Consider the following 288,358-nt stretch of genomic DNA (forward strand, 5'->3'; position numbering starts at 1 on the left):
ATGGTTACTATAGGGGGTCTTGTTATACTAATACTCGTAAAAAGACCCAGCTGGTTAGTATCAAAAGCCCCCGACCTCCTCATCTCCAGCCCCCCAGACAGAAACTATTACATGTCATAGAGTGCTTATAATCATCTAACAAAGCAGTATAATAATCAGCCTCCCAGTACCCTGTCGCCCCTCACAATACCCCTATCCTCTTATATCCACCCCCCTGTGCCCTGTCTCCCCTCATCCACCTCTGCCCTCACAATACCCCATCCTCACATTCACCCCACGAGTGCCCTATCCCCCTTCAGGTACAATACCCCCATCCTCGCACATTCACCCCCAGTGCCCTATCCCCCGTCAGGCACAATATCCCCATCCTCTCACATTCACCCCCAGTGCCCTGTCACCCCTCACAATACCCCCATCCTCATATTCACCCCCCCCCCCCCCCGGGGCCTGTCCCCCCTCGGGGCCTGTCCCCCCTCAGGCACAATATACCCCCATCCTCACACATTCACCCCCCAGTGACCATGACAGGCCACTTACCATGTGTGCAGTCAGTGATGCAGAACCAGGAAGTGTCTCAGTGAGTGCAGGGCGGGCGGGCGGCACTAGGACCCAGCAGCCGGAGCCAATCCGAGCGTGCACCGAACTGCAACCCGTGAACCCGGAAGAATCTCCTCCTCAGGCCGCCGCCGGCACCGTGCACTGCACTCACTGCAGGGGAGACTGCACTGTGCTGCCGAATGTCCGCAGTCCGGAGCCGGCACCGTGCGCTGCACTCACTGCAGGGGAGACTGCACTGTGCTGCCGAATGTCCGCAGTCCGGAGCCGGCACCGTGCGCTGCACTCACTGCAGGGGAGACTGCACTGTGCTGCCGAATGTCCGCAGTCCGGAGCCGGCACCGTACGCTGCACTCACTGCAGGGGAGACTGCACTGTGCTGCCGAATGTCCGCAGTCCGGAGCCGGCACCGTGCGCTGCACTCACTGCAGGGGAGACTGCACTGTGCTGCCGAATGTCCGCAGTCCGGAGCCGGCACCGTGCGCTGCACTCACTGCAGGGGAGACTGCACTGTGCTGCCGAATGTCCGCAGTCCGGAGCCGGCACCGTGCGCTGCACTCACTGCAGGGGAGACTGCACTGTGCTGCCGAATGTCCGCAGTCCGGAGCCGGCACCGTGCACTGCACTCACTGCAGGGAGACTGCACTGTGCTGCCGAATGTCCGCAGTCCGGAGCCGGCATTTCCCTGCTCTCCTCCTGTGTGGTGTTCTGCCTCATCAAAAAGTGACAGTGGCCCCTTCATGTGACGGGGACAGGGGCGATGGCCCCCCGGTAGCTGTCCTACTGTTCCTCAGACACAGATGTATTTCACATTGGGACATACTTTGACATCTCCCCAAATTCGAGACTCTCCAGCATGTTTTTATGATTCCTTAAAACCCCTACATGGGGGGTCTTCTGTCATTGTAGGAGCAGACATGTACAGTACGACCCCATACACTGTCATGAGCACCTTACTACTGCCCCATACACTGTCATGGGCACCTTACTACGACCCCATACACTGCCATGGGCACCTTACTACGACCCCATACACTGCCATGGGCACCTTACTACAACCCCATACACTGCCATGGGCACCTTACTACGGCTCCATACACTGCCATGGGCACCTTACTACGGCTCCATACACTGCCATGGGCACCTTACTACGGCCCCATACACTGCCATGGGCACCCTACTACGGCTCCATACACTGCCATGGGCACCTTACTACGGCCCCATACACTGCCATGGGCACCTTACTACTGCTCCATACACTGTCATGAGCACCTTACGGCTCCATACACTGCTATGGGCACCTTACTACGGCTCCATACACTGCCATGGGCACCTTACTACGACCCCATACACTGCCATGGGCACCTTACTACGGCCCCATACACTGCCATGGGCACCTTACTACGACCCCATACACTGCCATGGGCACCTTACTACGACCCCATACACTGCCATGGGCACCTTACTACAACCCCATACACTGCCATGGGCACCTTACTACGGCCCCATACACTGCCATGGGCACCTTACTACGACCCCATACACTGCCATGGGCACCTTACTACGGCTCCATACACTGCCATGGGCACCTTACTACGGCTCCATACACTGCCATGGGCACCTTACTACGGCCCCATACACTGCCATGGGCACCTTACTACGGCTCCATACACTGCCATGGGCACCTTACTACAGCCCCATACACTGCCATGGGCACCTTACTACGGCTCCATACACTGCCATGGGCACCTTACTACGGCCCCATACACTGCCATGGGCACCTTACTACGACCCCATACACTGCCATGGGCACCTTACTACGACCCCATACACTGCCATGGGCACCTTACTACGGCCCCATACACTACCATGGGCACCTTACTACGACCCCATACACTGCCATGGGCACCTTACTACGGCTCCATACACTGCCATGGGCACCTTACTACGGCTCCATACACTGCCATGGGCACCTTACTACGGCTCTATACACTGCCATGGGCACCTTACTACGACCCCATACACTGCCATGGGCACCTTACTACGGCTCCATACACTGCCATGGGCACCTTACTACGGCTCCATACACTGCCATGGGCATCTTACTACGACCCCATACACTGCCATGGGCACCTTACTACGGCTCCATACACTGCCATGGGCACCTTACTACGGCTCCATACACTGCCATGGGCACCTTACTACGGCTCCATACACTGCCATGGGCATCTTACTACGGCCCCATACACTGCCATGGGCACCTTACTACGGCTCCATACACTGCCATGGGCACCTTACTACGGCCCCATACACTGCCATGGGCACCTTACTACGACCCCATACACTGCCATGGGCACCTTACTACGGCCCCATACACTACCATGGGCACCTTACTACGACCCCATACACTGCCATGGGCACCTTACTACGGCTCCATACACTGCCATGGGCACCTTACTACGGCTCCATACACTGCCATGGGCACCTTACTACGGCTCCATACACTGCCATGGGCACCTTACTACGGCCCCATACACTGCCATGGGCACCTTACTACGGCTCCATACACTGCCATGGGCACCTTACTACGGCTCCATACACTGCCATGGGCACCTTACTACGGCTCTATACACTGCCATGGGCACCTTACTACGGCCCCATACACTGCCATGGGCACCTTACTACGACCCCATACACTGCCATGGGCACCTTACTACGGCTCCATACACTGCCATGGGCACCTTACTACGGCTCCATACACTGCCATGGGCACCTTACTACGGCTCCATACACTGCCATGGGCATCTTACTACGACCCCATACACTGCCATGGGCACCTTACTACGGCTCCATACACTGCCATGGGCACCTTACTACGGCTCCATACACTGCCATGGGCACCTTACTACGGCTCCATACACTGCCATGGGCATCTTACTACGGCCCCATACACTGCCATGGGCACCTTACTACGGCTCCATACACTGCCATGGGCACCTTACTACGGCTCCATACACTGCCATGGGCACCTTACTACGGCTCTATACACTGCCATGGGCACCTTACTACGGCCCCATACACTGCCATGGGCACCTTACTACGACCCCATACACTGCCATGGGCACCTTACTACGGCTCCATACACTGCCATGGGCACCTTACTACGGCTCCATACACTGCCATGGGCACCTTACTATGGCCCCATACACTGCCATGGGCACCTTACTACGGCTCCATACACTGCCATGGGCACCTTACTACGGCCCCATACACTGCCATGGGCACCTTACTACGGCTCCATACACTGCCATGGGCACCTTACTACGGCCCCATACACTGCCATGGGCACCTTACTACGACCCCATACACTGCCATGGGCACCTTACTACGACCCCATACACTGCCATGGGCACCTTACTACGGCCCCATACACTACCATGGGCACCTTACTACGACCCCATACACTGCCATGGGCACCTTACTACGGCTCCATACACTGCCATGGGCACCTTACTACGGCTCCATACACTGCCATGGGCACCTTACTACGGCTCTATACACTGCCATGGGCACCTTACTACGACCCCATACACTGCCATGGGCACCTTACTACGGCTCCATACACTGCCATGGGCACCTTACTACGGCTCCATACACTGCCATGGGCATCTTACTACGACCCCATACACTGCCATGGGCACCTTACTACGGCTCCATACACTGCCATGGGCACCTTACTACGGCTCCATACACTGCCATGGGCATCTTACTACGGCCCCATACACTGCCATGGGCACCTTACTACGGCTCCATACACTGCCATGGGCACCTTACTATGGCCCCATACACTGCCATGGGCACCTTACTACGACCCCATACACTGCCATGGGCACCTTACTACGGCCCCATACACTACCATGGGCACCTTACTACGACCCCATACACTGCCATGGGCACCTTACTACGGCTCCATACACTGCCATGGGCACCTTACTACGGCTCCATACACTGCCATGGGCACCTTACTACGGCTCCATACACTGCCATGGGCACCTTACTACGGCCCCATACACTGCCATGGGCACCTTACTACGGCTCCATACACTGCCATGGGCACCTTACTACGGCTCCATACACTGCCATGGGCACCTTACTACGGCTCTATACACTGCCATGGGCACCTTACTACGGCTCCATACACTGCCATGGGCACCTTACTACGGCCCCATACACTGCCATGGGCACCCTACTAAGGCTCCATACACTGCCATGGGCACCTTACTACGGCCCCATACACTGCCATGGGCACCTTACTACTGCCCCATACACTGTCATGAGCACCTTACGGCTCCATGCACTGCTATGGGCACCTTACTACGGCTCCATACACTGCCATGGGCACCTTACTACGACCCCATACACTGCCATGGGCACCTTACTACGACCCCATACACTGCCATGGGCACCTTACTACGACCCCATACACTGCCATGGGCACCTTACTACGACCCCATACACTGCCATGGGCACCTTACTACAACCCCATACACTGCCATGGGCACCTTACTACGGCCCCATACACTGCCATGGGCACCTTACTACGACCCCATACACTGCCATGGGCACCTTACTACGGCTCCATACACTGCCATGGGCACCTTACAACGGCTCCATACACTGCCATGGGCACCTTACTACGGCCCCATACACTGCCATGGGCACCTTACTACGGCTCCATACACTGCCATGGGCACCTTACTACGGCCCCATACACTGCCATGGGCACCTTACTACGACCCCATACACTGCCATGGGCACCTTACTACGGCTCCATACACTGCCATGGGCACCTTACTACGGCTCCATACACTGCCATGGGCATCTTACTACGACCCCATACACTGCCATGGGCACCTTACTACGGCGCCATACACACCCTACTACGACCCCATACACTGCCATGGGCACCTTACTACGGCTCCATACACTGCTATAGGCACCTTACTACGGCCCCATACACTGCCATGGGCACCTTAGTACGGCCCCATACACTGCCATGGGCACCTTACTATGGCTCCATACAACGTGGAGCTTGCATGATGGTGCATAGGGTGCCAGCAGTGCCCTATGCCGCCTCTGTATGTGGTATATAGGGTGCCAGCCGTGCCTTATGCCTCCTCTGTATGTGGTGTATAGGGTGCCAGCCGTGCCTTATGCCACCTCTGTATGTGGTGTATAGGGTGCCAGTCGTGCCTTATGCCGCCTCTGTATGTGGTGTATAGGGTGCCAGCCGTGCCTTATGCCTCCTCTATATGTGGTGTATAGGGTGCCTTATGCCGCCTCTGTGTGATGTATAGGGTGCCAGCTGCGCCTTATGCCGCCTCTGTATGTGCTGTATAGGGTGCCTTATGCCTCCTCTGTATGTGGTGTATAGGGTACCATACACTGCCATGAGCACCTTACTATGACCCCATACACTGCCATGGGCACCTTACTACGACCCCATACACTGCCATGGGCACCTTACTACGGCTCCATACACTGCTATAGGCACCTTACTACGGCCCCATACACTGCCATGGGCACCTTACTACGGCCCCATACACTGCCATGGGCACCCTACTACGGCTCCATACACTGCCATGGGCACCTTACTACGGCCCCATACACTGCCATGGGCACCTTACTACTGCCCCATACACTGTCATGAGCACCTTACGGCTCCATACACTGCTATGGGCACCTTACTACGGCTCCATACACTGCCATGGGCACCTTACTACGACCCCATACACTGCCATGGGCACCTTACTACGACCCCATACACTGCCATGGGCACCTTACTACGACCCCATACACTGCCATGGGCACCTTACTACGACCCCATACACTGCCATGGGCACCTTACTACAACCCCATACACTGCCATGGGCACCTTACTACGGCCCCATACACTGCCATGGGCACCTTACTACGACCCCATACACTGCCATGGGCACCTTACTACGGCTCCATACACTGCCATGGGCACCTTACTACGGCTCCATACACTGCCATGGGCACCTTACTACGGCCCCATACACTGCCATGGGCACCTTACTACGGCTCCATACACTGCCATGGGCACCTTACTACGGCCCCATACACTGCCATGGGCACCTTACTACGACCCCATACACTGCCATGGGCACCTTACTACGACCCCATACACTGCCATGGGCACCTTACTACGGCCCCATACACTACCATGGGCACCTTACTACGACCCCATACACTGCCATGGGCACCTTACTACGGCTCCATACACTGCCATGGGCACCTTACTACGGCTCCATACACTGCCATGGGCACCTTACTACGGCTCCATACACTGCCATGGGCACCTTACTACGGCCCCATACACTGCCATGGGCACCTTACTACGGCTCCATACACTGCCATGGGCACCTTACTACGGCTCCATACACTGCCATGGGCACCTTACTACGGCTCTATACACTGCCATGGGCACCTTACTACGACCCCATACACTGCCATGGGCACCTTACTACGGCTCCATACACTGCCATGGGCACCTTACTACGGCTCCATACACTGCCATGGGCATCTTACTACGACCCCATACACTGCCATGGGCACCTTACTACGGCGCCATACACTGCCATGGGCACCCTACTACGACCCCATACACTGCCATGGGCACCTTACTACGGCTCCATACACTGCTATAGGCACCTTACTACGGCCCCATACACTGCCATGGGCACCTTAGTACGGCCCCATACACTGCCATGGGCACCTTACTATGGCTCCATACAACGTGGAGCTTGCATGATGGTGCATAGGGTGCCAGCAGTGCCCTATGCCGCCTCTGTATGTGGTATATAGGGTGCCAGCCGTGCCTTATGCCTCCTCTGTGTGTGGTGTATAGGGTGCCAGCCGTGCCTTATGCCACCTCTGTATGTGGTGTATAGGGTGCCAGTCGTGCCTTATGCCGCCTCTGTATGTGGTGTATAGGGTGCCAGCCGTGCCTTATGCCTCCTCTATATGTGGTGTATAGGGTGCCTTATGCCGCCTCTGTGTGATGTATAGGGTGCCAGCTGCGCCTTATGCCGCCTCTGTATGTGCTGTATAGGGTGCCAGCCGTGCCTTATGCCTCCTCTGTATGTGGTGTATAGGGTGCCAGCCCTGCCTTATGCCGCCTCTGTATGTGGTGTATAGGGTGCCTTATGCCTCCTCTGTATGTGGTGTATAGGGTACCATACACTGCCATGAGCACCTTACTATGACCCCATACACTGCCATGGGCACCTTACTACGACCCCATACACTGCCATGGGCACCTTACTACGGCTCCATACACTGCTATAGGCACCTTACTACGGCCCCATACACTGCCATGGGCACCTTAGTACGGCCCCATACAAGGTGGAGCTTGCATGATGGTGCATAGGGTGCCAGCAGTGCCCTATGCCGCCTCTGTATGTGGTGTATAGGGTGCCAGCCGTGCCTTATGCCTCCTCTGTATGTGGTGTATAGGGTGCCAGCCGTGCCTTATGCCGCCTCTGTATGTGGTGTATAGGGTGCCAGTCGTGCCTTATGCCGCCTCTGTATGTGGTGTATAGGGTGCCAGCCGTGCCTTATGCCTCCTCTATATGTGGTGTATAGGGTGCCAGCTGTGCCTTATGTCCCTTCTGTATGTGTATAGGGTTAGGGTGCCAGCCGTGCCTTATGCCGCCTCTGTATGTGGAGTATAGGGTGACAGCCGTGCCTTATGCCTCCTCTGTATGTGGTGTATAGGGTGTCAGCCGTGCCTTATGCCTCCTCTGTATGTGGTGTATAGGGTGCCAGCCGTACCTTATGCCTCCTCTGTATGTGGTGTATAGGGTGCCAGCCGTGCCTTATACCACCTCTGTATGTGGTGTATAGGGTGCCAGTCGTGCCTTATGCCTCCTCTATATGTGGTGTATAGGGTGCCAGCCGTGCCTTATGCCGCCTCTGTATGTGGTGTATAGGGTGCCAGCCGTGCCTTATGCCGCCTCTGTATGTGGTGTATAGAGTGCCAGCCGTGCCTTATGCCTCCTCTGTATGTGGTGTATAGGGTGACAGCCGTGCCTTATGCCTCCTCTGTATGAGGTGTATAGGGTGCCAGCCGTGCCTTATGCCGCCTCTCTATGTGGTGTATAGGGTGCCAGCCGTGCCTTATGCCTCCTCTATATGTGGTGTATAGGGTGCCAGCCGTGCCTTATGCCGCCTCTGTATGTGGTGTATAGGGTGCCAGCCGTGCCTTATGCCTCCTCTATATGTGGTGTATATGGTGCCAGCCGTGCCTTATGCCGCCTCTATGTGGTGTATAGAGTGCCAGCCGTGCCTTATGCCTCCTCTGTATGTGGTGTATAGGGTGACAGCCGTGCCTTATGCCTCCTCTGTATGTGGTGTATAGGGTGCCAGCCGTGCCTTATGCCGCCTCTGTATGTGGTGTATAGGGTGCCAGCCGTGCCTTATGCCTCCTCTGTATGTGGTGTATAGGGTGCCAGCCGTGCCTTATGTCCCTTCTGTATGTGTATACGGTTAGGGTGCCAGCCGTGCCTTATGCCTCCTCTATATGTGGTGTATAGGGTGCCAGCCGTGCCTTATGCCTCCTCTATATGTGGTGTATAGGGTGCCAGCTGTGCCTTATGTCCCTTCTGTATGTGTATACGGTTAGGGTGCCAGCCGTGCCTTATGCCTCCTCTATATGTGGTGTATAGGGTGCCAGCCGTGCCTTATGCCTCCTCTGTATGTGGTGTATAGGGTGCCAGCTGTGCCTTATGTCCCTTCTGTATGTGTATACGGTTAGGATGCCAGCCGTGCCTTATGCCTCCTCTATATGTGGTGTATAGGGTGCCAGCCGTGCCTTATGCCGCCTCTGTATGTGGTGTATAGAGTGCCAGCCGTGCCTTATGCCTCCTCTGTATGTGGTGTATAGGGTGACAGCCGTGCTTTATGCCTCCTCTGTATGTGGTGTATAGGGTGCCAGCCGTGCCTTATGCCTCCTCTGTATGTGGTGTATAGGGTGCCAGCCGTGCCTTATGCCGCCTCTGTATGTGGGGTATAGGGTGCCAGCCGTGCCTTATGCCTCCTCTGTATGTGGTGTATAGGGTGCCAGCCGTGCCTTATGCCTCCTCTGTATGTGGTGTATAGGGTGCCAGCTGTGCCTTATGCCACCACTGTATGTGGTGTATAGGGTGCCAGCCGTGCCTTATGCCACCTCTGTATGTGGTGTATAGGGTGCCAGCCGTGCCTTATGCCTCCTCTGTATGTGGTGTATAGGGTGACAGCCGTGCTTTATGCCTCCTCTGTATGTGGTGTATAGGGTGCCAGCCGTGCCTTATGCCTCCTCTGTATGTGGTGTATAGGGTGCCAGCCGTGCCTTATGCCTCCTCTATATGTGGTGTATAGGGTGCCAGCCGTGCCTTATGCCGCCTCTGTATGTGGTGTATAGGGTGCCAGCCGTGCCTTATGCCTCCTCTGTATGTGGTGTATAGGGTGCCAGCCGTGCCTTATGCCTCCTCTGTATGTGGTGTATAGGGTGCCAGCCGTGCCTTATGCCTCCTCTGTATGTGGTGTATAGGGTGCCAGCCGTGCCTTATGCCTCCTCTGTATGTGGTGTATAGGGTGCCAGCCGTGCCTTATGCCTCCTCTATATGTGGTGTATAGGGTGCCAGCCGTGCCTTATGCCGCCTCTGTATGTGGTGTATAGGGTGCCAGCCGTGCCTTATGCCTCCTCTGTATGTGGTGTATAGGGTGCCAGCCGTGCCTTATGCCTCCTCTATATGTGGTGTATAGGGTGCCAGCCGTGCCTTATGCCGCCTCTGTATGTGGTGTATAGGGTGCCAGCCGTGCCTTATGCCGCCTCTGTATGTGGTGTATAGAGTGCCAGCCGTGCCTTATGCCTCCTCTGTATGTGGTGTATAGGGTGACAGCCGTGCCTTATGCCTCCTCTGTATGTGGTGTATAGGGTGCCAGCCGTGCCTTATGCCGCCTCTGTATGTGGTGTATAGGGTGCCAGCCGTGCCTTATGCCGCCTCTGTATGTGGTGTATAGAGTGCCAGCCGTGCCTTATGCCTCCTCTGTATGTGGTGTATAGGGTGACAGCCGTGCTTTATGCCTCCTCTGTATGTGGTGTATAGGGTGCCAGCCGTGCCTTATGCCTCCTCTGTATGTGGTGTATAGGGTGCCAGCTGTGCCTTATGCCACCACTGTATGTGGTGTATAGGGTGCCAGCCGTGCCTTATGCCGCCTCTGTATGTGGTGTATAGGGTGCCAGCCGTGCCTTATGCCTCCTCTGTATGTGGTGTATAGGGTGCCAGCCGTGCCTTATGCCTCCTCTGTATGTGGTGTATAGGGTGCCTTATGCCTCCTCTGTATGTGGTGTATAGGGTGCCAGCTGTGCCTTATGTCCCTTCTGTATGTGTATACGGTTAGGGTGCCAGCCGTGCCTTATGCATCCTCTATATGTGGTGTATAGGGTGCCAGCCGTGCCTTATGCCTCCTCTGTATGTGGTGTATAGGGTGCCAGCTGTGCCTTATGTCCCTTCTGTATGTGTATACGGTTAGGGTGCCAGCCGTGCCTTATGCCTCCTCTATATGTGGTGTATAGGGTGCCAGCCGTGCCTTATGCCGCCTCTGTATGTGGTGTATAGAGTGCCAGCCGTGCCTTATGCCGCCTCTGTATGTGGTGTATAGAGTGCCAGCCGTGCCTTATGCCTCCTCTGTATGTGGTGTATAGGGTGACAGCCGTGCTTTATGCCTCCTCTGTATGTGGTGTATAGGGTGCCAGCCGTGCCTTATGCCTCCTCTGTATGTGGTGTATAGGGTGCCAGCCGTGCCTTATGCCGCCTCTGTATGTGGTGTATAGGGTGCCAGCCGTGCCTTATGCCTCCTCTGTATGTGGTGTATAGGGTGCCAGCCGTGCCTTATGCCGCCTCTGTATGTGGTGTATAGGGTGCCAGCCGTGCCTTATGCCTCCTCTGTATGTGGTGTATAGGGTGCCAGCCGTGCCTTATGCCTCCTCTGTATGTGGTGTATAGGGTGCCAGCTGTGCCTTATGCCACCACTGTATGTGGTGTATAGGGTGCCAGCCGTGCCTTATGCCTCCTCTGTATGTGGTGTATAGGGTGCCAGCCGTGCCTTATGCCGCCTCTGTATGTGGTGTATAGGGTGCCAGCCGTTCCTTATGCCTCCTCTGTATGTGGTGTATAGGGTGCCAGCCGTGCCTTATGCCGCCTCTGTATGTGGTGTATAGGGTGCCAGCCGTGCCTTATGCCTCCTCTGTATGTGGTGTATAGGGTGCCAGCCGTGCCTTATGCCTCCTCTGTATGTGGTGTATAGGGTGCCAGCTGTGCCTTATGCCACCACTGTATGTGGTGTATAGGGTGCCAGCCGTGCCTTATGCCTCCTCTATATGTGGTGTATAGGGTGCCAGCCGTGCCTTATGCCGCCTCTGTATGTGGTGTATAGGGTGCCAGCCGTGCCTTATGCCTCCTCTGTATGTGGTGTATAGGGTGCCAGCCGTGCCTTATGCCTCCTCTGTATGTGGTGTATAGGGTGCCAGCCGTGCCTTATGCCTCCTCTGTATGTGGTGTATAGGGTGCCAGCCGTGCCTTATGCCTCCTCTGTATGTGGTGTATAGGGTGCCAGCCGTGCCTTATGCCTCCTCTATATGTGGTGTATAGGGTGCCAGCCGTGCCTTATGCCGCCTCTGTATGTGGTGTATAGGGTGCCAGCCGTGCCTTATGCCTCCTCTGTATGTGGTGTATAGGGTGCCAGCCGTGCCTTATGCCTCCTCTATATGTGGTGTATAGGGTGCCAGCCGTGCCTTATGCCGCCTCTGTATGTGGTGTATAGGGTGCCAGCCGTGCCTTATGCCGCCTCTGTATGTGGTGTATAGAGTGCCAGCCGTGCCTTATGCCTCCTCTGTATGTGGTGTATAGGGTGACAGCCGTGCCTTATGCCTCCTCTGTATGTGGTGTATAGGGTGCCAGCCGTGCCTTATGCCGCCTCTGTATGTGGTGTATAGGGTGCCAGCCGTGCCTTATGCCGCCTCTGTATGTGGTGTATAGAGTGCCAGCCGTGCCTTATGCCTCCTCTGTATGTGGTGTATAGGGTGACAGCCGTGCTTTATGCCTCCTCTGTATGTGGTGTATAGGGTGCCAGCCGTGCCTTATGCCTCCTCTGTATGTGGTGTATAGGGTGCCAGCTGTGCCTTATGCCACCACTGTATGTGGTGTATAGGGTGCCAGCCGTGCCTTATGCCGCCTCTGTATGTGGTGTATAGGGTGCCAGCCGTGCCTTATGCCTCCTCTGTATGTGGTGTATAGGGTGCCAGCCGTGCCTTATGCCTCCTCTGTATGTGGTGTATAGGGTGCCTTATGCCTCCTCTGTATGTGGTGTATAGGGTGCCAGCTGTGCCTTATGTCCCTTCTGTATGTGTATACGGTTAGGGTGCCAGCCGTGCCTTATGCATCCTCTATATGTGGTGTATAGGGTGCCAGCCGTGCCTTATGCCTCCGCTGTATGTGGTGTATAGGGTGCCAGCTGTGCCTTATGTCCCTTCTGTATGTGTATACGGTTAGGGTGCCAGCCGTGCCTTATGCCTCCTCTATATGTGGTGTATAGGGTGCCAGCCGTGCCTTATGCCGCCTCTGTATGTGGTGTATAGAGTGCCAGCCGTGCCTTATGCCGCCTCTGTATGTGGTGTATAGAGTGCCAGCCGTGCCTTATGCCTCCTCTGTATGTGGTGTATAGGGTGACAGCCGTGCTTTATGCCTCCTCTGTATGTGGTGTATAGGGTGCCAGCCGTGCCTTATGCCTCCTCTGTATGTGGTGTATAGGGTGCCAGCCGTGCCTTATGCCGCCTCTGTATGTGGTGTATAGGGTGCCAGCCGTGCCTTATGCCTCCTCTGTATGTGGTGTATAGGGTGCCAGCCGTGCCTTATGCCGCCTCTGTATGTGGTGTATAGGGTGCCAGCCGTGCCTTATGCCTCCTCTGTATGTGGTGTATAGGGTGCCAGCCGTGCCTTATGCCTCCTCTGTATGTGGTGTATAGGGTGCCAGCTGTGCCTTATGCCACCACTGTATGTGGTGTATAGGGTGCCAGCCGTGCCTTATGCCTCCTCTGTATGTGGTGTATAGGGTGCCAGCCGTGCCTTATGCCGCCTCTGTATGTGGTGTATAGGGTGCCAGCCGTTCCTTATGCCTCCTCTGTATGTGGTGTATAGGGTGCCAGCCGTGCCTTATGCCGCCTCTGTATGTGGTGTATAGGGTGCCAGCCGTGCCTTATGCCTCCTCTGTATGTGGTGTATAGGGTGCCAGCCGTGCCTTATGCCTCCTCTGTATGTGGTGTATAGGGTGCCAGCTGTGCCTTATGCCACCACTGTATGTGGTGTATAGGGTGCCAGCCGTGCCTTATGCCTCCTCTATATGTGGTGTATAGGGTGCCAGCCGTGCCTTATGCCGCCTCTGTATGTGGTGTATAGGGTGCCAGCCGTGCCTTATGCCTCCTCTGTATGTGGTGTATAGGGTGCCAGCCGTGCCTTATGCCTCCTCTGTATGTGGTGTATAGGGTGCCAGCCGTGCCTTATGCCTCCTCTGTATGTGGTGTATAGGGTGCCAGCCGTGCCTTATGCCTCCTCTGTATGTGGTGTATAGGGTGCCAGCCGTGCCTTATGCCTCCTCTATATGTGGTGTATAGGGTGCCAGCCGTGCCTTATGCCGCCTCTGTATGTGGTGTATAGGGTGCCAGCCGTGCCTTATGCCTCCTCTGTATGTGGTGTATAGGGTGCCAGCCGTGCCTTATGCCTCCTCTATATGTGGTGTATAGGGTGCCAGCCGTGCCTTATGCCGCCTCTGTATGTGGTGTATAGGGTGCCAGCCGTTCCTTATGCCTCCTCTGTATGTGGTGTATAGGGTGCCAGCCGTTCCTTATGCCTCCTCTATATGTGGTGTATAGGGTGCCAGCCGTGCCTTATGCCTCCTCTGTATGTGGTGTATAGGGTGCCAGCCGTGCCTTATGCCTCCTCTATATGTGGTGTATAGGGTGCCAGCCGTGCCTTATGCCGCCTCTGTATGTGGTGTATAGGGTGCCAGCCGTGCCTTATGCCTCCTCTGTATGTGGTGTATAGGGTGCCAGCCGTGTCTTATGCCTCCTCTATATGTGGTGTATAGGGTGCTAGCCGTGCCTTATGCCGCCTCTGTATGTGGTGTATAGGGTGCCAGCCATGCCTTATGCCGCCTCTGTATGTGGTGTATAGAGTGCCAGCCGTGCCTTATGCCTCCTCTGTATGTGGTGTATAGGGTGACAGCCGTGCCTTATGCCTCCTCTGTATGTGGTGTATAGGGTGCCAGCCGTGCCTTATGCCGCCTCTGTATGTGGTGTATAGGGTGCCAGCCGTGCCTTATGCCGCCTCTGTATGTGGTGTATAGAGTGCCAGCCGTGCCTTATGCCTCCTCTGTATGTGGTGTATAGGGTGCCAGCTGTGCCTTATGCCACCACTGTATGTGGTGTATAGGGTGCCAGCCGTGCCTTATGCCGCCTCTGTATGTGGTGTATAGGGTGCCAGCCATGCCTTATGCCTCCTCTGTATGTGGTGTATAGGGTGCCAGCCGTGCCTTATGCCTCCTCTGTATGTGGTGTATAGGGTGCCTTATGCCTCCTCTGTATGTGGTGTATAGGGTGCCAGCTGTGCCTTATGTCCCTTCTGTATGTGTATACGGTTAGGGTGCCAGCCGTGCCTTATGCCTCCTCTATATGTGGTGTATAGGGTGCCAGCCGTGCCTTATGCCTCCTCTGTATGTGGTGTATAGGGTGCCAGCTGTGCCTTATGTCCCTTCTGTATGTGTATAAGGTTAGGGTGCCAGCCGTGCCTTATGCCTCCTCTATATGTGGTGTATAGGGTGCCAGCCGTGCCTTCTGCCGCCTCTGTATGTGGTGTATAGAGTGCCAGCCGTGCCTTATGCCTCCTCTGTATGTGGTGTATAGGGTGACAGCCGTGCTTTATGCCTCCTCTGTATGTGGTGTATAGGGTGCCAGCCGTGCCTTATGCCTCCTCTGTATGTGGTGTATAGGGTGCCAGCCGTGCCTTATGCCTCCTCTGTATGTGGTGTATAGGGTGCCAGCCGTGCCTTATGCCGCCTCTGTATGTGGTGTATAGGGTGCCAGCTGTGCCTTATGCCACCACTGTATGTGGTGTATAGGGTGCCAGCCGTGCCTTATGCCGCCTCTGTATGTGGTGTATAGGGTGCCAGCCGTGCCTTATGCCTCCTCTGTATGTGGTGTATAGGGTGCCAGCCGTGCCTTATGCCTGCTCTGTATGTGGTGTATAGGGTGCCAGCCGTGCCTTATGCCGCCTCTGTATGTGGTGTCTAGGGTGCCAGCCGTGCCTTATGCCTCCTCTGTATGTGTATAGGGTGCCAGCCGTGCCTTATGCCTCCTCTATATGTGGTGTATAGGGTGCCAGCCGTGCCTTATGCCGCCTCTGTATGTGGTGTATAGGGTGCCAGCCGTGCCTTATGCCTCCTCTGTATGTGGTGTATAGGGTGCCAGCCGTGCCTTATGCCTCCTCTATATGTGGTGTATAGGGTGCCAGCCGTGCCTTATGCCGCCTCTGTATGTGGTGTATAGGGTGCCAGCCGTGCCTTATGCCGCCTCTGTATGTGGTGTATAGAGTGCCAGCCGTGCCTTATGCCTCCTCTGTATGTGGTGTATAGGGTGACAGCCGTGCCTTATGCCTCCTCTGTATGTGGTGTATAGGGTGCCAGCCGTGCCTTATGCCGCCTCTGTATGTGGTGTATAGGGTGCCAGCCGTGCCTTATGCCGCCTCTGTATGTGGTGTATAGAGTGCCAGCCGTGCCTTATGCCTCCTCTGTATGTGGTGTATAGGGTGACAGCCGTGCTTTATGCCTCCTCTGTATGTGGTGTATAGGGTGCCAGCCGTGCCTTATGCCTCCTCTGTATGTGGTGTATAGGGTGCCAGCTGTGCCTTATGCCACCACTGTATGTGGTGTATAGGGTGCCAGCCGTGCCTTATGCCGCCTCTGTATGTGGTGTATAGGGTGCCAGCCGTGCCTTATGCCTCCTCTGTATGTGGTGTATAGGGTGCCAGCCGTGCCTTATGCCTCCTCTGTATGTGGTGTATAGGGTGCCTTATGCCTCCTCTGTATGTGGTGTATAGGGTGCCAGCTGTGCCTTATGTCCCTTCTGTATGTGTATACGGTTAGGGTGCCAGCCGTGCCTTATGCATCCTCTATATGTGGTGTATAGGGTGCCAGCCGTGCCTTATGCCTCCGCTGTATGTGGTGTATAGGGTGCCAGCTGTGCCTTATGTCCCTTCTGTATGTGTATACGGTTAGGGTGCCAGCCGTGCCTTATGCCTCCTCTATATGTGGTGTATAGGGTGCCAGCCGTGCCTTATGCCGCCTCTGTATGTGGTGTATAGAGTGCCAGCCGTGCCTTATGCCGCCTCTGTATGTGGTGTATAGAGTGCCAGCCGTGCCTTATGCCTCCTCTGTATGTGGTGTATAGGGTGACAGCCGTGCTTTATGCCTCCTCTGTATGTGGTGTATAGGGTGCCAGCCGTGCCTTATGCCTCCTCTGTATGTGGTGTATAGGGTGCCAGCCGTGCCTTATGCCGCCTCTGTATGTGGTGTATAGGGTGCCAGCCGTGCCTTATGCCTCCTCTGTATGTGGTGTATAGGGTGCCAGCCGTGCCTTATGCCGCCTCTGTATGTGGTGTATAGGGTGCCAGCCGTGCCTTATGCCTCCTCTGTATGTGGTGTATAGGGTGCCAGCCGTGCCTTATGCCTCCTCTGTATGTGGTGTATAGGGTGCCAGCTGTGCCTTATGCCACCACTGTATGTGGTGTATAGGGTGCCAGCCGTGCCTTATGCCTCCTCTGTATGTGGTGTATAGGGTGCCAGCCGTGCCTTATGCCGCCTCTGTATGTGGTGTATAGGGTGCCTTATGCCTCCGCTGTATGTGGTGTATAGGGTGCCAGCTGTGCCTTATGTCCCTTCTGTATGTGTATACGGTTAGGGTGCCAGCCGTGCCTTATGCCTCCTCTATATGTGGTGTATAGGGTGCCAGCCGTGCCTTATGCCGCCTCTGTATGTGGTGTATAGAGTGCCAGCCGTGCCTTATGCCGCCTCTGTATGTGGTGTATAGAGTGCCAGCCGTGCCTTATGCCTCCTCTGTATGTGGTGTATAGGGTGACAGCCGTGCTTTATGCCTCCTCTGTATGTGGTGTATAGGGTGCCAGCCGTGCCTTATGCCTCCTCTGTATGTGGTGTATAGGGTGCCAGCCGTGCCTTATGCCGCCTCTGTATGTGGTGTATAGGGTGCCAGCCGTGCCTTATGCCTCCTCTGTATGTGGTGTATAGGGTGCCAGCCGTGCCTTATGCCGCCTCTGTATGTGGTGTATAGGGTGCCAGCCGTGCCTTATGCCTCCTCTGTATGTGGTGTATAGGGTGCCAGCCGTGCCTTATGCCTCCTCTGTATGTGGTGTATAGGGTGCCAGCTGTGCCTTATGCCACCACTGTATGTGGTGTATAGGGTGCCAGCCGTGCCTTATGCCTCCTCTGTATGTGGTGTATAGGGTGCCAGCCGTGCCTTATGCCGCCTCTGTATGTGGTGTATAGGGTGCCAGCCGTTCCTTATGCCTCCTCTGTATGTGGTGTATAGGGTGCCAGCCGTGCCTTATGCCGCCTCTGTATGTGGTGTATAGGGTGCCAGCCGTGCCTTATGCCTCCTCTGTATGTGGTGTATAGGGTGCCAGCCGTGCCTTATGCCTCCTCTGTATGTGGTGTATAGGGTGCCAGCTGTGCCTTATGCCACCACTGTATGTGGTGTATAGGGTGCCAGCCGTGCCTTATGCCTCCTCTATATGTGGTGTATAGGGTGCCAGCCGTGCCTTATGCCGCCTCTGTATGTGGTGTATAGGGTGCCAGCCGTGCCTTATGCCTCCTCTGTATGTGGTGTATAGGGTGCCAGCCGTGCCTTATGCCTCCTCTGTATGTGGTGTATAGGGTGCCAGCCGTGCCTTATGCCTCCTCTGTATGTGGTGTATAGGGTGCCAGCCGTGCCTTATGCCTCCTCTGTATGTGGTGTATAGGGTGCCAGCCGTGCCTTATGCCTCCTCTATATGTGGTGTATAGGGTGCCAGCCGTGCCTTATGCCGCCTCTGTATGTGGTGTATAGGGTGCCAGCCGTGCCTTATGCCTCCTCTGTATGTGGTGTATAGGGTGCCAGCCGTGCCTTATGCCTCCTCTATATGTGGTGTATAGGGTGCCAGCCGTGCCTTATGCCGCCTCTGTATGTGGTGTATAGGGTGCCAGCCGTTCCTTATGCCTCCTCTGTATGTGGTGTATAGGGTGCCAGCCGTTCCTTATGCCTCCTCTATATGTGGTGTATAGGGTGCCAGCCGTGCCTTATGCCTCCTCTGTATGTGGTGTATAGGGTGCCAGCCGTGCCTTATGCCTCCTCTATATGTGGTGTATAGGGTGCCAGCCGTGCCTTATGCCGCCTCTGTATGTGGTGTATAGGGTGCCAGCCGTGCCTTATGCCTCCTCTGTATGTGGTGTATAGGGTGCCAGCCGTGCCTTATGCCTCCTCTATATGTGGTGTATAGGGTGCTAGCCGTGCCTTATGCCGCCTCTGTATGTGGTGTATAGGGTGCCAGCCATGCCTTATGCCGCCTCTGTATGTGGTGTATAGAGTGCCAGCCGTGCCTTATGCCTCCTCTGTATGTGGTGTATAGGGTGACAGCCGTGCCTTATGCCTCCTCTGTATGTGGTGTATAGGGTGCCAGCCGTGCCTTATGCCGCCTCTGTATGTGGTGTATAGGGTGCCAGCCGTGCCTTATGCCGCCTCTGTATGTGGTGTATAGAGTGCCAGCCGTGCCTTATGCCTCCTCTGTATGTGGTGTATAGGGTGCCAGCTGTGCCTTATGCCACCACTGTATGTGGTGTATAGGGTGCCAGCCGTGCCTTATGCCGCCTCTGTATGTGGTGTATAGGGTGCCAGCCATGCCTTATGCCTCCTCTGTATGTAGTGTATAGGGTGCCAGCCGTGCCTTATGCCTCCTCTGTATGTGGTGTATAGGGTGCCTTATGCCTCCTCTGTATGTGGTGTATAGGGTGCCAGCTGTGCCTTATGTCCCTTCTGTATGTGTATACGGTTAGGGTGCCAGCCGTGCCTTATGCCTCCTCTATATGTGGTGTATAGGGTGCCAGCCGTGCCTTATGCCTCCTCTGTATGTGGTGTATAGGGTGCCAGCTGTGCCTTATGTCCCTTCTGTATGTGTATAAGGTTAGGGTGCCAGCCGTGCCTTATGCCTCCTCTATATGTGGTGTATAGGGTGCCAGCCGTGCCTTCTGCCGCCTCTGTATGTGGTGTATAGAGTGCCAGCCGTGCCTTATGCCTCCTCTGTATGTGGTGTATAGGGTGACAGCCGTGCTTTATGCCTCCTCTGTATGTGGTGTATAGGGTGCCAGCCGTGCCTTATGCCTCCTCTGTATGTGGTGTATAGGGTGCCAGCCGTGCCTTATGCCTCCTCTGTATGTGGTGTATAGGGTGCCAGCCGTGCCTTATGCCGCCTCTGTATGTGGTGTATAGGGTGCCAGCTGTGCCTTATGCCACCACTGTATGTGGTGTATAGGGTGCCAGCCGTGCCTTATGCCGCCTCTGTATGTGGTGTATAGGGTGCCAGCCGTGCCTTATGCCTCCTCTGTATGTGGTGTATAGGGTGCCAGCCGTGCCTTATGCCTGCTCTGTATGTGGTGTATAGGGTGCCAGCCGTGCCTTATGCCGCCTCTGTATGTGGTGTCTAGGGTGCCAGCCGTGCCTTATGCCTCCTCTGTATGTGTATAGGGTGCCAGCCGTTCCTTATGCCGCCTCTGTATGTGGTGTATAGGGTGCCAGCCGTGCCTTATGCCTCCTCTGTATGTGTATAGGGTGCCAGCCGTTCCTTATGCCTCCTCTGTATGTGTATAGGGTGCCAGCCGTGCCTTATGCCTCCTCTGTATGTGGTGTATAGGGTGCCAGCCGTGCCTTATGCCTCCTCTGTATGTGGTGTATAGGGTGCCAGCCGTGCCTTATGCCGCCTCTGTATGTGGTGTCTAGGGTGCCAGCCGTGCCTTATGCCTCCTCTGTATGTGTATAGGGTGCCAGCCGTGCCTTATGCCTCCTCTGTATGTGGTGTATAGGGTGCCAGCCGTGCCTTATGCCTCCTCTGTATGTGTATAGGGTGCCAGCCGTTCCTTATGCCTCCTCTGTATGTGGTGTATAGGCGCTCTGCATAGTTATGTGATTTCCCTGTAGGATTAGCGGGGACCTTCTATTACAGTACCGGCTATTGGGCTTCTCTGTAGGATCTGGTTATGTGACTCATCGTGTCTGCGGAGAAAATCAGGAGGTACAGGAGCGCCCCCTGCAGGTCGCATCGTGTAAGATGCTGCAAAAAGTCAGAAGTCTGAGAAGTCTCCCTCCAAATAAAGTTTTTAATCAAACTACTTAACACAAATGTACGGCCTCATGATTGACGGGAAACCTCCACTGTGCGGCTGTATGACGGCACCATATGGCGGTGCTTTACCGACCCCTCGTTTCCTATGGGTGCAGTAATTTGGCTCTGTATAACTTGGACCTCATAGAAAGAATGTGAATGAAGCTGGAGGGGGAAGATCAAGACATTTTCGTCTCTATTTCCTGTTTGGTTGAGATTTGACTGACAGGACCCCCGTTGCTCCTCAGAACGGAGGGGAATCAGTGCTTTTTAACCTCCTATGCCCCATTCACGGTGGCCACCATTGTACCTTGGCTCTTTTGTTCTCCAGATCAATGGGGGTCCTAGAGGTCGGACCACTCCTGATCAGAATGTTACGGCCTCATTTCACTATCCATTAGATGCAAGTAATCTTCCATCCCAATATTGTGCTACGACGGGTGAAATGTCCCCACCCCAGGGGCGCAGACGTTGTGCAATTGCTGCATGGTTTTTGCATCTACAAATCTGCGATGTGACCCATTACCAGAATCTTTCAGGTATAAATTGATCTATGATGCAGAGTTCAGGATCCGCAGTTTTGCCATTCATTTTGCAGAACACATCAGAGACCCCATCCTGGCACCCGGCGAAGTCCGAGACAATTCTGCAGGAAAATTCACGGCACACTGTGCACGGTCCTAGCGGTAGAATATTCTGTTATGGGAGACGATGACATCTTCAGCACATCCTTGTCAGATTCTGCCCGGTCCTGCCGTCGTCTGCGGGTGACCATCAGCTGCTCGGGATGTAGACTGGATAAATGCTGCCGCCACCTCGGCCAGAATCAGTCTGGGCTGGAGGTAGACAGCATCTTAGTAGGTGGCCATAAGGCTCCTGGATCTGGTCACAAGACGTCATCAGGAAATCCCGTCACCATCTGATATACACCAAGGCCATCAGACGAATGAGCGTTCAGCCAACAGCCATCTTAGTCTATGGCAACTTAAAGAGTTCCTGTATATTCTTGCTGCCTCTGTCCCCCACAATCCAGTCCAATCTGTCCAGTACCTGCCCTCCGTGCTTTGTAATTTGCCATTATCTTTTTTTTTTACTGTGCAATTTCTTTTTTTAATACGCATTCTGCCAGCACTATAGGTGCCAAAACCTCCTTTCCCAAAATGCATTGCTCCTGCCACCATTCAACAGGCTGCTTGCACTGATCTGAAGGTCCAGCTCTCTGTTATGTCTGTATGTAGCTTTACAGGCAGGAGCTGTGCCATAAACCTGGTCAAATATTAAATTCCTTTGCAGCTCAGGAAAAAAATACAGATTATATCATTATCATTCATATTAATACGGCTGGTAGGCTAAGCAGTGATATCCTGGGTCCTCAGGAGCTCTGCTCTGGCCAACAAATGACGGACCCTAATTTAGGGACCCCCAGTCTATTGAAAGTATTGTCTCACCAGTAGTTATATTTATTGCAGAGATATTTGCCATTGACAGGCTTTAAAAAAAAAATACCCAGGGCTGGTAAAACAACTAGTATGGTGCCACCTGGTGTTCAGTGTGTGTCGCAACGTGCACGTCCTCGTAATGAGCCAAGTCCGGTGGTCACACATCAATCATCAGACGAGAAATGCTATGTGCACAAATCCCGACAGTTGTCAGAAATGGTCGCATTTATTGTACACCAATGAGCTAGGATTTTACAAACTGGGCGCCTTCTCCTCTGCTGGGCGGTCCACCCTTCACCTGCTGGGCGGTCCACCCTTCACCTGCTGGGCGATCCACCCTTCACCTGCTGGGCGATCCACCCTTCACCTGCTGGGCGATCCACCCTTCACCTGCTGGGCGATCCACCCTTCACCTGCTAGGCATTTCATAGTGGATATAGTTAAAATGGGTATTTCCATCTTAACCATTTATGGTTAAGATGGAGTATCTGTATACGGTGGCCAGAGGTGGTCGGATGTATGGAAACAGGTGAGGCGGTAGGAGACGGATTCCAGAATTCCCATTCATTTTTATGTGAGTTATGGATATTGTTTACTCTGCTTTTTCCACAGTCCTGATTATCTGTGGCCGCCCCAGGATCACAGATATTTAGTCTTAAATAGTGAAATAAAAAAAATAAAAAAAGTTTGTGGCAGTAAAAAGTTCGGGTTCTGTGATCCAGTGCGAAACGGCTCCTTATATACAGTCAGATGGAGCAGAATACAGGGGCCTCTACTTGGCCATGTCTATCAGGCTCTGCAGCGAGGTGGGCACCCAGGTCTTCTCCCCCTGCACGTACACCACCCCCCTGTCGATGTAGATGACGATGCGGTTGAAGTTGTACAGCTGCTTCCCCTCGTGCCGTTTGCCGATAAGAGGCATAAAGACGATGTTGTGTTCCTCGGCTTTAGACTGGATCAAGTCCTTAAAGTTCATGGGAACGGCAGCGACCCCGATGCCTCTCTGTGCGATGCTTTCTGCGTCCCGTCGCTCCTGCATGGCTTCGTACTGGAAGTCTTTCCTCCTCTCCGTCTGGGTCAGGTAGGCGATGCTTTCCCGGGCGCCGGGCTGCATGTAAACCCCTGGGGAGAGAACACAGAATAAGGGTGAGTGATGGCCGACTAATAACACGCTCACCATAACGACCTTTCTTCCTGGGCCCAGATCAATATATATGAATTCCACCGACCCTCGCTTCACAATGGTTTAAGCTCAGGGAAAAAGACCATTAAAACCAAACAGACTGGCGCCTATACACCAAGCCTCGGATGATGGTTGCCTGTGCGCTGCTGATGATTGACATTTCGGACCGGCCTCACGATTGCGTCTCTGGCCTGATCTCTGCACTCTCCCATGCCACTATATAAAGCATCTTAACCTGCAGCAATGGTGGATCGCAGGGACACTAAATATGGCTGGATGCCACCATCCCCAGCAAGCTGTACAGCAAAGATCTTGCAAGCGTGCGTCCCTTTCCTAAGGAACCAAACACGGCCGATACACTGCAGCGGTGGTCGGTAACCAAGTCAACGAGCTGTAAACTATCAAATTAAGAACCCCTCTACTCTTGAGGACTGATGGACTTTTATAATAAGAGGTAAATTGCAGAGTTCCTTGTTTACAAGCACACTGCAATTTTACCCATTGAACAACATGAGACGACCCCCTTGAGCTCATGTGTATTGGGGTCTTTAGGCTTAATGCACATGAATGGACAATAAGGTGCAGAAATCAATACACTCATAGAAGTCTACGGGCCTATATCTCTGCATACCTCAAATGTCCTGATCCAACAGAAGCCATATTACTGAGGTTTACCCAGCAAGAAGCATTTCTTACATTGGAGTATACCTCTGTAATACATGGTGCCGATAATACAGTCCTGACTACACGTGTGGGGAGTAAATCCCTACAAACACAGGGCAGAGGGGGTACCTGATAAATTAGCTTGCTCCCATTCCCTTTCACACGGTCGGGGGCTGATAGATGTTGCACTTACCAGCATTGGAGGACACGGCTCTATTCATTATGTCCAAAGCTTCATTAAATCTGTCCTTGATTCCTGGATGGGCTAAAATCTGGTCGGAGAACATGGACTTCCAGCCAAGATACCACTTTGTGATCTCCTCATAGTTTGGACTATTGCTGAGCCAGGAGCACAAAACCTGCACAGAAAATCAATTGTCAGACGGAGCTGATCAAACCGCATGTAAAGATGGAGGGAAGCCCAGTACAGGATGCAATGAAATCCACATTAGTGTGCGGGCCGGGATCTCTGCATATCTCAAAGATATAACTGTGATCACACCACTGGCACCGCCAACAATCCTGGGAAGGGGACGCCGGTGTCCCGTCTGCAAGCCCAGGGTATAATCCACTTACCTGGAGCCACTTTGGGAAGAAGTTTTTCTCCAGGAGTCCTACGAGGCCGGACAGAGAGATCATCCCCTCCCAATCCATCATCCAGTGGAAGACGTCCATGTGCTGCTGGTGCGGATTAATGACAAACTCCCCCAGACACAAAGCTGCGAGACACAGAAACATCCTCGCCATTAGTCTTAAGTGTCTACATCGGCCATCCATGCATCAAATTACACGGTCCGACTCCTGACTACTTATTAATAACCCCTTTATTGCACCTGAGAAGATGATCTAAGTCTGTATACGTCCAAGTACGACAATACAAATGATACCTGTCCTGTAGTAATCCGATGTGCCTGCTCTGAGAAATCGAGCGGTAAAGCCGCATGTAAATTAGCCAGGAAGTGCCCAAAGGGTGTGACCATGTACTCGGCGCTAACACGCCCCCAATGCACCTTTAGGCTAGTTTGCATATGGCTTCACAGCTTGATTGCTCATCGCTGGCACATCAGATAGCTACAAGACAGGTTTCATTTTTTGCACCAGGTCTTATAAAGCCCCCTACCATTAGTTTGAATGGGAACATCCTCCTAACCAATTCCCTTTAACACATCGTGGCGTAACTGTACAAGAGGGTTTTTTTTGCAGAAGTGATCTGTACTGCCCCGGTGATATTTCCAGTATCGATCGATCATAGTTGATCTTGTATCGCCATTTTGTAAAAGGGCAAAAAAAAGAGCAATACCAGTAATCTGGTTGCAGTGTGAACCAGCGCCGCGGCCCCATCATTCTCAGGATCGATCTCACAGTTTGGACCCCGCCGATCATAAAGTGATGCCCCATAACCATCACTTTGCATGACGGCCATGCTTCATTATCTGTTCCCTGCCATATAGCGGGTGTTGGTGGCTGTGGAATATTCCGCTCTATTTCTTGCACGTCATCTTACCCAGTTTGGGCACAATGTTTTTCACCATGAAGGCTTCCCACGATCCGGGAGTAAAGACTTCCTTCCATGGCTGCAGGATCAGCTTGGCCGAGGTGTCGCTGGGGTGCCACTTCTGGAGGGCGTTGGCGAGCTTGTTTCTAATGGGAGAGAACAGCGGCTCCAGCCGGGACTGCATCAATGGCAGCCAGGGGTGAATCCACGAGTGTATAGGTACCGTGTCCGTCAGGGGATTCCAGTCTTCAACCTTAAGAATAAAAAAAAATAGAACAAAAAATATTGTAATTTGAAGGCTAAAATCAAATAGTCCTGATTGATAAAGCTGGTGCCGTTTTGTGTATTCAGCTCCTATGCTGTCTTTTTCGTCTTTATGATTACCATCTTGATATATTTTGCAACCTGAGATTACTCTCTCCCATCTGTCCATTGTTCTACAGTCTGTAAAAAAGGGCATTAAAAGCAAAGCCAGACACGACTGACTACACTGGGGTTATTTGTAGTCTGTAACCATGGAGATGCATAGGTCTGCATAGGAGCTGTAGTCACAAAGAGGAAGGATTTTTACATTTATTAGTTGTTTCCAACATTGAAGATTAACACATATCCAAAGAATAAGGGTATGTTTCCACGTGCAGGAAACGCTGCGTGTCTGACGCTGCATAGAGCCGCAGCGTCAGACACGCAGCGTCCAGATGTTACAGCATAGTGGAGGGGATTGAATGAAATCCCGTCTCCACTATGCGTGGTAACACGCACGCGGCGGAGCTGCGACTCCGGACATGCTGCGCGTCTTTTCAGATCGCAGCATGTCCGTATATCTTGCGGCGACGCTGCGTCGCTGCAAGATATAGCACAGGGCCCTATGCGATGGGTGCGATTATGCCGGATGTGTGCTGTGAACACATCCGGCATCATCGCGTCCCAGAAGGGGGCGGGGCTTACCGCAGAGCGGCAAAGCCGCTCCGACAATACCGCCGGCCATCCTGAAAGTGGACATATACCCTTAGGGTTTCTTCTGATCAATAGGGGGTCTGTCCACTGGAGAAAGCCAAGTACAGTGAATTTGACATGTGTTTTCAGAGCGCAGTAATCAGGAGCGGTGGGGGTCCAAACGATAAGACCCTGGCGATCAGCGAGCGAGTTATCACCTATTCTGTACTTGGGTAATAACTTTCAATGCTGGAAAAACCCTTTATTTTTTTTTTATGTTTGCAGTGAGAATTCTCTGACACAAGCACCTGTAATTGCATTTAAAAGTGGTCTTCTACAGGCGGTGGTCTTCTCAAAGCTGGCCAGTATGTATCAGAAATGATGCCACAATATACCAGCCTACCTCTTTCTGCAATTTGGGAAAAATGAGTTGGTCCAAGATATTATCCAGAATCCAAACCGGCAACAAGTGGACCCAGTTATCCAAGAAGTCCACCATCGTGGCGCAGTTTCGGGGTTGCCACTGTGAGATGATGTTCCTCAGGAATGGAAGCCAAGTGTCCCAGAGAAGTCTGCAGAAGAAAAAATATAGCAAAAGTTTTTCAGAAGAAATTTCGCCAAGGACTCACGTGTGATCAGCTGAAGCTGGAAACATGATGGCATCTGTTTTGGGGGATGAACGGTCTGGTTAATGGGGACCCTAAAAATCACATTTTCAAAATGTTCTTGGTAGGAATCCTGTATGAGAGCTGAGTAACAATATTTTCAGGACCTGAGTCTATCGGCCATGTCAGTAGTCCATGGCCAACAGACCACAGCACCACGTGCCTCATCCTACCTGCCGTTGTCCCTTCTGATTAGTAAGACCAAGCCCAGCAATGGCATCGCACCGTGAATACTATAAGAATAGGCGCCGAGGATGCCGGCAGGTAGGTGGCACGCACGGATGTGACTACTGATATGGCTACTAGACCAGGGTCCTGCAGTTCTAGTATGGGTCATGGATGACGTTTTAGAGGCCTGGACAGTAAGAGAAGCCGGTACGTACCTATGGTAGGAGTCCATTGATGCATCCTGCGCACTATGTGATAGATGACCTTCCTCCAGAAGATTCTTCCATTCGGTCATGATGTCAATACCATACAAAGGGTCCTAAACCATCAATCAGAATTAGTTCATTGATAATATAAGATAATTGCAGTAATCAATACCGGTGACATACTGCCATAGCATCCATCCCTACCGTGTCACGTGAATGAAAGCGCGCCGAAACTGCGCAGTCACAGAACGTTTCCCCCAGTTCACTCACCCTCAGGGGGTTCCAGTCCTTGAAGTATTCTTTCATCAGGGGGTAGACGATAGCCACGGCCAGGTCTGTCTTCTCTGACATTTTGTATTCTTCGTAGTACTTGTCCTGCAGCATCTGGAAAACGCGTGCGCACTCCTCCAGCGTCAGCGGATTGTCGCAGCCCGGCTGCATCCTCCGCTCACATTCCTCCACCGTTTTCAGGACCTGGCTCAGGTTATAAATGGCCTTGTCCTCCCTGGATAAGACTTCAGAGAGTTTCTCCAGCTCGTGAGTTAGATTCACAACCATGTCCTTTTCGTACTGCAGCTGCCGGTCGTTCTGGATGATTTCCTGCTCCGTCATCTCGATCAGGAGCTGCAGATTGTGCTCTAGTTCGGGCAGGACAAACCCCTGAGGCTTCTCCTCTTTTCCCGCTGCCGGGGGCTCTCCTGGGATGTTGTGTTTGTGGGAGATCTGGCTGTAGCTATAATAGACTTTCTGTTCTCGTCCAGTCATGTCAATCACCTGAGCAGAAGGAAAATGCAAAATTATCAATAGGCGCTTAACTTCTGATGGCTGATCGACAAAGAAGGGGCGACACTAAATTAGCCAAGTTTTTTCGGGTCATGTCCTTAATGACTTACTCCTTTGATTGGTCATTAACGTGTGACTTTTGGGGCCCAGACCACTGGCACCCAAACTCTGGAAGGAAGAGGCCATGACACTTGTTGGCAGCCACTGCTCATTTACCACATGAGGTGCTATCCGTTCAAAGTAAATGGCACAGGGTCAGCTGTAAAGCGCCATGGAATAAATGGCGCTATAATAATAAATAATAGTACTGCAATGAAGGGATCTATGAGGAAGAAGTACGGGGAGATGGTCCTCTGCAATCCAAGATCCTAAAGAGGGTTGTCTTCAGAACTGCACCAACCTCCTGGCTCCTGATGATTGACAGTTCGGGCCAGCAGCATGGCTGAACCGCTGGCCAGAACTGGGCGCTCTCCAATGGAGGAGCATAGGGGAAAGATCATACATTTATCTACCATCCTGAAGACCATCGATGAAGCGAAAGAGAAAGTTATAATTGCACAGGGAGAACGAACCTTGACTTGAGATACTTCTTTCTGCGGTGCAGTCATTGCTTTCCCTCCCATCCCCTTGGCTTTGAGCTCCTCCACCGTCTTATAGGCATATTTGGGCTTCTTCTTGACTCCACCTGGGTCCTTTCTCCATTGACTCAATTCTTTCTGAAATTCCTGGATGCAACGTAGAAAATCAAAAGTGTAAAATTGGAAGTACTAAAATAAAACGTGCAACATCCTGCAGAACTCGTTACTGACCTTTTCCTCCTCTTCCTCAGAATCCACGGTAGGGAAATCCTGCAGTGACTGCTTGGTTCTTTCGGAGCCGTACGCACCCACTGCTCCTTTGCCTTTTCTTTGCTTGGCCTCAATAGGAGCGATGATGCCTGGAGAAAAAAATAAATATTCTTTTTTCCTCTTTTCATAACATAATAAAATAATTAAAAGGAGTTGTCCGAGAAGCAGATATTGATGACCTATCAGATCGGTGGTTCGTCCACCTGGGGATAAATCTCATCATCATTAATAATTTATTATTTCTAAACCAGCATTTACCTTGCGCGTTCTTTCCCAGGCCTCTCCCAGGAACGTAGCCCATCTTCTGCAGGAGTTTCTGACCGATTCCCTTAGTATGTTTCTCCCAGGAGCCAAAGTCAGTACCGGATCTGATTCCTCCAGCAAATGTTTTCTGTAAAGGCTTAAAATTTCCACCCTGCAAAATGCAAACACGATGGATCAGATTTACTAAACCCGGTAAGACAGTCTGAAAGTGCGCCCTATTAATGACTGTGGCACATGCGCCGACACATTTGCCACCTCTTGCAAAAACTTAAAACACTTTTTACTTGGGCGATTTACTTTCGTGCTGCAAAAATCTGGCATATTTTATCTTTCCACTGAGGCTATGTGCACACGTTGCGGAATTGCCGTGGAAATTTTCGGGCAATTCCACAACTCCCTGCCGTGGGAAAAAACGCATGCGGAATTGGCATGCGTATTCCCGCTAAACACTAGCGTTTTGCAAGCGTAATTAGCTTGCAGAATGCTAGTGCTTTGCAAGCGATCACAGGTCATCGTCACAAAGCATCACTGGGAACGGGAGCATCGAGAGGAGCGGGAAGGCTGCGGGGGCCGCCGGAAGGTGAGAATATCACCATTTTTTATTTTAATTCTTTTTTTTTTCAGGTATATGGGTCCCAGGGCCTGGAGGAGAGTCTCCTCTCCTCCACCCTGGGTACCATCTGCACATGAATGTGTCCGTAAATATTGGAACAGTTTGTAGATAAGGAGTGTGAATGTTTTATTGTTCTCTGATTGGGGTCTGGTTCTGTGTTATGATGTCCCATAAGGTCTGAGGAGCAAATTCCTTAATTGACATAAAAAGACATAAACCCAAGTGACACATTCATTCCTGCATTTGCCCCTCAGACCGTGTGGTGGCGTCACAACACAGAACCAGACCCCAATCAGAGGACAATAAAACATTCACTCCTTATCTACGAACTGTACCAATATTTATGGACACAACTGTTTATCACTCACATAATGGTAGTTCTGCTTCACGTCACCTGTCTTATCTATGGCATTATTTCTGGGCTGTATTGTGCATAAATATGTGATTCTTCAGAATTTGTTTTAGTCTTTGCCTGATGAAGAGACCTGAGTAGTCTCGAAAGCTGCAATTTGTTACCATCTTTTCAGTTAGCCATTAAAAGGTATCAACCACTGGGGACTCTCAATTCTAAATATTTTTTATATTTTAGAAGAAGACCTTACATATCACAGAAGCGTAACTGTGGCCCTTAACAGGGTGCATGGACGTCACCCCCTCATCTAAGCAAAGAGGATGATTGGGTAGAGTGGATCCAGCTATGGGACACACAGGCATCTGTGTATTTCATGGCCAGCCATTCAGTTACAGTCGGTAGTGACAGCCCCTGCGGATCTCTCAGCACGGGTGGTCTGCCCTTGGTGAGGGATCGTCCATTTAAGACAACCCCTGTAAGACGATCTGACAGATCAGCGCACCGTTTTCAGCTTCTTTGGCTGGAATTCCTCCACTTTTGGAGTCGGGGTCTCGTTCTCGGAGTCACTATCGGATTTCTCTTCCGCTGCGGGCTTGCGAATCCCAGCGCTGATGAAATTTACCGGTGCGGAGTAATCACGAGCCCTGAGAGAGAGATGGGTAGGTGTTAGACGCGGAGCATATTCAATCCCAGCCCGTTCAATGTACATTTAAAATGTGAGAGCATCCACGTACTACAATCCTCAGCATGCCCAGCATCAGATAATCAGACAGTACTGGTATATCGACTGCACGGCGATTAGTTTAAGGCAGATGTTTCTGGATATTTCAGCCCTTTGTAAGAGTTTCCTTCGATTGGGACGGAATGGCAAGTCTGCAGCGGCAACGTGATATATCCCACCAGAAGAAGAAGCCAGGAGTAGTGGACATTCCCTTTACAGTGATATTCCAGTAAAGAAAACCAAAAACAAACAAACACCTTTATAGATCTTAGATCAATGGATTGTTGCCCCAGTCCACTGACGGAAGGGGACCTTCAATCCGTGGTGTCCATAGATCAGACCCTCACCAATCTAACGTTCATCACCTATCCAGTGGATATGGACAGTTTTAGTCGACAACCCCCAGAACCCTTCCTCCCAACTTCCCAGCCCTCCACCTCCAAAACCAACTTCTCCACCATTACAGAAGATCAACTCTCCACTCTACTCTCAAGATCGCATCTCACCACCTGTGCACTTGACCTGATCCTTTCCCACCTCATCCCAAACTTCACCACAGTCTTCATCCCAACACTAACCCATCTCTTCAACCTATCACTAACAACTGGTGTTTTCCCCTCAAGCTTTAAACATGCCTCCATCACACCTATCCTCAAAAAGCCCTCTCTTGACCCATCCTCTGTATCTAGCTATCGCCCTATATCACTTCTCTCCTATGCCTCCAAACTACTGGAACAACACGTCCATCTTGAACTGTCCTCTCATCTCTCTTCCTGCTCCTTCTTCGACCGCTTTCAATCAGGCTTCCGGTCACACCATTCCACTGAAACTGCCCTAAGGTCACCAATGACCTCTTAACCGCCAAGAGCAAGCGACACTACTCTGTCCTCCTCCTCCTGGACCTGTCCTCTGCCTTTGACACAGTGGACCATTCCCTATTATTACAGACGCTCTCATCCCTTGGCATCGCAGACTTGGCCCTATCCTGGATCTCATCATACCTAACAGACCGGACATTCATCGTCTCCCACTCACACACCACCTCCTCACCTCGCCCTCAATCTTTCGGAGTCCCACAAGGTTCAGTCCTTGGGCCCTTGCTCTTCTCCATTTACACCTTTGGCCTGGGACAGCTCATAGAATCTCATGGCTTTCAGTATCATCTCTATGCTGACGACACACAGATCTACATCTCTGGACCAGATATCACCTCCCTACTAACCAGAATCCCTCAATGTCTGTCCGCTATTTCATCTTTCTTCTCCGCTAGTTTTCTGAAACTTAACATGGACAAAACAGAATTCATCATCTTTCCCCCATCTCACGCGACCCCCCCAATGAACCTATCCATTACAGTAAATGGCTGCCCACTCTCCCCAGTCCCACAAGCTCGCTGCCTCGGGGTAATCCTTGACGCTGATCTCTCCTTCAAACCACATATCCAAGCCCTTTCCACTTCCTGCCGACTTCAACTCAAACATATTTCACGAATCCGTTCATTCCTCAACCAAGAATCTGCAAAAACCCTAGTTCATGCCCTCATCATCTCCCGCCTTGACTACTGCAACCTCCTGCTCTGTGGCCTTCCCTCTAACACTCTCGCACCCCTCCAATCTATTCTAAACTCTGCTGCCCGACTAATCTACCTGTCCCCCCGCTATTCTTTGGCCTCTCCCCTCTGTCAATCCCTTCACTGGCTCCCTATTACCCAGAGACTCCAGTACAAAACCCTAACCATGACGTACAAAGCCATCCACAACCTGTCTCCTCCATACATCTGTGACCTCGTCTCCCGGTACTTACCTTCACGCAACCTCCGATCCTCACAAGACCTCCTGCTCTACTCCCCTCTTATCTCCTCTTCCCACAATCGTATACAAGATTTCTCTCGTGCATCCCCCCTACTCTGGAACCCTCTACCACAACACATCAGACTCTCGCCTACCATCGAAACCTTCAAAAAGAGCCTAAAGACCCACCTCTTCCGACAAGCCTACAACCTGCAGTAACCACCGATCGACCAAACCGCCGCATGACCAGCTCTATCCTCACCTACTGTATCCTCACCCATCCCTTGTAGATTGTGAGCCTTCGCGGGCAGGGTCCTCTCTCCTCCTGTACCAGTTATGACTTGTATTGTGTAAGATTATTGTACATGTTTTTTATTATGTATACCTCTCCTCACATATAAAGCACCATGGAATAAACGGCGCTATAATAATAAATAATAATATACGTCATTTGGGCTGAAATACCCATTTAATAAATGTCTGCTAAGAAAAAAATTTAGAATGCCTTTAAGGGGTTGTCTGGTGGGAATGTTTTTTTTGTTTGATTTTTTGTTTTTAACTAAAAGGTTTAAATTATTAAATATATCAATATTAATCTCAGGGCATGTGACCGCTGCAGTCAATCTCTAGTTGCAATGGTGACCTGCTACAGGGGTCACATATCTCACTGGTCATCAGGTCTCTCCTGCAACAGAAAATAAGGTTGAATATTCCTTTTTTTTTAATGCATTCTGATCAGTGATGAGGGGATCGTTTTGCGGAACTCGAGTCCAGCGTCCAGGTCAGTGATACACGGCGGGTAGACAGGAGGCGCGACGTCATCTGTACATCAAACCCTGGCTAATCAAACGCCGTGACGGGAACGCCAACATTTGTGGGCCCCCTGTCTATCTGCCAGGTACCACTGACCTGGAGTCTTGTGAATCATTTCGCTCATCTCTGTTTTGAGCCTTTTTTGTAAAACATTTGTACTTGCCGGACATCTGATTCATAGCATAACCCTAAGGCTGCCGTCACACTAGCAGTATTTGGTCAGTATTTTACATCAGTATTTGTAAGCCAAAACCAGGAGTGGAACAAATAGAGGAAAAGTATAATAGAAACATCTGCACCACTTCTGTATTTATCACCCACTCCTGGTTTTGGCTACAAATACTGATGTAAAATACTGACCAAATACTGCTAGTGTGACGGCAGCCTAAGAATATCTGCAGTGCACGGCTACAATTGGGACTGCGGATGTTTTCAGCACTATGTACCGGGGCAGATCGCTGCTTTTTACTAATGATAACAATTGATGATCCCTGACTGCAGAACAGTGCAGCACACAGGTGGCCCCTGCTCTGACCATGGGACACGGGTCTCCGACAGCGCCTCCTCCGGTACAACACTGCACTCACTTCTTGCCACCAAAGCTCGGCCGCTCGTCATCAGAGTCTCGCTCTGCCCACATGCCGTAGGTGGCCTCCTCCTTCGTCTGCCAGTGCTTCCGCCGGTTGGGATTGAATTCGTTCTGGATGTCCCAGTCGGTGATCTGGAAGCTTTCCATCTCCACGCCGTCGCTGTCCTCATCTTTACCGTAGAGATGTGACATAGACATGATGACCTGCAGATCAGAGAGAGAGAAAAGCAAAAGACTGTAATAATGGGGTCAATAACGGGGTCCTTAGGATTGGATCAGTATCAGATCGATGGAGGTCCGATAGCCGTCACCCCCACTGATCAGACGATTGCGGTCAGATGTACCCAGTGCATAGACACAGAAAACCGCAGCTTCCTCTAGTGGCAGTTCACGGTACTGCAGCTCATCTCCTATTGAAGAGATTGTGATCTGAGACGCAGGAGACTCCTTGCACATGTTGTAATTGGTGGGATCTGAACACAGGACTCCAACGCTACAGAGCTAAGCACTGAGCCACCGCGCAGGGCTAATCGCAGAGCCCCCTCAACACCGAGCCCCCTCAGCGCATGGCTAAGCGCAGAGCCCCCTCAGCACAGGGCTAAGCGCAGAGCCCCCTCAGCACCAAGGCCCCTCAGCACCAAGCGCCCTCCGTGCAGGGCTAAGCGCAGAGCCCCCTCAGCACCAAGCCCCCTCAGCGCAGGGCTAAGAGCAGAGCCCCCTCAGCACTGAGCCCCCTCAGCGCAGGGCTAAGCGCAGAGCCCCCTCAGCAACGAGCCCACTCAGCGCAGGGCTAAGCGCAGAGCCCCCTCAGCACCGAGCCCCCTCAGTGCAGGGCTAAGCGCAGAGCCCCCTCAGCAACAAGCCCCCTCCGCACAGAGCCCCCTCAGTGCAGGGCTAAGCGCAGAGCCCCCTCAGCACCAAGCCCCTTCCGCACAGGGCTAAGGGCACAGCCCCCTCCGCGCACGCAGGGCTAAGGGCACAGCCCCCTCCGCGCACGCAGGGCTAAGGGCACAGCCCCCTCCGCGCACGCAGGGCTAAGGGCACAGCCCCCTCCGCGCAGGGCTAAGCGCACAGCCCCCTCCGCGCAGGGCTAAGGGCACAGCCCCATCCGCGCAGGGCTAAGCGCACAGCCCCATCCGCGCAGGGCTAAGCGCACAGCCCCATCCGCGCAGGGCTAAGCGCACAGCCCCATCCGCGCAGGGCTAAGCGCACAGCCCCATCCGCGCAGGGCTAAGCGCACAGCCCCATCCGCGCAGGGCTAAGTGCACAGCCCCTCCGCGCACGCAGGGCTAAGGGCACAGCCCCCTCCGCGCACGCAGGGCTAAGGGCACAGCCCCCTCCGCGCACGCAGGGCTAAGGGCACAGCCCCCTCCGCGCACGCAGGGCTAAGGGCACAGCCCCCTCCGCGCACGCAGGGCTAAGGGCACAGCCCCCTCCGTGCACGCAGGGCTAAGGGCACAACCCCCTCCGCGCACGCAGGGCTAAGGGCACAGCCCCCTCCGCGCACGCAGGGCTAAGGGCACAGCCCCCTCCGCGCACGCAGGGCTAAGGGCACAGCCCCCTCCGCGCAGGGCTAAGCGCACAGCCCCCTCCGCGCAGGGCTAAGGGCACAGCCCCATCCGCGCAGGGCTAAGCGCACAGCCCCATCCGCGCAGGGCTAAGCGCACAGCCCCCTCCGCGCAGGGCTAAGCGCACAGCCCCCTCCGCGCAGGGCTAAGCGCACAGCCCCTCCGCGCACGCAGGGCTAAGGGCACAGCCCCCTCCGCGCACGCAGGGCTAAGGGCACAGCCCCCTCCGCGCACGCAGGGCTAAGGGCACAGCCCCCTCCGCGCACGCAGGGCTAAGGGCACAGCCCCCTCCGCGCACGCAGGGCTAAGGGCACAGCCCCCTCCGCGCAGGGCTAAGGGCACAGCCCCCTCCGCGCAGGGCTATGGGCACAGCCCCCTCCGCGCATGCAGGGCTAAGGGCACAGCCCCCTCCGCGCAGGGCTAAGGGCACAGCCCCCTCCGCGCAGGGCTAAGGGCACAGCCCCCTCCGCGCAGGGCTATGGGCACAGCCCCCTCCGCGCATGCAGGGCTAAGGGCACAGCCCCCTCCGCGCAGGGCTAAGGGCAGCACGGTGGCGCAGTGGTTAGCACAGCAGCCTTGCAGCGCTGGGGTCCTGGGTTCTAATCCCACCCTGGACAACATCTGCAAAGAGTTTGTATGTTCTCTCCGTGTTTGCGTGGGTTTCCTCCGGGCACTCCGGTTTCCTCCCACATTCCAAAGACATACTGATAGGGATTCTAGATTGTGAGCCCCATAGGGGACAGTGATGATAATGTGTGCAAACTGTAAAGCGCTGCGGAATATGTTAGCGCTATATAAAAATAAAGATTATTATTATTATTAAGGGCACAACCCCCTCCGCGCAAATAGGAGGGCCCCTTAAAGGAAAAAAAACACCAATTCCGCATCATATGATTCCAGGTAAATGAGATCTTCATCCCTGGGCAACAAAAGGCCCAAGACGTCCTATGGGGTGAATGACAGGCCATGGAGGTGGAGGCTGCAGTGTACAGCACGGTGGATAAATCACGTCCTCTGAGTTACGGTCCATGAACTAATTCTACACAGCAGTGAGAAGAGATGATAAAACTCATAGGCAAAGCAGCAGAGAACCGGAGTAGTTGTCATAGTTACCGGCAATCCAGCGCTGCGGCCTCTAACACTGAAGTACGGAAATCTACGGAAAGCAGCGAGGGTCGGAGCACTGACTCCGCCCCATCAGTGACGCACTGAAGAGGCGACACGCTATGCATTCCGGGAGATGTAGTCTTGTACCAGTGTGCACTAGAATGGTTACTATGGAGATGTGAACTGGCGTGCCCTGAGACTTGTAGTTCCACTCTTCTAAACGTGATTTTTCTTGTATTCTTGCTCTTTTAATAAAGGCTTTTCATGCTGTGATATTTCAGTTGTGGCACAATCAGATAATTAATGGAAAACTGTTATGACCTCCTCAGCCCTAATACGGAAAGTTCAATCCCTATTTATTAACCCATTTGAGGCCACACAGCCATTTTCCCTGGGTTCTCTTGTTTTCTTCCTCCTTCCAAGAGCTGTTACTTTTTTTTATTTTTCCATCCACACAACCGTACGAGGTTTTGTTATTTGCGGGCCCAGTTGTAATTTTATACGACACCGCTCATTTCATCATAGAAAAAAAGAAATCCAAATAAGATGAGGACAAACCCCACCATTGTTTTTTTTTTCTTTCTTATTTTCGGCGTTCTTTGTGCAGTAAAATTCCCCCGGTGACACAAGTCTCCAGATCGGCGCGATTACAGCGACACCAAACGTGTTGGTATTAATTATTTTAGTGGTTAAAAAAATCAGAACTTTGGATAATAAATATTTTGCGTGCGTCGCCAATTTCTGAGACCTAAAACCTTACCATACTTTTTTTTTTACGCTTTAAAACATTTATTTGTACATTTTTTAGCCTAAACCTGTGTCACGAACTGTAAATACTATGATATTATTCCGTTGAACCATGTTAGGACTTTTTTGTGGAGGATCTAGTGGTCATTTTCAATGGTAATGTAATGGGGGAACATATAAGTTATTAATTATTTTATTTTTTATTTTTTTTAATTAAGGGGGGGATGGAAAAAAAAAACCAGCAACACCGCCATCGGTTTTTATATTTTACATTTGCATAATTCATTATGCGGCATCAGAAATGTGTTTCATTAATTATTTGGGTCGATATGATTTGGTTGATGCCAAATATCTATATTTTTTCATAGAATCACATTTCACAACATTTTCTTTTTCCAAGAGCCAAAACATTTTTTTAGGGGACCTGGTCTTGGGACTGAGATTGCTTAAAGGGAACCTGTCACCAGAAGAAACACTGTAAACCTGCACATATGAGGTTTATCTGCAGGTTAATAACGTTATTAACCTGCAAAGTGCTCGTACGTAGCCGAACGCTGCAGAGAGAAAATTATCTTAAGGGTACGTTCACATTCGCGTCTTTGGATGCAGCGTCATCGCCGCAAAACAACGCATGCGTCATGCGTCCCTATCGTTAACATTGGGGACGCATGGACATGCGTTGTCATGCGTTTTGGTGCGTTTCGCAACACATGCGTCGTTTCGACGCACCTTCCAGGGCGCGGCAAACGCAGCATGTTGCATTTTTTCTGCGTCCAAAATTTTTTAAAAAACGCATGCGTCGCACTTGCGTTGCATTTGCGTCGTCGATGCGTCAAAAACCCCATTGAAGTGTAATGGCAACGCAGAAGACGCAAGTACTTGCGTTGTTGTGCGTTGTACAACGCATGCTTTCTGTAATTAAAGTGTATAGACGGTGTCTAGACACTGAAAAGACCCTATATATATTAAAAAAGGTTGAACGCATGCGTCAAAAATGCCTGCGTTTTACAAGCGTCTTTCGTGCGTCGTGCGTCCAAAGACGCGAATGTGAACGTAGCCTTATTCCGGTTTCATTCACAAGGGCGGCGCTAGAGTGGTGACTGAACCTGTGCCAGTGCTTGAAACTGGAATGCTGTGGGGGGGAAAAAGGTAATTTACTCCCCGCAGCATTCGTCTGCATGCTGGCAGCGGGCACGTTAATAACGCTGATAACCTGTAGATTGACCCCATATTTGAAGCTTAATAGCATTATTTCCGGTGACAGGTTCACTTTATTGCGTTTGATCTGGGTTCTGTATTTATTCTTGGACTCTGGGTTCCATTATTGCATCTGGTCTAGGGTCTGTATCTGTTTAAAATGCCTGGCCTTTGTTTGTATTCATTTTGGGGTAAAATGTAAGTAAATCCTGCGCATTTTGTGATTTATTTCTGATTCTAATGACCTCGGTTGATGGAGTTTCATACACAAATGGGCAAATGTTTGAGGCACAACTTCTGACTGCACTTTTCGGAATCTGCCTGGGGTCACGTGCGCCTTATATTTCTTATCAGTGGGACACAGAATAAGGACACGTCAGAATGTGATATAGTAATAATGGGTTTTATTACAGATTAGTCATCTAATGGAAGAAATGTATAAAAATGTTCTGTTCCCTTAATGGGAAGATGAGGGCGAAGGTAAACAAAACTTATCATTACATAAGACTGATCGCACCCGTAAATCAGCCGCTAATTACACAGTAATTTGCATTGTGGAGTAATTCTCCAAATGAGCTCGTGATATTTTAAGTAGTAGTAAAATGTGTATTGACGGGAGAAGTTTGTCCAGTTTTTTGGCCAAGGAGACGTTCATCCTGTACTGTATCCGAAATGGACGGGAACAAGAGGAGTGACCTGATGGTGCATCCATGGCAGTAGACGAAGGGGCGCATTGTCTTGGGTGGGGAACATCCGTACTTACCATCATTACTGCTTGTGAAATGGGGACATTGAAATTCCACTAAATCGGACAGGAGTGCCCACTTTTTGTGTGTGGTTTACGCCCTTTTTCATTTTTGGCCATGGAGCTCCCTAAAATTTGGGACTATTGGCGACTACAACAGAACATGGTGTGGTTGGGACTAAAGGAAGTGGAAAAACCGGATGATCGAGGGACCTGGTGGCTAATAGCAATATAATTATTTTCATCCTGTAATCAGCCTCCCGGATGGTGTAAAGTAATAATATAATGTGAAGCAGCGCGAAGCTATTGCTACAATGTTTGACGCGTCTCCCGGGATTTGGGAGCGCACATTCCCGGAGTCAGTAATCACGTAGGAATTAGGCGCCCGGCTGGGAACACGAAGAGTGAACTCTTAGGAAGGCCCTCGATCCTCCGCCCCAGATGTGACACTTTACATTGATGATGAAGACGCTACTGATTTTGGCTCCTGTAACTAATGAATATTATTTTGTGCACATTTACTTGCTGCATTTTTCCACTTTTACTTTTTTCTTCCAGGAACCACAAACTTCTTTTATTATATTAGTTTTTTTGTTTTTTGCAATTCATGTCATATTTTTAATGTCAGCATTTAAATTAATGTTTAATGCATTAGGAATCAGGTAAAAATATCTCTATGGGGTGTAATAGGAAGAAAAAAAAGCATTTTCACCATTGTTTTTTTTTGTTTGTTTCATTTCTATAACACGGTACAATGCCAGCCATACCAAATGTAATCTTCGATCCTCCCAAGACCTCCTCCTCTCCTCCACACTTATTCGCTCCTCACCCAATCGCCTCCAAGACTTCTCCCGAATATCCCCCATCCTCTGGAATCCTCTGCCGCAACACGTCCGACTATCAACCATATTCGGATCCTTCAGACGGAACCTGAGAACCCATCTCTTCAGGAAAGCCTACAGCCTGCACTGACCCCGCTGCCTCCTCACCAACACCGGAGCTACCGCCTCACCAACACCGGAGCTACCGCCTCACCAACACCGGAGCTACCGCCTCACCAACACCGGAGCTACCGCCTCACCAACACCGAAGCTATCGCCTCACCAACACTGGAGCTACCGCCTCACCAACACCGGAGCTACCGCCTCACCAACACCGGAGCTACCGCCTCACCAACACCGGAGCTACCGCCTCACCAACACCGGAGCTACCGCCTCACCAACACCGGAGCTACCGCCTCACCAACACCGGAGCTATCGCCTCACAAACACCGGAGCTACCGCCTCACCAACACCGGAGCTATCGCCTCACCAACACCGGAGCTATCGCCTCACCAACAACGGAGCTACCGCCTCACCAACACCGGAGCTATCGCCTCACCAACACCGGAGCTACCGCCTCACCAACACCGGAGCTACCGCCTCACCAACACCGGAGCTACCGCCTCACCAACACCGGAGTTCCTACAACCCCTGACCTACTGTCTCCTTCCCCATAATCCTGTAGAATGTAAGCCCCCGAGGGCAGGGTCCTCGCCCCTCTGTACCAGTCTGTCATTGTTAGTTTACTGTAAGTGATATCTGTAACTTGTATGTAACCCCTTCTCATGTACAGCACCATGGAATCAATGCTGCTATATAAATAAATAATAATAATAATAATGATATACCATAGTTTTCTTTTTGTCTTTACTAAGTTATATATATATATATATATATATATATATATATATAGGGAAAGAAATAATTATTTGACCCCTTGCCGATTTTGTATGTTTGCCCACTGACAAACACATGACCAGTCTATAATTTTAAGGGTAGGTTAATTTTAACATTGAGAGATGGAATATCAAAAATAAAATCCAAAATTCACATTGTATAAATTCTATACATTTATTTGCATTTTGCAGTCAGAAATAAGTATTTGATCCATTACCAACCATTACGAGTTCTGGCTCCTACAGACCAGTTAGACGCTCTTAATCAACTCGTTACCTGCATTTTAGACAGCTGTCTTACATAGTCACCTTTATAAAATACTCTTGTCCACAGACTCAATTAATCGGTCAGACTCTAACCTCTACAACATGGGCAAGACCAAAGAGCTTTATAAGGATGTCAGGGACAAGATCATAGACCGGCACAAAGTTGGAATGGGCTACACAACCATAAATAAGATGCTGGGTGAGAAGGAGACAACTGTTGGTGCAATAGTAAGAAAATGAAAGAAATACAAAATGACTGTCAATTGACATCGATCTGGGGCACCATGCAAGATCTCACCTCGTGGGGTATCCTTGATCATGAGGAAGGTGATAGATCAGCCTAAAACTACACGGGGGGGGGGGGACTTGTTAATGATCTCAAGGCAGCAGGGACCACAGTCACCAAGAAAACCATTGGTAGCACATTACACTGTAAGGGTTTAAAATCCTGCAGTGCCCGCAAGGTCCCCCTGCTCAAGAAGGCACATGTGCGGCCCGTCTGAAGTTTCCCAATGAACACCTGGATGATTCTGTGAGTGATTGGGAGAAGGTGCTGTGGTCAAATGAGACAAAAATTGAGGTCTTCAGCATTAACTCAACTCGCCGTATTTGGTGGAAAAGAAATACTGCCTATGACCCAAAGAACACAATCCCCACTGTCAAGCATGGAGGTGGAAATATTATGTTATGGGGTGTTTCTCTGCTAAGGGCACTGGAATACTTCACTGCATCAATGGGAGAATTGATGGAGCCATGTACCGGAAAATCCTGAATGACAACCTCATTCCTTCCGCCAGGACATTAAATATGGGTTGTGGCTGGGTCTTCCAGCAAGACAATGACCCAAAACATACAGCCGCGGCAACAAAGGAGTAACTAAAAAAATGGACATTAAGGTCATGGAGTGGCCTAGCCAGTCTCCAGACCTTAATCCCATAGAACACTTATGGAGGGAGTTGAAGCTCCGAGTTGCCAAGTGACAGCCTCAAATCTTAATGATTTAGAGACGATCTGCAAAGAGGAGTGGACCAAAATTCCTCCTGACATATGCGCAAACCTCATCATCAACTGCAAAAATGTCTGACTGCTGTGCTTGCCAACAAGGGTTTTACCACCCTTAACTTAATTAAGTTTTGTTTGCCAGAGGGATCAAATACTTATTTCTCACTGCAAAATGCAAATAAATTTATATAATTTATACAATGTGATTTTCTGGATTTTATTTTTGATATTCTATCTCTCAATGTTAAAATTAACCTACCCTTAAAATTATAGACTGGTCATGTCTTTTGTCAGTGGGCAAATTTACAAAATCCGCAAGGGAGCAAACACTTATTTTCCCCACTGTATATATATTTTCTTAAATACATGTATTTGGAGCTACAAATTATTTCTGCCATTGGGTTGCATTAAAACTTTTGCACGATTTAGCTTTTACAGGCTCTTACCTGCACATTCACATTCAATGGTCTGTGGTGATAAATCAGTGAAAAGAAGCTCAGAAAAAAAGAAATAAAAGTGTTACAAACTCCCTATCAGATCATCAAAAGGAGTTCACTGACGGTTCTCAGTTAACTCATTCTGCAGCCAGCAATAGACAATGCCATGCTGAGGATTTAGGAAGCAAATGGTGCAACATTTTTAATTAAATCCATTTTCAAAAATCATTTTCAGTCCAAAATATATAAGTTTAAGTAAAAAAAATCCAAGTGTTTTCACTTGTTGACAAATTCTCTTTACACGGTCTTCACTGACATAGTTGCCAACATTTCCCGGGAACATTCACACTCCTAAACTTTGTCCCCCGAAATCCAGGACACTCGGCAGTAATGTAACAAAGCCAGTGGCTACTATGACTGTCCCTAGTCCTGGAGGACCCGGCAGGTCCCTGCGTCCAACCTCTGGGACTTGCACCGATCTCAAGAATGAGGCCCCTTTGCGTTCCTCTGGGAATAGAGATGTGGCCACACGTGAGACATTTTCTCTATGAACTTTTATGGAAGTACCAAATAATATATATAACAAGCACACGCGGCAAATCCCTTTAATTGTAGGCGGTAAACATAATGTCTAGGTTAGGAAATCACCTATTAGCTACTCTATGCCCTCATTATTCCCTGCACTTACGGACTGATTGGTTTTGATTAACCCTCATTAAATGACCCATTTGGCCACATTGATTCTTGAAGAAGGATGACTGCTGTGACAGAATAGTAAAGGCTGCAGGCAATCAGTGATTAGCTGCAGTTGTGCAGTGACCTGTTAACAATAGGACATGGGAGTAAGAAAAAGTTGGTGGGTAGTGGACAACCCCTTTAAAACTATCTATGGGCTATGGAAAAGATGCATACATATATGTCGGAAAAATGCACAATCCTACTCTTCCTCAACGTCATCTGCCAAGGGAAAGTCGAGAGGCCTCTCAATGTACATTAATTGGTCGGCAGGGTCTGCTGAATTTCCTAGGTTAGACCAACAATAACGGATGTATGTATGTGAGCCTGAAAGGTGATGTCACAGATCACCTCCTCTTCCTCCTGTACAATGACTGATAACACCTATGTGTACAGTAGATAACACAGGATCCACCATTCACAATAGGTGATGTCACAGCTCACCTCCTCCTGTACAATGACTGATAGCACCTCTATATACAGTAGATAACACCAGATCCACTATACACAATACATGATGTCACAGCTCACCTCCTCCTCCTGTACAATGACTGATAACACCTCTATATACAGTAGATAACACAGGATCCACCATTCACAATAGGTGATGTCACAGCTCCCCTTCTCCTCCTGTACAATGACTGATAATACCTCTCTATATATAGTAGATAACACAGGATGCTCCATTCACAATAGATGATGTCACAGCTCCCCTCCTCCTCCTGTACAATGACTGATAATACCTCTCTATATATAGTAGATAACACAGGATGCTCCATTCACAATAGGTGATGTCACAGCTCACCTCCTCCTCCTGTACAATGACTGATAATACCTCTATATACAGTAGATAACACAGGATCCACCATTCACAATAGGTGATGTCACAGCTCCCCTCCTCCTCCTGTACAATGACTGATAATACCTCTCTATATATAGTAGATAACACAGGATGCTCCATTCACAATAGATTATGTCACAGCTCCCCTCCTCCTCCTGTACAATGACTGATAATACCTCTCTATATATAGTAGATAACACAGGATGCTCCATTCACAATAGGTGATGTCACAGCTCACCTCCTCCTCCTGTACAATGACTGATAATACCTCTATATACAGTAGATAACACAGGATCCACCATTCACAATAGGTGATGTCACAGCTCACCTCCTCCTCCTGCACAATGACTGATAACACATCTATATACAGTAGATAACACAGGATCCACCATTCACTATAGGTGAAGTCACAGCTCACCTCCTCCTCCTGTACAATGACTGATAACACCTCTATATACAGTAGATAACACAGGATTCACCATTCACAATAGGTGATGTCACAGCTCACCTCCTCCTCCTGCACAATGACTGATAACACCTCTATATACAGTAGATAACACAGGATCCACCATTCACAATAGGTGATGTCACAGCTCACCTCCTCCTCCTGCACAATGACTGATAACACATCTATATACAGTAGATAACACAGGATCCACCATTCACTATAGGTGATGTCACAGCTCACCTCCTCCTCCTGTACAATGACTGATAACACCTCTATATACTGTAGATAACACAGGATCCACCATTCACAATAGGTGATGTCACAGCTCACCTCCTTCTCCTGTACAATGACTGATAATACCTCTATATACAGTAGATAACACAGGATCCACCATTCACTATAGGTGAAGTCACAGCTCACCTCCTCCTCCTGCACAATGACTGATAACACATCTATATACAGTAGATAACACAGGATCCACCATTCACTATAGGTGATGTCACAGCTCACCTCCTCCTGCACAATGACTGATAACACCTCTATATACAGTAGATAACACAGGATCCATCATACACAATAGGTGATGTCACAGCTCACCTCCTCCTCCTGTACAATGACTGATAACACCTCTATATACAGTAGATAACACAGGATCCACCATTCACAATAGGTGATGTCACAGCTCACCTCCTCCTGCACAATGACTGATAACACCTCTATATACAGTAGACAACACAGGATCTATCATACACAATAGGTGATGTCACAGCTCACCTCCTCCTCCTGCACAATGACTGATAACACCTCTATGTACAGTAGATAACACAGGATCCATCATACACAATAGGTGATGTGACAGCTCACCTCCTCCTCCTGTACAATGACTGATAACACCTCTATATACAGTAGATAACATAGGATACACCATACACAATAGCTGATGTCACAGCTCACCTCCTCCCCCTCTTGTAGAGTGACTGATAACACTATATATATAGAGAGAGAAGAACACAGCAGCACATGTACATGAATCTAGGCCATGTGAAAACACAGACAAATATTCAATATGAATTATACTTCTCAAAAATATTTTTTCATAAAAAAAATTTCAAACATTTTTTTTCCATTAAACTTACCGTTATAGATAAAATGAAGATTCTTAGCGCATAAATTGGCCAATTCATGTGTGCCCATCAACCACGGCAAGGTGATCTCCTTCTGATGGGTCCTACTCTACCATACATGCCACATTTGGGCCACCAGCCTAGAACTCTGGACAAAACATGTCACTCTGGGCTAAACCTACAATTTATGGGCAGGTAGAGTTGATTACCACCACCTGCATGGTCAACTCTACCTGCCCATATATTGTAGGTTTAGCCCAGAGTGACATGTTTTGTCCAGAGTTGTAGGCTGGTGGCCCAAATGTGGCATGTATGGTAGAGTAGGACGCATCAGAAGGAGATCACCTTGCCGTGGTTGATGGGCACACATGAATTGGCCAATTTATGCGCTAAGAATATTCATTTTATCTATAACTAAGTTTAATGAAAAAATTTTTTTTGAAAATTTTTTTATGCAAAAATATTTTTGAGAAGTATAATTCATATTGAATATCTGTCTGTGTTTTCACATGGCCTAGATTCATGTACATGTGCTGCTGTGTTCTTCTTTATCTATATGATGCATATATATATATATGTTCACATTAGGAGTGCTGGTTGTTGTTTTTTTTTCTCTCTCTCTCTCTATAAAATCGCGTATAAAAAATAGAATAAAAAATTCTACAATCAGAAAGCAAAAACAGATTTTATATAAACAGTATCAATCTCCGGCTTTAACCCCTTAATGACAGCCAATACGTCTTTTAACTGACCTGAGATATAAGAGAATGGCCTCCCCATACAGGTGACAATCCGGCTGCTGTTGGCTGTACACTATAGGTGACCACTTGCTGCATTAGCCATGATCAGGGTTTGCACCGTCCATATCTGTTTAACCCCTTAGATGCTGCTGTCAATAGTGACTACATCAATATAAATGGTTAACAGTGTGGGGGCTTCCTGTTTATCCCAATTTGTGCCCTCAGATCATGATTGTGTGGTCCTGATGTTTGCGATGGCAATTCACGACCAAATAGCGGCCTCAGAGTCTGCCAGCTGTTGTAACCTGTTCAGAAGTTAGCAGCATTTATGTGGTAAACATACACATTTTCATTTCTGTCATGCCACTTTGCATTATTTCCTGAAAAGCACCTGAAGGGTTAATAAACTACCTGGCTGCAGTTTTCAATATGTCAGGGGGTGCTGTTTTTAAAATGGTATCACTTTGGGGGTTTTCCAATATATGAGACCCCTAGAGTCAATTCAAACCTGGATAGTTCCCTAAACAAATAAATGTTGTAAATTTCCTTGAAAAAATGAAAAATTGCTGCTACATTTTTAAACCTCCTAAAATGCTAACAAAATACAATAATGTTTTACAAATGGTGTTGATGTAAAGCCGACATGTGGGAAATGTTATTTATTAATGGTTTGCTGTGGTATGACCATCTGTATTAAAGGGATAATCATTCAAATTTTGAAAATTGCAAATTTGCTAACATTTTTCTCAAATTTTTTATATTTTTTATAAATAAACACAAAACATATTGAACTAAATTTACCATTATCATAAAGTATAATGTGTCACGAAAAAAACAATCTCAAAATCACTGGGATTTGTTGAAGTGTTGCAGAGTTATTACCACATAAAGTGGCACTGGTCAGATTTCAAAAATTTGGCTCCGTCACTAAGGGGTTAATTATATGGGTGATGTGCTCCCTTTAACTTGACTTACTCCCTGTTGGTCACTAATCCTCCTGCCTCACTATAAAGCTGTGGGGCGTGATGTGACATATTTCCTGCTATGAGAAAACTAATCTTTAGCGATAAGAGCGGAGGGTGTTACACTGTAGACACCTACTATAAAGCTGCATACACCTCGGCTTTCCGTCTAAAGTCTATGGCAGTGCTGGTGGTAAGAGTGATTGGACATGTTGGGTTTCAACATGTTTGACCCTTTAGTTTTTTACCCTTTGAGAAAAGACGCCAGAGCTGTCTATCAATGACTTATACCCTTCCCCCACCACTGTATGTTTATGGGCCAGCTTAGTAGAAGAAGCCAACAATAGAAAAAACTTCTATGTCTTCACGAGAATAAGAGAGGCACAAAGTTACAATGGCTTCCATAGACTTATATGGGTGTCATACTATGGAGTAGATATAGAATAAATTAAAGGGGTTGTCCAGGACTGACAACTTATCCTTAGGATGCGTCAATAATATCAGAGTCAGGTGTCAGATCGACCACAAATCATCTGGTGTCAGATCAACCACAAATCATCTGGTGTCAGATCAACCACAAATCATCTGGTGTCAGATCAACCACAAATCATCTGGTGTCAGATCAACCACAAATCAGCTGGTGTCAGATCAACCATAAATCATCTGGTGTCAGTTCGACTACAAATCATCTGGTGTCAGATCGACCACAAATCAGCTGGTGTCAGATCGACCACAAACCAGCTGGTGTCAGATCAGCCACAAATCATCTGGTGTCAGATCGACCACAAATCATCTGGTGTCAGGTCGACCACAAATCATCTGGTGTCAGATCGACCACAAATCATCTGGTGTCAGATCGACCACAAATCATCTGGTGTCAGATCGATCACAAATCAGCTGGTGTCAGATAGACCACAAATCAGCTGGTGTCAGATCGACCACAAATCATCTGGTGTCAGATTAACCACCCTGCAGACTGTGAGCCCTCGCGGGCAGGGTCCTCCCTCCTTATGTACTCGTGTGCCTTGTTATCTGCTCATGTTTAATGTAATTGTCTATATTTGCCCCGTATTCACATGTAAAGCGCCATGGAATAAATGGCGCTATAAAAATGTATAATAATAATAATAATAATAATAAAATCAGCTGGTGTCAGATCGACCACAAATCATCTGGTGTCAGATTGACCACAAATCAGCTGGTGTCAGATTAACCACAAATCAGCTGGTGTCAGATCGACCACAAATCATCTGGTGTCAGATCGACCACAAATCAGCTGGTGTCAGGTCGACCACAAATCATCTGGTGTCAGGTCGACCACAAATCAGCTGGTGTCAGATCGACCACAAATCATCTGGTGTCAGATCGACCACAAATCAGCTGGTGTCAGATTAACCACAAATCAGCTGGTGTCAGATCGACCACAAATCATCTGGTGTCAGATCGACCACAAATCAGCTGGTGTCAGGTCGACCACAAATCAGCTGGTGTCAGGTCGACCACAAATCATCTGGTGTCAGATCGACCACAAATCATCTGGTGTCAGATCGACCACAAATCATCTGGTGTCAGATCGACCACAAATCATCTGGTGTCAGATCGACCACAAATCAGCTGGTGTCAGACCACAAATCAGCTGATACCTGGAGCTGTGGCCAGGGGAAGTACAGAGCCAGCAGTTGGAGCACCATGGTGCCATACCCCGGACCTACAGCTCGGCTGCCATTCACGTCCTATACAAGCCATTAAGCCTAAGGAATGTGGTGTTGGTAAAGAGGGATTTGGCCAGTTGGGTTTAAGGAGGAGAGACAGCTTTTAGTGTAAGTGGCCATGGGTGCACACTGTAATGGGTGCCATATCATATAAGTGGCGCACATTTATAAACAGTGTCCTCTGAATGGCGCATGCTCCAAAATTCATGCAACTCCCTCGGATTACATTGGTTACCCCATGGCCTTTGCAAAAAATGTGTCTCATCTTGCGTAAAAATGGTGCTTGTGACTTACTTTCCTGATGAGTTACTCCATTTTTCCGCTGCAATGTGTTTTTGACAAATTCATCAATTTTGCGCCAATTTCGTATTTCGAACTGAGCATCCAACCATAGATAATAACAATTATAGAAATCCCAGCCATCACTAATAGGATTACTAATAGCACAAGGCACAGGGTGAGAGTACCTGACTAGCACCAAGCCTCCTTCTATACACGCCATAATCTGTGATTCCTTCATTACTCGATTACTCCCGAACCAGGAAATTGGCACCACCCCGTGTCAGGCAGCGTTCACACATAATGAAAATGCTTTGGACTTTCCATCATCAAATTTTATGTTTCCTTCAGATTTTGCCTTGCATTTGCTGCCAAATTTTCTGACAAATTCTTTTTTTTTTTCTGACCCGTTGATCATCCCCAACATTCAGCCTTACATGGCAGTCAGCCATCGTCTTGGTTCCTTGCATGTTCTTTGCCCCCCCTGCACCTACTTCTCAGCATATTTGCTAATTTCCCCAGGATTTCTAGCAGCTTCCTGACTCATAAGATTTGGGAAATCTCGAGGGGCGCAAAAACCTTCCAGAAACGAGCCCATCCTGATTGTTTTCTGTTCTTGGCGTATTGCTTCAATGGGCTCCAGACACATATTTTAGGGGGCTGTGACCCATAAATGGATTGTTTCCAGTTTAAAAATGTCGCTATTTTCCCAGAGGAGAATTTCTAAAAGTTGGCAAGTTATCTTCGGGGTAAACTGGGGAGCTCGGAGAGGAACCCAGTGGAAGAAAAATCACCAAATTATTGGCATTGTGCAATCTGGATCCCATGTTGATTTATCTACTCATCGTCGGTGCAAATTTAAGATTAATTTCGTTCCATATTGCTTTTCTATGGTTCTCAATATAATGAGCACAATATAATAATAATAATAATAATCTTTATTTTTATATAGCGCTAACATATTCCGCAGCGCTTTACAGTTTGCACACATTATCATCACTGTCCCCGATGGGGCTCACCGTCACGCTGTAAGCGGCGTTAAAGGGGCAGGACGGCGTACTGGGACCCGCACCTGTTCCTACCACTTTAATGGGGCCCTGGCTTTCCCTTATCTCGGGGGTACCTATGATGGTTAGGAGGCCCGAGCCACCAGCATATCCCTGTCTCCTGTACAGGCCCTATCAGTGGCCTCCTCTCCCCCCAAAGGAGGTGGACTGCACCAGTGTAATAATACAACAAATAACAGGGTATACAGACAAGGTAGCTAAAAGTCTCAAACTCATCAAATGCTCACACAACCACAGAGGAAACAGAGAAGGGAAGAGAAGGAATAAACTAGGAAGGAAAACAGGTTTAATATGCAACCAAAACCGCAGACACCAATCTCTGTAAATAAACCTCCAACACCAACACTACGCTCCTTCAACCTCCAAGCCAGGCAGTAGAACTGATCACTGACAATAGCTGAAGTCAGGACTGGGTCTATATAGAGGATCAGATTACAAAATCCACTTCAGCTGAGAGACACCCAGCTCTCAGCAACTCAATAATAAGGTTAACTCCTGCACTGCTGGCACAAAGCAGCCAGGTCTGAATAAAGGTGAAGCGCTTCTGTTCACTGTGTGTGAACGAGGCCCAGAGCGCTGCAGTTCTCTGGAACCTCTCTGTCGCGGTAGCCCCGTGACACTCACAATCTAAATTCCCTGTCAATATATCTTTGGAATGTGGGAGGAAACCAGAGTAAACCCACGCAAACACTGGGAGGACATACAAACTCCTTGCAGATGTTGTCCAAGGTGGGATTAGAACCAAGGACCCCAGCGCTGCAAGGCGCTATCCACTGAGCCACCGTGCCGCCCCAATAATGATTCATTCACTGTTACATTGCAATTCCTTTAATTTGGTGAAAACTGGAAGTTTTAGGTGCTGGATAGCCAGCTACTCTGGACAAAAACTCATCATTTTCATTCTTTTGGAATGGAAGCCACCCGCTCTTTTAATATAAGAAAAAGACGCTGGCGGCTGATCCATCAGGAAAAGCAAAACCGCCAGCGGAGCCACTACAGGAAAGAGCCACCAGCTTTCTCCTAAAATTGGGTTTGTGAGAGAAAACTCTAGCAGATGCGCCAGTATCTAAAAGATGTCATATGCACATAGCCAGGGAGCAGAAACTCTAAATTACCCGCCAAAATTCAAAACTTCTCAAAAAAAAATGGAGGATCTGCTCAGTTTTTGCTCTGAAAACTCTGCAAGACGACTACATGTGCACTTACCTTCAGGATTTTCCTGAGTTTTTTGGAGAGCGTCCACGCCAAGAAGAAAAATCTGAACAATTTGCTGTAGAAAAAAATGCTTGAAAGACTCTATTAACTCATACTGTAAAGCCAGCCTGCAGTTCATCTGTTCAGTCTTTTGAGTGTTTTGAAAAACGGATGGTGCAAAAACAACAAAGTACACGTCACCTCTGTGAAGGGGCTCTTGATGGAATCTGCTCCAAATAAGACACCGTCAAATCGAAAAGGCTGCAAAAACCCTTCAGGAAAAAAATAAAGTCTATTCCAAAACTATTCAAAACTGCTTCAGGAAACGCAAAACTCCTAAAAAAAAACAAAGGATTTTTCACCAGAAAACTCGTCATTTTTGCTTGCCTCAAAAACCTCTATGTCCTCGTACTGTTAGTGCAAAATCTGTAACGTTATGTTCGCACTGAGTTTTTTTTTCTAGGAGTTTTTGGAGCAGAAACTCTTCAAAAAGTACAAAGAGTTAAAAAAAAATAAGTTTTGATTTGAGAGTTGAAGTATGTGCACATGACGTTCGTTAAAATCACGCAAGTGAAAATCAGATATTGATTTATTCTAAGGGCGCAGTCAGACGGCCTAAAAAATCGGACTGAGGTCGGAACGCAGCGCAAGGACTGGCTGGCGGCTCTCCCAACCTGAGCGTGACAGCTTCATATACACTATATCTCGGGTCGAGAGATTCACGGCCAGTCCGAGCACTGGGGTCCATTCTTGGTCGGATTTATGCGCCCTATGATTGGCCATCAAACACCTATTAGGGTGTATACTCTCCCAGGTGGACTTTTTGACACTATAGGAGTCTTATGTTCATGTAGCATAGAACTTTTGTATGTGAACACAGCTGTATGGACTATCCGTGCCGTTGACTTTGCTGGTGCGCCGCTCGCCCTATACTGGTAATGTCGGCTCTGGAGACAGGGTGGATGCAGAACTCGATCTATTTAATAACGTCATGCTGTATAATCAGGAGGTTTATTACCAGCAATGCTTTACATACCTAAGCTGGAGGGAGGTGTACGTGGCACCAGCACTATATATATGTCACGCTCATTAACTTCAAAGAACACACATTTGTCATCATGGCTGGACGATGTCTGTACAGTGCTCAGTTCCAGAAGTCTGGGAAAGAAGCCCAGGGTGCTCAGGTAATCACTAAAACTTTTTCTTAAAACCATATGTTAGGAGTATTTTTTTTTTTTACAGGTGAGTGAACTACTTTTAATGAAACCTCTCCAAAAGACCACCCTCAAAATGACCATCCCTGATATAGACCAGATCTTCTGATGATATATTTTGGAATCCTTATCCATACTGGTCCACTTATGAGATGACCACCCCTTATCTAGACTAGATCTTTCGATGTTACCTTTAGCAATCTCCATCCATACTGGAAGTCTTCAGTTCGATGAGATGACCACCTCTGATCTAGACCAGATGTTTCGATGTTATCCTATCCATACTGGAACTTCACCCCGGATGAAGACCAGATCTTTAGATGATACGTGTTGGAATCCTTATCCATACTGGACCTCTTACAATATATGAAATGACCAGCTCTTTTTTTAGACCAGATGTTGTTATTATAAATGTTTGAATTCCTATCCATACTCAACGTTTTCTATGCGTTGACCACCTCTGGTCTAGACAAGATCTTTCAATTATATATTTTGGAATTCCATCCATACTGGACCTTTTCTTTGAGATGACCACCACCAAACTAGATCTGATGTTTTGATGATATATTTTGAAATCCTATCCATACTGGAGTTCTTTTTTTGAGATAACCACAACTGATCTAGACCTGATCTTTCAATTATACATCTTGGAATCTATGGCCACATTGGACCTTTTCTACGAGATGACCACCACCTATGATCTAGACCTGATCTTTCAATAGTACATTTTGATATCCCTATGCATATTGGACCTCTTGTATGAGATGACCATTACTAATCTTGACGTGATCATCTGAGGATATATTTTGGAATCCCATTCATACTGAACCTCTCCTTTGAGATGACCATCACTGATCTAGACCCCAACTTTTGATCATACATCTTTGAATCCATATCCATATGGGTCCTTTTCTATGATGTGACTACCAATGATCTAGACCAGATATTTTGATTATATATTTTGGAATATGATCCATACTGAACCTCCTCTATGAGACATTTACCCCAATCTAGACTAGATCTTTTGATCAAACATTTTTGGAATCCTTATCCATAGAGTACCTGAATTTTGGAGATGACCTCCATGGTGGTGGAGAGGTGGTCCACCAGGGAAGAAGGTTACTGTATGTAAGATATAATTGAGTTGATATCCATCTATCTGGACATAGGGTGGTCTTCTAAAAGATGTGGCCTTTTAGTGAGATTTACGGTAACTCTATATAATATTTGTATTTATTGTTTTATTTAAAGGAACCAATCAATGGCCAATGTCTACTGGTGGCTAAGCCTGGACCAATAGGTCTTCGAGGTCATTGGTAGTTGTATCTCTGAGAGTATTGTGTGGGTTCATGTTATGGATTACGTAGTTTGATATTACAATACAATAATTGAGCGCTGATCCTTCTCAGATCTTAGGTTGGCTTGGACCACCCACTGGATCTCTAAGCCAAGAATGAGCAGGGATTTAAAGGAGTCCACTGCATGGATGGATAGGATCACCGCCTAGCCATAGTGGAGGGCTGGTAGTGAAGACCTCCAAGGTTCCCTACGTGTTTGAAGTCCCACTAATTCACACCAGCAATTATCATCTCCATTTCGTACATCATAGTCCTAGATCTGCCACCATGACTGGGCAATGAATAATTCCCTCTGTTGTATACGGATCGGGCTGCCGTGTAATTAAAGGGCAATGTCATCACTCAGCATTCAACTTATCCATTATGTTGTCATGCTCCAAAAATATTTTCTTTTTGTTTGGAAACCTTTAATTACTGCTAGAATTACATATCTGACGAGTGCGATCTCCTACATCACGTGCCTTAGAGCCGACGCAACGGCCGGCTCCACTTACCGTCATCTTGTGCAGAAATCACTATATTTTTAAGGTATGATATTAATAATTCTGGTTGTCGATGGAAAAATTTGCTCCAGCTCAACATTCAGGATGCTCTTGGTAAAATGTATATGGGAAGACACACGATATGGAGCAAAGTATGTGCCCCCTCCAGAACGTTTCTTGACCTCCTAGTCTACATCCATAGACATTAATCTGGAGTCGCTCCTCTGCTGATATAACGGCTCCTGCTCTTCTGGGAAGGATTTATACAAGATTTTGGAGGCATCTGTGGGAATTTTTGCTCCTTCATCCAGAAGAGCATTTGTGAGGTCAGATCCTGATGTTGGACGAGAGGACCGGGGATCAGTCTCTATGAGGTCCGGGCTCTGTGCGGCTGCTCATGTTCTTCCACCAAACTCCCCCGAAACCTTGTGCACTGGGCACAGTCATGGGGGGCAGATAAGGGTCTTCCCCAAACTGTTCCCGCAAAGCTGAAGCTACAATTGTCCACAATATCTTGTGCTGAAGATGAAGATTTCCCATCACTGGAGCTGAGGGTCCGAGGCCGACCCCTGATAACAGCCCATAGCAATATCCCCCTCCACCATTTGTACAGGGGGCACAATGCAGTCAGGGGGTAACGTCCTCCTGGAATTACCAAACCCAGCCTCCTCCATCAGGCGCAGATAGATCCGTCACTGCACAGAACACGTCTCCTCCAGAGTCTAGTGGTGGCGGCTTTACACCGCTCCATCCGACGCTCAGCATTGTGCTTGGTGATGTACGGCTGCATGCAGCGGTTCGGCCATAAAGCTCCTGGTGGGAGCACACCAGGGCGGGGGGAAGGATGTTATACACCGCAGGTATCTGGGCCAAGGGTTATACACCAAGAGTAATTGGGTTGGAGGCAATAAATTGGGGGCAATGGTGTCAGATGATATACACCTGGGGTGATGGGACTAATTGAGAAAACTAAATTCAGTAATCAAGACGAAAGGCCCAATAGTTTTGTCCATAGTGTACTGTATATTCTAAGAGGATATTGACTTTTAATATGGTCATATATCATAGTGTCCTGAATATACTCTTACATTTATATTTTTATAAGCCATTTTCATATTTTTATGTACAATTTTTGCTTCTGAAGTGCTACATTTTGGCCACAATAATAGGGAGCAGTCAGCCAACCATTAATTGGAATAATTTTCAGCACTGTGCAATGTTTGGAGACATTTATGGCCTCACCAATGATTCATAGAAATCCCTCCAGGGTAAATGTTATGATGCAGCAGATAAATATTTATATTAGGTTCATTTATATTTTACTGTTTTATATAGAAGTGTCATAGACGCGGTATCTCAGAATACCAGGTACAAAGGTTAATCATATAATGGACGGTTCTGCAAGTACTTTGTGCTTAAATTCTTGATGATCTTCAGCTTTTCATGACATAATTAGGTTTTATTATGATAAAACCGGAAATAGCTAAGTGGCACTGAGATCCAGTACTTACTGATCATGAGGGCGATCATAATAGGTGATATTACAGCTCACCTCCTCCTCCTGTATAATGACTGATAACACCTCTATATACAGTAGATAACACAGGATCCACCATTCACAATAGGTGATGTCACAGCTCACCTCCTCCTGTACAATGACTGATAACACCTCTATATACAGTAGATAAGACAGGATCCACCATTCACAATAGGTGATGTCACAGCTCACCTCCTCCTCCTGTACAATGACTGATAACACCTCTATATACAGTGGATAACACAGGATCCACCATTCACAATAGGTGATGTCACAGCTCACCTCCTCCTCCTGTACAATGACTGATAACACCTCTATATACAGTAGATAACATAGGATTCACCATTCACAATAGATGATGTCACAGCTCACCTCCTCCTCCTGTACAATGACTGATAACACCTCTATATACAGTAGATAACACAGGATCCACCATTCACAATAGGTGATGTCACAGCTCACCTCCTCCTCCTGTACAATGACTGATAACACCTCTATATACAGTAGGTAACACAGGATCCACCATTCACAATAGGTGATGTCACAGCTCACCTCCTCCTGTACGAAGTCTTTCGTACAAAATATTTATTATTTAAATATTAGGTCACTTTCTGATGTCAGATTCCCTTTAAAAGTGCAGTAAATCCTCAAAAAGATATTTAGGAATAAAACCTCAGACAAAAAATAAAGAATAAATATAATTTTTAAAAAGCTAATAACTATCCTTTATATATCCTTTTAATCCTTACTACCTGTAAAATATGTTTAAAGCATAGAAATAGTGAAACTATTGGAAAATAAAAAAAATGAAAAAACTACCGTAAACTACATTTTTTACATATTTTGTTTGAATTAAGTATACAGTTACTATATTAATTTATTTTTCACATAACATTTTTATACAATAAGAAATAATCCCAGAAATGCAAAAACAAAAACTCACACAGCAACGTCAGAGAAAAACTACAAAAATAAAGTGTCGACTGCCAGAATGCACAGACACAAAAACAAAAATATATATATGCTGCTTCCTGTAGGGCTGCGTCCTCACTTAGGTGAAATGATGATGCCTTGCATTGTTCTCATGGGTCTGGCTGTTAAATATTCTATTAATTTTAGTAGCAAACACCCAGAGATAATTGAGGATGATTGTTTTACTAGTTGTGTCATTAACATTAATTCTTCGGTCTATGGACGCCTTAAAGGGGTTTTCCAGATTGCATCATGGATGGTCTTAGTGTCATCAGTGACCAGAGGCTCGCACTATGTTCCGCCCTCTTGATCATCATGTTTCGTACCTCCCTTTTGCTTGATTTACAGCATGTGTTTTCCCAAAGGGAGCACTGCCTGACTCCTTTCCCCTCCACAGTCTGCACAGATATTGCAGAAGCCCAGCTGGTTAACACAGTGTCAGCGTAGGTGGGTTTTCATCCCCCTCTCCTGTCTTCAGCCAACTCTCCTGTCTGCAGCTCCCACTCTCCTGTCTGCAGTCCCCACTCTCCTGTCTGCAGCCCCCACTCATTTCTGCAGCCCCCACACTCCTGTCTGCAGCTCCCACTCTCCTGTCTGCAGCTCCCACTCTCCTGTCTGCAGCCCCCACTCTCCTGTCTGCAGCCCCCACTCTCCTGTCTGCAGCCCCCACTCATTTCTGCAGCCCCCACACTCCTGTCTGCAGCTCCCACTCTCCTGTCTGCAGCTCCCACTCTCCTGTCTGCAGTCGCCATTCTCCTGACTGCAGCCCCCACTCTCCTGTCTGCAGTCCTCACTCTCCTGTCTGCAGTCCTCACTCTCCTGTCTGCAGCCCCCACTCTCCTGTCTGCAGCCCCCACTCTCCTTTCTGAAGCTCCCACTGTCCTGTATAAAGCTCCCACTCTCCTGTCTGCAGCTCCCACTCTCCTGTCTGCAGCCCTCCCTCTCCTGTCTGCAGCCCCCACTCTCCTGTCTGCAGCCCCACTGTCCTGTATGAAGCTCCCACTCTCCTGTCTGCAGCCCCCTCCTGTCTGCAGCTCCCACTCTCCTGTCTGCAGCCCTCCCTCTCCTGTCTGCAGACCCCACTCTCCTGTCTGCAGACCCCACTCTCCTTTCAGCATTTCAGCAGCTCCCACTCTCCTGTCTGCAGCTCCCACTCTCCTGTCTGCAGCTCCCACTCTCCTGTCTGCAGCTCCCACTCTCCTGTCTGCAGCTCCCACTCTCCTGTCTGCAGCTCCCACTCTCCTGTCTGCAGCTCCCACTCTCCTGTCTGCAGCTCCCACTCTCCTGTCTGCAGCTCCCACTCTCCTGTCTGCAGCTCCCACTCTCCTGTCTGCAGCTCCCACTCTCCTGTCTGCAGCCCCCACTCTCCTGTCTGCAGCCCCCACTCTCCTGTCTGCAGCCCCCACTCTCCTGTCTGCAGCCCCCACTCTCCTGTCTGCAGCCCCCACTCTCCGGTCTGCAGCCCCCACTCTCCGGTCTGCAGCCCCCACTCTCCGGTCTGCAGCCCCCACTCTCCGGTCTGCAGCCCCCACTCTCCGGTCTGCAGCCCCCACTCTCCGGTCTGCAGCCCCCACTCTCCGGTCTGCAGCCCCCACTCTCCGGTCTGCAGCTCCCATTCTCCTGTCTTCAGCGCCCACTCTACTGTCTGCAGCTCCCACTCTCCTGTCTGCAGTCTGCAGTCTCCACTCTCCTGTCTGCAGCTCCCACTCTCCTATCTGTGGCTCCCACTCTCGTGTCTGAAGCTCCCACTCTCCTATCTGCAGTCTCCACTCTCCTGTCTGCAGCTCCCACTCTCCTTTCTGCAGTCTCCACTCTCCTGTCTGCAGCCCCCACTCTCCTGTGTCTGAAGCTCCCACTCTTCTGTCTGCAGCTCCCTCTCATGTCTGCAGCTCCCTCTCATGTCTGCAGCTCCCACTTTCCTGTCTGCAGCTCCCACTTTCCTGTCTGCAGCTCCCACTCTCCTATATGCAGCTCCCACTCTCCTGTCTGCAGTCTCCACTCTCCTGTCTGCAGCCCTCCCTCTCCTGTCTGCAGCCCCGACTCTCCTTTCTGCAGCCCCCACTCTCCTGTCTGAAGCTCCCACTGTCCTGTATGAAGCTCCCACTCTCCTGTCTGCAGCCCCAACTCTCCTGTCTGAAGCTCCCACTCTCCTGTCTGCAGCTCCCACTCTCCTGTCTGCAGCCCCCACTCTCCTGCCTGAAGCCCCCACTCTCCTGTCTGCAGCCCCCACTCTCCTGCCTGAAGCCCCCACTCTCCTGTCTGCAGCCCCCACTCTCCTGTCTGAAGCTCCCACTGTCCTGTATGAAGCTCCCACTCTCCTGTCTGCAGCTCCCACTCTCCTTTCTGCAGTCTCCACTCTCCTGTCTGCAGCCCCCACTCTCCTGTGTCTGAAGCTCCCACTCTTCTGTCTGCAGCTCCCTCTCATGTCTGCAGCTCCCTCTCATGTCTGCAGCTCCCACTTTCCTGTCTGCAGCTCCCACTTTCCTGTCTGCAGCTCCCACTCTCCTATATGCAGCTCCCACTCTCCTGTCTGCAGTCTCCACTCTCCTGTCTGCAGCCCTCCCTCTCCTGTCTGCAGCCCCGACTCTCCTTTCTGCAGCCCCCACTCTCCTGTCTGAAGCTCCCACTGTCCTGTATGAAGCTCCCACTCTCCTGTCTGCAGCCCCAACTCTCCTGTCTGAAGCTCCCACTCTCCTGTCTGCAGCTCCCACTCTCCTGTCTGCAGCCCCAACTCTCCTGTCTGAAGCTCCCACTCTCCTGTCTGCAGCCTCCACTCTCCTGTCTGCAGCTCCCACTCTCCTGTCTGCAGCCCCCACTCTCCTGTCTTCAGCCAACTCTCCTGTTTGCAGCCCCCACTCTCCTGTCTGCAGCCCCCACTCTCCTGTCTGCAGCCCCCACTCTCCGGGCTGCAGCCCCCACTCTCCGGTCTGCAGCCCCCACTCTCCGGTCTGCAGCCCCCACTCTCCGGTCTGCAGCCCCCACTCTCCGGTCTGCAGCCCCCACTCTCCGGTCTGCAGCCCCCACTCTCCGGTCTGCAGCCCCCACTCTCCTGTCTTCAGCCAACTCTCCTGTTTGCAGCCCCCACTCTCTAGTCTGCAGCTCCCACTTTCCTGTCTGCAGTAACCACTCTCCTGTCTGCAGCTCCCACTCTCCTTTCTGCAGTCTCCACTCTCCTGTCTGCAGCCCCCACTCTCCTATCTGCGGCTCCCACTCTTGTGTCTGAAGCTCCCACTCTTCTGTCTGCAGCTCCCTCTCATGTCTGCAGCTCCCACTTTCCTGTCTGCAGCTCCCACTCTCCTATATGCAGCTCCCACTCTCCTGTCTGCAGTCTCCACTCTCCTGTCTGCAGCCCTCCCTCTCCTGTCTGCAACCCCGACTCTCCTTTCTACAGCCCCCACTCTCCTGTCTGAAGCTCCCACTGTCCTGTATGAAGCTCCCACTCTCCTGTCTGCAGCCCCAACTCTCCTGTCTGAAGCTCCCACTCTCCTGTCTGCAGCTCCCACTCTCCTGTCTGCAGCCCCCACTCTCCTGTCTGAAGCCCCCACTCTACTGTCTGCAGCTCCCACTCTCCTGTCTGCAGCCTCCACTCTCCTGTCTGCAGCTCCCACTCTCCTGTCTGCAGTTCCCACTCTCCTGTCTGCAGCTCCCACTCTCCTGTCTGCAGTTCCCACTCTCCTGTCTGCAGCCCCCACTCTCCTGCCTTCAGCCAACTTTCCTGTCTGCAGCCTCCACTCTCTGGTCTGCAGCGCCCGCTCTATTGTCTGCAGCTCCCACTCTCGTGTCTGAAGCTCCCACTCTTCTGTCTGCAGCTCCCTCTATCTGTAGCTTCCACTCTCCTGTCTGCAGCTCCCCCTTTCCTGTCTGTAGCTCCCACTCTCCTGTCTGCAGTCTCCACTCTCCTGTCTGCAGCTCCCACTCTCCTATCTGCGGCTCTCACTCTCGTGTCATCTGAAGCTCCCACTCTTCTGTCTGCAGCTCCCTCTCCTATCTGCAGCTCCCCCTCTCCTGTCTGCAGCTCCCCCTCTCCTGTCTGCAGCTCCCACTCTCCTGTCTGCCGTCTCCACTCTCCTGTCTGCAGCTCCCACTCTCCTGTCTGAAGTTCCCACTCTTCTGTCTGCAGCTTCCTCTCCTGTCTGAAGCCCCCACTTTCCTGTCTGCAGCTCCCACTTTCCTGTCTGCAGCTCCCACTTTCCTGTCTGCAGCTCCCACTCTCCTGTCTGAAGCTCCCACTCTCCTGTCTGCAACCTCCACTCACTGCACACAAGGATCACACAATATGGTCAACTAATGGAGACAGGAGAGAGGGAGGAGAGTGCAACTGTACTGAGCCCTTGGCTATGCCAGCGGTGCACTGAGGAGAAGGGCTGGAGTCCATAATCCAAACATCCGACTCCTCAATTTCCCTGACTCCGACTCCACAACCCTGCTGAGGAGCTCTCATTTACATTTAAAATAAAACTCATTTTTTCTGGAAAAACTACAAAAGCAAAATTGATGTAGCAGGGTTTATAGGGGCTATTTCCCCTATAGGACTATACAAGTAGCGTAAACTAACTGTCTTTTGGGGGGTGACATATATCCTTTAAGCAGGGTATATGTTTTTTTCAAGTGTAGTAGATAGTAGAACACTGTGCTTTTCCTTGCAAATTGCCATTTTTCAGAGAAAAAGAGGACTTGAACGCTTTAGCACCACCTGTTGGAAGTAGCGATCCTACAAATCACAATCAACCCTTTAACGAGTCTTGCAATATGACTTAGGATAAAAGCCAAATCAGTATCTCAATAAAAGGGTTTGATTGTGACTTGTAGGATCGCTACTTCCAATAGGTGGCGCTATAGAGTTCAAGTTCTCTTTTTCTCTGAAGATGCAATTTGCATATTAAATTTCCCAGAGGAGCATTGCACGGCGAATAAGTCTCCTTACCTTGACAAGCCAGAGCTGGTATGTCACTTTCCACAAGGAGAAACCTTGTGCTTTTACACACGTCTAAGAAAAAAAGATGCACTTAGTGTAAGTTGGTGAAATGTCAGAATAGATCTACTACATCTGACCATTGTAGAAGGATTTGGCTGAATAACCTGCCCAGGATGGTCCTGTGTATACACCTGATGTCTGTTCACGTAGTGCATTACACCCAGTATACAGGATGACTTGTTACTGGTATATGACAGACATTAGATGTTATACACTAGATGCATATTGTCATATATATGTGTGTACATATAACAGTGTGTGTACGGTATTACGTGTGATGTCTGTAGTCACAGTATCTCATATACCATATGCTATATGCACTGGACTGATCCTGCACCGGCGACAGGACATCAGATTATATACAGTACCTTATATAATAGACCAAAAGTTTGGACACACCTTCTCATTTAAAGATTTTTCTGTATTTTCATGACTATGAAAATTGTACATTCACACTGAAGGCATCAAAACTATGAATTAATACATGTGGAATTATATACTGAACAAAAAAGTGTGAAATTATGTCTTATATTCTTGGTTCTTCAAAGTAGCCACCTTTTGCTTTGATGACTGCTTTGCACACTTTTGGCATTCTCTTGATGAGCTTCAAGAGGTAGTCACCGGGAATGGTTTTCACTTCACAGGTGTGCCCTATCGGGTTTAATAAGTGGGATTTCTTGCCTTATAAATGGGGTTGGGACCATCAGTTGTGTTGAGCAGAAGTCTGGTGGATACACAGCTGATAGTCCTACTGAATAGACTGTTAGCATTTGTATTATGGCAAGAAAAAAGCAGCTAAGTAAAGAAAAACGAGTGGCCATCATTACTTTAAGAAATGAAGGTCAGTCAGTCTGAAAAATTGGGAAAACTTTGAAAGTGTCCCCAAGTGCAGTTGCAAAAACCATCAAGCGCTACAAAGAAACTGACTCACATGAGAATCGCCCCAGGAAAGGAAGACCAAGAGTCACCTCTGCTTCTGAGGATAAGTTTATCCGAGTCACCAGCCTCAGAAATCGCAGGTTAACAGCAGCTCAGATTAGAGACCAGGTCAATGCCACACAGAGTTCTAGCAGCAGACACATCTCTACAACTGTTAAGAGGAGACTTTGTGCAGCAGGCCTTCATGGTAAAATAGCTGCTAGGAAACCACTGCTAAGGACAGGCAACAAGCAGAAGAGACTTGTTTGGGCTAAAGAACACAAGGAATGGACATTAGACCAGTGGAAATCTGTGCTTTGGTCTGATGAGTCCAAATTTGAGATCTTTGTTTCCAACCACCGTGTCTTTGTGCGACGCAGAAAAGGTGAACGGATGGACTCTACATGCCTGGTTCCCACCGTGAAGCATGGAGGAGGAGGTGTGATGGTGTGGGGGGGCTTTGCTGGTGACACTGTTGGGGATTTATTCAAAATTGAAGACATACTGATCCAGCATGGCTACCACAGCATCTTGCAGCGGCATGCTATTCCATCCGGTTTGCGTTTAGTTGGACCATCATTTATTTTTCAACAGGACAATGACCACAATCACACCTCCAGGCTGTGTAAGGGCTATTTGACCAAGAAGGAGAGTGATGGGGTGTTACGCCAGATGACCTGGCCTTCACAGTCACCAGACCTGAACCCAATCGGGATGGTTTGGGGTGAGCTGGACACAGAGTGAAGGCAAAAGGGCCAACAAGTGCTAAGCATCTCTGGGAACTCCTTCAAGATTGTTGGAAGAACATTCCCGGTGACTACCTCTTGAAGCTCATCAAGAGAATGCCAAGAGTGTGCAAAACAGTCATCAAAGCAAAAGGTGGCTACTTTGAAGAACCTAGAATATAAGACATAATTTCAGTTGTTTCACACTTTTTTGTTAAGTATATAATTCCACATGTGTTAATTCATAGTTTTGATGCCTTCAGTGTGAATGTACAATTTTCATAGTCATGAAAATACAGAAAATCTTTAAATGAGAAGGTGTGTTCAAACTTTTGCTCTGTACTGTATGTATACTCTCTGTAATCTATATGTGATGTCCTGTAGCCTGTGCAGCGTCAATCCAGTGCATGGATCAGTGCTATGTAGGATCAGTTCTGTGCGGGGGGTCTGTGCTGTGCAGGGGACTGTGCTATTCAGGGGTCTGTGCTGTGCAGGGGTCAGTGATGTACAGGGGTCAGTGATGTACAGATGTGCAGGGGTCAGTGATGTACAGATGTGCAGGGGTCAGTGATGTGCAGGGGTCTGTGCTGTGCAGGGGTCAGTGATGTACAGACGTCAGTGATGTACAGATGTGCAGGGGTCAGTGATGTGCAGGGGTCAGTGATGTACAGGGGTCAGTGATGTACAGATGTGCAGGGGTCAGTGATGTGCAGGAGTCAGTGATGTACAGGGGTCAGTGATGTACAGATGTGCAGGGGTCAGTGATGTGCAGGGGTCAGTGATGTACAGGGGTCAGTGATGTACAGATGTGCAGGGGTCAGTGATGTGCAGGAGTCAGTGATGTACAGGGGTCAGAGATGTACAGATGTGCAGGGGTCAGTGATGTGCAGGGGTCAGTGATGTACAGATGTGCAGGGGTCAGTGATGTACAGGGGTCAGTGATGTGCAGGGGTCAGTGATGTGTAGAGGTCAGTGATGTACAGATGTACAGGGGTCAGTGATGTACAAGGGTCAGTGATGTGCAGGGGTCTGTGCTGTGCAGGGGGTTGTGCTGTTCAGGGGTCAGTGCTGTGCAGGGGTCTGTGCTGTGCAGGGGTCAGGGATGTAAAGATGTACAGGGGTCAGTGATGTACAGGGTTCAGTGATGTGCAGGGGTCAGTGATGTGCAGGGGTCTGTGCTGTGCCGGGGTCCGTGCTTTGCAGGGGTTTGTGCTGTGCAGGGATCAATGCTGTGCTGGGGTCAATGATGTGCAGGAGTCTGTGCTGTTCAGGGGTCTGTGATGTGCAGGGTTTAGCGCTGTGCAGGAGTCAGTATTGTGCAGGGGTCTGTGATGTGCAGGGGTCAGTGATCTGCAGGGGTCAGTGATGTGCAGGGGTTTGTGCTGTGCAGGGATCAATGCTGTGCTGGGGTCAGTGATGTGCAGGGGTCAGTGATGTGCAGGGGTCAGTGATGTGCAGGAGACAGTGATGTGCAGGGGTCTGTGATGTGCAGGGTTTAGCGCTGTGCAGGAGTCAGTGATGTGCAGTGGTCAGTGCTGTGCTGGGGTCAGTGATGTGCAGGGGTCAGTGATGTGCAGGGGTCAGTGATGTGCAGGGGTCAGTGATGTGCAGGGGTCCGTGCTTTGCAGGGGTCAGTGATGTGCAGTGGTCTGTGATGTGCAGGGTTTAGCGCTGTGCAGGAGTCAGTGATGTGCAGGGTTTAGTGCTGTAGAGGGGTCAGTGATATGCAGTGACATTGATTATAAGTGACCCCCAAATCCTATTCCACCATGTATTGTGACATCCATAGTGGTCTCACAGTGACGGATCCCCAATTTCCCACCATGGGCAGTAGTAAGACTTTGATGACTTGCTATAGAAATGTCCTTTTTTTACTCTCTCTATAGCCGGAGCTGATGACCACGTCCAATGGAGACCCCATCGGAAACTTGACCACTTCATTGACTGTGGGCCCTCGAGGGCCAGTTCTCCTTCAGGATGCAATATTCATTGAAGAAATTTCTCACTTTGTCCGGGAGCGTATTCCCGAGAGGGTGGTGCACGCTCGTGGCGCCGGTAAGAAAGTCCGGCAGGACAGTGTAATGATAAAAAAAATTGAAACTGTATATTTATTTACATTTTTTATACCATTTTGCCTGCTATGTGCAGATATCGGATGGTCGGCTGATAATTCAGAATATTTTGGGGAAAGGATTGGGCATGTTGAATTTCAGCATGCCTGATCCTTGCTAAAGGTGTCTGACAGCGGCATACTCCTCTCTATATCTTACTGTTTTTGGTCTCCACAACATTGCAATAAAATACAATAAGAAGAGATCAAAACATTGTATCTACCCCAAAATGTTATTAATTAAAATATCGTCTCGTACCGCAAAAAATAAGCCGTCACCCAGATCACAGAAAATGGAGACGCTACAGGTCTCGTAAAATGGCGACAAACACAAAAAAATATATATTTTCATACAAATTTCAGATTATTTTTCACCACTTAAATAAAATATTAAACTACACATGTGTGGTATCTGTGAACTCGCACCAATCCAGAGAATCATATTATCAGGTCGGTTTTACTATATAATGAACATGGTGACTTAAAAAAAAAAAAAAAGAAAAAAGAAAAAACAATTGGGAAATTGCACTTTTTTTTAAAGTTTCAAAACACCTGGAATGTTTTTTCTCGTTTCGCAGTGTCATTCAAAAGTGCAACTCGTTTCCCTAAAAACGCCTCATACGGCGATATTGGTGGAAAAATAGAAAGTTATGGCCCTGGGAAGAAGGGGAGGAAAAAATGGCCGGGAAGGGGTGAAGATTTTTTTCAAAAGGACACCATGTTGTATACGGTCATTATATAACTGCTACCTGAGCTCCCATAATGCACTGCTCTCTGGAAAGCCGCACAATTTCAAATTTAAAATTTCGAATTTAAACGACGCCGTTACTGTCTGCGTGAGAGCAGTTATGCAAATTAGCACAGCATTTTATGGCGTGCTGCAAAGTGGAATTTTCCATAAATTAATTTTCTCTTTGGTTCTACTCTTATCAGACAGATGTTATCCTGCTTTATGGGATGCGGGGGTGCGGTAATAAGGAGCCCCCCACCTTACTCTACTACGTTTTTGTATTTCAGGAGCGTTCGGTTGCTTCGAGGTCACTCATGATATCACCAAGTATTGCAAGGCCCAAATGTTTCAGTACGTCGGGAAGAAGACGCCGGTAGCCGTCCGCTTCTCTACTACCAGTAAGTTCTAAGCTTTGTTAGAGCAGCATTTTGTGCTCCAGAGCTGTTCTTCCTACTCTGGCAGAAATGATGATTGTTCTCGTACACATTGACGCTTACAGTAAGTTTTCTGCCTGGAAAGTAGGGGAAAAAAAGTCCCTAAGGACCCTAAGGTTGGACAGTCCACATAACGGCCCTCGTGGCTCCTGTGAGCTAGAAATGCGGACTCTTCCTTCTGAGGTTGATGGCGGAGCAATGAGACGTCCCCTGCACTTCTCTGTTCCTTCCTTAACGTATTTTTAATGATTATTTTCGCAGCTGGAGAAACAGGGACATCAGAACTGGTTAGAGATCCTCGCGGATTCGCTGTAAAATTCTACACGCAACAAGGAAACTGGGATATTGTTGGGAATAACACCCCAATATTCTTCATAAGGGACCCCATCTTGGTCAGTATTGATGCCCCCTCTATTATATCTGGTCGTCTCACTCATTTGTGGCCCCTCATTCCCTGCACTTTTTTGGATTGGTTCAGAGCAGGAATACCCAACCCAACGATTAGGCATGTGGAAAACCCAACGAGTAGGCATCTGGCCCCTTTTGGTGTTTGATGTGAGGCCCTCGGGGACGGTAAATTTATATGACGAGGCTGTCTTTTTCGGGAAAATGAGTGCTACTCTCTACTGTTCTGTTATGGGGTCACTGATATGTTTCCTTTGTTTTTAGGGTATGGGCCAATGTACTGGTTAACTACTTACTTGCCAGATTTTCTAAACTATTTTTGAAGTCTTTGCATGTCAACAAAATTTGTTCTATCAACACCCCAACATTTGAAGACCACGCTCCATTTTAGGCCATTCCCTTTATCTGCCTTCTCAACATTTGTCTTGGAGCCAGGCCTCTGCGTCATGAACAAAAGAAATCCTTGCCTCTAAGGGGGATTACACTGCTACCGGTAGACTTTCCTGGCAGGTCTCTCCTACTTCTCAAAGCCTCAGGTATAGCCTAAAAGTGTTCTCCATCTCCGGGAGACTTGCCTGGAAAATCTCCCTTTCTTCTGGGAGTCTCCGGTATATTCTAGAAGAGTTGTCCTGCTCCGAAGAGACTTGCCTGGAATGTGTGTGTGTTGGCGTGGCCACCATGGTCTATAGTCTACATGATGATGTTTGACCAAAGACTTTCATGTAAGGGAATAAGCTAATGAGACATGAGATTATCCAGACGCTTGGTTCATTCATCCAATACAGTTGTTCCAAAAAGTTTAAATACCCCGGTAGAAATTTTGCTTTCTTGGCATTTTTTCAAAGTATGTGAATGATAACACCAAAACTTTTTCTCCACTCATGGTTAGTGGTTGGGTGAAGCCATTTATTGTCAAACTACTGTAGTTTCTCTTTTTAAATCATAATGACAACCGAAAACATCCAAATGACCCTGATCAAAAGTTTACATGCCCTCGTGATTTTGGCCTGAGAACATGCACAGAGGTTGACACAAATGGGTGTGAATGGCTACTAAAGGTAACATCCTCTCCTGTGACCTGTTTGCTTGTAATCAGTGTGTGCATAAAAGCTGAGTGAGTTTCTGGGATCCAGACAGACTTTTGCATCTTTTATCCAGCCACTGACGTTTCTGGATTGTGAGTCATGTGGAAAGCAAAAGAATTGGCAACGGATCTACAGGAAAAAGTAGTTAAACTGTATAAAACAGGAAAGGGATACAGAAAGATATCCAAGGAATTGATAATGCCAGTCAGCAGCGTTCAAACTGTGATTAACAAATGGAAAATCAGGAGCTCTGTAAAAACAAAACCACGGTCCGGTAGACCAACAAAAATGTCGACCACAACTGCCAGGAAAATTGCTCGGGATGCAATGAAAAACCCACAAATAACATCAGCTGAAATACAGGACTCTCTGAAAACTAGCGGTGTGGCTGTTTCAAGATGCACAATAAGGAGGCACTTGAAGAAAAATGGGCGGTATGGTCGAGTCACCAGAAGAAAGCCATTACTGCACAAATGCCACAAAAGTATCTCGCCTACAATACGCAAAACAGCACAGAAACAAGCCTCAAAAGTTCTGGAGCAAGGTAATTTGGAGTGATGAGAACAAAATTGAACTCTTTGGCTCCAACCATAAACGTTGCATTTGGAGAGAGGTCAACAAGGCGTATGATGAAAGGAACACCAATCCAACTGTAAAGCACGGAGGTGGATCGCTGATGTTTTGGGGATGTGGCAAAGGCACAGGAAACTTGGTCAAAATTGAAGAAAAGATAAATGCAGCACTTTATCAGCAAATACTGGAGGCAAATTTGCACTCATCATCTTGGAAGCTGCGCATGGGACGTACTTGGACGTTCCAACATGACAACGATCCAAAACACAAGGCCAAGTCAACCTGTCATTGGCTTGAGCAGAACAATGTGAAGGTTCTGGAGCGGTCATCTCAGTCTCCTGACCTCAATATCATTGAGCCACTCTGGGGAAATCTCAAGCGCTTAGTTCATGCTAGACAGCCTAGGAATTTACAGGAACTGGAGGCTTTTTGCCAAGAAGAGTGGGCAGCTTTACCATCTGAGAAAATAAAGAACCTCATCCACAACTACCACAAAAGACTTCAAGCTGTCATTGATGTTAGAGGGGGCAATACACAGTATTAAGAAATGGGGTATGTGAACTTTTGATCAGGGTAATTTGGATGTTTTGGGTTGTAATTATGATTTCATAAGAGAAAACACAGTAGTTTGACAATAAATGGCTTCACCCAACCACTAACCATGAGTGGAGAAAACGTTTTGATGTTACCATTCATATTCTCAGAAAAATGGCTAAGAAAGCAAAAATTCTGCCGGGGTATGTAAACTTTTGAGTACAACTGTATATTGTGGTATCATATGGCATGTAAAGACCTCAACACTGGAGAACATGACCCATAGCTGGTTGTAGGACATCTTGAATGGGACATTTTGGAGAGGACATCTGAAATCTATGTTTTGATGTTGGTGGGTCCCATACAGATCTGTAGTAAGAGGATCCACAATATGTCATCTTCTCCCACTAGTCATACATGACGCTCATCATGGAGTTTCTTCTGGATTTGTCTCACTCACAACCTATTCTCTTGTAGTTTCCATCACTTTCCCATGCTCAGAAGAGGAACCCTCAGACTCATCGTAAAGACCCAAACATGCTGTGGGATTTCTTGAGCCTTCGTCCTGAAAGCCTACACGAGGTACCAGACACCATGCGTTGCTCATTGTGAGGTTTTCGATTGTCCTGATCCACTAGAGAGATCACGTGGATGAGGCCACGGTGCGGTCTGATCCCGGCACCTTCTAATAGCGGCTGCTGATTAGTTTAGTGGAAGCCCTATTGGAAAGACAACCATGTAGAAAATGTAATTATTTGGCATTATGTGGGCACCATGACTGATATGTGGGTGCCATAGCTGGTATTATGTGGGTACTAATTAGTATTATAAAGGCATTATGGCTAGTATTATGTGAGCACCATGTCTGATAATGTCTTGGTACCATAGCTGGCATTATGTGGGCACTATAATTAGTATTATGTGGGCAATGTGGCTGGCATTATCTTGGTACCCTAGCTGGTATCATGCAGGCACTATAGCTGATATGTGGGCAATATGATTAGTATTATGAAGGCATTATGGCTGGTATTATGTGGGCATCGTGGCTGTTATTTTCTTGGTACCATGGCTGGCATTATGTGGGTACCATGGCTGGCATTAGAGGGGCACTATGGTTGATGTGTGGCTACTATGGCTGGCATTATGTGGGTACCACGGACGGCATTATATGGGCACTATGATTAATATTACACAGGCATTATGGCTAGTATTATGTGGGCACCGTGGCTGGCATTATGTAGCTCATTATTAACTAGCCCATATACCATATTCTATGACCAGTGCCTGGGTTTCTATACTGTACATGCCCTCCGATACCAGTAGATGGTTAATGACCCCACATCCTGTCTACACGTACGTCACCCACCTGGCTGGTATCATGTGGTCTCCATGGATAGCGTTACAATGGCACTATAATTAGTATTATGGGGCACCATGGCTGATATTGTCTTGGCACCATGGCTGGCATTATGTGTGCACTTTAATTATTATTATGTGGGCAACGTGGCTGGTATGTGGGCACTATGGCTGATGTGCGGGTGCCATGGCTGGCATTATGTGGGCTCTATGACTAGTATTATGTGGGCAGTGTGGCTGGTATGGTCTTGGTACCATGGCTGGCATTATGTGGCACTATGACTCTATGACTGATGTATGGGTCCCATGGCTGGCATTTTGCGGGCACTATGGCTGATGTGTGGGACCCATGGCTGGCATTATGTGGGCACTATGGCTGATGTGTGGGTGCCATGGCTGGCATTATGTGGGCACTATGACTAGTATTATGTGGGCAGTGTGGCTGGTATGGTTTTGGTACCATGGCTGGCATTATGTGGCACTATGACTCTATGACTGATGTATGGGTCCCATGGCTGGCATTTTGCGGGCACTATGACTGATGTATGGGTTCCATGGCTGGCATTATGCGGGCACTATGGCTGATGTGTGGGACCCATGGCTGGCATTATGTGGGCACTATGGCTGATGTGTGGGTGCCATGGCTGGAATTATGTGAGTACCGTGGCTGATGTGTGGGTCCCATGGCTGGCATTATGTGGGCACCGTGGCTGATGTGCGGATTCCATGTCTGGCATTATGTGGGCACTATGGCTGATGTGTGGGTGCCATGGCTGGCATTATGTGAGTGCCGTGGCTGATGTGTGGGTCCCATGGCTGGCATTATGTGGGCACCATGACTGATGTGCGGATTCCATGGCTGGCATTATGTGGGCACTATGGCTGATGTGTGGGTCCCATGGCTGGCATTATGTGGGCACTATGGCTGATGTGTGGGTTCCATGGCTGGCATTATGTGGGCACTATGGCTGATGTGTGGGTCCCATGGCTGGCATTATGTGGGCACTATGGCTTGTGTGGGTTCCATAGCTGGCATTATGTGGGCACTATGGCTGATGTGAGGGTCCCATGGCTGGCATTATGTGGGCACTATGGCTTGTGTGGGTTCCATAGCTGGCATTATGTGGGCACTATGGCTGATGTGAGGGTCCCATAGCTGGCATTATGTGGGCACTATGGCTGATGTGTGGGTTCCATGGCTGGCATTATGCGGGCACTATGACTGATGTGTGGGTCCCATGGCGGCCATTATGTGGGCACTATGGATGATGTGAGGGTCCCATGGCTGGCATTATGTGGGCACTATGGCTGATGTGAGGGTCCCATGGCTGGCATTATGAGGGCACTATGGCTGATGTGAGGGTCCCATGGCTGGCATTATGTGGGCACTATGGCTGATGTGTGGGTTCCATGGCTGGCATTATGCGGGCACTATGACTGATGTGTGGGTCCCATGGGTGACATTATGTGGGCACTATGGATGATGTGTGGGTTCCATGGCTGGCATTATGTGGGCATTATGGATGATGTGTGGGTTCCATGGCTGGCATTATGCGGGCACTATGACTGATGTGTGGGTTCCATGGCTGGCATTATGTGGGCATTATGGATGATGTGTGGGTTCCATGGCTGGCATTATGTGGGCACTATGGATGATGTGTGGGTCCCATGGCTGGCATTATGTGGGCACCATGACTGATGTGTGGATTCCATGGCTGGCATTATGTGGGCACTATGGCTGATGTGTGGGTCCCATGGCTGGCATTATGTGGGCACTATAGCTGATGTGCGGGTCCCATGGCTGGCATTATGTGGGCACCATGACTGATGTGCGGATTCCATGGCTGGCATTATGTGGGCACTATGGATGATGTGTGGGTTCCATGGCTGGCATTATGTAGGCACTATGGCTTATGTGTGGGTCCCATGGCTGGCGTTATGTGGGCACTGACTGATGTGTCGGTTCCATGGCTGGCATTATGTGGGCACTATGGCTGATGTGAGGGTCCCATGGCTGGCATTATGTGGGCACTATGGCTGGCATTATGCGGGCACTATGGCTGATGTGAGGGTCCCATAGCTGGCATTATGTGGGCACCATGGCTGGTATTAGGTAGCGCAATATTAACTAGCCCGTATTCCGTCTTCTATGACCAGTGCCTGGGTTTCCATATTGTACGTGCCCTCTAATACCAGGAGATGGTTAATGACCCCCCATCCTGTCTACACGTAGGTCACCCACCTGTTTTCGGACAAGGGCATTCCTGATGGATATCGACACATGGATGGATTTTCGAACCACGCGTTTAAGCTGGTGAACGCCCAGGGGGAGGCCGTGTTTGCGAAATTCCAGTGGACGGTGCGTATCTGAGGCTCGTATCATCCTGATCTGCCAGACTCTTCGTACGACTTCTCGTATTCCCTCCAGTCTAACCAGGGGCTGAAAAATCTGCCCAGAGAGACGGCGAAGGCTCTGGCGGCAAAAAATCCTGACTACGCCAATACCGATCTTCAGGACGCCATAAATAAGGGCGACTTCCCATCCTGGACATTGTGCATCCAAGTCATGACCCCGGAACAAGTCAAGAAGATGCCGTTCAACCCTTTCGATGTCACAAAGGTAAAAGAAGAAGAAGAGCCATTTTTGATCATTCTGTGTATCTTGCCCAATGCACTCCTTATAGGGGTTGTCCACTTTTTGAAATTCTACTTTGGATATATACAGTTCATTGTAAAAAAAACAAACAAAATAAGCTTTACTCATCCTCCCCGGATTCGTTGATCTCTCCCTTATATGGAAGAAGTAGGTGAGAAAAGGTTCCGACTACATATGGTTTGTTTGTAGTCTGTTACCATGGCAACACATGTCTCCATAGAAGCTATACACACAGTAATGATAGATTTTTTTCTTATTTCGGCACTTGGCACAGTTTCTCGCATCACATTTTTTTTTTATTACAGGTCTGGTACGAGGATGAGTTCCCGTTGATACCCATAGGAAAGTTTACATTGAACAGGAATCCAGTCAACTTCTTTGCTGAAGTGGAGCAGCTCGCCTTCTCGCCAAGTAACTTGGTGCCAGGAATCGAGCCCAGTCCTGACAAGGTCCTGCATGTAAGAGACGGCCGGCTGTGTGTATATGTATATATAATATGTTAATAGAGGAGAACAGATAGACAATGCCAGGTATAAATCTCAGGAGCCACTTTATCCTGGTGTAAATGCCGCTGTTCTCCTGAATCCGGTGATGTTTTTCTTTTTTTCCTGCTCCTCTCTGTTCCTGAGATATGGCCTTTTTTTCCCAGTATATAAATCTAGTCTGTTAGCCAAGCGGGTGTGGACTTCAGCAGTATTGTAGGCGTTGTCTAGAGGGTGCACGCCCACTTGGTTAAAAAGGCTAGATTTATATACAGGGAAGACAAGACCATATCTTGAGAACGGAGAGGAGCAGGAACGAACGAAAAACATCGCCGGATTCAGGAGAACGGCGGCATTTACACTAAGTAATAAAAATAAATATTAATCGGTCATCTTTAAATGAGACCTGCAAATGATAGGATCTAATCTCTTTGGATCTATGTTATTTCCAGGGGCGCATGTTTGCCTACGGAGATGCTCAGCGTTACCGGCTGGGAGTGAATTTTGCGCAGATTCCAGTAAACGCCCCGATGAGGTCTAGAGCCGCCAATGTACAGCGTGATGGGTTAATGGCAATGGGTGAAAATCAAGGTAAGTGGTGGCACATCACCAGAATATGTCCTCAGGACCGGTGGTCACTTACCGCTCGCTCGGGGTCCTCGGGATCGGTGGCCATTAGCCAATTATTGCCTGTCCTGTGGATATACTAGAAAGCTTTGCATGTTCTTTTGGGGTATTAGGAGATAAAAAATGGGGTGCACTGCTTGGGACCCCTCCATGTATCACATAGAATGACCCGTTATTTCATCGCAGATCGTGTGATTACATAATAATTTATCATTTATTCTGATGCCTAAAACTCATGACTTCATTTTCCACTAAGGAAATGCTCCGAACTATTATCCAAACAGTTATGGGGGTCCCCAGGACAGGCGTGAGTACCAGCAGAGCTCATCCAGCGTACAAGGGGATGTGGCCAGGTACGACGATTCAGAAGATAACGTGTCTCAGGTAATTATTACTCATGGTGCGATGGGAGCATGCCTGGGGCCGCAGGGGGGAGGAGTGGGACTGGGACTGTGGGGAGGAGCGGGCCTGGGACCGTGGGGAGGAGCGTGCCAGGGGCCACAGGGAGGAGCGTGTCTGGGACCGTGGGGAGGAGCATGCCTGGGACCACGGGGAGGAGCGTGCCTGGGACCGTGGGGAGGGGCATGCCTGAGACCGTGGAGAGGAACGTGCCTGGGGCCGTGGGGAGGAGCGTGCCTGGGGCCACAGGGAGGAGCGTGCCTGGGACCGTGGGGAGGAGCGTGCCTGGGACCGTGGGGAGGGGCATGCCTGAGATCGTGGAGAGGAACGTGCCTGGGGCCGTGGGGAGGAGCGTGCCTGGGGCCGTGGAGAGGAGCGTGCCTGAGACCGTGGAGAGGAGCGTGCCTGCGGCCGTGGGGAGGAGCGTGCCTGGGACTGTGGGGAGGAGCATGTCTGAGACCGTGGAGAGTAGCGTGCCTGGGAACGTGGGGAGAAGCGTGCCTGGGACCGTGGGGAGGAGTAGGCCTGGGGCCATGGGGAGAAGCGTGCCTGGGACCGTGGGGAGGAGGGGGCCTGGGGCCACGGGGAGGAGCGTGCTTGGGGCCACGGGGAGGAGCGTGCCTGGGGCCACGGGGAGGAGCGTGCCTGGGGCCACGGGGAGGAGCGTGCCTGGGGCCACGGGGAGGAGTGTGCCTGGGGCCACGGGGAGGAGCGTGCCTGGGACCGTGGGGAGGAGTGGGCCTGGGGCCATGGGGAGGAGTGTGCTTGGGGCCACGGGGAGGAGCGTGCCTGGGACCACGGGGAGGAGCGTGCCTGGGACCGTGGGGAGGAGCGTGCCTGGGACCGTGGGGAGGAGTGGGCCTGGGACTGTGGGAAGGAGCAGGCCTGGGGCCGCGGGTGGGGGTGGGGGAGCGGGCCTTTGGCCATGGGAAGAAAACAGGCCTGAGGCCGCAGGGAGGAGTGGGCCGAGGGCTGCGGGGAGTACCAGGTACAACTGTTAGGATTACTGGCCATAGATATGCAGAAAGTACTGGGTGTAGAACTGGGCCTAGGATCGGGGTAGGCCTGCAGGGAGCACTAGGCTTAGGACTACGAGTCGTACAGGGTGGGAAGGTCCTGTATAATTTGGGTGATCAGAGGATAATGTGAAGGGGTGGGGTCTTTCTATGATGTGCAGACCAGAGGCTGCCGTTGGTCTCCTACTCCACAATTCTAGCCTCTCGGGTCAGTCCTTCTGGTTTTCTTTGCAGGTGAGAAAATTCTACCTGGATCTGTCACAAGAGGAGCGGCAGCGGCTTTGTGAGAACATCGCAGAGAGCTTGTCTGGAGCCCAACTTTTCATTCAGAAGAGAGCGGTAAGCTACGATTCTTACACAACAATCAGTGGAAATCTATGCAGGCAGAGCTGCAGTGTAAAGCATGGGGGAGAGAAACAGTCTGAAAAAGAAAAAGCAGCCAAGCGGAACACAGCTGTGCCCCTGCCAACCATGGTAGAAAATGGCAGGTGGGCACCGAGTGATGGACGTCTGCTGCCAACATGTAGCTCGGATATTTCTATAGTTGTCCAACCGAGCCTCAAAGTAGTCGCCGTATTCTGTATTTCCAGGTAAAGAACTTCTCAGACGTGCACCCGGAGTACGGGAGGAGGGTACTGGTGGAACTGGACAAACTGGGAGCTGCCAAGCAGGTAAAGAAGAACACATGGCGGTCATGTTACATGGTGGTATATAGAGGGGCAGTCGTGGTATATAGAGGGGCAGCCAGGTTACATGGTGGTATATAGAGGGGCAGCCAGATTACAGGGTGGTATATAGAGGAGCTGTCAGATTACAGGGTGGTATATAGAGGCGGTCAGGTTACAGGGTGGTATATAGAGGAGCAGTCGTGGTATATAGAGGGGCAGCAAGGTTACATGGTGGTATATAGTGGGGCTGTGAGGTTACAGGGTGGTATATAGAGGAGCTGTCAGGTTACAGGGTGGTATATAGAGGGGCGGTCAGATTACAGGGTGGTATATAGAGGGGCAGTCAGATTACATGGTGGTATATAGAAGGGCAGTCAGGTTAAATGGTGTTATATAGAGGGGCAGTCAGGTTACAGGGTGGTATATAGAGGGGAGGTCAGATTATATGGTGGTATATAGAGGGGCAGTCAGATTATATGGTGGTATATAGAGGGGCAGTCAGGTTAAATGGTGTTATATAGAGGGGCGGTCAGATTATATGGTGGTATATAGAGGGGCAGTCAGATTATATGGTGGTATATAGAGGGGCAGTCAAGTTACAGGGTGGTATATAGAGGGGAGGTCAGATTACATGGTGGTATATAGAGGGGCGGTCAGATTACATGGTGGTATATAGAGGGGCAGTCAGGTTAAATGGTGTTATATAGAGGGGCGGTCAGATTATATGGTGGTATATAGAGGGGCAGTCAGATTATATGGTGGTATATAGAGGGGCAGTCAGATTATATGGTGGTATATAGTGGGGCAGTCAGATTACATGGTGGTATATAGTGGGGCAGTCAGATTACATGGTGGTATATAGAGGGGCAGTCAGGTTACATGGTGGTATATAGAGGGGCAGTCAGATTATATGGTGGTATATAGAGGGGCAGTCAGGTTACAGGGTGGTATATAGTGGGGCAGTCAGATTACATGGTGGTATATAGAGGGGCAGTCAGGTTACATGGTGGTATATAGAGGGGCAGTCAGGTTACATGGTGGTATATAGAGGGGCAGTCAGGTTACATGGTGGTATATAGTGGGGCAGTCAGATTACATGGTGGTATATAGAGGGGCAGTCAGGTTAAATGGTGTTATATAGAGGGGCAGTCAGATTATATGGTGGTATATAGAGGGGCAGTCAGGTTACAGGGTGGTATATAGAGGGGCAGTCAGATTACATGGTGGTATATAGAAGGGCAGTCAGGTTAAATGGTGTTATATAGAGGGGCAGTCAGATTATATGGTGGTATATAGTGGGGCAGTCAGATTACATGGTGGTATATAGAAGGGGCAGTCAGGTTACATGGTGGTATATAGAGGGGCAGTTAGATTATATGGTGGTATATAGAGGGGCAGTCAGGTTACAGGGTGGTATATAGAGGGGAGGTCAGATTATATGGTGGTATATAGAGGGGCGGTCAGATTACATGGTGGTATATAGAGGGGCAGTCAGGTTAAATGGTGTTATATAGAGGGGCGGTCAGATTATATGGTGGTATATAGAGGGGCAATCAGATTATATTGTGGTATATAGAGGGGCAGTCAAGTTACAGGGTGGTATATAGAGGGGCGGTCAGATTACATGGTGGTATATAGAGGGGCAGTCAGGTTAAATGGTGTTATATAGAGGGGCGGTCAGATTATATGGTGGTATATAGAGGGGCAGTCAGATTATATGGTGGTATATAGAGGGGCAGTCAGATTATATGGTGGTATATAGAGGGGCGGTCAGATTATATGGTGGTATATAGAGGGGCAGTCAGATTATATGGTGGTATATAGAGGGGCGGTCAGATTATATGGTGGTATATAGAGGGGCGGTCAGATTATATGGTGGTATATAGAGGGGCGGTCAGATTACATGGTGGTATATAGAGGGGCGGTCAGATTATATGGTGGTATATAGAGGGGCGGTCAGATTATATGGTGGTATATAGAGGGGCGGTCAGATTATATGGTGGTATATAGAGGGGCGGTCAGATTATATGGTGGTATATAGAGGGGCGGTCAGATTACATGGTGGTATATAGAGGGGCGGTCAGATTATATGGTGGTATATAGAGGGGCGGTCAGATTATATGGTGGTATATAGAGGGGCGGTCAGATTATATGGTGGTATATAGAGGGGCGGTCAGATTATATGGTGGTATATAGAGGGGCGGTCAGATTATATGGTGGTATATAGAGGGGCGGTCAGATTATATGGTGGTATATAGAGGGGCGGTCATTGAGGGTCCCAGCTGCCCCTTCCTCGCAGTATTACTTATTGCTGTATACCTCTTCTCTTTAGGCAGAACAATCCAATCTGACCCCGATACTACAGAAGGTGACCCTGCACTAAGCGCTACCATCCCCCACCATGTTACTTACACCTGCAGATATTATCACATGAAAAGTATGGAAGACTGTTTTGTTTTGGCAAGAAAACCTTGTCGTGTCTCCCTCCCCACTCTGCACTATAACCTCATCTGGATTTGGAAAAGTTCCGCTAAATCTTCATTTAATAAAAGGACCCCAACCAATTACAAGCTGGTCCTGTGCCGCACGTCCGCGGAAAGGGAAATCCTACAGAATGTGAAATCACAGTCTGCCACTAGATGGCGACATCACAGCGTTCGAGGATTGCCCCAAATCTGATTATCCCAAGATCAATTCCATTCACATGATCTATAAATCCAGAGATCACAGAGCCACAGACATTTCTGTACTCGCCACATATTACACAGATCTGGGAGTCTGGACGTTCTCTGCCAGCATTTATTAGCCCGAGAGCAGCACAGAAGAACAGTATGTGGCAAGAGCTTCATTTTTCTCCAGCATTGGTCAATACGGAGCAGTGATCAAATGGTGGTAAAACCCAAGGATTATATATGGCCCCCAGTGAATGATATGTCACCCACTTGCTTCACTGCCCCGGACGCTACGTAGCCTTCTAAGCCTTCTACGAGGCAACGAAACAGTGGTCGGACCTTGCCAGATGGCACATGGATCAGTGAGAACCAGTATATAGAACCGCAGAAAGCACCGAATGAAGCAGAGTCTAGGGTGCGGATACACAAAAGAACAGTGGATGTATAGACAATTCGGAATAGCTGCAAGCAAATGATTAATCGCAACTAAATGCTTACAGCAGGCAAATGGTTAATGGCAGACATATACTTGCAGCAGACAGATGGTCAATGGCAGTCATATACTTGCAGCAGACAGATGGTTAAAGGCAGTCATATACTTGCAGCAGACAGATGGTCAATGGCAGTCATATACTTGCAGCAGACAGATGGTTAAAGGCAGTCATATACTTGCAGCAGACAGATGGTCAATGGCAGTCATATACTTGCAGCAGACAGATGGTTAATGGCAGACATATACTTGCAGCAGACAGATGGTTCATGGCAGTCATATACTTGCAGCAGACAGATGGTTAATGGCAGTCATATACTTGCAGCAGACAGATGGTTAATGGCAGTCATATACTTGCAGCAGACAGATGGTTAATGGCAGTCATATACTTGCAGCAGACAGATGGTTAATGGCAGTCATACTTGCAGCAGACAGATGGTTAATGGCAGTCATACTTGCAGCAGACAGATGGTTAATGGCAGTCATACTTGCAGCAGACAGATGGTTAATGGCAGTCATACTTGCAGCAGACAGATGGTTAATGGCAGTCATATACTTGCAGCAGACAGATGGTTAATGGCAGACATATACTTGCAGCAGACAGATGGTTAATGGCAGTCATATACTTGCAGCAGACAGATGGTTAATGGCAGTCATATACTTGCAGCAGACAGATGGTTAATGGCAGTCATATACTTGCAGCACACAGATGGTTAATGGCAGTCATACTTGCAGCAGACAGATGGTTAATGGCAGTCATATACTTGCAGCAGACAGATGGTTAATGGCAGTCATATACTTGCAGCAGACAGATGGTTAATGGCAGTCATATACTTGCAGCAGACAGATGGTTAATGGCAGTCATATACTTGCAGCACACAGATGGTTAATGGCAGTCATACTTGCAGCAGACAGATGGTTAATGGCAGTCATATACTTGCAGCAGACAGATGGTTAATGGCAGTCATATACTTGCAGCAGACAGATGGTTAATGGCAGTCATATGTTTCAAGCAGACACTGGGTTACTTGGAATGTAATAAAAAAATTCTGCAGTTTTTTTAGTTCAGATTTTATTTTAACATTGTTAACTTTAAAAATCACACATTATGTTTGTTCTACAAATTAGCACTAATATCGTGATGCCAATTTATATATATATATATATATATATATATATATATATATATATATATATATATATACATATATATTTTATTTTTGGGGAGCCATAATTCTTTCTTTTTTTCTGAATGTGGACTTTCTTTTTATGGAGCTATGATTCTTTTCATTATTTTATTAGTTACATTTTAGAATACATACAACTTTTAGATTACATATTCAGGGTTGGAAAGTGTGATAAAAAAAAAAAATCAGCAATTCTTCCGTTTTGCATTTTTTTTCTCCGTGTGGAGGTCATTGTAGGGATACATTTTATAATATTGTATTATTTTGGACTGTTACTGATGCGGCAATATCAAGTTTATTTTTTTTTAAACTTTTTTTAATAATGGGAAACGAAGGGTGATATTTTATTAGTCACCTTTGGTGATTTGAATCTGCTATTGCTCATAGAATACTTTTATATTACAAACTATTACATAATTAGAAAACTCAGCCACAGGAGAGTTCAGTATGCCTTCAGGTGCTATGATAACACTATGGACAGCCTTCCATTGCGCTGGTAAGATTCACCATATATTTAACCACTTGAAAGCTGCTTTCACGATAGTGACATCTAAGGGGTTAAACTAGCTAGTGCTGATCACAGCCATCACAGCTGTTTCCAGGGGTGTCTGTCTGTCTGTCTGTCTATCTATCTATTATCTATCTATCTATCTATTATCTATATATTATCTATCATCTATTATCTTTCTATCTATCATCTATCTATCTATTTATCTATCTATCTATCTATCTATCTATCTATTACAGCTGAAAATCTCAGCATATGAAGTATAGCTGTAGTTCTATAAATGACCACCAGATGGCACCACTATTTTAAACAGAAAAATTACTTAAAAAACACCAAGTGTAAAAAAATGGGCTCATTTGTGGGGTTTGTTTTTATGATGTTTGTTAGGTTGTAAAAATGAGCTGGTAATGATTCTCCAGGTCAATATGATTCGGTCAATACCAGACTTGCATAGTTGTTTTTGTTTGTTTTTTTTAATCATTAGGTGCTGAAAAACCTTTTGGAAATTTGTTTAAAAAAATATTAATTTGGTTTCGGTGACCATTTTCTGAGACCTGTAACTTTTTTGTTTTTCCATGTGACGGCTTTATTGATGATATTTTGGGGTACCTGCAACGTTCTAATTGCTTTTTTAGGAAGGTGCGGTGACCAAAAATGGCCATTCTGGCACTTCCGATTTTTTTCTTTATAACATTTAGCATACAGGCTCATTTTATGTTTTGGGAGATCAGACTTTTATAGATGTGTTTGTATCAAATATGCATATTTTTTAGTCCTCTAAGGGTACTTTCACGTTGCGTTCAGTAGCCCCGTCAGGGCATACGTCTGACTTCCATCCCTGCAAAATGGGGTCTGAACGTATGCGCCGACGGGGCCATAGGTTGCATTGGTGATGGCCGTGCAAACATGCGCTCTGTCCTGCATCATTTTTGGGAGTGTATGCCTACAGGAGGCGAATGCTCGGGTAAAAAATGCACGGCAAAACTCATGGACGCATGCACAAGATGGATGCGCATTCCCTACTCCCTATAGACATTTACGGCATGTCCATAGAAGAGGAATTGCTCTATTCAATAGCTAAGCCAGCCTCCTTCTTTGACTATGTTTTGCCAGAAAAGGGGTCTGGCTTAGCATTTATCCACACCAGTCGGCCATCCCTCTTCATGCATGGCAATGATAAAGTAGCCTTGCCAATCCCGTGCTCGAATGAGATAGCTGAAGATAAGGGCGACCGATGCACCTCCACTTCATAATATTGGATTTTTCCAGTCTTGGACAAACACATCTGCGGTTCACATCACACGGGTCCAAATCCCTGATGTACAAAACAGATAGCGGTTAATGAATGATGGAGTTGGCGCTGAGCGACGCTGCTGCTCAAATAAAGGGGATGAAGAAACAACTTAACCGTCGGGGCAGGGTGCCAGATTGGCACAAGTGTGATATTTGCCCAATAAGCATACAGATGAGGGAGGACTCTGCCCTCCCCTAATCGCTCGATCAAATTCCACATCAGTCAGGGAGACAGAGGTATTAACCCCATGGTAATATTTGCAGTGAGTGAAGTAACAGGTACCGCCATGGGGTGCACGATGAGCCCAGGGGGTTATTAATGCAGGTAGGGTACTGTGCAATAACACATTATTTATGTCCTGGTTCCGTCTCTCTTGACTGTTATTATAGCCTTTACCATGTCCATGTGCAAAGCAGCAACAATTCAATTCATTTTTACCCTACACTATTCTGGGAAATTTAAAAAAAAACATTCCAAGTTCTAATGTAATTTTTAAAACTTTTTGTAATTTTTTTAAACAAATCGGGCGTAAAAGGAGTACAAATATGGCAACCTCGAGCGCCTCCATTAGCCTTTAGTTTGCAACAGAAACCTATGTGCCTCCTACAAATTGTGTTGTGGGGCCCCAATGAGTTGACAAGAGGAGTCACCATCCCATTGTTCAAGCCCCCAATAGCCCCCCTGAGTTCAAACCATTTCTGTGCCCCATATTCATGGTGGTCTGTGCCAAGCCAATAACTGTGGAATCAGGACCAAAGGGTAAGTAACTAGCTGGACATGTATTACCGGAGCTCCTGGATGATTATTTGCCAGATGCTCTTTTTCTCATAAGAGATTTTTAGATACAATCACTCAATTTATACCATAAAAAGATCATTTAAAATACCCATGTATCAAACTGAAGTTTAAATTAAAAAATTGCATAACGCGGTGTAACATACTCCGTTAACGCCGCCATTGAATGCAATGTCGGACGCATCGCCTAGCGCACGCCCAGAGTGGGCGTGCGCTAGTGATGCGCCGTCATTGAGTGACGGACCCGAGACGCGGGCTGCAGCATTTCCGGGTCCGTCACTGCTAGCGCACATGGAGCTAGCAGAAGCTCCATCTGCGCTAGCGTGATGTAGCGCAGGCACTTGCGCTAGCAGCAGCCCGTTAGCGTATGTGCTGAACGGGCTGCTGGAACACAATGTGACCCTAGCCTTAGAGTAAATGGCATAAAATAATCGAAAAAAAGTTGACACCAGAGTTTCATTTTTCACAGCCTCTCAGCCCAAAAATGCAATTAAAAGCAAAACAGTATAGAACGACAGACCCCCAAAATTGTATCAATAAAAATGCAAAACAGCGAGGCCGTGCTCAGCTACGAACGAAAAATAAAACATTATTTTTCGAAAAACGGGAGAAACGAACTAGAACTAGTAATAGGGTTAGTATCTTATCTTCAGTCCCAGGCCATCAGGGGCTTTTCCCTGCGCTGGGCCTCACCGCCCATCACCCGCTCCTCCCCTAACAGAAACAGCACAAGGAACAACATTTCTAAAATCTCACTCACATGGTGCATTTTTTATCTTGACTTTTTGACCTGTCGTTCTTTTGTTTTTAAAAACGCAGCTCGTCAATTATTTCAGGGTTTTACGAGTTTTTCTCCATTGAAATAATAATGGGGGAAAAAATGCACAAAATTTCTGTTGAGGTTTACTGGCGTTTTTTATGCAGAAAAAAATGCATAAATAAAAACTGCTACGTGTGAACGTGCCCCACAACACCTCTGCCCCTCTCTAATCCTCCTATCTTCTTTTCCTTTCTTTATCTGTCCCTTTCTCCTGTGTTCCTCTCTTCTCCCTCTCTCTCTCTTCTATGTCTCCCTCCCTTTCTCCTTTGTCTCTTTATTTCCCTCCCTCTGTCTCCTCTCTCTCTCTAGTCTCCTTTTCTCCTCTCTGTCTCCCTTCTTCTCTCCAGTCTCTCCCTCTTCTTCCTTCCCTCTCTCCCCTCAGTCTCTCCCCGTCCCCCTTCCTTTGTCCCTTCCTCCATGTCTCTTTTTCCTCAGTGTTTCTGTCTCTCCCTCCCTTCTCTCTCTCCTTTTTCCCCAGTCTCCTCTCTCCCTCCCTCTCTTTCGTCTCTCAATTCAATTCAAATGAGCTTTATTGGCAGGACTAAGTACACGTTAGCATTGCCAAAGCATATGATAAAAATACGGGGGTGGGGGAGGGAGGCATATAGAGGTCCAGGATATATCAGACTCCTCTTAGAGGATAGGGGATGTTTCCAGGGTGGGGTATAAGAGTCCATGACATATCAGGGTCTTTTTATTTAAGTAAATAGGGCAGCACACTGCAGCGCCAAAACATGCAAACGTGAAAACACGAAATTTGAACTGCATTACTGCACTAGAAATATGAAAAATGAGAGCTTTTAGCGCATAAAAATGGCCATATTTATGTGTACCTCGTAGCCACTTTACGGCATCTCTCTTATACGAGGTCCTACGCTTGACCTACCTCACCGAGAATAAACGTCTCCATCTGAATGGGTACATGTAAAAACCTCTTCTTGGACTCAAATTCTCTCTCTCTGTGGAGGGGTATTGGACCTACTATAATTAAAACACCTGTGGCTAGGAGGCGGGGAGTGCACGATCAGAAGGCTAAAGAATACATTTCAAAAACCTGACCTGCACATCCAAACATAGACTGAGTGTGAACAGGTGCTGCACCTGTTCACACTCAGTCTATGTTTGGATGTGCAGGTCAGGTTTTTGAAATATCGGGCTCTTTAGTCGGGGGATGGGGATATGTCCAGTGTTGGGGTACGGGAGTCCATGACATATCAGGCTCCTCTTAGTCTGTGGCAGGCACTGACATATTCCGCTGCTACGGCCACTGCACTTTCCTCTTCCCCCAGTATTATCGGCAGTTTCTCTTCCTCCTCCATGGAGGTGAAGTCTGGGAGGAGATCAGACAGCCTCTTGAAGTGAGTGTCCCTCATTGCGGAGTATTTGGGGCACCTCAGCAGGAAGTGGGCCTCGTCCTCCACGGCCTCCTGGGGGCACTGCTGGCAGAGTCTGCCTCGTCCTCCACGGCCTCCTGGGGGCACTGCTGGCAGAGTCTGCCTCGTCCTCCACGGCCTCCTGGGGCACTGCTGGCAGAGTCCACCTCGTCCTCCACAGCCTCCTGGGGGCACTGCTGGCAGAGTCTGCCTCGTCCTCCACGGCCTCCTGGGGGCGCTGCTGGCAGAGTCTGCCTCGGCCTCCACGGCCTCCTGGGGGCGCTGCTGGCAGAGTCTGCCTCGTCCTCCACGGCCTCCTGGGGGCACTGCTGGCAGAGTCTGCCTCGTCCTCCACGGCCTCCTGGGGGCACTGCTGGCAGAGTCTGCCTCGTCCTCCACGGCCTCCTGGGGGCACTGCTGGCAGAGTCTGCCTCGTCCTCCACGGCCTCCTGGGGGCGCTGCTGGCAGAGTCTGCCTCGTCCTCCACGGCCTCCTGGGGGCACTGCTGGCAGAGTCTGCCTCGTCCTCCACGGCCTCCTGGGGGCACTGCTGGCAGAGTCTGCCTCGTCCTCCACGGCCTCCTGGGGGCGCTGCTGGCAGAGTCTGCCTCGTCCGCCACGGCCTCCTGGGGGCGCTGCTGGCAGAGTCTGCCTCATCCTCCACGGCCTCCTGGGGGCACTGCTGGCAGAGTCTGCCTCGTCCTCCACGGCCTCCTGGGGGCACTGCTGGCAGAGTCTGCCTCGTCCTCCACGGCCTCCTGGGGGCGCTGCTGGCAGAGTCTGCCTCATCCTCCACGGCCTCCTGGGGGCGCTGCTGGCAGAGTCTGCCTCATCCTCCACGGCCTCCTGGGGGCACTGCTGGCAGAGTCTGCCTCATCCTCCACGGCCTCCTGGGGGCGCTGCTGGCAGAGTCTGCCTCATCCTCCACGGCCTCCTGGGGGCGCTGCTGGCAGAGTCTGCCTCATCCTCCACGGCCTCCTGGGGGCGCTGCTGGCAGTCTGCCTCATCCTCCACGGCCTCCTGGGGGCACTGCTGGCAGAGTCTGCCTCGTCCTCCACGGCCTCCTGGGGGCACTCCTGGCAGAGTCTGCCTCGTCCTCCACGGCCTCCTGGGGGCGCTGCTGGCAGAGTCTGCCTCATCCTCCACGGCCTCCTGGGGGCGCTGCTGGCAGAGTCTGCCTCATCCTCCACGGCCTCCTGGGGGCGCTGCTGGCAGACTCTGCTCTCTTGGGGCTTGTAGTTCTGTCGGTGCCGCCCAGATTCGATGAGTCGGCTGTGGGCGCTCAGTCTGTACCGGCTCAGGATCTGTCGATCTTTGGGGTTTTCTAGTTTCTCTAGATATGGGGCCAGTTTGTATTCCCTCTGTAGATTCCGGTATATTGTCAGTTTCTTGGATTTGTTTATGACGTTCCTCCAGATGCTGAGATATTCCTCTTTGACTGTGTACCATCTTCTGGATTTCACCTTTTGTCAGGCCATGTAGGTTGATGGCTTGGTCAGACTGGCTTTGGGTACTTTTTCTTGGGAGGCTTCCTGGTGTAGGAAGGCTTTGTGATGGTAGGAGTGGAGCGCCCCCAGACGCAGGGCCACAGGTTACTCGGTACCAGTCCTCTCTGTCTCAGTTCTGGGGTTGTCACGGTGGCTGGACCCGGTCCGTGACCCTGCTAAGGGGCGCCCAATGAAAGGTGATCCGAGTCTGTCAAGAGTTTGTGACGCCACCTGTGGTGTTCGGTCAGGGTGACCGACGCTGCTGTGGGGTCCGCTGGGGTGATGGAATGGCAGCTGGATGGTATACCTTCCCACAGGTGAAGTGTGTCCCCAGGGCTTCCCAGAAGTGTAGGTGGTGATGGTGTGAGGTGCAGTCAATAACGAGGACACAAGGTTGCAGTCTCTTTACTGAAGACTTCGAGATCCTCAATCCAGAGCACGGTTAACAGGCTGTCAGAGACCGGCCGGTCCGATGGGCACATCCAGAGTTCCCTTTGCAGGTGGAAATCGTTGCCTACCACTAGCGCCTGTGTGTTGTTGTTCTTCCCTGCGGAGCATTCGGGATAGTCCTCACAACTTCTGTTCTAGTTCTTTCTCTCTCTCTCTCTCTCTCCGTCCCCCAAGTTTATCTGGATAGGACACACCCGTTTGACGGGAAGGCTCAGAGCTATTCTGGGACCCTAGAGACGCCCCTCTCCACGCTTGCCCCCTATGTCTGCTTAGGTGATGTATGGTAGACAGCCAACCTATAATCAACTGTCCTGCGGTATTTGAAGTAAGGCATAGAGTCAGTTACTTCCTCGGTGTTCCGGCCACCTGCTACGCTCCTCAGTAGGATGTTGCCGTTCTCGAGGCACGACTCCTACTGGCTCTCCTTTGTGCTTGATCTCGTTTCTCACCTTCCACAATATCCTTCTCTTCGTGTCCTTTCTTAGGATACCGCCGCAAGGTAGTGCAGGCGCGGTTCCGTTGCTTTCTATTCGTTCTGCTAGGCCCCTGTCAGGAACCCACCCCTGACAGGTCCTCCCTGGAGCTCTCCCAGGCTGCGTTCTGTTCTAACTTCCTATCCTACCCCAAGTTTTACCAGTGTGAGGAGTGGCCAAATACATAGTGCCTTTTGCTCCCCCTAGTGGCCGGAGTGTGAAGTGTAATGTGTGCTTGTGATACCTGGTCAGGTGAACTCCTTTAGTGCAATCAGACATAACATCACTCCCCTTAGTGGCAGAGCGACATTACTGCAACGACGAGGACTCTGGGGCGCTGCAGGAGCTGGGACTGCTACTTTGTAGAGGAGCCTTGAATGACAGTGCCTTCTTCTTTATTGCGATGTGTAGTGGGAATCTCCCCAGCTCTGCAGGCGCTATTTGATGTGCTCCGATGGATTTGGAGAAGATGCTTGCAGAACTCTAGGTGGAATATTTCTGTCGGCCCAGCGTCCCACTTTGACCAGTTTGGGTAAGAGACTGGGCCCCAGACCTCACTACTGTACAGAAGGATTGGGGCAATGATGGAGTCAAAGATTTTTAACCAGACGGTTACTGGTGCCTTGGGATGGTACAGACGCCTTCTGATGGCATAGAAAGCTTTGGATGCCTTGTGTTTTAGTAACTCTATGGTTGCTTAAAGCTCCCTGACTGGCTGAGTTCTAGGTCCAGGTAGGTGAACCTGTTGGTTTCTGTAAGTGGACGGTTGTCTATCATAAAGGTAGGATGGGCAGTGGGTTTCTGCTTTCTTTTTGGAACCTTTCTTTATCTGTCCCTTTCTCCTGTGTTCCTCTCTTCTAGCTTTCCCTCTCTCTCTTCAATGTCTCCCTTTCTCAAAAGGGGAGAAGCCAGCGCTGCTAGTGGTCAGAACGCAATACTAAAAGTGCACATGCACATATTAACTTCTGACTGTATATCAAAATGAGACATTTAGCAAACAATTGATCAATTCTTTGAGCCACCCCGCCACTTCACGGCATTCTCTTGGGGCAGTCCTACTCTACGATTTGTATATTCGCTGTGCCATGACGGCCTCCTTAATATGTTAGGAGAAAGACCACATTAGTCCCACTCTACGTTTTTTTGTTTTATTCACTGTGCCAGTACGGCCTCCTAGGGCAGCGCTGGCTTCTCCCCTTTTGTTCTTATATTGGTTTGTGGCTGACCACCACTGTTGCCGTGCGCACTTGGTCATTTACGCCATTCTTTCTGTTTTCATTGTGATTGATCTAGGCTGCTGTACACACATACAGCAGCCCTGCCTCAGGCTCTGTTTTAATTAGTGCACCTGTGCCTGTCTCTCTCTTTATCTATGGTGCTGGTCAGGCTGTGTGGAGGTCAGATCTGAAATGTCCATGCTTGGACCTGGTCGACCGTTAATTGCGCATACCCTTTCTGGTGCCATGGGAGTGATTCAGAAAAGCTACAGGTACAGTTTGCATTCAATATGGTCCCGCTTTTAACACATTTAGTAGGCCGTAATGGCACAGCGAATATACCCCCCAAAAAACGTAGAGTGGGATTAATGTGTTTCTCCCAACATATTAAGGAGGCCGTAATGGCACAGCGAATATAAAAATCGTAGAGTAGGACTGCCCCAAGAGAATGCCGTGAAGTGGCGGGGTGGCTCAAAGAATTGATCAATTGTTTGCTAAATGTCTCATTTTGATATACAGTCAGAAATTAATATGTGCATGTGCACTTTTCATATTGCGTTCTGACCACAAGCAGCGCTGGCTTCTCCCCTTTTGTTCTCCCTCCCTTTCTCCTTTGTCTCTTTGTTTCCCTCCCTCTCTGTCTCCTCTTCTCCTCAGTCTCTCCCCCTCTCTAGTCTCCCTTTCTCCTCTCTCTCTGTCTCCCTCCTTCTCTCCACTCTCTCTCCCTCTTCTTCCTTCCCTCTCTCTCCTCAGTCTCTCTCCCTCTTCTACCCTCCCTCCTCAGTCTCTCCCTTTCTCCCTCTCTTCCCTCTCTCTAGTCTCCTTTTCTCCTCCCTCTCTCTAGTCTTCTTCTCTCCAGTCTCTCCCACTTCTTCCTTCCCTCTCCCCTCAGTCTCTCCCTGTCCCCCTTCCTTTCTCCTTTGTCCCTTCCTCCATGTCTCTTTCTTCTCAGTGTTTCTTTCTCTCCCTCCCTTCTCTTTTTCCCTCTCTCTCCCCTCTCTTTGTCTCCCTCTCTCCTTTTCAGTGTTTCTTTCCCTCCCTCCTCTTCCCCTCAGCCTCTCCCCCTTTCTTTAGTTTCCTTATTTCTCTCTCCTCTCTTTTTTTCTCTCTCCTTTTCTCCTCCCTCTTTCTTTCTCTCTCCCTCCTTCCATCTGGAATGTGTCAGTCGCTCCCCCTCTCTTTAGTCTCCCTCTTTTTCTCCTCGCTCTCACTTTTTCTCTCTCTTTCTCCCCCTCTCTCCTTTTCTCCTCTCTCTTTCTCCTCCCTCTCTTTTTCTCTCTCTCCCCCCTCTCCTTTTCCCCTCTCACTTTTTCTCTCTTTTTCTCCCTCTTTCTCCCCCCTCTCTCCTTTTCTCCTCTCTCTTTCTCCTCCCTCTCTCCTTTTCTCTCTCTTTCTCCCCCTCTCTCCTTTTCTCTCTCTTTCTCCCCCCTCTCTCCTTTTCTCTCTCTTTCTCCCCCTCTCTCCTTTTCTCTCTGTTTCTCCCCCCTCTCTCCTTTTCTCTCTTTCTCCCCCTCTCTCCTTTTCTCTCTCTTTCTCCCCCCTCTCTCCTTTTCTCTGTCTTTCTCCCCCCTCTATCCTTTTCTCTCTTTCTCCCCCCTCTCTCCTTTTCTCTCTCTTTCTCCCCCCTCTCTCCTTTTCTCTGTCTTTCTCCCCCTCTCTCCTTTTCTCTCTCCCTTTCTCTCTCTTTCTCCCCCCTCTCTCCTTTTCTCTCTTTCTCCCCCCTCTCTCCTTTTCTCTGTCTTTCTCCCCCCTCTCTCCTTTTCTCTCTCTTTCTCCCCCCTCTCTCCTTTTCTCTCTCTTTCTCCCCCCTCTCTCCTTTTCTCTTTCTCCCCCTCTCTCCTTTTCTCTCTCTTTCTCCCCCTCTCTCCTTTTCTCTCTTTCTCCCCCTCTCTCCTTTTCTCTCTCTTTCTCCCCCTCTCTCCTTTTCTCTGTCTTTCTCCCCCCTCTCTCCTTTTCTCTCTTTCTCCCCCCTCTCTTTCTCCCCCTCTCTCCTTTTCTGTCTTTCTCCCCCCTCTCTCCTTTTCTCTCTCCTTTTCTCCCCCTCTCTCCTTTTCTCTCTTTCTCCCCCCTCTCTCCTTTTCTCTCTCCTTTTCTCCCCCTCTCTCCTTTTCTCTGTCTTTCTCCCCCTCTCTCCTTTTCTCTCTCCTTTTCTCTGTCTTTCTCCCCCTCTCTCCTTTTCTCTCTCTTTCTCCCCCCTCTCTCCTTTTCTCTGTCTTTCTCCCCCTCTCTCCTTTTCTCTCTCTTTCTCCCCCTCTCTCCTTTTCTCCTCTCTCTTTCTCCCCCCTCTCTCCTTTTCTCTCTCTTTCTCCCCCTCTCTCCTTTTCTCCCCCTCTCTCCTTTTCTCCCCCTCTCTCCTTTTCTCCTCCCTCTCTCACTTTCTCTCCCCCTCTCTCCTCTCTCTTTCTCCCCCCTCTCTCCTTTTCTCCTCCCTCTCTCTCTTTCTCCCACCTCTCTCTTTCTCTCTCCCTCCTTCCATCTGGAATGTGTCAGTCGCGACCTTTGTGCGTTATTTTTCTCTCTACTCCCTCTCTTTCTCCTCTCTTTTTCTCTCTCCCTCCCTCTCTCCTTTTCTCCTCTGTTTTTCTCTCCTTTTCTCCTCCCTCTCTCTTTCTCTCTCTTTCTCCCCCCTCTCTCCCTCTCTCTTTCTCTCTCCCTCCTTCCATCTGGAATGTGTCAGTCGCGACCTTTGTGCGTTATTTTTCTCTCTACTCCCTCTCTTTCTCTCTCCCTTTCTCCTCTCTTTTTCTCTCTCCCTCCCTCTCTCCTTTTCTCCTCTGTTTTTCTCTCATTTTCTCCTCCCTCTCTCCTTTTCTCCTCCCTCTCTCACTTTCTCTCTCTTTCTCTCCTCTCTCTTTCTCCCCCCTCTCTCTTTCTCTCTCCCTCCTTCCATCTGGAATGTGTCAGTCGCGACCTTTGTACGTTATTTTTCTCTCTACTCCTCTCTCTTTTTCTCTCTCCCTTTCTCCTCTCTTTTTCTCTCTCCCTCCCTCTCTCCTTTTCTCCCCCTCTCTCCTCTGTTTTTCTCTCCTTTTCTCCTCCCTCTCTCCTTTTCTCCCCCCTCTCTCTTTCTCTCTCCCTCCCTCTCTCCTTTTCTCCCCCTCTCTCCTTTTCTCCTCCCTCTCTCCTTTTCTCCTCCCTCTCTCTCTCTCCCTCCTTCCATCTGGAATGTGTCAGTCGCGACCTTTGTACGTTATTTTTCTCTCTACTCCTCTCTCTTTTTCTCTCTCCCTTTCTCCTCTCTTTTTCTCTCTCCCTCCCTCTCTCCTTTTCTCCCCCTCTCTCCTCTGTTTTTCTCTCCTTTTCTCCTCCCTCTCTCCTTTTCTCCCCCCTCTCTCTTTCTCTCTCCCTCCCTCTCTCCTTTTCTCCCCCTCTCTCCTTTTCTCCTCCCTCTCTCCTTTTCTCCTCCCTCTCTCCTTTTCTCCTCCCTCTCCCTCTCTCTTCCTCCTTCCATCTGGAATGTGTCAGTCGCGACCTTTGTACGTTATTTCTCTCGTCTCCGATCTCCCCGCGTAACTATCTCTCCTCCACCAATCAGCGCTCACTACTCCCAGCGCTCTCACCCAATCAGCGCGTCATCCTGCAGTAGTGGGCGGGGCGCCCTTGCTCGGTATTTATGTGCGCAGCCTCCGCTCGGCGCCTGCAGTCAGTGCGCGCCGCGGGGCGAACATGGCGGATCAGCGGGAGAAGAGCGCGGACCAGATGAAGCTGTGGAAGGAGAACCGGGGCAGCCAGGTATCCGGCCTCACCGCGCCCTGCGGGTATTATCCGGCGTCCCCCGCGCTGTGTGTACACTCCTGTATGTGCACTGCTGTGACGTACGTGTCAGGGGTTACAGCTTGTGCTATAGCGCTAGAAATCTCCAGCTGCTGCCAAACTACAAGTCCCAGCATGCTGTGCAGTTGTGTAACAGCAGGACTCTGATGGGGGCTGCAGTATGATGATGCAGGCTCCTTTAGGTCTCGGTTATTGGGGTTTTCTAGATCTCTGCTTGCTGCCAGTGAATGTGACCCTTCTCCTTTGCACCTGGAAGTGTATCAGCTTGATGTGCTCACAGGTTACACTTTTTGTTGTTTCTAGTCCAAAATATTGCAGTAAAAAAAAAAAAAATGGTAGCTCAATGTGAGTGTCCAGAATATTGAGAGCTGAGGTTTTGCTACAGTTGCATCTCATTTGCATAAGTGAGGCTGCCTGGTGACCTGTCACCTGGCCACCGCTCCAGCCGGCCCGTGATCTATAGCAGGATGGAAACGCCCAATTCATCGTTTGCAAAACAGAATGCATCTTGCTTTGTGCAAAAATAAAAACTTTTTTTTTTTTCTTCTTCTTTTTGCAACTATTTAGTACAAAACGTCTTCTGTTCCGCTACAGTGGCACAAAAATGGCATAGAAAATGTCATGGACATAAAATCACTCAGTATTTTTGTGCAAAAAAAGTTGCAATTTTTTTTTAAAAAGTAACAATTGAGGAATTGACAAAAAAGCATCTGCAATCCGTCTAAAAGAATAAGGCGCAAATGAAGAAAATGGTTAAAAAATGGACACAAAAAACAAACGCGTAAATGCAATAATGAATTGTCCATCAGGGTGTTCAGTGTTCAATCTGAAAAGAAGGGTTTTTTTTTTTTGTTTTTTTTTTTTTTAGATTCTTGATCAACTCTTGCAAAACTACAACTCCCAGCATGGCTGGCCGGTCCATGACTGTTTATGGCAGGAGTTGTAATTTTGCTACAGTTGGAGAATTAAAGGTTCTGGTCACCGGTCTGCCGATCTGAGTGATGAGTCCATACGCCTGTGTTCCGGGTCAGGAGAGCCACCATTGCTGTCTGTGCAGGAACCCTGTGAAGCCGCCCTTATTGGGGGAGCTAGCAGAGCCTGAAACGCGTGGTATAAATTACACAGCCCCCATAAGCTCAGTTCACTTAAGTGTCGCAGATTCTGTCCGAAAAAAATGTAGAAAAAAATGTTTTTGTTTTTTTTCTGTTAGGAGCTGACAACCCCCATTATAGTGAACAGGGTCACAGCGAAGTCATCATTGCAGTGTAAGGTGCAGGCCGGGCTCTGGTGATACTGGGAGCAGTGACCGCGATACCAGCGATCCTCCCCGTATCCATCGTGTCATCTGTGCAGCGGTTTGGACTTTGGCTGCGTTATCTGTAAAGCTTCGCTGGAGACCTGATCCTGATGTGTCCAATGTTATCTAACCAGTATTTTATGCACCGCAAGGTTACATTGCAGATCTATTACCATGGATTTCTGCATCAAACCCTGCAGGGGGCTTTTTATTTTTTTGGGGAGGGGGGTGTGAGGATTTTGCATCAGTTCTTCCGCTGCTGTAATTTTGCAGTGGATACATTCCAATAATCGGGATGGGAGTGGTGATGATCTGCAGATCACGCTGGCATTAGGTGCTGCTGATTATTCCCGCAGACTTGGGACTGGATCGTGCTCTTTCTGGACTCTGGCCCTGTAGCCGTTGTTGTTTTGACTTTTGTGCCCTCCGCGCTGTTTGCTCTTCTCACGCAGATCGTTCTTGATTGTTTATCTTGCTTTTATTGGCAGCAGGTAACGTCCTGGGGAAATCTACCAGAACTCGTGCACATAGTACAGGAAATTATGAAGAGAAGCCAGACTAGAATAATGGACCTATATTATTATTTTTAATTTTTTTTGGGGGGTGGAGGGCGAGTTGTCTGCTTTTAGCAGCTAGGAGATCACTTTTGGAAACAGTCAGCAAGCCTGTTGCCTGTTAGAAAGATAACTACCAAGTTAACAGAAGGATGAACACTGGTAACCTCCTGACCATGCACATATACATGCACGCTCCGCTCTACCGAGCAGCCATGTGTTCTCCATAGGCAGAAGAGCAATGAGCTGATGCCTGACCCTTCTCCCAGGCGGTGACATTTCTTCTGGGAGAACAGACAGATCAGACACATTGAAATCCAACATGTTCGACCCTCTCCATTCCTCGCCCTATCCTGACCTCTACCGCCAGGGAACAGACTAGAGGACCCCTCCTAGTGTCTGCAGAACTCTTGTCATTAGTCAGTGGTTGCCGGATTAGAGCCTTGCAAACCTCCTTCACTCAGCTCCTCCGACACTAAAACCTCAGGGAATGCCTGGACTCTAAAGCCAAGTTTCCCCAAACATCCTGTCCTGGTGCTCCGGTCCTGCTGTCGTTCTTCCTGCAAAAAAATGGTGCAAAAAAAGCTCCCCAGCACTTTCTGCAAATGGTGAAAGTTGCACCTGCATGCATAACATAAATGGACTTGCTCTTGTTAATTTACTCCTTAGTCTTTTTGTTTGTTTTTGTTTTTTTGTTTTTTTTCCCCAACTTGTGCATGAGCTTTCTAAGTGTTGTACTCTTTGGTCACTGTAAAATGCAGTAGATTTCCTGCAGGCGAATGCACAGGCTAAAGCATGGTGCACAGTCACAAAGTGGAAACGTATAGGAGGCAAAAAGAGCAGAACAAAAATGCAGTTGGGGAAGATTCACAAATATCACTGCCGGCTGTTATAAAGGTGGAGGTGCAGGCGACCTTTTATCCTTTTATTTAGAGACCGGCACTGTATGTAATTCTATGCTGGCAGGGACTGGCCGGGAGCTCACTGAGCGTCCCCGCGACTGGGCTGGCCGGGGGCTCACTGAGCGTCCCCACGACTGGGCTGGCCGGTGGCTCACTGAGCATCCCCACGACTGGGCTGGCCGGGGGCTTACTGAGCGTCCCCACGACTGGGCTGGCCGGTGGCTCACTGAGTGACTGCACAGTCCCCAGCAACCAGTCAGGTGACTATAGATCTTGTCTCATGACTATCAGCCAGAATCTCACTTCCACGGCTGCAGAACGGAGCCTGAGGGGTTTGTCCTGTCTGTGTGATGTTGAATAATTGACTCTTGCAGTAACTCACATCTGTGCCAGCTATTAGTTGGAGTCAGACAGTGGAATACTTAATATACAGTGATTTTGGGACTTCTCGCTGAAGTTTCATATGCATGTGACCCTTAGTTGTAAAGAGATGACCCCTTGACTGCCCCTCTGTTCTACAAGACCCCTGCACCACGGCTGCGGCTGTAAAGCTTTATGAACATCACATCGGAGTCTTCATTCCTGACTGTTATACCCCTGAGCTGTGCTACAGTATATGCATGTGTCATATGGGGATGCAAGCTATACTCGTCTGTACGGTAGAAATAAGTTGATACCTTTATCCACCAAAGGGCAATTTTGGCATACGTGGAAGCCATGGGGGTCTGTAGAGTGTGTGTGTGTGTGTGTATATATATATATATAATTTTCTCGCGTGTGCATCATATACAGTAGTTGTATATGTACTCCATTGATTAGGGTATAAGGCAGGACAGATCTTGAAGGGGTTGTCAGATTTCTGGGGTGGAGGGGAGGTGCAGGATGCTCCAGCATTCCCTAGGACAAGCTGCCAGCTCACGACTGCTGCAGCCGATCACTGGTCTCAGCCGTTACGTGCTGTAATTGCGGTGATGCCATTATGTCTTGCGGCTGCAGAGGTCTTGTGAGAGCAGCCTGTGGAAGGACTCCAGAGCATCTGCATTGGCTCGCCAGGGGGTTGAAGAAAAGTCAAAACTGGGTACACAAATCAGAATTTGCAAGAATCGACACTTTAGAAAGAAGCACCAAAGACCACCCGAATTCCTCCTGTGACATGGGCACAAATTGCACGGCCAGCCTATTGATCTCATTGGTGATGTGTAATGCTTCACTTCTCCTGTGGGGGAGCTGCAGGGAATTTACAGCTAAGTTGCAGTGTGTGGCTTTGGCAATGGGCTGCCCTATATCTGTAACACGGCTGTTGTAACCTGCGCAGCAGTAAATGGAAGCCTTTGTAACACTCGGTCACAAGATCTCAGGCCTTGACTTTAGTGTAAACCATTCAGATCAGCAATTTTACTTGGCGGCTGCAGTATCCCATGATCGGAGCCATCTCCAGATTATGCAATGCCTGGAGGTCCTGGCAGGGTGTCGTGTCTGGATTTAGGTCAGATCTTAAATGGCTTATCTTTAAAAAAAAATTAAAAAAATCCAACGCATTTCTAGTTCTCTCCACCATAGAGATTTGTGGGATGTGCGGTAAATGTTTTACAATTGGGGTCCCACCTATCAGAGGAATAAGGGTCCTGCTGCCCAGTGAGCGCCCATCTGATGAGGGTCTACATGACGCAAGCTTCTGTCTTCCCACAGTGGATATAACTCCATGATTTCTATGTTCTCTCAGAAACCGGATGTCCTGACGACAGGTGGGGGGAATCCAATATGTGATAAGCTGAATCTTCTGACGGTCGGACCCCGCGGGCCGCTGCTGGTCCAGGATGTGGTGTTCACCGATGAGATGGCGCACTTTGACCGGGAGAGGATCCCTGAGAGAGTGGTGCACGCCAAAGGAGCCGGTAAGAGCGCACATCTAGAAGCCGTGATGTATGCATAAAATTATATAAATCACAGTGAGCGCCAATTTAAAAAAATAAAAAATAAAATTAATTGAAAAAATTTGTATGTATCAAAATAATGGAAACCTCAACAAAAGTTAGTGTAATATGGTGTAGGTCCACCTTTTGCGGCGATTACAGCCTCAATTCTCCGAGGTATGGATTCATACAAGGTGTGAATTGTTTCCAAAGGAATTTTAGCCCATTCTGCAGTTAAAACACCCTCCAGTTCTTTGAGCGACGATGGCGGCGGAAATCGACGTCTAATTAGAATCTCTAAAATCGACCATAAATGCTCAATAATGTTGAGGTCTGGGGACTGTCGGGGCCAGATGAGATGCTCAACTTTAGAATGTTCCTCGTGCCATGCTTTAACGATTCTAGCTGTATGAATTGGTGCATTATCATCTGAAAGATGGCGTTCCCCTCCGGGAACAGTGCTTGAACCATTGGATGCACTTGTTGCCCAAAATACCTAAATAATCTCGGCTGTTAATTCTTCCATGAAGGGATATCATTGGCCCGGCGGATCTCCACGAAATAGCACCCCAGATATCACAAAATCTCCGCCATGTTTTATGGTTGGGAGAAGGTAGTCTGGATCAGAGGTGTCAAACTGCAATCCTCAAGGGCTGCAAACAGGTCATGTTTTCAGGATTTCCTTGTACTGCACAGGTGATAATTTAATCACCTACACACATAATGATTACAGCACCTTGTGCAAAACGAAGGAAATCTTGAAACGTTTCCAAACGTACACTCGGCCGGAGGTCGGAAATAAAGTAAACGATGATTCGTCTGAGAATATCACATGTTTCCACTGCTCTAGGGACCAATTCTGGAGGTACACCTCTCTAAACGCTCGGAAACATTTGTCATTGAGAGCAGCAGTTTTCTAATTGCAGCTCTTCCGTGGAATCCAGATTTGTGCAGCTTCTGACGAACAGTTTTCGTGAAAACTGGGTTCTGTAGGTGTTCATTGAGCTCAGCAGTGATTTTCAGAGCCGTGGTCTTGCGATCCTCTCACAATTCGCTTTAGAGTCCGACGGTCTCTCAGTCAACTTTGACTTTCGGCCGGACCTGTGCTTTGCAGACGTTTTTCCTTCTTTCAAACGTAGTCATTACTTTGGAGACAGAACCTCTTGACACGCCAAGCATTCGGGCACTTTCTCTTACACTAGCGCCTGCCATGCGAGCACCAACAATTTGGCCTCTTTGAAAATCCGAGAGGTCTGCCATTGGTATCCAGTTCTCATCAATGTTCTTACAATTATGCAAAACAGTTAATTTACATACACATCACATAACACAAATAATCAGCTACAAAACATTACCATATGTCATGGTTTGCATGTTTATCACATGTTCGAAGATTATGATGCCAAAACGTTAGCGGTTTCCACTATTTCGTTGTATGTATGTTCGTCCACTGATTTCCGGAGTTCCAATCTTGCATACCTAAGATCACTTTTGGGATTACATGATGGGGACAAGATCAATTATTATTTTTTCCTTTTTTCCAGGGGCGTTCGGCTACTTTGAGGTGACTCACGACATCTCGAAATATTCCAAGGCCAAAGTATTTGAGCACATTGGGAAGAGGACCCCGATCGCCGTGCGCTTCTCCACTGTTGGTGAGAGTCTTATCTTGTGTCTGTTTCTGGGAGGTTTTAAAGAAATTGTCTTCAAGATTTTTTTTTTTCTTCATTTACAGCTGGAGAATCCGGCTCGTCGGACACCGTGCGGGACCCCCGTGGGTTCGCTGTGAAGTTCTACACAGAAGATGGAAACTGGGATCTGACTGGAAATAACACCCCAATTTTTTTCATCCGTGATGCCATGTTGGTGAGTTTTCTTAAAGGACGTGTTCCCCTTCCGACATGTCTACAGCTAACAGGCTTTGGTACTGTAAGAACCATCCCTATAAGCTTCACCCTGAGATTTTCATTACTGGGGGGGCAGTAGGACAGTGCCCATCAGCCACTTGCTGGGTAGGAGTAGTAGTACAGTACTTGCTAGATTGCCACAGTTTGTCCATTGATGGCTGCAAATCTCCAGTCTTGCTGTATAAATCCTGAGACTATAAATGTACGTGATCACAGCTTTCCTCCATTACCGGCTGGATCTGTATATTATTCATGGCTCTTTCTTTTCCTTGAAACGATGGTTCAGGCTATGTGCACACTTTGCGGATTCCACTGCGGATTTTTCCGTAGCGGAATTCCAAAATCCGCAGTGAAAACCTGTCGCGGTTTTTACTGCGGATTCTTATGCGGATTTTCATCTGCATTTTCCTATTGGAGCAGGTGAAAATCCGCAGAAAATAAGTGACATGCTGCGGAATGTAATCCACAGCGTTTCCGTGCGTTTTTTTCCGCAGCATGTGCACAGCGTTTTTGTTTCCCATAGGTTTACATTGTAAGGTAAACTCATTGGAAACTGCTGCGGATCCGCAGCGTTCAAATCCGCTGCGGATCCGCAGCAAAATCCGCAGAGTGTGAACATAGCCTCATTATTAAACGGCCCCGTACAGTATTTTCCGCAGGTCCCATCGACTTCAACTGGGTCTGCTGACAACCTAATGTCTCTTGATTCCTAGTTTACCCCAGAGATGAGTGGTGCCGGGGGTTCATGGCTGCTGATCACCCTGGTCTTGTTGAAATGGCTTTAAGGACATGGGGATCTATGGAGAACTAGCAGTGGCTTCTGTATGTTTTTTTGTTTTTAATATATGTATATATTTTTTTTTTTTCTGCATCTAGTTCCCATCATTCATCCACTCTCAGAAGAGAAACCCCCAGACTCACATGAAAGACCCTGACATGGTGTGGGATTTCTGGGCGCTGCGTCCTGAATCTCTCCACCAGGTAGGTGACCATCATTACCAGCCTTGTTGGCACTAGACGGATGTTTGGACTTTAAAAACCTTCTTCGTTTTCCCTTTTGGAAAAAGAGGGAAAAATGGCCTCTACTCTAGCAACTGGGGCCGGACTGGTACTAAAATTCAGCCCTGGCATTTGAAGTTACACGCCCACTTGTCACATGGTGACTGTATAACATCTCTGTACACTTGTAGGTTACAAGAAGCGAGGGGAGAGTAACACGACTACATACCATATAATCACAGCTGTATCCAGCATTAGAGCTCGGTCCTATTTATTGCTTTTAGTTGCAGTACCAAGAAAAGCCGCTACTTTACCTACATAACTGGATCTCGTAGATAATGAAGGGATTGTGGAACCTCATTCTGATGCTCCATACACTTTGCCTGCAGCCACTTTTGGTTCCGCTGCGCAGCACGAGATCCGGTGACTCTGAAGAGCGGTGACATCAGTAACGTCACCGCTCTTCAGATATTCCGGGTCTTGCGCTGAGCTCGGCGACTGAAGAGCGGTATTGTTACTACCGTCACCGCTCTTCAGAGTCGCTGGGTCTCACCAGGTCTGGGCTAGTAGTGGAGGTGTCTGATAGACACCTCTCTATTACTTACACCAGGGATTGATAGCAGCTGACATTACACAGCTGACATCAACCCTAAACATCATTACACATACCAGAATTAAATGCTCTGGCGGCTGGGAAAAGCAGCAGAGTTAGTACCCGGCGCCTGGGAATAGTGCTATCTACAACTGTCATCATCCTTGCCTGGTCTCCCTGCAAAGCATTTCTGCTGTATTTACATGCGCTGATCTCAGGCCACTAAACGAGTGTGATTGACAATACTGAAGTCGTTCGCTTGTTTCCCGGCCTCTTTACACCAACTGAGAAAGAATGAAGGGAACAGAACAATCACAATTAGATCAATCTGTCCCCATACAGTATCATGTTATCAGCAGCACAACTACAGTTTACACCGGCGATGTGCTGCCGAGAACAAGGATGTCTGTTCCCTCATAAACAATCCAATCACTCGATGAATAGGCAGCATTTTGCTTGTTTAGTATAATACACCCCATTCCACGATGTTCGCAGGAACAGGCAGACATGTTACACATGCTGTGGCACTGCCCTAGATTGTCTGCCTTCTGGACAGTTGTATTGAATTGATATATAGGTGCGTCATTCCCAGAGACCCTTTGGTCTGTATATTAGGTTATGTGGAAGAAATAGCAGCGGTATCTATGGTTAAACTGGCGATTGCTAGACTGTTATTCATAGCAAGGAAATTGATAGCTCGGTTCTGGATCAGGGAGGAGCCTCCGACTAGACGAGACTTTCTTACGCAGGCGGATCATATAATTTTATTCGAAAAAAGTATCTATACTAAGAGAAATAAACTAATGTATTTCAAAAGACTTGGCAGCCATGGATAGAATGGGATTAGAATTGTGGGGATGATGCATAATGGTATAGATGATGATCATACTAAACAATTGTATTTGAATTGGGGAAGGAATTTCAGATGGGAATTTGGGAAAGCATTAAAGGGGTCTCGAAGGGGGGGGACGGGGAGGGAAAAGGGGGGGGGGGGAGTTATGTTCATAAAATATATGATTATCTGTGAATAACAGCTTGATGTCATTTGTTATCATTGATTTTCCTTAATAAAAATTTATCTGATTAATAATACACCCCATAGTCCTCCACATATTATAATGTGCACCTCAGTCCTCCATATAGTATAATACACTCCTCATAGTCCTCCATATAGTATAATTCACTGCTCAGTCCTCAATATAGTATAATACACTCCTCAGTCCTCCATATAGTATAATACACTGCTCAGTCCTCAATATAGTATAATACACTCCTCAGTCCTTCATATAGTATAATACACTCCTCAGTCCTCCATATAGTATAATACACTGCTCAGTCCTCAATATAGTATAATACACTCCTCAGTCCTTCATAGAGTATAATACTCCTCAGTCCTCCATATAGTATAATACACTGCTCAGTATTCCATATAGTATAATGCACTCCTCAGTCCTCCATATAGTATAATGCACTCCTCAGTCCTCCATATAGTATAATGCACTCCTCAGTCCTCCATATAGTATAATGCACTCCTCAGTCCTCCATATAGTATAATGCACTCCTCAGTCCTCCATATAGTATAATGCACTCCTCAGTCCTCCATATAGTATAATGCACTCCTCAGTCCTCCATATAGTATAATGCACTCCTCAGTCCTCCATATAGTATAATGCACTCCTCAGTCCTCCATATAGTATAATGCACTCCTCAGTCCTCCATATAGTATAATGCACTCCTCAGTCCTCCATATAGTATAATGCACTCCTCAGTCCTCCATATAGTATAATGCACTCCTCAGTCCTCCATATAGTATAATGCACTCCTCAGTCCTCCATATAGTATAATGCACTCCTCAGTCCTCCATATAGTATAATGCACTCCTCAGTCCTCCATATAGTATAGTATAATTCTTCTCCTCACTCCTCCATATAGTATAATGCACTCCTCAGTCCTCCATATAGTATAGTATAATTCTTCTCCTCACTCCTCCATATAGTATAATACACTCCTCAGTCCTCCATATATTAACACACTCCTCAGTCCTCCATATGGTATAATACACTCCATGTAGTACAAATCACTTCCCATAGTATAATTTACCCCATAGTTCTTCATATAGTATAATGTATTTCCCATAGTCCTCGATACAGTATAATGCAGCCCACATATAGTATGATGCCACTCCAGAGAATAATACAGCCCCCTCATAGAATGTAATACAGCCCCCTCATAGAATGTAATACAGCCCCCCCCCCCCCATAGAATGTAATACAGCCCCCACAGAATGTAATGCAGCCCACCCCCCCTAGAATGTAATGCAGCCACCCCACCATTGCCCCACAATCCAGTTATCACTCACTGATATATTTAAAAAAACAAAAAAACTCTGCTCACCTCTCCTCGTGCCCCGCGCTGCTCCCGGCTCTGGTCTCAGCAGCTGCAGTCTGACCGACACACAGCAGGTGCGTGATGATATGACGTCATCGCGCACCCCCAGTGTCAGAGGCAGGCAGAGCAGGGAATGATGGGAGAGGGAGCAACAGTGGACGCTCTCTCCTCCATCATTGCATTCAACTGTACTGCCGTCATAGATGCCTGTATAGTTGAATGTGGGTGGGGGGTGAGTCTGCGCTGGCGCCGCTGGCAGCGGCCCTTCTGGCATTTGCCAGAAGTGCCTGATGGCCAGTCCAGCCCTCGCAACCATATGTGTACATATATATGTGTATAATATATTATGGCACATGATCTTTGCTCGGGTAATTTTAATGGACCGCTTTCAGTAATGTTCTCTTGCAAAAGTTTCTGCTCTGGACACTGTTGCAGTCTGACTTCCGTCAATGGCGGTTTTTACCAGCCATTCCGGCACCGATCCGATGGTCCTGGCGGCATCTTTTTGGGGCTGCCCCCTATGGTTACACTATGATGTGACCATCAGTGTCAGATTTTCTATTGCTTCTGTTGCCCCTACTAAGGCTGTGTATGGCGGTAGGAATTTTTTTTTTTTTTTTTTTTAGCACAGCTTTTCTCGATCCTGCTCCAGGATTATGCAGCGCTCACATTTATTGGCTTTTTATACAGCAGCTTATCGTTGGTTATTGCTGCTTGTAACCTCTGCCGTAGGACGGGCGGAGGCTCCTTTGGACGGATTTGTGCTTCCTTTTTAATATTCAGGATCTTCTCCAGATTTGCCCTCGGCGTGTTGTAGGAGGGATCCATAAAATATACAAATGTCTGCACACCCGAGGAGCCGCCATCTAATCGCTGCTATATATCATTACCTCTCAGGTCTCCTTCCTGTTCTCCGACCGCGGGATTCCTGACGGCCACCGACACATGAACGGCTACGGCTCTCACACCTTCAAACTGGTCAACGCCAAAGATGAGCCCGTGTATTGCAAATTCCATTACAAGGTCCGTCCTGACAGTCGCTGTGCATGTAGTGTCTATTATGTGCGGGTCTGCAGTGTAATTTGGTGCAATATTCTTACCAGGATGTGTTATCTGCCGGTGGCTCATAAGGGCCGACTAATCACTAAAATGATAGGTACTGGCATCAAACAAATATTTCGAGAACGCTGAAGACATGTGGTTAGCACCTGAGCATGCTCAGATAACACCTTATCCAAGAATGTTCGCTCATCACCACTACTGATATTAAACAGTAGACGAGTCTAAACCTCCCACAGTGGCGGCAATCTTGCAAATGACCTGCTGCATTCCCCTATATTCAGGCACTGAGCAGTTTAGGGCATTTTAGAGCTATGAGTAGATCGTAAGCAGTCAGTTATAGAAGGAACCATGATGGGGGGGGGGGGGATGGACTGTACATACCGGATATTTATCGTCCTCCGCAGACAATGATGTAACGTTTTTAAGTGCGTTCCTTTTTAGACTGATCAGGGCATCAGAAATCTGACCGTGGAGGAAGCCAATCGCTTGGCAGCTGCAGATCCAGACTATGGAATCCATGACTTGTATGAAGCCATTGCCAATGGGAACTATCCATCCTGGACCTTCTATATCCAGGTCATGACCTTCGAGCAGGCGGAGAGATACCCATTCAATCCTTTTGACTTGACTAAGGTGAGCAGTACCCTCTGCGATCTGACTGAACCATTTACAGAGCTCCTGATGGAATCTGGATGTTTTTCGCTCTACGCTCTTTTTTTCAGATCTGGCCTCACAGGGATTACCCCCTAATCCCCGTGGGGAAGATGGTTCTGAACCGTAACCCAGCCAACTACTTTGCAGAAGTGGAGCAGATTGCCTTTGACCCAAGTAACATGCCTCCTGGAATAGAGCCGAGCCCGGATAAAATGTTGCAGGTGAGCCCTGATGGTGTTTTTTTGTTTTGTCTATTTTGCAGCGATCACTTTCCAAAGTTCTGCAGGTTTGTGTTTAGGAGGAGGCTGCATGGCCGCAATTCTCAGACAAGTCACAACTAAAGATATCTGTGCAAATTTCACGTAACCTCTTTCTCATCAGTCGTGCGCAAATTGCATCGAAGTTTGAGAGAAAATCAAGCACATTTGGAAACCTTTGCAACTCTGTTGCAGGAAATCACAATATTAATGTTTCCATAGACATAACCTTACCTGGGTTAGTAAATAATGGCAGGCTGCACCTGTGCGCCCCATTCTCACAATAGGGGGCACATGCACCTATTGGGCAGTAATGGCGGATTCTCGAGTACAAGACAAATGTCTTAGATGGTCAAAATCCTTTTAAAGTGACACAGGCTTAAATCCTTTAGTGTTTTCAAACTAGACCACCCTTTTTAAAGTTGTTCAATGTTTGCCAAGTAGGCAAAGTCAATGTTAAAGCCTTATTGAGTGAATGCAAGGACCTGGCATGAGAGAGCAGTATATGCAGCCCATTCATTTCAATAGACACTGTGTGATTGATTTCCCCTATGAAGGCCTTGTGTAAAAACCTTGTATAAAAAGGGGGTGTCTTCCTACCAAATACAGACGTAGCGACAGCTGCGGTGTTGAGTGCCCAGTAATACACTTTGCGTAAAGCAGTCATTGCAATAAACGGTGTATGGCATGGAAGTAGTTGTTAGTAAAGCCAATTTAGAGATTTCCTGCAGCTGTCCAGAAAAAAAAAAGCCCATTCTAATGCAGATGTCTGTACTAGAGATTCTCCTCTGCCATAATCGTTCGTATTGCTTCTCTTACTTTGACGTGTGTGTGTGTGTGGCACATACCACGGCTACTGCTACCTGCAGATAGTGCATGCATCCTGGCAGGGGAGACCCTCTAAGGTGCAAGAAATGACATGCAGTATAAATTTGTCCTTCACACTTCTGATAGTCACCAACTTTTATAAATGTTGTCATCTCTTACCCCCCCCCCCCCTCCCTTCCCGAGTCCTAACTTGTAGGATATATGCTTTTAACCTGATTTATGATTTGTTCCAGGGTCGTCTCTTCTCCTACCCAGACACACACAGGCACCGCTTGGGCGCCAACTACCTACAGTTGCCCGTGAACTGCCCCTACAAGGCTCGTGTGGCCAATTACCAACGGGATGGACCCATGTGCTTCTCTGACAACCAGGGTATGTGTGCACACTCTTCCACCAAGTGTCGCCCCTCATCCACCCCCATAACAATAATCCCTTGTCCCTTCCAAATTACAAATTTTGATGTCCTGTTGTTTGTCAGATAAGTGCATTAAAAGGAACCTGTCGGCAGATATTTAGACCCCCAAAGTAAGGTCGTCACAGTAAAGTTCTTTTCTCAGTGAGCCACTCCCTCCCCGCGCCCAGATCACGTGGCTGTCAATCATTAATTTATTTTGGTTATCAGGAGCTGCAATATGCTGCCCTCGCATAGATCTGATGGATCCACATTGACTCAAATTACTGCTACTTTCCAAGGCTTTGTTCATACATGGTGATTGCACTGTGGATTTTATGTCTGGATTTTCCGGTATAAACGCTCCGGTGTTTTGATTATAGTTGGTGAGATTTTCTCATGCACTCACAATGGAAATTAACCTGCAGTGCGACATTCTCCTTTTATGCTGCAGTTTTTGCCCTCTGCAATGCGTACGATAAAATCCCCCAACAAATCTGCAACTGGGTTCTGGTGGCTTTTGTCACCTTGTTGGTCAGCTCTGGGGAAACTATGGCACCTGTGTGTTTTTTAGATCATTTTCCTACAACCTGTCCTGTCTCATTACTTTTTTTTTTTTTTTTCTTTAATTTCTTTAAGCTGGAGCTCCAAATTATTACCCGAACAGCTTCTCTGCTCCGGACGCTCAGCCTTCTGCCCGAGAATCCCGGTTCCGTGTGTCCGCAGACGTGTCTCGCTATAATAGCTCGGATGATGACAACGTCTCCCAGGTGAGGAGCTGTCATACATTACATGGAGCCGTGAATTCGTGTCTTTCCAGAAGAGCTGCTACAATTACCCTCACGTGGTGGCTAGGGTTGAGCGAAACAGATCGTTCATTTTCAAAAGTCGCCGACTTTTGGCAAAGTCGGGTTTCATGAAACCCGACCCGATCCCTGTGTAGGGTCGGCCATGCGGTACGTGACTTTCGTGCCAAAGTCGCGTTTCGTATGACGAGCTTGGCGCCATTTTTTTTCAGTAAGTCATTCAATCGCTGCCACATCTCACTGTGGATTTCTGCTGCATCTGGAAGCCACTGCATGCAGTTAAAAACTATATGGTCTGTGTGTGGTTATAGCATATAATGTAATAGGAGATTTACCCCATACGTGCACACAGCAGCCTCAGATGGATCTGTTCTCACCTATTGATTAACATTGTAGCCTTTTTAATACTTCAGAGGATGTTGCGCCCCGGGCCCTGAGATTTTATGCCTCCATTGATGCCTATACGTTTAGTCTACTGCCTCCTAGTGACACTATGGTGAAATAACCTATGCAGCGTCTGTTCCTGATTTGCTGCTTGTTTTTCCTCTTCAGGTCCGTGACTTTTTCAACAAAGTGTTGAGCGAGGAAGAGCGCCAGCGTCTGTGTGCAAACATCGCTGGACACCTGAAGGACGCCCAAGTGTTTATCCAGAAGAGAGTTGTGAGTATACATCGACCTCATTGTGATACGCAATTCTGAAAAATTAAACCCTACTCTTCAGACGCTCACTAAACACCTACAGTTACTTGCCGAGACTCATGCACTTGTTCTAGTCTGTGAATGTGATCTAATCTGCTCTCACTCCCCTCCGGAAGTGAGCGACGCCAGGCAAACCCGTAAAAGCTAGGTTCCTTGACTTCTGATAAGGTTGGCTTTAATTCAGGACTGCATGCATTGGCGCTAATTCTTGCAATGGCATATTGTGCATATGTTCTCATCCATTTAGAACTGTAAGTCCCAGCCCAAGTGCAAGTCTTGTGATTCTGAATTACTGGCATCATAGCATATAGAAAACTGCTGGTTCAGCCACACATGTGGCCTCAACTTGCAGCAGTAATATTGACTATAAAAATGTCATCACTGTACAGTCATGTGAACCTTCCCTTTAAGAATTGGAACAAGGCGATCTATAGTTGGGCTTTATTCACACAATGCTGTTTTTGCCTGCACTGTGTAAACTAAACCAATGTTTACCAGGTGAGCCAGAAGTTAATTTTTTTTTTTTCTAGGTACAACAGAATCATTGCTTAATCACTGAAAAGAGGTGTATTATAAGAAACCTGGCCTGTATGTTATTTTGTTGTGAAATTTCAGGACATGAAATGGTCCCCACGATAACTTTCGGCTGCTGTAGTTGACGCTTGCAAAATCTGCAGGTTGGCAGGATGCAGACTCTATGTAACCCATTTATCAGGGTTAATGGGGATGAGTTGTGATATGACAACCTCAGGAACAACATAAACTTGAGATGTGGATTAATTCCTAAGACCCCATTGCAGCGGCCACATCGGTGGTCTGCATCTGCCAGCTGGAAGTTCTGCACTCCTCCAAATTTCTGGAATCCCCGGCACCTCTTCTGACTCGCAGGACCGGTGTGGATAATAGTTGTGGTCTGATGCATGCATGACTTCATGCTGGGCCTATCGGTCAGATTCGGTGCCGAGAATCCCAGCAGGTACATGTTGGTTTGCAGCATTTCTGTCCAGAATCCATGGAGTATGGACACCACTGCTGCATCAGGGGTCTGTGAATCTGTTTGCTCTACTATGAACCCAATGATAAAAGTATCTGCATTACTGCCTATAAAACCTGTTGTGGCTTATGGCTGAAGTGCCCTTAAATCCCACTGCTTATTGCAGCTTCATTTCTCTCCTTCCAGGTGAAAAATTTCTCTGATGTTGACCCCAAATATGGCGGCGGTATTGAAGCTCTGCTGAACAAGTACAACGCAGAAGGCCACGTTAAGGTAATGACCCCTTCTATGACGAGTCGGAGCAGTGCTTTTTAAGTGCTGTGTTAATTTAGTGACCAGGGAGGTCTTATATAAAACAAACCAGAGCTTCATCCTAAATTATAGGCAGCATCAGAGGTGTTTATATGCTGGCGAATAATCCCATTAGGCTAAATGTACTGTCACTGAAGCCACACCCTCGTTTAGCAAGCCTTCGGTCTGGTCGCAAATCTCTCCATTCTGAAAGGTGGTGGCAAGTGAATAAATGTAATTGCTGCTGCCATCTGCACATATGTGCAATCTTAGTGATAAATCCTTCAGTTAATAAGCACTTTCACAAGTGACACATCCCTGAATTCTATGTTTCAGCCTCCATCTCCTGCTGTCTTCAGATTACATAGCAAAAACCTGCTGACAGATTCCCTTTAATTTCATTTGGTGCTAAGCTGCAGTACCTGGGAATGGCCATTACACTGTGTGGTGCTGTTCCATCCTGCTCCATTAATGTTTACATCCAGCTGCTGGTAGAACTGGAATCTGCTCCTGTGGGGGTGCCGGACCCCCACCGATCTTCTATCCTGAGTATAGGTCCTATCAGAAGCCTGGAAAACCCCTTCTTAATATAACTTTTTTTTATTTTTCTTTTACGTTTCTGCAGAAAGTTGTGAAGACCTACACCCAGCATTCCTCCTACACAACTGCAAAGGACAAGTCCAACCTGTAGGCCACGTCTTCCTCAGGATGATCCGTACACAAGATTTTTACCTCCCATTTTAATTGTAGCATATTGCTTAGATAAGACCATATCGAATGTACTGCAATTCTTGGACTCCTCATTATTGATTCTTTATAAAATATAAGCAGATTTATACCTGGGCAGAGCTATCGAGCACTTAATCCGATGATCGCACAATGAAAAGCTAATGGTAGCGTGTAATACAGCGCAATGGTCAGCGCTGCCATTGATTGGTTTGATTGAACCCAGCGATCGGCGCACTGCACAACTTGTAGCTTTACACAACTGACATTTCAATAACTTTATTAATAAGCACTTTGTTTACATTGCGTGCCTTCTCTAATTGCAGTTCAATATGGCCACAATAATTGCACTTAAACGCAGCGTCGCAGCAGTGAATGACCCTTGTGACAAGTCTCATGGGACGTGTAGTTCACCAGGGCTATATACTCCTAGCTAGCGGAATATATCGGTATACGTGACCAATATGGCGGCCGTCCATCTGTTCTGTTCAATGTTGGGGGTTTTCTGTAACTGGAAAGGCAATGTCAAATGGAAAATATATAATTGTGTTTTTACAATAAACCCATATGCAGTTAATCCATGTATTGATGGTTTTTTTTATTTTTTTTAAACCTAAAAAATGGTTGACATCTTGGATGTCAGATAAGCTGGATAACCAAAAAAAAACCAAAATAGTGCCGTTATTTCCGTTTTTATTCCCAGGCCACCCCTAAAAAAACAAACAAAAAACCCTCCTAAAAAGCAGTACCAAAATGGTACTAATGAAGCTACAACTTGTCCTGTGTACAGCTACAAGAAGTTGTAAGTCTTGGATTTCCTTTAGAGAGAAGAAGCTGACTTACTTTTCTAAGGTTACAATTAATTACAGGTGAGACCTTAAAGGGGTCGTCTGGGGTTTGTTAAAGAAAACAGCCATGTTTTTCATAAACTGCGCCACCCCTGACCATAGGATGTATCTGGTAATGCAACTCTGTCCCATGGAAATGCCTGTAATATCTCACACAACCTATGATTAGGGGTAGAGCGGTTTGTGAATAAAGGCAGCCATGTTTGTTTTGTTTTTTGTTTTTTTTCAGTTCTGGACAAACCCAGTTGGAAATAAATTCTGTTATGGTGCAGATTGGCAACCAATGGCACATCCCTAGCAAGTAACTGTAATATTGCTCTCTCATTATATCAATGAAATATTGAGCGGTCCAATCTGTGTGTAATAATAAATTAGGCCTCATTTTCTAGGAAAGACATCATGTTGCCCATAGCAACCAATCAGAGCTTGGCTTTCATTTCTCAAAGTGCTCTGGAAAAATTAAAGCTGCTCTACGATTGGTTGCTATGGGAAACATGGCCTTTCTGGAAAATGAGGCTTAATGTGTATAACAAAAATATAAATGGTCCCAGAGAGAAATAATCTCTCGTTTACCTCCATGTTACATCATGTTCTGAAGTGTTCACTGTGACTTGGCAATAATGTAGGTGGTTATTTCCTGGCGCAGCAGAAGTGGATGTTGTGTAAGCGGACCACCCTGGTGTGACAAAGCCAGGCTTCCTGTTTGAAAGGCGAAATCGTTGCTGAAGGGGAAGAGATTAAGTTTATGGCTTTACATCATAATATGGGTGTTTCTGAAATCCGGCATGATGCAGCAATTGCAGATGTAGCAGAGCTGTATTGATTATATCGTCAGTGTCCATTCAATGTCAGCAAGTGGAGAGTGAAAATTGAAGAGAAATGTCTGCACAACTTATTAAAAAGTAGCAGAACTTTTCACACCAGTATTGTCAGACGTCCTCTTCTGCCCCTGAGCTGTAGATGTGGGACAGACATGTTGCTAGGGATGTGCTGCCTGACAGCCCCGCTGAATAGACATCATTTCCCCCCGAGTAGTCACACTACCAATCTCAAAACGGCATTGCTACTGAGCTAATGGCAGTCGCTGTGAGGGTCATGCTTTTGTGGGCGGCATTTTAAGTGTTATTTGGTTACAGATGTGAGTTTCAGAATCTGGCATGTGTGAACATGACCTAAAAAGCAGCATGGCGTTGGTCATGTACAATTCAGCAGGACTCTGATGTTGTCCAGCTATGTCGCTTATTCTGAGGCTGCACAGCGACTTTGGCCACAATGCAAGTCGCGCGGCCATGGATTGTAGCGTAATGCAGGTGAAAGGGGTCATATTGAAACCTGCAAAGTGCCGAGACCATGACAAGCAAAAAAAAAAAATCCAATTAGTCACTACTCTCTGTGACTTCCTTGTCATGGTCTCTGTACCTTGTGGTTGGCAATGCGACCGATTTTTTTTTTTTTTTTTTTTTTTTTTTTTTTTTTTTTTTTTTAATGTCATTGTGCAGCCCCAGTGTTAGGCCGGCGTCACACTACCATAGAATACGGGCGAGTGCTATGCAAGAAAACATCACACAGCACTCGGACCAGTGTTAATCAATGGGGCAGCTCACATCACCATTTATTTTTTTGGGCGTATTCAGAAAATCGCAGCATGCTGTGATTGCCATTGAGACTATCCAATGTAAGCCTATGGGTGTGAGAAATTGCACAGCACTCGGACCATGCAAGTGCTGTCTGATTTTTGCACACTGTTGTCCTTTGAAAAACCAGTAATTCATGTGCTTTATACAGTAAAATCACACTGACCGGTTAGGATAGATAGATCTTCCTATTCTGTGTATTTACTGTATGTAATCCATCTTTTCTATCCTGCAGTAATATTTACAGTACACAGCAGATGAATTGCCGGCTTTTCTTCTATCATATTTTGTAGTGCAGCAGTTACTGCATATTTTGGGGACACTCACGTGATTAAGGCACACAGGCACGTTTCTCTGACAAAAGTCTATGTGGTTCATTATGAACTCCTAAACTGCTGTAGGCCGTGTTATACATCACAGAACCTACCACATAGTCCATAGCACTTCATAGTACATGGCTTTAAATCGCAGTCCCTAAACACGCCGGAACTCCCCATATCTGTTTCCGTGGGCGACTGCACACTGTGACAAAGTCTTACCCACTGCTTCAGTTCATTAGCTTGCAGTCTCTAAGCACGCTGGACCTCACTTCATCCAGTTACCGTGGGTGACTGCACAGTTAATTAACTTCCACGGAACACCAACAGTCTGTTCCACTGGCAGACACTTGTCTACACTTACTATAACTCCTTGCCTGGAGTTACCTTACAGGAGCTCCTGCTCCACATGCTGACTTCTCGTCAGTCCTGGCCTCTAGGGAAGCTGCCTTATTGGGATCAGTCTCATCCGATACCTTGGGACAAGGGCACTCCCAACAGTCCAGACCCTCAGAAGGTCCATAGCTTTCCCTACATAGTGCTGTCACAGACTCTGCGAGATCATGCCCTCACCCTGTGCTATTCAAGAATCCAGTCCACCCTCAGGACCTTCCAACCCAGCGACCATCCAGGTCTACAGTCTCTCCATATGGTATTCATGAATCCGGTCCACTCACTGGACCTTCCAACACACAGGCCTGACCTCAAAAAATCAGATTGTACTCGCATTACACTTGTTCAACTCTCGGCAGGGAGACTCAGACTGTTTTTTCATATGTTTGTTTTGACTCCGGCCCTACACTTCTGCTAGCATCATTGAATCAGTCAGGTTCTTCTTTGGCCGGCTTCACACTCAGCGTATGAAAATACGGTCCGTATATTACGGCCGTAATACGCTGAAATGTCCCGAAAATAGTGGTCCGTAGCTCCTCCGTAGGCAGGGTGTGTCAGCGTTTTTTGCGCATGGCATCCTCCGTATGTAATCCGTATGGCATCCGTACTGCGTGGTTTTCTCGCAGGCTTGCAAAACCAACATACCGCTATAGAAATGATCCATGTGTCCCAAAAAAAAAAATATATATATATATATCATTAGACACATATATGTATATATATATTAATATTTATTCCAGCGCTATACAGCTTGAAAGCCGGTAATTCAATTACCGGCTTTTTCTTTCTCCTTCTTAAAACCCGACATGATTTGAGACATGGTTTACATACAGTAAACCATGTCTTCTCTCCATTTTTTTTGCAGATTCCACACTACTAATGTCAGTAGTGTGTATCTGCAAAATTTGGCCGTTCTAGCTCTTAAAATAAAGGGTTAAATGGCGGAAAAAATTGGCGTGGGCTCCCGCGCAATTTTCTCCGCCAGAGTAGTAAAGCCAGTGACTGAGGGCAGATATTAATAGCCTGGAGAGGGTCCACGGTTATTGGCCCCCCCCTGGCTAAAAATATCTGCCCCCAGCCACCCCAGAAAAGGCACATCTGGAAGATGCGCCTATTCTGGCACTTGGCCACTCTCTTCCCATTCCCGTGTAGCGGTGGGATATGGGGTAATGAAGGGTTAATGCCACCTTGCTATTGTAAGGTGACATTAAGCCAGAATAATAATGGAGAGGCGTCAATTATGACACCTATCCATTATTAATCCAATTGAATGAAAGGGTTAAATAAAACACAAACACATTATTTGAAATTATTTTAATGAAATAAAAACCATGGTTGTTGGAGTATTTTATTCTACGCCCAATCCAATCACTGAAGACCCTCGTTCTGTGAAAGAAAAAACATAATAAACCAACAATATACTTACCCTCCGCAGATCTGTAACGTCCAACGATGTAAATCCTTCTGAAGGGGTTAAAACATTTTGCAGCAAGGAGCTTTGCTAATGCAGGCTGCTCCTCGCTGCAAAACCCCGGGGAATGAGTCTAAATATAGATCAATGAGCTATATTTAGCTTCATTTGCGGTGAGGCGCCCTCTGCTGGCTGTTTATAGATCGTGGGAACTTGCCTAGAAAGCCTGGGAGCTTTCTAGGAAATACTATACTCACGTATACTCAAGCAGTATGAGTAATCCGGCATCACCTTTGCCCGAATCACCTCCACCTGCAACATCGCCGCAGCAGCAGCAAAAAAGGCGACAGCAGATGGGACACCAGCAAGGAACGCCAAAGGTCTCAACACAGTAAGGAGTCCAGTACGGCAGGGGTCCCCAACTCCAGTCCTCAAGGCCCACCAACAGGTCATGTTTTCAGGATTTCCTTTGCATTGCACAGGTGATGCAATTATTACCTGGGCAAGACTAAGGAAATCCTGAAAACATGACCTGTTGGTGGGCCTTGAGGACTGGAGTTGGGGACCCCTGCAGTACGGCGTCGGGGAGAAAGCCAGAGGCAGAAAACCCCCAACCGGTATTTATGGGTCCTGGAGGTGGTAAGTGGATCTTCGTGAATGTCAGAGACAGTAAGAATGTTATTTGTCTCTTTTAGGGGAGGAAAAGCGTAGCTAAAACTAAGCACAAAAGTTGCGCCATCTGTAGAGAGGATCTTCCACCTACATGGGATAAGAGACTATGCAATACCTGCATTCAGCAGACTGTATCTGAAAACCTTCCAGGGTTTGCAACAGATCTTAAAACCCTAATTAAGGAGCAAGTGGAGGACACCTTTAGGTCACTAAAAAGTGGGAAAAAAAGGAGGAAGTCCAAACACAGGTCCCCATCTCCGGTCTCAAAATCCGAAAGTGATAGTGAGAGTTCAAGGTCTTCACCCTCCTCTGATTCATCTGCATCATCTACTTCTTCCTCTGGGGGACATAATTGTTTCCCTCTAGAGGATACTGATGGCCTCATAAAGGCGGTGAGAAGTACCATGGGGTTGGTAGACTCCCATCCTAAAAAAACAGTACAAGACATCATGTTTGGGGGCCTAGAACAGAAAAAGAGAAGAGCTTTCCCGCTTAACGAAGCAATCGCGGCCTTGATTAAGAAGGAATGGAAGAAGCCCATGAGGAAGACTCTCTTGACGCCAAAAAGGAAATACCCCTTTGAGGAGGAATCATGCTCCTTTTGGGAAAAGGCCCCCAAATTAGATGTAGCGATTGCTAAAGCCTCAAAGAAATTCGCCCTCCCGTTTGAGGACATGGGGGTTCTAAAAGACCCCATGGACAAGAAGGCAGATGCCTTTCTCAAAGGGTCCTGGGAGGCAGCAGGAGGAGGCCTGAAGCCAGCAGTTGCAGCAGCATGTACTTCACGCTCGCTGATGATCTGGCTAAACCAACTAGAAGGTCAATTGAAGGGGAAAACTTCCCGGGACTCAATTCTAAACACACTACCCGTAATGAGAGGGGCCGCGGCTTTCCTAGCCGACGCCTCGGCCGACTCCATCAGGCTATCCGCCAGAGCAGCAGTGTTTGCTAATGCGGCTAGACGTGCTCTCTGGCTTAAGAATTGGCCGGGCGACCTACAGACAAAAACGAAATTGTGCACCATCCCTTGTGAAGGAGAGTTTCTGTTCGGGTCAACTCTAGATGACATCCTGGAAAAAGCAGGAGACAAGAAAAAGTCCTTCCCCTCTCTGGGTCTCCCCTCTTATAGAAAGCCCTTTCGGAACAAGAGGTTTTTCCGTAAGAACCCAGGGAGAGGCCAGGGGAAGTGGGAAGATAAGAAGACGAAGAATAAAGGGTTCATCTTTAACAAAAACCTCAATGACAGCAAGAAACCTCCACAATGAAGGTTCGCCCCAGGTGGGAGGGAGATTATCCCTCTTTCTCCCAGCCTGGGAAAAGATCACCTCCAGTCAATGGATCTTAAGTATCATAAAATCAGGACTAAGATTAACATTCAAGAGGTACCCTCGTCCCTCTTTCAAGATAACACCTATGAGATCCTCGGCAGAAGAACAGTTAACACTGGAGAAAGAGATTGTGGGGTTAGTAAAAGGAGTACTCCTGGAAGTTCCCCCTCAAGAAAGAGGGCAAGGGTACTATTCCCCTCTATTCCTGAGGAAGAAACCAGACGGTTCCTTCAGGACTATTATCAATTTGAGGAACCTAAACAATTACCTAGAGGTTCAGGCGTTCAAGATGGAAACAATAAAGTCATCAATCAAAATGCTGTTTCCTCAATGCTTCATGGTGGTCCTGGACCTGAAGGACGCGTATTATCACGTCCCAATACACAAGGATCACCAAAGATTCCTGAGAATGGCAATCCACATCAAGGGAGTCCTAAGTCACTTCCAGTTCACAGCCCTACCATTTGGCCTAGCAATAGCCCCGAGGGTCTTTACAAAACTGGTCGCGGAGGTAATGGCTCACCTCAGGGAAGAAAACACCCTGATCGTACCATATCTGGACGATTTTCTGGTGATAGGCTCCTCCCCGCAACATTGTATGAATCAGCTAGATTTAGTGACTCACTCTCTAAAAGACCTGGGCTGGCTAATAAACCTAGAGAAATCCAGACTGGTGCCTTCTCAGGTTCAGGAGTACCTAGGTCTCACTCTAGACTCCAGGAAAATGGAATGCCGGCTCCCAGAGAGCAAGATACAAAAGATAATGAGTTTAGCGTTAAGAGTACAATCTCTCCCCTCTATAACTCTCCGTCAGGGCATGTCCCTGTTAGGCTCTATGACCTCGTGCATTCCTGCGGTCCAGTGGGCCCAACTACACTCAAGAGATCTCCAATGGCAGCTACTTTCAGAGCAAATCCTCCTAGGAGAGTATTTAGAAGGGCGGTTAACATTATCTCCTCGCACCAATCACTCTCTGATTTGGTGGACGTTGCGGGAAAATCTTTCCCAGGGAGTTCCATGGCTGATCCCAATATCAAAGGTCCTAACTACGGACGCAAGCCCCTCAGGGTGGGGAGCTCATCTGGGCGACTTGGTAGCTCAGGGCATTTGGTCCCCTTCCCTGGCAAACAGTTCCTCCAATATGAAGGAACTCCTGGCCGTAAAATTTGCCCTTCAGGAATTCTCGGGGGTCCTTCAATCTCACCACGTAAGAGTGATGTCAGACAATCAGGTAGTAGTATCCTACATAAACCATCAGGGGGGTACCCGTTCCAAAAGCCTAATGGAAGTGACCAACTCAATCCTTCAGTTAGCCGAGAACAACCTTCTATCCCTGACAAGCCTACACATAAAGGGGGTAGACAATTACAAGGCAGACTTCCTCAGTCGATCCAGCCTAAAACAGGGGGAATGGGAACTAAATGCGGAGATATTCACCCAGATCACACAAAAATGGGGTGTTCCCAAAATAGATCTCTTCGCGAGCCATTTAAACAAAAAAGTAGCCTCCTTTTGCTCCCTATCTTCCCTGGGGAACCCAGTAGCTGTGGACGCGTTCCTGATCCCCTGGGGTCATCATCTGGTCTATGCCTTTCCTCCCCTCTTTCTGATTCCAGCAGTGCTGAGGAAGATTCGGGAGGACGGGGCGCTGGTCATCTTAATTGCCCCGTTCTGGCCGAAGAGACCTTGGTTCTCATGGATGAGGAAAATGTCAATATCCGACCCTTGGGTATTACCAGACCTCCGGGATCTGTTGTCACAGGGCCCTATCTGTCATCCACAAGTCAAGAACTTGCACTTGACAGCCTGGCTCTTGAGAGGAAAATATTAGAAAACAGAGGGTTCTCTTCGGGGTTAATTTCAACTCTGTTAAAAAGTAGGAAGCCGGTTACAACGAAACAGTACGGCAAAATATGGAAAAAGTTCCTGTCCTTTTCAGGTGCAAAAATAGGGAAAGAGATTCCCATCAATTCCATATTAGAGTTCCTACAAAATGGCCTGGATATGGGGTTAGCCACCAGCACACTAAAAGTTCACGTGGCAGCATTAGGAGCCCTATTTAATTTTGACCTAGCTTCAAATAGATGGATCTCTAGATTCATTAAGGCAGCAGGAAGATCTAGGCCTCTACCAGTAAAAGTGGTTCCTCAATGGGACTTAAACGTGGTCCTTAAAGCACTGACTAGTCCTCCATTCGAACCATTGCATGAATCTACTATAAAAACGCTATCCCTCAAAACCGCTCTATTAGTTGCACTCACTTCTGCCCGTAGGGTCAGTGACTTACAAGCTCTATCAGCCTGCCTTCCTCACACACAATTTCTAGAGGATAGGGTTATTCTAAAAACAGACCCAGCATATCTCCCGAAAGTGGCTTCAAAATTTCACAGGTCTCAAGAGATATCTCTCCCCTCCTTCTACCCCAATCCTAAGAACGAGGAGGAACAAACACTACATACACTAGATGTAAGGAGATGTCTCTTACACTACCTAGAAGTCACTAGAGAGAGTAGGGAGGATTCCTCTCGGTTTGTGTGTTTTCAGGGTCCCCGGAAGGGGAAAAAAGCATCTAAGGCCACCATAGCAAGATGGATCACAGACGCCATCAGTCTATCTTATTCAGCAAGTGGGATGTCCGTTCCTGGGGAGGTTAAGGCTCACTCAACGAGGGCAGTAGCAACTTCCTGGGCGGAGAAGGCCGGAGCTTCCATAGACCAGATATGTAGAGCTGCTACCTGGTCCTCACCATCCACATTCTATAGGCACTATAGATTGGACCTAATCTCCTCTTCAGACCTTACTTTCGGTAAAAGGGTTCTGGAGGCGGTGGTCCCTCCCTGAATGTACCATCTATTCAAATCTCTCCGTGGTGCCGTCATGGGCGATCAGAGAAAAATATAGTTCTAACCGATAACGGTATTTCTCTGAGCCCATGACGGCACCCGTACATTCCCTCCCTTCACTTATGGGTGTACACCTTAAAATAGTGCCATAATCCATTTATAGTTGGAATTCACGCGGTATCTTGTTATGCTAAGCAGTTAAAATTATTTTACAAATGTCTTAGTAGTCTCCCATCGTTATCTATGTAAACAAACTGATGCAGGAGAGTGGTACCGCCTTTTTATCCGTAGGTTTCCTGTCCTTGGTGGGCGGATCCCCTCTCTCCGTGGTGCCGTCATGGGCTCAGAGAAATACCGTTATCGGTAAGAACTATATTTTTTTATTTCATTAAAATAATTTTAAATAATGTTTGTGTTTTATTTAACCCTTTCATTCAATTGGATTAATAATGGATAGGTGTCATAATTGACGCCTCTCCATTATTAATTAGGCTTAATGTCACCTTACAATAGCAAGGTGGCATTAACCCTTCATTACCCCATATCCCACCGCTACACGGGAATGGGAAGAGAGTGGCCAAGTGCCAGAATAGGCGCATCTTCCAGATGTGCCTTTTCTGGGGTGGCTGGGGGCAGATATTTTTAGCCAGGGGGGGGCCAATAACCATGGACCCTCTCCAGGCTATTAATATCTGCCCTCAGTCACTGGCTTTACTACTCTGGCGGAGAAAATTGCGCGGGAGCCCACGCCAATTTTTTCCGCCATTTAACCCTTTATTTTAAGAGCTAGAATGGCCAAATTTTGCAGATACACACTACTGACATTAGTAGTGTGGAATCTGCAAAAAAAATGGAGAGAAGACATGGTTTACTGTATGTAAACCATGTCTCAAATCATGTCGGGTTTTAGGAAGGAGAAAGAAAAAGCCGGTAATTGAATTACCGGCTTTCAAGCTGTATAGCGCTGGAATAAATAGTAATATATATACATAGATGCGTCTCACTGATATATATATATATATATATATATATATATATATATATATATATATATATATACATATACACATACAGTGGGGCAAAAAAGTATTTAGTCAGTCAGCAATAGTGCAAGTTCCACCACTTAAAAAGATGAGAGGCGTCTGTAATTTACATCATAGGTAGACCTCAACTATGGGAGACAAACTGAGAAAAAAAAATCCAGAAAATCACATTGTCTGTTTTTTTATCATTTTTTTTGCATATTATGGTGGAAAATAAGTATTTGGTCAGAAACAAACAATCAAGATTTCTGGCTCTCACAGACCTGTAACTTCTTCTTTAAGAGTCTCCTCTTTCCTCCACTCATTACCTGTAGTAATGGCACCTGTTTAAACTTGTTATCAGTATAAAAAGACACCTGTGCACACCCTCAAACAGTCTGACTCCAAACTCCACTATGGTGACGACCAAAGAGCTGTCAAAGGACACCAGAAACAAAATTGTAGCCCTGCACCAAGCTGGGAAGACTGAATCTGCAATAGCCAACCAGCTTGGAGTGAAGAAATCAACAGTGGGAGCAATAATTAGAAAATGGAAGACATACAAGACCACTGATAATCTCCCTCGATCTGGGGCTCCACGCAATATCCCACCCCGTGGGGTCAGAATGATCACAAGAACGGTGAGCAAAACTCCCAGAACCACGCGGGGGGACCTAGTGAATGAACTGCAGAGAGCTGGGACCAATGTAACAAGGCCTACCATAAGTAACACACTACGCCACCATGGATCCTGCAGTGCCAGACGTGTCCCACTGCTTAAGCCAGTACATGTCCGGGCCCATCTGAAGTTTGCTAGAGAGCATTTGGATGATCCAGAGGAGTTTTGGGAGAATGTCCTATGGTCTGATGAAACCAAACTGGAACTGTTTGGTAGAAACACAACTTGTCGTGTTTGGAGGAAAAAGAATACTGAGTTGAATCCATCAAACACCATACCTACTGTAAAGCATGGTGGTGGAAACATCATGCTTTGGGGCTGTTTCTCTGCAAAGGGGCCAGGACGACTGATCCGGGTACATGAAAGAATGAATGGGGCCATGTATCGTGAGATTTTGAGTGCAAACCTCCTTCCATCAGCAAGGGCATTGAAGATGAAACATGGCTGGATCTTTCAACATGACAATGATCCAAAGTACACCGCCAGGGCAACGAAGGAGTGGCTTCGTAAGAAGCATTTCAAGGTCCTGGAGTGGCCTAGCCAGTCTCCAGATCTCAACCTTATAGAAAACCTTTGGAGGGAGTTGAAAGTCCATGTTGCCAAGCGAAAAGCCAAAAACATCACTGCTCTAGAGGAGATCTGCATGGAGGAATGGGCCAACATACCAACAACAGTGTGTGGCAACCTTGTGAAGACTTACAGAAAACGTTTGACCTCTGTCATTGCCAACAAAGGATATATTACAAAGTATTGAGATGAAATTTTGTTTCTGACCAAATACTTATTTTCCACCATAATATGCAAATAAAATGTTAAAAAAACAGACAATGTGATTTTCTGGATTTTTTTTTCTCAGTTTGTCTCCCATAGTTGAGGTCTACCTATGATGTAAATTACAGACGCCTCTCATCTTTTTAAGTGGTGGAACTTGCACTATTGCTGACTGACTAAATACTTTTTTGCCCCACTGTGTATATATATATATATATATATATATACATACCTATTCATACCTATTCTATGTGTACACATTTATTCTACCTATTGGACTGTAAGCTGTCAGTGTGATTTTACTGTACACCGCACTGAATTACCGGCTTTTCTCTCTAACAGCGCTGCGTATTTCTCGCAAGTCACACTGCTTGTCCGTGTGAAATCCGTATTTTTCACGCTTCCATAGACTTTCATTGGCGTATTTCTTGCGCAGTACGGTGACAAACGCAGCATGCTGCGATTTTGTACGGCCGTAGAAAGCCGTATAATACTGATCAGTAAAATACGGCAGATAGGAGCAGGGGCATAGAGAATAATTGTGCCGTATTTTTTGCGAGTTTTACGGACGTAGTTTCTGCGCTCTTACGTCCGTAAAACTCGCAAGTGTGAAGCCGGCCTTTAAGTGAGAGGTATGCATGATCTTGAAAAAAAAAAAAAATGGAGACGCCGGTGATGTAGAGTGGATTCTGATAATGGCAAGATCTTCAGGTGTGAAGGGTTAAACTAAGAAAAATTAAAGGAGGCTTCATCTTGTGCTTTTCAACTCAATCTTGCTGTTTTGAGATAAATTCTCTTACTAGGTTAAAGTTCATAGCTGTTATGAGACCTTGATTGTTTCAGCCTGAACAAGATATGACACTAGCAGTATTTGGTCAGTATTTTACATCAGTATTTGTAGCCAAAACCAGGAGAGGGTGATAAATACAGAAGTGGTGCATATGTTTCTATTATACTTTTCCTCTATTTGTTCCACTCCTGGTTTTGGCTACAAATACTGATGTAAAATACTGACCGAATATTGATAGTGTGACGGCAGCCTGAGGGTCTATTGTTCTACGAGACCATTACGTACAGGCTGTTCCTGCATTCTTATAGGTTAAGAACTGTGAGCGTGTTCTGTTTGGTTGAAGTATAACTTGTTAAGATTATGAAAAGTGCGACACAATAAACAGGGGTCAGAGATCTGCTTGATCCTCCCAAACAGAGACATACGTCTCCGTCTGGTCATTTTCAGTTGCCAGCAACGCCCTGTGGATCAATTTGAAAATCGGTGAGTCAACCGTGAAGGGTCACTTCAGATCCTCCCTCAACACAGGCACCGATGTCATGGCCATCAATGATTTATAGGATGTATACAAATGTAGCAGAGCTGAGATGTAATTTTTTTTTTTTTTTCTTTTTTTAATGTACATTGAGGGTCTGCGGTAACGTTTTTTTTTGGGCAGCTGCATATGGATAGCGCTGTTACGTCCAGGTAACAATTAGATGTGGCACAATATGAGTAGGAAAAAATATATATTTTGTTTTTTTTGCACCAATTTATAAGGTTTCGTACCATTCTCTCTGCTCTGAGTGATTGTGTAATGGATGCTTCTGTAAAGAGGAGGAAGATTGCAACATTTTTTGGCATCAGCAACCCCGTTATGTAGAGGAAGGAGTGGAAATGCAGAGAGGGCGGGCAGACAGTCGGATAAAGGGATGGTAGTATTTGTTGAAAGATACTTCAAAACCGGCGAGTGCCAGAAGAAGACCCAGAGACGCTCATCATGGACCAATTCAGACAGCGCACAGAGTTATCGGCAAGTTTCCGAAAAGTAAGAGGGTATCTGTAGGGAATGGCACTGACATAGATGGCAGAGCCCTGTGCCATGCATGTTAAGGGAGTCCTGCTGACACGTGAGACCTAGGAATGCCAGGGAGGGCCACGCTTGTGCCAAGTGTAGTAGGATAGATGGGTGCTTGCCAAAGAGGCTTAGAGGAGTTTGGTTTCCACAAAGTCGCATTTCAGATGTTGCAAAACTACAACCCAAGCATGTCCTGACAATCTGTGCTTGTGCACCACTGCTATAGTGCAAGCGTTAATATGAAGTATGGTAACGGGTGAATATTTTATGGATTATACCGGGTGTGTCACCATCTTAAGTAAACCAGTGCAGAATAAAGGTTTGAGCTTGCTGCAGGTGAAGCGAAACGGAGGGGTGTAGTCAGGGCGAGGCGCGGCTGGCTTTGTGTAAAAGCTTTTAAGAGCTTAAGGTATTAGTCGGCTACCAGGTTAGCAAAAGGGCAGATTGCAGGTATTCCGGGACCTGTAGTTCTACTGTCATTTTTTTTTTTTTTTTTTTTTTGGCCAAGGGTTAATATATTGATCAGATATTTGCCAAACCTCGGGATATCCAATATAGCGCGAATCCTGCTTGTTGGGCCTCATTCAGACGTCCGTGCTGCAGTTCTCTATCCCTTTTTTTTTTATCAGAACCCGTCCCCATTGTAGTCTACGGTGCTATTCACATGCCTGGTTTTTCACAGACGCTGTGTCTTTGTATAACTCAGAGACGTCGGGGTTTTTTTTTTCTGCACTATCAAGGATGAAATGTGCCAATACAAGTCTATGGGTCCGGAAAAAAACACTACAGCACACGGGAGTCATCACTGTTTAACATTGGAAAGTATAGGAGAAGCTTTATATGCAAATTGCCTCTTCTGAGAAAAAGAGGACTTAAACTCTATAGCGCCACCTGATGGAAGTAGCGATCCTACAAGTCACAATCAACCCGTCAACGAGTCGTGCAATATGACTTAGGATAAAAGCCAAATCAGTATCTCAATTCGCAGGAGAAGCTTTGTAATGTATTATCCATCCTTGTAAAACACTTATTTGTCTGATGATAACTGTCATCATTACAAGGGCCGATAATTGGGAAAGAGCAGACCATTTTCAATTTTCACCCATTTTACCATGTTTGGTCCATTATCAGGATTAGTCTGGCATTCGTTTTTGTTTTTTTGGTTTTTTTGTATGAGAATATTGAGAGGTAGCGATGTTAATTTAATTATTTTGTGTTTATGACTAATTGGCAATGGCAGTACACCTTTTTAGCTATAATAGCTTTTGATTATTTTTTCAGCAATCCAACACCCATGCATATGTACTGCTCACATAGTAACATAGTTATTAAGGTTGAAGGAAGACTATAAGTCCATCTAGTTCACCCCATAGCCTAACCTAACTTGCCCTAACATGTTGATCCAGAGGAAGGCAAAAAAAAAAACCATGTGGCAAATAGTAAGCTCCACATTGGGGAAAAAAATTCCTTCCCGACTCCACATACGGCAATCAGACTAGTTCCCTGGATCAACGCCCTATCAAGGAATCTAGTATATATACCCTGTAACATTATACTTTTCAAGAAAGGCATCCAGTCCCCTCTTAAATTTAAGTAATGAATCACTCATTACAACATCATACGGCAGAGAGTTCCATAGTCTCACTGCTCTTACAGTAAAGAATCCGCGTCTGTTATTATGCTTATCAAAAACCTGACCTGCACATCCAAACATAGACTGAGTGTGAACAGGTGCTGAACCCAGAGTCGCCAACTCGTATATAGTTAAATAAATAGGGCAGCACACTGCAGCGCCAAAACATGCAAACTTGAAAAAACGAAATTTGAACTGCATTACTGCACTAGAAATATGAAAAATGAGAGCTTTTAGCGCACAAAAATGGCCAATTTTATGTGTACCTCGTAGCCACGTTAAGGCATCTCTCTTATACGAGGTCCTACGTTTGACCTACCTCACTGAGAATAAACGTCTCCATCTGAACGGGTACATGTGAAACCTCTTCTTGGACTCAAATTCTCTCTCTATGTGGAGGGGTATTGGACCTACTATAATTAAAACACCTGAAGCTAGGAGGCGGGGAGTGCACGATCAGAAGGCTAGAGAATACATTTCAAAAACCTGACCTGCACATCCAAACATAGACTGAGTGTGAACAGGTGCTGAACCCAGAGTCGCCAACTCGTATATAGTTAAATAAATAGGGCAGCACACTGCAGCGCCAAAACATGCAAACTTGAAAAAACGAAATTTGAACTGCATTACTGCACTAGAAATATGAAAAATGAGAGCTTTTAGCGCACAAAAATGGCCAATTTTATGTGTACCTCGTAGCCACGTTAAGGCATCTCTCTTATACGAGGTCCTACGTTTGACCTACCTCACTGAGAATAAACGTCTCCATCTGAACGGGTACATGTGAAACCTCTTCTTGGACTCAAATTCTCTCTCTATGTGGAGGGGTATTGAGAGAGAGAGAATTTGAGTCCAAGAAGAGGTTTCACATGTACCCGTTCAGATGGAGACGTTTATTCTCAGTGAGGTAGGTCAAACGTAGGACCTCGTATAAGAGAGATGCCTTAACGTGGCTACGAGGTACACATAAAATTGGCCATTTTTGTGCGCTAAAAGCTCTCATTTTTCATATTTCTAGTGCAGTAATGCAGTTCAAATTTCGTTTTTTCAAGTTTGCATGTTTTGGCGCTGCAGTGTGCTGCCCTATTTATTTAACTATATACGAGTTGGCGACTCTGGGTTCAGCACCTGTTCACACTCAGTCTATGTTTGGATGTGCAGGTCAGGTTTTTGAAATGTATTCTCTAGCCTTCTGATCGTGCACTCCCCGCCTCCTAGCTTCAGGTGTTTTAATTATAGTAGGTCCAATACCCCTCCACATAGAGAGAGAATTTGAGTCCAAGAAGAGGTTTCACATGTACCCGTTCAGATGGAGACGTTTATTCTCAGTGAGGTAGGTCAAACGTAGGACCTCGTATAAGAGAGATGCCTTAACGTGGCTACGAGGTACACATAAAATTGGCCATTTTTGTGCGCTAAAAGCTCTCATTTTTCATATTTCTAGTGCAGTAATGCAGTTCAAATTTCGTTTTTTCAAGTTTGCATGTTTTGGCGCTGCAGTGTGCTGCCCTATTTATTTAACTGTTATTATGCTTAAACCTTCTTTCCTCCAAACGTAGAGGATGCCCCCTTGTCGCTATCTCAGGTCTATGATTAAAAAGATCATCAGAAAGGTCTTTGTACTGTCCCCTCATATATTTATACATTAACATAAGATCACCCCTTAGTCTTCGTTTTTCCAAACTAAATAGCCCCAAGTGTAATAACCTATCTTGGTATTGCAGACCCCCCAGTCCTCTAATAACCTTGGTCGCTCTTCTCTGCACCCGCTCCAGTTCAGCTATGTCTTTCTTATACACCAGAGACCAGAACTGTGCACAGTATTCTAAGTGTGGTCGAACTAGTGACTTGTATAGAGGTAAAATTATGTTCTCCTCATGAGCATCTATGCCTCTTTTAATGCATCCCATTATTTTATTTGCCTTTGTAGCAGCTGCCTGACACTGGCCACTGAATATGAGTTTGTCATCCACCCATACACCCAGGTCTTTTTCATTGACTGTTTTGCCCAGAGTTTTAGAATTAAGCACATAATTATACATCTTATTACTTCTACCTAGATGCATGACCTTACATTTATCCCCATTAAAGCTCATTTGCCATTTATCAGCCCAAGCTTCTAGTTTACATAAATCATCCTGTAATATAAAATTGTCCTCCTCTGTATTGATTACCCTGCCGAGTTTAGTGTCATCTCCAAATATTGAAATTCTACTCTGAATGCCCCCTACATGGTCATTCATAAATATATTAAAAAGAAGAGGGCCCAATACTGACCCCTGTGGTACCCCACTGCTAACCGCGACCCAGTCCGAGTGTGCTCCATTAATAACCACCCTTTGTTTCCTATCTCTGAGCCAGCTCTCAACCCACTTACACATATTTTCCCCTATCTCCATTATTCTCATTTTATGTATCAACCTTTTGTGTGGCACCGTATCAAAAGCTTTTGAAAAGTCCATATACACTACGTCCACTGGGTTCCCTTGGTCCAGTCCAGAACTTACCTCTTCATAGAAACTGATCAAATTAGTCTGACATGAACGGTACCTGGTAAACCCGTGCTGATACTGGGTCATGAGGTTATTCATCACCACCCCCAACTTCCTTATTTGTGCCCAGGTCTCTGTCTGCACTATCTTCCCCTCCAATAAAATGAATACCCTCCCCCCCAATTCCTAGTTTAAACACTCCTCCAACCTTCTAGCCATTTTCTCCCCCAACACAGCTGCACCTTCCCCATTGAGGTGCAGCCCGTCCCTAGCGTAGAACCTGTAGCCAACTGAGAAGTCGGCCCAGTTCTGCAGGAAACCAAACCCCTCCTTCCTACACCAATTCTTGAGCCACTTATTAATCTCCCTTTGCCTCTCTGGCGTGGCACGTGGTACAGGCAGTATTTCGGAAAATACCACGTTGGAGGTCCTTGCTTTCAGCTTGCAGCCTAATTCCCTGAAATCTTCTTTAAGGACCTTCCACCTACCTCTAACTTTATCATTTGTGCCAATGTGCACCATGACCGCTGGGTCCTCACCAGCCCCTCCCAGTAATCTGTCCACCCGATCAGCGATGTGTCGGACTCGAGCGCCAGGTAGGCAGCACACCGTTCGACGATCCCTGCCTTTGTGACAGATTGCCCTATCTGTTCCCCTAATAATTGAGTCGCCCACTACCAGCACCTGTCTGGCCTGCCCTGCTCTCCTATTTCCCTCCTTACTGGAGCAGTCACTCCTCCGGCTTTCAGAGGACATGCCTGGCTGCAGCAGTGCTACCCCTGTACTGGCACCCCCCTCATCTGCCAACTTAGCAAACTTATTGGGGTGTTCCAGATCAGGACTAGCCTCCCTGGCACTCTTCCCTCTACCCTGCTTCCTAACTGTCACCCAGCTTGCTGCTTCCCCATCCTGCAGCTCCATCCCACCATCCCCCCCCTCATCTATCCCATTGAGCGTCTGCTGCGTGAGCAGAAGACTCCTCTCCATATTGTCTATGGATCTCAGTGTTGCCAGCTGCACATTTAGATCTAGAATCTGGGCTTCCAAATGCACAACGTGCTCACATCTCGCACAGCAGTGTGCACCCTCGACCGGCTGATCAAGGATTGCATACATGTGGCAAGATGTGCACTGGATGGCATTAGCAATAGTGGAGCACATTTCCTAATGGGGATTACACCAAAGTTAAATAATAAAAAAATAAATGCAAAGTATCAATAAAACACAGACGGCAATTCAGTAATTCCTCCCTTGGAAACTCCCTGAATCCAAAGTCCCTGAATCACAAGTCACACTTACCGCCGTTCACACTTACGCTCAGGTCACACTCGCTATGCTGAGGATTTAGAGTTTTTTTTTTTCTTTTTTCCCCTCAGCAGCAATCCACCTTGCTGTTGAATGCACTTCCAAAAAGCATTATTCCCTGGGTGTTTATTATACGTCTTGCTCCAGCTGACCTCCTCTGGATTTTTTTGGTTTGTTACAGGCACCTTGTCTATTGTCTATTTATGTATTCATATGTATTTTAATCATTTATAATAAAGATACTTAGTTTTTTAATATATTTATGTGACACTTCTTTGACCACAGTCTATCCAACTGTGGGATTAGTATGTTGTAGCATTATGCGAAGTGTTGCCCAGGTTGTATCTGGTATTGCAGGTCAGCTCTACTGAAGGAATGACCTGGTAACGCGATTCTCCAGGACGGTGATGCCAAACTTTTTATCATTTTTAAAATATATTAGTTAAACAGAATTTTTGCTTCCGTCACTATTTTCTGAGATCCATAACTTTTTTTTTTTTTAAAGTTCTCCATTGATGGATTATTTTTATTAGTATCGTTTTTGGATACATATTTATTTATCACTTTGTATTAATTTGTAAATAAAGAATAATCGTTAGGGATGGATGTAAATAAAGAGCTTTATTAGTTCTTCCATCATTTGCTTCTGGGACAGGAGTCATTGTCTTCCTGGGAAAGTTCCTTCCAAATTTTAAGATCTCTCCCTGGCGCTCAGTGAATGGATTTCTTGTTTAGATCCGCTGCGGAATGGAACCTTAGAATCTTGCAGTTTTCAAATGTTCATAAACGTTTTCTTCTTCTGAGAATCTCGTGTAACGTTAATGTTGATTGCATTTAGGATTCTTCTGTCCTCACCACCGGGGCAGGCATTCCAACAGGGGACAAGCTGAATATCCTAACTGCGGGCCCTTTGGGGCCACTGCTGGTCCAGGACTCTGTGTTCATAGATGAGATGGCTCATTTTGACCGGGAAAGGATCCCAGAAAGAGTAGTGCATGCTAAAGGAGCGGGTGAGTATAGCAGCAATGGCGTACGCGTAACTCTGGTTCTTATGGTGTGACGTAAAGCTATGAACTATATCTTCTCATTGGCAAGTCACACCTTCCGTGGCTTCCAGGCACCAGAACTGGCCCTTTTAGTTTCTGGAGACTCTTTATAAAATATCATTGAAATAACTGGTTGTAAAAAAAATAAAGAGGAGGAGGAGGGGGATGCAGCTGCAGCGGGTTTTTTTTTGTTTTGTTTTTTGAGACTTCATGCTGTGAGGGTGGAACAGAAGATGATTTGTAAAAACACTGAACAGAAAAAAAGTGAATTTTCAGAAGGCCAAGAAGGAAAAATTGCGAGACGTATGATAAATGATTCAAGGAGTTGTCTCTGAGCTAGTGGGCGAAGTGTACCAGCAATGATGTCTCCCACACACAGACCCCAAAAAAAGAATTCCTGCCCTCCTGTCTGTATGAAACACTTGTTCATAAGCAGCAGCATTGAGCTCATTATGCAGAAGAAGTGAGAAGTGTAGCTGTGAATCCAGCTGTGGGGGTGAGATAAAACACTTCTTAAAAAGCAACATCATGGAGGACATCATACAGCAGTAGTAAGCAGTGTAGCTGTAAATCCAGCTATTGGTTGAGGTAAAACACTAGAAAGCGGCAGAACAATCTGTATCTTTAAGTCACGTTCTTACTCTGCTTCACTCTTATCCTCCCCTTCTCCTTTCCATAAACTCTCCATAAATTACTCATAAGTGCAGAAAGAAGTTTATTTCTCCAACGAGATATATTACAATGTTTCTTATCTTCCCAAGTACTATTCAACTCTGTTGAAACGACAGCGACCATTTAAATATTACTTTCAACCGATTTTCTCATAAGACAACACTTGGAAATGTTAAAGTTTTGCCTATTTTCAGTCGCCACTAGGGGGAGCATACTGCTGTTATTATTGCGATCAGTGTATAATGATATGCACTTATCTCCCTCTAGTGGCGGCTGCAGGAAACTTCAGTTTTAGCTAAGTAGGAACATTCTGAATAGTTTTGAGCTGCTGAAATGGATAGTTGGGAGTCTGGAGTTGCTGGAACTTCTAGTTCTCTTCAATCTGCACAATGTCAAGATGACAAGAGAACATATTAATTACAACATTATACATCCAGGATGATATTTGGGCTTATAGAAACAGGCTGCACAAATTTCTACTCTGTGTCGTCTTCTCATTTTAGGAGCATTTGGATATTTCAAGGTCACTCACGACATCACACAGTACACGAAAGCCAAAGTGTTTGAGCGCATTGGGAAGAAAACAGATATTGCTGTCAGGTTTTCTACTGTAGGTAAGACCCCAATTTATGGACGTAAATTCTAGCCCAAACTGTGTTTTTTTTCTATTATTTTGATATAAAAATCTGCTAAAATGTTACAAAAACTCATAAAAAGCCTGTGAGTCATCCTAACCCCGCCCACATACAAAATCATTGACAAATGTGTGTGTATGTATGTATATATAATATATATATATATATATATATATATATATATATTTGTCCACCAGTATTTCCTAATTTTGGCCGGCCATACTCCCTTTTAGCATTTACGTAGTATCCAGTTCCATTTTGTGACCCTCCTAGTCTCAATCTTTGAATCCTCAAAACCCCAGGACCCTACACAAGGACCCTGATTACCGGGAGGTTTGGGCAGGACCATAGAACTTTGCTGACTCTTTCGGGAATCCAGGATGTCTCCTTTTTTATCAGAACCTTCCAGACTCCTGTGAGACTTGACAAGTATGATGCAATCTCACACAGGTGATCCTGTCAATCATTATATGTGGGCGGGGTTACGAAGACTCACATGCTTTTTCTTTGAGATAACCTATACAAGAAGGAAATTCCAAAATCTAAAGAAATAGAATAGCCCACAAATACCATCAAAAATATATATACACCCCCCCAAAAAACAAAACAGCATAAAAAAAAGCAGGCAACACTTACTGTAGAAATATTTTATTAGTATTGAAACATACAAACAATAAATTTAAAAGCAACACAACACAAAAGGATAATATAAAAAAAAACATGAAAAAGGAGAGGGTTGGATGTGCCCTATTAGGGTAAATGAGATCAAGAAGTATCTAGCGACTGGCAATATAGAAATATAGGATAATTGATGACATGAATAATACATAGATAAATATGTGTATTTATTTCATAAAGTATGATTAAATAAATGTCTAGTGATAAATGAAATATATACCGTGTATATGACTAGTATATTGCACAAAGCCCAAATGAGGTAGCAAAAAAAAAAGGTGTCAAAGTGTATAAAGGTACTGTAAATAAATGGTACTGACCGTAAAGGACACATTGCAACCTCCTCTCCCTGCTCCGACGCACGTTTCGCTACAGCTTCATCAGTGAGTTTTTCAATGAGTCCCGGCTGCATTTCAGCCACGTTCTACATAAAAATATTAAATAATAATCACAGAAATCTATATATCCCCGAATTCAGCCTCTTCCGTTCTATCCTATGCTCCCCCCCTATGGTTAGAGACCCGAGGACACCACTTTACGGCAGAAAGCAGGGATGAATGGGGTTCCCTGCATTGTTCCCACCTTTTACCCAGAGAAGAGAGCTGCTGCAGGCTCCCTCTCTCTGAGGACCAGAAGTCACTTTTTTTTAGCAATAGTTGTTGCAGACCATCCAAGCAACGCTGCAACTGTTCATAGTGGACAAGCTCCACGTAATAATTATGCGCTTTAACCCAATGTCCTGTTCTCTTTGCACCCAAAAGCTGGAGAACTTGGATCCGCTGACACCATCCGTGACCCACGAGGATTCGCGGTGAAGTTCTACACAGATGAAGGCATTTGGGACCTTGTGGGCAACAACACCCCAATATTCTTTATTCGGGATCCGTTTCTGGTATGTTGGTCAATCTGGGCACCTGGTGTAACTAGCACTAATAATGAAAATGGGCACCTGGTGTAACCTGCGCTAATAATGAAAAAGGGCACCTGGTGTAACCTGCGCTAATAATGAAAATGGGCACCTGGTATAACCTATGCTAATAATGAAAAAGGGCACCTGATGTAACCTGCACTAATAATGAAAATGGGCACCTGGTGTAACCTGCGCTAATACTGAAGATGGGCACTTAGTGTAACCTGCGCTAATAATGAAAATGGGCACCTGGTGTAACCTGCGCTAATACTGAAGATGGGCACTTAGTGTAACCTGCGCTAATAATGAAAATGGGCACCTGGTGTAACCTGCGCTAATACTGAAGATGGGCACTTAGTGTAACCTGCGCTAATAATAAAAATGGGCACCTGGTGTAACCTATGCTAATACTGAAGATGGGCACCTGGTGTAACCTGCGCTAATAATGAAAATGGGCACCTGGTGTAACCTATGCTAATAATGAAAAAGGGCAACTGGTGTAACCTGCGCTAATAATGAAAATGGGCACCTGGTGTAACCTGCGCTAATAATGAAAATGGGCACCTGGTGTAACCTATGCTAATAATGAAAAAGGGCACCTGGTGTAACCTGCGCTAATAATGAAAAAGGGCACCTGGTGTAACCTGCGCTAATGATGAAAAAGGGCGCCTGGTGTAACCTGTGCTAATAATGAAAATGGGCACCTGGTGTAACCTGCGCTAATAATGAAAATGGGCACCTGGTGTAACCTGCGCTAATAATGAAAAAGGGCACCTGGTGTAACCAGCGCTAATAATGAAAATGGGCACCTGGTGTGACCTGCGCTAATAATGAAAAAGGGCGCCTGGTGTAACCTGTGCTAATAATGAAAATGGGCACCTGGTGTAACCTGCGCTAATACTGAAGATGGGCACCTAGTGTAACCGTGCTAATAATGAAAATGGGCACCTGGTGTAACCTGCGCTAATAATGAAAAAGGGCACCTGGTGTAACCTGCGCTAATGATGAAAAAGGGCGCCTGGTGTAACCTGTGCTAATAATGAAAATGGGCACCTGGTGTAACCTGCGCTAATAATGAAAATGGGCACCTGGTGTAACCTGCGCTAATAATGAAAAAGGGCACCTGGTGTAACCAGCGCTAATAATGAAAATGGGCACCTGGTGTGACCTGCGCTAATAATGAAAAAGGGCGCCTGGTGTAACCTGTGCTAATAATGAAAATGGGCACCTGGTGTAACCTGCGCTAATACTGAAGATGGGCACCTGGTGTAACCATGCTAATAATGAAAATGGGCACATAGTGTAACTGGTGCTAATACTGAAAATGGGCACCTGGTGTAACCTGTGCTAATGATGAAAATGGACAATTGGGGTAACCGGTGCTAATGCCAAAAATCGACACCTGGCCTAACCGATGCAAATGCCAAAAATGGGCACCTGGCGTAACCTCTGCTAATACCAAAAGGGCACCTGGTGTAACCGCGCTAATGATGAAAATGGGCACCTGGTGTAACTTGTACTACTACTGTAAATGGGCACCTGGTGTATCCTGTAGTAATAGTGAAAATGGGCACCTGGTGTAACCTATGCTTATACTGCAGATGGGCACCTGGTGTAAACTATGGTTATACTGAAGATGGGCACCTGGTGTAACCTGCGCTAATAATGTTCTCTGTGCAGTTTCCATCCTTCATACATAGTCAGAAAAGGAACCCACAGACCCATCTGAAGGACCCTGATATGGTTTGGGACTTCTGGAGCCTCCGACCAGAGTCGCTGCATCAGGTGAGTATTATACTACGGGGCAAGTAAAGAAGTACGGCCAAAGAGAGGAGCAACAGATTGTGCCCAATCTCCTTATCTAAATAAAGGAGGTTTTACACGGCGTCATTCTGGCCGAGGGCCACATTTCATCCCCAGCTTTATTTTCTCTTTTACCCCACAGGCCTGGTAACTTGCTGTTGAGTCCAGCGCTTCTTGTAGCTGTTATCACCGTCCATATCTTTCTAATACATTATTCATTTTCATATTTACGTTTTACAGAGGTCGCAAATAATTGGTATACGACGATCACTCAGTGGTACACAGCTCCTATACAATATATGTGTCTCCATGGTAACAGACTACAAACAAACCCCGTGTAGTCAGATGTTTTTCTCCACTCCTGCCTGTGCTTCTTACTGGCCACGCACAGAAGAGGGAGCGGATAGAAGACATTGAGGCTGCGCTCACGTCGGCAGGCAGCTCCCATGAAATGACGGGACCTGAGACCCTGTTATAAGGTCACAGATCCAACAATGCTTTGTGGCTTCTGTTACGAGCAGGACACAACACGGGGTTTGTCAATAGTCTGTGACCATGTAAACACATAGGTCTGCATGGGAGCTGCGTACATAAAATGGTAGAAGAGTCCTAATCAACACAATTTTATATATATATTTAATTAATACACTTAGGACTAAAAGCCTTAAAGGGGTTGTACCGAACTATGACAGTGATGATCTGTCTGATAACCCAAGGACAGATCATCAATATTTGACTCCTGGAAAAGCCCTTTAAGAAAGTTTATTTGTTCCATGGATTGCAATCGATCTTTTTTTTTTCTCCTGCCGTAGGTGACGTTGTTATTCAGTGATCGCGGCATTCCTGATGGGTTTCGCTTTATGAACGGGTACGGGTCTCACACCTTCAAACTGGTCAACGCCAAAGGAGAAGCCGTGTATTGTAAATTCCACTATAAGGTGGGCGTCCTGGGCGGGAGATCGTAGAATGGATGCGCGGCACTCAGATGGCGTCCGAGTGCTGTCCGATTGTTTCTCTGACCCACAGACTTGCATTGGTGAGACTGATCTGAGAATCGGACATGTGCACTACCCCATAGAATATAACGGGTGCGAGTCCTGTCCGTAAAAGCCACGGCCGAAACTTGTATAATAAAAACTGATCAGCTGCTTTCTGTAACCTTCTCACGGGGTCATCAGACGTATTACAATTATCATTTCTGAGCATCTCCATGTTTCACGGATGTGGCGGTAAAAAATATTTTGCATTTCCTGCAGTCTAATCAAGGCATCAAGAATCTGTCGGTGGAAGAAGCGGACAGACTGGTGGTAAAAGACCCCGACTACGCCATCCGGGACTTATTCCAGGCCATTGCCAGGAAGGAATTCCCATCATGGACCATGTACATCCAGGTCATGACGTTCAAGCAGGCCGAGATGTGTCCCTTCAACCCATTTGACCTCACCAAGGTGAGTGATGTCCTCTCCTCTGTGTGTGTCGTACTACATAGTACTGCAGAATTAGGGAGATTGGCAGCCAGGTCAGGAGAAGATGGGGGTAATAGAGGTTATATTGTCACCCACCTGTCCTAAAACATTACTTATCTTTAGCTTAGCTACATCCTGCATTATACTCCAGAGCTGCACTCACTATCCTGCTGGTGCAGTCACTGTGTACATACATTACATTACTGATCCTGAGTTACATCCTGTATTATACCCCAGAGCTGCACTCACTATTCTGCTGGTGCAGTCACTGTGTACATACATTACATTACTGATCCTGAGTTACATCCTGTATTATACTCCAGAGCTGCACTCACTATTCTGCTGGTGCAATCACTGTGTACATACATTACATTACTGATCCTGAGTTACATCCTGTATTATACTCCAGAGCTGCACTCACTATTCTGCTGGTGCAGTCACTGTGTACATACATTACATTACTGATCCTGAGTTACATCCTGTATTATACCCCAGAGCTGCACTCACTATTCTGCTGGTGCAGTCACTGTGTACATACATTACATTACTGATCCTGAGTTACATCCTGTATTATACCCTAGAGCTGCACTCACTATTCTGCTGGTGCAGTCACTGTGTACATACATTACATTACTGATCCTGAGTTACATCCTGTATTATACTCCAGAGCTGCACTCACTGTTCTGCTGGTGCAGTCACTGTGTACATACATTACATTACTGATCCTGAGTTACATCCTGTATTATACTCCAGAGCTGCACTCACTATTCTGCTGGTGCAATCACTGTGTACATACATTACATTACTGATCCTGAGTTATCTCCTGTATTATACTCCAGAGCTGCACTCACTATTCTGCTGGTGCAGTCACTGTATACACACATTACATTACTGATCCTGAGTTATCTCCTGTATTATACTCCAGAGCTGCACTCACTATTCTGCTGGTGCAGTCACTGTGTACATATATTACATTACTGATCCTGAGTTACATCCTGTATTATACCCCAGAGCTGCACTCACTATTCTGCTGGTGCAGTCACTGTGTACATACATTACATTACTGATCCTGAGTTACATCCTGTATTATACCCCAGAGCTGCACTCACTATTCTGCTGGTGCAGTCACTGTGTACATACATTACATTACTGATCCTGAGTTACATCCTGTATTATACTCCAGAGCTGCACTCACTATTCTGCTGGTGCAGTCACTGTGTACATACATTACATTACTGATCCTGAGTTACATCCTGTATTATACTCCAGAGCTGCACTCACTATTCTGCTGGTGCAGTCACTGTGTACATACAATACATTACTGATCCTGAGTTACATCCTGTATTATACTCCAGAGCTACACTCACTATTCTGCTGGTGCAGTCACTGTGTACATACATTACATTACTGATCCTGAGTTACATCCTGTATTATACCCCAGAGCTGCACTCACTATTCTGCTGGTGCAGTCACTATGTACATACATTACATTACTGATCCTGAGTTACATCCTGTATTATACCCCAGAGCTGCACTCACTATTCTGCTGGTGCAGTCACTGTGTACATACATTACATTACTGATCCTGAGTTACATCCTGTATTATACCCCAGAGCTGCACTCACTATTCTGCTGGTGCAGTCACTGTGTACATACATTACATTACTGATCCTGAGTTACCTCCTGTATTATACCCCAGAGCTGCACTCACTATTCTGCTGGTGCACTCACTGTGTACATACATTACTTAGTTCTCACTTTTGCCTTGTGACATGGTCTCCATCATGCTGGATGAAGCATCATCACCACATTGTCCTGGATGATGGGAGAAGTTGTTCTTGGAGGGGGGTTAGATTCTTTATTCCTGGCCGTGTTCTAGTGAATGAGTCTTCTCCATGGGTGAAACGCAGCCCCATAAATTAATAGCGTCCTGAATTCGTTCATGTGTGGGGGCTTCTTATCCGTGGGGGGGGCTCACGCACAATTATACCTCAGACTACGGCCAAGAATAAAGAATGAGATGTAAACCTCCTGCAAGAGCAGCTTCTCCCATCGTCCGGACAATGTGCGGATGATGCTTTAGTTACTGTATATTCCCGGAATCACACTGATGGGGATGATGGCGTCCATCCTCGGAGGTTGGAGCCTCGCACACAGCACAAGGATCGGTTCTTGTATAATACCTGGAGCCGCTCAGATTTCCTAATACACGGGTAGAATGTGGGAGACTGTGAGACCGGGGGAAGGATCTGACAGCTGCGGATCAGTGGTAACCCGATAAATCCGGATCTGTAATGTGACCATTACTCATGAGCCCAAACACCTTTAGGAGCTTTCAGCCAAAATACGTTCCTCCCGTTACCCTCCCCGCACTTACCCTCCTTGCACTTACCCTCCCCGCACTTACCCTCACCGCACTTACCCTCCCCGCACTTACCCTCCCCGCACTTACCCTCCCCGCACTTACCTTCCCCGCACTTACCCTCCCCGCACTTACACTCCCCGCACTTACACTCCCCGCAATTACACTCCCCGCACTTACACTCCCCGCAATTACACTCCCCGCAATTACACTCCCCGCAATTACACTCCCCGCACTTACACTCCCCGCACTTACACTCCCCGCACTTACACATGCATGCTCAGTGGCATCCAGGGTCAGCATTAGGGGGAGGATAATTGGGCACCTACCCACGAAGGGTGCCCGCTGCTTCTGCAGCCCCTTTATGAAGTGCACATAGGTGTACAGCATTATATTTACATCTGTGTATTTCCAATGAGCGGACGGGAGCATTTTAGTAATATAGTGGGACATCCCTGGTGACATGCTCCTGTAGTAATAACTACAAAGCCCAGCCTTTATTCTGGAGCAATGCTGTACAAGAGGGGCATAGGCCGAATATCACTGCACCCTCTGTAGCATGCACTGGTTAACAAACAAGTAGCCAAAGTTTACGAGCCGTCCACCATGGCTTTATTTGCAGTCTTACAATATGGCGGCACTCTAACTTTAACGTTGGACGACAGCAGAACGTTTCCCAAATTATACACCGTCTCATCTCTTCACCCTTCCTGAGCTCGTGTAGCCACCTACATGGTCTCTGACAATCACTCGCCCCCAATCTCAGGGAGGCTCAATCCTTCACCTGCGACTGCTCTATGTATCAGTCGGTGTATCTGTGCTTCCAGCCCTCGCCCTCCTGGGCTGCAGTCTTTCCCCACTTGCTTGTAATGTCACAGCTACTTCAGGTAGCATGCATCGTCCTGTTTTCCCAGCTCCTTTCATGAAAGTTTCCTCTCCTCCATGTCTTCTACACCTGACAATTGAAGGTGATTTTTATGGCTTTTGCGCGGCACACAGGCTTGTAGCTGCGCTGACAACACTTGGCGCCAGGGATCTCCATGATATTGATCCCAATAACGGATTTACACCTTAATCCATCGTAATCCTCCGCTTTTAACCAGTTTATAATTTCACCGTCAGTTGTGTTACATCATAAGAACTTGTGTGAGATTCACGTGTCTGGAGAGGACGAGCGATTCGGTCAATTAAAGAATCCTAGAGCTGCCGTCCAGCCCTTAAATCCGCTGCAATACCAGTAGCAACCTATGGACAAGAGTGGCGCTGGTTTTTCGAAGACAGCAAGCATTTATTATCATATGGATTATGTTCTTTTTCGGCTTTTTTTGTGAAACTATAGAATAATATAGGGCGACTAGAGGAATACAGAGGCTCGCAGTATAGGATGACGCGCAGATTTAGGATTTACCATATTATCCTTTGTTTTCTGCAAATCCAAGGTCTGGCCTCATCAAGATTACCCCCTCATCCCCGTGGGTAAGCTGGTGCTCAACAGGAACCCTGAGAATTACTTTGCGGAAGTGGAGCAGATCGCATTCGCCCCCAGCAACATGCCCCCCGGGATCGAGCCGAGCCCGGACAAGATGCTGCAGGTGGGATTCACATCATTTTATTAATAATGTTTTCCAAATGCAAACATTAGGGGCAACAACCATAGGAAATAAAAGAGATGTCTCATAATTCGGGGGGTCCCCTTGTGCCTCCTATTGAAATCTTATGGATTACTGGTCACATACTGTGCTGAAATGCACATTGTCCAGGATTAGAAAAACAGCGCCCCCCCTGGACCAAGGCTTGTGTGTGATATTACAACTCGGCTCCGTTCACTTCAATTGGGCTGAATTTCAATACCAGACGCAACCCATGATCAATGGTGGCGCTGTTTGTAAAACAAAGCAGCCCCGGTTTTTTTTTTCTAAACTTGCACAACCCCTTTAAGGTCCATTTATACAGACGCGCGCTCATCCTCCGATCATCGACCTTTGGACATAGGCAAAACGTTTGCTAATTTACTTGTTAAAGGGGTCGTCCGCTGATAATAAATGTTTAAAAATTGGCTAATATAAGAAAAAAAAAACCATGCCAACCAAACCCCCATCACTTCTCCGTATGGCTGTTCCCTCTCTGATGACCACTGCAGCCGATCAACTACCGCAAGCCAGAAAAAAAAGTGCTTAGAGTCTGTTTCCCGTGGTTCAGACCACCGCAGCACCCGCTGTGCCCAGGGGAGGAATAATCTTCCCACTAGTGGACAGTAAGAAGTGGTGTTATGTCGCCACCTAGTGGCAGAGCATGTAATTACATGTGCACCTAGCCTACCAGTTTTTAGGACAGATGATTGTCATTAATAGCTGGTCTAGAAGCCTGGATCTGGATAACAAAGACCCAGGATCTGCCCCTATTACCCTCACAGATAAGGGGCAATATACAGTGTGTAACAGGAAACCATATCCGCCGCCCCATTCTGTCTGGATGCCGCCCGGGTGGCATTTCTAGCAATAGTTGGGTATAAAGCTGGGGCTTGTACTGACCTGACTGTGACAAATATTTAATCTATTTCTCTATCTTTATAGGGGCGCCTCTTCTCCTACCCAGACACACACAGACATCGCCTTGGCGCCAACTATCTACATCTTCCAGTTAATTGCCCCAGGAGGTGCGCCCAAGTCTCCAACTACCAGCAGGACGGTCCTATGTGCATCTTCAGTGCTCCGAGTAAGCACAGTGCTGACGTTACGGGTGTACGGTCCTATAGATACGGAGCCCGGGTCTCATTTGTGCCCAGTTTTGTGGCTCTACGGGTGCATTGGTAACAGCTGTACCTGCCTCTTAGTGCCCATATGTCGTATATGGGATGTGCAATAACTTGGGATATTCTTGGGTTACATATTTTGCATTAGGGCTTGGATAAGACACCTCATTGCCACGGCTGTGCCCACAGAAAAAGAAATGAATAAATAGATAAGTAATAATAATATTGCCCCCCTCCATGAAAAAAAAAGTGAAAGGTCATAACTGCAGTACTAAGCCTGACCACAAGGTGTGCTGTTACACACAAACTATTACTCAGTGCACCACCTAGTGGTTAGAAAGAATATAGCAGTCATTTACCATTTCTACCATTATAATAATTATTATTTTGTTTATATATTCCGCCGCAGTTTACAATCCCTTGTTATATAATTTTATGAAGCACACACGGTGACTTGTATAAAGAGGATATAAAGTCTCTTCACTTGAAATATAAGGGCAAAGTTGTGGTATAAGGAGCAGGTTTTTCTTTCACCCGGGGCAAAGGTTCAGGTGGTCACCCCAGCCTTGTATCTTGTGACTTCACACCTAGCCCCGCTGCCTGTGCCCCTCTATAAGGCTGGGTGATGTGTGTTCTTGTGTGAACCCTCTTCTTGTTTTCGTCTTATACAGCGGTCATCAGATTTGTCCTGTGATTCCTTCTGATCACATGCTGCGCTCTCCGCCGTCAGCTGCTCCTCACACTCTGTGATCAGCATCCTGCCCGATCATAAAACGAGGCTTCACAAAAGTTCTCACCCAACTCAGAAAACTTACGTTTGCCTGATCATCCTCGGACGGCTCGGGCTCCTCACTTTCAGGAATCTTAGTAGACATAATCCAAACCTTTCAAATTAGAATTTGTAGAGTTCGACAATTATTTATTTATTTTTTTTTAAAAGTCAATTCACAGAAATTGTGTTGGCTTCAGATCACGATACTGAAAGCCCCCAATTGCCCCGAAAAGAAGCGTGTGACCCTCCGAGGTCTCCTAGAACCGTATCAAGGATCTTATCAACAACCTTAGTAATGTCCAAGTAACATAGTAACATAGTTAGTAAGGCCGAAAAAAGACATTTGTCCATCCAGTTCAGCCTATATTCCATCATAATAAATCCCCAGATCTACGTCCTTCTACAGAACCTAATAATTGTATGATACAATATTGTTCTGCTCCAGGAAGACATCCAGGCCTCTCTTGAACCCCTCGACTGAGTTCGCCATCACCACCTCCTCAGGCAAGCAATTCCAGATTCTCACTGCCCTAACAGTAAAGAATCCTCTTCTATGTTGGTGGAAAAACCTTCTCTCCTCCAGACGCAAAGAATGCCCCCTTGTGCCCGTCACCTTCCTTGGTATAAACAGATCCTCAGCGAGATATTTGTATTGTCCCCTTATATACTTATACATGGTTATTAGATCGCCCCTCAGTCGTCTTTTTTCTAGACTAAATAATCCTAATTTCGCTAATCTATCTGGGTATTGTAGTTCTCCCATCCCCTTTATTAATTTTGTTGCCCTCCTTTGTACTCTCTCTAGTTCCATTATATCCTTCCTGAGCACCGGTGCCCAAAACTGGACACAGTACTCCATGTGCGGTCTAACTAGGGATTTGTACAGAGGCAGTATAATGCTCTCATCATGTGTATCCAGACCTCTTTTAATGCACCCCATGATCCTGTTTGCCTTGGCAGCTGCTGCCTGGCACTGGCTGCTCCAGGTAAGTTTATCATTAACTAGGATCCCCAAGTCCTTCTCCCCCCATCGTAGGAAAGGATGGCAACCCGGTAGTATGATAATAACACAATGCGCTATTAGACTTCATGTTTTTAAAATGTAAAACTGGTCCACAAATGATCCCTCTTGATCATTTGTGATCAGAAAGACTGAGCACGGAATCACGCTGACAGTGTCGCTGTCAGAGGTAACCTCATCCTGCTGTGCCTGACATATATTCCATATTCCATAACACCCTCCTCTTCCTTCTCACTAATACACTTGATGGACTCAAAGGAGACTATTTGTGCCCTGCGTTTGGCAGGAATACATTTACCTTTGTCTGGTAACAGCGGTGGTCGAGGTGCTACTGGCGCTTCTCACATTTTTAGCCGCGGCAGGAGTTTTCTTTTCTTTTACATTACCCCATTATCATTGCCACTTTTTCTTTTGCCATTCATTTTGTTCAACACCGTAAATAACTTTTGACAATCTCAGGTCCTTATTTACATTAAAGTGATATTTATTTATTTTTTTATTATCTTGTTCTGTAGGTGCTACCCCAAATTATTACCCGAATAGCTTCAGTTCTCCTCAGCATGATGACAAGCACAAGGAAAGGGCGTTCGCCGCCGCCGGAGACGTCGCCCGCCATGACAGCAGCGCTGAAGACAACGTGTCACAGGTGATTACTGAGCCCACGACGCGCAGTCACACATGTCCCCTGCAGTTTTGGGTGCTGTTCTCTTAAGAAGAGGAGAAGGGGGTCCCAAGTGTGGCCCCCTAACAGGACATATGGTCTCGGGTCATCATTGCAAGTGCCGCGTACCCCTGTGAATGACTCCCATAGTCGCAGAGGCATTTTTGTATAGGAGAGATTTGGGGTAGGCTCGGCGCCATCTTCAGTGACATCGTCAACGTCTTGTTGCAGGTGAGAGATTTCTACAAGAAAACGTTGAATGAAGCCGAACGCCAGAGACTGTGTGAAAACCTCGCCCTGCACTTGAAGGACGCCCAGATCTTCATCCAAAAGAGAGCAGTAAGTGACCGCGACCGAAAAGGAATACGCGATAAAAGCAACACGATCTGTCTGTCCCCCGGTTTACAGAAAACCCATCCCACAACTGTAGGTTGTTTTTTTATTTAAGCTGTCCCTCTCCCACCCTTCCTGGGTCCAGAACTTAGTCCCCACCTCTGCTTAAACAGCACTGTAACCAATCATGGAGCTGAGTGGCTCTGCCCAAGTTGACGGCAAAATCCTCTTAGAGCTGCCGATTGGCTGCAGCGCTGTTGACATTAACAGACCAAGGCAGCAGTAACAGAGGCTCAGAAGTGTACCTGGGGAGGGTGAGTAAGGCACTATGTGTTTGTTTTTTGTTTTTTTTTAATATAAACATTTATTGAAAATATTGCAGAAACAACAACATAAAACAACTTATCAGCATAGGACAATTCAACAGGATGTCCCAGATTACTGCATGGCACTTCTCAATATGTATAACAACAGATAGGAACCTCAGTGGAATTAACCCCTGAGTCCAATGAACAGATCCCAAAGTGCATATTACCTCGCAGCTGTGACACGTGGGTCTGTGGAGGCTAAGAACCCTATGGTACCGGGTAATTCAGCGTTCCCCTGTCGCCCCGATGAGCGTTTCGCCCTTAGCTTCTTCCGGGGGCGCCTCCGGAATTACCCGGTACCATAGGATTCTTAGCCTCCATAGACCCACGTGTCACAGCTGCGAGGTAATATGCAATAAATGCACTACTGGCAGGGAAAAGCCACTTTTTCTGCCACTCTGTGTAAGCGCCGGTCACTTTCCGAATAGTACAAAACTGCGAGCTGCGCAATAATTTCACGACATGTCGCGCAGCTTTACGCCAGAATCCTGCTGAAAACTCCAATGAATCGGAGCCTAAATATCAATTTTGGAGGAAGGAAACATTTTTCAATACCTATTTTTTTTTTTGTGTGTACGTTTTCTTTTAAAGCGGTTCCTTATCTTCCCTACTGATTAAATCCTATGTTCTTTTTTTTTTTTTTAAAGGTGAAAAACTTCCAAAATGTGGACCCCTCTTACGGCTCTCGTATCCAAACTCTTCTGGACAAGCACAACAAGACTTGTGGAAAGAAGGTAACGGCCCAGGAAACATGATGTTCATTTATTTCAGGGCCAACAATCAATGGAAAGTGAGACCATAGCTAAATAAAAAAAGATAAGTTTCCTCCTCAGCTCCCAAAATCATATCAGAGGGGAGATCTGTAGCAGAAACATCTGACCCCTGACACCTTAATACAATTCACTAATTCCAATGAGACAGGTGTAATACCTTATTTGCCCTGCGGGGGCAGTGTTGGGAAATTGAACACTTTTTGGGAGACCGCTGCTAATTGCTCGGCCGCCTGTGATCAAGAACCTTTGTAATAAATAGGTGTAAATAACCCCTTTAATAAAAGTGAAAAATAAAAACTCGTTAAACTAATTTTCTATTTTTTTTTCTAGGAGCCGCTGCACTGTTACAATCAGTGTCATCATCAAAAGACATACTGTGAAAAATAATCCTACAAAGAAAAAGAGAATATCCGACCAGGATAGATACTTTTTAGTTAATGTGATGTAATAAATTTTATGCTTTTTTTTTTTAATTCAGATATTTGCTTTTTGGAGCTTTGGACACTTATTCCCATCTCGGATATTTATGGGACGTCCACAGACCTCACATCCAGCCTATATTACTGGGAGAGACACACAGACCTCACATTCAGCCTATATTACTGGGAAATACACACAATCCTCACATCCAGCCTATATTACTGGGAGAGACACACAATCCTCACATCCAGCCTATATTACTGGGAAAAAACACCCATTCCTCACATCCAGCCTATATTACTGGGAAATACACACAATCCTCACATCCAGCCTATATTACTGGGAGAGACACACAATCCTCACATCCAGCCTATATTACTGGGAAAAAACACCCATTCCTCACATCCAGCCTATATTACTGGGAGAGAAACACAGATCTCACATCCAGCCTATATTACTGGGAGAGACACACAGAGCTCACATCCAGCCTATATTACTGGGGGAGACACGCAGACCTCACATCCAGCCTATATTACTGGGGGAGACACACACAGCTCACATCCAGCCTATATTACTGAGAGATACAAAAAAGGTTGCACTCTATCGTGCTAAAGCATGTCATTGTGAAATATATGAAATATGAATAACTATACGGCTTCTGAATACTAGGAAAAAAATTAGACGCTTTGCACTCCGCCTTTCAACATGTGGTGATTTTTTATTACAGCAGGTTCTTGTCTACCCATAAATGCTGGTATTGCTGAGCGAGGTGTCCACATTAACCCAGGAATTCAGACATCAGCCTGAGAGGTATTCATATGGTCAGGGACCCATCAGTCTTTGAGACCACATTGGCGTTGGTTGCTGGGCAGACATAACTTGGCCAAACTGTGTGCAAAGCGTCTCATTTTTTCCCCTAGTATTCAGAAGCCATATTGCTATTCATATATTTCACAATGACATACTTCAGCACGATAGAGCACAACTCTTTTTGTGATCCTGTGATTTTCATCATTCCACCACTTTTCCTTGTTGCTGCTGTAATTTTATTATTGTGAAGCTGCAGATCTCGCTGAGAGCTGGTAAAGTCCCAGTGCATTCAGCGCCCCCTAGAGGTGACTGGAGGGATAGACAATGACAGTGAAGCAGTTCAGCTTGGGGGTCTCCCATCCCCTTAGTATTCTAATATTAGATGGTCCCATCAACTTAAAACTTCTCGTCGACCGGTTACAGAAGGGATCTGACAATTGCCAATTTAATCTCGCGCTTTTGTTTTGGTCTTTTGCTTAACGATTGCAATAAACCCCCCAAAAGTACAACTTTCTAAAAAAAAATCTTTATGATTCATCTCAGAGTTTTTAAGATCTGTTATTTTTCTATCAAAGGATAAGGGCATCATTAAACACGTTGCAAATTGTGCTGACCTGCTCCTGTTCACAGCTGAGGGTTTGTTACAATTGTGTCCAGTCTACAAAAAATACAGATCGATACATTTACTCCCACTGACACATTGCAGCAAACCCTCAGCTGTGAAACTTAGCTCTGCAAAGTGCAAACCTAAGGATTAGACTCCCGGGTGTTAAATATAATATTTATTTGGTTTTGCATAAAAATATTATCGACAACTTTCTATTCACATTTATACAATCATTTACATTGCGACTATGGGGGAAGCCGGACCCCCGCAGCGGGGGATTTATGGGGATGTACATAGGATTTGGCATTGCTGAGGGGGAACTTACATTGATTTGGGATTTATATGGTCGGAGGTCCGACTACTGATATAAGCGAACTACGGAGGCGCTGTTATAAAGGGGGGGCAAGAGGTGAAGCTTAAAGGGGAACACCGGGAAAAAGGGGGTGACTGTTACTATTATAGTCGGGGGTCAGTTATGGCTTCATAGCGCTGCAGGAAAAAAAGCAGCACAGCCGGCAATACCAGACACAACCTGCGGACAGAGGTGGCGCTGCTTTCATAATTCACAAGAAAGCAGCCAGGTTTTTCTAATTCTGTACAATCCCTTTAATGTGTGACTTTAAATGATCAGTGAAGTCCAAGGCACCAGATCAGATTTACATAAAGGCTCCGGAGATCTAAATCTGGTTCTGGGATCTGGTCAAAGTGAGGAATGATAGAAATGTAGAGTGCGGGGGGGTATGGGTGATGGATACCTTCAAGTCTTAAAGGGGTTCTCTTTACACGGGGATATGGGTGATGGATATCATCATCTCTTAAGGGGTTCTCTTTACCGAGAATATGGATAGTGGATATCTTTATCTCTTAAAGGGGTTCTCTTTACAGGGGATATGGATAGCGCATATCATCATCTCTTAAAGGGGTTCTATTTACAGGGGGGATATGGGTGCTGGATATCTTCATCTCTTAAAGGGGTTCTCTTTACAGGGGGGATATGGGTGGTGGATATCATCATCTCTTAAAGGGGTTCTCTTTACAGGGGGATATGGGTGGTGGATATCTTCATCTCTTAAAGGGGTTCTCTTTACAGGGGGATATGGGTGCTGGATATCTCCATCTCTTAAAGGGGTTCTCTTTACAGGGGGATATGGGTGCTGGATATCTTCATCTCTTAAAGGGGTTCTCTTTACAGGGGGGATATGGGTGGTGGATATCATCATCTCTTAAAGGGGTTCTCTTTACAGGGGGATATGGGTGGTGGATATCTTCATCTCTTAAAGGGGTTCTCTTTACAGGGGGGATATGGGTGGTGGATATCATCATCTCTTAAAGGGGTTCTCTTTACAGGGGGATATGGGTGGTGGATATCTTCACCTCTTAAAGGGGTTCTCTTTACAGGGGATATGGATAGCGGATATCATCATCTCTTAAAGGGGTTTTCTTTACAGGGGGATATGGACAGTGGATATCTTCATCTCTTAAAGGGGTTCTCTTTACAGGGGATATGGATAGCGGATATCATCATCTCTTAAAGGGCTTTTCTTTACAGGGGGATATGGACAGTGGATATCTTCATTTCTTAAAGGGGTTCTCTTTACAGGGGGATTATGGTTGGTGGATATCCTCATTTCTTAAAGGTGTTCTCCTGTTAAAGGGATTCTCCCATAAATGATGCAGGCAGTTCTGGTCCCTTGCTTCCAGTGGATCTGCAGCCATACGTGTGCGGTCAGTCTCCGATACAGCGAATGAGAGATTCTAGGATAGAAGAGCGAGCGCCCCGATGTTCACCACCTGCTACGCTGGCGACTGACCGCTCGCCTTTGGCCGCTTCTCCTCCGGAGATAGGATCCTACATTCTGGGGATTAGTGGGGTCTCTGCCCATGGCCGGCCAGATATTCATTGGTCTGTCCAATCGGTATAATATAAAGTGGGTCTTTAAAAGGAAGAGAGAGATGGGAAAAAATCGATTCGTGAAAAATGAAATTCGGATTTCACAGAATCCACATTTTCCTTCCACCGATTTGCCCAAATCCAGGAAACTTATGGGCAAGAAGGGGTAAGATATAATAAAAGCTTGTGATCCAATATAAATGGCGTCCAGGATAATAGTGTGAGCCCCGTCGTCACGCCCGGGGGTGCAGCGATGGAGCAGATTTGGGGCCTTCATTCTTGTGCTCTGATTATTTGAGTTATCGGGTTAATACTGACGACTCCTCTTCTGTGATGAGTTCAAGTTCTGCCCGAAGAGAAGAGACGATTCCTCCTCTGCCGGTAAAGTAGAAAGTTGATTCATGGAATCTACACGATTTGCCCCTCAGCGGCTAATGGACGGATCGGTCAGTACGCTGCGGCGCGGTGCCACCCATAGGCGTTCTTGCCAAACTTGTAGACCAGTCGCCTATCTACTCGCTCTAGGATCCCGGTCTTGTAGTAATGCCTGCGAAGAGAGGACACATTAAAGACTTCCGCTGTGTACCGCCATACAGTGCACTAACACCAAGCAGGGACTACTCGTAATACGGTTCTCAAAAAACAGCGTCATATATCCTAGGACCAAATAATACTTCCATATAGATGCATAAATAACCCCGCTATACAGTGCAAAAAAAAACCTAATGTGCTGCACAGTGAGTAACTAGTGAGCCGCACACACCTTAAAGGGATTGTCCAGAACATACAACAGAATATATTATAAAATAATAAAACTTATCTGTCCGATCCCCGCATTGTTACAAAGCCACCTCTTGTGTGATCCCCGCCACATCCATCAGTCGCGAGACCGCTGCACAAAGTGCCACCGCCGAAGCTAGTGATTAGCTGCCATAGTCACGTGACTGATGGACGTGACATCATCAGCAATGCTTTTTGTAATGGGCTAGGGTCAACATCACATCCATCAGTCACATACACACTGCAGGCAATCACCCATCATCATCATCAGTGAGACTTGCATGTGGTCGCCTGTCAGTGTCACGTGACTGATGGACCTGATGTCATCGGTACACGACCAGCGGGTGACTTTTGGAAAATCCCTTTAATACCACCACATGGTGCTCAAGTAACGCCATAGATCGTAATCTACAATGTATAAACAATTCTGCTATATAAGCAATAATGTAAGTAAGCATTGGCTGCTGATGGGTCCTGGGCACAGGTCGCCCTCGCCTAAGGCGGCTGAGTGTCGCAGCGTCAATGCAAAAATATGATTGAATCTTTGGGGCAATGGCGGCCTTCTATGGAAAAGCATATAGTAGGTGACTATCACAAGAAGGGGATGACGGGGGTCCATTATCCACCAGCACCCACCTCAACGCCCTGCTGAGCTTCTCGTAGTTCATCCTGTCGTTGCGCTTCCTCTGACCCCACATACGAGCGAGAGCCTCGGACTTCACCACACGGAAAATTCCCTGCTCCCGGTCCTCCCAGTCCAAGATGCCATTGTTTTCCTCGGGTGACAGGAGGAGATCGCGGAGGAATTCCCACAAGTGAGAACTGTGCAGGCCTGGAACGTAGAAGGAACATGCAACCTCCATCATGGTGATGGCCACTGACCACGGTGCCACCTTCAAGGGGCCATGGTGCGACGGTGAGCGACAGGTGCTGAGCTAGAGCCGCAATACCACACACAGCCACAGTGCGGCGCTCTGCTGGTAAACGATGAAGTGAGCACTCGCCAAAGCCCCAATGAGCAGATGATTGGCGCGGTGCCATCAGCCATCACCCCGCGAGCGGTAATAACTCCTTCACCTGAGACTAATTTTTCCTTTTGCACTTTTGAGCCTTAATATTTGTATTTTTCCATCGTCATAACCTTTTTTGTAGTTTGTAGTTATGAATGGCGACACTTATTTTTTTTTTAATATAATGTCATGAAAAACTGAAAATAACTTTAAAAAAAGAATGGAATAATGGAAAAAACCTATTTCATCGTCTTTTTTTGCGTTTTGGTTTTACAGCATTCATGATGTGGTACGAAACGGCGATAAACTTCTATAGGTTTTTTTTTATTTTACCAATTAAAAAATGTGGAACTTTTTTCTGAGACTCTTAACTTTTTTTTTTTCCCCCATCGATGGATCTGTGTGACGGCTCGCTCGGTCTTTGTGCGCCCGGCTGTTATTTATACTGGGGGTCATTTTAGGGCATGTACGAAGTTTTCATCACTTTTTCTTGCATTTAAAAGGTAATTTTGGTATTTACATTTTTTTTAATGCTGTTTAAATAATTTTTTTTGGAACTGTAATTTTTATTAAATTTTAGAAATTTTTAACTGTAAAAAACAACAACAAAATATTCAGATTTTAATAAGCAAAATAGACAAAGAAAAGAATCAATGAGGATTTAAGCGATGGAAAACATTTCCCCCTAGTGGCATCAAAACATATTGCAGTTTAAATATTATTTTTTTTAAATTTTGATACATTGGATATTTGCAGAAGTGATGATACCGAATTTATTTCTTTTTTATTTGGTAAGGGGGTTAATTTAATTTTTGCTGTTATGCTTTTTTTAAAAAAATTTTAATATTAATTTTTTTTTTTTTTTAACTATTTCAGTCCTGCGACTTGTACTAGATGATGCTTTAGTTCTGCAGTATTATTGGCTGCTAAAATCAGCATCAGTCGGAGTGCAAACAAGGAGGAGACGGGGCCCTTCAGTAGGAAATGGAGGGTAATGGGTGCCCAAATCGGCGAATCACTGGGATTACGCCACCGAAATGCCGCTGTCCCAAGTTGACGGTGGTTAATCAGCAGCGATTAGAGCTGACTCCGATCGCTGCTGTCAGAGGCAGGTGCTGGATGAATGACGGCTCAGCTCCTCGTCTTGCTCCGTACACCTGCAAACCACGTGCGCTTTACACGTACGGCGGATATTAGGAAAGGGTTAACCACGTATCCTCAGGACAGGACATGGGTGCCTGCCTCATATAAGACCCTTTCATGTTTTTTAGGCTGAGCAGATGTGAGCAGAGATCGGCGCTCAGTCTTACCGGGCCGGTGCTGGGTGGGAGCTCGGAGTCTTTTCACCGGTTCTGATTTTCCGAAAACTTTATCTTCACCTGTTTGGAAAAGTTACATCCAGTTACCGATTTATTCATATATTCCCCTGAGGAGTAACAGAGGAACCTCCCGATGCAGAGTTCCAGAGAGACTTACGGGCAGCGCTCTGTGATGGCGACGTCTCCTCAGTATTAGCGGGAGTTGAGATTCCTGGGGCAGAGAACATAAGGAGATACGTCACACAGGCTTATACCTTTATTTTATATGCTTGTCTGTTATAAATTAGCAATGAAATCCGCACAAAAATCTGCATGGTTTGGCTCAGATTTTCAGCTGTGAATTTCCATGCAGAATCCGGCACATTATCCTGACCTGCGCGTCATGGAGTTGTGGTATAAGCGCCGGACTCCCTAACCCATCTTACCATGTGTTCGGACTTCCTGCAGAAGGCTGTAGAGAAAGTGTCCGCAGGCTCCCGCAGCCTCCGTGAAGTCTTCTTTGCTCATGTTGCAGAGCTCCAGGCCGGACACATTGAACTGGGAGAAGGGGATGCAGGTGGCGTCCAGCTTGTGCTTGTCACAGCAGTACTGGAGCCATTCACACACATGGTGCTTGCCCCAATGCTCTGGGGGTACGGACGACCAGTGGGAAAGGACATCTGCCAAAAAAGAAAGGTAAGTCATGATCATGGTGACTGGACTTTCCAAAATAGGAGGAGCGCTTCCCTTGGCAGAGTTCTCTTCTGTGGTACTGATTGATCAACTTACGGGTATAAAATGATTAGAGTTTGTGGACATTTCCTTAGAGAAGACTTTGCCATAAATTATATATTTTTCCCTGGTGTAAATGCCATTGTTCTCCTGAATCCGGCGATGTTTTACTTTTCTTCCTGCTCCTGAGATATGGCCTCCTCTTCTCTATATATAATTCTAGCCTTGTTAGCCAAGTGGGTGTGTTCTGTCACGTTTCTTGTAAACCACGCCCTCTTGCTAACAAGACTAGATTTATATATATAGGAAAGAGGAGGCCATATCTCAGGAGCAGGAAGAAAAGTAAAACATCAGCAGATTTAATACAGTCCCAACAAAGTTATGGCCACCCAAGATTTAAAAAAAAGAGGCTGGATGTATGTAAACCCTGCCCAAAAGCATTGGTCCCTAGGGGACATTCCCAGGCAAGAATAAACATCCCTTCTACCCAACTCTAAAGTCAGTAATACATGGACGGTTGGGGTACGCCACAGTTGTTCTTACAGTTGTGGCTCATAGAGGGGGTTTCGGTGTGAAGGACGCCATTCTATGACCTCTATGTGACGTAACGGGGTAACAGAATAGATAACAACCCCTTTAATTCTGATCTGCTGTGAGTAATCACTTTATGTTAGAAGATAAGGTGATCACTGTGATCGCAGTGATCAGCTGTAATACGTGGAGGAATCTGCAGTGACACCACAGGTGGAATGTATTATTACACCATCCCAAAAAAAATTGAATAAGCTGCCTGTGGAATGTGAGGACATGCCGGGTCCTCAAGAGAGAGGGGCGCTCTATGGGGGGAGCATTAACTACTGTTTTTGTGGCCCTATCGTAGAGGCTTCTCTGGAGTTGGCACATGAACAGATATTTCCACCGCTCCGCGTGTATCTCAGCCTCGCACCGTCTTGCTTGGACCTGCCTTACTCATTTGCATTCGGTATAAGGGAAATCCCCGAGCGCTGATATAACTTTGCAAGTACAGGCAACAAAGTGATTAACGCAGCAAAGCTTTGATGCCGATGACGGAGCAGCAATTAGAGATGTGTGATAATGATGGGAACAAAATATTTATTTCCATTGTGTTCCTGGTAACAGAACATCGGCAAACGATGGCTCATCCATTATTACCATAAAGTATGATGCTGCCAGAAAGTCGAGCGCTGCCGAAACTTTCTCAAAGGAATTTGAGAAGTTGGACTTACAATTTTTTTCTTGGGATAAGCGATGCCAGATGGATCTGACTCTTATAAAAATTAACAATGGGAATGATATCGGGGTGAACGGTGTCAGCCGACAATTGTCTAATGTCTACGGCCAATTTTTTCGATCCAAAAGGATAATAAAAGTCTACAATTGCTCCAGTGGAAAAAAAAGTGCAAGACTATAACTGCAGGTCAGCAACGCTATCCTTAAGAGAAGTTGTCATGGTGGACTGGGTGGGATGGAGAACAAAAGAAGAGCAACTACCGTCTCCGAGTCAGTAGATGGAATAGTCATATCTTCTGCTTCTGATTACTTCTGATCAGATGAGAATACGTTGCAGATTTCCTAGAAGGATCTGGAATCTGATCACAATTTGCCAAATCTGCAAATCTGTACCTGTAGGTCCAACCCTTTACCAAGCCTCGCTAATGTTGTAAAGCTTGGTAAATGGTCAGACATTAACTTACATGGTAACCAGTACTAATGAGCAGGGGTGTCCCTCAACTACTGGGATCTCTTAACCCTTAAATGTGAGCAATCACTTACTGGCTGCACAGGGGCTGGTACATGGTGGTGGCACTTTGTGTTCATGCTGGTACTGTGTGGGGGGCCACGAGTTGCCCTGTAACACCCCTCTGGATTGCATAAAACATATACTTGCCAAGTATTCCAGAATGTATGGACAGCTCCCACCCAAAAAAAGGGTAGCACTCCGGGACTCCCAGAAGAGTTGTCGGCAACTCCAAGACTCCCAGAAGAGTTGTCGGCAACTCCAAGTCTCCCAAAAGAGTTAGGCAACTTCAGGAATCCCAGAAGAGTTGTCGGCAACTCCAGGACTCCCAGAAGAGTTGTCGGCAACTCCAGGACTCCCAGAAAAGTTGTCGGCAACTCCAGGACTCCCAGAAGAGCTGTCGGCAACTCAAGGACTCCCAGAAGAGTTGGCTGCAACTCAAGGACTCCCAGAAGAGTTGGAGGCAACTCCTCGACTCCCAGAAGAGTTTGCAACTCCTCGACTCCCAGAAGAGTTGGTGGCAACTTTGGGACTCCCAGAAGAGTTGGCGGCAACTTCGGGACTCCCAGAAGAGTTGGCAGCAACTCCAGACTCCCAGAAGAGTTGGCGGCAACTCCGGGACTCCCAGAAGAGTTGGCAGCAACTCCAGACTCCCAGAAGAGTTGGCGGCAACTTCGGGACTCCCAGAAGAGTTGGCGGCAACTTCGGGACTCCCAGAAGAGTTGGCGGCAACTTCGGGACTCTCCGAAGAGTTGGCGGCAACTCCGGGACTCCCAGAAGAGTTGGTGGCAACTCCGGGACTCCTAGAAGAGTTGGCGGCAACACCAGACTCCCAGAAGAGTTGGCGGCAACTTCGGGACTCCCAGAAGAGTTGGCGGCAACTTCGGACTCCCAGAAGAGTTGGCGGCAACTCCGGGACTCCCAGAAGAGTTGGCGGCAACTCCGGGACTCCTAGAAGAGTTGGTGGCAACACCAGACTCCCAGAAGAGTTGGCGGCAACTCCAGACTCCCAGAAGAGTTGGCAGCAACTCCGGGACTCCCAGAAGAGTTGGCAGCAACTCCAGACTCCCAAAAGAGTTGGCGGCAACTCCGGGACTCCCAGAAGAGCTGGCAGCAACTCCGGGACTCTCAGAAGAGATGGTGCCAACTTCGGGACTCCCAGAAGAGATGGTGGCAACTTTGGGACTCCCAGAAGAGTTGGCGGCAACACCGGGACTCCCAGAAAAGCTGGTGGCAACTCCACCATTCCCAGAAGAGTTGGCAGCAACTCCTCCATTCCCAGAAGAGTTGGCGGCAACTCCTCGACTCCCAGAAGAGATGGTGGTAACTTCAGGACTCCCAGAAGAGATGGTGGCAACTCCCAGAAGAGTTGGCAGCAAATCGCCCGGGTGCTGAAAAAGTCTTTTGAAACCTCCTTCAAGAGACGGGAAATGGGAGAGTGGAAACGCATGGCTTGTAAAAAGCAGTATGACTATGCAGGGGCAGGTATACAGGACATTTTTTTGGAAGTATTTTCCCAATGAGAGTTTGTTTTCCATTAACCTCCGGTGTTTGTCTAATTACCGTAAGTAATTATATTGTAATTATATGTTAATAGGTGAAAAATTAATGCGCCACAATTATTCGCCATCCACTTTTACGAGCTTACATGGATTCTTATCAGATACACGTCGTGCTCGACGTACGCGACTGTTAGGGATCGGTCTAATGACAACACGAACACTAATTACCAGCGGCTCCTAATAGCGATCCTGATCTCCATATTCCGGTGACCTCACTATTAGCCATGACCTGGGCCACCGGCCAAGATCCCGAGCCTGTGTGATGATGCCAGCTGTGAAAACTCCACGCGGAGCTCCAGCAATGCGCCAATATCCAGAAAACATATAATTAAACCCTGATGATAACAGGTCTGTAAATAGCAATAACAATGATGGATCTGTGGATGAACGCCCTCATAGAACGGAGAATCTGGAAGACACCGACACAATCTGGACGACTTCAACCTAGACATGGTCCGTAAGTGAAAAAAAGAAACATGGACATGGTCAAGGTTTGTGAAAGCCAAAAGGGGCAGATGTGGCAGTTTCACCTGGACGTGCATCTTCAGGGGTCTCAAATTCGCTCCATGATGGATGTGTAATAGATGAGGGGTTTAGGGCAGATTTTACATCTATGAAGGTAACGTGCCAGGTTTTTCATTCAGCCCTATCTCCCCCGGTGTATAACCTGCGGCCCCCCGCCATGCTGTCTGCTTTCCTACCATGTGACAGAGCGGCCGGTGGTGCAGAGCTCCTGATACCAGCGCGGTCCTGTAATAGGAGCCACGGGTGAACAAGTCCATCCAAGAAATGTTTTTCTTGGATCTTCCCCATCACCTGTGAGTGATATTACTGAGAAGTGGAAGGAACCGCAACAACACAGCCACAAAGGGGAGACCCCGTAACGGTACAGAATTGGGGGCTGGGTGCTGAGGAGCCGAGGGCAGAAAAGTCACCCCATAACTGCAGAGTCCAGACCTCCTCTGGTATCAGCAGAAACACTGCGCCCCCTCCAGGAGCTTCATGGCCGAGCAGCTGCACACAGCCGTACATCACCAAGCACAATGCTGAGCGTCGGATGGAGCGGTGTAAAGCCGCCACCACTGGATTCTGGAGGAGACGTGTTCTGTGCAGTGATGGATCGCACTTCTCCGTCTGCGTCTGATGGAGGAGTCTGGGTTTGGTGACTCCAGGAGGACGTTACCCCCTGACTGCATTGTACCCCCTGTACAGATGGTGGAGGGGGATAATGCTATGGGATGTTATCAGGGGGCGGCCTCGGACCCTCAGTTCCAGTGATGGGAAATCTTCATCTTCAGCGGAAGACATTGTGGAGAATTGTAGCTTCAGTTTGTGGGAACAGTTTGGGGAAGACCCTTATCTGCCCCCCATGACTGTGCCCAGTGTATGAAGTCCATACAGACATGGAAGGGGGAGAACATGGCAGACCCTGGAAACACCTATAAAGCAGATTGTGAGCCCATGTATTTGGGCCACGCTCTCATTAGCAGACCCCTTACCTGGTGACGGATCTCTGTATGGGGGGTACAGGTCACTGCAGAATAAGTCCGTCCATGAGAAATGAGCTTCGGCATAGGCGGGCATAGCAGGGCTGAGTGTGGAAGAGTCTATCATCCCCTATTAAGTGCAGACATGAAGGTAATTAGTTAATTAGTAACAGTCACATAAGGTCAGTCCCAAAACATAATAATCAGTCATTAGTAAAACATAAATGTAGCAAAATATTAACTCTTTAGTCATCTAAGCCACAAGCGGGGGTGAAGCACGGAGCGGCCGCGGATCTCATATATGGCTGTCAGGCTGGAGGCCCCGTCTTATAGTTTATCTTTGAGATGTATGGGCATGTTGCAAAAAAAAAAAATCAGGAGCAAAAACTTCGCTGCTTTACGGCGCTGTTTTTGGCGTCAATTTTTTAAACTAGAATTTTGCAGTATTTGCAGAAAAAATAAAATAATAATAAAAAGTCAAATGAATAAATCCGCACTTATCTCTACGCGACAAGTTATTGAAGAAGGCGAAGAAGAGTCAACGCTGACGTTCCCCCGCCATGAGCAAACATGGAGGCGTATTATCTTACAGGACCTCTCCTAAAGTCGTGCGAAGATGACACAGAGGTGACAGCGCGACTTCTGAGAAGTTCTATAAAAAGGACGGGCCTGATACAGAACAACAAAAATCCCCGGCCGGAACAGCGCCACACTTTACCATAGGCCGTATCTGGTATTGCAGTGTATGGATTCGATTGATGCCGTTTCAGTCTGCAAAACAATTTCCACACAAAACCTTCTGCAGAATCACGCGACCATGCTGAAAGTTTACAAAAAAAAGAAACAGAATTTTAGGAATTTTTTTTCTGTTTTTTTTTTTTTTTACTACATTTTACTACATTATATGGTGTTATTAAAAATGAGAATTGTCCTGCAAAATATTTAGAGTTGCAAAAATAAATATTTTTTTCCAATTTTTTTTGGAAGAAAGGGAAGGAAAAAAAGTTAAAGTGCAAAAATAAAAAAATCGCGCGGTCACCGAGAGGGTTAAGGTTATTCCTTCGTCTTCTGAGACGGTAAACAAGGGAGTATTTGGGGTAAGGTGACTCCTCAATTACAGGATGATCCTCCCCAACACGCAGAACACAAACATCGTATTGTCCCCACATCAACACGGCTTGTGTCATCGTCCCCCGCCCGGTGTCACCGCACTGCGCACCCAAGATGTTTTTCTATCAGGATTATAAACAGAATCACAATGTCCCAGTATAATCCGCAGAGCGCAGGGGGACGCTGCCCACCATACAAATATAGGACTATTAGTCCATAAAAAGGCTGCAAAACACAGAAATCTGACATTATAGGCGCTAGAAGCTAAAAAACGAGCCAGAGATCAAAGACGCGGCCAATTCTCTGCGTTTTAATAAGATATTTAAGATCATCCTTGTGATCAAAGTGATCGACCGTAAGGTGCTCTATTTCCCTGCAGCACTCCCAGAGGAGAAAGGAGGCATTACACGTTTCATTACTATCCACTGTGAAATCAACATGTCAGCGCATCAAGTCCTCCAGGAAGATAGATCTTATCAGCTGTTCTCCAGACCGGCTAAAATACGAAGGCGCAGAATTAGTGACCTCAAACAGATCACTTTAATTAAAGGGGTTCTCTAATAAGTTACTTGGATTTTCCAAACCAGACGACCTCTTTGAATTAAATCTACACTTAGATTTGTAAGTTGCTATTGGGGGAGGTTGGGAGTTGTAGTATCTTTTCTACAGGCTGCTCAGTGATGGGGATGAATGCAATCAGGGGCCCCGGGCACAAAAGTTATAGCGGCCCATGATGAGCAGATCCCAGCACTGCGCTCACTGCCCCTCTGCCTAATATATGAGTATTGACTGAGCTCACAGACTGGCAAATAAAACCTGAGCGTGTTACATGTAGTGAAGCCGGAGAATGTATTCAGCTCTGTTTATAGGATATTTAATATCAAACAAAACTGCTGCTGTGGGAAATGTCAGGAGGGAACGTCATTCAATCAGCGCGGAACGGTATTGTGCAAGTTACATTACTTACACCGGATCCGACCGAGATCTGTCCTATATTATACCCCAGAGCTGCACTCACTATTCTGCTGGTGCAGTCACTGTGTACATACATTACATTACTGATCCTGAGTTACCTCCTATATTATACCCCAGAGCTGCACTCACTATTCTGCTGGTGCAGTCACTGTGTACATACATTACATTACTGATCCTGAGTTACATCCTGTATTATACTCCGGAGCTGCACTCACTATTCTGCTGGTGCAGTCACTGTGTACATACATTACATTACTGATCCTGAGTTACATCCTGTATTATACTCCAGAGCTGCACTCACTATTCTGCTGGTGCAGTCACTGTGTACATACATTACATTACTGATCCTGAGTTACATCCTGTATTATACTCCAGAGCTGCACTCAATATTCTGCTGGTGCAGTCACTGTGTACATACATTACATTACTGATCCTGAGTTACCTCATGTATTATACCCCAGAGCTGCACTCACTATTCTGCTGGTGCAGTCACTGTGTACATACATTACATTACTGATCCTGAGTTACCTCCTGCATTATACCCCAGAGCTGCACTCACTATTCTGCTGGTGCAGTCACTGTGTACATACATTACATTACTGATCCTGAGTTACCTCCTTTATTATACTCCAGAGCTGCACTCACTATTCTGCTGGTGCAGTCACTGTGTACATACATTACATTACTGATCCTTAGTTACATCCTGTATTATCCCCCAGAGCTGCACTCACTATTCTGCTGGTGCAGTCACTGTGTACATACATTACATTACTGATCCTGAGTTACATCCTACATTATACTCCGGAGCTGCACTCACTATTCTGCTGGTGCAGTCACTGTGTACATACATTACATTACTGATCCTGAGTTACCTCCTGTATTATACTCCAGAGCTGCACTCACTATTCTGCTGGTGCAGTCACTGTGTACATACATTACTGATCCTGAGTTACCTCCTGTATTATACCCCAGAGCTGCACTCACTATTCTGCTGGTGCAGTCACTGTGTACATACATTACTGATCCTGAGTTGCCTCCTGTATTATACCCCAGAGCTGCACTCACTATTCTGCTGGTGCAGTCACTGTGTACATACATTACTGATCCTGAGTTACCTCCTGTATTATACTCCAGAGCTGCGCTCACTATTCTGCTGGTGCAGTCACTGTGTACATACATTACATTACTGATCCTGAGTTACATCCTGTATTATACCCCAGAGCTGCACTCACTATTCTGCTGGTGCAGTCACTGTGTACATACATTACTGATCCTGAGTTGCCTCCTGTATTATACCCCAGAGCTGCACTCACTATTCTGCTGGTGCAGTCACTGTGTACATACATTACTGATCCTGAGTTACCTCCTGTATTATACTCCAGAGCTGCACTCACTATTCTGCTGGTGCAGTCACTGTGTACATACATTACTGATCCTGAGTTACCTCCTGTATTATACCCCAGAGCTGCACTCACTATTCTGCTGGTGCAGTCACTGTGTACATACATTACATTACTGATCCTGAGTTACATCCTGTATTATACCCCAGAGCTGCACTCACTATTCTGCTGGTGCAGTCACTGTGTACATACATTACTGATCCTGAGTTGCCTCCTGTATTATACCCCAGAGCTGCACTCACTATTCTGCTGGTGCAGTCACTGTGTACATACATTACTGATCCTGAGTTGCCTCCTGTATTATACCCCAGAGCTGCACTCACTATTCTGCTGGTGCAGTCACTGTGTACATACATTACTGATCCTGAGTTACATCCTGTATTATACCCCAGAGCTGCACTCACTATTCTGCTGGTGCAGTCACTGTGTACATACATTACTGATCCTGAGTTACATCCTGTATTATACCCCAGAGCCGCACTCACTATTCTGCTGGTGCAGTCACTGTGTACATACATTACTGATCCTGAGTTACCTCCTGTATTATACTCCAGAGCTGCACTCACTATTCTGCTGGTGCAGTCACTGTGTACATACATTACATTACTGATCCTGAGTTACCTCCTGTATTATACCCCAGAGCTGCACTCACTATTCTGCTGGTGCAGTCACTGTGTACATACATTACATTACTGATCCTGAGTTGCCTCCTGTATTATACCCCAGAGCTGCACTCACTATTCTGCTGGTGCAGTCACTGTGTACATACATTACTGATCCTGAGTTGCCTCCTGTATTATACTCCAGAGCTGCACTCACTATTCTGCTGGTGCAGTCACTGTGTACATACATTACATTACTGATCCTGAGTTATATCATTTATTATACTCCAGAGCTGCACTCACTATTCTGCTGGTGCAGTCACTGTGTACATACATTACTGATCCTGAGTTACATCCTGTATTATACTCCAGAGCTGCACTCACTATTCTGCTGGTGCAGTCACTGTGTACATACATTACATTACTGATCCTGACTTACATCCTGTATTATACCCCAGAGCTGCACTCACTATTCTGCTGGTGCAGACACTGTGTACATACATTACATTACTGATCCTGAGTTACATCCTGTATTATACCCCAGAGCTGCACTCACTATTCTGCTGGTGCAGACACTGTGTACATACATTACATTACTGATCCTGAGTTACCTCCTGTATTATACCCCAGAGCTGCACTCACTATTCTGCTGGTGCAGTCACTGTGTACATACATTACATTACTGATCCTGAGTTACCTCCTGTATTATACTCCAGAGCTGCACTCACTATTCTGCTGGTGCAGTCACTGTGTACATACATTACTGATCCTGAGTTACCTCCTGTATTATACCCCAGAGCTGCACTCACTATTCTGCTGGTGCAGTCACTGTGTACATACATTACATTACTGATCCTGAGTTACATCCTGTATTATACCCCAGAGCTGCACTCACTATTCTGCTGGTGCAGTCACTGTGTACATACATTACTGATCCTGAGTTGCCTCCTGTATTATACCCCAGAGCTGCACTCACTATTCTGCTGGTGCAGTCACTGTGTACATACATTACTGATCCTGAGTTGCCTCCTGTATTATACCCCAGAGCTGCACTCACTATTCTGCTGGTGCAGTCACTGTGTACATACATTACTGATCCTGAGTTACATCCTGTATTATACCCCAGAGCTGCACTCACTATTCTGCTGGTGCAGTCACTGTGTACATACATTACTGATCCTGAGTTACATCCTGTATTATACCCCAGAGCCGCACTCACTATTCTGCTGGTGCAGTCACTGTGTACATACATTACTGATCCTGAGTTACCTCCTGTATTATACTCCAGAGCTGCACTCACTATTCTGCTGGTGCAGTCACTGTGTACATACATTACATTACTGATCCTGAGTTACCTCCTGTATTATACCCCAGAGCTGCACTCACTATTCTGCTGGTGCAGTCACTGTGTACATACATTACATTACTGATCCTGAGTTGCCTCCTGTATTATACCCCAGAGCTGCACTCACTATTCTGCTGGTGCAGTCACTGTGTACATACATTACTGATCCTGAGTTGCCTCCTGTATTATACTCCAGAGCTGCACTCACTATTCTGCTGGTGCAGTCACTGTGTACATACATTACATTACTGATCCTGAGTTATATCATTTATTATACTCCAGAGCTGCACTCACTATTCTGCTGGTGCAGTCACTGTGTACATACATTACTGATCCTGAGTTACATCCTGTATTATACTCCAGAGCTGCACTCACTATTCTGCTGGTGCAGTCACTGTGTACATACATTACATTACTGATCCTGACTTACATCCTGTATTATACCCCAGAGCTGCACTCACTATTCTGCTGGTGCAGACACTGTGTACATACATTACATTACTGATCCTGAGTTACATCCTGTATTATACCCCAGAGCTGCACTCACTATTCTGCTGGTGCAGACACTGTGTACATATATTTCATTATTGATCCTGAGTTACATCCTGTATTATACCCCAGAGCTGCACTCACTATTCTGCTGGTGCAGTCACTGTGTACATACATTACATTACTGATCCTGAGTTACATCCTGTATTATACTCCAGAGCTGCACTCACTATTCTGCTGGTGCAGTCACTGTGTACATACATTACATTACTGATCCTGAGTTATATCCTGTATTATACTCCAGAGCTGCACTCACTATTCTGCTGGTGCAGTCACTGTGTACATACATTACATTACTGATCCTGAGTTACATCCTGTATTATACCCCAGAGCTGCACTCACTATTCTGCTGGTGCAGTCACTGTGTACATACATTACATTACTGATCCTGAATTACACCCTGTATTATACTCCAGAGCTGCACTCACTATTCTGCTGGTGCAGTCACTGTGTACATACATTACATTACTGATCCTGAGTTACATCCTGTATTATACCCCAGAGCTGCACTCACTATTCTGCTGGTGCAGTCACTGTGTACATACATTACATTACTGATCCTGAGTTACATCCTGTATTATACTCCAGAGCTGCACTCACTATTCTGCTGGTGCAGTCACTGTGTACATACATTACATTACTGATCCTGAATTACACCCTGTATTATACTCCAGAGCTGCACTCACTATTCTGCTGGTGCAGTCACTGTGTACATACATGCCCTTTTCCTTTTCCACATTCGGTGGCGATGTAACACCTAGTGGTCACATGCTGGTACTGCACTGTGTTAGAATTCATACCAAAAAGTGGAGAACACAGTTACAATCACATTTTTCTCTCCTGATTACAGAATATGTGATTTATTTCCATTTTTCTCTGCTCGATGCCTAATTGTAGCTTCGTGTTGTCAGAAGTTTACAGCGATGGATATTTTGTAGCGTTTTCAAAGGCAGTATTGTTTTTCACGCCTTCTTAAAGGTCATTTACCATTGCGCGGTTTTAATCCGGTTTAATGAGGTTGGAGACGCTCGAAAACTGGATGTAATTGGCACATTAATAGAATCTAATGAGTATTATGGACTAAATACAAAACCTGCCAAGTACGTCCCATATCTCCCTTTAAGGGGTCGTTCGAGTTCATAAAAACATGGCGGCTTTCATATAGATACAGTGCAGCTAGGTAATGTGTTCTCCTGATCACACACAACCCCACTAATTAGGTGCTAATGAGTGAGTAATGATGTACATCACAGTGGCGGCTCCTAATTATGCAGTGACCCTTTAATTGATGGCTGCATTAAAGGGAGTGTGTCACCTCAAAATGACTTATTGTTTAAATCAGGTTTTTCTACAAAATGTATTAAATATAGCTTTTTTTTAAATTAAACAAAATCTTGAATTTTCACTCTGGAAATTATAATTAATACAAGGCTTACACATCCTGTTCTGTACAGATGATTTTTCAGCAGTGTTGGTATATTTACAGACAGGATTACAAAAAATGTATCTCCTCTATATACAGCTGATAACACAGGATCCACCATTCACAATAGGTGATGTCACAGCTCACCTCCTCCTCCTGTACAATGACTGATAACACCTCTATATACAGTAGATAACACAGGATCCACCATTCACAATAGATGATGTCACAGCTCACCTCCTCCTCCTCCTGTACAATGACTGATAACACCTCTATATACAGTAGATAGCACAGGATCCACCATTCACAATAGGTGATGTCACAGCTCACCTCCTCCTCCTGTACAATGACCAATAACACCTATATATACAGTAGATAACACAGGATCCACCATTCACAATAGGTGATGTCACAGCTCACCTCCTCCTCATGTACAATGACTGATAACACCTCTATATACAGTAGATAACACAGGATCCATCATTCACAATAGGTGATGTCACAGCTCACCTCCTCCTCCTGTACAATGACCAATAACACCTCTATATACAGTAGATTACACAGGATCCACCATTCACAATAGGTGATGTCACAGCTCACCTCCTCCTGTACAATGACTGATAACACCTCTATATACAGTAGATAACACAGGATCCATCATTCACAATAGGTGATGTCACAGCTCACCTCCTCCTGTGCAATGACTGATAACACCTCTATATACTGTACAGTAGATAACACAGGATCCACCATTCACAATAGGTGATGTCACAGCTCACCTCCTCCTCCTCCTGTACAATGACTGATACAGGGCCAGATTTAAGAGGTGGGTGGCCCAGGGCCCATTTTGGAGGGAGGCCCATTTTTCAAGGTGCTGCAATATGTAATGCAAAAACACAAAATGAAACAAACGCAAGTTTATTTACAAAAATAATTTACGCAGAGTAATTTAAGTAAAATCGTTCATTTTTTACAATCCGGGCACTTTCCTTAATTTTCGTGCTGCAAAATCACTAATCATGTCACTAAAGTCCAATTCACATACTATATCTGACCTTGTCAACCCTTGAAGTCCGGAAAGGGCGTTAAAGATTAAAATATGTACATATGTATGTATGTATATTGTAGAAATTTGGGCTGTCTATATCAAAGACTGCTGCTGGGCTCTATATGTCCGAGGCTTCTGCTGGGCTCTATATGTCCGAGGCTTCTGCTGCGCTCTATATGTCAGAGGCTTCTGATGGGCTGAATATGTATGGGAGGCTTCTGCTGAGTTGTATATATATAAGGGACATCTGCTGGACTGTATATGTATGAGAGGCTTCTGCTGAGCTGTATATATATAAGGGACTTCTGCTGGGCTGTATATATATAAGGGGCTTCTACTGGGCTGTATATATATGAGGGGCTTCTGCTGGGCTGTATATGTATGAGAGGCTTCTGCTGGGCTATATATGTATGAGAGGCTTCTGCTGGGCTGAATATGTATGAGAGACTTCTGCTGGGCTGTATATATATAAGGGGCTTTGGCTGGGCTGTATATATATGAGGGGCTTCTGCTGGGCTGTATATATATGAGGCGTCTGCTGGGCTGTATATGTATGAGGGGCTTTTGCTGGGCTGCATATATATATATATATATATATATATATATATATATATATATGGCGCTGCTGCTGGGCTGTATATATCAGAGGCTGTTTACCTGTATATATCAGAGGCTGTTGCTGTGCTGGCTGTATATGTATGAGAGGCTTCTGCTGGGCTGTATATGTATGAGAGGCTTCTGCTGGGCTGTATATATATGAGGGGCTTCTGCTGGGCTCTATATGTCAGAGGCTTCTGCTGGGCTGTATATATATGAGGGGCTTCTGCTGGGCTGTATATGTATGAGAGGCTTCTGCTGGGCTGTATATATATGAGGGGCTTCTGCTGGGCTGTATATGTATGAGAGGCTTCTGCTGGGCTGTATATATATGAGGGGCTTCTGCTGGGCTGTATATGTATGAGAGGCTTCTGCTGGGCTATATATGTAAGAGAGGCTTCTGCTTTGCTGAATATGTATGAGAGACTTCTGCTGGGCTGTATATATATAAGGGGCTTCGGCTGGGCTGTATATATATGAGGGGCTTCTGCTGGGCTGTATACAGTGGGGCAAAAAAGTATTTAGTCAGTCAGCAATAGTGCAAGTTCCACCACTTAAAAAGATGAGAGGCGTCTGTAATTTACATCATAGGTAGACCTCAACTATGGGAGACAAACTGAGAAAAAAAATCCAGAAAATCACATTGTCTGTTTTTTTTATCATTTTTTTTGCATTTTATGTTGGAAAATAAGTATTTGGTCAGAAACAAACAATCAAGATTTCTGGCTCTCACAGACCTGTCACTTCTTCTTTAAGAGTCTCCTCTTTCCTCCACTCATTACCTGTAGTAATGGCACCTGTTTAAACTTGTTATCAGTATAAAAAGACACCTGTGCACACCCTCAAACAGTCTGACTCCAAACTCCACTATGGTGAAGACCAAAGAGCTGTCAAAGGACACCAGAAACAAAATTGTAGCCCTGCACCAGGCTGGGAAGACTGAATCTGCAATAGCCAACCAGCTTGGAGTGAAGAAATCAACAGTGGGAGCAATAATTAGAAAATGGAAGACATACAAGACCACTGATAATCTCCCTCGATCTGGGGCTCCACGCAAAATCCCACCCCGTGGGGTCAGAATGATCACAAGAACGGTGAGCAAAAATCCCAGAACCACGCGGGGGGACCTAGTGAATGAACTGCAGAGAGCTGGGACCAATGTAACAAGGCCTACCATAAGTAACACACTACGCCACCATGGACTCAGATCCTGCAGTGCCAGACGTGTCCCACTGCTTAAGCCAGTACATGTCCGGGCACGTCTGAAGTTTGCTAGAGAGCATTTGGATGATCCAGAGGAGTTTTGGGAGAATGTCCTATGGTCTGATGAAACCAAACTGGAACTGTTTGGTAGAAACACAACTTGTCGTGTTTGGAGGAAAAAGAATACTGAGTTGCATCCACCAAACACCATACCTACTGTAAAGCATGGTGGTGGAAACATCATGCTTTGGGGCTGTTTCTCTGCAAAGGGGCCAGGACGACTGATCCGGGTACATGAAAGAATGAATGGGGCCATGTATCGTGAAATTTTGAGTGCAAACCTCCTTCCATCAGCAAGGGCATTGAAGATGAAACGTGGCTGGGTCTTTCAACATGACAATGATCCAAAGCACACCGCCAGGGCAACGAAGGAGTGGCTTCGTAAGAAGCATTTCATGGTCCTGGAGTGGCCTAGCCAGTCTCCAGATCTCAACCCTATAGAAAACCTTTGGAGGGAGTTGAAAGTCCGTGTTGCCAAGCGAAAAGCCAAAAACATCACTGCTCTAGAGGAGATCTGCATGGAGGAATGGGCCAACATACCAACAACAGTGTGTGGCAACCTTGTGAAGACTTACAGAAAACGTTTGACCTCTGTCATTCCCAACAAAGGATATATTACAAAGAATTGAGATGAAATTTTGTTTCTGACCAAATACTTATTTTCCACCATAATATGCAAATAAAATGTTAAAAAGCAGACAATGTGATTTTCTGGATTTTTTTTTTCTCAGTTTGTCTCCCATAGTTGAGGTCTACCTATGATGTAAATTACAGACGCCTCTCATCTTTTTAAGTGGTGGAACTTGCACTATTGCTGACTGACTAAATACTTTTTTGCCACACTGTATATATGAGGCGTCTGCTGGCCTGTATATGAATGAGAGGTTTCTGCTGGGCTGTATATATATGAGAGGCTTCTGCTGGGCTGTATATGTATGAGAGGCTTCTGCTGGGCTGTATATGTATGAGAGGCTTCTGCTGGGCTTCATATCTATGAGAGGCTTCTGCTGGGCTGTATATATATATATATGAGGGGCTTCTGCTGGGCTGTATATGTATGAGAGGCTTCTGCTGGGCTGTATATATATATATGCATGAGAGGCTTCTGCTGGGCTGTATATATATGAGGGGCTTCTGCTGGGCTGTATATGTATGAGAGGCTTCTGCTGGGCTGTATATGCATGAGAGGCTTCTGCTGGGCTGTATATGTATGAGAGGCCTCTGTTGGGCTATATATATATGAGGGGCTTCTGCTGGGCTGTATATGTATGAGAGGCTTCTGCTGGGCTGTATATGTATGAGAGGCTTCTGCTGGGCTGTATATGTATGAGGGGCTTCTGCTGGGCTCTATATGTCAGAGGCTTCTGCTGGGCTGTATATGTATGAGTGGCTGTTGCTGTGTTGGGCTGTATATGTATGAGCGGCTTCTGCTGGGCTGTGTATATATATATATATATATATATATATATATATATATATATATATATATATATATATATGGGGCTGCTGCTGGGCTGTATATATATATTTATATGAGGGGCTGCTGCTGGGCTGTATATATTAGAAGCTGCTGTTGGGCTGTAAATATATGAGCGGCTACTGCTGGGCTGTATATATGTATATATATATATATATATATATATATATATAAAGGGGCTGCTGCTGGGCTGTATATATATATTTTATGAGGGGCTGCTGCTGGGCTGTATATATTAGAAGCTGCTGTTGGGCTGTAAATATATGAGCGGCTTCTGCTGGGCTGTATATGTATGAGAGGCTTCTGCTGGGCTGTATATATATATGCATGAGAGGCTTCTGCTGGGCTGTATATATATGAGGGGCTTCTGCTGGGCTGTATATGCATGAGAGGCTTCTGCTGGGCTGTATATGCATGAGAGGCTTCTGCTGGGCTGTATATGTATGAGAGGCCTCTGTTGGGCTATATATATATGAGGGGCTTCTGCTGGGCTGTATGAGAGGCTTCTGCTGGGCTGTATATGTATGAGAGGCTTCTGCTGGGCTGTATATGTATGAGGGGCTTCTGCTGGGCTCTATATGTCAGAGGCTTCTGCTGGGCTGTATATGTATGAGTGGCTGTTGCTGTGTTGGGCTGTATATGTATGAGCGGCTTCTGCTGGGCTGTATATACAGTGGGGCAAAAAAGTATTTAGTCAGTCAGCAATAGTGCAAGTTCCACCACTTAAAAAGATGAGAGGTGTCTGTAATTTACATCATAGGTAGACCTCAACTATGGGAGACAAACTGAGAAAAAAAAATCCAGAAAATCACATTGTCCGTTTTTTTAACAATTTATTTGCATATTATGGTGGAAAATAAGTATTTGGTCAGAAACAAAATTTCATCTCAATACTTTGTAATATATCCTTTGTTGGCAATGACAGAGGTCAAACGTTTTCTGTAAGTCTTCACAAGGTTGCCACACACTGTTGTTGGTATGTTGGCCCATTCCTCCATGCAGATCTCCTCTAGAGCAGTGATGTTTTTGGCTTTTTGCTCAGCAACACGGACTTTCAACTCCCTCCAAAGGTTTTCTATAGGGTTGAGATCTGGAGACTGGCTAGGCCACTCCAGGACCTTGAAATGCTTCTTACGAAGCCACTCCTTCGTTGCCCTGGCGGTGTGCTTTGGATCATTGTCATGTTGAAAGACCCAGCCACGTTTCATCTTCAATGCCCTTGCTGATGGAAGGAGGTTTGCACTCAAAATCTCACGATACATGGCCCCATTCATTCTTTCATGTACCCGGATCAGTCGTCCTGGCCCCTTTGCAAAGAAACAGCCCCAAAGCATGATGTTTCCACCACCATGCTTTACAGTAGGTATGGTGTTTGATGGATGCAACTCGTATTCTTTTTCCTCCAAATACGACAAGTTGTGTTTCTACCAAACAGTTACAGTTTGGTTTCATCAGACCATAGGACATTCTCCCAAAACTCCTCTGGATCATCCAAATGCTCTCTAGCAAACTTCAGACGGGCCCGGACATGTACTGGCTTAAGCAGTGGGACACGTCTGGCACTGCAGGATCTGAGTCCATGGTGGCGTAGTGTGTTACTTATGGTAGGCCTTGTTACATTGGTCCCAGCTCTCTGCAGTTCATTCACTAGGTCCCCCCGCGTGGTTCTGGGATTTTTGCTCACCGTTCTTGTGATCATTCTGACCCCACGGGGTGGAATTTTGTGTGGAGCCCCAGATCGAGGGAGATTATCAGTGGTCTTGTATGTCTTCCATTTTCTAATTATTGCTCCCCCTGTTGATTTCTTCACTCCAAGCTGGTTGGCTATTGCAGATTCAGTCTTCCCAGCCTGGTGCAGGGCTACAATTTTGTTTCTGGTTTCCTTTGACAGCTCTTTGGTCTTCACCATAGTGGAGTTTGGAGTCAGACTGTTTGAGGGTGTGCACAGGTGTCTTTTTATACTGATAACAAGTTTAAACAGGTGCCATTACTACAGGTAATGAGTGGAGGAAAGAGGAGACTCTTAAAGAAGAAGTTACAGGTCTGTGAGAGCCAGAAATCTTGATTGTTTGTTTCTGACCAAATACTTATTTTCCACCATAATATGCAAATAAATTGTTAAAAAAACAGACAATGTGATTTTCTGGATTTTTTTTTCTCAGTTTGTCTCCCATAGTTGAGGTCTACCTATGATGTAAATTACAGACGCCTCTCATCTTTTTAAGTGGTGGAACTTGCACTATTGCTGACTGACTAAATACTTTTTTGCCCCACTGTATATATATATATATATATATATATATGGGGCTGCTGCTGGGCTGTATATATATATTTATATGAGGGGCTGCTGCTGGGCTGTATATATTAGAAGCTGCTGTTGGGCTGTAAATATATGAGCGGCTTCTGCTGGGCTGTATATATGTATATATATATATATATATATATATAGGGGCTGCTGCTGGGCTGTATATATATATTTTATGAGGGGCTGCTGCTGGGCTGTATATATTAGAAGCTGCTGTTGGGCTGTAAATATATGAGCGGCTTCTGCTGGGCTGTATATATGTATATATATATATATATATATATATATATAAGGGGCTGCTGCTGGGCTGTATATATATATTTATATGAGGGGCTGCTGCTGGGCTGTATATATATATATATATATATATATATATATATATATATAAAGGGGCTGCTGCTGGGCTGTATATATTAGAAGCTGCTGTCGGGCTGTATATATATGAGGGGCTGCTGCTGGGCTGTATATATTAGAAGCTGCTGTTGGGCTGTATATATATGAGCGGCTTCTGCTGGGCTGTATATATATATATATATATATATATATATATATATATATATATAAAGGGGCTGCTGCTGGGCTGTATATATATATTTATATGAGGGGCTGCTGCTGGGCTGTATATATTAGAAGCTGCTGTTGGGCTGTATATATATGAGCGGCTTCTGCTGGGCTGTATATATATATATATATATATATATATATATATATATATATATATATAAAGGGGCTGCTGCTGGGCTGTATATATATATTTATATGAGGGGCTGCTGCTGGGCTGTATATATTAGAAGCTGCTGTTGGGCTGTATATATATGAGCGGCTTCTGCTGGGCTGTATATATATATATATATATATATATATATATATAAAGGGGCTGCTGCTGGGCTGTATATATATATTTATATGAGGGGCTGCTGCTGGGCTGTATATATTAGAAGCTGCTGTTGGGCTGTATATATATGAGGGGCTGCTGCTGGGCTGTATATATTAGAAGCTGCTGTTGGGCTGTATATGTATGAGGGGCTGCTGCCGGGCTGTATATATCAGAGGCTGTTGCGGTGCTGGCTGTATATAGAATAGAGGCTGAGGGACTGTTTAAATTGTATACACAGCACTATACTGTAAACAGGTCCACACTATATACATACAGTATACACAGACACACTGTAATGCAGGATATAGTGTGGACCTGTATATACAGTATGGTACTGTGTAGGACAGGAGCTGCAAGAAAGATATACAGACAGACAGAGATCATACTCGCCCACTGCGACACTGTGAAGACTGACCCACTTCACCTCTGGATCTGCAGTCCTGCCGCGCTCCGCGGTGGAGAATCCTCTTCTCGCACCGACATCGTGGCTCCACCTCCCTCCTCGAAGGTCGCTGAACAAACTCTCATCTGATCTAATCCGAGGGAGCGATCATATAGCTGAATAGGGAGCGCCTAGAAGCTTCTGTTGGGATCGGAGAAGGCTGCCGCATGCTATAAGCTAAGCATTAGGTACAGGGAGGGTAGTAAGGAAGTCTGGCTAGGCTAGTCAGGTCAGTGGATGCTGACGCAGGTCAGGTGCCATGACTCTGCCGCTCTGTGCCAGCTACTGAGATGTAGGACCGTAGCCAGGTCCCTACACTTTCAATAGTTTCTCTTTTGCTAAATGTTCCTGATCATTAGAAATGGTTCACAGCAAAGAGACGTGTATTTTACATGTTTTGAGATATTTATCCCTATATTGGTGCGAGGCCCCTGCTTGGTGGGTGGCCCAGGGCCCGGGCCCCTTGGACCCACCCCTAAATCCGGGCCTGGACTGATAACACCTCTATATACAGTAGATATCACAGGATCCACCATTCACAATAGATGATGTCACAGCTCACCTCCTCCTCCTCCTGTACAATGACTGATAACACCTCTATATACAATAGATAACACAGGATCCACCAATCACAAAAGGTGATGTCACAGTTCACCTCCTCCTCCTGCACAATGACTGATAACACCTCTATATATAGTAGATAACACAGGATCCACCATTCACAATAGGTGATGTCACAGCTCACCTCCTCCCCCTCCTGTACAATGACTGATAACATCTCTATATACAGTAGATAACACAGGATCCACCATTAGATAACACAGGATCCACCATTCACAATAGGTGATGTCACAGCTCACCTCCTCCCCCTCCTGTACAATGACTGATAACATCTCTATATACAGTAGATAACACAGGATCCACCATTCACAATAGGTGATCTCACATCTCACCTCCTCCTGTACAATGACTAATAGGTGATGTCACAGCTCACCTCCTCCTCCTGTATAATGACTGATAACACCTCTATATACAGTAGAAAACACAGGAGCCACCATTCACAATAGACGATGTCACAGCTCACCTCCTCCTCCTCTACAATGACTGATAACATCTCTATATACAGTAGATAACACAGGATCCACCATTCACAATAGGTGATGTCACAGCTCACCTCCTCCCCCTCCTGTACAATGACTGATAACATCTCTATATACAGTAGATAACACAGGATCCACCATTCACAATAGGTGTTGTCACAGCTCACCTCCTCCCCCTCCTGTACAATGACTGATAACACCTCTATATACAGTAGATATCACAGGATCCACCATTCACAATAGGTGATGTCACAGCTCACCTCCTCCCCCTCCTGTACAATGACTGATAACATCTCTATATACAGTAGATAACACAGGATCCACCATTCATAATAGGTGATGTCACAGCTCACCTCCTCCTCCTGTATAATGACTGATAACACCTCTATATACAGTAGAAAACACCAGGAGCCACCATTCACAATAGACGATGTCACAGCTCACCTCCTCCTCCTGTACAATGACTGATAACACCTCTATATACAGTAGATAACACAGGATCCACCATTCACAATAGGTGATATCACAGCTCACCTCCTCCTCCTGTACAGTGACTGATAAAACCTCTATATACAGTAGATAACACATAATCCACCATTCACAATAGGTGATTTCACAGCTCACCTTCTCCTCCTGTACAATGACTGATAACACCTCTATGTACAGTAGATAACACAGGATCCAACATTCACAATAGGTGATGTCACAGCTCACCTCCTCCTCCTGTACAATGACTGATAACACCTCTATATATAGTAGATAACACAGGATCCACCATTAACAATAGGTGATGTCACAGCTCACCTCCTCCTCCTGTACAATGACTGATAACACCTCTATATACAGTAGATAACACAGGATCCACCATTAGATAACACAGGATCCACCAATCACAAAAGGTGATGTCACAGTTCACCTCCTCCTCCTGCACAATGACTGATAACACCTCTATATATAGTAGATAACACAGGATCCACCATTCACAATAGGTGATGTCACAGCTCACCTCCTCCCCCTCCTGTACAATGACTGATAACATCTCTATATACAGTAGATAACACAGGATCCACCATTAGATAACACAGGATCCACCATTCACAATAGGTGATGTCACAGCTCACCTCCTCCCCCTCCTGTACAATGACTGATAACATCTCTATATACAGTAGATAACACAGGATCCACCATTCACAATAGGTGATCTCACATCTCACCTCCTCCTGTACAATGACTAATAGGTGATGTCACAGCTCACCTCCTCCTCCTGTATAATGACTGATAACACCTCTATATACAGTAGAAAACACAGGAGCCACCATTCACAATAGACGATGTCACAGCTCACCTCCTCCTCCTCTACAATGACTGATAACATCTCTATATACAGTAGATAACACAGGATCCACCATTCACAATAGGTGATGTCACAGCTCACCTCCTCCCCCTCCTGTACAATGACTGATAACATCTCTATATACAGTAGATAACACAGGATCCACCATTCACAATAGGTGTTGTCACAGCTCACCTCCTCCCCCTCCTGTACAATGACTGATAACACCTCTATATACAGTAGATATCACAGGATCCACCATTCACAATAGGTGATGTCACAGCTCACCTCCTCCCCCTCCTGTACAATGACTGATAACATCTCTATATACAGTAGATAACACAGGATCCACCATTCATAATAGGTGATGTCACAGCTCACCTCCTCCTCCTGTATAATGACTGATAACACCTCTATATACAGTAGAAAACACCAGGAGCCACCATTCACAATAGACGATGTCACAGCTCACCTCCTCCTCCTGTACAATGACTGATAACACCTCTATATACAGTAGATAACACAGGATCCACCATTCACAATAGGTGATATCACAGCTCACCTCCTCCTCCTGTACAGTGACTGATAAAACCTCTATATACAGTAGATAACACATAATCCACCATTCACAATAGGTGATTTCACAGCTCACCTTCTCCTCCTGTACAATGACTGATAACACCTCTATGTACAGTAGATAACACAGGATCCACCATTCACAATAGGTGATGTCACAGCTCACCTCCTCCTCCTGTACAATGACTGATAACACCTCTATATATAGTAGATAACACAGGATCCACCATTAACAATAGGTGATGTCACAGCTCACCTCCTCCTCCTGTACAATGACTGATAACACCTCTATATACAGTAGATAACACAGGATCCACCATTCACAATAGATGATGGCACAGCTCACCTCCTCCTCCTGTACAATGACTGATAACACCTCTGTATACATTAGATAACACAGGATCCACCAAGCATAATAGGTGATGTCACAGCTCACCTCCTCCTCCTGTACAATGACTGATAACACCTCTTTATACAGTAGATAACACAGGATCCTCCATTCACAATAGGTGACGTCACAGCTCACCTCCTCCTGTACAATGACTGATAACACCTCCATATACAGTAGATAACACAGGATTCACCATTCACAATAGTTGATGTTGGAGCTCACTTCCTCCTCCTCCTATACAGTGACTGATAAAACCTCCATATACAGTAGATAACACATAATCCACCATTCACAATAGGTGATTTCACAGCTCACCTCCTCCTCCTGTACAATGACTGATAACACCTCTATATACAGTAGATAACACAGGATCCACCATTCACAATAGGTGATATCACAGCTCACCTCCTCCTCCTCTACAATAACTGATAACACCTCTATATACAGTAGATAACACAGGATCCACCATTCACACTAGGTGATGTCACAGCTCACCTCCTCCTCCTGTACAATGACTGATAACTCCTCTATATACAGTAGATAACACAGGATCCACCATTTACAATAGGTGATGTCACAGCTCTCCTCCTCCTCCTGTACAATGACTGATAACACCTCTATATACAGTAGATAACACAGGATCCACCATTCACAATAGATGATGTCACAGCTCACCTCCTCCTCCTGTACAATGACTGATCACACCTCTATATACAGTAGATAACACAGGATCCACCATTCACAATAGGTGATGTCACAGCTCACCTCCTCCTCCTCCTCCTGTACAATGACTGATCACACCTCTATATACAGTAGATAACACAGGATCCACCATTCACAATAGGTGATGTCACAGCTCACCTCCTCCTGTACAATGACTGATAACACCTCTATATACAGTAGATAACACAGGATCCACCATTCACAATAGATGATGTCACAGCTCACCTCCTCCTCCTGTACAATGACTGATAATACCTCTATATACAGTAGATAACACAGGATCCACCATTCACAATAGGTGATATCCCAGCTCACCTTCTCCCCCTACCTTTACCATTAACGTTCTTGACTCCGAGTCAGTATATTGCTGCTAATATCCAGGAGAAGAGCAATTTTGGATCTTTATGTAATATATATACTAATATGTAATAATACAAAATACATAAACTGCAAAAAAAACTTTAACTTAAAAACCTGATTTCCATGGCAGTCCAGCTCCTCCTTGAATCCTGCGCTGTTACTGTAGAGTTGAGTTGATCGAGGGTCTGTGCACACGCTAAGTACTTGCTGCAGACATTTCTGCATCAGAAACATGTTTCTTTGCAGGAAAAGCACTGTGTTAAAAATGTGCATTTTTTTGCTTTTGTTTTTCATATTTTTTTTTATGCGTTATGGTTGAAAAATGTTCCAAAAATGCTGAAAGAATTAATGATCTGCAGATCGGTGATAAAAAGCAACATGTGCACGAGACTTGAGAACTCTCATTTACTTTCCTTGGGCAGCAAAATGCCGACTTTTTTTGCAGCATGAAAAAAACAAGGCAAAAACGCGACGTGTGAACGCGCCCCAATTCTTCACAGGATTGATTGTTTATGGAACAATAGCAAAGCAAAAAAAAGACAAAACGGAACGTTCCTGAATTCTTGTTTAATTCTCCAAACAGTGAAGTCTAGCAACGTTTCGGCTCACGCACCCTTCATCAGGCCGGGGATAGATCTGTATGAGATCTGCGTCTTGGAGGGAAAAGGAAGAATCCAGTTTATGAAGGGATCGCTGGGCCGGCTGGGGGTGTAGAGAGAGGGTGGAAATTAGGATTCCCAGCGGGAGAGCCGACGCGGTGGTACAAGGAGCAGCCGATGTAGAGGTGGACATCCAACATCAGACACTTTTGGGTTTGGTTTAGCGCCCAGTTTTCAGGCGTAGATGGTGGCGGGCCGAGGTTGCCCTCCTGCCCCCGGATCTCAGCATCCATCCTCCATGGATAAGACGGACGCGGATGCACCAATTTTATAACCTCCATAAGCACAAAACCTATTTTCAGATTTTTAGGACTTTTTACTTTTTTCATCTCGACTTTACAGGACCCGAATTTTTCCTTTCTTTGTCAAAGTCGCACAAGATTTCTTTCCTTTTTTTATAGGACGACTCATTTATTTCTTAAAAGCAAAATATTGGGTAACATGGAAAAAAAAGAGCCAAATGGAAGTCTAATAAAGGATTTTGTATTCCGGGTTCTTTCGTCGACGCGTTTCAAAGTCATTACAGACCAAATTTATAATTTTTCTCGTTTTACTTTTTTATATTTTTCTATCTTTCACTATATTGTTTTCATCTTTTGCCCATCGGAAACACTTGAAAAATATTTTTTTTGCGTCGCTACATTCTGAAAGGCGGGATATTACTTTTTTTTATGCTTTCAGCTACAGAACCCCCCCCCGCCACAGCGTCTACATGCAGGAATTTAAGGAAAGACCCTGGTGTGACGTCAGGGAAAGTGATACATAATAACCAATCTTCCTGCAAGAATCTAGAACAATGGCGGAGACCCCTTCACCTATTAAAACTTAACTTTTATTGTAAATAAATAAAATAATAAATTCCAAACTTTTGACTGTGAATGAATTAAAATAATTAATTAACTTCTGAATCAGACGGTTCTAGGGTCCGAGAATATCACAGTGTTTCATTTTAAGAAAGAAATATATATAATGAATGAAGTCATACATTCCTTATATACAGATAATTCTTCATTATTTCGATCATTTCACTGTCAAAAAAGTTTGCGATTTCTTCTATTCCTGTAATATTATAACAGTTACGATTTAATAGACATTATTTTAGTTGATCAGTAAAAAGATCCATCAGTGGAAAGGACTATAATAACATTTATTAGTAACTATTAAAATATTACAAGGGATAAAAAAATACAAAGACACTAGGCCAACGCGTTTCGAGCACTAAGGCCATTATTTTAGTTGCCAGTGCGAAAAATGCTCATTATGTATTTTTTGTAGACCTATCTCCACTTTCTCGGCCTTGTGGCTCACGGACTTTCTCCATCGCATTTCCAGTAAGTAGATGTTGTGGGTCTGTTTTTTTACACCAGCACGGTGGCTCGGTGGTCAGCACGGTGGCTCGGTGGTCAGCCCGGTGGCTCGGTGGTCAGCCCGGTGGTCAGCACGGTGGCTCGGTGGTCAGCACGGTGGCTCAGTGGTCAGCATGGTGGCTCAGTGGTCAGCACGGTGGCTCAGCGGTCAGCACGGTGGCTCAGTGGTCAGCACAATGGCTCAGTGGTCAGCACAATGGCTCAGTGGTCGGCACCGTGGACTTGCAGCTCTGGGGTCCTGGGTTTGGATCCAACCAAGGAGACAGTGGAGAGTCTACAAAACAACATAATGCATCTGTGCAACCTGTCGTTGGCCTGAGCGTGGAGCCGGACCAAACGTCGCTGCCGAGGAGGCCAGTGGGCTGGAAAAATGAGTGGAAGACAAGACTTTTCCTGCCGCTGTTTTGCTTCGGCAAACTGACTCCCATTAAAGAGGTTACCCCAATATGGCAAGATAACCCACCCTACTGATCGCCACAACGGGGCCAGCCGGAAATGCCGGTAGACAATGTACAGAACAGCAGTGCGCATGCGCGGCCACCTCTCCAGTAATTCTAATGGGTCATTCAGGAGGATCGTTGGGGGTCCCAGTGGTTGGACCACTCATGGTCTCCTATGCTGTAGATAGGTGACAACTTTCCTCTTTAGGGTTAAACAACATAAAACTACACATGGATAAATATTACAACAAAGAATATAATAAGAAAAATAGTAAAATGAAGAAAGTCAAACAGCAACAATGATTGGTCGAGCAGCTACAATAAGAGACATTCCTTAAAGGGACGGAAATCCTAAAGCCGGCACCGTGTAATATCTGAGCCCCAGTAAAAAGAGATAAGAGATGCAGATGACAAACATATGTATATAATAAAAGCCGGGGATTATACTCGGAGGCCAGAACTTCCCACCTTTATGACCATTAGGGGGCGTCTTTCTATGGCTTTTGCTGGGGTGATATAATAGGGTCGCGGCTGCTCACCTTACAGAGGCTCCCAAAGTATCCAGAAAGGCTGAAGAGAACACGACCGTGTGCGCCTCGAATCCTCTGATGCAAAAGTGATGATGAACACTCGGCCGATTGTGAGCGTGGGAACAGGTTCGGTCGGTTCTGCAGGTTGCAGATCACACCCATTCTGTGACGGAGATGATGACTACTCCTGATACTGCTCAGTGTAAACCGCAGGACCACAATGGACCAACGGCCACCGATTCCTCCACAGAGGTGGTCTCCAACTTTTGACGCTAAAATATTTAACTACAACTCCCACCTGTGAGCGCATAATGGGAATTGTAGTTGCACAACCGCTGGGAATACCACCGATCTAAAGCAATATAACGTGGTGCGAAGAAAGGGATTGCACAGGATTAGAAGAACGCGGCGCGCCATGGCTGTGTCCCCATTGAAGTCAATACGATAAAATTGATTGCAATACCGCGCCCAACCAATGGAGGGGGTGGCGCTGTTTTTGAAGCAAACAGTCATTTTTTTTTTAACCCTGGAAAATCCAACTCAAAGTTTATAGGACCTTAATTTTTCCAAAGAGGGGAGGTCGGAGATCATGGAGGTCGGAGATCATGGGGGTCCCAGCACTGACCCTCACTGATGTAGTAGTTAGCTCCTATGCACAGGGTAGGGGACAATTTATTAAAACTGAAATACCCCTTCAGGGCCAATGTGCTTGCAGATGTTGGTGACCCGGGTGGAAACTTCTTTTTGAATGGTAAAATAAATAAATAAATAATTACCGATTTAATTTGCTTCCTATATGGAGGACAATGACGAATGTCAAATGGAAAAAAAAAAACTTCCAACATGTTGCAGCTCTTTAACCACATTCTGTACTGGGAATTATTTCTCATTTTTATTTTTTGTTCTCACTGATCCTTCTTTTACTCCATAGGATTTTAGGAATCATAATAATGAAGACGACCTGGAGTAATCATGGAGAAGGTGAAGTTAACCCTTCCATCGGCAGTGAGCGCACCGTGCAGGCCTCTGAATACACAGGATTACGGGAAGCCGAGAGGTGGAGTCGCTGCGGATTCTGACATCTGGAATGTTTCCTCGCCCACAGGTGAGAGATTTGCATAAGTTACCTGGGAATTCTTCCCGCAGGATTGTGCAAGTATCGGAGACGTCGCTAATAATCCGCCGGGATCAGACGTGAGAAAAAGAATAAAGTTTAATATGGCGAAAATAATAATAATATGGCGGAAAGAGAAACTGATCTCATACCTGGGTCTCAGAAGTATGGGCTCCACCGGGGACAACTATGGAAGAGACACGTTCATACATGTGGATAGATAGATAGATAGATAGATAGATAGATAGATAGATAGATAGATAGATAGATAGATAGATAATAGATAGATAGATAATAGATAGATAGATAGATAGATAGATAATAGATAGATAGATAATAGATAGATAATAGATAGAAAGATAATAGATAATAGATAGATAATAGATAGATGATAGATAGATAGATAGATAATAGATAGATGATAGATAGATAGATAGATAGATAGATAGATAGATGATAGATAGATAGATAGATAGATAGATAGATAGATAATAGATAGATAGATAGATAGATAGATAGATAGATGATAGATAGATAGATAGATAGATAGATAGATAGATAGATAGATGATAGATAATAGATAGATAGATAGATAGATAGATAGATAGATAATAGATAGATAATAGATAGATAGATAATAGATAGATGATAGATAGATAGATAATAGATAATAGATAGATAATAGATAGATGATAGATAGATAGATAGATAGATAGATAGATAGATAGATGATAGATAGATAGATAAATAGATAGATAGATAGATAGATAATAGATAGATAGATAATAGATAGATGATAGATAGATAGATAATAGATAATAGATAGATAATAGATAGATGATAGATAGATAGATAGATGATAGATAGATAATAGATAGATAGATAGATAGATAGATAATAGATAGATAGATAATAGATAGATAGATAGATAGATAATAGATAGATAGATAATAGATAGATAGATAGATAGATAGATAGATAATAGATAGATAGATAGATAGATAGATAGATAGATAATAGATAGATAGATAGATGGATAATAGATAGATAGATAGATAGATAGATAGATAGATAGATAGATAGATAGATAGATAGAAAGATAGATAATAGATAATAGATAGATAATAGATAGATAATAGATAGATAGATAGATAATAGATAGATAGATAGATAGATAGATAGATAGATAGATAGATAGATAGATAGATAGATAGATAATAGATAGATGATAGATAGATAGATAGATAGATAATAGATAGATAGATAGATAATAGATAGATAGATAGATAGATAGATAGATAGATAGATAGATAATAGATAGATAGATAATAGATAGATAGATAGATAATAGATAGATAGATAGATAATAGATAGATAGATGATAGATAATAGATAGATGATAGATAATAGATAGATAGATAGATAGAAAGATAGATAGATAGATAATAGATAGATAATAGATAGATAGATAATAGATAATAGATAGATAATAGATAGATAATAGATAGATAGATATATAATAGATAGATAGATAATAGATAGATAGATAATAGATAGATGATAGATAGATCAATAATAGATAATAGAGAGATAATAGATAAATAATAGATAGATAGATAATAAATAGATAATAGATATATGATAGATAGATAGATAATAAATAGATAGATAGATAATAGATAATAAATAGATAATAGATAGATAGATAAATTATAGATAGATAGATAGATAATAGATGACAGATAGATATATAGATAGATAGATAGATAGATAGATAATAGAGAGATGATAGATAGATGATAGATAATAGATGATAGATACATAATAGATAATAGATAATAAATAGATAATAGAGAGATGATAGATTTTTGGACAAAGAACGTTATACAAAACAGAAAAAACCTCTTCAATATTGGATTCAGGAAAATAAAATGTGGTTTCAGCAAGAAATCTTGTGGGTATTGATTGCAGTAAAACACCCTCGGTGTGAGTATACCGTACTTTAAGACTATGTTCACACGGCGACTTGTTCCGGCGGCTTCCACACAGAATTTGCCTGAACGAGCTGCACAAGTGGCCACACCATGCGCACAGCGACAGACTGTTCCATCTCATTTCTTCCCACCGCTGTAGGGTAAGTTCACACAGGGCGTTTTTGCTGCATTTTTTGCTGCTTATTTTCAGCTGCTTTTTACAACAAATCCTACGAGATTTCAGAAATCTGATGCACACACGTTGGTTTTTTTGTCATCAGTATTTTTTGCTTTGCATGTTTTTTTTAGAGCCTGTCACTTCTTTCAGCGGTTTTCACATACTGACTTGAATGGGTGGTGAAAAAAAAAGAACCAAAAACCCAGGTGTCAGATTTTTCTGCGTTTTTTTGTGCAAAAACCTGATTCTATGGAATAGGACTTATTTTTCAACACTAAACTCTATCAGCATGCACAGGAGACAAATCTAGCAATTGGAAACTGCAGCAAAAAAAAAAAACAATAAAAAACAAGGTAAAGTTTTGCTGCAGAAAAAAATGTTGAAAAAAAAAAACCTCCTAGTGCAAACTTGCTCTTATGATTCAGAAATCCTGGGGCAGTTAATAAAAAAAAGTGACCTGCTCATTCTTCAGTCAGGTTTTTCAGAGGTGCAATTGCGGATTTTTCCAAGAGGTAGAGGCTTCTGCTTTTTTCCTGAATGGTCTTTTTCCATTTTTTTGGATCATTCCTTGAGTGTTTTTTTTTTTAATCACTTTTGCTCATCGACATTGTTTTTTTACCTTCAGAGGGGAAGTGACCTGAAGAACGATCTGGTCGCTGCTTTAGAAACATGGAGGCTGAAAAGACTGAAAAAATGAACAGAAAGTTTATTATAAAAGGAAATGCAGATTATATATATATATATATATATATATATTTAGAGTTTTTTTTACGTTTCGGAGAGAAGACGACGTGCACAGATTCGCTGAGCGCAGCTCTGCAGCCGGACGGGTGTTCAGTATTCTACCAGGGTCGGGCGACTAAGCACAGACATAATTATCAGCATCATTATCATTGGCAGCGGATTGGTTCAGGTAACGATTCCTAGAAATTCTTAATTGCTCCTGTACATAGGCAGCCTCACGTGTGCCCAGCGCCCGCCGTCCATGCCAAGGTGCCTGCACATGTTACACAACCTCTCCTCTGACTTTTTATCATGCTCCGCTCCATATCAGGACCCCGAACACATTAGGTTATGTGGCAGAGGGGCTCGGAAAATTTGTAACTGCTGTTTGAAAAACTTAATAAAAAAAAAAAGATGCACGTAAACTGAATCCCGAAAAGTTTGGCAAATCTGAAATTTTGGGGGAAATTCATAAAAAATTGAATCTGTTATGAAATGATTGGCTGCCACCATAATGTGACGTACAGAGATACAAATCCCCCCGCATAAATCTAAAAAATAATATGCTGCCTGCTGCCACCACTAGAGGGAGCTCTGGAGCTTACTGCAGACTGTGGTATTAGAGGGTGTATAGAGTGTACAGTCAGCTCCTGAGCTCCCCCTAGTGGACACTTATGTCACTTCATTATGGATTTCTATAGGTACAAGTGATGAGCGTTATCCAAGCAAGGCTCGTGCATTAATCTAATATTTCGGCATGCTCGAAAAATATGCTTAAGTCAACACATGCTAGGATTGCTTGTTTTGCCTTATTCGAGCACGCTCGCTCATCACTAATAGATACATATTGACTGACAAGGATGACTCCGTGACTTCCAATTACTAATAAGGTCTATGTAAATGTATTCCAAAAGATAAGGAGAACAGGACACAGATAATGGATTTCATTAACATGCCTAAGGGCCATTTTTAGCTAACTTACAAGAAATGCAAATTTCGTATTAATTGTGCAACCATAAAAAAGATGACATAGAGGTGCAGGGGTGTGGGCCGGGCAGGTTCTGCCTGTTGCAACCAGGAAACTGTGGAATAAATATTCAATTAACCCCAAATTTGCAAATATGGAAGTGGAGCAGGTATATGGGTCACATTGCAATAGGTCTCCCTATGTCCGATCCACAGCGCCTCCATAATAGTGCTACATGCAATGTCGTATAGAAGTGCAAGGCAGTACCTGCCACAGGGCCTACAAGACGGCATGGCTAATAGATATATTATTATTATTTATTTATATAGCACCATTGATTCCATGGTGCTGTACTCATGTATATACAGATATACATATATACACTTAAACGGCCACAGTATTTTCATATTTCTTGATCTCAGTTAGATAATGTGATTCGTAAACAATCCGCAAATCACTTTATTTAGCCTTGAAAAAATTACTTTGCACTGGCGTCCACTAGGCCTCAACCTTCTGTATAATTTGCTGTCCACTGCCTATTGTCAAGTGCAATCCATCACTAGCAGCAGAATCACTGAGATGCAATACAGTAAGTGGGGGCGGGACTTTGTTTCTCTACAGTAAGTGAGAGTAGGTCTTTGTGTCTCTACAGTAAGTGGGGGCAGGTCTTTGTCTCTATAGTAAGTGGGGGCAGGTCTTTGTGTCTCTAAAGTAAGTGGGGGCAGGTCTTTGTGTATCTACAGTAAGTGGGGGCAGTTCTTTGTCTCTACAGTAAGTGGGGCAGGTCTTTGTCTCTACAGTAAGTGGGGGCAGGTCTTTGTGTCTCTACAGTAAGTGGGGGCAGTTCTTTGTCTCTACAGTAAGTGGGGGCGGGTCTGTGTCTCTACAGTAAGTGGGGGCGAGTCTTTGTCTCTACAGTAAGTGGGGCAGGTCTTTGTGTCTCTACAGTAAGTGGGGGCGGGTCTTTGTCTCTACAGTAAGTGGGGGCAGTTCTTTGTCTCTACAGTAAGTGGGGGCGGGTCTTTGTGTCTCTACAGTAAGTGGGGGCGAGTCTTTGTCTCTACAGTAAGTGGGGCAGGTCTTTGTGTCTCTACAGTAAGTGGGGGCGGGTCTTTGTGTCTCTACAGTAAGTGGGGGCAGGTCTTTGTGTCTCTACAGTAAGTGGGGGCAGTTCTTTGTCTCTACAGTAAGTGGGGGCGGGTCTTTGTGTCTCTACAGTAAATGGGGGCGGGTCTTTGTGTCTCTACAGTAAGTGGGGGCGGGTCTTTGTGTCTCTACAGTAAGTGGGGGCAGGTCTTTGTCTCTACAGTAAGTGGGGCAGGACTTTGCCTCTCTATGGTAAGTGGGGGCAGGTCTGTGTCTCTACAGTAAGTGGGGCAGGTCTTTGTCTCTACAGTAAGTGGGGCAGGTCTTTGTCTCTACAGTAAGTGGGGGCGAGTCTTTGTCTCTACAGTAAGTGTGGGCATGTCTTTGTGTCTCTACAGTAAGTGGGGGCGGGTCTTTGTGTCTCTACAGTAAGTGGGGGCAGGTCTTTGTCTCTACAGTAAGTGGGGCAGGACTTTACCTCTCTACGGTAAGTGGGGGCAGGTCTGTGTCTCTACAGTAAGTGGGGCAGGTCTTTGTCTCTACAGTAAGTGGGGCAGGTCTTTGTCTCTACAGTAAGTGGGGCAGGTCTTTGAGTCTCTACAGTAAGTGGGGGCGGGTCTTTGTGTCTCTACAGTAAGTGGGGGCAGGTCTTTGTCTCTACAGTAAGTGGGGCAGGACTTTGCCTCTCTACGGTAAGTGGGGCAGGACTTTGCCTCTCTACGGTAAGTGGGGGCAGGTCTTTGTGTCTCTACAGTAAGTGGGGGCGGGTCTTTGTGTCTCTACAGTAAGTGGGGGCAGGTCTTTGTGTCTCTACAGTAAGTGGGGCAGGACTTTGCCTCTCTACAGTAAGTGGGGCAGGTCTGTGTCTCTACGGTAAGTGGGGCAGGACTTTGCCTCTCTACGGTAAGTGGGGGCAGGTCTTTGTGTCTCTACAGTAAGTGGGGGCACGTCTTTGTGTCTCTACAGTAAGTGGGGGCAGGTCTTTGTGTCTCTACAGTAAGTGGGGGCAGGTCTTTGTGTCTCTACAGTAAGTGGGGGCAGGTCTTTGTGTCTCTACAGTAAGTGGGGCAGGACTTTGCCTCTCTACAGTAAGTGGCGGTGGGTCTTTTTCTGTACAATAAGTGGGGGCAGGTCTTTGTGTCTACAATAAGTGGGGTGGGTCTTTTTCTCTCTACAGGAAGTGGAGGCAGGTCTTTGCCTCTCTAGAGTAAGTGGTGGCCGGTCTTTGTTTCTTTACAGGAAATGGTGGAGGGTCTGGGCTTCTCTACAGGAAGTGTGAGTGGTTATTTATCGCTCTACTGGAAATTGGGACAGGTCATTGCCTCTACTGGAAGTCAGTCTATCTACAGTTTCCCTACAAAAAGTAGGCGGCAGGTCTTCGTCTCTCTACATTAAGTAGAGGTGAGTCATTGTCTCTACAGTAAGTGGGGGCAGGTCTTTGTCTCTCTACAGTAAGTGGGGGCGGGTCTTTGCCTTTACAGTAAGTGGGGCAGGTCTTTTTCTCTACAGTAAGTGGGGGCAGGTCTTTGTCTCTACAGTGAGGGTGAGTCATTGTCTCTAAAGTAAGTGGGGGCGGGTCTTTGTTTCTCTACAGCAAGTGGAGGTGAGTCTTTGTCTCCCTATAGTGAGGACGGGTGGTTACCTCTAAAGTAAGTGGGGGCAGGTCTTTTTCTCTACAGTAAGTGGGGCGGGTCTTTGTCTCTACAGCGAGGGTGAGTCATTGTCTCTACAGAAAGTGGGGACGGGTCTTTGTCTTTCTACAGTAAGTGGGGCAGGTCTTTGTCTCTCTACAGTAAGTGGGGGTGGGTCTTTGTCTCTCTACAGCAAGTGGGGGCGGGTCTTTGTCTCTCTACAGTAAGTGGGGGCAGGTCTTTGTCTCTCTACAGTAAGTGGGGGCGGGTCTTTGTCTCTCTACAGTAAGTGGGGGCGGGTCTTTGTCTCTCTACAGCAAGTGGGGGCGGGTCTTTGTCTCTCTACAGCAAGTGGGGGCGGGTCTTTGTCTCTCTACAGTAAGTGAGGGCGGGTCTTTGTCTCTCTACAGCAAGTGGGGGCGGGTCTTTGTCTCTCTACAGCAAGTGGGGGCGGGTCTTTGTCTCTCTACAGTAAGTGAGGGTGGGTCTTTGCCTTTACAGTAAGTGGGGCAGGTCTTTTTCTCTACAGTAAGTGGGGGCAGGTCTTTGTCTCTACAGTGAGGGTGGGTCTTTGTCTCTCTAAAGTAAGTGGGGGCGGGTCTTTGTTTCTCTACAGTAAGTGGGGGTGAGTCTTTGTCTCCCTATAGTAAGTGAGGACGGGTGGTTAACTCTAAAGTAAGTGGGGGCAGGTCTTTTTCTCTACAGTAAGTGGGGGTAGGTCTTTGTCTCTACAGTGAGGGTGAGTCATTGTCTCTACAGTAAGTGTCGGCGGGTCTTTGTCTTTCTACAGTAAGTGGGGGCGGGTCTTTGTCTCTCTACAGCAAGTGGGGGCGGGTCTTTGTCTCTCTACAGCAAGTGGGGGTAGGTCTTTGTCTCTACAGCAAGTGGGGGTAGGTCTTTGTCTCTACAGTAAGTGGGGGTAGGTCTTTGTCTCTATAGTAAGTGGGGGTAGGTCTTTGTCTCTATAGTAAGTGGGGGTAGGTCTTTGTCTCTATAGTAAGTGGGGGTAGGTCTTTGTCTCTATAGTAAGTGGGGGCAGGTCTTTTTCTCTACAGTAAGTGTCGGCGGGTCTTTGTCTTTCTACAGTAAGTGGGGGCGGGTCTTTGTCTCTCTACAGCAAGTGGGGGCGGGTCTTTGTCTCTCTACAGCAAGTGGGGGTAGGTCTTTGTCTCTACAGCAAGTGGGGGTAGGTCTTTGTCTCTACAGCAAGTGGGGGTAGGTCTTTGTCTCTATAGTAAGTGGGGGTAGGTCTTTGTCTCTATAGTAAGTGGGGGTAGGTCTTTGTCTCTACAGCAAGTGGAGTGGGTTTTTGTCTCTTTACAATACATGGGTGGGTTTTTGTCTCTATAGGAAGTGAGGATGGGTCATTTTCCATCTACAGGAAGTACGGACAGGTCTTTCTATCACTATAGTAATTGTCCCTTTGCTTTTATTCTCCTGTCATTTGAATGCTATACACGCTTAACAAAGAGGAAGGCTTTCAGTTCAGAGCAGGCAAGCCATTGGACAGTGGTAGGAGAAATGCATGCTGGGATGAAATTTCAAGCACATATAGTGCTGGCAGAATGCTGATGAAGGGAAACCAGCTGCTGAAAGTGTGGATGACAGCTTAGAAAGCATGAGATAATAGACTGATAAGTGCATGAAAAGCAGGTTTACTACAGGTTCTCTAAAGAAAAGTCATGGACGTCTTACATGAGCAGCAAGCAGCCAATCAGCAGCCGGTCACTCGTCATTTCCTATTCCTGTGCCCCGTTTAACAGTGCCGGCTCCGAGTCCCACTTGATTGCAGACATCATATAAGAAACTTTCTATGCGTTCCTGGGTGATCGAGGATGGGTCTAAAAATAAAAAAGGATGATTATTAAGGGTTGAAATGTTAGTTGTTACAGGTAATCCTCCCTGATGGCCCATACCGGCCCCAGAGGCGCAGCAGGTGCTGCCGCTATAGCAGGAATCTCCAACCAAGACCTAAGTATGAAATAAAGCCCTAAAGCGAGATCTATCGATACAACACCTACAACCCAGACACACAGGGTTACACCCTAAAACCAGATAAAGCAAAAAGCCACACGTCACCTTCAATGTGAACATGAAGAATAAACGGGACCGAGGAGTTCAGCACCCAATGCAATGTCCAGTTCTTGGACGGTTCCCCAGTTGTTCCTCCTTTAAATGTATTACTAAATTGACACTTTAGTGTTATGGCATTTCCAGGGGAAATAACAGAGGAACCACGCAATGGTATCATCATGCTGCCAGTCATGTTCTTTCTAATTGCAGTCATTCGTTTTCTGTTTTGTTCTCCTTCCAGCCCAGATCACCCTGAAGACTTCTATTACTATGGCCGGTCTCTGCACAGACATCAATGGCTGTCCGGCATCATGGTACATGTATACCGCCTCCATTTAATGCTGCTGGCGTCATCAAAATGCAGCAATATTGGATCTCCTGTGCCAAACACACACATTGCCCCCTATATATGTGCCACATACACAAAAGCCCCCAACAATAGCACCATAACAGTCTCCCCCATAAATAAATAGTGCTGTATGTTTAATACCCAAAACAGAGTGCCCCCCAAATAAAGTGCAATATAAATAGGGGCTCACAAAAATGTCACATGCACAGACCCCCGATGTAATCAGAGAGATAATACCCCCTAAAAGTATCCAACAATAAATAGCTCATAATATAAAGTGATACAAATAATGACCCCCCCAATGTCCTATATGACACCTATTGTGCCCTAATAAGTGACTATAAGAAAAAATGTCCCCCAATGAACAGTGTTATAAATATAGTGACCCCCCTCCAGCCAAAGATCAGGCAGTGTACAGGGACTGTGCCAGTCTGTGTGTCCTTATAATAAACTGGGTCGTTTACGAGGCAAAAAAAAAACTATTATATACTATACATGTAGATAATCACTTTCTTTTCAGCTGCTGGCTGTGACCTGTCTCTGATGCGACATCAGAGGCGCCTGCCCAACATCAGAGGCGCCTGCTCGATATCAGAGGCGCCTGCCCGACATCAGAGGCACCTGCTCGATATCAGAGGCGCCTGTCCGACATCAGAGGCGCCTGCCCGACATCAGAGGCGCCTGCCCGACATCAGAGGCGCCTGCCCGACATCAGAGGCACCTGCTCGATATCAGAGGCGCCTGCCCGACATCAGAGGCGCTTGCCCGACAACAGAGGCGCCTGTCTGACATCAGAGGCGCCTGCCCGACATCAGAGGCGCCTGCCCGACATCAGAGGCGCCTGCCCGACATCAGAGGCGCCTGCCCGACATCAGAGGCGCCTGCCCGACATCAGAGGCCCCTGCTCGACATCAGAGGCGCCTGCCCGACATCAGAGGCGCCTGCCCGACATCAGAGGCCCCTGCCCGACATCAGAGGCCCCTGCCCGACATCAGAGGCGCCTGCCCGACATCAGAGGCGCCTGCCCGACATCAGAGGCGCCTGCCCGACATCAGAGGCCCCTGCCCGACATCAGAGGCCCCTGCCCGACATCAGAGGCGCCTGCCCGACATCAGAGGCCCCTGTCCGACATCAGAGGCGCCTGCCCGACATCAGAGGCGCCTGCCCGACATCAGAGGCGCCTGCCCGACATCAGAGGCGCCTGCCCGACATCAGAGGCGCCTGCCCGACATCAGAGGCGCCTGCCCGACATCAGAGGCCCCTGCCCGACATCAGAGGCCCCTGTCCGACATCAGAGGCGCCTGCCCGACATCAGAGGCGCCTGCCCGACATCAGAGGCGCCTGCCCGACATCAGAGGCGCCTGCCCGACATCAGAGGCCCCTGCCCGACATCAGAGGCGCCTGCCCGACATCAGAGGCCCCTGCCCGACATCAGAGGCCCCTGCCCGACATCAGAGGCGCCTGCCCGACATCAGAGGCCCCTGCCTGACATCAGAGGTGCCTGCCCGACATCAGAGGCCCCTGCCGGACATCAGAGGCACCTGCCCGACATCAGAGACGCCTGCCCGACATCAGAGGCACCTGGCCGACATCAGAGGCACCTGCCGACATCAGAGGCACCTGTCCAACATCAGAGGCCCCTACCCAATATCAGAGGCGCCTACCCAATATCAGAGGCACCTGTCCAACATCAGAGGCGCCTGCCCGACATCAGAGGCGTCTTTCCAACATCAGAGGCACCTGCCCGACATCAGAGGCACCTGTCCAACATCAGAGACGCCTGCCCGACATCAGGGGTGCATTAAAAGAGGTCTGGATACACATGTTGAGAGCATTATACTGCCTCTGTACAAATCCCTAGTTAGACCGCACATGGAGTACTGTGTCCAGTTTTAGGCACCGGTGCTCAGGAAGGATATAATGGAACTAGAGAGAGTACAAAGGAGGGCAACAAAATTAATAAAGGGGATGGGAGAACTACAATACCCAGATAGATTAGCGAAATTAGGATTATTTAGTCTAGAAAAAAAGACGACTGAGGGGCGATCTAATAACCATGTATAAGTATATAAGAGGACAATACAAATATCTCGCTGAGGATCTGTTTATACCAAGGAAGGTGACGGGCACAAGGGGGCATTCTTTGCGTCTGGAGGAGAGAAGGTTTTACCACCAACATAGAAGAGGATTCTTTACTGTTAGGGCAGTGAGAATCTGGAATTGCTTGCCTGAGGAGGTGGTGATGGCGAACTCAGTCGCGGCGTTCAAGAGAGGCCTGGATGTCTTCCTGGAGCAGAACAATATTGTATCATACAATTATTAGGTTCTGTAGAAGGACGGAGATCTGGGGATTTATTATGATGGAATATAGGCTGAACTGGATGGACAAATGTCTTTTTTCGGCCTTACTATGTTACTATGTTAGAGGCGCCTGCCCGACATCAGAGGCACCTGTCCAACATCAGAGGCCCCTACCCAACATCAGAGGCGCCTGCCCGACATCAGAGGCGCCTGCCCGACATCAGAGGCGCCTGCCCGACATCATAGACGCCTGCCCGACATTAGAGGTGCCTGCCCAACATCAGAGGTATCCACCCAACATCTGAATTGCCTGTACCACATCAGAGGTGTCTGCCCAACGTCAGAGGTGTCCTTTCATTTCAGGTTTTGATATTTGACTGGGGCCACATCTGCATGGATGTTGCACATTCTCCCTGTGTACACGTTGGCTTTCCCCAGTTCTCTAGCATCACCTGTAACGTTCCCTTCATCTGTACTATAGCACCTTAGATGACCTGCAGACGCAGTACCGACCACTACCTGGTCACTGTATAGGTCTATATATAGGTCTTGGTGGGGTGGTTTTCATTCAGTAATAGTATAGTAGTTTTCAGTCTCGGATATCAATTAGGTTCTGCTCCTTTCTTAACAATGGTACGATGGGGGCCCTTCCTCGTTGAAACCCCAAACTCAGCCTTGCTGGTTTTCACGTTGGCCGATGTGTTGTCAGTCCCACCAAATTCTCAAATGAACAGAGGGTTGCCATGTCCTTCCCATAGGCCTCTCATTTCCTCTGCCACCCTGGGGCACTTCATGTAACTTCTACCCCTCTCTCCGTCACCACCAGTACATAATGCCCCCTGCTCTGCAGTCCTACAGGCTCTTTATCTCTCACATATTCTTGTATCCAATGGTGCATAAACTAAAGGGAGACAAGGAAAGCTCTGGTACTGACCCTGTAGGGGTTCAGTAAGGTGATTATTACTAATTTTACTATTTTACATTTTGAGAATTTTTTATATGGCCGTACAACCCCTGTAGCCGCATTTTCAAAGTCATAATTTGGTAAAAAGTGCAACCCAATACTTTGCTGTCGGATTTAGCCGCAGTGTCCGTGTTTTACGGTTGTTGTAGTTTTTCTTGTTCTCCACATGGTGGCGCTGTTTCACTTTGCAATTAAGTATCGAACAGAAAAACAATGTTGCAAAGTATAGAAGCAATAAGAAGAATAAGAAGACAGCAGGGGCTCCAGGGTGGGGGCTACAGCACACATACAGGAGGGCAGCGACCACTTTAGATGCCCCATCCACATAGTCTTTATGATAGAGAATAATACTGGACTTATAATGGCAAGCTGAGATATTTGGTTAAAGTTAAGTTTCACCAAACTATAGACCGGTCAAAAGCCCGAGCAAAACAATCACTGACCCTCCCAACTTGTAAGGCTGAAGTCACACATCCAGAAATCAGCCAGTGTCTGTACTGACAACAAAGCCCAGACTTACCCAGGGTAGGCCGCCCCCAAACTAACAGCCCCATACTTACTGTATGTGTATGAGAGTTTTAGTTCGGGTCAGGAGACCCGCAGTCTGGCCATTGTGGTCTCTGCACTAAAAAGGAAAGGGTCAATGGGTGGAATCAGCCTTTAGAAGAGGAACGTCGCTGCCCAGAACACGTCTACTCCAGTGGTGGCGGCTTTACACCACTCCTTCCGATGCTCGGCATTGTGCTTGGTGACGTACGGCTGTGTGCACTGCTTGGCCATGAAGCTCCTAGCGGGGGCGCTGTGCTGCTGGAGTACGGAGGTTGCACACGTGAAGTTTGTGTACGGAGGTTATACACTGGGGTGAGGGGCTGGGGCAGTGTCGGACTGGGATGCCAAGGGTCCACCAGTAACATTGACTTTAGGGGGCCCACTTTTCACCAGCATACAGATATTACACTACCCTCATTCCCAAATTTACCTACATCTCTATATAATAATAAACTGGGTAGTTGGTTAATGAATGATGAGATGCTGCTTTTTTCTGTACAGAGTGAATTATGCCAAGTACTGGCCATACAGTGGAGTTGGGGGCTCAGATCTGCACAGGGGCCCACAAGCGGAGACCCCTGTTACCCTATGGGCCAGTCCGAGCCTGGGCTGGAGGATACACACCAGGGGCGAGGGGGGCCGAAAGCTATACACCAGGGGTGGGGGTGGGCAGATATTATACACCAGGGGCGAGGGGCTGGATGTTATACACCAGGGGTGGGGGTGGGCAGATATTATACACCAGGGGCGAGGGGCTGGATGTTATACACCAGGGGTGGGGGTGGGCAGATATTATACACCAAGGGGAGGAGGGCCGGATGTTATACACCAGGGGCGAGGGGGGCCGGATGTTATACACCAGAGGAGGGGGAGGGCAGATGTTATACACCAGGGGCAGGAGGGCCGGATGTTATACACCAGGGGCGAGGGGGGCCGGATGTTATACACCATAGGAGGGGGAGGGCAGATGTTATACACCAGGGGCAGGAGGGCCGGATGTTATACACCAGGGGCGAGGGGGGCCGGATGTTATACACCAGAGGAGGGGGAGGGCAGATGTTATACACCAGGGGCGAGGGGCCGGATGTTATACACCAGAGGTGGGGGTGGGCAGATGTTATACACCAGGGGCAGAGGGGCCGGATGTTATACACCAGGGGCAAGGGGCCGGATGTTATACACCAGGGGCGAGGGGGGCCGGATGTTATACACCAGAGGAGGGGGAGGGCAGATGTTATACACCAGGGGCGAGGGGCCGGATGTTATACACCAGAGGAGGGGGAGGGCAGATGTTATACACCAGGGGCGAGGGGCCGGATGTTATACACCAGAGATGGGGGTGGGCAGATGTTATACACCAGGGGCAGAGGGGCCGGATGTTATACACCAGGGGCGAGGGGGGCCGGATGTTATACACCAGAGGAGGGGGAGGGCAGATGTTATACACCAGGGGCGAGGGGCCGGATGTTATACACCAGAGGAGGGGGAGGGCAGATGTTATACACCAGGGGCCGGATGTTATACACCAGGGGTGGGGGTGGGCAGATATTATACACCAGGGGCAGGAGGGCCGGATGTTATACACCAAGGGCGAGGGGCCGGATGTTATACACCAGGGGTGGGGGTGGGCAGATATTATACACCAGGGGCAGGAGGGCCGGATGTTATACACCAGGGGCGAGGGGGGCCGGATGTTATACACCAGAGGAGGGGGAGGGCAGATGTTATACACCAGGGGCAGGAGGGCCGGATGTTATACACCAGGGGCGAGGGGGGCCGGATGTTATACACCAGAGGAGGGGGAGGGCAGATGTTATACACCAGGGGCGAGGGGCCGGATGTTATACACCAGGGGCAAGGGGTCGGATGTTATACACCAGAGGTGGGGGTGGGTAGATGTTATACACTGGGGGTGAGGGGCCGGATGTTATACACCAGAGGTGGGGGTGGGCAGATGTTATAAACCAGGGGCAGAGGGGCCGGATGTTATACACCAGGGGCGAGGGGGGCCGGATGTTATACACCAGAGGAGGGGGAGGGCAGATGTTATACACCAGGGGCGAGGGGCCGGATGTTATACACCAGAGGAGGGGGAGGGCAGATGTTATACACCAGGGGCAGAGGGGCCAGATGTTACACACCAGAGGAGGGGGAGGGCAGATGTTATACACCAGGGGCAGAGGGGCCGGATGTTATACACCAGGGGCGAGGGGGGCCGGATGTTATACACCAGAGGAGGGGGAGGGCAGATGTTATACACCGGGGGCGAGGGGGGCCGGATGTTATACACCAGAGGAGGGGGAGGGCAGATGTTATACACCAGGGGCGAGGGGCCGGATGTTATACACCAGAGGAGGGGGAGGGCAGATGTTATACACCAGGGGCGAGGGGCCGGATGTTATACACCAGAGATGGGGGTGGGCAGATGGTATACACCAGGGGCGAGGGGCCGGATGTTATACACCAGAGATGGGGGTGGGCAGATGTTACACACTAGGGGCAGAGGGGCCGGATGTTATACACCAGAGGTGAGGGTGGGCAGATGTTATACACTAGGGGCAGGGGGGCCGGATGTTATACACCAGAGGTGAGGGTGGGCAGATGTTACACACTAGGGGCAGAGGGGCCGGATGTTATACACCAGAGGTGAGGGTGGGCAGATGTTATACACTAGGGGCAGAGGGGCCGGATGTTATACACCAGAGGTGGGGGTGGGCAGATGTTATACACTAGGGGCAGGGGGGCCGGATGTTATACACCAGAGATGGCGGTGGGTAGATGTTATACACTAGGGGCAGGGGGGCCGGATGTTATACACCAGAGGTGGGGGTGGGTAAATGTTATACACTAGGGGCAGGGGGGCCGGATGTTATACACCAGAGGTGGGGGTGGGTAAATGTTATACACCAGGTGCAGGGGGGCCGGATGTTATACACCAGAGGTGGGGGTGGGTAGATGTTATACACCAGGGGCAGAGGGGCCGGATGTTATACACCAGAGGTGAGGGTGGGCAGATGTTATACACTAGGGGCAGAGGGGCCGGATGTTATACACCAGAGGTGGGGGTGGGTAGATGTTATACACTAGGGGCAGGGGGGCCGGATGTTATACACCAGAGGTGAGGGTGGGCAGATGTTACACACTAGGGGCAGAGGGGCCGGATGTTATACACCAGAGGTGAGGGTGGGCAGATGTTATACACTAGGGGCAGAGGGGCCGGATGTTATACACCAGAGGTGGGGGTGGGTAGATGTTATACACTAGGGGCAGGGGGGCTGGATGTTATACACCAGAGGTGGGGGTGGGTAAATGTTATACACCAGGGGCAGGGGGGCCGGATGTTATACACCAGAGATGGCGGTGGGTAGATGTTATTCACTAGGGGCAGGGGGGCCGGATGTTATACACCAGAGGTGGGGGTGGGTAAATGTTATACACCAGGGGCAGGGGGGCTGGATGTTATACACCAGAGGTGGGGGTGGGTAGATATTATACACCAGGGGCAGGGGGGCCAGATGTTATACACCAGAGGTGGGGGTGGGTAGATGTTATTCACCAGGGGCAGGGGGGCCGGATGTTATACACCAGAGGTGGGGGTGGGCAGATGTTATACACTGGGGGCGAGGGGCCGGATGTTATACACCAGAGATGGGGGTGGGCAGATGTTATACACTAGGGGTAGTGGGGCCGGATGTTATACACCAGAGGTGGGGGTGGGCAGATGTTATACACCAGGGGCAGGGGGACCGGATGTTATACACCAGAGGTGGGGGTGGGCAGATGTTATACCCCAGGGGCAGGGGGGCCGGATGTTATACCCCAGGGGCAGGGGGGCCGGATGTTATACACCAGAGGTGGGGGTGGGCAGATGTTATACACTGGGGGCGAGGGGCCGGATGTTATACACCAGAGGTGGGGGTGGGCAGATGTTATACACCAGGGGCAGGGGGGCCGGATGTTATACACCAGAGGTGGGGGAGGGCAGATGTTATACACCAGGGGCCGGATGTTATATACCAGAGGAGGGGGAGGGCAGATGTAATACACCAGGGGCCGGATGTTATACACCAGAGGTGGGGGAGGGCAGATGTTATACCTCAGGGGCGAGGAGCCGGATGTTATACACCAGAGGTGGGGGTGGGCAGATGCTATACACCAGGGGCCGGATGTTATACACCAGAGGTGGGGGTGGGCAGATGTAATACACCAGGGGCCGGATGTTATACACCAGAGGTGGGGGAGGGCAGATGTTATACCTCAGGGGCGAGGAGCCGGATGTTATACACCAGAGGTGGGGGTGGGCAGATGTTATACACCAGGGGCCGGATGTTATACACCAGAGGTGGGGGTGGGCAGATGTTATACACTGGGGGGCGAGGGGCCGGATTCCTGCTGCGGTGGATCGGGGTGCAGGGATCTGATGGCCGGTTCCCTTTAAATCATTAGTTTCTATAATCTCCTAACACTTCTGCATTTTGCTCCTAATTTTCTGCTCAGCGTCGTTGTCGTTAGTGCGAAAGTTTCGTGCTGTTTATTTGCAAGTACTTAAATAAGAAAAGGAAGTAAATAATAGAACAGGATGTTTTTTTAATAAAATCTCTCCTGCACAATTTTCTATAAAATATTCCAACTAAAACTGTGCAATAATTAGCAACATTCACTATTGTAAACAAACAGAACTTTAACACTTTGTTTTACTTACCGTATTTTACGCAACTTTTGGCCCAAATTTTCCTAAAATTCCGTATTACAGCAGTTTAATTAATGCAGTTTCTCGGATGATTATTATGGTTATTAAATGGTGCATTATGGATAATCTGTTTTCGATCACTTAGCGACATGGGCTGGGTCATGACATCGCCACTAATGATTTCCTATCGTTTTGCATTGTCACCTGCGACCTACTGTGATTGCAACATGTTTCCAAATGTGCACGACATTCTGACGCTGTTCACACACGGATCATTTGCCATAGACTTGAATAGAAATCTTATTAAGCTGTGACTTTTTTTGCACAATGCCTCTATTTTCCAGCAGAATCATCGCTCTAAAATGGTCATACGACAGCATGTTGCAAATATATATTTTTGCGGTGTAGCCTCATCCTAAACGTTAACGCTCGGACCTCCACTGATCCGTTTTCCTGATCACTGCAGCAAATGTTCACTTTCCCTGCCGCGCCTCTACAAGGAAAACTAATCGGTGCCCGTAGAACTCAATCTTTGCCATAAATGCATGTATCTGGGTACAAAAATTGCAGAGCAAGTGACCTCGTCTTAAAGATTCATATCATAACTGTCAGAAATGGTAGAACTCCGTTAAATAAAAATAATTTTGTTTCACATAAATCATCTGAGCGGAGCTCAGAAAAAGACAGATAAGGTTAGAAACGCTCCCATTGGACTGTCAGAATGAGCTCACTGATGGATTCTCAGTTAACTCATTCTGCAGACAGCAATAGACAGTGCCACACAGATTCTATAGAGGGCAAACGGTGCAAAACTTTTAACAAAATCCAATTATAAAAATTATTGTTAGCCAAAACATAGTGGGCCATGTTGGGACATCTAAAGTCATAAGGAAAAGGTAAGGAGGACACATCCAGGTATCACGCTGATAATTTACATGTACTCCCGACCTTTGCGTGAGTCACACTCTTATGTTTGTTCTTATTGACCTAGATTGATATTATTGTCTCTTGTTGTCCTTCCTTAGGCTGTAACATTTACATTTAAAAACAAATAATGTCTCTCAATCAAGGTAATATTATTAATTTACCCATTTTAACATAATCCCTTTAAGTTAGATGGTCCCTTTAACATGGCTAGGACTTTCTATAGTTATATAATCAGCTGTAGATCTGATTACTGCGCCCCCGCAGGGAAAGGTAGTGTCACAACTCTGTTGTCCGATGTCCCAGGACCAGGGACTCCTTCCCTGTCCCCAACGCTAGGGGTGCTCTAGCTTGTCCTGTTCCCCAGATTACTTCTGATGGTGAAGATGCCAGGGCCACCCACGTACCTTGCCTTAGCTCCTGAATCCTCCCTCAGTCTGTACCCCTCCACCATCGAGGGAAGAGGGGAGTAGTAGTGCACCGTAATAAACCAACCAGACTAACAAGGTAATACAAACAGGTGTAACGAAAAATACCAAACATACAAATATACACATACAGACAACAGAAAAAAGCATTGGGGAGTCGGGGATGGGGTTAAACCAAAGTAGGAGAAGAAAGGGAATTATCACACACTCAAAACCAAGCAACAGTCACAGATAAATCCACGAAACACCTTCTCCAATACCCACCAACAACCGCCAGCCATGAAGCAAAAGCTAACTCTGACAATGAGCGCTAGCCAGGGCCTAGTTTATATAGGAAATTAAGGCTAATAGAGCTCAGCTGAGCCTTAATGCTGAAAAGCTTCCGGGAGCTCTCAGCTGAGCAGATTAACCATTGCATTGCTAAAAGAAACCTCTAACGTTTAATATGAAGGTGAAGTTCTTCTAATCAGTGCAAGAGTAGGAGACATCAGATGCTGCGGTCTTCTGGCCCCTCTCTGCCGCGGTAAACCCGTGACAGTACTTCCCCTTTTTTACGAGGGACCGCTGGTACCAACATCTTCTCTTCAGGACCGTATCCCTTCCAGTGTACCAGATACTGAAGCGACCAAAGAAATAAGCAAGAATCAACAATCTTAGCTATCTGGAACTCAAAATTTCCATCCACCATGACTGGAGATGGCGATAGCGGTGATGGTACAGAGGACACAATGTATTTTTTGAGTAAAGATCAATGAAACACATTATGGATCCTAAAAGTGAGCAGCAAAGCAAGGAGAATGCTACAGGATTGATGACGGCCACAATCTCATAAGGACAGATGAACCAGGGACCCAGTTTCCAAGAGGGAACCTTCAACTTAATGTTCCTTGAGGACAACCACACCAAGTCACCAACGCACAGGTCCGGACCCACCAAACGTCTCCGATCAGCCACACTCTTATATTTCGACCCCATCTTCCTCAAATTATCAGACATAATAGATTATGAAAATCGTTCTTCAGGTAATTCAGAAGATCGATTCCTATTAAATGGGCTGAACTGAGGAAGAAACCCGTACGCCCAGAAGAATGGAGACTTACCAGTAGACTTATGACAACGATTATTTACCACAAATTCAGCTAGAGGTAAGTAGGTAACCCAATCCTCCTGATTCTCAGACACAAAACACCTAAGATATGTCTCAAGATTTTGGTTAAACCGATCAGGTTGCCCATTAGACTGCGGGGGGGAGGGGGAGGAAATGCTGAAGAGAACAACAGATGGATCCTCAAAACACCCTCCAAAACTTCGAGAACCCCATGTAATTTTACAGTCTCACTGATGAAAGTTTGCGCCAAGGTCTTTGCGTTAGGTAGAGCGGGTAGCGCAACAGAATGTAACATCTTAATGAATCTGTCCACCACTACCCAATATTCCAGGTATTGAATGCTTCCCTGGCCGGACTGGACCATTTGGAAAATTCTGTCCCTTTCCTGACCATATTCGTCACAGGTTTAGCCACTACCAAAAAGATTTTTATGAAGTTACGGTAGTAGTTGGGGAAACCCAAAAGCTTTGTGACGACTTCAAGTTATCAGGAACATTCCAATCCAGTACCTCCTGGACGTTCGCCGGATCCATGAAAAAAAACAGTTGACGTTAAAAGATATCCAAGAAAAGGGAACTCCTCAATCGAGAACATACATTTTTCTGGTTTGACAAATAATTTATTGTCTCTGAGTATTTGTAAGACCTGCCTGACATGTACCTGATGTGAATCAAGGTCAGGTGAATAAATTAATATGTCATCAAGATAGATTACCACAAATCTACCTACCAGATAACTAAAGATGTCATTTACAAAGTGCTGAAAGATGGCGGGAGCATTAGTTAACCCAAATGGTATCACAAGGTTCTCAGTGTCCCTCAGGTGTATTGAAAGCTGTTTTCCACTCATCCCCCTCTTTAATACGAATGAGATTATACGCCCTCATGAGATTCAGTTTAGAAAACCATTTTGCTCCTACAATCTTATTAAAGAGATCCGTGATGAGAGGGAGCGGATATGGATCCCGGACCGTGATCTGATTGAGTTTGCGGAAATAGGCAAAGAAACACCCAGCAGCTATGGAGGATGAGGATGGTCTGATGTGACCGTTTGCCAAACTTTTTGCGATATAGCCCTTCATGGCCTGCCTCTTTGGACCAGAGGTATTATATAGTCTGCTCTTTGGCTGCTTGGCCCCGGAGACAAGATTAATGGCGCAGTCATAAGGATGATGGGGAGAAAGTTCTTGGCACCCCTCCTCCGAAAACCCATCACCAAAGTCAGTCAAGTATTTAGGCACAGGCTGGGTATCTAAGCAGTGTCCTTGACAATACCGTTCTGGCACAGGTGCCGGATTTTGTATTGGGGAACAGGAGCTTTCAGTTACCTCTTTAATGCCCAGTATAGTCATAAGCCTAGAAAGACAATGTTGAGAGTCAATGACCACGGTCAAGTGGAAGAACTGGAAGAAGTAAGTTCTTCCATTGTCTGGACACCCTCATTAGCACCTACCAATGTGCTGGTTTTCCCTGTGACATGTCCATTGATGCCTCCAGAGATGTGATACCGGTTCATTTTTGCTTCCAGTAAATGTAGGATATTATCCCGGTAAATGATGTGTTTGCACCGGGGCCGGGCTCCTCGGTACACATCTGTGGTGCCAGGTTATGACATAGAGTGACATGGGATCCTGGCAGCGGCAGCATTGCTCGCAGGTGATATGGGGGTGCAGCTCCTATCTCCGATCTAGCTTCGATACTGCACGTCTCAGTGGACACCAGATATTGTGTACATATTTGTCTCAAGTTTTCTCAGAACACTCCTCATTGTCGGGGCACATCCCTCTGGATGACCTAAATGTTCACTGCTGACAAAACAGTGCGGTTGTTTCACGAGACGTCAACGTAACACGCGGCACTGGAAAACTTAAAGGGGAAGGATTATTTTTGATGTATTATTGCAATAGAACACAGATCCAGACCCACAGAAGAGAGAAGCTGCGGGAGCGCTGTAGACCTTCCTAACGGCAACCTGGCCAGATTTTACACAAGGAAACAGATGGCACCTGTCAGATAAGAGTTTACTGACATGGCGCAGTCTTGGCTGAGGTTTGGGGGGACTTACCTCCATGGGAGTCTCTTCCTACACCATCTGGTCAAGCATCTCTTATACCTTAAAGTAGTACCACTTGTCCAGAATTGGCTTTATCTGTGTTTTTGGGACCAGTCTCCATGATTTGCTCGACAGGCTCTTGGTACCCAACATCCATGTAGGTCGAGCAGTATCCAGACTGCAAAGAACAAAGAAGACAATCATAGAATCCTAGAATGTTAGAGTTGGAAGGGACCTCCGGGGTCATCGTGTCATCTGCTCAATGCAGGATTTGCTAAACCATCTCAGACGGATGCCTGTCCAGCCTCTGTTTGAAGACTTCCATTGAAGGAGAACTCACCACAATGGTCGTAGGACCAACAGAGCTTTATCATTCCCAACCCAAATCCTAAAACAACATTGTACCTTCTCTTTACTGACCGCACAGAGCTAATCCAAGCCCAATGCTGGTGTGCCACCAACAGCACTATGCGCCCCTATTACTTTCTCCTCCTATTTTTTCAGGCCCATAGTGTTGCCCTTGTGACCCCACTGGGCTCTCTGGACTTTCACAGACATGAGAATGCGCCTCCTGGCAGCCAGCGATAGCCTTGTTGTTGTCAGGGTGTTCGGTGTTGGCCTTGCCTCTGTTATGCGCACACGCTATAAGACATGTGCCATGGTTGGTTCTATGCCCATTGGCACCAGGTAGCAGAAACCTATTTGGGAGCTTCATCTGAAGAAGATGGCCCAATAGTCAAGGAAGGAGCCTAATAGTCATGGAGGGGAAGGGAGAGGAAACAAGCATAGGTCACCGTGTACTCGCCCCATCATGGGTGGCCTATGTAAATCTCTGCTTCACTGATATTGTACCTCAAGTAGTGCCTCATGTCTATTCTGACAGGTTCTTGGTGGAATATGTCAGTTTTTTTAAGTTACACCATGGAGAAACCAGTCAATTCATAGTGTGCTATGATCCAAAAAGTCATGCACGTGATTTCAACGACCTGTCACGCTTTGCCACAACCATGCTTTGGCTTGCTCATCCTGTCTGGGGCCAGTCCTGCGCGCCTTCTGTGGTTGCCCTGTGTTTTTGCTACTGGTGCGTGTTGTTCATCTTGCAGGAAGCGTATCCTACATAGTATTGTTCTGTTGTGACTTGTTGTTCTACACCCAGCTCCTAGCCATCTCCTGACTGCTCCCTAGCCTTGGCCATCAGATTCCACGTCTGGACCTTATTGGTCAATGCAATGTCTGGCTGCCAACTAGTGGCTCCTGGGGGTACTATACCTCAGCTGAGAGTGTGCCGGCTGCCCCCTAGTGGCTCCTGGGGGTACTACACCTCAGCTGAGAGTGTGCTGGCTGCCAACTAGTGGCTCCTGGGGGTACTACACCTCAGCTGAGAGTGTGCTGGCTGCCAACTAGTGGCTCCTGGGGGTACTACACCTCAGCTGAGAGTGTGCTGGCTGCCCCCTAGTGGCTCCTGGGGGTACTACACCTCAGCTGAGAGTGTGCCGGCTGCCCCCTAGTGGCTCCTGGGGGTACTACACCTCAGCTGAGAGTGTGCTGGCTGCCAACTAGTGGCTCCTGGGGGTTCTACACCTCAGCTGAGAGCGTGCTGGCTGCCAACTAGTGGCTCCTGGGGGTTCTACACCTCAGCTGAGAGCGTGCTGGCTGCCAACTAGTGGCTCCTGGGGGTACTACACCTCAGCTGAGAGTGTGCTGGCTGCTCCCTAGTGGCTCCTGGGGGTACTATACCTCAGCTGAGAGTGTGCCGGCTGCCCCCTAGTGGCTCCTGGGGGTACTACACCTCAGCTGAGAGTGTGCTGGCTGCCAACTAGTGGCTCCTGGGGGTTCTACACCTCAGCTGAGAGCGTGCTGGCTGCCAACTAGTGGCTCCTGGGGGTACTACACCTCAGCTGAGAGTGTGCTGGCTGCTCCCTAGTGGCTCCTGGGGGTACTACACCTCAGCTGAGAGTGTGCTGGCTGCTCCCTAGTGGCTCCTGGGGGTACTATACCTCAGCTGAGAGTGTGCCGGCTGCCCCCTAGTGGCTCCTGGGGGTACTACACCTCAGCTGAGAGTGTGCTGGCTGCTCCCTAGTGGCTCCTGGGGGTACTATACCTCAGCTGAGAGTGTGCCGGCTGCCCCCTAGTGGCTCCTGGGGGTACTACACCTCAGCTGAGAGCGTGCTGGCTGCCAACTAGTGGCTCCTGGGGGTTCTACACCTCAGCTGAGAGCGTGCTGGCTGCCAACTAGTGGCTCCTGGGGGTACTACACCTCAGCTGAGAGTGTGCTGGCTGCTCCCTAGTGGCTCCTGGGGGTACTATACCTCAGCTGAGAGTGTGCCGGCTGCCCCCTAGTGGCTCCTGGGGGTACTACACCTCAGCTGAGAGTGTGCTGGCTGCCAACTAGTGGCTCCTGGGGGTTCTACACCTCAGCTGAGAGTGTGCTGGCTGCCAACTAGTGGCTCCTGGGGGTTCTACACCTCAGCTGAGAGCGTGCTGGCTGCCAACTAGTGGCTCCTGGGGGTACTACACCTCAGCTGAGAGTGTGCTGGCTGCTCCCTAGTGGCTCCTGGGGGTACTATACCTCAGCTGAGAGTGTGCCGGCTGCCCCCTAGTGGCTCCTGGGGGTACTACACCTCAGCTGAGAGTGTGCTGGCTGCCAACTAGTGGCTCCTGGGGGTACTACACCTCAGCTGAGAGTGTGCTGGCTGCCAACTAGTGGCTCCTGGGGGTACTACACCTCAGCTGAGAGTGTGCTGGCTGCTAACTAGTGGCTCCTTGGGGTACTACACCTCAGCTGAGAGTGTGCTGGCTGGCAACTAGTGGCTCCGGGGGGTACTACACCTCAGCTGAGAGTGTGCTGGCTGCTAACTAGTGGCTCCTGGGGGTACTACACCTCAGCTGAGAGTGTGCTGGCTGCCAACTAGTGGCTCCTGGGGGTACTACACCTCAGCTGAGAGCGTGCTGGCTGCCAACTAGTGGCTCCTGGGGGTACTACACCTCAGCAGAGAGCGTGCTGACTGCCCTCTAGTGACTTCTGGAGGTACTACACCTTAGCTGAGCTCCTGGGGGTACTACACCTCAGCTGAAAGCATGCCGGCTGCCCTCTAGTGGCTCCTGCGGGTACTACACCTCAGCTGAGAGCCTGCTGGCTGCCCTCTAGTGGCTCCTGGGGGTACTACACTTTAGCTGAGAGCACGCTGGCTGCCCTCTGGTGGCTCCTGGGGGTACTACACCTCAGCTGAGAGCATGCTGACTGCCCTCTAGTGGATCCTGGGGGTACTACACCTCAGCTGAGAGCGTGCTGGCTGCCCTCTAGTGGCTTCTGGAGGTACTACACCTTAGCTGAGCTCCTGGGGGTACTACACCTCAGCTGAGAGCATGCTGGCTGCCCTCTAGTGGCTCCTGGGGGTACTACACCTCAGCTGAGAGCCTGCTGGCTGCCCTCTAGTGGCTCCTGGGGGTACTACACCTCAGCTGAGAGCGTGCTGGCTGCCCTCTAGTGGATCCTGGGGGTACTACACCTCAGCTGAGAGCGTGCTGTTCCAGTTGCAGCCACAATGGTCCACATCTGAGCCACATGCTGCATCACACTGCCCTTTCGAAAAATTCAGTATTAATTTATATTAATGTTTTAATTATTAATAATGGATTATTAATTGGAATAATTAATGTTCGCCATTCCATTATTACGTTAGGTCCACAGTTCAGTGCAAATTTTATAACATCAGTAAGGGGAGCCGAGTTCTGATCTGACAAATGATAAAATTCTGCCTGCTTGCGGCCACCACTGGGGGGAACTAACACCTTATTTAATTATATATGAGAGTTATGGGTTTTTCTAAAATGATACATTTGTGACCATCGGCAGCCACCACTAGGGGGAGCTGAACTTTACTGTACTCTATACAGTGCACGGCCAGCAGAGGAAGCGGTTCAGTTGCCCACGGACTTTCTGCCTCTTGTCTTTTATTTTTTTTTTTTACAGTCAAAGTTCAGCTTCATCAACTGAAGTTTTTCATCTTCTATATGAAAGGATATTTCATAAGAAAGTTAGTCAAAAGTTTAGCAGAAAGTCTGCCCCCCCTCTACCCACGCCGCCTCCCCCCATTTCTTGCACAGTTACTTTACCCTTGGACACCAGTTAAACCTGTTTGTGTCACTTTCAGGTGCCAAATGCATTTGGTTGTGATAGTATTTTATTCTGCTGTGACCAAGCGATATATAAAAGGAAGTGACACTGGGAAAAACCCTGATTGGCTGATAAATCCTCGCTGCCGTGTCTGGCACAAATATTTAACAATGCGAACTGTGTCTGTGTGTTAGTGTACGGTTGTGCGTGTGTGCTGCTATTTCACTGCCGCTACCTGCTGCCTGTGACAGGTGTGCCAGAGCCTGGGCGGATGACACTCAGTCCACACCTGCGGGCAGGTAAGTGCTCCCCGCCAAGGGGAACCCCAATACTACAGCGATGTAGCAGAGCTGTCCGTGCTGTCGTGTCGGCAGGGTCGTAATAGTGCCGCAAGTTTACCTGCAAACCGCAGACAGCGTATCGCGATATCATGGTGAAAACCTGCGCGGCTACATATGTATCCAGACAAACACAGATGTAGCAGAGCTGAGCTTGTGAGTCCACAGATTGTGATCATTCCGCGCCAAAGGAGAAACTCAGTGCGACTACATTGGAAAACTTAAATGTAATCATTTGGGTTTTTTATTATCACTTTCTGAGTCAATAGAATATATTCTGTTTATTTACAGTCCTATGTAAAGCCAAAGAGAACGCACTGAGGTATTATAAAGAACTGGGACAAATGGCAAACTCAGTACTGTTCTATCATCTATTATTTACCATCTATTTTATATCTATTATTATTATTATTTATTTCTATAGCAGCATTGATTCCATGGTGCTGTACATGAGAAGGGGTTACATACAAGTTACAGATATCACTTACAGTAAATTAACAATGACAGACTGATACAGAGGGGCGAGGACCCTGCCCTGGGGGGCTCACATTCTACAGGATGGTGGGGAAGGGGACAGTAGGTTGAGGGTTGCAGGAGCTCCGGTGTTGGTGAGGAGGCAGCTGTAGGCTATCCTGAAGAGGTGGGTTTAAAGTTCCATCTGAAGAATCCAAATCTATCATCTATATATCAATTATCTATCTATTGTCTGTCATCTATTATCTATCATCTATCTATCTATTTTCTATCTATAGGAAACAACAAATAATTGAGCTGGCTACAATTTTTAATTTTTTGGACATTATCTATGTGTCATCTATCATCTATTAACTATCATCTATCTATTATCTATCTATCTATCATCTATCTATATATTATCTATATATTATCTGTCTATTATCTATCTATTATCTATCATCTATATATCACTCTATTATCTATCTATCTATCTATTATCTGTCTATCATCTATCAATCTATTATCTGTCTATTATCTATCTATTATCTATCTATTATCTGTCTATTATCTATCTATCTATCTATCTATCTATCTATCTATCTATCTATCTATCTATCTATCTATCTATCTATCTATCCGTCTATCCATCTTTTAAGCTCTAATTCAGTTCTGCTACATGAATAACAATTTCTATATTCATAGAGATATAGTTTTAGGAAACCTGGAATAAAATGCTGGGACTTGTGGTTTCACATAAGATCCAGAGCCTACTAGTCATGTATCTAAATGCCCCGGCCCTAGCAGCGTGGCTTGTTTTGACTCTTCCTCCTCATCTGAAACAACCTAACTTAAACTTATTAATCAGGAATTGACATTGTAACAAAAGGCAGAATTGCGTCTAATTAGGGGGGCACCATTGCAGGCGCCCTGTGCGGAGGACCACTGGCTCTCATTCCCTAAACTCACTGCCTCACATTTCCAACAATCCACAACCTGGCCCAAAAAGTGTAATCTTGTTTTATGCACTTTATACATTTGATGCACAGTTCCTGCAAACACCTAACCCCCACCAGAAACTGGAAAATGCCAGACAATGAGAAAAGCTTACAATAATTGGCAATGAGATGAGATAGTGATACAGGGCAAAAAGCCTGAAAACATTTAAATGAGACTTTTTTTTTTTTTTTCAATTTTCACTTGAGATAAAACAACAAAAAATGAAACAAAAATTGAAATGCAATATTACGGTTTTCAATTTCCTTCATAATTGGAGATAATAGGAGTATAGAATAATAATAGGAGTATATAATAGCTATTATTACTATTATTTGCATTTAATATTATTAGTATTAGTGTTCTTGTATAATATTTATTATAATATTGTATTATAACATATATTTATTATTTGGATGCTAAAAATATATTATATTAAGCATTTGGTTATTTTTATTTTATTACTTTATCCTTTTTCATTCTTATTTTGATAGAAGGCGCAAAATGTAAACGAGAATCAACAACAACATAAATAGTAGAACTTCTACTTTTTCATTTGTAAAAAAAAATGGGAAGCAATTGTGCCCATCTAATTAGATAGATCCATGAGCGCAGTAATTGGCAATAACGTGACAAATCTTTTCCTTTTTATCCTTTTCTTTTTTTCCCTTTTTCTCGATTTTTCCCCTGGAGAAGATTTATAAATTGTTCTTAACGGTTTGTAATTAAGAGAAATTTATAAATTGAAAAAGAAATTAAGTGTATAATATTATTTAATTTTATTACAGTAAAATGCAAAATGTTACGTTTCCACTTTTTTTGGGGACTTTTACATCAATTTCGAGACTTATTTAAGTTGTAATAATATTGACCTTTTTTTCATTTATTGCTTTTTTTTCTTTTTTTTTTTAATAGGGCTTTGTTTTTATGGCCCCTAAAAGAAGTTAAATATATTATTATTATCTTTTAATATAATGGATTGGAATAGCTATACTGTATGTTTCAATGAATTGTGGTCTGTGTATGTAAAATGCAAAAAAAAAAAAGGGCAAATCTTACAGTAGGTATTTGCTATAAGAATCCACACAGGACAATCTGGGGGCTTTAAGGTCATTTTCTTAAAACTGTCAGAGCCGGGGATTTTTTGATGGGAAAAATAAAGTCCTCCCTCCAGTGATACCTCTATCATCCAGGGGCAATATGCTCGGTGCACTTTACTTCCCCATTGAAGTGAATGGTGCACTTTTTTTGGGAAGAAGAGAGCAGCCAGGTTTTTCTAATCCCGGAGAACCTCCTTAATGTTTAGTTATCATACAGAAACAGGAATAAAATGGATCCTCCAATGTTGTGCCGTAAACCGTGACTCATGTCCTTGGCTTGTGTAAGGTAAATGTAACCGAGATGCAATGCCACTTTTTTCTCTACTTTTGAGCCACGTTTTCCTCTCCCCTTTGCCTCCTGAACTAATTTACTATAACAAATTGCTAGCCCAATGTGAGGTGAGAATACAGCTGTGTAGTAAAGTCTATGGAAAGGGGAGGAGGAAGAGGAGTGAGGAGCACTCAGCACAGTGAGAGAACAGCTATTAAATGAATTTCACCACCGAGTTGGATTCACAGCTACATTGTTAAGTACTGGTGTTACACTGTCCCCCATGCTGCTGCTTTCTATTCTATATTCACAACTATATTACTAAGTACTGGTCTTATAATGTCACCCATGCTGCTGCTTTCTATTCTATATTCACAGCTACATTGCTAAGTACTGGTCTTATAATGTCCCCAGGCTGCTGCTTTCTACTCTGTATTCATAGCTACATTGCTAAGTACTGGTCTTATAATGTCACCCATGCTGCTGCTTTCTACTCTGTATTCACAGCTACATTGCTAAGTACTGGTCTTATAATGTCACCCATGCTGCTGCTTTCTACTCTGTGTTCACAGCTAAATTGCTAAGTACTGGTCTTATAATGTCTCCCATGCTGCTGCTTTCTACTCTGTGTTCACAGCTAAATTGCTAAGTACTGGTCTTATAATGTCTCCCATGCTGCTGCTTTCTACTCTGTGTTCACAGCTAAATTGCTAAGTACTGGTCTTATAATGTCTCCCATGCTACTGCTTTCTATTCTATATTCACAGCTACATTGCAAAGTACTGGTCTTATAATGTCCCCCAAGCTGCTGCTTTCTACTCTGTATTCACAGCTACATTGCTATGTACTGGTCTTATAATGTCCCCAAGCTACTGCTTTCTACTTGTATTCACAGCTACATTGCTAAGTATCGGTCTTATAATGTCCCCCATGATTCTGCTTTTTATTTTATATTCACAGCTAGATTGCCAAGTACTGGTCTTATAATGTCCCCTATACTTCTGCTTTCTACTCTGTATTCACAGCTACATTGATAATTGCTGGTATTATCTCACATGTTGCTACCTTCTATTCTATAGTCACAGCTACATTGCTAAATACTGGTCTTATAATGTCCCCCATGCTGCTGCTTTCTACTCTGTATTCACAGCTACATTGCTAAGTACTGGTCTTATAATGTCCCCCATGCTGCTGCTTTCTATTCTATATTCACAGCTACATTGCTAAGTACTGGTATTATAATGTCACACATGTTGCTACTTTCTATTCTATATTCACAGCTACATTGCTAAGTACTGGTCTTATGTCACACATGTTGCTGCTTTCTATTCTATATTCACAGCTACATTACTAAGTACTGGTCTTATGTCACACATGTTGCTGCTTTCTATTCTATATTCACAGCTACATTGCTAAGTACTGGTCTTATGTCACACATGTTGCTGCTTTCTATTCTATATTCACAGCTACATTACTAAGTACTGGTCTTATGTCACACATGTTGCTGCTTTCTATTCTATATTCACAGCTACATTGCTAAGTACTGGTCTTATGTCACACATGTTGCTGCTTTCTATTCTATATTCACAGCTACATTACTAAGTACTGGTCTTATAATGTCCTCTATACTTCTGCTTTCTACTCTGTATTCACAGCTACATTGATAATTACTGGTCTTATTTCACACATGTTGCTACTTTCTATTCTATATTCACAGCTACATTGCTAAGTACTGGTCTTATAATGTCCCCCATGCTGCTGCTTTCTATTCTATATTCACAGCTACATTGCTAAGTACTGGTCTTATAATGTCACCCATGTTGCTACTTTCCACTCTGTATTCATAGCTACATTGATAATTACTGGTCTTATGTCACACATGTTGCTGCTTTCTATTCTATATTCACAGCTACATTGCTAAGTACTGGTCTTATAATGTCCCCCATGCTGCTGTCTAATCTGTATTCATAGCTACATTGCTAAGTACTGGTCTTATAACATCCCCTATGCTTCTGCTTTCTACTCTGTATTCACAGCTACATTGTTAAGTTTTATAATGTCCTCCATGTTACTACTTTCTACTAAGTGATTTATCTCACCCCATAGATCGGATTCACGGCTACACAGCTCAGTACTATTGCATAATGTCTTCCATTCTGCTACTTTGTAGTGTTTTATCTCACCCCACAACTGGATTCACAGCTACATTGCTCATACTGCTATTTAATGTGCTTCATTCATGCTGCTGCTTCTTACCATGTGCTATAAAGAGACAGGAGAGCAGGAATCCCTCATGTCTGTGTGTGCTGTATATGGGAGACATCATAGTTGCTAGTCTCCATCTACTAGCTCAGAGACAACTGAAAATTAGAGCTAGCTCCTGCAGAGGGAAAAACTGGTGAAAAAATGGTGGGAAATAGATTTATTCCTCATGTACACACAGGAAAGCTTATTCTGAAGAGTCGCCTGAAAGGACAAGTACGCAAACTGACTCCAATAAATGATAAGTAAGTTGGACTCAGACAACCAAAAGCAAATATGTTCAGATTAGGAACCGAGTATAAAAGCTATGTAAACAATGATATTTGATTAAATAAAGCTACGGCCAGACTTAAAGGTGCGCTGATATCAGACGGGTGCGCCATCACTTCTTAGTATTTATATCAACAAGTATGAAGAGTGAGGCAGCACATCCAGGGGAAAGCTGGAGAAGAGATCAATGGAGCTGGAATGTGGCATGGGCTAATACAAGGTCCATTCACTGGATGCGCTGCCCCACTCTCCATGATTGTCGGCAGTTGGATCATGTCCTTAGAGCCGTGCTCTCCTGTTTTCTACCTTTCCTTTACTCTTTAGTATTTATATTGGGGTTCCACTGAAACTTCACTGTGGACTAGTCATGGAGTGAAGGGGTTATACAAAGATGAGAAAAGTATGGCTATTTACTTCTAGAAACAGTGCCACACCTGCCCATAGGTTGTGTCTGGTACTGCAGCTGAACTCCATTGAATGAAAGGAGCTGAGCTCCAGTACTAAGGGAGGAGGTGAGCTGTGATATCAAAAATTGTGAATGACGGATAGTATGTTATCTGCTGTATATAGAAGTGTTATCAGTCATTGTACAGGAGGAGGAGGAGGTGAGCTGTGACATCAGCTATTGTGAATGGAGGATCCTGTGTTATCTACTGTATATAGATGTGTTAACAGTCATTGTACAGGAGGAGGAGGAGGTGAGCTGTGACATCACCTATTGTGAATGGTGGATCTTGTGTATCTACTGTATATAGAGGTGTTATCAGTCATTGTACAGGAGGAGGAGGTGAGCTGTGATATCACCTATTGTGAATGGTGGATCCTGTGTTATCTACAGTATATAGAGGTGTTATCACTCATTGTACAGGAGGAGATGAGCTGTGGCATCACCTATTGTGAATGGTGGATCCTGTGTTATCTACTGTATATAGAGGTGTTATCAGTCATTGTACAGGAGGAGGAGGTGAGCTGTGACAACACCTATTGTGAATGGTGGATCCTGTGTTATCTACTGCATATAGAGGTGCTATTAGTCATTGTACAGGAGGAGGAGGTGAGCTGTGACATCACCTATAGTGTATGGTGGATCCAGTGTTATCTACTGTATATAGAGGTGTTATCAGTCATTGTACAGGAGGAGGAAGAGAGCTGTGACATCACCTATTGTGAATGGTGGATCCTGTGTTATCTACTGTATATAGAGGTGTTATCACTCATTGTACAGGAGGAGGAGGTGACCTGTGACATCACCTATTGTGTATGGTGGATCCAGTATTATCTACTGTATATAGAGGTGTTATCAGTCATTGTACAGGAGGAGGAAGAGAGCTGTGACATCACCTATTGTGTATGGTGGATCCAGTATTATCTACTGTATATAGAGGTGTTATCAGTCATTGTACAGGAGGAGGAAGAGAGCTGTGACATCACCTATTGTGAATGGTGGATACTGTGTTATCTACTGTATACAGAGGTGTTATCAGTCATTGTACAGGAGGAGGAGGTGAGCTGTGACATCACCTATTGTGTATGGTGGATCCTGTGTTATCTGCTATATATAGAGGTGTTATCAGTCATTGTACAGGAGGAGGAAGTGAGCTGTGACATCACCTATTGTGAATGGAGGATCCTGTGTTATCTACTGTATATAGAGGTGTTATCAGTCATTGTACAGGAGGAGGAGGTGAGCTGTGACATCACCTATTGTGAGTGGTGGATCCTGTGTTATCTACTGTATATAGAGGTGTTATCAGTCATTGTACAGGAGGAGGAGGTGAGCTGTGGTATCACCTATTGTGAATGGAGGATCCTGTGTTATTTACTGTATATAGAGGTGTTATCAGTCATTGTACAGGAGGAGGAGGTGAGCTGTGATATCACCTATTTTGAATGGTGGATCCTGTGTTATCTACTGTATATAGAGGTGTTATCAGTCATTGTACAGGAGGAGATGGAGGTGAGCTGTGACATCACCTATTGTGAATGGTGGATCCTGTGTTATCTGCTTTATATAGAGGTGTTATCAGTCATTGTACAGGAGGAGGAAGTGAGCTGTGACATCACCTATTGTGAATGGAGGATCCTGTGTTATCTACTGTATATAGAGGTGTTATCAGTCATTGTACAGGAGGAGGAGGTGAGCTGTGACATCACCTATTGTGAGTGGTGGATCCTGTGTTATCTACTGTATATAGAGGTGTTATCAGTCATTGTACAGGAGGAGGAGGTGAGCTGTGGTATCACCTATTGTGAATGGAGGATCCTGTGTTATTTACTGTATATAGAGGTGTTATCAGTCATTGTACAGGAGGAGGAGGTGAGCTGTGATATCACCTATTTTGAATGGTGGATCCTGTGTTATCTACTGTATATAGAGGTGTTATCAGTCATTGTACAGGAGGAGGAGGTGAGTTGTGACATCACCTATTGTGAATGGTGGATCCTGTGTTATCTACTGTATATAGAGGTGTTATCAGTCATTGTACAGGAGGAGGAGGTGAGCTGTGACATTACTTAGTGTGTATGGTGTATTCTGGGTTATCTACAGTATATCGAGGCAGTGGTAAGTGAAGGCATTAAAGGGCCCCTGTGCATGATCAGTATATGGGCCCATTTGCATTACAATAGTTGTGTCTCTGACAGACGCTGCTGGCCGCTTTGCAGGTAGTATTGGGCCCCTTTACCTCTGGGGCTGCACCAATGATATGTCCGCCCCTGTATGTGATCAGTCTTTATAATACTGTCTCTGATGATAATGAGATGACAAGACGAGAAGTAATCACTGCAGAACAGATATCAGGCTCAGGGTGAAAACTGTAAGATTTCAGATCACCCACAATTCTATATATATATATATATATATATATATATATATATATATATATATATATATATATATATATATATATATATATATATATATATATACACAGTACAGACCAAAAGTTTGGACACACCTTCTCATTTAAAGATTTTTCTGTATTTTCATGACTATGAAAATTGTAAATTCACGCTGAAGGCATCAAAACTATGAATTAACACACGTGGAATTATATACTTAACAAAAAAGTGTGAAACAACTGAAATTATGTCTTATATTCTAGGTTCTTCAAAGTAGCCACCTTTTGCTTTGATGACTGCTTTGCACACTCTTGGCATTCTCTTGATGAGCTTCAAGAGGTAGTCACCAGGAATGGTCTTCCAACAATCTTGAAGGAGTTCCCAGAGATGCTTAGCCCTTGTTGGCCCCTTTGCCTTCACTCTCGGTCCAGCTCACCCCAAACCATCTCGATTGGGTTCAGGTCTGGTGACTGTGGAGGCCGGGTCATCTGGCGTAGCCCCCCATCACTCTCCTTCTTGGTCAAATAGCCCTTACACAGCCTGGAGGTGTGATTGTGGTCATTATCCTGTTGAAAAATAAATGATGGTCCAACTAAACGCAAACCGGATGGAATAGCATGCCGCTGCAAGTTGCTGTGGTAGCCATGCTGGTTCAGTATGCCTTCAATTTTGAATAAATCCCCAACATTGTCACCAGCAAAGCCCCCCCACACCATCACACCTCCTCCTCCATGCTTCACGGTGGGAACCAGGCATGTAGAGTCCATCCGTTCACCGTTTCTGCGTTGCAGAAAGACACGGTGGTTGGAACCAAAGATCTCAAATTTGGACTCATCAGACCAAAGCACAGATTTCCACTGGTCTAATCTCCATTCCTTGTGTTCTTTAGCCCAAACAAGTCTCTTCTGCTTGTTGCCTGTCCTTAGCAGTGGTTTCCTAGCAGCTATTTTACCATGAAGGCCTGCTGCACAAAGTCTCCTCTTAACAGTTGTTGTAGAGATGTGTCTGCTGCTAGAACTCTGTGGCATTGACCTGGTCTCTAATCTGAGCTGCTATTAACCTGCGATTTCTGAGGCTGGTGACTCGGATAAACTTATCCTCAGAAGCAGAGGTGACTCTTGGTCTTCCTTTCCTGGGGCGGTCCTCGTGTTTCTTTGTAGCGCTTCATGGTTTTTACAAATGCACTTGGGGACATTTTCAAAGTTTTCCCAATTTTTCGGACTGACTGACCTTCATTTCTTAAAAAAATGATGGCCACTCGTTTTTCTTTACTTAGCTGCTTTTTTCTTGCCATAATACAAATTATTCAGTAGGACTATCTGCTGTGTATCCACCAGACTTCTGCTCAACACAACTGATGGTCCCAACGCCATTTATAAGGCAAGAAATCCCACTTATTAAACCTGACAGGGCACACCTGTGACGTGAAAACCATTCCCGGTGACTACCTCTTGAAGCTCATCAAGAGAATGCCAAGAGTGTGCAAAGCAGTCATCAAAGCAAAAGGTGACTACTTTGAAGAACCTAGATTATAAGACATATTTTCAGTTGTTTCACACTTTTTTCTTAATTATATAATTCCACGTTTTAATTCATAGTTTTGATGCCTTCAGTGTGAATGTACAATTTTCATAGTCATGAAAATACAGAAAAATCTTTAAATGAGAAGGTGTGTCCAAACTTTTGGTCTGTACTGTGTATATATATATATATATATATATACACACTAGATGGTGACCCGATTCTAACGCATCGGGTATTCTAGAATATGTATGTATATAGCAGCCACATAGTATATAGCACAGGCCAAGACATATTCTTGAATACCCGATGCGTTAATACAGCCCAAACAGTATATAACATTGCCCACATAGTATATAACACTTCCCACGTAGTATATAGCAGCCATGTAGTATATAACGCAGCCCACGCAGTATATAACATTGCCCACACAGTATATAACACAGCCCACGTAGTATATAGCAGCCATGAAGTATATAACGCAGCCCACTCAGTATATAACACTGCCCACATAATACATAGCAGCCATGTAGTATATGACGCAGCCCACACAGTATATAACACTGCCCACGTAGTATATAGCAGCCATGTAGTATATGACGCAGCCCACGCAGTATATAACACTGCCCACATAGTGTATATAGCAGCCATGTAGTATATAACGCAGCCCATGCAGTATGTAACACTGCCCACGTAGTATATAGCAATGTGGGCACTATATGCGTGGTTAAAAAAGACTTAAAATAAAAAATAAACATATACTCACCTTCCGAAGGCCAATTGAAGTCCTAGTGCTTGTGTGCGGTGCAAGCGGCAGCTTCTGGTCCCAGGGTTGGTATGAGCGCAGGACCTGTGATGACGTTGCGATCACATGACCGTGACGTCATGGAAGGTCCTTCTCACATAGCATCCTTGGCACCGGAACCTGCCGCTTGCACTGCCGAGGACAGCGCGCACCTGGGAGGGTGAGAATAACCTTTTTTTTATTATTATTATTATTATTATTATTTGTAACATTAGATCTTTTTACTATTGATGCTGCATAGGCATCATCAATAGTAAAAAGTTGGTCACACAGGGTTAATAGTTGCATTACCGGAGTACGTTACACCGCGCTCCGATAACGCTGGCATTAACCCTGTGTGAGGGCTGACCAGAGGGGAGTATGCGGACGCCGGGCAGTGACTGCGGGGAGGAAGGAGCGGCCATTTTGCTGCCGGACTGTGCCCGTCGCTCATTGGTCGTGGCTGTTTTGCCGCGACCAATCAGCGACTTGGATTTCCATGACAGACAGAGGCCGCGACCAATGAATATCCGTGACAAACAGAAGGACAGACAGAAAGACGGAAGTGACCCTTAGGCAATTATATATATAGATATATATATATGTTACATATAAAATCTGCTACAAACAATAAGTTCGATGCTCCGTGTCTCGTTGTGGTCTCTGGACATTACCGGAGCCGGTCCGCACACACTGGACTGTTTGTGCTGGCAGCTGTCTTGGTTCTTCATTCTTTCTTTTGAGCCTAGTCCTTATCTTTTGGCAGAATCCCCGACCTCAAACCTCTAATACCCTTGGACCAGAGATCACTGACAAATTTCTAGGGAAATACAAGACATAAGATCAACCACGTTACATTTACTCCTCATGTCAACATTTGTATTATTGAGTCTAGACTGCAGTCTGCTTCCTCCAGTGATGAACACCGATGTGCGGAGGCCATGAGAGCAGATCGCAGCTCGGCTTCTGTATGGACCCGAGTGGCCCTAGATGGACACCATTGTCTTGTCATTCGGGTCTGTACAGTTTATGCCAAAGATTCTGCTGTGTATTCTGTGCATTAAAATGATAACAATAAACCCGATGGAAAAGAGAAACTAGGAACCTGCATTATAGGAGATCACCCAAGCTAGTGACTGTTTTCTATAGAAACCAGCAGAATAGTGAGTGCAGCTCTGGAGGATAATACAGGATGTAACTCAGGATCAGTAATGTAATGTATGTACATAGTGACTGCACCAGCAGAATAGTGAGTGCAGCTCTGGAGTATAATACAGAATGTAACTCAGGATCAGTAATGTAATGTATGTACATAGTGACTGCACCAGCAGAATAGTGAGTGCAGCTCTGGAGTATAATACAGGATATAACTCAGGATCAGTAATGTAATGTATGTACACAGTGACTGCACCAGCAGAATAGTGAGTGCAGCTCTGGAGTATAATACTGGAGGTAACTCAGGATCAGTAATGTAATGTATGTACACAGTGACTGCACCAGCAGAATAGTGAGTGCAGCTCTGGGGTATAATACAGGATATAACTCAGGATCAGTAATGTAATATATGTACATAGTGACTGCACCAGCAGAATAGTGAGTGCAGCTCTGGGGTATAATACAGGATATAACTCAGGATCAGTAATGTAATATATGTACATAGTGACTGCACCAGCAGAATAGTGAGTGCAGCTCTGGAGTATAATACAGGATATAACTCAGGATCAGTAATGTAATGTATGTACACAGTGACTGCAGCAGCAGAATAGTGAGTGCAGCTCTGGAGTATAATACAGGATGTAACTCAGGATCAGTAATGTAATGTATGTACACAGTGACTGCACCAGCAGAATAGTGAGTGCAGCTCTGGAGTATAATACAGGATGTAACTCAGGATCAGTAATGTAATGTATGTACACAGTGACTGCACCAGCAGAATAGTGAGTGCAGCTCTGGGGTATAATACAGGATGTAACTCAGGATCAGTAATGTAATGTATGTACATAGTGACTGCACCAGCAGAATAGTGAGTGCAGCTCTGGGGTATAATACAGGATGTAACTCAGGATCAGTAATGTAATGTATGTACACAGTGACTGCACCAGCAGAATAGTGAGTGCAGCTCTGGAGTATAATACAGGATGTAACTCAGGATCAGTAATGTAATGTATGTACACAGTGACTGCACCAGCAGAATAGTGAGTGCAGCTCTGGAGTATAATACAGGATGTAACTCAGGATCAGTAATGTAATGTATGTACACAGTGACTGCACCAGCAGAATAGTGAGTGCAGCTCTGGAGTATAATACAGGATGTAACTCAGGATCAGTAATGTAATGTATGTACACAGTGACTGCACCAGCAGAATAGTGAGTGCAGCTCTGGGGTATAATACAGGATGTAACTCAGGATCAGTAATGTAATGTATGTACATAGTGACTGCACCAGCAGAATAGTGAGTGCAGCTCTGGGGTATAATACAGGATGTAACTCAGGATCAGTAATGTAATGTATGTACACAGTGACTGCACCAGCAGAATAGTGAGTGCAGCTCTGGAGTATAATACAGGATGTAACTCAGGATCAGTAATGTAATGTATGTACACAGTGACTGCAGCAGCAGAATAGTGAGTGCAGCTCTGGAGTATAATACAGGATGTAACTCAGGATCAGTAATGTAATGTATGTACACAGTGACTGCACCAGCAGAATAGTGAGTGCAGCTCTGGAGTATAATACAGGATGTAACTCAGGATCAGTAATGTAATGTATGTACACAGTGACTGCACCAGCAGAATAGTGAGTGCGGCTCTGGGGTATAATACAGGATGTAACTCAGGATCAGTAATGTAATGTATGTACATAGTGACTGCACCAGCAGAATAGTGAGTGCAGCTCTGGGGTATAATACAGGATGTAACTCAGGATCAGTAATGTAATGTATGTACACAGTGACTGCACCAGCAGAATAGTGAGTGCAGCTCTGGAGTATAATACAGGATGTAACTCAGGATCAGTAATGTAATGTATGTACACAGTGACTACACCAGCAGAATAGTGAGTGCAGCTCTGGAGTATAATACAGGATGTAACTCAGGATCAGTAATGTAATGTATGTACACAGTGACTGCACCAGCAGAATAGTGAGTGCAGCTCCGGGGTATAATACAGGATGTAACTCAGGATCAGTAATGTAATGTATGTACACAGTGACTGCACCAGCAGAATAGTGAGTGCAGCTCTGGGGTATAATACAGGATGTAACTCAGGATCAGTAATGTAATGTATGTACACAGTGACTGCACCTGCAGAATAGTGAGTGCAGCTCTGCGGTATATTACAGGATGTAACTCAAGATCAGTAATGTAATGTATGTACACAGTGACTGCTCCAGCAGAATAGTGAGTGCAGCTCTGGGGTATAATATAGGATGTAACTCAGGATCAGTAATGTAATGTATGTACACAGTGACTGCACCAGCAGAATAGTGAGTGCAGCTCTGGAGTATAATACAGGATGTAACTCAGGATCAGTAATGTAATGTATGTACACAGTGACTGCACCAGCAGAATAGTGAGTGCAGCTCTGGAGTATAATACAAGATGTAACTCAGGATCAGTAATGTAATGTATGTACACAGTGACTGCTCCAGCAGAATAGTGAGTGCAGCTCTGGGGTATAATATAGGATGTAACTCAGGATCAGTAATGTAATGTATGTACACAGTGACTGCACCAGCAGAATAATGAGTGCAGCTCTGGAGTATAATACAGGATGTAACTCAGGATCAGTAATGTAATGTATGTACACAGTGACTGCACCAGCAGAATAGTGAGTGCAGCTCTGGAGTATAATACAAGATGTAACTCAGGATCAGTAATGTAATGTATGTACACAGTGACTGCTCCAGCAGAATAGTGAGTGCAGCTCTGGGGTATAATATAGGATGTAACTCAGGATCAGTAATGTAATGTATGTACACAGTGACTGCACCAGCAGAATAGTGAGTGCAGCTCTGGAGTATAATACAGGATGTAACTCAGGATCAGTAATGCAATGTATGTACACAGTGACTGCACCAGCAGAATAGTGAGTGCAGCTCTGGAGTATAATACAAGATGTAACTCAGGATCAGTAATGTAATGTATGTACACAGTGACTGCTCCAGCAGAATAGTGAGTGCAGCTCTGGGGTATAATATAGGATGTAACTCAGGATCAGTAATGTAATGTATGTACACAGTGACTGCACCAGCAGAATAGTGAGTGCAGCTCTGGAGTATAATACAGGATGTAACTCAGGATCAGTAATGTAATGTATGTACTCCTCTTGAGAAAGCAATAGTGTGAAACGCACGTTGAGGCGGTTGTGGGGAGCACTCGTGGTCTGCTGATCTTATCATGTGTAAGCAATGAATTTAATTTTGTCTTAATGGACTATCTGGTTTTAATTAAAGCTATCTAGATTATATATTTATTGGGAATCTGGCCAGTATTATCTTTTTGGCATTGCACATCCATTATTAGTATACCTGTGACCAGACATGACCTAACACCTCCTTATCTACACTTGGTTTACCTTCTTTTCTGAATCCTGACACATGCGTCATTTACTGGATGGTTCGTGTTTTTAAATATATTTTTGTCTAATAAAGCAGCTTTAAATTTTATATATTGTGAATGGTTTTCATGAATACTTTGTATTCATATATAGGTAGTATTATGACCCAAGCTACCCTATATCACCCCATTATCACCTTACTTAACTCTATTGTCACCCTATAGTGACCCTATATAACATTATCACCCTATATAACCCCATTATCACCCTATATAACCCCATTATCACACTATATAACTTCATTATCACCGTATGTAACCTCATTATCACACTATATAACCCCATTATCACACTATATAACCTCATTATCACACTATATAACCCCATTATCACACTATATAACCCCATTATCACCCTATATAACCCCATTATCACCCTATATAACCTCATTATCACACTATATAACCCCATTATCACCCTATATAACCTCATTATCACACTATATAACCCCATTATCACCCTATATAACCTCATTATCACACTATATAACCCCATTATCACCCTATATAACCTCATTATCACCCTATATAACCCCATTATCACCCTATATAACCCCATTATCACCGTATGTAACCTCATTATCACACTATATAACCCCATTATCACCCTATATAACCCCATTATCACACTATATAACCCCATTATCACCCTATATAACCCCATTATCACCCTATATAACCCCATTACCACCCTATATAACCTCATTATCACACTATATAACCCCATTATCACACTATATAACCCCATTATCACCCTATATAACCCCATTATCACACTATATAACCTCATTATCACACTATATAACCCCATTATCACACTATATAACCCCATTATCACCCTATATAACCCCATTATCACCGTATGTAACCTCATTATCACACTATATAACCCCATTATCACCCTATATAACCTCATTATCACACTATATAACCCCATTATCACACTATATAACCCCATTATCACCCTATATAACCCCATTATCACACTATATAACCCCATTATCACACTATATAACCCCATTATCACCCTATATAACCTCATTATCACACTATATAACCCCATTATCACCCTATATAACCCTATTATCACCGTATGTAACCTCATTATCACACTATATAACCCCATTATCACCCTATATAACCTCATTATCACACTATATAACCCCATTATCACACTATATAACCCCATTATCACCCTATATAACCCCATTATCACACTATATAACCCCATTATCACACTATATAACCCCATTATCACCCTATATAACCTCATTATCACCCTATATAACCCCATTATCACCCTATATAACCCCATTATCACCGTATGTAACCTCATTATCACACTATATAACCCCATTATCACCCTATATAACCCCATTATCACCCTATATAACCCCATTATCACCGTATGTAACCTCATTATCACACTATATAACCTCATTATCACCCTATATAACCCCATTATCACACTATATAACCCCATTATCACCCTATATAACCCCATTATCACCCTATATAACCCCATTATCACCGTATGTAACCTCATTATCACACTATATAACCTCATTATCACTCTATATAACCCCATTATCACCCTATATAACCTCATTATCACCCTATATAACCTCATTATCACACTATATAACCCCATTATCACCCTATATAACCCCATTATCACCCTATATAACCCCATTATCACACTATATAACCCCATTATCACCCTATATAACCCCATTATCACACTATATAACCCCATTATCACCCTATATAACCCCATTATCACCCTATATAACCCCATTATCACACTATATAACCCCATTATCACACTATATAACCCCATTATCACCCTATATAACCCCATTATCACACTATATAACCCCATTATCACCCTATATAACCCCATTATCACCCTATATAACCCCATTATCACCGTATGTAACCTCATTATCACACTATATAACCCCATTATCACCCTATATAACCCCATTATCACACTATATAACCCCATTATCACCCTATATAACCCCATTATCACCCTATATAACCCCATTACCACCCTATATAACCTCATTATCACACTATATAACCCCATTATCACACTATATAACCTCATTATCACACTATATAACCCCATTATCACACTATATAACCCCATTATCACCCTATATAACCCCATTATCACCGTATGTAACCTCATTATCACACTATATAACCCCATTATCACCCTATATAACCTCATTATCACACTATATAACCCCATTATCACACTATATAACCCCATTATCACCGTATGTAACCTCATTATCACACTATATAACCCCATTATCACCCTATATAACCCCATTATCACACTATATAACCCCATTATCACACTATATAACCCCATTATCACCCTATATAACCTCATTATCACACTATATAACCCCATTATCACCCTATATAACCTCATTATCACCCTATATAACCCCATTATCACCCTATATAACCCCATTATCACCGTATGTAACCTCATTATCACACTATATAACCCCATTATCACCCTATATAACCCCATTATCACCCTATATAACCCCATTATCACCGTATGTAACCTCATTATCACACTATATAACCTCATTATCACCCTATATAACCCCATTATCACACTATATAACCCCATTATCACCCTATATAACCCCATTATCACCCTATATAACCCCATTATCACCGTATGTAACCTCATTATCACACTATATAACCTCATTATCACTCTATATAACCCCATTATCACCCTATATAACCTCATTATCACCCTATATAACCTCATTATCACACTATATAACCCCATTATCACCCTATATAACCCCATTATCACCCTATATAACCCCATTATCACACTATATAACCCCATTATCACCCTATATAACCCCATTATCACACTATATAACCCCATTATCACCCTATATAACCCCATTATCACCCTATATAACCCCATTATCACACTATATAACCCCATTATCACACTATATAACCCCATTATCACCCTATATAACCCCATTATCACCCTATATAACCTCATTATCACCCTATATAACCTCATTATCACCCTATATAACCCCATTATCACCCTATATAACCCCATTATCACACTATATAACCCCATTATCACCCTATATAACCCCATTATCACACTATATAACCCCATTATCACCCTATATAACCCCATTATCACACTATATAACCCCATTATCACCCTATATAACCTCATTATCACCCTATATAACCCCATTATCACCCTATATAACCCCATTATCACCCTATATAACCCCATTATCACCCTATATAACCCCATTATCACACTATATAACCCCATTATCACACTATATAACCCCATTATCACACTATATAACCCCATTATCACCCTATATAACCCCATTATCACCCTATATAACCTCATTATCACCCTATATAACCTCATTATCACACTATATAACCCCATTATCACACTATATAACCCCATTATCACACTATATAACCCCATTATCACCCTATATAACCTCATTATCACCCTATATAACCCCATTATCACCCTATATAACCCCATTATCACCCTATATAACCTCATTATCACCCTATATAACCCCATTATCACCCTATATAACCCCATTATCACCCTATATAACCCCATTATCACCCTATATAACCCCATTATCACCCTATATAACCCCATTATCACCCTATATAACCCCATTATCACCCTATATAACCTCATTATCACACTATATAACCCCATTATCACACTATATAACCCCATTATCACCCTATATAACCTCATTATCACCCTATATAACCCCATTATCACCCTATATAACCCCATTATCACCCTATATAACCCCATTATCACCCTATATAACCCCATTATCACCCTATATAACCCCATTATCACCCTATATAACCCCATTATCACCCTATATAACCCCATTATCACCCTATATAACCCCATTATCACCCTATATAACCTCATTATCACACTATATAACCCCATTATCACACTATATAACCCCATTATCACCCTATATAACCCCATTATCACCCTATATAACCTCATTATCACACTATATAACCCCATTATCACCCTATATAACCTCATTATCACCCTATATAACCCCATTATCACCCTATATAACCTCATTATCACCCTATATAACCCTATTATCACCCTATGTAACCCCATTATCACCCTATATAACCTTATTATCACCCTATATAACCCCATTATCACCGTATGTAACCCCATTATCACCCTATATAACCTCATTATCACCCTATATAACCTCATTATCACCCCATTATCACCCTATATAACCCCATTATCACACTATATAACCCATAACCTCATTATCACCCTATATAACCCCATTATCACACTATATAACCCCATTATCACCCTATATAACCCCATTATCACCATATGTAACCCCATTATCACCGTATGTAACCCCATTATCACCCTATATAACCTCATCACCCTATATAACCTCAGTAAAACCTTATATAACTCCATTATCACCCTATATAACCCAATTATCACACTATATAACCCCATTATCACCCTATATTACCCCATTATCACACTATATAACCCCATTATAATCCCATTATCATACAATATATCCCTATTATCACCATACATAACCTCATTATCACCCTATATGACCCTATTATCACCCTATATAACCCCATTATCGCCCTATATGACCTCATTATCACCATATATAACCCCATTATCACCCTATATAACCTCATTATCACACTATACAACCCCATTATAATCCCATTATCATACAATATATCCCTATTATCACTATATATGACCCCATTATCACCCTATATGACCCTATTATCACCCTATATAACCCCATTATCACCCTATATGACCTCATTATCACCATATATAACCCCATTATAACCCTATATAACCTCATTATCACATTATGACTTACATACTTACATTGATAAACAATTATTCATACAAGGATCAGCTGAATCATTGTCATATGTTTCTTATGGGATTACCCGGGCAGCAGCCGTTATGTGGGTTTTCCACTGGTGTAATTTTATGATATGTTTTATAGGTCATTAGAGTTTATAGAGTTTCGCCTCCATTGTGTACAGTAGCAGGACACGCAGACTATTCCCAAATCTCTGACCTCATCTTTAGGTGTGAATGTTCTTTTTAAAGAGTTGAGTATTTGCTCTGCGTTACTGATTAATCCTTGGATTATGAAATTCACTATTAAGTAGTATGGCGAGAGTTGGATTAGGGTAGGAGGAGGCATGATTGAACCCTGTAACAATGGCCTGGATAAACAATGGCTGTGCAGCTGCCGCAATACTTCAGAATCCAGCATGCGATGCAATGTATCCCAAAGTATGTGAATCGATGCTATGCACAAAGTTGAAGGATACGGCCCCTATGAGGTCAGTGTCAGTTTAGGGGGGTCTGGTCTGGTGTTTATATTTATTTAGGGAGATGTAAAACAATGCTCCCTTGCCTCAGGGTTGCCTGATTGCAGATGGGGTGAGTAGCAGTGCACTCCTGATGATTAACAGTGCGGGTTGGCGGTATGCCTGTGGTGCCTGTCTGAACTATATGTCCTCCAATACTGCACGCATGGGAATATTTGCCTCTGCGGCATCGGAGGGTAGTAGATGGATTAACTGAGCTGCGTCTGTAACTGCGCTCCCAGCACTGACTGACAGCAGCTAGGCAGTAGGGCCGGCTGTCAGTCAGTGCTGGAAGCGCAGTTGCAGGCAGCCACAGCTCAGTATATCTGAACGCGCGCCGGTGCCACCCCTATGACTGCAAACCAAATGCTACCAAGAGGAATATAGTTCATTTGCTCCTTGCAGTGGGGGTCTAAGTTCCGGCGCCGTTCAGGTTCACAACGCTATTAACCTATAGATTAACCCCATATCTGCAGGCAAATAGTGTTTTTTCACGTGACAGATTCCATTTAAGAGCTCTACATTTGGGCAACGCATAGCTTTCCAGAATTTCCCTAAAAGTCGTTCTCAGAATGTGTTAAGTAACCGTATTCATCATCGGAAAAAGATTAAAAAAAATGGTTATAATTTAAAAATTCCATACTTGTTAACCCCTTAGACTTTTCTTTCTTTTACTGCTCTACCTGTATGAGTCTTTACTTTAGTTTTTGCAGCTTTTCATGAACCGAGGAGACCAGGATGATGACATGTGCCCCTCTGCAGGTGCAGGAACACGTTGGTCATTGACCCCTATGATGCTTTTTCGGGAGGGTGATTTCTAGATAGTCAGACGCATTTCTTGCACCATGCGGAGGGGGGATTCCTAGAGGAAGCAATGAGCTGTGTGGAAATATCTGTTGGGATCTGAGTGACGAGACCTTTGAGGGAAGACAGGGAATCTGAGACGGAGAATGACGAAATTCTCTTGTTTCAGCCGCAGACAGACAGGAAGTTGGGCAGCGGACGTCACTCTTTCTAACACATTGGAAACCTAAGATACCTTCAAAAACTTACCCAACTTTTTGTCTGGCATTCCCATGGAGAAGCGGGACCACAGTAGGGTTTATCTATTGAGATTGGCTCCCTACTGTAATCTTTAAGACATTGAGTCTGATTTTTCATCCCATTTATTTCACTGGTCAACATGTAATACCTCATTTCCCCTGTGGAGGTGCTGTAGGGAAACTAAACAGTTATTCCTAGCAGGGGCACATTATGAGATAAACCTAATTCTTTCGGACCCTTCTAAAGCTGATAGGGGAGAGCAATGAAATTAGTCGGACCCTGACCCAACGGCAATATTTCCAAGAGGAATAACAGAGGCATTTATTGAACCTCAGAAAACTGAAAGGTCCTCTGTAAATCTACAGAGCGGCAAATTCCTGAAACAATTCTTCAACCAAAGAAGGTTGAACACGGGTCTGTAAAACGCCTATAAAATTCTTTACCTACTAAAATCAAGAGTAAAAGCAAAAAGCTAAAAAAAAGAAGAAGCAATGTTACGGTGTAGTAAAACGTCTAAATATAGTATGCAAATGTGCTCCGCTGCGTTTTTATGGCGCCGTCCATTATATGACGCGGTAATATACAGTACGGTTGGCTCCTCCAATACATTTGGAGCAGAGTATAACAATAAAAGTTACGATATATTACCTCTGATAACATATTTCTGGGGGTTTTGTTTGAACTCTATGGTGTTTTTATACTGACTAAACCTAAATTATCAGGGAATTTCCTATTAAAAAAAAACCCACATGAATTGTCACCTTCAATTATGATGCCTGACTTTTGTGAACCAGTGCAAGGGGCTGAAGCTTGGATACTGCATGCGACACGCATGCGACATGCGTGCTGCTGCACAGGGTGCAGTCTGCAGCCTCTCCTCTGCATCATTGCAACAATTCATAGAGATCTATAAAATGATAACTGTGGGATCTTCCCCCATCACGGAAACCAATGTTAGTGACTGCAGACAGCGATTCTATCATCACAATGGTGGTTACTGTGCTATTATGTAAAATGTATAATGTGGGCTAGGTCAGGGGATTTTAGAGAATGTGTCTGCTAGAGGGTTCCTCTTCTGTGGGTTTAAGTTTTATCCAAACTCTGTTCAGCTTTTTACTTTTTTGGTGGGTGTCAATTAGTATTGCTCCTATAAGTGTTGTCAGGAGGCCATGCAAGCGTCCAAAACAGCAGATATACCTACCTGGTGCTGTACCAGATTTTATATTGGGGCGCAGGCTCTTCAAACTGGAACATCGGGAAGTATTTTGTTCACCCCTACACACATACTACCAGTGACGCTAGTCACTTCGCACGGCCAAGCCGTGAGGTAGAGTGGTCAAGGAGTCCAAGGTCAGAGGCCAGGAGTGTACGGCATAAACAGAAGGAAGAAACAAAAGCATAGTCAGTTAACGTTCTGAGGTCAGAATATCGGGAGAATAACGGATCAGAGCTGAAGGGGTTAAACAGGTGGATGGTCAGAATGAAGTCCAAGGTCAGGCAAAAGATTAAGCATACAGAACTCAAGGCACAGGAGAAGAAACCTCACAGGCTGAATGTACGTCTGTCAGAGTTCTGGGAGACACAGCTTAATTAAGTAGCATGGCAATTACCTGGAATAATGAACAGTTGGAGACAGCCGACGCTTCACAGTCTCAGACTGGATAGTCGAGCTGTCAATCAACACACTCACAGCTCAGCACACCCCTTTACCAGATTGGATGGCCAAGCTGTCAGTAACTGCATCCCAGACACACTGAGGAGTGGAACCGTGACACTACCCATGCACATTAAATTAAAGCTATGCTTACCGATGCACATGCATGCTCAATACAGCTGAGTGTGCATGTGTTCTCCATAGGAAGGAAGAATTAAGCTGCTGCCAATTATCTCTCGCGAGAAAAAAAAAAATGATTGGACATGTTGAAATATCATTTCCTAAGCCTTTTCTCACAAATATATATCATCAGAGAAGAGTCAGGAGACAATTCCAGACAAAATTGGTGAATTTTGCTCACATTAATTTAAAATGTATGGCCTGTTTAAATGAGTTGTTCACTATTGAGAGGTGAAAAAAAAATCTAATTAAAAATTAATAAAAATTGAAAAAAAAAAATGCTTACCTCCCATGTTTGGTATTGCTACTCCGTACTCAGTGCTGTGTCTGCACCAATCTGCTGGCTTCAACATCCACTGGGGGCTGCATGTGAGCACTGCAGACAATCAGAGCTTAATTCCCCCTACTCAGCTTGGATGAGATACTGCCGTGCTCACGTGAGGTCTCCACCGAATGTTGATGCCAAGAGACTGATAGCGGATGTAATACTGAGCATGGAATAGTGGCGCCGGTCCGGAAGATGAATATTGATTTTTTTTTCTAATTATTTCACCTCCGTGGGCCCAGTAATAAGCGATTGTCCAGTAGTGGCCAACACTTTTAGAAGTGACTTTCGTTCTTCAGAAATGGTGCTTTGCTCTAATTAGTAAGGTTGTGATTCATAGACCGTCAAAAATTGACCCGAGAGGCAAGCGATTGACTTGACAATCTTCAGTTGGACCTTTGTGGCCCTGTTCTAGCACCAGGATCTCCTATTGGAAAGCTCCACTTCTTTGCCGAGACATTCCGACCCTAAAACACATACTTACTAACACAGTCCCGAACCAAGTACCACTTAAGAATGCTCCAACCAAGCGGGACCTCACTTGAACCAGCCCTTAATTTTCTGGAGATTGGCTTTGAAAATTTGGGATTGTTGACAACTATATAAGCATAGTAGACTGTGCCACTTCTGTATCTTCTGTAATATCCACGGATTCCAGAAAATCAAGAAGTTTCACACTGAATGTAGCTGCCCTCATGGACTGAAACGAAACCATCTTCTTGAATTTCTTGCAACCTGTAGAGATGTTTCGAAGGGTGCATATTCATTCTCTGTTGACCTTTTTTCTGCAAAATGATCTTATCTTCTTCAGAAATCCTACCTGAGAAAGAGATGTGCACTTGATACGGCAATTTACCTGCCATTGCCGCTGTTGAGCCGTATGTTTGTCTTGGGTTTAGCTGTTTGCATTGTGCTTTACTGGGGTGTCCTCCCATTGTACACACTTTTTTTTTTAAGATTTTTTGGGCAGAGGCCAAATACTTCTTCAGTCTCCAATTGTCTCATAGATGGAGTTCAAAGATGTTAATCTGGAGTTTCTAACTAATACAGATCTCATACCATATACGAATGTACAATGGTAGACTTGCCGTGAAGGTGGTATGGATGGCTTGGACCCCATATAGTCCCTTCTCCATCGTGGGACAAGTTTGATGATCCATAGTTTGGATCTTGGTTTTCTCCTCTTGCAAGAGGCATAGCTTGAAGCTCCAAACGTCGTAATGCCAAGGAGAAACAAGGCTTTCGGCCACCGTAGGAACTTCTGCTCCCCTATGCCACTAACAAAAGCAGAATTGTCAGCCTTGTACACTTAGGCCACCATGGAGATGATGGTTCCAGAAGGTGTGAAATCAAGAAGGGCAGCTTTTAGGAGAGCTTGTCCTAGATTGACACGTCTTTCACTTATAATGACCTAATACTCATTGTTTGTGAACACACGGAGCTATAGAATGAGGCTCATAAAGGATAAGTGACTCCAGGGTAGGAGAGATGTGTATCTATGGGTCATATCAGGATACAATCAATGCGCCCTTACAATGCATGGCTGCTTAGACGTCTTCCATCAACCTTGGAACTGGGCCAAGTCTCAACTAGAGTTTCTTAATGTTTTTTATCGTCTACTCAACTTTGATAAAGGAAAAACTAGTTCCGCATAGTGTACAGCAAAAAAAAGAAAAGAATAAATTTTATAGAAGTATTTGTGCTAATAAAATTCTAGTGCTGGGTAGCTGTGGACATCTGTTCCACGGTGAGATCATCAGCACCCACCACCAGGAGACGTGCAAAACAGGGCAATGGGCCGCTACATAGATTTGGTGTGGGGAGAATGACCCAAAATAGGGCTTCAAGAAGATCGGTTGCCAAATCACAAGAGGCAATTTTTGCACTTTTTTTATTCTATTGATATTGTTTATTGTTAATATTATTTTATTTACTGGATGATGATAAATAAAACAATAAAAAAAAACAGAAAAATTGCTGTTTTTTGTACAAGAAAAAGCAAACAAAAAGTTGCATGAACCTCAAAATGGTACCAATAAAAACGGTTTGATTTTAGGTTACTTCGTTGCTTATGAACAACTCTTTGTTGTTTTTCTTTTTTTTTTACGCCCCGGCCGCATCTTTTAGGGTAAAATATAACGAAATACCGGTTGACATGAGGAACTATAGACTTGCACAAGAGATAAGCGTACATGGAGGTGCCCCTGCTTATTACATCTGATATGATGGGCGGTATGTTATGTCTGCGGTAGGTTTACTTTGTATGAATTTTTATTCGTTTTGCATTACCCATAATCTCATTAATATTTCCACGAATGTCTGTTTAGTATTGGCTTATGGTCAATGACCACAAGTCCTCTGCTCTCAGCAGAAAGGTTATTGCTGGGTGCCAAGCAGCTGGAATACAATGTAAACGGAAAATAAGAAATGGCGGTCACATCATGTAAGCATAGAGGTTACAGAAAGACTTCATTAGGGGTCCAGTTATGGCTCCTACCTTCTACACCTTGAGTAGATACAACAGTATTCGTGCCCTTTGCATCCAATGGCTCATCATAATGCACAATGCCACCTGCTTTGGAGGTGGTAGTGGCCCCCTGACCTCTTGGGTACCAGGTTGCACCAATGGTGTATCCGCCCCTACATCTGTGCAGACCTCCTAGACTTCCGGAAAAGTTGGCACGTTTTTGGCAAATCGCAAAAGTTTCATCAAATTTCAAAAATAATGGTTGTGGAAGAAGGATGTCCTGTATTAGGGGGCACTGGTATGCAAAAAGGTTAGTACTCCGCACTAAAGAAACTTCAGTACTACCAAGCCCAAAAGTTGGCAATTATGCTTTATTCAAGTATTATAATGGCAGCCAACAGGTAGGGTAAAGTGGTCCAGCAAAAGCAAGTCCTTATGATATAAATACTACAACGCCTATTATTCTAGGAGAGGAATAGGCTGAAAAATTCTACATACATAGTTAGTAAGGCCGAAAAAAGACATTTGTCCATCCAGTTCAGCCTATATTCCATCATAATAAATCCCTAGATCTACGTCCTTCTACAGAACCTAATAATTGTATGATACAATATTGTTCTGCTCCAGGAAGACATCCAGGCCTCTCTTGAACCCCTCGACTGAGTTCGCCATCACCACCTCCTCAGGCAAGCAATTCCAGATTCTCACTGCCCTAACAGTAAAGAATCCTCTTCCATGTTGGTGGAAAAACCTTCTCTCCTCCAGACGCAAAGAATGCCCCCTTGTGCCCGTCACCTTCCTTGGTATAAACAGATCCTCAGCGAGATATTTGTATTGTCCCCTTATATACTTATACATGGTTATTAGATCGCCCCTCAGTCGTCTTTTTTCTAGACTAAATAATCCTAATTTCGCTAATCTATCTGGGTATTGTATTTCTCCCATCCCCTTTATTAATTTTGTTGCCCTCCTTTGTACTCTCTCTAGTTCTATTATATCCTTCCTGAGCACCGGTGCCCAAAACTGGACACAGTACTCCATGTGCGGTCTAACTAGGGATTTGTACAGAGGCAGTATAATGCTCTCATCATGTGTATCCAGACCTCTTTTAATGCACCCCATGATCCTGTTTGCCTTGGCAGCTGCTGCCTGGCACTGGTTGCTCCAGGTAAGTTTATCATTAACTAGGATCCCCAAGTCCTTCTCCCTGTCAGATTTACCCAGTGGTTTCCCGTTCAGTGTGTAATGGTGATATTGATTCCTTCTTCCCATGTGTATAACCTTACATTTATCATTGTTAAACCTCAAATTCTGCATCATTCAATGCAAAATTAAATGGGTGGTCTGATCGAGCACCAGAAGGGGAACCCAATTTTGTTAATTTTTATGGTGCTTCCTCTAGCGTGTGGGATCCAATGTAAAATCTCCAATAGGGCCCCCAACTAATAGGTTTTTAATAGTAATAGTTATTTCCTATGGGGAAAAAGGCACCTTTGGGGTCCCTCTAGTCACCAGGGTCCGGGTGTGATTGCAACCCCTGCACCTATTATAGTTATGACCCTGCTATTTAACCCATTCAGCCTCCCCTTTTTCTATCACATCCAATGCATAGATAGAGAAGGAGGCTGTGCTAGGTATTGAAATAAGTAGTCAGCAGAGCTCCATTCACACTCAGATCCCTGGAGGTGTCAAACCTTGGATAGCTGAAGATCGGGGCACCTGCGATAATAGAAGCATATTAATAAATTATACGTTTTATTATTTTAAGCTCAGTTCAGTATATATTTTTTAGGATTGGACAACGCCTTTTAAAATGTTTGTTTCGTCTTGAAAGGCGGAGATGTCGTCCATGTTGCAGAAAGGCTACTAAAAATTCAGAGGACTCGAAGGGGTTAATAATGGTAGACGTTACTGGGAAATGATCCGCGGTGCGGTGCGTGGTGCTGTTCAGGCAGATGCCATTCTTTGTACTGTGTGTTTATTCTGCTGCAAATCAAAGCTCCTATAAGATAGTATCAGAGCTGCAGAACAGGTGCCTGGGCCCGAGCGGGCTGCCAACGTAAACTGTACGGCTGAATAATGCTGCATGAGAGCCATTCACTAGATAACAGTCACGTTGCCAATAGCGAATTAACGCCTGCCTCACGGTGGGGTTCATCATGTCAACGCCCGGCCTCCCGCTGGCAAACTTCACAATAAGTGCATGCAACCGAAATACCTAGATACACCTGCAGGTCACCCATAGCGTGCATCCAGCATTGCTTCATCATTACATATGAGCAACCAAGTAATCCCTACGTAATGTGCAGATGTAGCAGGGCTGAGCGTGTCAATAAGGTTGCATTGAGCTGTGCCAAATACAAAACTTAGTCATATGTGCTAAATAGTTCACACATACTGCCATACTGTGCCCATGTGCATAAGCCGGAGAGAACTCTGAGAATACCATGCATTAAAGACAGCACTTTGCTGACATAGAGCCAAACGATGTCCACATTATGGCAAGTTTCTCCAGGTTTTGCTCTTATTTTATTCTTGCTGTTCCCCTGAATATTCCACTTTTTGTTTTTTAATCCAGCCTTTTTACTTAGTACTATTTTTATGGTTTTTACCAAGGGGCAAGGGATTCTTTTTATGGTTTTTACCAAGGGGAAAGGGATTCACAGGATCCTCTGGGGCGTGTCTTTAGGATGCTTTGCATTAGGGTCGTGGAAGTAACGCCCCTGGCTAAACACCATGGACAGTAGCACCAATTAAAAATTATAATATCTCCAGAACATACTGTATGTCAGATTTAAAAAAAAAATGAAAGAAACTGAATACTCAGGAGAGCAGGGAGAATAAAATAAGAGAATAAAATGGACACTGTAAACATGGTAATATGTCCTGATTAAATAAAGGGCTTTAATAATCCTATTTCTTTGCCTGGCATGAAGCTGAAAAGGACATGAAATATGTAGTGATCAGATTCAGTCACAATTACATCCTGCGGATGATTGTAGATGTGCTCTTTCCTTTTGTTCTCCATCGGGCCCAGACCTTCATGACTGAATCTTCCATTTATGCAGTATTTGCTGTCCAGATATCACTTTTCCATCATCCTGCCAACTTCTCAATGCAAACTTCATCCCGGCACCCTAAAAATGTCATCCTCCTGCTGCCCCTAATGTGCCTGCTGTGCTGCCAATTGCCCCTGAAAGTAATTATTGGCAGGCAAATAATTATGCTAAGCACCTACATATTACGGTCAGTAATAAAAGAAGGCAAAATGAAGACCCAATGGCTGGATACTATCAAGAAAACGGTGAAGAAGACCCTGGTGGACCTACCCCACAATCCCATATTGACTTCCACAAGCAATAGGGCCTCCAAAATCATACCAATCAAAGTGAAGTGTACCCAACCCACATAGTGCAAGTGATGCTCATCGGCGCTAATAATGCCCCTAATTGGTATATGTTTCGGATACACCATCCTAGCGGGACCCCCACCGATCCTGAGGATCATGGGTGGCACAATGTGGGTATTATAAACAGCACACGGTTGGCATGGGCCTGGTTATAGATTTTGCATTAGGGCCCAGAAGTTTTACTTTTACATATATGTGTTTTTTTATATTATTTTCAGCTCGTTATTATTGTGTCTTTTGTGTATTTCAATCCTTCTCTTAAGCTCATAAACTCCGGGTATTCAATATCCATCATCCTCATCATCATAAACAGGTTCCCTATGACAACAAACCCGCCATTGTTTGGGTTCAGGTGGATAAACGTTCTTTATTATTGTCCTAGATTGGTTGTTAGCAGAGAAACAAGAGGCTTATTGATGTGACAGACTGGAGTGTGTTGTGTTATGGGGTCATTACTAGGCCCCATGTCAAACATTGTGTGACTGGGGGCTGGCATCTATTGTATGAAGATCATGAGGCGCGTTGCTTGGCAGCTTGGACTGAAATATGTGACTCTTTAGCATCGTGCACTGAGGTAGACTCAGGATAGGATTGTATGAATGCTCATGGGGTCAGTTTACAAGCATTAATGTGCAATAAGGAAGTTTCATGAAGTTTCCAGGGCAACAGGACTATGAAGACCATTGGGGCCTAACGTAAAAACTGCCTAAAGCAAAACCTGTCTGTTGCCTATAGCAACCAATCACAGCACATCTTTCATTTCATATTCTGCTCTTAAAAAATGAAAGCCACACTATGATTGGTTGCTACATATATATATATAGGGAATAAACGGACACAGATCACCAAGTCAGTTGAGAACCCTAGTTCTAGCTAGATATATTTTTACTGACATATCCATGTCCCTCCAAGTTATCTACATCCACACATTGTATATGTGAGTATTTCTTACCCTGTCCCGTTAGGGTGTTACAGGGATAGCAGGGAGAGTCGGCGAGGAGCGGGGGCGCCACGGCGTAGGAAAATAGGGTGCCAACCTCTGCAGGCAGGTAAGGGGCACTTAGAGAGCGTAGGGCTTGGCACTGTTCCGGCCTTTCCTGTAGTACGCTTGCATCTATTGGTGATGGTTTTGTCAAGTGCACACATATGTTTTTAATATTTAAAATAAAAGTTACCGTAATTTTTATGGTAATTTTGAAAATTGCTTTTTTGGGGATTTTTCTGTGAGAGTAGTCCAATTTACCCCAAGCATTTATATTTTTGACTGTGAGAGATTACTTATAACTTTTGCACTAAAAATTGTGACTTTTTGAAATTTAGCTTTTCTTAAAAAGACAAGTGGGACTTAGCGGGGGCAACCATGACCCGACTGATTTATTATAATTTATGCCTGTAACTGATGGCAGACACCTCTGATAGATCACATCTGTCATAGTTTTTAGTTTTTGGCACACAAACAACCCCAAGATGGGCCAAACTTCTTAAGAAGCCTACGATAGAGAATGTTACTGCAGCGCCCCAGAGATCTGGTCGTTGCAGTATGACACTCTGCCACTAAGGGGAGCGATGGTACGTCTGATGGCACTAAGGAGTTCTACTGACCAGGTATCACCAGCACACACTACACTTCACACTCCGGCCACTAGGGGGAGAAAAAGGCTTTATTTATTGGGCCACTTCTCACACTGGTAAAACTAGGGGTTGGGTAGAAAGTTAGTGAGAAGCTGACTGGGTTGGATTCAGGCAACATCCCGTGGCAGGGGGTGTTGCAGGGAGAAGACATAGGGGGGTCCCTGTCGGGCGTGGGAACCTGGCAGGTGCATAGCGAACAGAACGTTACGGAACCGCGCCTGCACTACCTTGCGGCGGTATCCTAAGGAAGAGATACGAAGCAAAGGGTATTGTGGAACAGTGAGAAACGAGATCGAGCACAAAGGAGAGCCAGTAGGAGTGGTGCCGTGAGACCGAGGCAAAGATCCTACTGAGGCGCGTAGCCGGAACACCGCAGGAGTAACTGACTCTAGGCCTTACTTCGAACTCCGCAGGACAGTTAATTATAGGTTGGCTGTCTACCTTAAATTTCCTACGAAGACATAGGGGGCAACGCGTGGAGAGGGGCGTCTCTAGGGTCCCGGAAGAGCTCCGAGCCTTCCCGTCATACGGGTGCGTCCTAGCCATAACATATCTGGGGGACGAGAAACTAGTAACATCTGGAACAAGAGAGAGAGAGAAAGAATTAGAAAGAACTAAAAAGAACGAACGAGAGCAGAAGTTGTGAGGACTATTCCGAATGCTCAGCAGGGTAGCACTACAACACACAGGCGCTAGTGGTAGGCAACGATTTCCACCTGCAAAGGAAACTCTGGATGTGCCATCAGACCGGCCGGTCTCAGACAGCCCTGTTAAACGTGCTCTGGATTGCGGATCCTGAAGTCTTCAGTAAAGAGGTAAAGAGACTGCAACCTTGTGTCCTCGTTATTGCCTGCACCTCACACCATCACCATCCACCTTACTGGGAAGCCCTGGGGACATACTTCACCTGTGGGAAGGTATACCATCCAGCTGCCATTCCATCACCCCAGCGGACCCCACAGCAGCGTCGGTCATCCTGACCGAACACCACAGGTGGCATCACGAAACCTTGACAGACTCCTATCACCTTTTATTGGACGCCCCTTAGCAGGGTCACGGACCGGGTCCAGCCACCGTGACAACCCCAGAACGGAGATAGAAAGGACTGGTACAGAGTAACCTGTGGCCCTGTGTCTGGGGGCGATCCATCACCACCAATGTAAATTCCCAATGAAAATATCAGGCAGCTGCACAAACATGCCCACTATTTGACCATGGTGGGCTCTAAACTGCGGCAACACTACAACTCCCAGCATGCCCTGCAGCAGGCGTCTGCCAGTAATGAGCGCTGTGTGTCACTTTTTTCTATTGATCCCCCAGGCTAGCAGTTACCATACAGGAATGTTATTGGTTATTTTCTACCCCATAAGTCAGAATTGTCGCTTATCTACAAGCTGTAAACTGATCCCGGGGCACGTGACTTACCATCAGTGCGGTTTCTGTTCGTGAACCATGAACTCTGCTAGTGAAAGTGAAAGGGTTTTACCCATTTATTAGAGTCTATAATTAGAAAGTATGAGATAAAAAATATCTATACATGTATTTTTCTTTTTCTGGAACAGTGCCACTCTTGTACATAGGTTGTGTCTGGTATTGCAGCGGTGACTCCAAGCATAAAAAATATTCAAGGATGTACGTTTAGGTGATTTTTAGAATGTATTTCCATAATTATCTAATATTTCTTCTACCTTATTTGTAGATCATGATTTTACAAGGAAGCAATATCATGAATATTAATCCAAGTGCCAACTCACACTCCCTTCAGCCATCCTGGACTGCTCCCTACCCCACATGTGATGGTAAGAAAGGAACTAAGACTCCCCCAGTCTTAGCTTGTGGCTTTTTTTTTGTCTTGTTTTGGTTTTTTTTTTTATAGTTTTTTTTGTTATTGCTGTTTTTGATTTGTACCAAATTCTTGTCATCTGTGTCTTTTTTTCTAATTATGTTTTCTGTGTTCACCTATTTCTTCTTATGCTCGCCACTGTGGGCATTATTTCTGGTTTTCGGCTGATTCATCAATTGCATCTTTTTAATAATACTCCAAAATTTGGCGCGAATCTGCTTCTTTTTCTTCCTGGATTGATCATTTATTCTACAAATTCTCAACTCACAGTTAAAATCCGTCCTCAAAGTATTTTTCCATTACTGAAATAAGAACTGGCAGTTTGTGCTGATGAAGTTCTGTAGAGAACGGTAACTTCTCTTTCAGGAGAACTTGAAGCAAAATGTCTGTTTCGGCCTCTAACTCCTCCCACCATAGAATTTTAAAAGCACCAACTGTCGTCTCCATACTCTGTAATGGGGAAATCTGTTTTCACTCGATACAGGTTTTATCAATGAATTCAGAATTAATAATCAGCGCAGGAGGAGAAGGAAGCAGATTTCTATGTAAGATATATTACAAAGTTGCTTATTTTTGCAGTCAGGCGGCCATATAAATCGGAAGAAGATCGGAACGCAGTGCAGGGATTGGCCGGCGGCTCTCCTGACTAAGCGAGACAGCTGCATAGAAATACATGAAGTTGTCAGGAGAGCCGCCGGCCAGTCCATGCACTGAGTTCCAATCTCATTCCGATTCATATGGCCGCCTGACTGCGCCCTTTTAAAGATCTATCAATCAAACTTGATGTCATAAGATACATTCGAGCCATTAAATAAATCCTGGAGAAATGAGGAATCAAATAAAATTAATGCTAGAGAAAAGTAATACATGGTCACGCTCGCTCAGTCCTCAGGTAATATAGAGGGTCCCCAGTGGGGGACCTATGAAGTCTATATGGCCTAATAGGGACATGCCCTTTAAGTGTTAACGATTCACACCTATTACCAGGTAATTCTATGCTAATTAGCAATGGAGAAAATTCTGATGAGGAAAAACAGACAATGTCTATCCGGCAGGAAGCAATTAATAAACTTTTACTCCTTTCACAAACAAAAGTGAGATGTTTCTCATTTTTACAGTGCCAGCTGCTTCTATAAAATGTCCAACCTTTGCCAAGAGTGCGTGTACTTGTGCGGTGCATGACATGTCGTGTGTCTCGTCTTCCTGCAGGATTCTTCTCGGGTCAGTGGCACGACGTACACCCTCAGTACTGGACTAAATTTCAGGTCTGGGAGTGGCTGCAACAGTTCGTGGAGACCAACCAGTTGGACGCCAGTTGCATCCCTTTCCAGGAGTTTGACATCACCGGGGAACGTCTGTGCAGTATGACGCTGCAGGACTTCACACAAGCTACGGGTGCCGTCGGACACATCTTGTACAGCAATGTGCAAAATCTCAAGTGGCACGGTGAGACCCCATACTGTAAATACTGGGGGCGGCATTGGCCACTGCCCAAAAGTCAGCCTGACTTCTGCTAATTTATTTCCCGATGATTGGAACCCCAGTTCCTGGTGTTTTTGGTCTATTGACCCAGTTCCTACAATGTTACACCAGTCCCCTGATGTCCAGTGTTTTGTTGCCCAGTTTCCAGTAACACAAACTCTTTTGGTCCAAGGGTCTTGAAATGTGACCAAATGGCACCTAATGGCACAGTTTGGACCCAATATTATGATCCAAAATGGTTTAGTGCTTCAAAACTTGAACCATTGGCTAATGACCCAGTCATTGGAGAGCAATATTTGCCCCCACATAAGATGCTTTGTAACATAGTAACATAGTTAGTAAGGCCGAAAAAAGACATTTGTCCATCCAGTTCAGCCTATATTCCATCATAATAAATACCCAGATCTACGTCCTTCTACAGAACCTAATAATTGTATGATACAATATTGTTCTGCTCCAGGAAGACATCCAGGCCTCTCTTGAACCCCTCGACTGAGTTCGCCATCACCACCTCCTCAGGCAAGCAATTCCAGATTCTCACTGCCCTAACAGTAAAGAATCCTCTTCTATGTTGGTGGAAAAACCTTCTCTCCTCCAGACGCAAAGAATGCCCCCTTGTGCCCGTCACCTTCCTTGGTATAAACAGATCCTCAGCGAGATATTTGTATTGTCCCCTTATATACTTATACATGGTTATTAGATCGCCCCTCAGTCGTCTTTTTTCTAGACTAAATAATCTTAATTTCGCTAATCTATCTGGGTATTGTAGTTCTCCCATCCCCTTTATTAATTTTGTTGCCCTCCTTTGTACTCTCTCTAGTTCCATTATATCCTTCCTGAGCACCGGTGCCCAAAACTGGACACAGTACTCCATGTGCGGTCTAACTAGGGATTTGTACAGAGGCAGTATAATGCTCTCATCATGTGTATCCAGACCTCTTTTAATGCACCCCATGATCCTGTTTGCCTTGGCAGCTGCTGCCTGGCACTGGCTGCTCCAGGTAAGTTTATCATTAACTAGGATCCCCAAGTCCTTCTCCCTGTCAGATTTACCCAGTGGTTTCCCGTTCAGTGTGTAATGGTGATATTGATTCCCTCTTCCCATGTGTATAACCTTACATTTATCATTGTTAAACCTCATCTGCCACCTTTCAGCCCAAGTTTCCAACTTATCCAGATCCATCTGTAGCAGAATACTATCTTCTCTTGTATTAACTGCTTTACATAGTTTTGTATCATCTGCAAATATCGATATTTTACTGTGTAAACCTTCTACCAGATCATTAATGAATATGTTGAAGAGAACAGGTCCCAATACTGACCCCTGCGGTACCCCACTGGTCACAGCGACCCAGTTAGAGACTATACCATTTATAACCACCCTCTGCTTTCTATCACTAAGCCAGTTACTAACCCATTTACACACATTTTCCCCCAGACCAAGCATTCTCATTTTGTGTACCAACCTCTTGTGCGGCACGGTATCAAACGCTTTGGAAAAATCGAGATATACCACGTCCAATGACTCACCGTGGTCCAGCCTATAGCTTACCTCTTCATAAAAACTGATTAGATTGGTTTGACAGGAGCGATTTCTCATAAACCCATGCTGATATGGAGTTAAACAGTTATTCTCATTGAGATAATCCAGAATAACATCCCTCAGAAACCCTTCAAATATTTTACCAACAATAGAGGTTAGACTTACTGGCCTATAATTTCCAGGTTCACTTTTAGAGCCCTTTTTGAATATTGGCACCACATTTGCTATGATTCGAACTCGGCTTCAGGAAAATGGCCGCCGCGATGTCCATCTGCGCACGCGCGGCATCCCGCGGCCATTTTCCTGAAGCCCCGGGAAGCAGGAGACTCCATCTGCGCACGCGCGGCCTCAGGAAAATGGCCGTGCCCACCGAGAAACCGCTGAAAAGCGGCGAGCACGCTCTTTTTCTACAGCTGCGCAGTGCATTCGGCACTTGCGCATGCGAGAAGCACTACGCCACCAATGGGAACATAAGCAAGATGTGGGGGAGAAACAGCGCTGTGACCACGCCCATCCGACCTGACCAGCCTGATTGACAGGCGAAAAAGGCCACTTTTGTAAGGTATTTCGGCAGCATAGGTAGGGAATCAGGGGACAAAAAATACCCTATTGTAAAGCACAGCTCAGGCCCTATTTAACGGTATTTTTATCTCCTACTGAAAAAACGGGGTGACAGGTTCCCTTTAATGACCAATATAATAATCAGAAAGGAAGGGGGGTTACAGTGCCTGCACATAAATATAATCAGGGGAGGGGACCAAAAACATGATTCAATAGATCGGCCATGATCAACAGTAGAAGAAACTTAATTCATACAATGACTCCTCAAGGAGGCTCTGAACAAAGTAGGATAAGAAATAAAAACACAATAAATAATCCCAAGGAGACCCCTCTAATAAAGTGCAGTAAAGCAATAGCACCGGTACCCACAACACATGCCATCATCAATGCAACAATTAATGGACCAGACTGCCCAGTACCCCGACGCGCGTTTCGCTCAGAGCTTCGTCAGAGGGTACTGGGGCAGTGTCCACAGACATCATATATAGTAGCTGCTCACCCATGGCTCACCTGTGTGGAATAGGTGCATGTGAGCCATCCATCGCTGCAACAATCGTGCGCCAGGCATTACGGATATGCTAAAATGAAAACAAAAAGTTCTCTACCTTCAAATTTCAGATCACCGACTAATAAACAAGCTATACCTTCCAACATTAGAGAAAACTCTGATCCTGCACAATTAAACCCTTACATGCTACGGGTAAGAGTTACTTTGGCATCTAGGAGGTTAAAGAGATGAGCTTTCTTGCCAGCTATGGGCCTAACAATGCCCTAATTAAAAACAAAAATTAGAATATCATTTAGGTTTCATGGCCGGAGATATTGGGACACGGGCTTGATTCTCCTATGGAGTTTCCATGTGCAGGACAGGAACATGGTCATATAACTCGGATGAGGATCGCAACGCCATGCTCGGACTGGCCATCAGCTCTCTCGACCCGATCATGACAGCTGCATAGAAATCCATGAAACTGTCAATCTCGGGTCGAGAGTGCCGCCGGCCAGTCCGAGCATGGCGTTGCGCTCTCCAGAGTTGTACGACCGTGTGACTGTTCCCTAATCCTCATACATTCCTCATCTATTTAATATGACAAAGTTAGACAGCAAAGCTTCCAGTTCTCATAATTTGTGCAATTTTCTTTTGATATTGTAATATTTAGTAACCTGCCATAAGCATTTGATATTTTTATTTGGTCTAATGTCACTTTAAAACTATTTATAAAAAAAAAAATAAAAAAAATGAACTTTTTTTATTTTGTATAATTTATTATTTACCGTATTTATTTATTTTTTTTAGACAAAAAGTTACACTATTTGCCGATTCAAACATACAATGCATCATCACCGCAATCGTAGAAAAAGTTAACACTTTATTTAAACCCCATGGTGAACAGCATAACATTTTTTACGGAATTGATTTGTTTGTTTTTTTCACTCCACGCTTCCCAAAAAAAAAGTGTTAAAAGTTAATCAATAATTTAGGTGTACCAAAGAATAGTTCTAATAAAAAAAAAAACAAAAAAAACTTGACTCCCAAAAATCAGACCCACATACAAGCTACGTTACTGGAAATAGAAAAAAAAGTTGTTCTTGGAATGTGGTGACATAAAAACTATAGTTCAACATGAACTGTGCCAATATTATGTATTATATGATATCGCCATAATTGGAACGACTCATAGAATAAAAGGTAATGGATACAAATATAAAATGCAAAAAGAAACAGCAGGATTGCTTTAAAAAAAAAAAAAAAAATACTTTAAGTAATTTACAAAAATCATATCTCAAAATGGGAAAAAAAAGGAAAAAAAAACCAAACAAACCATGAAAGTAACAAAATAAATAAAATATATATATATATATATATATAAGTATATATATATATATATATATATAGTATATATAAAAAAGTTATATCTCTCTGCTCTGAAAAATTAACGCGGTCCTCAGCGCCTTAATAGGCTTGGTCCGTAGAGGGTTAATGTCTGGATATTTTGCATTTCCTTATTCTTCCACATTGCTCGCTCTCATATTATGGCATTACTCCTATTCCGTTTTGTAAAACTTCCTCTTTGCGCTATGTGACATAACAAATACTCGTGTGCAAAATGACAGAAGAAGAAGAACACGTCCCAGAGTTCCCCCATGACAGGTGATTGATCTCAGTATATGGCTTTTAGGCCATTGAGAAGGGGTTATCCAGCCCTTTGTACTGAAAACCAGGGAATTTCTCGGTTTGAAAACCCACTTTAATTTCACTATTCTGAGTTATTAGAGGGGATCCCCCCGTGTAGGACCCTCGGATATCAGAAATGGCAGACCCAGCACATACATGCATTTTACAGGACGTATGTTCAATTCTTTATGAAGCATGTAATGCTACATTTCACCAGTGGTGGCGCTGTAGGAGAATTGAGCACTCACTACCATGATCCTCTACAGATCACAGATGATCACTGGTAAGGTAACATGTGATCCACTTATTATAGTAATAAGACATGTAAATAAAAAAAATATATATTCACTGACAGCAAGCAGAGATCTTGAAATAAAAATACAGGAATGATGCACACATTATACTAAATTAAATCCAATTGATGTAAATGTGACCTCTTTCCTTTCCTATAGGACAATATGGAAGCCAAGTTCTCCAGTCGCTCAATGTCGTCATTAAAACAGAGCAAACAGGTATAATTAATATTTCTCACATTAACATAAATTTGCATTTCATTCTGAAGAAGTGAAGGTGGAAATATAAGTAATTGTTAAAAAATTGTCCTAGAAAAGTCGATCATTAAAGGAGTGTCTCATCGAGACCAATCAATCGGCTGCTCACAGTGGATCCGCTCTCTGAAATCCCATGTGATCGCCTGCTGGGATCAGGGAAAGCTGCCACTAGGTGTGCATGTCGCCTGCAGTGGCCACTAAGGGACAAATGTGGTATTGCATGCCAGATGTATGTCCTTGCAATAATTAGAATTACAATGTAACCTGATCCCTCAGTTGACACATTACCAATAATGACTAATGTTTTTTTTTTGTATCCCGGATGTAAAAAAAAAATTATATATATTTCTTTTTTTTAGAGTAAATGCTACAGTGATTGAATGACTGTGAATAAATGCTTTCTGTCCTAGATCCTGGTTCCATCACGCCCTGGAAAGAAGACACATTTTTATACGAAAGCAGCTATGATGGTAAGTTTGTGTTGCTGCATTTTCAGCCTTAAAGTACACATTTGAGATTGAGGATAGGCCATCAATATCAGATCGGTGGGAGTAAGACTCAGAATCCCCATTGATTGAAGGGGTTGCAGTACCAGGCACAGCCACTACCATGTGTACGGCGCTGTGAAAGGCACCGTAACATGACTCTGCAGATCTCAACAATCCTTTTGATCAGTTTATCAGTGGTTGTACCGGGAATTGGATCCCCACCAATGTGTTAATAATGGCCTCTACTAATGGGCCCCCTGAACGATTGGCTGACAGCTATGTCTCCTGACTTTTCCATACACAGGAGTACTCACTCAGCCGAGCTCCTGTGTTCTCTACAAGAGCGCCACTGCCAGACTCCGGTTGGCGGCTTTACTAACTGAGAACAAAATGATTGACAGTCCGAAATCAAACACGCCAGATCCTCATCTCCCCCGAATATGATAAAATAATGAAATGATAAACTAACATTGGAAAAAAAAAATCTGCTATTGTTTTACAACTATCATGAAACCCTATCAGTTTCCATGGCAACAGACTACAAACCGACACTGTGTAGTCTGATCATGCAGTCAGAATCCCTTCTATCTGCAGCCTTCAGTGTATCCTCATACATTTAATAGGTCTTCAAGAAGAAGAGCAGAGGTGGATGGGAACTTGACTGCAGGAACTGACTACGCAGCTTTTGTTTGTAGTCTGTAACCATGGAAACGTATTAATCTCCATAGAAGCTGTTGACACGAAACAATTTGATTTTTTTTTTTTACTTTTGAACCATTATTTAGATAGAAATTGAACTATGTTATTAAAAAGGGTTTTACGTTCATCTATATATATAATTGTCTAAGGGTTTAATTGTCTTGTCTGTCCTGGAAATTCCGCATCGCTGCGGCCTCGACCAATCAGCGACGGGCACAGTCGTCTCTGATTGGTCAAGGCCAGCCGGCCTCGACCAATCAGCGATGGGCACAGTCTGCCGCAATTCCAGAATTCGCGGCAGACTGTGTCCGTTGCTGATTGGTCGAGGGCAGTTGGCATGGAGCATTATATGGGGCATCTATGGGGCCATAACTGCATGGAGCATTATATGGGGCATCTATGGGGCCATAACTGCATGGAGCATTATATGGGGCATCTATGGGGCCATAACTGCATGAAGCATTATATGGGGCATCTATGGGGCCATAACTGCATGGAGCATTGTATGGGGCATCTATGGGGCCATAAAGAACTGCATGGAGCATTATATGGGGCATCTATGGGGCCATAACTGCATGGAGCATTATATGGGGCATCTATGGGGCCATAACTGCATGAAGCATTATATGGGACATCTATGGGGCCATAACTGCATGGAGCATTATATGGGGCATCTATGGGGCCATAACTGCATGGAGCATTATATGGGGCATCTATGGGGCCATAACTGCATGGAGCATTATATGGGGCATCTATGGGGCCATAAAGAACTGCATGGAGCATTATATGGGGCATCTATGGGGCCATAACTGCATGAAGCATTATATGGGACATCTATGGGGCCATAACTGCATGGAGCATTATATGGGGCATCTATGGGGCCATAACTGCATGGAGCATTATATGGGGCATCTATGGGGCCATAAAGAACTGCATGGAGCATTATATGGGGCATCTATGGGGCCATAACTGCATGAAGCATTATATGGGGCATCTATGGGGCCATAACTGCATGGAGCATTATATGGGGCATCTATGGGGCCATAACTGCATGAAGCATTATATGGGGCATCTATGGGGCCATAACTGCATGAAGCATTATATGGGACATCTATGGGGCCATAACTGCATGGAGCATTATATGGGGCATCTATGGGGCCATAACTGCATGGAGCATTATATGGGGCATCTATGGGGCCATAACTGCATGGAGCATTATATGGGGCATCTATGGGGCCATAAAGAACTGCATGAAGCATTATATGGGGCATCTATGGGACCATAACTGCATGGAGCATTATATGGGGCATCTATGGGGCCATAACTGCATGAAGCATTATATGGGACATCTATGGGGCCATAACTGCATGGAGCATTATATGGGGCATCTATGGGGCCATAAAGAACTGCATGAAGCATTATATGGGGCATCTATGGGACCATAACTGCATGGAGCATTATATGGGGCATCTATGGGGCCATAACTGCATGAAGCATTATATGGGACATTTATGGGGCCATAACTGCATGGAGCATTAATTGGGGCATCTATGGGGCCATAACTGCATGGAGCATTATATGGGGCATCTATGGGGCCATAACTGCATGGAGCATTATATGGGGCATCTATGGGGCCATAAAGAACTGCATGAAGCATTATATGGGGCATCTATGGGACCATAACTGCATGGAGCATTATATGGGGCATCTATGGGGCCATAACTGCATGGAGCATTATAATACGTGACTGGGCCATCTAGTATAAAATAATTAGCATTGTTATCTGTGCCATTGTGAAGCCATGATTGTTCTTGATTATGTCTTTTAGACTTATATGATGTTAAAGCCTTCAGCCGGAGTCAGCTGTCCACCGCTGCAGCCAATCACTACAACGCAGGTACCTGTCAGTCACATCATTACATCTACAATTAAAGGGACACTGTCACCTGAATTTGGAGGGAACAATCTTCAGCCATGGAGGCGGGGTTTTTGGGTTTTTGATTCACCCTTTCCTTACCCGCTGGCTGCATGCTGGCTGCAATATTGGATTGAAGTTCACTCTCTGTCCTCCATAGTACATGCCTGCACTAGGTGCAATCTTGCCTTGCGCAGGTGTGTACTATGGAGGACAGAGAATGAACTTCAATCCAATATTGCAGCCAGCATGCAGCCAGCGGGTAAGGAAAGGGTGAATCAAAAACGCAAAAACCCCGCCTCCATGTCTGAAGATTGTTCCCTCCAAATTCAGGTGACAGTGTCCCTTTAAGAGTCAGCAAGACACCAAACGCGTCTGATATATTTTTTTTATGCTCATGCTACTACTTGAATGTAGCCACAATAAAGTTTTTTTTGCTTTTAATTCGCTTTGCTGGATTAAAAAAAAAACTTTTCACAACTTTATTGGTACAGGGTCCAGCTCAGAGTGATCGCAACTTTTTTTTGCATTGGAGCCAACTATTCTAAAGAGAAACTTTAATATGTGCCCAACTGGCCAAGGGGTAGTTTGCTCCATTTGACAATGATGGCTTTTTTGAGCATAGGCAATGCCTTAATTTACTTAAAGGGGTGATCACACAAGACTAGAATTGGAAATATCTGATAGCCCTTAAAGGGGTTGTCTGTTACTAAAAAACATGGGCCTAAACCAGTGCTAAAATAAAATAAAAAAGGAATAAGAAAACATAGTTGCTTACCGGCTACTGCTCCATACAGCTTCTGGGCCCCAGGCTCGTTCTTCCAGCTCAGACAGACTGTGACCACTGCAGCTAATCAGTAGCTGCTGATTGGCTACAGTGATCACCTGACACTTCCCGCCAGAAGAGTAAATCAGGAGACCAGCAGAGAGCACCGGCAGTCGTACAGATGATTGGTGGGGGTCCGGTATGCGAGTGTGTGTATTTTTTTTTTAATTTTAGAAATGTAATGAGCTAATTTCCAAACTGTTTTGTAAGTAGCAGACATTCCCTTTAATAATAATAATAATAATAATAATAATAATATTTATTTATATAGCGCCAACATATTCTGCAAGGCTTTACAGTTAAAGGGACATCCAATATTTCCCATCATAGTCTTATTATTTAAAAGTAGTAGTTGACACCCAAAATAATACCGCCCCTCCGCGGTGCACGAGAACAGCACAGGTTTGGTGCACTGTGTTGCCACACGCATGAAATGACCCTTTGTCTTGTCTATGAAAGTTTCGACAGTCGGTATTACACCATTTCTGGCACGGACCGACCCCATAGAACAACAATACCGTTTTTTGTTTGCGCAGCCTATGCAGAATCTGACGTGAAGAAATCTCAGGACCATCCTCAGAGAGCCAGCGTGAAGAAACACAGTAAGTATTGTTAATCTGCCAATCGGGAGGATATCAGGAGCCACGGTGGGGGGGGGGGGGGGGGGGAAGGGTCAGGAAAAACCGCCTCCTGCTGCACCGAACCTTGCACCCAGCTCAAGAGATCGCGCGCAAAAAAAAATATCTCAATTTTTTTTCCATTTCTTCTGTAAACAGATGACTTCCAACGAATTTTAACAGGTTGGACCACATTAGCGGTCACATAGCACACATAGTATAACGCCACAGCTCTTCTTAGGAAAGAAGCACTCATATGATTTCCCAGGAATTTCTTCGTTGAGCTGTGACTCATTGAGTGTTTTTTTATTTTATACACACTTTTTTATTAATTGAGTTATGAGAATTGTGAGAGGATAGGAAAAAAAATAGAACAGCACCCCTCCTGTCCATGTCTGGTATTGCACCTCACTCGAGCGTTAAGTGTGTCCAGTGGACAGGAGTGGTGCTATTCCCAGTAAAAGTGCAAACCCATGATCTAGTATCATAAAACTGATTCCCAGGTGCGGGTGTATTGAGCTGGTTTCATATGTGTTATACAGCCGACACCTGACTAGCAGCAGCAGCAGCGACCAGAGCCAGCTCTGATCGCTGCGGTTAAGGCCCTTGAACACTGCTGTCAATCTCTGACAGTTGCAGAATTTAGGGTTCACCATGCTGGTGGTGATGGGTTCATACTCTCCGCGACTTGATCACGGGGTGCTGATGGATTACCTCCTGAACGTGCCCGTCGCTGCCATCTAGGCTCTCATGCACAGCGCAGCCGTCACCGCTCCATCAATTTCCTTATGTGTTGCAACAAAGTTATGCTATCCGTACGGTAAACGCAAGCAAACATAAATTTAGATGCCAAAATTACAAAAAAATCAATAAAGCTGTCATGATCCAGTCCGGGGTTTGTTTCTGATTACTTTCTTCCCGGGATGGTCATGCGGGGGTTAATCTTTTCTACCTCGTTTTGGTATATGGCTATTTCAGTCCGCTGCTACCTGCAAGCAGTGTCAGTTATAGTTCCAGTTTCTGGCTGGAGCAGCTGACCCCGTTATACCCTGCTTTGTCCTCTGCCCGTTTACCTAGGCCCCGTTAATATTTTCCCCTGTGACTTCGCTCATCGTAGTACTCGCTCTCTGTGTTGTGACGTCCTGGTATTTGACTCGGCTTGTCCCCTGACCTATTTGATTGTCTTTCGTCTCTGGCTTTCCTGCTCCCAACCGGCTCTGACTTATTTGGCTTGTTTCTGACCACGTGTATTGTTGTGAACTCTGGTACTTTGTTCCCTCTCCGTTGCTGACCCGGCTTTTCTGACTACTCTTCCGCCTCCTAGTGGCTCCTGCCTGCTGCTCGGTGGTTTCTCTGTGAGTCTATCTATTTTCCTTCATCCGCACTCCCTGGTGGATGTTTTGTGCTACTGCGCTGCAGCAGGTATTATAAAAGCACAATAAAAACATTGTTGCACCCTTAAATTGTAATGCAAAAAAAGGGTCGCTAGGTCATTGCTACTGCACAATGAATACTGCAAAAACCATACCCAAAGAATAATGGCACCGCTTGACCCGACTTTTTTTTTGTCCAGTAAGGTAATATGGTAAAATGAATGGTGCAATTCAAAACTATGACTTGTCCCGCAAACAACAAGCCCCTCATACGGCTAGGTGGGCAGAAAAATGAAAATATTACTGCTCTTGAAATAGGGGAATAATGAACGCGTGAACACGCAAGGAGGGAAATCGCCCTGCCATCAGGTGGTTGAATCGTGGCTGCAGGTTGGCAGCGGGATCAGTAGCCATCACTTCTCGGACACATTTGTAAAGGGGTTGTCCTCAAAGACTGACTCGGAATGGTGCTTGCAAAAATTATTTGGCTAAGGAACATGGCTTTATTAATAGAAGGGGCCCACGGTGCCAGGGATTTTGTTCCTTTTGGCTCTGGAACTGGTTAGGTTGGGATTGCGGAGCAGCAGCGATAAGTCCCAGGATATTATTTGGCAGCGGTGACCCCAGTAGCAAAATGTCTTGTAGAGAACTCCTGGATATGGATATTTCCTCTTCGCTCCATGTTCCATGATCTAGTTAATTTAATCTGACCGGCTCCGTCTATGAACAACTTTATGTCACGATGCTCTGGTGGTGCCGATCCTCAGGTAGACGCTCCAATTTCGGGTCTCTTCTGTGCTCAATACCGGACAGTATTTCGTGGATCAGCACCTGACCAAAGCTGCGTATGAAGGGGGCTGGCTGAATTTTCAATGGCTAAGCCAGCCCCCTTCTCTGCAACCTAAATATAGAAGGGGGCTGGCTTAGAATATAAAATATAATGGAATGACTCCAGGAAAAGTAGACACCCGGGCAGCATCAGGAGCGTAGTTTGTCGTAATTGACCATGATTTCTTCTCTTCAGACCCACGCGGGACGCATCTGTGGGAGTTTATTAGAGATATCCTGCTCACACCTGAGAAGAACCCAGGCTTAATAAGATGGGAAGACCGCTCCGAGGGGGTGTTCCGATTCCTCAAGTCCGAAGCAGTGGCACAGCTATGGGGAAAGAAGAAGAACAACAGCAGCATGACCTACGAGAAGCTGAGCCGTGCTATGAGGTAACAGAAGGGCCTTTATTCCTTTACCAGGTGGAAACTTTCCATTTATAGTACTGTGTCTTATGTGGTAAAGAGACCTTAGGGCCCCCTCTGACACCAGGGGCCACATGCAGCTGCTACCTTGCCACCACCTAAATCTAAACTTCTACCCTTATGGTTTACTATTGAGTGCTAAAAGAATACAGGGCCAAATAACACTGCCTAAATAACACTGGCCAATCAGTAAACTAGTCGCTCCTCTAGGGCCGGCCCTAGACTAATATATGCAAAAAAAGACAAGCTTAAAAAAGAATGAAAATCTCTTATCGTATGGTCTGTATGTGTCCCCCTTACCTGCCAGAAGCTGTCGGTGCACTAAATTGTAACCACATGGCATCATTATTTATTTATACGTCATGCTCTACCCCTTTCCGATTGGCAGATACGTGCAGTCACATGATAATCGAGTGATCAGTCCCGCCCATGCTGGAAAAGACACTTAAAAAAAAATCATTTTTGTAAACCCTATAAATCTTGGAGGTTCCAAAAAATTATGGAACCTCCAAGATGGAATAATGATGCCCCTAAAGTAAGTCCTTCACCAAATAGACGGCTACCAATGGAGGTCTGCCTTAAAGGGATTTTCCAGTTAAAAAAAAAAATGTATCACCTATCCCGGGATTCAGGGCCCCCACAGATGTTTAAGTAGTCACCAGACAACCCCTTTAAGGCCATATTATGTACATGCATAAACGCCATCTGTCCTAAATTTTCTGGAACTCCTGGGACAAAAGGGGTGTGGTTTATGTAAAGTAGGCGTTCCTGAGGATTGGAAGCACTACCAGGATTGGTTGGTTGTTCCCTGGTGGGCGTGGTTTGGAGGCGTGGCTTATACCACCCCAGAAATGTTGGTAACCATGTACATGTAGCCAAAGTAATGGGGATTCACATCGCTACTGTGCCTTTAAGGCACAGATCATATCACCACCTAGTCTATCAAAAAGAAAAAAGTTAGGCAGGTATTTAAAGAGCCAGAAACACATGATTTAGCTGTAAAAAAATATATTTTCCCAATGACAACACTTCTGTTATTCAGCCTTGATTAGCTTTGTCATAGGGACATTACATGGATTGAGTTCATACTAATTACCATTGACATCAATTCTCCCTCTGGTTGGAATACTTGTAGTTATGATTGTGAATATTAATGTGGACGGTGATTTGGAGACAGGAAGTGTTGTCATGAGAAGCGGGTGGATATTTTTCATATTCTGAGTCACGGGCGACTATTACATAAGAAGGATGAATGATCCTTCCAGTGATCTCCTCTTGGCATCGAAGTAGGTGACTAGATCTGATAGGATGACACACGCAGAGGCAGTAGCCTTGGTTGCAACATTTATTTCATTTTATTCCTCCTTCAACCTTTACAATGTCGTTCACCAGCATAGTTTTACCATTGCATCAGGAAGAATTTGCTGTGCGGTAATGAAGTCTACTCCAATAATATAAAATAATGCCTCCATAAAGCCACCATAAAGTAACCAATAATGCCACCATAAAGTAACCAATAATGCCGCCATAAAGTAACCAATAATGCCGCCATAAAGTAACCAATAATGCCACCATAAAGTAACCAATAATGCCACCATAAAGTAACCAATAATGCCACCATAAAGTACCCAATAATGCCACCATAAAGTAACCAGTAATGCCACCATAAAGTAACCAGTAATGCCACCATAAAGTAACCAATAATGCCACCATAAAGTAACCAGTAATGCCACCATAAAGTAACCAATAATGCCACCATAAAGTAACCAGTAATGCCACCATAAAGTAACCAATAATGCCACCATAAAGTAACCAATAATGCCACCATAAAGCAACCAATAATGCCACCATAAAATAACCAATAATGCCACCATAAAGTAACCAATAATGCCACCATAAAGTAACCAATAATGCCGCCATAAAGCAACCAATAATGCCACCATAAAGTAACCAAAAATACCACCATAAAGTAACCAATAATACCACCATAAAGTAACCAATAATGCTACCATAAAGTAACCAGTAATGCCACCATAAAGTACCCAATAATGCCACCATAAAGTAACCAATAATGCCACCATAAAGTAACCAATAATGCCACCATAAAGCAACCAATAATGCCACCATAAAGTAACCAATAATGCCACCATAAAGCAACCAATAATGCCTCCATAAAGTAACCAATAATGCTACGATAAAGTAACCAATAATGCCACCATAAAGTAACCAATAATGCCTCCATAAAGTAACCAATAATGCCACCATAAAGTAACCAATAATGCCACCATAAAGCAACCAATAATACCACCATAAAGTAACCAATAATGCTACCATAAAGTACCCAATAATGCCACCATAAAGTAACCAATAATGCCTCCATAAAGTAACCAATAATGCCACCATAAAGTAACCAATAATGCCACCATAAAGTAACCAATAATGCCACCATAAAGTAACCAATAATGCCTCCATAAAGTAACCAATAATGCTACGATAAAGTAACCAATAATGCCACCATAAAGTAACCAATAATGCTACCATAAAGTAACCAATAATGCCACCATAAAGCAACCAATAATACCACCATAAAGTAACCAATAATGCCTCCATAAAGTAACCAATAATACCACCATAAAGTAACCAATAATACCACCATAAAGTAACCAATAATGCCACCATAAAGTAACCAATAATGCCACCATAAAGTAACCAATAATGCCACCATAAAGCAACCAATAATGCCACCATAAAGTAACCAATAATGCCTCCATAAAGTAACCAATAATGCCACCATAAAGTAACCAATAATGCCACCATAAAGCAACCAATAATGCCACCATAAAGCAACCAATAATACCACCATAAAGTAACCAATAATGCCACCATAAAGTAACCAATAATACCACCATAAAGTAACCAATAATGCCACCATAATGTAACCAATAATGCCACCATAAAGCAACCAATAATACCACCATAAAGTACCCAATAATGCCACCATAAAGTACCCAATAATGCCACCATAAAGTACCCAATAATGCTACCATAAAGTAACCAATAATGCCTCCATAAAGCAACCAATAATACCACCATAAAGTACCCAATAATGCCACCATAAAGTACCCAATAATGCCTCCATAAAGTAACCAATAATGCCACCATAAAGTAACCAATAATGCCACCATAAAGTAACCAATAATGCCACCATAAAGTAACCAATAATGCTACCATAAAGCAACCAATAATGCCACCATAAAGTACCCAATAATGCCACCATAAAGTAACCAATAATGCCACCATAAAGCAACCAATAATGCCACCATAAAGTAACCAATAATGCTACCATAAAGTAACCAATAATGCCACCATAAAGTAACCAATAATGCCTCCATAAAGTAACCAATAATGCCACCATAAAGTAACCAATAATGCCACCATAAAGTAACCAATAATGCCACCATAAAGTAACCAATAATGCCACCATAAAGTAACCAATAATGCTACCATAAAATAACCAATAATGCCACCATAAAGTAACCAATAATGCTACCATAAAGTAACCAATAATGCCACCATAAAGCAACCAATAATGCCACCATAAAGTAACCAATAATGCCACCATAAAGCAACCAATAATGCCACCATAAAGTAACCAATAATGCTACCATAAAATAACCAATAATGCTACCATAAAGTAACCAGTAATGCCACCATAAAGTAACCAATAATGCCACCATAAAGTAACCAATAATGCCTCCATAAAATAACCAATAATGCTACCATAAAGTAACCAATAATGCCTCCATAAAATAACCAATAATGCCACCATAAAGTAACCAATAATGCTACCATAAAATAACCAATAATGCCACCATAAAGTAACCAATAATGCCTCCATAAAGTAACCAATAATGCCACCATAAAGTAACCAATAATGCTACCATAAAATAACCAATAATGCCACCATAAAGTAACCAATAATGCCACCATAAAGTAACCAATAATGCCACCATAAAGCAACCAATAATGCCACCATAAAGTAACCAATAATGCCACCATAAAGCAACCAATAATGCCACCATAAAGTAACCAATAATGCCTCCATAAAGTAACCAATAATGCCACCATAAAGTAACCAATAATGCTACCATAAAATAACCAATAATGCCACCATAAAGTAACCAATAATGCCACCATAAAGTAACCAATAATGCCACCATAAAGCAACCAATAATGCCACCATAAAGTAACCAATAATGCCACCATAAAGCAACCAATAATGCCACCATAAAGCAACCAATAATGCCACCATAAAGTAACCAATAATGCCACCATAAAGCAACCAATAATGCCACCATAAAGTAACCAATAATGCTACCATAAAGTAACCAATAATGCCTCCATAAAGCAACCAATAATGCCTCCATAAAGTAACCAATAATGCCACCATAAAATAACCAATAATGCCACCATAAAGTAACCAATAATGCTACCATAAAGTAACCAATAATGCCACCATAAAGTAACCAATAATGCCACCATAAAGTAACCAATAATGCTACCATAAAGTAACCAATAATGCCACCATAAAATAACCAATAATGCCACCATAAAGTAACCAATAATGCTACCATAAAGTAACCAATAATGCCACCATAAAATAACCAATAATGCCACCATAAAGTAACCAATAATGCTACCATAAAGTAACCAATAATGCCACCATAAAGTAACCAATAATGCCACCATAAAGTAACCAATAATGCTACCATAAAGTAACCAATAATGCCACCATAAAATAACCAATAATGCCACCATAAAGTAACCAATAATGCCACCATAAAGCAACCAATAATGCCACCATAAAGTAACCAATAATGCCACCATAAAGCAACCAATAATGCCACCATAAAGCAACCAATAATGCCACCATAAAGTAACCAATAATGCCACCATAAAGCAACCAATAATGCCACCATAAAGTAACCAATAATGCTACCATAAAGTAACCAATAATGCCTCCATAAAGCAACCAATAATGCCTCCATAAAGTAACCAATAATGCTACCATAAAGTAACCAATAATGCCACCATAAAGTAACCAATAATGCTACCATAAAGTAACCAATAATACCTCCATAAAGTAACCAATAATGCCACCATAAAGTAACCAATAATGCTACCATAAAGTAACCAATAATACCTCCATAAAGTAACCAATAATGCCACCATAAAGTAACCAATAATGCCACCATAAAGTAACCAATAATGCCACCATAAAATAACCAATAATGCCTCCATAAAGTAACCAATAATGCCACCATAAAGTAACCAATAATGCCACCATGAAATGCTAAAATAACAGCAACAAGCAGTGACCAAATAATACCACCATATAGTGCTCCAATAGCAACAAAATACACTGACCAAATAATACCAGCATATGGTGATGAAATCATATCAACATTCAAAGACCCAGCAATATCCCAATACAGTGCTCAAATAATAACTATATGCAGTGCTCAAATAATAACTATATGCAGTGCTCAAATAATAACTATATGCAGTGCTCAAGTAATAACTATATGCAGTGCTCAAATAATAACTATATGCAGTGCTCAAATAATAACTATATGCAGTGCTCAAATAATAACTATATGCAGTGCTCAAATAATAACTATATGCAGTGCTCAAATAATAACTATATGCAGTGCTCAAATAATAACTATATGCAGTGCTCAAATAATAACTATATGCAGTGCTCAAATAATAACTATATGCAGTGCTCAAATAATAACTATATGCAGTGCTCAAATAATAACTATATGCAGTGCTCAAATAATAACTATATGCAGTGCTCAAATAATAACTATATGCAGTGCTCAAATAATAACTATATGCAGTGCTCAAATAATAACTATATGCAGTGCTCAAATAATAACTATATGCAGTGCTCAAATAAGAACTATATGCAGTGCTCAAATAACAAAGCCATGAAGTGACCAATTATACAATCATACACAGCTTAAATAAATGCATACAGAGACTAAATAATAATACCATGCAGAGCTTAAATATTACCTACATATATTGCTTGAATAAAACTTGCATACAGAGACCAAATAATATCACCATGCGGTGCTCTAATAATACCTAAATACAATGCTGAATTACCACCCCCCTAAAGTGACCAATAATATAACCCTAGGCTGCTCAACTAACACTTACAGAGACTAAATAAATAAAAATACTAAATACTACCTATGTATATTGCTTGAATAAAACTTGCATACACAGACAAAATGATATCACCATACAATGCTCAAATATTAGACGTACAGTGCCAATAATGCCAATGTACCTTGACCAAATAATATCACCATACAGTGACTTAATAACACCACCATGCGGAGCTGAAATAATACCGATATATAGTGCTTAAATAATCCCAATCTAGAGTGACCAAATAATGCCAAAATGCAGTGTTCAAATAATACCCCTATATTGTGCTGAAATAATGCCAGCATACAGTGAAGAAATAATACCACCACACAAGTAACAGATCTGTTATAGTAACGTAATAACAGCGCTATACAGTGCATAAATAATACCGCTATATAACTAATATAAAAATTCTGGGAGGTGAGAAGGCACAAATGCTTGTCCCTCCACAGAGGTCATAGTGAGCACACAGGTCGCGCACCCGCTGTGACAAAGGGTAGAATCCCCCTTTAAAGGTAGAATCCCCCTTTAAGACACGGCGAGGTTTTATGGTGTGCGATATTCGGGATAAACTAATACATTTTGGCGTTTTCCCACCAGATACTACTACAAGCGAGAGATCTTGGAGCGCGTGGACGGGAGGCGTCTGGTTTATAAGTTTGGGAAGAATGCTCGGGGATGGAAGGAGAATGACAGCTGAAGCCCACCGAAGCCCACCACTGACTGCAAACACTGACTAATTTATTTATATGGGGGCAGCAGAAGGAGGCGAGGAGGAAGACGGACCCCGGTGCCCGTGATGCCTCTTCTCGACACTCGGGAAGACGGTGTTGTACACGGTTCTCTGTGACTTGCAGCTTTTCTGGGATTCGGCTGCATTGTGTTCTGAGCTCTCGGGGGATTTATAGGGTTAATTGGATGTAATAATGTGAGATCGGGGACGCCGGCTTACGCTCTTATAATGGTCTTGGTTTTGTATATACTTTGTGTAAAGTTTTTTTTTTTTTTTTTTTAAGTTGGGGCAGATTTTGCAATGTAATTAAAGGCAGCTGTATCTTAAAGGGGTATAAAAAAAAACAACAACCAAAAAAACGTAATGATTGTATGCTGATCTAGGGCGGTTTTCGTTTCTGCAGCCGGCATCATGGCGATTACCAAGTCCCCCCCCCCTACATGTCATGACGTCGACGTCTTAGGGCGTAATAAATGCAAGAGTCGCCCAGGACACCAGCCGCAGAAGTGAAGCCTGGACACCGCATCGGAGCAGCGCAAATCTTTAGGCTTTTTGTCACTTTATCTCTTACTTTCCCCCCCCCCCCAAAAATATATGAATGTAACATGGACCAAACATGTCGCTGCGTCCTTCCACTTCTGCTTCAGTCCATCTGATTATCTGACTGTGAATCGTCCTATTTGTTACCGGCCGGAGGTGGAAGCTGCTACTTTTGGGCATTACAAGCTTTAGGTCTAATGTCGGTGGGGAGAATTTTGGGGTTTTTCTTCCTCTAATATCGGTGGTCGATAGAAGCGGGTGAATATAATAGAGTTTATTTCTACATCATCTACCCTCCCTGTACGTAGTCGTAATAATCAGAGCATATCCCTATCGTATGGGTTATGGCCGAGGGGTATGTTCAGACTTGGCTGTTGGGGCGCAGATTGGGCTACATAGGTGACTAATGGGAGCATAATCTAAAATCTACAGTGCTCGATCCCCTTTCTTGGGAGCATTTGTGGTGGTGGGACTTAATGCATTGATGATGGCAGTACCCCTTTAAATGAAGAGTTGTTAAAGGGGTAGACCGAAAATTGGAAAACATGGCTGCTTTACCCTAAAAAACAGCCCCACACCTGTCTACAGATGAACTGCAATAACGGATGGGGCTCACGGAGAGAGGTGGCTGGAAGAAAGCAGACGTGTTGCTATTCTTCTACAGTTCCTTAAATTGGGTTTCCATCCAAATGAAGTTTTGCAAAAATCTGATTAATTGGGCATTAAAATATAGAGATTGAGCATTGCCCCTGTGCAACCCTCGGTGAAGTGAAAATTTGGTCCTAAGCGAAGGACAAAGTAATGAAAATCATGGCGCCAATCCGGCCACAGGTGGAGAAGCTCTTCCAAAGCCGGTCCTCACAAAGATCTGACTAAGGCTATGTTCACACTGAGGATCTTTGACTGTAATAAAGCTTTTTCTTTACCAAAAATATCTATAAATTATTTCTCAATAAGCCATAACTAGGAAGAGCGTGCTCGTATCTGATGCTTGGCTGACGTATCGCTATCACCTGTGCTTCAGAAGAGTTGGGTATAGAAGAGTCTTCAGAGAGGACTATAGAGAGCCCGTGACACTAAACAAGGTTCCCGTGGACAGGGATGTTCATAGAAAACAGTGGGCACTAGAAATGAGCGAATCTTTTGCAGAATTTGCTCCGGAACGTTTGCTGTGAAACAAAAGTAATCCAAAGCTTTCAAATGTTCTGGAAATCTTCTTTACTCTTGTGCGGTCACATTCTATCTGTACAGTTTCTCAGCATTTCATGGTTCTATCCCTATCTCCACGGCAGAACTGTGACTTCCTCTCACTATCCAGATTCATCACAATACGGCTGCTGCATTCCCTACCTCGGCTTTTATACAGGCTGTGATAGTCACTCCCGGTGGGCTGGGCTATGCAATGTCATGTGATAGCTGCAAGGCATTATGAAGGAACCTGCCCCACGTCACGTCACCCTTCTCTACTAGTTGATTTGCACAAAGCAAACCACTAATTGATCGACATAGCCAGATTCAAGAAGTACCTAAAAATTCAACACAAATTTTAATTTAATTTGCTCATCTATAGCGGGCAGCATAGCAAAGATAAAAATGCGGCAGCTTTCAGCTTCTTCCTGACACCAGCACAGCCTTATCTATCTTGGGTAGAAGGTCCTGATGTCCCCATCATATTTGTAGAAATCTGGTACATTTTCCAGCTCTCGTTTGCAAACATTGAGGGGCGTCCTCTGCCCATTTCACTGGGGATGAGACCGACCTGGAAGCGCCTCCTCTCTCCAAGAATTTCTTCTGTAAGTCCAGTCTTTCGGTAGTAGAAGTAGACTATTACGGGGTGACTCCATCAGACCCTTAACAGGACAGGAGGAGCACTCCGAACTCCGAAAAGTTGAATTTCTATTTTTTTTTTTCTGATGTAGCTCATGATTATGGAGAAATGTCTAGTTTGTACTGTATAGTTTATTAATAAAATGAACTTTTAGATTAATCTGTGTATTATTTCTCTATATGGAATTTTATAAGTTAATGATAGGTGTACAACATTTACATTGTGTTTATCATCCCAGAATCTCTGTGAATCATGTAGAAATCTTTAAGGGGTGGTCCGAACTCCAAAGCAATTTTAATCCTCAATCGCAATCTATTTAGTGCCAGAATCTAAACAATTTTCTAACATACATGAATTAAAAATTCCCTACCCTTCTCTCACTACACTATCTACATTTCTTTTTTTTGTTACTACTGCCTTTTTTGAGGACGCTTCGTTTGAGAATCCACATTGCATGCTGCGATACTCAAACAAAGTGTCATGAGGGAGCAGCAGCTGCGGTTACTTCCGCAGCCCCTGCCATCAGTAAAGTGTCATTTCATTTGAGTCATCAGTAAAGGTCATTTCAGGGGCTGGGCTAGTCCCTATGTGTTGTGCACAGTGACAGTGCACTCTCTCACCGAATGAGATCAGCGGTAACGAGTGCACTGTCAGAATACCCAGTGTCGCCCTCACAAGTGATGTCACTGGTCTCAGCATGCCGGGTATTCTGACAATGGGCTTTTGTTGCCAGCTTGTTACTGCTGATCTAAACTGGCAACAGAGAGCGCACTGTCACTGTCATATCGCACAGGGACTAGCCCAGCCGCTAAAATGAGTGTCACTGATGACTCTGATGGTGACACTGATGGAGAATATGAAAACAGTTTATATTATGGCCCTAATTAGATTGAGATTTAGGATGAAAATTACTTTGCACTTTGAATCGTCCCTTTAAAGGGTTTTCTCACTAGACAAATGGTCTGATCTTCCATTTTGGGAGAAGTTTCCCTAACTCCCAAATGATAGAGTTGCGTCTCTGCCTCCCCTTGCCCCCCCCCCAACTATCTTGTCCTACCAATAGTCTGGCCATTTTTTATGATCTCTCCTGATCACTTTGCCCAGTGTATCAGTCACAAGAGCAGCAGTTTGATCTCCAGAGCTGATCTTCCAATAATGACTGGGGACCATTGTGCAGTTACATAGTCTTTTGGTCATTCAGTCATTCTCCTTTATATAATTATATGCCATCACTTTGTCTTGTCCTGCTTTTTCCATATCTGAGGGTCGACGAGTATGTAATACTATATATAACTCTTAGGGCCGAGAAGGAATAAAGACTGGGGCACGACGGCATCAAAAAATGCTCTGCTAAAAATCCCTTTGTATAGCCAAGTGGACATTAAGTCCAACAATCTGCTAATTCTGTAGGTTTTGGGATCGAGAGAACCAAAACAAAAGCACTTATTGATGAGAGAATGTCACCTGTCTGCGCGGGAGAGGGTCCCCATAAGAAAAAGCCCATCCAACAACATGTTCAAGGACCAAAGGTGGGGAATAACATTCCTATGTTTGGACACCGAGAAAGCTTCTGTCCTTCATTACTCCCATATTCAACTCCTTGTTCCTTCATTGGGGTCCATGAGGACTGGAAGAGAAGAAGTGACAACTGCCTAGAACAAGTTCCTTGCTTAGGAAACTGGTTGTCGCCACCTTCTTATAAGACCCTTTGGCCGTCTTGAAAGACCGTGTCTATATCCGTATATGCTGGAGTAATGAGAAGGAAGGACGTTAGAGAGCTACTAGTACGTTTTGTGTTGTCATCTCATGAAGGTTCGGTGACACTTCTGGATTCGCCACCTTTTGACTCTCCGTCACCCACCAGTCATCACGATTACTATGCAATTCATTGAGGTGTAATATTGAAAACAAAAATAAAAAAAAAAAATCTCAGGCACGTCATAAGGAAGTAGTTTCCATATTGCCTCATCTGGGTAGAACTGCAAATCAGTCACTTGACAAGTATTGTGACACACGTGAGCCATAAAAACAGCGGTGAGGACACGTGAAGTGTAGTAACACTGCACATACGCCTGGAATATATTACTCATCCATGGCAAACATTGATTACATTCATCCGCATCTCACGGGGGGGATATTAAAGCCCCCATAGCCCGTCACTTGCTAATCAATATAGGGACACAAGTTAAAGTCGGGATCTGGAGAAGAAGTCAGGGATTACATTGTTATCTTGAGATTGATTCATGCATTTGGGTTTTGTGGTCCGATGCATGGAGCAGCCCGCGGGGCTCCTGACCCAAGCTGTCGACTTCGGGCCAAGAAAATCACAGCCGGATTGTGCATCATGGTCCCATAAACCACAGAAGCATGAACAATTGGCCGAGTTATTACTTTATGGTGGAGACGGGATAAATAGATTTCGGCCAAATGAGCGTTTGCCCCATATAGGGTGGGATTTCAGTGACTTTATAAAACATGTCCATCATTGCAACCAAAGTTTTACTCTAAAGTATAAACTGTAACCCAATTTTGCACATTGCCGTGATAAAAAAAAACGTCCTACTTCTTTCGCCTTACAGAATTATATATATATATAGTGTGTGTGTGTGTGTGTGTATATATACAGTGGGGCAAAAAAGTATTTAGTCAGTCAGCAATAGTGCAAGTTCCACCACTTAAAAAGATGAGAGGCGTCTGTAATTTACATCATAGGTAGACCTCAACTATGGGAGACAAACTGAGAAAAAAAAATCCAGAAAATCACATTGTCTGTTTTTTTAACATTTTATTTGCATATTATGGTGGAAAATAAGTATTTGGTCAGAAACAAAATTTCATCTCAATACTTTGTAATATATCCTTTGTTGGCAATGACAGAGGTCAAACGTTTTCTGTAAGTCTTCACAAGGTTGCCACACACTGTTGTTGGTATGTTGCCCATTCCTCCATGCAGATCTCCTCTAGAGCAGTGATGCTTTTGGCTTTTCGCTTGGCAACACGGACTTTCAACTCCCTCCAAAGTTTTTCTATAGGGTTGAGATCTGGAGACAGGCTAGGCCACTCCAGGACCTTGAAATGCTTCTTACGAAGCCACTCCTTCATTGCCCTGGCGGTGTGCTTTGGATCATTGTCATGTTGAAAGACCCAGTCACGTTTCATCTTCAATGCCCTTGCTGATGGAAGGAGGTTTGCACTCAAAATCTCACGATACATGGCCCCATTCATTCTTTCATGTACCCGGATCAGTCGTCCTGGCCCCTTTGCAGAGAAACAGCCCCAAAGCATGATGTTTCCGCCACCATGCTTTACAGTAGGTATGGTGTTTGATGGATGCAACTCAGTATTCTTTTTCCTCCAAACACGACAAGTTGTGTTTCTACCAAACAGTTCCAGTTTGGTTTCATCAGACCATAGGACATTCTCCCAAAACTCCTCTGGATCATCCAAATGCTCTCTAGCAAACTTCAGACGGGCCCGGACATGTACTGGCTTAAGCAGTGGGACACGTCTGGCACTGCAGGATCTGAGTCCATGGTGGCGTAGTGTGTTACTTATGGTAGGCCTTGTTACATTGGTCCCAGCTCTCTGCAGTTCATTCACTAGGTCCCCCCGCGTGGTTCTGGGATTTTTGCTCACCGTTCTTGTGATCATTCTGACCCCACGGGGTGGGATTTTGCGTGGAGCCCCAGATCGAGGGAGATTATCAGTGGTCTTGTATGTCTTCCATTTTCTAATTATTGCTCCCACTGTTGATTTCTTCACTCCAAGCTGGTTGGCTATTGCAGATTCAGTCTTCCCAGCCTGGTGCAGGGCTACAATTTTGTTTCTGGTGTCCTTTGACAGCTCTTTGGTCTTCACCATAGTGGAGTTTGGAGTCAGACTGTTTGAGGGTGTGCACAGGTGTCTTTTTATACTGATAACAAGTTTAAACAGGTGCCATTACTACAGGTAATGAGTGGAGGAAAGAGGAGACTCTTAAAGAAGAAGTTACAGGTCTGTGAGAGCCAGAAATCTTGATTGTTTGTTTCTGACCAAATACTTATTTTCCACCATAATATGCAAATAAAATGTTAAAAAAACTGACAATGTGATTTTCTGGATTTTTTTTTCTCAGTTTGTCTCCCATAGTTGAGGTCTACCTATGATGTAAATTACAGACGCCTCTCATCTTTTTAAGTGGTGGAACTTGCACTATTGCTGACTGACTAAATACTTTCTTGCCCCACTGTATATATACACACACACACAGTTGTGGCCAAAAGTATTGACACCCCTGCAATTCTGTCAGATAATACTCATTTTCTTCCTGAAAATGATTGCAAACACAAATTCTTTGCTATTATTATCTTCATTTAATGAAAAACACAAAAAGAATTGTCCTAAAGCCAAATTGGATATAATTCCACACCAAACATAAAAAAGGGGTGGACAAAAGTATTGGCACTGTTCGAAAAATCATGTGATGCTTTTCTAATTAGTGTAATTATCATCACCTGTAACTTACTTGTGGCACCTAACAGGTGTTGGCAATAACTAAACCACACTTGCAGCCAGTTGACGTGGATTAAAGTTGACTCAACCTCTGTCCTGTGTCCTTGTGTGACCACATTGAGCATGGAGAAAAGAAAGAAGACCAAAGAACTGTCTGAGGACTTGAGAAACCAAATTGTGAGGAAGCATGAGCAATCTCAAGGCTACAAGTCCATCTCCAAAGACCTGAATGTTCCTGTGTCTACCGTGCGCAGTGTCATCAAGAAGTGTAAAGCCCATGGCACTGTGGCTAACCTCCCTAGATGTGGACGGAAAAGAAAAATGGACAAGAGATTTCAACGCAAGATTGTGCGGATGTTGGATAAAGAACCTCGACTAACATCCAAACAAGTTCAAGCTGCCCTGCAGTCCGAGGGTACAACAGTGTCAACCCGTACTATCCGTCGGCGTCTGAATGAAAAGGGACTGTATGGTAGGAGACCCAGGAAGACCCCACTTCTTACCCCGAGACATAAAAAAGCCAGGCTGGAGTTTGCCAAAACTTACCTGAAAAAGCCTAAAACGTTTTGGAAGAATGTTCTCTGGTCAGATGAGAGAAAAGTAGAGCTTTTTGGGCAAAGGCATCAACATAGAGTTTACAGGAGAAAAAAAGAGGCATTCAAAGAAAAGAACACGGTCCCTACAGTCAAACATGGCGGAGGTTCCCTGATGTTTTGGGGTTGCTTTGCTGCCTCTGGCACTGGACTGCTTGACCATGTGCATGGCATTATGAAGTCTGAATACTACCAACAAATTTTGCAGCATAATGTAGGGCCCATTGTGAGAAAGCTGGGTCTCCCTCAGAGGTCATGGGTCTTCCAGCAGGACAATGACCCAAAACACACTTCAAAAAGCACTAGAAAATGGTTTGAGAGAAAGCACTGGAGACTTCTAAGGTGGCCAGCAATGAGTCCAGACCTGAATCCCATAGAACATCTGTGGAGAGATCTAACAATGGCAGTTTGTAGAAGGCGCCTTCAAATATCAGGGACCTGGAGCAGTTTGCCAAAGAAGAATGGTCTAAAATTCCAGCAGAGCATTGTAAGAAACTCATTGATGGTTACCGGAAGCGGTTGGTCGCAGTTATTTTGGCTAAAGGTTGTGCAACCAAGTATTAGGCTGAGGGTGCCAATACTTTTGTCTGGCCCATTTTTGGAGTTTTGTGTGAAATGATCAATGTTTTGCTTTTTGCTTCATTCTCTTTTGTGCTTTTTCATTTAAGACAAATTAAATGAAGATAATAATACCAAAGAATTTGTGTTTGCAATCATTTTCAGGAAGAAACTGAGTATTATCTGACAGAATTGCAGGGGTGTCAATACTTTTGGCCTACTTGGCTAACAAGACTAGCTTTATATACAGGGAAGAAAGTGCTACATCTCAGGAGTGGAAAGGCGCAGGAACAAAAGAAAAACATCACTGGATTCATGAGACTAGCGACATTTATACCCTGGATACTGATTGTAAAAATGTCCACTGAGAAGAAAAAAAATTAAAGGGGCTGTCCACCCATGGGGACTATTTTTCTCGTTACTTAAATGCTTATATTTTTGGATACAAATTATTTTTACAATTGGATTCCATTTAAAATTTGGCACCGATCGCCTTCTATGGCCTCAGTTTTGCGCTGGTTGCAGAATTAGTTAACTGAGAATCGGTCAGTGAACTTGTACTGAAGAGCCAATGGGTGAGCTTTTCCAACACCTTAAAGGGCAATTTGGGTGCAGCAGCGCCCTCTAGGTTCCATCTTCAAAGACTTTCCCTTTAAGGCTTCTCACAATTGCATGTAAGCCCAGAGAGTGTAACGGGTAAAGTCCGGTCAATGATTTTTCATACAATTTACTCCGTTTATTACTCTGATCAAATAATTATCTGATACAAAGATCCGGGCCGACTCTGATCTCAGGCTCCGTATCGCAGAGAAGAAACCGCCGGGAGATGGAAATCTCACAAAGAGATAATATTTCTATCAGGTTTCAAGGCTACGACAGATGAGATTACGCACAAATCCCATCATAAACAGCCCTGATAAATGGATATTCCTTACCCTATAAGACATCACTGTCCCTTTTCTGTCCCGACCTGCTGGTGGCGCTATTTACAAAGTCACCTTCCCCCCTAAAGCCCTAAGATACATTGCCGGCCCCCGTGAAGGATGTAAATAATGATATGGCTCGGAAACGGTACTGTAGGGTTAGGTAGGGTAAATGCTTCTTTATTTGTATTGGTTCCCATGATACATCATTTCGAGCCGCCACCCGAAAAAAATGTGGGGTTGGTTATTCTCAGAATGTATTGTAAGGAAAATTAGTGTTATTTTATGTTTTTCTGTATCAGATTTTACACTGATTGCTAAAATTATGCAGTTACAATAGGCTGAAGTGTTTGATTTCCTGCAGCTGAATTGTCAGCTTTACTGTATAGACCAAGACATGAAGAGCAGAGTCATCTCATCAGCATTAAAGTGGGGGAGAAAGTGACAGCTCTGCTGGTGGTCTAGAGAAGTCAGGATAGTAATAGAACGCATAGATAGAAGGCTCTGTATACAGCTCCCCTGTCACTCCCTGGTAGACTGAAATAATCTATATTTTTTCTATCAATTGACTCCTTTCCATTGCAGCTGCTGTAAAGTGCACAATCCCCACTGAGACCCTTTTTGTCTTAAAAAAAAAAATATTCAGGAAATCTGCATCACTTTTTTTTTAAAGGCTTACATCTAACTGGCACCCGTCAGCAGGTCACAAGTGGACATTTTTCGCTATTTTATTCCCGTTACTCTCTTGTGTATTCAGTTTTTTGTTTTTATAAAATCAGACATACGGTTCCAGAGATATGAGACTTTTTATTTAGTGCTAGCTTTTATGAGTTTTTTTTTTAACCAAGGAGGCGTGGCACACAGGCTAAAGACACGCCCACGAGGATCCCGTGAGCACCGCCCCCCTCGAGAAGCTCATCAATTAGCCATAAATAAAAAGGTGCGTATCTCTGGAACCGTTTGAAAGATTAAAGCAAACAAAAAAGGGGGAAATCTCAGGGGAACAGCCGGAATAAAATAAGAGCAAAATCTTGGAACTTTTGGTCTTGTGACCAGTCGCCTTTAAGTATCTGCAGAGGTCAAATTATATTGGAGATACAGACATTTGCTGATTTGGTCGGATTCATACCTCTGGATTATGCGGTCTGGTCCACGGAGCGGCCGGTGACCAAACCTATCAGGAAAATCACGTCTGAAAAGCATGGCTGTGCGACTCCATCCCAACAGCCACTGACTGCTACTATGTAGAAACCATACTGTAATGTCCTTGCTGTGTGGAGTTCCCCTTTAAGGGCTGACTAGAAAATCATTTTATTCTTATTTTGTCAAACTTTTTAAACTGAATAATCCAGATTGTGTTTCTTTGACGCAGAAGAGCCCCAGGATATAGCCGTGCCGTCTGCTCCGATCTCTTTCAAAATCTGTTGACTTTGTGAAACGCCAACCGGAGACTCGAGACTGACAAACACAGAGGGAACGGAGCAAATATTTAATAAGAAATTCATGTTGTCATCTCCTTCCAAAAAGAAGAAGGTGTCTGCAGTTGGGCTTGCTCACACTGCCGTTTTATCGGATAGAATTCAGCCCAGCGTTATACATTGGGGCAGATCAACGATTATTTTCTCATGCCGATTCAGCAGCGTGCTGCCCGTTCATCCAAGAATCAGCTCGCACGATCTCATACAAGTCTATGGGTGCGTGTGAGACATCAGACTGCACTCGGATGTCATCCGAGTGCAGACCGATTACCGCGGGCGTCGGCAATGGAGGAGACTCAGAAATTACTTTCTCCATCTCCCCCGCACCGGTGCTGCGATTCACTCATGCAAGCCATGGAAGGAGTACAGAGAATTCAGCTCTGGAGAAAGTGCGTCCGTTCCATGGTGAGATAAAGCACTGTAGTGCGTGGTTGGCAATGGATGGCATAAGGGAGGAGTAAGCGATAGTGGATAATATGGATTGGAACCAAAGTATGGAAACATAAGACTAGACGAGAAACTGAGAATAAAGGATGAAAAAAGGAGGAGATAAGAGGTAGGAGAGGAAATCAGAAGAGAACATGAAGGAAATATAGTTATCTTGTTTTGGTGGAATTTACGTAAACCCCCAAAACTTTTTTGACTTCTTGAAAATCTCATTATGGTTTCCAACAATTATGGACAGTCCTGGCAAAAATCAGGACTCTTGACATCTATGTTGATGGACGCAAAGAACCCACAAGGCGACCGTTGACTATCCCATACTCTTCTCATGTAGATCGTTGAGTAAATGAACCTTCTACCTGAAAGACCCAACACAGAAGACTTCATTCAAAAGAATGGTCATTTATGCTCAGAAGGATCGTGGTGAAGGCGAAGAGGAGGACAACTAATGGCAAGATGGATGGATAGAAAAATAAAGATCATGGACACCTCATATGGAAGCTTGGAGACCCCCTTCTGGAGAAGGATGTTCTGGAGAAACCCTTAATCACATGGTTATCAGTAGACCTTATGGAACGTATACTTGTAACTTTACGACAAGCCACCGATTATCACGACAGTCAAAAATTCCATAGTTTGTTGAGATATTTTGGAAAGGTACAAGGTTCATCCAGAGGACTGGAGATGATGGATAATGGCATTGAAGCTCTCGAGACTCGGAGAACGTTCTCATTCACATATTTGTGATCAGATGACTCTTCTGCTACTTTTTTGACACATTTATGGGACGGTTAGTTAATCTTTTCACACTTACCCATTGTATTCTCGAAGCCTAAAACCTGGATGAGCATTTTGTAATCCTGAGAGTTATGCGTGACTTACCAAACCGGCTGAGTGGGTAAGAGTGCCCATCATGTTGGCACATCTTCATGAGATCACCACGGTGGTTTCTAGTATAAAGCTTTGTCTGTGAACGCTGTTATTATGGAAAGAGGTTGCAGCGATGACATGGACTACTCATTATTTTTCATAGCGATCACCCTTGAGAAGATTATTTTGGACTCATCGGTGGTGACGTTCCCTCAAGACATTCAAATATTTTTGGAAAAAAGACTACAATTATCCAAGAAAGGTTCACGTTACTGTCGTCAGAACTTTTCGAGTCGAGAATGAAACATTCTTCACAAATCAGATAATTTGTATCCAATAATAATAATAATAATAATCTTTATTTTTATATAGCGCTAACATATTCCGCAGCGCTTTACAGGTTGCATACATTATCTTTGCTGTCCCCGTTGGGGCTCACAATCTAAATTCCCTATCAGTATGTCTTTGGAATGTAGGAGGAAACCGGAGAACCCGGAGGAAACCCACGCAAACACGGAGAGAACATACAAACTCCAATGAAGGTTCCATTTAATGGCTCCAAGCAGAGGAGTCGATACATTACATTTATTGGAAAACGTATTATTTCACTACTAAACGATCATCTTTGCCTTTAAAGTGGTCCTGTAAGACTAATTGTTGTTGGTTTTTTTTCCAAAAACAGCGCCACCTTTGTCCACTGGATATTTGTGGTACTGCAATTCAGCCCAATGTTCATTAATGTTCACTAATGGAGACGAGCTGTAATTCCAGACATATGCCAATGGTCAGGGTAGTGCTGTTTCTGGAAGAAAGCAGACATGTTTTCCAAAGCCTGAGCAGACACTTTGTGGATTGCTTCTATTCTCATTTCCATCTGAATCCACTGGCACCAACTCGTTTTAAGGGTATCCTCCAGGGAATGACTGATGTGATACAATTTACGATAAATAAGATCACGGGTTGAGTTTGATATCGCAGCTTTGCCCCTTTCTAAAATTAGGCTGCAAGACAAGTCACGGCCATTGTACAAAAGAGGCGCTGTTTCTGCCAAAAAAAAAAAAAAACACACGCAAAAAAGATCATTTTACTTGACTCCTGATACATTTCTATCAGGTGAATGAATTAATATTGTGGTTGCTGACAAACATCCCCAAAAGCTGAAACCATGCGCTCGATGACTTGGTGAAACTTTACTGAGTGATAATCATGACTGTGCGAAAAAAGCCACCACTGGCCAAAGTAAAATTAGTTTCAAGAAATAAAAGTGCTACTCAAGGTCACCGACTATGATAAATCTGACTAATAACATATAGAAATGGCTCCCCCCCCCGAGGATACAAAATAAAAAGATTCCAGTGCCCCAAGATGGCAAGACTTAAAAATAAGTAAATAAAATAATATGTAAATGTTATGCAGTTGATGGTTAGGAAAAACATTTCAGATTACACTACACTGAACCAACATGTAAAGCTTCTTAAAGGGAATCTGTCACCCCCTGGAATATTTTGATCTATTGCTATGGGCATACAGGTAAAAGAATGGTTAGATCAGTGTTACCTGTATGCCTCATAGCTGCGGTGTAGATCTTGAAAAATTAATTTATGTTATATGCTAATGATTTCTTCCAGGCTCCGGGGCATGTGACGCCTGGAAGAAATCACTGCCTCTGGTCTTCATTATAATGGTATCCCTCTGCCATCAGCGTCACACTGACTTCTTTGGTGCTGCAATCTCGCGCATGCGCTATGCACGCTTGCGGTTATGTGAACCTTGTCCGCCCTCCTATGGTCAGGGTCTGCATAGATCTTCTACGCAGGTGCTGTGAGTTACTGCACAGTAGCAGAGCAGAGACTCGCTGGCGCCTGCGCTGAAGCTCAATGACCAGGAACAGGTAGCAGAGGTCCTGGAAGCTGCAGGTGGACGGGAGATGTCATGGAAGCCGCAGGCAGACAGGAGACTGGGATTAGGTAGCAGAGGTGGTGAAAGACAGGGAAGAGGTAGCAGAGATCCTGGAAGCCGCAGGCGGACAGAAGACGTCTGGGAAGCCGCAGGTGGACAATAGACCGGAAACAGGTAGCAGAGGTGCTGGAAGACGGGGAACATACAGTGGGGCAAAAAAGTATTTAGTCAGTCAGCAATAGTGCAAGTTCCACCACTTAAAAAGATGAGAGGCGTCTGTAATTTACATCATAGGTAGACCTCAACTATGGGAGACAAACTGAGAAAAAAAAATCCAGAAAATCACATTGTCTGTTTTTTTAACATTTTATTTGCATATTATGGTGGAAAATAAGTATTTGGTCAGAAACAAAATTTCATCTCAATACTTTGTAATATATCCTTTGTTGGCAATGACAGAGGTCAAACGTTTTCTGTAAGTCTTCACAAGGTTGCCACACACTGTTGTTGGTATGTTGGCCCATTCCTCCATGCAGATCTCCTCTAGAGCAGTGATGTTTTTGGCTTTTCGCTTGGCAACACGGACTTTCAACTCCCTCCAAAGGTTTTCTATAGGGTTGAGATCTGGAGACTGGCTAGGCCACTCCAGGACCTTGAAATGCTTCTTACGAAGCCACTCCTTCGTTGCCCTGGCGGTGTGCTTTGGATCATTGTCATGTTGAAAGACCCAGCCACGTTATATCTTCAATGCCCTTGCTGATGGAAGGAGGTTTGCACTCAAAATCTCACGATACATGGCCCCATTCATTCTTTCATGTACCCGGATCAGTCGTCCTGGCCCCTTTGCAGAGAAACAGCCCCAAAGCATGATGTTTCCACCACCATGCTTTACAGTAGGTATGGTGTTTGATGGATGCAACTCAGTATTCTTTTTCCTCCAAACACGACAAGTTGTGTTTCTACCAAACAGTTCCAGTTTGGTTTCATCAGACCATAGGACATTCTCCCAAAACTCCTCTGGATCATCCAAATGCTCTCTAGCAAACTTCAGACGGGCCCGGACATGTATTGGCTTAAGCAGTGGGACACGTCTGGCACTGCAGGATCTGAGTCCATGGTGGCGTAGTGTGTTACTTATGGTAGACCTTGTTACATTGGTCCCAGCTCTCTGCAGTTCATTCACTAGGTCCCCCCGCGTGGTTCTGGGATTTGTGCTCACCGTTCTTGTGATCATTCTGACCCCACGGGGTGGGATTTTGCGTGGAGCCCCAGATCGAGGGAGATTATCAGTGGTCTTGTATGTCTTCCATTTTCTAATTATTGCTCCCACTGTTGATTTCTTCACTCCAAGCTGGTTGGCTATTGCAGATTCAGTCTTCCCAGCCTGGTGCAGGGCTACAATTTTGTTTCTGGTGTCCTTTGACAGCTCTTTGGTCTTCACCATAGTGGAGTTTGGAGTCAGACTGTTTGAGGGTGTGCACAGGTGTCTTTTTATACTGATAACAAGTTTAAACAGGTGCCATTACTACAGGTAATGAGTGGAGGAAAGAGGAGACTCTTAAAGAAGAAGTTACAGGTCTGTGAGAGCCAGAAATCTTGATTGTTTGTTTCTGACCAAATACTTATTTTCCACCATAATATGCAAAAAAAATGTTAAAAAAAACAGACAATGTGATTTTCTGGATTTTTTTTTCTCAGTTTGTCTCCCATAGTTGAGGTCTACCTATGATGTAAATTACAGACGCCTCTCATCTTTTTAAGTGGTGGAACTTGCACTATTGCTGACTGACTAAATACTTTTTTGCCCCACTGTATATTAGAAGTCCTAGAAGATTGGGAACAGGTAAGAAATCCTGAAAGACCGGGAACAGGTGGAAAAGGTCCTAGAAGACAGGGAACGGGTAGCAAAGGTCCTGGAAGACCAGGAACAGGTAGCAAAGGTCCTGGAAGACCTGGAACAAGTAGCAAAGGTCCTGGAAGACTGGAGACAGGTAGCAAAGGTCCTGGAAGACTGGAGACAGGTAGCAAAGGTCCTGGAAGACTGGAGACAGGTCGTGGAGCCCAGACAAACTATGAATCTTAATACCAAGACACAGGTGTGTGGGTCTTGCTGAGCCTTTTATAGGCCTAGGTAGATGATCACAAGGGAGCACACCAGGCTACTTGAAAAGCTCAATGAGGACCACAAGAGAGTTTAGAAGACTAGGGTGAAGGGAAAAGAGCCGGAACACAGGACAGGTGTGTAACATCTCATCTCTGACATAATTGTTGGTTATGATCACCAGTCTCCTCATAACTGAAGAAAGGTTGAAGCCCCTGAGAAAGAAAGGTCAAGTTGGTTATTTACAGGGTCATTGTCAGATTTTTGCTGTAGTATCATCCCAATTCTTGTAACCAAATATGGCCAGTGCTGAGTTTTTGGTAGTATCTTGATTCTTGTCATCAGATACGGCTATTTTCAAGTGTTTGGCACCAGTATTCCGTTTCAATCATGTTAACACTGCCAAAAACCCGGTCCAAAAGTCTGAAAAATTCTACCAACCATTTTTGTATAAAAAAATCAAGACAGTTCTAAACACGTCACGTGATCTTTTTTGTAGTCAAAATGAAAGGGCAACTCTACAAATATAGCTTAAATATAACTAATTGTGGGCCAGACTGACGGCCTTGTTAGATCACTTATGTCTCAGTGTTAGCACAAAGGTAACATCGTGTATAAGGTCTCCATTGAAAGCGATCTGGACCGGGGCCAATCCGACTGACTGCAAGCAGAGGAAAATTAATAAAAAACCTATTTAGCTGACAGGTCGTAACAATTAAAAAAGCATAGTTAGATATTAAAATAATAAGCGAAGGCTCGGGTACGATAAAGTCTGGTGTTGTATCGATCCACTAAATAAATGTATTCCGTGAATTGTCACAGAGCCTGGCACCTTTTAAGACAAAGGGCTGTTATTGAGCTCTCATATCGAAACGCTAAGTCCATATCAAACAGTGACAGATGGCACTAATATAATTAGACCCATGCGGCAATGCGAGGCCGATAGAACCCATCCGAGGAACATCTCTGAATTTCTAAATTAAATCCCTAATTAAATGTTGCTATAGTCTATAAGTAGATGTGGCTTGTGCTGCCTAACCCACGTGGAGGGTGTACGGGGCAAAGGGCGAGAGACAGGGGCACTACTGTAGGGAGCCCTGTATGTGACTTTCTAGGAGCCCCTAAATCTAGAAAAAAAATCTAAATTATAACATAAAGGAAGTCATGTTAGTAAAGATGTTAGGGCAAGTATACCGGCCACGGAAATGTATTAGAGCCGAGCGAATCTCCTGAAATTTGATCAGAGAAATTCACTCAATTCAGTTGGAAAACGTAATTTACATCTAATAAATTTCATGTGAATGTAATCTGTTGGTTTCTCTATCTCCTGTCTTTGTTCTTCCATCTTGTGTCTGTATCTTCTGTCTTCCATCATCTGTCTTCTATCTTCTATTTTCATTCTTCTATCTTTAGTCGTCTACCTTCGTTCTTCTATTTTCCGACTTCTATCTTCTTTCATCTATTTTTTTCTTCTATCTTTTCTTGTGTCTTTGTTCTTCTATTTTCTACCTTCTGTCTTCTATCTTTTTTTTTTTAATTTCTCTTCTATCTTTGCTCTTCTATTGTTTGTCTTATATCACGTGTTCCATCTTCGTTCTTCTATTTTGTCTATCTTATTTCTTCTATCTTCGTTCTTCTGTCTTCTATTTCCTGTCTTCTATCTTAGGTTTTCTATCTTCTTTCTTGTATCTTCGTTCTTCTACTTTCTGTCTTCTTTCTCCTATCTTTTTGTTTTTTAATTCTTTTCCTCTATCTTCTTTCTTCTATTTCCTGTCTTCTATCTTCGGTCTTCTATCTTCTTTCTTGTATCTTCGTTCTTCTACTTTCTATCTTCTTTCTCCTATCTTTTGTTTTCCTCTATCTTCGTTCTTCTATCTTGTGTTCTTATCTTGTGTTTTCTAATTTTTTTCTTCTATCTTCGTTCTTCTATATTCTGTCTTCATTCTTCTATCATCATTCTTCTCTTTTGTGTCTTCTATATTTGTTCTTCAGTTTCATTCTTCTATATTCTGTCTTCATTCTTCTATCCTCATCTGTTTTCCCTCTTCAATCTTGGTTCTTCTCTCTTTTGTCTTTGTTCTTCTATCTTTGTTTCTCCATCTTCTATCTTTTGTCTTCTACCTTCGTTCTTGTTGGCCCGGACTTCCATTGACTAGACCCTAGGACGTCACATAGGGCGCGATACAAGTCACATACCATATGGGGCTTAGGGTACCGTCACACTATACGATTTACCTACGATCACGACCAGCGATATGACCTGGCCGTGATCGTAGGTAAATCGTAGTGTGGTCGCTGGGGAGCTGTCACACAGACAGCTCTCCAGCGACCAAGGATGCCGAGGTCCCTGGGTAACCAGGGTAAACATCGGGTAACTAAGCGCAGGACCGCGCTTAGTTACCCGATGTTTACCCTGGTTACAAGCGTTAAACTAAAAAAAAACAAACAGCACATACTTACATCTGGTGTCCGTCACGTCCCTTGCCGTCTGCTTCCCGCACTGTGACTGCCGGCCGTAAAGTGAAAGTGAAAGCACAGCCGCTGTGCTCTGCTTTCACTTTACGGCCGGCAGTCACAGTGCGGGAAGCAGAGACGGCAAGGGACCTGACGGACACCAGAATGTAAGTATGTGCTGTTTGTTTTTTTTTAGTTTAACGCTTGTAACCAGGGTAAACATCGGGTAACTAAGCGCGGTCCTGCGCTTAGTTACCCGATGTTTACCCTGGTTACAAGCGAACGCATCGCTGGATCGCATCGCTAGATCGCTAGATCGGTGTCACACACACCGATCTAGCGATGACAGCGGGAGATCCAGCGATGAAAGAAAGTTCTAAACGATCTGCTACGACGTACGATTCTCAGCAGGATCCCTGATCGCTGCTGCGTGTCAGACACAGCGATATCGTAACGATATCGCTGGAACGTCACGAATCGTACCGTCGTAGCGATCGAAATGTTATAGTGTGACGGTACCCTTAGTCAACAGAATATACAGACGGAGATAGGCAGAGGCCCCGAAATGACTATAAATAGAGCCAAGTCGAGGACCACTGGTGGGACAGGTGTGGGGATGCCCAAAGAGTGGTGACTAACTTTTTTAAATCCCTTTGTAACCCTCTATAATGTATCAAAATTATCTGGATTTGCCCACATTGAAAAAAAAAATGTAAATTCGGGCAAATGTAATTTTTGGGAAAAATTTCAAGACAAATTTCAGGCGCCTCAAATCGATTTGCTCATCTCTAGTGTGTTTACTTTTGCAAACAATTTGCTCCAGTGCATTTGAAATAAATACAGAACTCAGTAAAATGCCTGGATTACGTCTCCCACCGTTTGATGCATACAGCTCTTATGCAGACCTATGTCATTTTATGTCTCCTTAACAGCAAATCTACCTAGCAGTGCAACAATTTGGAAGCAGAAGATGTCTTTGATGTCTTTGGAGACCTGAATAGCGGAGGGACATTACCCCCGAGAGCCAAGGTATAAGAACACCTATAAGAAGCCAACCTAAATCAGACGCATCCCGTGACTCCTCCTGTTTACTTACCCCTGGCTGTGTACAGTACACGCTGTTCCTTGGCTATATGCAGTGAGCTTTCCATGGCTCCGATCCAAACCACAGGTTGCACAACCTCACAACTGAAAATGACAATACGGCCATGACAGCTCTGTGCGTCTGCCAAAAAACCTCAGCCACAGAAGAAGCCACCACCTGGGACCATAAAACAGACCGATCGTCCCAGCTCCCACCCCACTATGGGATCAATCAATTATCCAGTTAATAATGGCTGATCGTTCCTTGACCATTGTTTGGATCTTCCAATAGATACAGTAATCCGAGCCATCAATATCTGACAGTCAATTAACCCTTTATTGAGGCATGCTTATAAGCAACTTATGTCACAAATATGGATTTATTTAACCCACTGTAAATGCCGCTGTTCTCCTGAATCCGGCGTTGCTTTTCTTTTGTTTCTGCGCCTCTCTGTTCCCGAGATATGGCCCTTTCATTACCGTATAGCCTTCATAGCTAAAGGGGCGTGGTCTTCTAGAAGACGCCCACAGAGAAACGGTAAGTGCCACGCCCTGTTGGCTAAATAGACTAGATTTATACACAGTGAAGAAGAGGCCATATCTCAGGAACGGAGAGGAGCAGGAACAAAAGAAAAACATCACCGGATTCAGGAGAACAGCGGCATTTACACCAGGTTAAATATATATATATATACATATATATATATATATTTATGACAAGTGACAAGTCCTTTAAGGCCAGTTCTAAATGATAATTTTGCTTGTCTGATCACTGGCAACAAAAACCCAGAGGTCATATATACGGAATTCCCCCCCGCTATGGCAAATCGAGTGGGACTGAGTGATTTTCCTGCTGCCCATATTTGCAACAATGTATAAAAACAATGTATAAAGGCTCCGATTAATTACTCTGTGGTGTATGCTGAAATTAGGCGGTCCCTGCTTTGTATCGGAGCTCGTTGTTGCCCCCTCCACCCTGACAGTTTTTATTGAGTGCATTTTCTACGATACATTGGGGGGGTGTCAGATTGGAAAACAAATAAATACCATATTAACCCCTTAATGACACTGCCGCTTTACTTTTGTGCGCCTTTTCTCCAAAAGCCATAACTTTTTTATTTTTCCGTCTACGTCACTGTATGAAGGTTTGTTAGTTGCAGGACGAGTTGCAGTTTTTAAAGACTCTATTCACTTTACCATATGATGTGCTGAAAAATGGCGGTGGAAAAACCGCACTTCCACCATTATCTTTTTGTTTTCATTTTCACATTGTTCACCGTGCAGTAAAAATGACCCGGGACTATGATTCTTCAGCTCAGTACCGTTCTGGCGATACCAAACTAGCATAATTTTTTTTTAATTATTTTAATGTATTAAAAAAATATGGTTTGTGTTACTGTTTTTCAAAACCCATAACTTTTATTAGTTTTTTTTCCACTCCAAGCTGTATCAATTTGGGGCACACACGACATTTTGATCACTTTTTATTGCATTTCTTATGGGAGGTGCCACGGTTGGGGCATTTTATTAATTTATTTGTTCATTTATCGTACAGGTTAAATACTTTTATATTTTAATAATTGTGACTTTTACAGACTAGAGTATATATATATATATATATATATATATATATATACATATATATATACATATATAGGACATAAAATATGTTTATTTTTGGATGGTGCAAAGAAGGTTCGATTTTATTATTTTATATTTTTAAAACCTTTTTATTTTACTTTTCACTATTTCATTTTCTATTTTTAAAACCTTTTTAGTATTCACTCTACTTGTTAAAAAATATTTTTAAAATCTTCTTATTTTACTTTTTCACTATATTTCATTTTCTATCTTTTCTATTTTAAAACCTTTTTATTTTACTTTTTCACTAATTTCATTTTCTATATTTTTAAAACCTTTTTATTTTACTTTTCACTGTATTTCATTTTCTATTTTTTTTCTATTTTTAAAATTTTTTCACTTTTCATTCTACTTTTTTTAAAATATTTTTAAAACATTTTTATTTAACTTTTCACTCTTTCATTTTATTTTTTTATATATTTTTTTAAAACCTTTTTTATTTTACTTTTTCACTAATTTCATTTTCTATATTTTTAAAACTTTTTTATTTTACTTTTCACTGTATTTCATTTTCTATTTTTTCTATTTTTAAAATCTTTTTACTTTTCACTACTTTTTAAAAAAAATATTTTTAAAACATTTTTAATTTAACTTTTCACTCTTTCATTTTATTTTTTTTAAATATTTTTTAAAACATTTTTATTTTACTTTTCACTGAATTTTTTTTTAGCCCTTGTGGCTTGAACTGCTTGGCCTGTAATACCACATCAGTGATTACTAAAACTCTTGGCGTTAGGCTGCTTTCACACATCCGGTTTTTGGTTTCAGGCTAAATCCGGCAAATTTGCAAAAAAATGGATCCGGTGTAAATTGTGAAAAACTGATGCACTGGATCCGTTTTTTAGCTGGATCCGGCTCTCTGTACTGCGCATGGGTGAGAGAGAGAGATTCCATGCCAGAAACAAAAACAAAGCTTCTGGGCATGCTCAATGTATAAAAAACGGATTCAGTCGCCGGATACGTTCAGTCACACATCCGTTCCATGCGTTTATTGCCGGATCCGTCCATTCAGGCTTTTTTTCCGGACACAAAAAACGTTGCAGGAGACGTTTTTTGTGTCCGGCAAAAAAGCCTGAAGGGACGGATCTGGCACAAAACGGATGAAACGCATGTCCTTCAGGCACAATCCGGCGCTAATACAACTGTATGGGTAAAAAACGGATCCGGCGTAAGATAAAAACGGATCCGGATTGTGCCTGAAACTGCCGGATTGTGCCTGAAAGAAAAAACCTGATGTGTGAAAGCAGCCTAAATAGATCAAAACTCCTCTTTTCAGACTTCCAATAATTTTCGAGAACAGAGAAGATCTATTAAAAGTGTCTCTGTCTCTGAAGTACCCAGGAAATCCGGAGAGCCCATTGATTTGATACCATGTAATACTTCGTTTCTCCTGTGGTGGCGCTGCAGGAAGATTGAACACTTGTTGCTGATCACTCGAGACCCCCGTGATTGGCTGATTTTAGGACTCTCCGAAAGAAAACAGGATTGTGAAACGCCGCCATTCCCTTTAAACGAGCGGGAAACAGAGGCAATGTCTGACACTTTAGGACCTGCTTGTTAGAGGGAAGTTCTCTCTTGGAGAAACCCTTACCAATATTGTGTTGATCACTTATAAATCCTATATGTGAAATCCCATTTCTTAGTGGCCTCCCACTACAGTAGACAGTTCTGTCCCAGTTCAGTCACACATGTCCGATATCGCACGGATTTTGGTGCCTATGTATGTCAATGAGATTTCCACTTGGACTGTAGATAGAGGAGACAGTCATCACCTTTATTGACCAAAACAGAAGTAAACTGCAATTTCTACTTTGCCCTGCAGGGGGAGTTGTACGTTTTTGCTGTGCCATTGTTAGTAGCTAGTGCTCAGTTAATAAGTGCAAGGACCAAAGTGATTGATTGTGAAGTTGCCTGTGTGCAATTTCTTCCCATCTCCTATGTCAAAACAAAAACAGAAATGGAGCTTTTGGGACCAGAGCCGATATCTCAAAAACTGGGCACCTTTCTTATATGTTCACTATTGTTTCAAAGAGTACAAGCAGCTACAAAACTTTTTACTGTTTCTTATCAGAGAAACATGCCTCTTTCTCCACTTAAGAGCCTCTTTATAGCTGGATTCACATCTACACTGGTCAGTACTGCTGTATAATGTCCTCCATACTGCTGCTGCTATTCTAATAATGGTATTATCTCACCCCAGTGCTGGATTCACAACTACTCTCTTTAGTACTGATATATAATGTCCTGAATACTGCTGTAGTGATTTTTTTTTTCTTGCGTTTCATCTTATCCTAGTGCTGGATTCACAACTACACTTATCAGCACTGTTAAATAATGTCATCCATGTTGCTGCTGCTTTTCAAGTAAATATTATTTTATCTTACACCACAGTTGGATTCACAGTCATTCTGCTCATTGTTGTTGTATCAAGTCCTCCATAATGCTGCTGTTGTCTAGTAAAAAAAGTTGTATCTCTCTCCAGTGCTGGATTCACAGCTCCAGTGCTTAATATTGCAGTAGAATGTTCTCCATACTACTGCTGTTTTTCTAGTAAGAATTTTATCTCACATCACAACTGGATTCATAACTACACTCAATTTTCTATAATGTCATCAATGAAAATGCTGTTTTTCTAGTAAGTATTTTTTATCTCACCCCAAAGCTGGATTAACAGCTACCCTGATCAGTACTGCTGTACAATATCCTCCATGCTGCTGCTGATCCTCCAGTAAGTATTTCTATCTCACTCCAATGATGGATTCACAACTATTGCCCATTTTTAATGTATAATGTCCTTCATAACACTGCTGTTTTTCTAGTGTTTCATCTCACTCCATAATTGGATTCATAGCTACACTCCTCCTCAATGATGTTGTATAATGTCATCAATGCTACTGCTGCTGATTTTCTAGTAAGATTTTTTTTTATTCACCCCACAGTTGGATTCACAGCTGCACTGCTCAATACTGCTGTATAATATCCTCCATGTTGCTGCTACTCTTCTAGTATTTTTATCTTACCCCAGTGCTGAACTCGCAGCTAGTCTGCTTAGAACTCTTGTATGATATTCTCCATGCTGATGTTTTTAGCAAGTGTTTATCAGACCCCCAAAATTGGATTCACAGCTACTCTGCTCACTATTTGCTGCTACTTTGGATCATGTGCAAAATAGAGACAGGAGAGCAGGAATCCCTCTTGTCTAGGTGTGCTGTGTATGGAAGACATCATAGCAGCTCCTCTCCACCCACTAGCTCAGAGACAACTGAAAAGTAAAATTAGAACCTACAGAGGGGAAAATTGGTGATAAATGCATGATACAAGTCATATAATGGCCAGAAATTGTGTTATTCTTCATGTACACACATATGCTTATGCTGTAAAGTCACCTGAAATGACGGTTAACTTTAGATCCATGCTGATGCGGGGATTATGGATCTTGGTATCGGGGAAAATACAAGTAGACTTTACATTAATTGGGACAGTCATCTAATAAAACAACCAGCTACGAGACACTTCTTCCCATGAGGCTGCAAGTTCCTCAATTTTCTCTATGACTAATTGTTTATTTCGCCGTTAATGCAGATAATTCACATGTAATGTCTCTATGTGTTTGCTGAAGTGCTCAGGGTTCTACAAAATTGCCACCGCCGCTTCCATTTTCTCTCTGTTTTGCTTTGTTTGAACGTCTGAGGATTAGCCAAATTCTCTACTAATTAGCAATGTAATGATAATATTCTATAAACGCACAGCGAACGTCAAGGTGAGACGTCTCACACGGAGGTCCGCAACAAGGATATTGTGAAACATCACACCGATCCTGCGGGCGTGACTCCGTGGGCGTGCGTGCGTGCGTATGCCTTTAAATTTGTCATCATCCCAGCATCTAAAATCATTATCAATTGACAGACACTTTTTTTTCTGCACCTGCAAATGTATTAGGATATGACTTGTATCCCAAGGACAAGAACAAAATTTGGCTGCGCTCTACCCCTGTCGCCTTAAGAAGAATTGGACTGTCTTAATTAGTAACCACGGG

At 45.3% G+C, this 288,358-nt stretch overlaps 6 protein-coding genes across 10 annotated transcripts; 4 read left to right on the forward strand and 2 right to left on the reverse strand.

Moving 5' to 3' along the window:
• Positions 1-22,736: 22,736 nt before the first annotated feature.
• On the reverse strand, positions 22,737-37,400 carry TFIP11 (tuftelin interacting protein 11). 2 transcript variants are annotated; one of them, XR_011315346.1, is made up of 14 exons: positions 37,305-37,400; positions 34,622-34,827; positions 31,213-31,354; positions 29,740-29,896; positions 29,443-29,570; positions 29,206-29,358; positions 28,121-28,624; positions 27,860-27,963; positions 27,215-27,383; positions 25,885-26,128; positions 24,957-25,099; positions 24,574-24,739; positions 22,925-23,656; positions 22,737-22,855 (listed from the first exon to the last, which is right to left on the reverse strand). XR_011315346.1 is itself a non-coding variant. In XM_069740326.1 (13 exons), exons 2-13 carry the CDS (start codon positions 34,819-34,821, stop codon positions 23,307-23,309), a joined length of 2,460 nt encoding a protein of 819 aa, XP_069596427.1. In that variant the 5' UTR covers positions 34,822-34,827; positions 37,305-37,400; the 3' UTR covers positions 22,737-23,306. The 2 variants fall into 2 exon arrangements, 1 of the variants encoding a protein (XP_069596427.1); XM_069740326.1 differs by having other exon boundaries at positions 22,737-23,656.
• Positions 37,401-53,570: 16,170 nt separating this feature from the next.
• LOC138649786 (catalase-like) lies at positions 53,571-81,989 on the forward strand. Its single transcript, XM_069740470.1, has 13 exons — positions 53,571-53,696; positions 66,580-66,748; positions 67,821-67,931; positions 68,229-68,359; positions 71,042-71,146; positions 74,154-74,279; positions 74,349-74,540; positions 74,882-75,034; positions 75,511-75,649; positions 75,942-76,069; positions 77,335-77,439; positions 77,691-77,771; positions 80,101-81,989. Exons 1-13 carry the CDS (start codon positions 53,631-53,633, stop codon positions 80,149-80,151), a joined length of 1,557 nt encoding a protein of 518 aa, XP_069596571.1. The 5' UTR covers positions 53,571-53,630; the 3' UTR covers positions 80,152-81,989.
• A 12,119-nt stretch (positions 81,990-94,108) lies between these two features.
• On the forward strand, positions 94,109-112,144 carry LOC138649090 (catalase). Its single transcript, XM_069739226.1, has 13 exons — positions 94,109-94,265; positions 98,784-98,955; positions 100,518-100,628; positions 100,709-100,839; positions 101,757-101,861; positions 105,757-105,882; positions 106,363-106,554; positions 106,644-106,796; positions 107,894-108,032; positions 108,691-108,821; positions 109,410-109,517; positions 110,737-110,823; positions 111,467-112,144. The coding sequence occupies exons 1-13, from the start codon at positions 94,200-94,202 to the stop codon at positions 111,530-111,532; spliced, it is 1,587 nt and encodes a 528-aa protein (XP_069595327.1). The 5' UTR covers positions 94,109-94,199; the 3' UTR covers positions 111,533-112,144.
• Positions 112,145-125,189: 13,045 nt separating this feature from the next.
• Positions 125,190-147,505, forward strand: LOC138649484 (catalase-like). 2 transcript variants are annotated; one of them, XM_069739957.1, is made up of 13 exons: positions 125,190-125,302; positions 131,601-131,772; positions 132,984-133,094; positions 134,552-134,682; positions 136,381-136,485; positions 137,316-137,441; positions 137,760-137,951; positions 141,771-141,923; positions 142,905-143,046; positions 145,392-145,522; positions 145,769-145,876; positions 146,886-146,972; positions 147,342-147,505. In XM_069739957.1, exons 1-13 carry the CDS (start codon positions 125,255-125,257, stop codon positions 147,396-147,398), a joined length of 1,563 nt encoding a protein of 520 aa, XP_069596058.1. In that variant the 5' UTR covers positions 125,190-125,254; the 3' UTR covers positions 147,399-147,505. The 2 variants fall into 2 exon arrangements, with proteins under 2 accessions (XP_069596058.1, XP_069596059.1); XM_069739958.1 differs by having other exon boundaries at positions 125,193-125,287.
• Positions 147,506-149,010: 1,505 nt separating this feature from the next.
• Positions 149,011-182,443, reverse strand: ELF5 (E74 like ETS transcription factor 5). Of its 2 annotated transcripts, none has more exons than XM_069739959.1 (7): positions 182,269-182,443; positions 159,380-159,497; positions 154,274-154,507; positions 154,006-154,059; positions 153,840-153,908; positions 152,156-152,351; positions 149,011-151,286 (listed from the first exon to the last, which is right to left on the reverse strand). In XM_069739959.1, the coding sequence occupies exons 1-7, from the start codon at positions 182,419-182,421 to the stop codon at positions 151,187-151,189; spliced, it is 924 nt and encodes a 307-aa protein (XP_069596060.1). In that variant the 5' UTR covers positions 182,422-182,443; the 3' UTR covers positions 149,011-151,186. The 2 variants fall into 2 exon arrangements, with proteins under 2 accessions (XP_069596060.1, XP_069596061.1); XM_069739960.1 differs by lacking the exon at positions 182,269-182,443 and adding an exon at positions 160,086-160,189 and having other exon boundaries at positions 151,047-151,286.
• A 27,204-nt stretch (positions 182,444-209,647) lies between these two features.
• EHF (ETS homologous factor) lies at positions 209,648-265,946 on the forward strand. Of its 2 annotated transcripts, none has more exons than XM_069739892.1 (9): positions 209,648-209,785; positions 242,837-242,936; positions 244,190-244,426; positions 249,195-249,254; positions 249,704-249,763; positions 252,309-252,377; positions 253,758-253,823; positions 256,236-256,431; positions 263,287-265,946. In XM_069739892.1, the coding sequence occupies exons 2-9, from the start codon at positions 242,840-242,842 to the stop codon at positions 263,384-263,386; spliced, it is 885 nt and encodes a 294-aa protein (XP_069595993.1). In that variant the 5' UTR covers positions 209,648-209,785; positions 242,837-242,839; the 3' UTR covers positions 263,387-265,946. The 2 variants fall into 2 exon arrangements, with proteins under 2 accessions (XP_069595993.1, XP_069595992.1); XM_069739891.1 differs by lacking the exon at positions 209,648-209,785 and adding an exon at positions 235,762-235,877.
• Positions 265,947-288,358: the final 22,412 nt, after the last annotated feature.

Source organism: Ranitomeya imitator, chromosome 9 (genome assembly GCF_032444005.1).
Source record: "Ranitomeya imitator isolate aRanImi1 chromosome 9, aRanImi1.pri, whole genome shotgun sequence".
Taxonomy (NCBI): domain Eukaryota; kingdom Metazoa; phylum Chordata; class Amphibia; order Anura; family Dendrobatidae; genus Ranitomeya; species Ranitomeya imitator.

Excerpts from the sequence above, each read along its gene's own strand:
- TFIP11 (XM_069740326.1), bottom strand. The coding sequence starts at position 34,821 with ATGTCTATGTCACATCTCTACGGTAAAGATGAGGACAGCGACGGCGTG. Across the intron at positions 31,355-34,621 it reads CCGAGCTTTGGTGGCAAGAA|GGCTCGTGATTACTCCGCAC; the intron begins GTGAGTGCAGTG and ends TCTCTCTCTCAG. Across the intron at positions 26,129-27,214 it reads TTCCCAAATTGCAGAAAGAG|GTTGAAGACTGGAATCCCCT; the intron begins GTAGGCTGGTAT and ends TTTATTCTTAAG.
- LOC138649786 (XM_069740470.1), top strand. The coding sequence starts at position 53,631 with ATGGCTGGACGATGTCTGTACAGTGCTCAGTTCCAGAAGTCTGGGAAA. Across the intron at positions 75,650-75,941 it reads GGCAATGGGTGAAAATCAAG|GAAATGCTCCGAACTATTAT; the intron begins GTAAGTGGTGGC and ends TTTTCCACTAAG. Across the intron at positions 77,440-77,690 it reads TTTTCATTCAGAAGAGAGCG|GTAAAGAACTTCTCAGACGT; the intron begins GTAAGCTACGAT and ends CTGTATTTCCAG.
- LOC138649090 (XM_069739226.1), top strand. The coding sequence starts at position 94,200 with ATGGCGGATCAGCGGGAGAAGAGCGCGGACCAGATGAAGCTGTGGAAG. Across the intron at positions 106,555-106,643 it reads ATCCTTTTGACTTGACTAAG|ATCTGGCCTCACAGGGATTA; the intron begins GTGAGCAGTACC and ends TCTTTTTTTCAG. Across the intron at positions 110,824-111,466 it reads ACGCAGAAGGCCACGTTAAG|AAAGTTGTGAAGACCTACAC; the intron begins GTAATGACCCCT and ends ACGTTTCTGCAG.
- LOC138649484 (XM_069739957.1), top strand. The coding sequence starts at position 125,255 with ATGGACCAATTCAGACAGCGCACAGAGTTATCGGCAAGTTTCCGAAAA. Across the intron at positions 134,683-136,380 it reads TTATTCGGGATCCGTTTCTG|TTTCCATCCTTCATACATAG; the intron begins GTATGTTGGTCA and ends TTCTCTGTGCAG. Across the intron at positions 141,924-142,904 it reads GCCCGGACAAGATGCTGCAG|GGGCGCCTCTTCTCCTACCC; the intron begins GTGGGATTCACA and ends CTATCTTTATAG.
- ELF5 (XM_069739959.1), bottom strand. The coding sequence starts at position 182,421 with ATGGGTGTGATCTGCAACCTGCAGAACCGACCGAACCTGTTCCCACGC. Across the intron at positions 153,909-154,005 it reads GCCATCACAGAGCGCTGCCC|GTGAAGATAAAGTTTTCGGA; the intron begins GTAAGTCTCTCT and ends TTTTCCAAACAG. Across the intron at positions 151,287-152,155 it reads AAGCTCAGCAGGGCGTTGAG|GCATTACTACAAGACCGGGA; the intron begins GTGGGTGCTGGT and ends CTCTCTTCGCAG.
- EHF (XM_069739891.1), top strand. Across the intron at positions 253,824-256,235 it reads AGCCAGCGTGAAGAAACACA|ACCCACGCGGGACGCATCTG; the intron begins GTAAGTATTGTT and ends TCTTCTCTTCAG. Across the intron at positions 256,432-263,286 it reads AAGCTGAGCCGTGCTATGAG|ATACTACTACAAGCGAGAGA; the intron begins GTAACAGAAGGG and ends TTTTCCCACCAG.